General features: G+C 45.3%; 1 protein-coding gene, 1 long non-coding RNA gene and 1 other non-coding gene across 7 annotated transcripts; all 3 read right to left on the reverse strand.

Annotated features, from left to right (window-relative positions):
* Positions 1–410: 410 nt before the first annotated feature.
* KIF13B (kinesin family member 13B) lies at positions 411–156,754 on the reverse strand. 3 transcript variants are annotated; one of them, XM_075997139.1, is made up of 40 exons: positions 156,615–156,754; positions 138,656–138,749; positions 102,719–102,731; positions 96,110–96,170; positions 94,330–94,422; positions 92,759–92,939; positions 87,998–88,085; positions 85,850–85,984; positions 83,361–83,473; positions 82,124–82,235; positions 75,246–75,458; positions 73,818–73,928; positions 71,415–71,549; positions 67,198–67,328; positions 64,774–64,860; positions 63,026–63,216; positions 62,231–62,441; positions 60,685–60,847; positions 59,931–60,077; positions 58,594–58,743; positions 58,177–58,305; positions 54,637–54,810; positions 53,217–53,374; positions 52,160–52,292; positions 47,893–48,039; positions 47,245–47,274; positions 45,685–45,784; positions 45,004–45,130; positions 44,244–44,299; positions 42,226–42,350; positions 40,954–41,130; positions 38,056–38,148; positions 34,581–34,733; positions 34,207–34,284; positions 32,938–32,991; positions 27,214–27,325; positions 22,968–23,101; positions 10,219–10,281; positions 6,478–7,219; positions 411–3,886 (listed from the first exon to the last, which is right to left on the reverse strand). In XM_075997139.1, the coding sequence occupies exons 1-40, from the start codon at positions 156,667–156,669 to the stop codon at positions 3,621–3,623; spliced, it is 5,535 nt and encodes a 1,844-aa protein (XP_075853254.1). In that variant the 5' UTR covers positions 156,670–156,754; the 3' UTR covers positions 411–3,620. The 3 variants fall into 3 exon arrangements, with proteins under 3 accessions (XP_075853254.1, XP_075853256.1, XP_075853255.1); XM_075997141.1 differs by lacking the exon at positions 156,615–156,754 and adding an exon at positions 155,495–156,240; XM_075997140.1 differs by lacking the exon at positions 10,219–10,281.
* Positions 156,755–212,807: 56,053 nt separating this feature from the next.
* Positions 212,808–222,743, reverse strand: LOC105877148 (uncharacterized). Of its 3 annotated transcripts, none has more exons than XR_012914688.1 (5): positions 222,356–222,743; positions 221,613–221,812; positions 220,963–221,057; positions 220,547–220,648; positions 212,810–220,227 (listed from the first exon to the last, which is right to left on the reverse strand). It is a non-coding gene; the product is annotated as an uncharacterized LOC105877148 (long non-coding RNA). The 3 variants fall into 3 exon arrangements; XR_012914687.1 differs by having other exon boundaries at positions 212,811–220,227; positions 220,963–221,011; XR_012914686.1 differs by having other exon boundaries at positions 212,808–220,227; positions 220,963–221,812.
* Positions 222,744–247,593: 24,850 nt separating this feature from the next.
* LOC142864300 (small nucleolar RNA U13) lies at positions 247,594–247,697 on the reverse strand. The gene has a single exon (XR_012914825.1). It is a non-coding gene; the product is annotated as a small nucleolar RNA U13 (small nucleolar RNA).
* Between the last annotated feature and the right edge of the window lie 40,661 nt (positions 247,698–288,358).

Genomic DNA, 288,358 nt, shown 5'->3' on the forward strand with positions numbered 1-288,358 from the left:
AGGGCATGGAGCCCTGCCTGAGAGCTGGGGACAGTCCCTCCCAGGCCATCTGTCTCCCAGCTAGCCCAGAAGCTCCGATTACCTGGGCTCTCCGGCCCCCAGAAAGTGCCCGTTGGTTCTCAGCTTCTGTAAGGGGCTGACGACGCCTAAACTAGGCTCACAGAGTGGCCGACCACCCCGCAGGGCACCCTGGCTTCTCTGGTCCAAATCGTGAACAGCTCGGCCTCCGGGCAGCGCACGGGTTGGGAGATGCAGGCGCTGCTGCTGCTGCTCCCCGGACCTCCCTCTTCCAGTCTCAACCCTGCGAAGCCCCTCGTCACTGAGAACAAGGCCACGCCAAGACGGGGGAAGGTCTGCAATGAGCCCAAACACCCCAATGTCACAGCGGAGCAACACGACTGACCCAGACACAGGCAAGACATCATGTGGTTTTATTTAGAAGCCGTTGGTCACTTGACAGAAAGGCATATATGGTACAAAATTACAGTGGTTTAGTTCATTATACAACACAAGTCATTTACGTCTTTACAGTTCATTACAGAGTCTTTGGATATCTGAACTCCCATTTCATGTGTACCAAATCAACATAATTCCGGGATCAAAGTCCCTTCTTTCAGCGTGAACCCATCGTATTTACAAAAATCCAGACAGAGATGTCCTAAGACCCTCCCAACACCATTAGTGTCAGCAGCCCACCAGGAAGGCACCAGAGACTTTTCCGAGAGAAAGATGCTTTTGGGTACAACCGGCCGGCGACAGGCACAGAGCACAGGCCGCACGCCAGTCCCCGCAGCTAAGGCACTACAGTCGGACACTCCCATCTAGGTGGCCTTGGGGGCCGACCACGGGAGGTAGGGGGACCCTAAACACCTAGCACATGCGTGCACACAGACAGGGCGAGTCTCCAAAAGGAAAAGAAACACTCAGGATTTCTGGACCATTTCACATTCAAGGAGCTTTTAAGGCAAGAGGAGGAAATGCCAGGGAGTAATGGGGGGGCGCAGGGGGGACACCCAAGCCTTTCAGCCTCCACAGCAGTCACGAGCCCGGCCCAATTCTCTCACTGAGTACACAAGGCCCGACCTGGTGGGCCCCAAAACTTCTCCCCCTCCTTGCTGGTGTCCTGCTGGTCCCCTGCCCCCCCACGACCCGACGCAGTCCCCAGGGTGGGAATGGGCCTTTCTACCCATGTGGCCTGTGTACTTCATGAGGGCCTGAGGGCCTTGTGGCAGGGCTAGTGGTGGCCCTGGGCGTGCAGAGCGGGAGGCAGAGGACCCAAGGAAGTGTCCCCGAGCTGCGGTAAGCCTGGGGCCCTCTAAGAGCGGCGTGGAGAAAGTCCCAGGGCGGACTCTCTGTTTAAGTTAGGTCTGTGGATCAGGGAGGCAGAAGGGAGGACGGAGGAAATGGCGCCCAGCCCACCCTCAAGACCGCACCTGCCACCCGCTGGGCCAAGGCTGGCAGGGCTCACCGCTGTAGCGTCCCTGGTTTCCCGGCGGCAGGTCCCCGCCAGTCTGCAGCAAGAGCGGGAAGGCAGGCGGGGCGGCTGCCCTCCAACAGCCCCACTGCTCATCTAACAGGGCAGGGCTAGAGTCACTCCGGGCTGCCCAGGTGGGCAGTGGATGGTGACAGTGACACCATGTGCACCTTGCAGTGAGTCCTTCGGTCAGTGCCTCCCTCCAGCCCTAAGGGTCATGCAGGTCACAGTGCAGAAGGAAGGAGGCAGGACAGCAACACGCATAGCCCCACCAGACCCTCCTGCGGGGCTGTCTTCGGGAGGCTGCCTCATCTGCCCTCCTGGGTCAGGGACATCGCTCGGGTCGGAGCTGATGAGGCACCAGGGTGGCACTGTCCCAGACTGGGCTGGGGCAGGATCCTTCCTGCTGGGCCCCTTGTGTCTGGCCCTGCAACTGGGGAAAGAGAAAGACTCCCACTCCCAGCCAGGGGCTACGCAGCGCAGGGCACCCAAGGCAGCTGAGGGGCCCGCCAGGGAGACCACCCCTCCCTGCGGCGGCCAGGACCAGCCTCTGGCTGATTCTGGACAAAACAAGTCTCGCGTGCACATAAGGCTGGACTCATCACACCGAGGAGGGGCTCCTGTCTGCTCCTGAGCCAGCTGGGGGCTGCAGGTGCTGGAGGGGGACACTGTGGTGTTCTCAGGGGCCACCAGGCAGGCAGCCCCCGCCAGAGACAGGGAGCCCCACAGCCCCTCAGAGGACTGTCAAGTCCGCAGAGAACCAGAGATTCCTCAGCGGAGCTTTCTAGTGTTCTCTCAACGTGAGGACCAAAAACGGGCGCCCAGACTGCCTGTGCGAATCCTCACGCAGGGCCCCCATCCCAGCACTGTGGCAGCGGGTGGCCCAGCACTGCCAGAGTGTGTCCTCCGCCTCACTCGCCCTGCCTTCCACACGCAGACCTGACCCCACCCGAAGGCTGGGCCACAGGCTCCGGGCCCAGAAGCTCCCCGGTGAGGAGGTGGGGGGCGCCCTGGCTGCTTCCTGCCGTCCAGCCAGCACCTGTCACAGAGAGTCTGGGCACCTGGCGGGCCTGGGCGGCTGCCATGAGCATCAAGGGAAAACCAGGGCGGCTCCCCCTCCCAGCCGCCGGCCGAGCCTCGGCCCCCAGGTAGGGTCAGGGTCAGGGCTTGGGAATCACCAAGAAGCTGAAATGGACTAAGCACCTTCCCAGCAACCACAATCGAACCTGATAAGGGAGTAAGTGGCTCTAGCTTCGTCACCTACAAGGGAAGCACAGCAACGTGACTCCCCGAGTGTTTGCTTTCATCTGAGCCAGAGCGAGGCCGAGCGCACCTGCAGCACAGGGACAGGAGGAGGGGGCTCCGTCCTCTGGCTGCCCCGGGAAACCCCCACCCAGGGCAGGAGGCTGGTGGCGTGCACGGCAGGCCCCGGGCCACCCGCACCCAGGCAGACGATTGTGGCTTGCAAATGATTTCAGAGTTTGAAAAAAATAAATATAAATAAATATATTCCAAGCATTCGGTTAAGGGAATAAATGGCAGACAGAAAAGACTTTCCAGGTGTAAAGGCGCCAGAACACCCACGAAGAAACTGTGAGAAACCCTGTCCTAGGAGCGAGGCAGGAGCCGGGCACACGGCGCCGTGGCCGAGAGCACCGGGAGGCCAGAGGCACTTAGGGGACTGTTACTGGGGGCCGAGGTGCCAGCCAGGAGGTCAGGGTGGGCTTGCCCTCCGCAGGGGGAGGAAAGGCACTAGTAGTTAGGGTTAAGGTTTAAATTGTAATGACATTCCTGGGGTCACTAAAACAGACAAATAGGAACGAGAGAACAAAGCCCCAGGCACAGGCACACAGGGACGTGGCCGGGCCTCGTGCCCCCAGGGCCTCACTCCCACGAGCCCACGACCCCTGTGGGCGCCTAGAACCCTCGACTCCCACCTGGGGAGGCTGAGGTGCCCCCTCATCCTCTGTGTGGAGAGAAAATAAAGCTTCCAGAGGCCCAGGGAGGACGGGAAACGGGGAGGTCACCAGCCCTGCGATGTGCAAAAAGCATCTGCTGCCCGGCCCCCCAGGGAGGACCCTGCGGGCACCCGGCTCCTGGCGCTGTCACCGCAGGGCGCCCAGCACGTGCCCCTGGGGCAGCTGGCTCAGCTGGCCCAGGATTTCCGGTTCTCGGGGTTCTTGTGGCTCCTGTCAGCCTTGGCCAGGGCGGCCGTCAGCGAGGCCAGGTTGGTGGCGGAGCCTGAAAGCGTGGCGCTCTGGCGGGCCTCTGGGGCGCCCTGCAGCCTGATCCCCGCACTGCGCCTCCTCGCCGCGCCCGCGGCCCTGCGCACGCGGCCGGGCCTCACCAGCAGCCCGTAGCCGGGGCTGCACCGGAAGTACTGCTTGCCGCCCACGGAGCCATCGTTCTTCCCTGCGGGGAAAGAAGAAGGTGATGTGGAGGGTGACCCAGCTGCACATCGCCTGCACCCCCTCCTCTGCAGAGGCTGTGTCCCCAACTGCCACCTCTGGGCCCCCGCTAGGCACTGGCCCCCCACACAGATGGCTCGTGGGCCCTGGCCACTGTCTAGCAGGGACTGGATGTGGCCACCACATAGGTGACTATCTCCTATAACAGCAAGCAGTGGTCGCCAGTGACAGACACCCCCCAGTCCTGCAGCCCCACATGTGAGGGGACGGGCCCCAGGGAGGGCCAAGCGGAAGGCCAGGTCAGACCGTCTCCCGTCTGGTGATCCAGGCCTCAGCCCAGGACAATGCGCTGGTAGAATGACTTCTCTGAATCTATCACATGGAAACTGGCAAAGCGCCCAAGGACGGCAAGTCGGATGCCACCCGACACATCAAGATGGTAAGGAAGGGCCAGCCATGCAAAAGCAGACAGGAAATGCTCACAGGGAAGGGTGAGAACCAGCTCAGGAAGCGTGGAGGGCAGGGAAACAGAGCAGAGGGGCCACCGCCACCCACAGCATCATCACGAGTCATCTACGCTCCACGTCCCGCCCGGTCCCTCTCCCTTGCTCCACACGGGCCCAGCTGCTCCACCAACTGCACTGAGGGTGGAGGGGCAGAGGGACAGGAGACTGTCCTCTCCCACTCCAGGGACACACCCCTTCTTCCCACCTCACCCTCTGGCTCCATCCTGCCCCTTCTACTTGCTGGAGGACTGGGGTACACAGGCCACAGCTCGGCCCTGTGGCCTCCCAGGCGTGCCTCCACCCGCAGGCTCTCCGCACCCAGGACCCTCCGGTGTGTCCAACAGAGCTCAAGATGCCACTTCCGGGCTTGTCCAACTCAGCCAGTAGTCCCAGAGTCTGCCCTGCTGCTCTGGCCACAGGTGTGTTCCTTGACTCTTTCCTTCCTGAACGTTCCATGTCCAACCCCTCAGCCCTGCTGGCTGCACCTTCCCATGTTCCCCAACTCTAACCACCTGTCTCCACTCCCAGTCCTACCGGCTAAGCCACCGTCATCTCCGCCTGGACCTTTGCGACAGCCTTCCTGCCTCTACTCTCCCCCTTGCTCCATTCTCCGCAAAGGTGAGCTTTGCCAAGCACACCTAACTCCGTAACAGGGCCGCAAAAGCCGCCGCCCTCTGGGAGCCCAGGTCCCAGCCCACCTTCTCCTCCACATCATGCATGTCTCTGGTTCCCTGAAGGTTATTTAGGCCCTCCCTACACCTGCCATCCTCTACCCCCTCACACCCATTATGTTCCTCATAGCATTTATTGCCATCAAAATTTTGTCTGTTTTCTTAGTAACTTTCTCCTCTCTAAAATAAAAGTCCAGTTAAATCAGGGACTCAGTCTTGCTCACCAAGGTATCCTGGAATCTAAAATAGTGACTGGAACACAGTAGGTGCTTAATGATTGCTTGTTGGAGGAACTAAATTACTGGCTAATTGCCCTTTAACTGTTGAGTTCAACCGCAGGCGTAAACTTCCTTCCAAATTCCCCTTTGCATTGCAGCAGAAATGGATTTCTAAACTTTTTCCAGCCTGTGCTACATTAATCTAGAACCACTTCCAATTCAAGCTATTGTCTGCCAAATTATTTTTAAAGACAATGAGTGACTTCACAGCTAAGCTTATGGGACCAGAGACAGAGGGGTCACAGGCACTCAGCCAGGTCTGCAGCCAGGGAGGGAGCGCCCCAGGCAGGGCCCCGCAGGAAGCCCACTCCTAACGCCCCGGCACCTCCCCACTCGCCAATGGCACCCACCAGTCTACACGCCAGCCCTGAAGATCCCCCCTCACCCTCCGCAGCTCAGAAATTTAAAGGCACAAACACTGTATCAATGGTTACCTGGGGCTGGGGGATGGGAGCGGCCACTAATTGGACGTGAGGCTTCTTTTAGGGGTGAAAATGCTCTAAAATTAGATTATAGTGATGGTTGCAAAACTCTACAAATACACTAAAAACCAATGAATTGTACACTTTAAAGGTGTGAATTTTACGGTATATAAATTCACATCGCAATAGAGCTGCTTAAAAAAAATGACCAAAAAGTTTGCTGAAAAATAAAGTTAATTTCCTCAAGTCCTGGCCCTCCGTTTTCTGATCGTGTCTGAGATCCACCACTCTGACTGGGACTAAATGGCCTGCAACCAGCTTAGATGCGCTTGTCCAGGTCCCCGACCTGGCGGAGGAGCCCAGGACGTCTGGGGGACGGAGCATCACAGGCCCGTCCCGTGTGACCCCGGCAGACCCTCAGGTGGAGCTACACGCTTCAAATGCAGGCACTTCTGGGATGTTAAACAGTCATTACCAAAGTCATTGTAGTCTTCGATAACTATCTGGGATTTCTGGAAAATGTAAGGAAGCAAAAAGAGGAAACCTTACTCTTACAAGCCTTAGGAAACTCTTATCAAGCAGAAATTCCTGATTTGGAAACGTGGGCTGGCTGGGACGCTCAGAGAGGCCAAAGGACGTGCCCAGGTCAAGAGGCAAGTCCCTCGCGCTTTGCCACGGGCAGCCCGGCACGACACCTGCGGCAGACAGGTAGGCTCACCTGCGGGTAAGTCCAGCTCCACGCCGACCCACGTCCCCTCCTGGAAGTCCGTGGGCCCGATGTATCTCACGATGCCCAGCTTGTTGGTGCCCACGGTGACATACTCCCCCTCTTTGAGCCACTCGGGGACTTCGTCGCCTTCCTCGGAATCTGATGCAACGTCCAGCCTGCCCAAGGTCTGGGCCCCGGCGACCAGCGGGTCCCCGTGGGCCGGCGTGGCGGGGCCGGCGTCGGCGCCGAGCATGCGCGAGAAGGACTGCAGCTCGGCCGTGCGCACCCTGCGCACGCGGAACGGGGAGGCGGGCGCGGGGCCGGGCTCCGGGCAGAGCTGCCGGGTGGCGGGCGTGGCCTGGGCCTCCGGCGTCGGGGCTACGGGCTCCGCCGGGGCCAGCGCGGGGCCCGGGACGTCCAGCCGGGCAGTGGGCACACTCTGGGGTCCCGAGGCAGCAGACGGCAGCGGGGTCTCGGCCTGGCCGCCAGCCGGGGTCGCGGCGTCCAGGCCGGGGCCGAGGGCGTCGGACAGCGTGGCGGTGGAGACGCTGTGCGAGAAGTACCCGCTTGAGGCCTCGCTCAGGGGGCTGGGGGGCCCGTCCTGCCCCTCGGGGCTGGGGGTGGCCGTGGAGACCGAGACCGGCGGCGGGGAAGGCACTTTAGCAGGCTTGTCGCAGATCCTCGCTGCAGGGGCCGCCACCTGCACCAGCACCTCGGGGTCCGTGCCGGCACCCACGCTCTCTGGCTGAGCCTGCGGGGTCAGAGGAAGCAGAACGGCTAAGAGCGGGCGGTCAGCTACTCGGTTCCCACAGGATCCACACGGGGTGTGCTGCTGACAGCCCGCAGCTTTGATGCAGGGAGCCAGGGCGCTTCCATGTGGGTCCCCCGCTTGCGTCTATGTGACCCCGGCTCTGCAAGGGCCAAACGCTGAGGGACTACAGTGTCCCTGTGCCAGAGCTGCTGAACCCCGGGCCACAGCCCCTGCCTGTCCACTCCTTCCCCTTCACTGAGAAGAGAGACTCCAGTGCCCGCCATGCAGGGGCAGCGTGGTAGGATGGGTCGCCAAGGCCTTCCCACAGGGGGTGCACACAGCAGGGGCATACTAAATCCTGCAGCCCATCACAGCCTCCCAGCCACCCACACTGAGCCTGGGGAACCAGATCCCCTGCCCACCGCCAACCTCACAAGGACACCGAGAGAATCACTGAAGAGGCCAGGGCAGCTCTGTTCTCTGGCAAAAGTCAGAACGATGATCTCATCGGAGGATCTGAGAGCGCCGGGGCACAGCCTCCCGGCCTGTGGCCTGGCTGGGCACTCCTGCTAGGAGCCAGGTGGACGCAGACGGGGACAGAGGCTCCCTGCAGGCCGTGGCCCTTTCTCCTCAAGGCCATTTTGTGGCTGCTGTGGAAGCTGCTCCCACATCAGGGCTCAGGGGGCCTCCGACCCTGGAGACAGGCCGGGGAGCAGCCGCCCCCCATGGCCTCACCCCTCTTGTCCCTCTGAGTCACCCAGGCAGAGGACACACACAGAGCCCACGTCTTATGGGGTTGACAAAAGCCACTGCCCATCTAAATCCTACTGCCCCTGGGGCGCGTGCAAGGTGCTCTTGCACTTATGACAACCGTGTGAAGAGGCTGCGGATTATCTTCCTATTTCCTGGTCACAGTGACAGGCAAAGGGGAGGTGGGAGTGGGGAACAGGGATGCTCGAGTGGACAGGGCTGCTGTTCAGAAGAAGAAATATGTTTTCCAATATTTACGGAAAAATTATTTATATTACAGGAATGGTCATTTTCCATTTGAAATACAGGATTTATTTGAACTGGGAAACAGCTGAGATCTATAAGTCTCTTACAGTTACTTGGCTTACCTCAGCAGCCTGATAAATCATGCATGTTCCCATGAACTGTCATTTATATTCCTGCTGCCAGAGGCCCCTTCTCCCCGCAAGGCGCACTTTCAGGGTATGAAATTAACGGCACCTCCTGAGATTAACAGCCCATTTTGGTGATAGATCTCTAGGCTGCAAAATTTACTCAATCCAATAGATCAATAACTGTCACCAGCATAAATACTCTAAAAGATTAGGCAATCCTTCAATCATTTTTCTCTTGCAGCTTGTACATGTTTCATTTATTCTCTCCTGTTTTCATTTTAGTGTCATTGACCACGCAGGGAAGAATACACAAACACAAATGGAACTACGAGAGCCAGAGTCTAGAATCTGAACAGTCACTGTGGTCCTCAAACAATTTCTGTCCCCTACTCCCCTCTCAGGTGAGACCGGTTAGGTCATGGCCAGGATGGGCTGTTCCTGAGGGGCCATCCAGTGACACTGCCTCACATTTATAGGTGCCACCCACGTGCTTCCACGTGAGTCACGGACACTCGTGGGCAGGACGTGTGATCATGTTCATTTTACCACGTGGCCCGGAGCGGTAAAGGATTTGGCGAGTGAAAAGGCAGGAATCGGGTCAGATCTGCAACAGCAACAAAGATAGTGCCGACTGGCCACAGTGGCCGCGGATCCCTGCGGGTTCTGGCACCCGGGCTCCGCTCCGGCCTGCCTGGAGTCGATGTGTGTGCTGAGATCTAGCTGCCGTCTTTGGATTCTACCCTCACCACTGAGAGACATTCTTTTTTTGGAGACAGGGTCTCGCTTTGTTGCCCAGGCTAGAGTGAGTGCCGTGGCGTCAGCCTGGCTCACAGCAACCTCAAACTCCTGGGCTCAAGTGATCCTCCTGCCTCAGCCTCCCGAGTAGCTGGGACTACAGGCATGCACCACCATGCCCAGCTAGTTTTGTCTATATGTATTAGTTGGCCAATTAATTTCTTTCTATTTATAGTAGAGACGGGGTCTCGCTCTTGCTCAGGCTGGTTTCGAACTCCTGACCTTGAGCAATCCGCCCGCCTCAGGCCTCCCAGAGTGCTAGGATTACAGGCGTGAGCCACCGAGCCCGGCCAAAAGAGAGATATTTCCGGAGACTTCTGTAAAAGCCCACATTTGAGGAAACCACCACGATGGGCTGCAGCAGGGCCCTGCTCTGACCGTCCCACTGGCTGGGGGGTCTCCAACCTGCCTCGGCACAGTGACACACCCTACTCACAGGGGGACCCAGTACTGTCTACACTGAAGCTCATGGACACCAAGCATACACTGGAGTCAAAGTGTCTTTTAAATAGGAGTGAATTCATAGAGGTCTGAATGTTCTTTCAAATTATCATGCCTTCGTTGCTGTTGTTTTAATAAAGAAAATTTTCCTATGAAGATATAGCATTTCCTAAGAGAATGAACGCACAGTAGGAGAAAATAGATTTGCTATTCATAAGATGAGAAGTGCTGTTGATCTGTGGGAGATCATAAGAGACTATTTTCTCCCCAGCTCAGCATTAGTCTTTTCACGCTGATATCATGAATCGGAATGAAATGTAAAACTGAGAATTAAGCAAACACTTAGAAGAGGGAGATTGTTCTGTTTATAGAAATCTCCTTTGCCTAGCAGTGGGCTATTAAAGCAGCAGACTGTATTAGCAGTCAAGCACCTAAAAGTTTAGCAATCATATGATTAACAAGTTGAAAATAGCAAAGTGTAACAAGGAAAACAGAAAGAGAGAAGACGGTGACCTATATCATAGTTAATTATCAAACCGGGAACGCTAAAATAAAAAACCGCAGGTGCGGACTCGACAGTTTTAGCACCGGGGCCACCCACTGTATGTGGAGCAGCGACCTGAGGCCCCACAGACTCACCTCCTCCATCCTGGTCACCCCGGCGTCCGGGAAGGCAGACTGCACCATGATGCGGGGCACGGGCTGGGAAGACAAGTGCACAGTGAGGGCTCAAGGGCCACAGAACAGGGACAACTATGAAGGTTCTCACTGAACAGACTGCAGAGCCAAGAGGAAGAACTCTCGAAACTCTCCAGAACTCTAACACGTCACTGCCCATCACACACACAAGCGCCAGGGCTCCAGACCCTACAAGAAACGAGGAACCCAGCAAGGAGCTCCTGCCCCACCCAGGGAACAAGCCACAGCTTCTATCACTAAGGCACGCGTGTGCTCCGCTCCCCGATCCACACATGCACGAGTTAATCAAGGGCTGCACGTGTGACAGCGATAGGAAAGATCCGGAAAGACTTCAGGCAGGAGGCAGAAGCTGACCTGTGCCTGGATGTCCCAGGAAGTGAGCAGGAGGCAGCCTGTCTGGCTGAAGCACAAACCGACGCCTAAGACAGAGCAGGCGAGGTTCGGCGGGAGGCCTCGGGCATCTGAAACCAGACGCCTGAGCAAGAAAAGCAGAAGACAGCCGAAGACCAGAAAGACAGATCTGGTGGTAGAACACGGACTCCTTGGAGAAATATTTACAGTCCAAGGAAGCAAATCGGTCACGAGATGCCAGCAACAGAGCAGGTGAGGTGGCAAGAGCCTGAATTAATCGATGCAGGCCAGCATCACATGAAAGGACTCCACTGCTTATGCACACGAGGCTCAAAAAACAGTAAAAAGGAGAGAGCGCAAAGGACAATGACAGCCAGGCCAGGGAGAGGGAAGGCAGGAGGGGGAGAAGGAACCGAAACTCCATCTCGTTGCCGCTCAGCACGAGAGGCTGGCGGGACACGGCGTGGCCAGGCAGGCACGGCCATCTCTGCAGGAGACCAGGAATCTGCCAGCTCTGCCTGGACCCGCTCCACCCACCTCTGGGGCCTCACGGGTCACCCTCCCGCTGCAGGTGTCTGGACCTGGGCTCACATACCCAGCTCCAAAGAGGGCTCCCTTCTAGCAGAACGGGGACAGGATGGGCTTGTTTTTTTCTTTTTGTGTCCATAGGGAACAAAAGCTTGTAGTTGCTCTGTTACGTAACTTAAACTGCCTAGAGATTGCGTGCACCCCGTGTCTGTATCTTCCCTTGTTCTGCCCCAAGCAAGCCAGCTGCTCCGGCTCCTGGGGCACCTGAGGCTTCTATGGAGTCAGGACCTTCCGGATAGAGCCTGCAGGATGAGGCCCGGACTGCCAATGTCCTCCCTGCTCCTGGGAGCTCAAACCCGTGCATGGAGTTTTAGTCCAGGGCACCACTAGACCACTGGACTCGTGCCCTGGGGCTGCTTTAGGAAGAGAAGAGCCGGAGGGGCTTGATGCTGCCCAAGGGAAGGGAGTCTCCCCCACTCCTCTCTCGCAGCCCCCAGCCCATTCCCCTGCTCACTTCCCCCCGGAACCCCCTGCCACCCCCTCGCGACGGAGCCCGGAAGCAGCCCTCTCCCTGCTGCCCGACAGCCCTCCAACGCAGGGGCTGCCGTGTTTTTCCCCTAGTATCTAAAGTCCCCCACGAATGGGAAGGTGTTCAGAGTATATTTCTTAGTAAAAGCAGGAAAAAGTGTTTCTCAAGCTCAAATTCTAGAATACTTGCATCCTTCAGTTGGATCTTATTTAAAAGAGATGAGATCGGGGAATAATTGTTTCCACTGCGGTGAAGCTTAGCTCTTAGCATAAAAATGTAAAGCTCCCACCAAGGAAGGAACGGTAAGGTTAAGCACCTGGCATGGAACCTTTCCTAAACGACATGAGTCCCGCCTCCCTAAACAGAGCGTGGAAACAGTTTACACATTCCTTTATGACTCAGTATGATTAGAAAAATCCAGTCAATGCTTAATGAACATTTTGCTGAAATAAATGTAAGGATGGACTGACCGCTACACTAGCTCTGCCTCTCAATGTATGAACTCAGTACAACAACGACTTTGTCAGGTCTTCTTACGCACGGGGCATTGCGCCAAGTGCCATGGGCAACACGAAGATCACAAAGGCATGAGTTTTGTTCTCCATGGACAGACAACCTCATCTGTGGGAGGGAACGTAAACAAATAAAAACAAAGGAACGTGACAGATAGTAGGACGGAAACTTCACGAGCAGAGAGGTTTCAGAGGAGAGCCGACCATACATAGAATGGCTCTGGAATACCTGCACAAGAGAGATTTTATTTTGGGGTCTTGAGTAGCACAACAAAGGTGGATGGAATAAGAGCTGCTGGCTGGTCCAGACCCAGGGAAGTGAGAGTCACCCCAGCACCGGGCAGGTGGGGGTGGGGGTGGGGGTCTGGAGGCGGCCCTGTGAGCTTGGGCCTGGATTTCACAGGCAATGCAGAGCTAGCACAGGTTTCTGGAGGAGGCTGTGATGAGAACTACGCCTTCAGATTAATTCTCGGACAGGAAGACACTAAACCGAAGGGGATCCATTACGAAGCTGCTGGGTGAACAGCTAATAAGAGCCTGGACCCGGACGATGAAAAGAAAAGAGAAATGAAAGTTCAGAGATGGGAAGGCGACTATTTAACACTTGGAAACAACTGGCTGTGGGAGGCTGGGGTCAAAGACAATGCCCAGGAAGCACGAGTGACAGGCAGAGGGACAGACGGTGATACTAGCAAGAAGTGCACGTGTGTGCAGCCACACGGGTGCAGAGACGGCGCAATAGCCTGTAAAGAGTTTGGTGACCTTATTAAAGGCACCCAATGTACCCACAAAGTCTACTGGAATCTTAACTGTGCCATTCGTCCTTCATATGCAATAGCTCAAATTTCCAAGTGTGTACTGCTTGCATTTTAATGCTCTTTTACATTTCCCCTGTGCAGACAGTCACCTCCTATTTCAGGAGCTCAAAACATTTCAGATCTTAAGTTCATTAATCCTTACGACACATCTGGTAACTATTAATAAAAATGACTGCAAAGTATTTTGCAGCTATAAATATTAAGGAGAAGTCCCACGAGGCAAGTGAATATAATTATCTACATTTCACACTACAGGAACCAAGGCTCGGGGAGCATTTACTTAGTGGTTAAAGGCATTCACGTTGGCCCGTGAGTTGGTGGCAGAGATGAAAAAGGACCAAGTTCTCCAGTGCCAGCTGAACCTGAGTCACACTGTCTACTGAGCGCTGCTGAAACAGCACAGACGAGTAGCTTGTGGGCAACAGAACAGCTTCGGAATATTTCAAAGAAAAGATGATCATAACTGATCATATCCTACCCCATTTTTTAACTCTGTCTTCCACGTGCTACATGAACACAGGAGGATAACAGTTCAGAATTTCTTAACTTGGCTGGGCGTGGTGGCTCATGCCTATAATCCTAGCACTCTGGGAGGCTGAGGCGGGCAGACTGCTCAAAGTCAGGAGTTCAAAACCAGCCTGAGCAAGAGCAAGACCCCATCTCTACTGTAAATAGAAAGAAATTAATTGGCCAACTAATATATATAAAAAAAATTAGCCAGGCATGGTGGCACATGCCTGTAGTCCCAGCTACTCGGGAGGCTGAGGCAGAAGGGTCACTTGAGCCCAGGAGTTTGAGACTCTGTCTCAAAAAAAAAAAAAAAAAAAAAAAAAAGAATTTCTTAACTTGGCATAAAAGCTATTTTGGAGACCCCTCTACCTATTGGAATAAAACTTTAACTCCTTGGCATGACATACAAGATCTCCATGAGGTTGCACCTTGCCTTGCATGCTATACTATGCAGGTAGCAATGCCCACGCCCGTCACTGTGTCGTCCCCACACGTGACAGTATCTATAACACCATCCTGCACTGGTCTATTCATCTGTCTATGGGGCTCGAAAGAAGCTTCTCTAAACTTCAAGCTCTTTGAAGGGTAGAGATGATGTCTCGTTCACCCCTGCATTTCCTTACATAAAATGGTAACATTTATTGAATGAATAAACAAATAAATGCATCAATTACTTAGCAAGTGACACAAGGAAGAATGAATTGCACGGTTACAAGGAATTTGGAATAAAACAGACATTCTGAAATCTGGGCATGGGGTAGGTCCAAGGAAGAGAGGTATTAGGTCAGGAGAAAAAAAAAATAACTTTAAAATTTCCCCAGCGTTCAATTTTCTGATGTATTTTTCTTTCTGTTTGAAAATAAACCTTTCCTAATAATCACTCCTTACCCTGAATTTGATAAATTCTTAAATATCATGTTTAATGGTGCCTAAATTAATACAATCCTCTAAGTCTTTTTTTTTCTTTTGCCCCTAACACAAACCAATGATTTAAATCTAAGAACACAAAATTATTTAAGGCAATATACAACAATAGAAGTATGATGTATTTTTTGCTACAAATAACCAGTATCCACCTTTTCATTTTCCTGCTGCTCAAGTGGGAAAACTGTAACAAAAGCAAGCAGATAACAAAATACTTGCTAATCTTGCAAAATGTTCTGATAAAAGTAATACATGATGCATAAAGATCAGACACGTATAATTACTAAAAGATCCAGACTCAGTGATAACCTAATCTGGAAACATTGCGTAACCAGGGGACAGGTCCCTGGCTTGCAGGACAGGGCGCCAGCCTGTGCCTCGGTGGCCCTCTGGAACCTCACGTGGCAGGGTGCTCTAGAAAGAGTGTCGGCCCTGATGACACCAGCACCTTTATCCATCCAGCTGTTATATTTTTTTATTTTAAATGCGTGCCCTGGCTCTATATCTTCCGTTTGCATAAACCCGATCAGCTGTGGGCTTGCACATCTGCATGTGAGAGTCCCATCCACGTGAACTCTCCGAGCAATGTCACCCAGGGAGGTGTGCTGGTGGCAACCAGCTGGTCCTCACCTGAGCCACCAGCACCCTGCCTGCCACACGCCCCTGTCGGGCAGAGCCGCACAGTACCAATGTGCTCAACATAGGAAGGAGACTTCCGACTCCCGACCAACGTCACACACTCCTGGTGAGGGTCTTGTGCACACTCGAATAGAGCCTTCCAGCTTCATTCTCCCCAAATCTGCCTTCCAAACTGCAGCCAGAAGGAGCTTCTGAAACGCAGATCTGTCACACGTGTTTTAGAGCCGTCACTGATGATTCCCCACTACCTACAGGCGATTTTTTGCGAAAGGCCCACGTGGCCAAGACCAGGAAACCTGGACGGGTCCCACGCAGTGGACTTCCCTGCTTGTCCCATCCGTCCTCCTAACACTTCGCTGACTCATTCATTCTACAAACAGGAGCGCTTGGTTATTTTCCATCACACAGCTGAAATCTCTCAAGATCACATCTGCATGTGAAATTCTGCTTTCTAAGTGTAGGTCTCCAAGCTCCTGCTCCCGAGGCTCTGGTGGCCTGAGCCTCACGGTCACGGGCGCTGAGCCTCGCGCTCTGCGGCATCATCTGACTCGACGGCCGCTGCCCACGTGTGGCCACTGAGAACATCAGATGTGGCCCATGTGACTCAGCAAGTGAAATTTCACTTTCCTTAATGAATAAAATGTAAACTGAACAGCTAAAGTGCTTTTAAGTGTGTTTGGAACAGCCTGGGCGTGCGAATCTCTTTTTCAACTGTAAATTTTATGAATTCTAAATGTACATCAAGTATTTCCGACGGAAATTTAGTGTCTGAATTGCAACGTGCAGGCAATGTAAAATGCACACCTGATTTCAAGGACTTCATATTAAAAAAAGGATGGGAATGTGTCTCAATGGTTTTTTACATTGATTACAGGTTGATACGGCAATATTTTGAATATGCTGGGTTAAATAAATATTATTAAAATTTATATGACCAGTTTTCTTTTTACTTCCTTAAATGTGGAGAATAGAAAATTTTAAATTACACACATGGCTTGGATTACATTTCTATGGGACAGTTCTGGTCTAACCCGGCATTGGTGTTGAAACCCCTGGCATGGGGCCAGGCACACAGTGAGCACTCGGCATACTTGCCAAGTATTGTAGTTGTCGTAATCACTGGAATTTTCTGTGTTGTCTTCCAAGATATTTCTAAATTGGCTTACTGTGAGTACATTTTAAACAGTCGATACTTATATCTGATCTAGAAATCGAAAGGTTCTAATTAATTGCATTTATTAGTCTCAAAGCCATTCTAGGCTGTTACGCTAATTCCATTTTCTTTCAAACAAAGAACCTGAGATTTTATTAATTTACTCATTCACAAATATGTAGCAGGTACCTACTATACTCTAAGGATTCTGTCAGGAGCTGGGATACAATGTGAGTAAAAGCAAAGATAGCCTCTATGCTCATCAAAATTAGACACTCAGGGTCTAACATTAATATTCCTAACTTAATTTTACTTTTACAAGCAACTAAAAGGCCCATTTCTCCTATCAAATGAATTATGCTATCACTGGATCAAAGGAAGTAACACCATCCAGGCTTTTTATTTTATTATATTAGATATGTGTTAGTCTAACTTATCCTAAGTATTACATAAATAAAATTTTAAATATTATTACACCTGGGGTTGCCAGAAAAGATATGCTTCTGATTTTTGGAATCCAGCCAGTTTACTTTTAAAATTGCTACGTAACAATTAAAACTTAAATATTTATGTCAGAAAATTTTATATCTCTATATAAAATGTATATATTTTCCCTGCATCCAAAATGATGGTTATTAGTTTTTCAAATGTCCACAAAAAATGATGTTTACTTAAATCACAGATGTTTGGTAATCTAAAAAACCTTATACAAAGTCTTTACTTGGGGTAAAAAAATAAATAAATAAATAAATAAAATAAAAAACCTTAAAGACAGGGTCTCAGGTGGTGTGTGGTGACTCACACTTGTAAGCCCTGCACTCTGGGAGGCTGAGGCGGGAGGATATTGTGAGGCCAGGAATTGAAGCTGCAGCGAGCTATGATCGATCATGCCACTGCATTCCAGCCTGCTATACCCTGATCTCTTAAAAAATAAATAAATAAATAAATAAATAAATAAATAAATAAATAGGGTCTCAATCCAGCCTGTCACCTGCTTAGCATGCACTATGAGCTAAGAAATGGCTTTTACATTCTTGTTTTATTTGTAGAGACAGGGTCTCACTGCTATGTTGCTCAGGCTGGTCAGAGATCCCCCTGTCTCGGCCTCCCAATGCTTTTACATTCTTAATGGTTGAAAGAAAGCAAAAGAATACTTCATGACATGTGAAAATTAAATAAAGTTTTATTGAAACACAGCCAGACTCATTCGTTTAATACTGTCTAGTTTGTACAAAGACCAGATGGCCTACAAACCCTAAATTATTTACTATCTGGCCCTTTACAAAAAGTTCGCCAGCTCCTGGTGCAGAGAGCAGTGCAGAAGTATACAACGCCCCTTCCTGGGAAACTGGCAGACGAGCCCCTTCAGTGGACTCCTACACTGCCTTAGGAATTGTCTTATTTGCTGGAGTGAGTTTTAGTTACAATTCACTATTTTTAACATCGGCTACTAAACCTGATTTCTGAAGACAACATTCTCGACTTAGTATCTCTGAGTATGTCCATATTATTACCTATAAACTTCTGGAGCAAAGCTAGACAGCAAAATGTTATGATTTTGGAAAACTAACAAAGACAAAAGTCTTCTGTCTTCTAACGGTGTTAGCGGTGCCTAAGAATTCATCGCTAAAGCAAATGAACAGAAATCATTTGCTATGAATTTAAAAAAAAAAAAAAAAAGACTGCTCCACAATGCCTGCGCCAACTTCCCTTTGTTGACGCCAGAACAGTGACTACAGCATGCCACAGCCATATACGTCTATCGGTATTAAATTACAGGAAAGATGCTCATATATGTGATTCTTAAAATAACCTGAATGATTAAAGGAAACTGAAGGCTGCAAAACAAGGCATACATCTGTTTTCTTCTTTTAGTTAGGATGATGAACCCTTATTCAAGACACGGAGATAAGCATTTATACAGTTTTGTTTCATCAAGAAAGCCCAAGTATGGCTAGCCTAAAACAGCACCCCTGTGTACAAGAGAAGAACTAGCATTTGTGCTGGCTTCCCCATTTTATATACGCAAGAATCACAGTCACGGAAAGCGGATAGTTACACAAGTATTCGAACCAGAGATGGAGGAATGCTGCTCTCTCCACTCAAGGCTTTCTCTACCCACCACACGGGAGGCTAGTTAGAAACAGGAGAAAAACATCCCTGCTGCTAAAGCAGCCCTAACCAAAAGCGACAGACACTAAAATAAAGACAGGCCAGAAATACCTTTTGATGGTGGATATCTGACCATTAACTGTTCAATTCCCCAGATTAATCAAAGACGCCATTTAGAGTCCCTAACTTTGAAATACATAAATAGCTTCATCTGAACACAAACTTCTTGATACATGAAAAAAGCTATTATGCCAAATTAATTCAATCTATCTAATTAGAAAGCAGGAAGTTCTTTCAATTATTTTATGTGCTGTCTGAGAAACACACTTGAATATGAGTACAGATTTCATTAATTGCAGTTCATTATTTTCCAGATTAGTTACTAAACTTGCATCAGAAGGTCAAAGACAGCAATTTTGTCAGCTGCCACCTCTTTCAGTGCAGTATTCTTTGCATTTCTGGAACTCAGACAGAAATTGATTACAAACAAAAAACAAATCTCCATAACTATGAGAAATGAAAAGTCTTTGTGAATATGTTCAAACCAAAAGATTTTGTGAATTATAACCTTTTTTTTAAACCTAACTTCCATCTTACAAGATCCAAGAACCTTGTCAAATCCATCTGATGATATACAATACTGAAATATAGTAAGAGGAGAACAATAGCATCTTCATCCGAGAACCTGCTGATTCCGAAGAACCAGGCAATAAGCGTTTGTGTTGTCATTAGAGCGGGTACGTGTCTGTGTGTCTTTGCATGAGGGAGGGAACTGAACATTCTCGTCTGAAAATGTCAAGGACACTCTGATTAAAAGCATTTTTTTTGATGATACTCATTCCTTCATTACACAACTTGTGCCCTCTTCCACCTAATCTAAGAATGAAAATATGAGGAACGACCGGCAGAAACAGGACCCACCTCTATTCCTCTGTCCTTTCCTGGATTATTTTATACGCCAATCAACTTCCTGTTTTTAAAAAACAGAAGAGACAGAAATGCCACTTTGCTTTTTCAGAGAGTACTTTGTTACCTAGAAACCATGATACTCACTCCTAGTTGTCAGCATTCTCTTTGTCACTTTCATTTCTACTGTCCTATGACATTCATGTCACTGCTTTAGTGAAACGTCCTTAACCGACTCTCACCTTCTCTGGCACTGACGTCCCCTGAATGCTCATACAGTCACTCTCTTAGTCACTGTTTGGTGAAGCTACAAATAACTCCTTTAATGTTCCCTCATAAATCATTTCTGATGTTATTTTCTTAAACTATTCCAACTGGTCACTGTATCATGAGTCGCAAGTCCAGAGCCAAGTGCAGTCGTCTTAGTGTCGTCGAATAAGCAAGAGAGCCCAGGGTACTGGGGGCGCAGGCTCGGGCAGGATGGTGTGAGCTCCTTCGTCACTGTGACACTTCCGGAGAAGGAAACAAAACCAAACTGGGATAGACACATTAAAAGGAAGTAGTTTTAATATCATTCCTCGTAGGTGGGGAGTGGAGAGAGAAATGGTTTTAAAAATCAGGGAAGGAAAAATCAGGGAGTGGGAGAGAAATAAAAAAGGCAAACATGGTCTGTTTGGATTCCATGTGTGGTCTCTGTAGACCCCCAAACCATCTGTGGGGTTTTGCTTTGGGTTTTTTGTGCTGTTTCATATCATAAACCTTAAGCAGCATTACCATCTACTGACTGTCTCAAAGTCTTTATTGCAATATTAACATCAATATTTACCACTTCCTATACTGTACAATTGATCCGGATTCCTTTTAGGCATAGGCTCTGATATATATTTTTCTGGATTCTCTCTTTGATGTTGTTCTAAACATCGAAATGTCTGATAGTGCTTATTGGATAATCCTTTAATGATCACAGGCCACCAAAACTGATGCACTAACAAGCACTAGACAAACACAAGTACTTCCCTACAGTGACCCCTTCTTGACCACTGTAGCAGCCCATGCGACTGACAGCCATGCAAGGACGCTGGGAAAGAACATTCATTCCAGGTGGAAGGCCAGCACCAAACTCTTGATACTGAAACGAGCTTCGTGTGTTTGTGGGATAGAAACAGCAGCTCACGCAGCTTCATATGGTAAACAAAGAGGAGAAAAAAGGGAAAAAAGATTAAAGGTCAGGGGACAAGTCCCCGCAGGACACTGTAAGCCACAGTAAGAAATGTGGATTTTAGTCAAGTTTTCGAGTCACGGACTACTATGAGGTTGCGAGAGATCCTCTGGTTACCTTGCATGAACAGTTCAAGCTGTGGAACTGAGTGGGAGGTAACCGTGGAATAGATTTAAAAATGGACAAAGAGGCCGGGCGCGGTGGCTCAGGCCTGTAATCCTAGCACTCTGGGAGGCCGAGGCGGGAAAACTGCTCAAGGTCAAGAGTTCTGAGCAAGAGTGAGACCTGTCTGAGACCAGCCTGAGCAACAGTGAGACCTGTCTCTACTATAAACAGAAAGAAATTAATTTGCCAACTAAAAATATATATATAGAAAAAATTAGCCGGGCATGGTGGCACATGCCTGTAGTCCAGCTACTTGGGAGGCTGAGGTTGCTGTAGTCCCAGCTACTCGGGAGGCTGAGGCAGCAGGATCACTTGAGCCCAGGAGTTTGAGGTTGCTGTGAGCTAGGCTGACGCCACAGCACTCTAGCCTGGCAACAGAGTGACACTCTGTCTCAAAAAAAATAAATAAAAATTAAAAAAAAAAAAGGACAAAAGGGCTCAGGATGGAGATTAGAGGTGTCATGGGATCAACAGTCCCCAAAGAGGCAACTGAGGACTGAGCAGCTAAGAAGGGAAGGGGGTGACGGCGCAGCCCTGAAGCCGAAGCCGGAGACCGAGGAGGCTCCAGCGCCGACGTGAGGGCAACAGAGGAGGACGGGGACTGGGGGAGGGGAGTTTCCACAAAGCAACTGGAGTGTGCGGCGCCACCACTGGGCATCCACAGTGAGGCCAGTTTGAGGTTTCCATTTTCATTTATTTATGAAATAAGATAAATTTCATAAATTGGTCAGTTTCCCCAACACCTTTGCTCATATGCGCTCAAAAAATAAACAAGTTTGAATTAATGAATAAAAATTATTTCTGCAATCTTCCATATACTTCAGAAGAACCTCTCCTAACCGGGACATGCAAATTCCGGTTACCTGCAGTCACTGCGTTTCTGTCTAAGACATGGTCGGTTCCTCTAGCACCCAGAGAACCAGTCACTTAAAAGCCACAACGAGTACAAATCAGTGTTTATGTGCAGCAGGTGACCTGACTCGCTACATCAAAAACTGAAAACAGCTTTAAAAAAATAATTGTAATTATGGTAGGTGGACTCAAGGACTCCCAATACAATTCCAATTTGCTTCAACTTTCGTGGCTCTGCCTTCACTGAACAGCAAGTGAGAAACAGTGCTCATCAAACTTCACTACTAACAATTAGAAACTTCATTTTTTAAAACACCTACCTCAGTAAATCTGACCAGCAGTTCATGAATCGTACTTAGTGAAACAATGACACAGCAGTTTAGCATATTTACACAGAACCAACCACTGGGGAAGATCAGTTGTACCTACCCTTATATTCCCCCATAACTTAACTCCCCCAACCCCCACGTCACAGATCCATTTCAGTTAGCTGTCAAGCACCCCTTATGTGCCCAGTTTAAACATCTGCAAAATCTCAATGTTTAATTTTATCCACTGTGTGTACATGTATGTATATGCGTATGCTTATATAATGCTGGATTTAAAAAATAACGTATCTGCACAGCAACCTTATAAAACTAATTCCATCTCCCTTGAACATGCATTCAAAATCTTAGAAAATTCTTTTAAATGGTTAAGTCTTAGACAACTCCTCACCTGCATTCCTGCAACTTGAATGTTTAAAAGAACATGGAGAAGCTGATGTCAAAAGACCTATTTCAACAACAGAACTTGCACTGTATGTTTCTGAATGAGTATAAATAAATCCTCATTTATCATTTTCTGCCGAGTTAACACCTACATAAGGCCAGAAATTGCATTTCCTATGGGGTTCCCATCCGCCATTGCATAAGAGCAGCTTCCTGATTGTTTGGACAAAAAACCCTTTAACGTTTTCTTTAACACTTATATCCTAGGGCTGGGGCGAGAGTTTTAAGAAAAAAAGGATATAAGACAAGTGATCACTTTTAAGCAAAAGAACAGGTTATCCACGGTAGAGGAAATAGAGGTTGAGAGGGAAGGACAGTCGTGATATAAAATTGTTTGGAAAAAAAGAAATGAAATCAAGAATTAAAAATAGAATTACATTTTCTACTTGGCAATACACAAACAACATTAAGTGCACTTCATAAATTTTACTATTGTTGCTCTAAGTGATGTTACCATAAATCACATTAGAAGTGTCCTTGGCATTTTTTAAAAGCAGAAAGCAGGGAGCGTGTCAGGAAGCTTAAACAGCTCTGTTATCTCAAAGAGAGTGGGGGAGAAATGACCACCAGCTTCCTCGGGTTAAACCCAGTTCTAATCCTGTCCCCGACCCCACGCCACCTCTAGCTTGCGCGCAGAGCACGTCAGTGCGCCAGCGGTCCATCCGAAAGAGGGGCCCGGGTGCTTTCCTGACGCTCTTTACCTGATGCGTCACGGGAGACGGCCGTTTGCCCCTCTTGTCGTCCCGGACAGGAAAGAGAGACTTCAGGAGCTTTGGCATCTGAGGCACCAAGGACTTCACAGGACTCAAGTAGGAGGCTGCTAAGCTACTGTGTCCTGCCAACAACATTCAAAGGAAAAGGGATAAACAAAAACAAGACATTTTCTTTCCTGCATATTTGCTAAACATCGTTTGCAAGCAAATCTAATAATAGAAGTCAAAAAAAGGTATCCTTAAGAAATGGATATTAGAAAAACACAATATTATGGTAACCCTCAAACGTGTTTCCTTTTCCGATTAAACGACCACAATTGGGGTACTTGCAAAACATTCTAACAGTGTCCCCGTGAATATGGGAAGGATAAGCCACCCCTGTCCTGCTCACTAACTGGGACGAGTACTAACTTCTGCCCTAGACTACAATGGGATTTGATTTTAAGTCTCATAGCCAATGACACACACAATAGCTATCTGTCTGGACTTTAAGCTCTTTGAAGTCAGGGACTATGTCTTGTTCAACTCTAATTTTTCATAACTATTTACTGAAGGAAGATGATGAAACTGACCTTTTGGGGAAAGTGTGGTGTCTGAGTCATTTGTTACAAGAGAGGGACGGACACTCTGAACTACTCACCTGCTTCCCTTTTAACTACCAAAGGCTGGGATCAAAGGTGCAGGTAATACCTCTCATACTGATTACTTTCCCCACTGACTTACAGGAAAATCTAATCCAAATCACAAATGACAAAAGCTGTATCCACAGAACACATTAAAAAGATCACATCTCCTTCCGGAATGTGTACACTCGCCCCAACAGACGGGCACAACACCCCAGACCTCCACTCCACACCGACCCCGAGGGGACTCCAAACTCACTGGCGATGCAACTGGTAAACAGACCAACACAGCTGTAAGGTTTCTGCATTTTATATAAAGTAGTGTAACATCAAGGCTAAGTAGACTTCAAAAAGTTAAGGATATATATTGTAATCACGAGAGCAACCACCAAAAAAAAAAAAAGCAAAGAGATGGCTATAGTTCCAAGCGACACATTCCAACTGAGTTTAGAAAATTCAAATGATCTACAAGAAGGCAAAAACAAGGAAGAAACTAACAAAAGAGGAGACACAAAAAATAAGTTTAAGATGAAAACAGAACCAAAAAAATATAATCTCAACATTGAGGAAACAAGTTATGGACAACCTAGGGCTCTACGCCAAGTGTAAGTAGCACTCTAGAGCGGGGATGATGCCAGTTCAATAAGAATCCAGTCGATAATCAATCAAAGGCTGCACATACACAAGACGAGGGACCAGCCACTGTGCGTCTCCAACCTCCCCACTGCGCACACGCACACCTCGAATTAGCCAACATCTGGCCGGGCGCGGCGGCTCACGCCTGTAATCCTAGCTCTCCGGGAGGCCGAGGCGGGCGGATTGCTCGAGGTTAGGAGTTCGAAACCAGCCTGAGCAAGCGCGAGACCCTGTCTCTACTATAAATAGAAAGAAATTAATTGGCCAACTAAAAATATATAGAAAAAATTAGCCGGGCATGGTGGCGCATGCCTGTAGTCCCAGCTACTCGGGAGGCTGAGGCAGCAGGATTGCTTGAGCCCAGGAGTTTGAGGTTGCTGTGAGCTAGGCTGACGCCACGGCACTCACTCTAGCCTGGGCAACAAAGTGAGACCCTGCCCCCCCCCAAAAAAAAAAATTAGCCTAAATCTGATCAAGGCTCTGGATCTAACTACCAATTTACAGGAAATACAGGGGTAGAGAATCGCGTTGAAACAACCTCATGGGAATGCAACCAGCAAAAATAAGAATGTGCAGAGTCTACGCTGTGCAAGAACCCAGCTTACTGTATCAGTCCACTACAAAGGAACCTGGTTTCTTCAGCAAATCCAATGCATGACAGTGAGATATTTCTCAGCAATAACAAAGAATAAATTACTGATGTAAGGAGCCATATGGAAGGCTTAAGCACATATGGTGAGCAAAAGAGCCAGACACAAAAAGAGCATACATTACATGGTTCCGTTTATCTCAAACTGCAGAAGTCATCCACAGCAATAGAAACCAGGACACCGGCGGGGAGTGAGGAATGACCGGAGTCGTGTAAATGCTCCACATCCTGCCTGGCGTGTAAGTCCCAGGGGTGTGTATCATTTGTAAATACATCTCACAAAACTTACCAAATATGACCCACAGTCAATAAAAAAGGAGTCAACAATAATAGACCATGATATGGTCCAGATACCAGATTTAGCAAAGACACTAAGGCAGTTTTTTGCTATTGTTTTTGTTTTTTGAGACAGAGTCTCACCCTGTTGCCCAGGCTAGAGTGCCGTGGCGTCAGCCTCGCTCACAGCAGCCTCAAACTCCTGGGCTCCAGCAATCCTCCTGCCTCAGCCTCCCGAGCGGCTGGGACTACAGGCGTGCAACACCACACCCGGCTGATTTTTCTATTTTTAATAGAGACAGGGTCTGGCTCTTGCTCAAGCTGTAAGGCAGCTTTAATAAACAAGTCCAAGGATATAAAGAAGAATATGGTCTTAACAAATAAATGTACAGATAGTTCCTATCAGCAGAGAACTTAAAACTATAAAAGCAGCAGCAAACATGAATTCTAGAACTGGAGAAGGACAATAACTGAAATGAAAAATTCCCTGGATGTGCCTAAGAGAACACTGGAAATGGCAGAAGTAGTAAAAATAAAAGGTTAAAACCAAAAAACTTAAAAGAACAGAGCCCCTGGGGCCTGTAGGGGCTGAGAAAAAGATATACCATGCAAACAATGAGTACAAGAAAGTTCATGCGGTTACATTAATAACAGACTAGATCGATTTCAAGAGTTTTTCCAGAAATAAAAAGGGACATTTCATAATGGGAAGGTTGCTCCATCAGGAAGACATAACAATATCTGAAATGTGCATGTAGCTAATTAGCAGAGTTTCTAAATGAATGAGCAAAAACGGATAGAAAGGGAAGTGGAGACACAATTTTCACAGTCACACTTGGATATTTAATGCCCTCTTCTCAGGAATTAATAGAATAGGCCTCCCCAAAACCACTAAGGACATAGAAGATTTAAACAAGGCCATCAACCACACTGACCTCATTTGATACATACAGAACACAATGCCCCCAAAACACAACAGTGCACATAGAATGTTCACCAAGATAGAACACAATCTGGGACATAAAATAAACCTCAAAAGTTTTCAGAAGACTGAAATATTGACTAATCTGTTCCCTGATCATAATAAAATTAAATAAGAAATAATGTTACCTAATATCCAAATACACAAAAATGAATTAACATGCTATTCAATAAAGAAGAAATCATAGGGGAATTTAAAAATACTCTGAATAGAATAACAAAAGCACAACATACCAAAATATGTGAAATATAGAAAGAAATTTTAAAAATCAAGGAAATAGAAAATAAAGAAAATTAACAAAGTCAAAAGTTGGTTCTGTGAGATTAATATATCTCACAAACCTGTTGCAAAAATATTCAAGAAAATAAAAATTATCAGTATCAGAATAAAAAGAATAAACATCACAAGAGATCCTACAAATATCAAAAGAGTAATGTGACATTTATGAAAATAAATTTAATAATCTAGATGAAATAGAAAATTCCCTGAAAGACATAACTTAGAAAAACTGACTCATAAAAAGATAGAAAAATCTAAATAACCCTGTATCACAGAAACTCAAGTCACAATTTAAAATATTCCCAATAAGAAGGTTCCAGGCCCAGAGAGTGTCACTAGGGAATTCTGTCAAACATTTAAGGAAGAAGGAATACCAATCTTACATAAACTCCTCCAGAAAACAAGATGAGGAAAAGTATCTCCCAAGTCATTTTATGAAGCCAATGCAAACATGTAAACTTAACAAAGACATGAATATGGGAAAATAAAAAAAATTACAGATATTCATTATAGAGCACATACCCCCAAAACCCTAACAAAATATTAGCCAAGAGAGTCCAGCAATGCAAAGGATTATAGACCAAGATCAAGTGGTATTAATCAGAGGAATACAAGATAAATTCAACATTCCAAAACCAATGTAACTCAACTTGTTAAGACAAGACAGGGGAAAATCCAGATGGACACTAACTAGTAGAACAGAGTTTGCCTGGCAGGAAATCCTCACTGAAACTTTCTGACAGTGCTCACACTTCCTGACAGCAATTGAGAAATGAAAAGAGAGCTTACCTGCATCGGGGGAATGGTTGTTCTGGGGAGAAACAGGCAGGGCCGGGGGGCCTGCAGCCACTCCTCTGGACGCTGTGGTCTGGGATACATCCTGCTGACTTTCCCACCGGCCCTGGGAAGGACAGAGTGGGTAACCTTGTTTCAAATTTATCAATTAACAAAAAAAATTGAAGATATTCAAGAGAAAAACTAATATATAATCATTGACGCTTTAGTCCCTTTACAGGACATGGTAAGTTTGATTACATGAGCACGTTTCTTTCTTATACTTATCTTAATGTTGTATTAATATTAATTTCCCTAACAACAACAGCGCCCCACATTTGGATTGCACCCCATTTTAAAATTCCTAATGGGTTCTACCTGAATATTCTTTCTACTACGTATATCAAGTTGCCTCCCCACAAAATGTGGATGTACAAGGATTTTCCTTTCCCTTAGTCCTCCCTTAAGTTCCGCCTCTGAGGTTGCTGCTGCTGTCCCGCCTCTAGACCCCTTCCTCACCCCGCTCCCACCCCAGAAACCCGGGGACGCTCTACTGTCGGAAGATGCCTCCCCTCTCTGCAGCAGCATGTATCTGCATCCATTCACACACAGTTCATAAAAGTCAAAATTCTCAGTATATTACCAAGACTCTCCCTATTAACAGTTATTGAAGATAAATTCCAGTTAAATCCAAGTCACATAACCACAAGTTCTCAATTACACAAGTCTCTGAATTAACAAATTTTATTGTATTCTCAGCCTATTTTATAAATTCCCGTTCAAGAGATTCCATCAGTTGATGGATTAAAAGACCATTCCTAAATCCCATAGTAAGCTGTAAAACGGCTATGCCTTTAAAGCACTTTTAACATCAGCCCTGTCTAATGAAGAAATAAACCCCAACCACGTTACTGGTACAAAATTCGGTAAGAAATGAGCTACAAATCATTTAAATGCTTTAAGTTCCCTTTGATCCTCTGATAATCACGAACGCCTTTTTCACTAGGGTTTAATAATGGTCTGTAATACGAGTTTAAGCTAGTGTTTCACAGATGAATGACCCTGATGATTAACTCAAGTTTTCTTTACTAATTGCCTGAAAAGCAGGGTGAAACAGCAGGTTCTGGGCTGCTCTCGGAGATGGATCGAGGTGGAAAGGCTCGTTGGGTTTCGGACACGTATTGGAAAGCTATCCACTCTTAGCAGCAACCTAAGCACTGACCATAAAAGTCAATGACCCTAAGTGATCGGGATCCTGTATTCTCAGAGAATGCCTCTTTTCCCTAGGAACCCTCAGCCCTCAATAACATTCTTAAAAATGGTGTGACATCCAGCATTCGTTAGAAAGCAAGGAACACAAAACAGACACGAACACACATCAGGGCAACTACGAACTCTGAACTGCTTCACTGAGGAGTGCCAGCGCTCCTATGAACCACACGCTGACTTCCATGCTTTTTAATGTTTTGCTAAATTGTTTTGCATTTAAACTTAATCACCTGTCTGGGAAGTGGTGGCTGTGTACTCTAGGATATCACAATCAGGTGACTGGCGCTAAGGTCAATAATCTTAGGAGTTTCTCAGGGGAAGAAAAGCCCTGTGCTTTTGTTTACAGTGTCAAGCTTATACAAGGTTGTTCCGAAGACAACTTGCTTAATTTGCGAATAAATCCATTTTCATATTTCAGATTTGCTCCCTTGTTTGGCAGCTGGCATAGCTGCAGTCTGTCCCTTAGGAAAACTTGAGTAGCTGATTTGGAGTCAGCACCTGGGCTGTTCGACGTAGAACAGGCCAGTGACAAATCATGTAGGTGTCACCTCTTCCCCGAGGCACCCTCAGCGCTCTGCCGGCTTCGAGGGTAATTTTTCCCAGCCGGCACTCCTACACACAACGCTCTGCCACGTGGGAATAGAAGCGGTAACTCACTGTCTCACGCACTCAGATATCCCGGGGGACAGCATCTGAAAAGGGTGTGCGTAGTACGTGGACTCCGCCTGGGCCATTTTGCTAGCCCTGTGGGATGATGAAAAACTGAGACGCAGCTCGCTTCTGTCCTCTACCTTGACAGTCATCCTCACTTGGGATCCTCACGCGCTCCCTGTCCCTGGGTCCCACTGCCCAGAGACAGAGCTCTCATTCAGAGGGACCAAAAAATTCGGCTGATAAACTGGGTACAACACACTCTTCCCTCCTCCAGCTGCCAGCCACGGATCTCCGGGGAGGGACTCCACGCCCTGTCTTCACTCCGCTCTGCACAGCCACTCCCGTGCCAGGATGGAACCTGTGGCTCGGGGTCCTGCCACACAGACTGTCCCCCAGGGACAAGGCAATGATTACTTTCCAATAAATTTTATATGCGTGGCTGCTCTAGACTTATCCTCCCTTTACTGAAATGTTGGGGACGACAAAAAAAAAAAAAAAAAAAAATGAAGCGGCCCAGTTAAATGTACTTCAGAGGGAGATGAACTCAGGCCGATGAAAACATAAGAACTTCACAAGACACTGGACTCTGGCTCTCTCCGTAGCTCCGCTCTAGCAGCGAGCAGGATAACTTACTGCTACCACAGTGATGTACACTCCACCGCCCGGAATCTACAAAGATAAGCCTCTGATCTGTTTCTGACATGCTCGTGTCGATCGATTTCAGAGCCGGCTGTGGCGAGGGTGTACAGGAGAAGCCCCTGGCTTTGTTCCGAGCCCCTCAACTAGCTTCCTCATTATTAGGGAGTCTCTGTCCTCACGGGGGAAGTCCAAAAAATAAAATCCGACTCGATCCAGCAGTTCTTTGCATCTAGCGCTGTGTGTAACAGTGAAGGGGAACACGCAAGCGCGCAGGGGCTCCTACGTGAGGACGTGCTCGGTCCCCCGGGCGCCTACGGCTTTCCTGTCCCTGCTCCTATGCCAGGCACAGCCTGTTTGGGTTTTCCTTACTGGAATCTGGTTTGGGTCAGGACAGTGACGACGCTAAATAAAGACAAGCGCCGGTGACATCTCAGGTCCAAAGACACCTTTTCACGCGACTCCCGCCTGGCAGCACCTTCACCAGGCTGTGCCGACGGCGCCGGCGTTCCGGAAGGCGCGCGGCCGAAACGCACAGCCCAGCTTTGCTAGCTGGCATTTGCTCCGGCTGTTCTCTGATGTTAACTTCATCAACAACTCCAACCAGAAGGTGACAAACGTGCTACTTACTAGTTTATTAAAATATAATTTCCCCTAAAGTGACTTTAGAAATGACGGCGTTTTGTCGAGTGTCCCTTGTGTTGCAGAGGACCTCGGCGCACAGCCTCCCGAGGTGGAAAGACCAGTCACGCGCCGAAATTAACTCTGCACCCAGCACCCGTCGGTCTCCGGAGATGGCCACGAAGAGCCTGTGAAGTCGTCACTACACCAACCAAGAATATGCTTACGATGATGATGAACAGCCAATAACAGGGAATGGTAACATCAGTATTTTTAACTGAAAGGTTCATCCCAAGAGTGACTTTATTTTAGGCCCTATGGTGAATGTAAAATTTGGAATAGTTAATCAAATTCTATTTTTTCGTTTAAGATTAGTTAGTTCATCAATTCGGTCTTGGTGTAGCAGCAACAAGGAAGGGCTGGAAAACAGGGCTGGTCTAACTCCAAGTGTCACTAGGCCAAACCGTGAGTTTGGTTTTAGAAACTGACCACTTCTTCTCACCTCCCAGTGGCCCTAATCCTACCAGAGTCTTCCGCTCCTGCCCCCTGCCACCCTCTCAGTGTCACTCTAGTGCCCGATTGAGGACTCCGTGCTCCGACACTTGCTGAAAACTAAGAGGGCTGGGGGGAGACATGACCCTGCCTGTCCTCGCTTCTGGACATTATTCCCACTGCCCCTCGTGGTCCTGTGTGGTGTGGTGGCATGTGGCATGGAAGATGCAGCACACGGACCCTGCAATCTATGATCTGACATGTCATCAGCATCAGAGGGACAGACACGTGGACTCACAGGACACAGAGACCCCAGAGACAGCGCACGCGAGTTGCAGTCACAACTGTCTCCCCCCAGGAGGCCTGTTACTCCCTGGCTCATCTGTGAGGCCCCTCCCGTCCAGGTGCTGCCCGCACACTCCCGCCACGCGGCCTCGCCCAGGGGCACCGTCCTGAACACAGCAGGCTCCCTCGGCCCCCAGCGGCGCCTCTCCCCAGCCTCGTGAGACCTGGGCCCCCTGCAGTGGGCAGCTCAGGAATGACGCCCGCCCTGCGGCCTCCTATGCTCCCTGGGTGATGTCCGCGGGCGTCCACCCCTGCCACGCTCCAGCTGTACCTACGTGCCCTGTCACAACGTCTGCTCCTCCTTGCGTGCTGACTGGTGTGGATGAGCCACGGTCACTTTCTTTGGGGTGGACACCACTGCTTTCTACCACGTCTCCTTTTTTAGAGGGGAAACTGAGCAGAGTTAGAAAAGTTCAAGAATTCTGGCCAGTTCTTTCCGGGACCTTACAACTGAAGATTTGGGTTAGATCCATTTCCCCCAAAACAGAGAGAGTCATGTTTTTTTCTTGTAAATATATTTTCCTTAGGACATTTTATTTATATTTAAAAATGACTCTACAATTTTTCCAAAAACTCTGCTTTCTTCAGGTAATCACAACTTACGCTAAGCTTAGCTAATCAAGCCCATTGTTGGCTGAGTATGAGCAAGTACCGAACTCTAGCACACGTGCAGAGACCTGCGTCCACGCGGGTCACCACGTGAGCCGATGAGCAGCAGCAATTTATATGTCTGTAAACATATGTATTACCGCAGGCAGACGACTGGTAATCTAGATCTTGCAAATGTCATGGGTTCATCAACCTCATCTCTACCGTTCTCCCAAGTTGTCATAAGGAAAATGTCAAACATACAAAAACAGTGTAGAGTAATGGACAACAGAAATAGTACAATGGACTCCACTCCGCCTTAACTTTGCACTCGCTTGCTTTTCTCTCATCATCCACTTCACATTATCCACACTCGACATCCGACTGCAAAGGGTTAATAGTTACCGTGAAACAGCCTGTCTCTGTGACCGACTCCTATCCCCACCACCCCAGATCATGTAACGACATCTCTTCACAGCACCCATCCCGCAGGACAGCACCCACCACTGCCCTCCCGAGGGCTGCGACGTCAATTCCGAGCGAGCAGCGCACAGCCGACGCTGCCAGCTCTCACCCGGCCCCTCAAAAGCGACAGGCGCTGACGGTGATGTGTGGCATTCAGGCACAACAGTTTCAAGGCATGCCAACCTCTTTTAAGTATTATCTATGCTTGAAACTCTGTTCAATAGGGAAAGCTCTATTAACAAGGAAACAGATAAATTCCAGCTAACAAAACTTCTGTTTCCTTATTTTTCTTTCTTCTAACAAATAATACTAAATTTTAGGCACAATTTTCTTATTTCTCATAAAGTTTTCAATCATCATTTCAATACCTGACTATTAAAAATCTGATTTAAGGTTCCTTTTCTGAAAGAAATGGGAAGAAAATTTTAGACAGAAATACGAACTTTAGCAAAACAACTTGTTTTTAACCCTGATAGTAAAGGGGTCTAGTAAACCTTATTTTAACTGGCAGGTTAAAAGAGATGAATTCTACACACTTTCCAATAAATTTCACATAGTACAGGGAGTAGGAGAGATTCTGGCATGCAAAAGCAACATGTGATATTTGAGGAGATCAAAGCTAAAAGGGAAGTAAGTCTCAGACTGATGCAAACAGTTCTGAACACTCACTTTGTTGCTGCCGAGACTGTAGGATGGGATGAGATCCTGTCGGCTTCCAGACCACTGAGGAAAAAAGACAGGAGGATTAGTCCTTTGTGTGCCCAATACACAGCACACGGTCCAGGACGCGCAGGGCTTAGACCCAGTCACCCAGGGGCAAAGCTGGAAGGCAGCAGGGGGGTTGCCGAGGCCAGCGCTGCAGACTAGTGGCCTTTGGACACTGAGAACAAGGACTCGGTTACCAATGATTTTCGGATGCGAGGTTCATGTAAGACCTGGACGTCCGGTTTACGCTGCGGCAACACCAAGAGATGCCGCATTTGCTGACGCCCTTCTGTTTGAAGGGTGCCAGGTTACTGTTATCTTACCATGGTCTGAGCTCATCATCCCTTTTCTCTGGGTATTTGTAGCAAATACGAACTCACAAACTTTATTTTAAACTATCAGATCCCAAATACCAAGTTCTCTGCATAGATCAGTATACTTTAATATGTTGAAGATATTTACCTTGAATTAAAGTGGTATTTCTAAATGTCTGAGAATGGTCTCGATCTCAGGATGTCACTCTATGGTCGCTGTGGGGCCACACGGCTCTCCAGCCGGAAACCTTTCCTATTACTCACGCTTCTCCCTCAAACACCAGGCTAAGGTTAGCTGCCTTTTCTGACAATACTCGTACTGTGACTTTTCTTCTAAAGTGCTATGTTTTTCATATCTACATCTTTATCAAAAACAAGGAAAGGAGCAATAAATCTAGGGGCTGTAAGCATATTTCTCATGTGAAGAATTAGTCTCATGTTCAATATATCCATAAACTAACCTATGTTTTAAAAAACAACAAATTTAAGCCACCACTGTGAAACAAACCTAGCCTACTTTACTCATTTACACTACCCTGCATGGCCTGGAGCAATCGGTTTGTAAACCTAGTCCAGACTTCTCAATTTAAAAATAATTAGTTTAAGCTCAGAAAATGTCACTGGCTTGTCCTGGGCACTTGGCTAGTTTTAGTTTAGTTGCACAAACGTTCACTGAACGTCTACCGTCCACTCTAGGCAGTGGTGATTGGAAGATAAATGAGAAACATCCAGAAAGTGTAATACTTAAGGGACGGTTCCCCTAGCATATTAGTAGGAATAGGGGCAGAGGTACGCACAGACACCCAGGGAAGGAAGGACATCTGCGATGAGATTTACAGGTCGGAGAAGGGTTATTTAAGCAAAGACGAGGGAAAGGAGATCCTGGGCAGAGCACGGCGTTGGGATTCCCGGCACTCACCCTGTTCACGTTTGGAGAGCTGATGCTTCTCCTATTCAACTTCCCTTTTCCCGTTAACTGTTCCTTCACCGCAACTTCCTGTGAATGAGAAAACATACAGAGAAAAATGCGTATGAGACACGGCCCGAGAGCAAGACTGCCTCCTGCTCGGATGCACCGTCCCTAGACATTCCCAGTTATTTAAACAATGGCTGCTGCTGAACATGACCAAATGACCCCAGCTCGACCACTCTGGATTATTCGAAGTAAACTGCATTCTATATAGTAAACTCTTCAAAAGTTCAGATGCAACAACACTGGGAACCACAGAGAGCCACACATGGACCCCGCTGGGTCAGCACCACTGTCCTGGCCCTCCTGCCCGCCCGGCCGACCTGGCGGAGGCGGTCCAGGGTGAGCAGGTTCTCCACGGCCAGCACGCTGCGCAGGTACTTCTCGATGTGGGCCTCCGCGTCGGCCGACGCCGCGTTCTCCACGGTGGCCGCCATCCTCGCCAGCGCCTCCCGCTCCTCCACGCCCTGCGCGTCCTGCAGCCGGAAGGGTGTGCATTAAACCTGCTGCCGGAGGAAGCGAAGAAGCCTCCGGATCTATACGCAAGGAGTGCTGAGCAAACATCAACAGAATATATTCCAAAATCCCATTTTAAAGTCAGCTTTTGGAACTCAAGATTCATTTTTCCAATCTTGGTGACTGGCTACTGGGTTAACTTGAAAGGCTAGTTAAACACAGCGTTGCCGAAATACACCATAGTCTGGACAGAATCGTTCCCTATTCCCATTGCAAAAACCCCAAACAGCAACAAAACCATCACAGGGTTAGGAAGGACTTTGTAGGCTAGCTAGAAATATGACCACCATAACAGCAATATTCAGGAACATCTGCCCACCCTGCAACTAGGAGGGGAGCAAGAGAGGAGCTAGGATGACACAGAGGGTGGGGCCCAAACCGGCCCAGCAGGAAGTAGGCACGGTTCGGAGAACAGGATAGAAATAAGGTTTCGGCCCCACTACTGCGCAGCCTACTGCAGACGATGCATTCAGAACATGGCAGTTTCTAAAGCTGGCCTCAGCCCTCAACCCTGGAGTGGCAGAGGCAAGAGGCTCAGAGTGGAGCAAGAAGAAAGAGAGACAGTAAAGTCTCACGCACTGAACCTCCTGGTGGAGCCCGCCCATCCCTGCTCCTCTGGCGTGAGCTGGCCACACATACGAATGGGACAGTCCCAAGTGAGGGAGGGACTTCTTCAAGTATTTACTTATTTCAAGCAAAGTGGGTTCATAGCAAATTCCTCTCCTCAGGGAAAATCAGATACTTTATTTACTTGTGCATTTCTTATAATAATGTCAAAACTACAAAATGTACATCCATATGCCACCGCATCTTAAATGCCATCAACTGTAAGACAAAACATAATTTTATATACGACTAAGAAAAAAAAAACTCTGCCAATTAATTTTAGGATACCATCAATTATAAAACGCATTCTAACGACAAAGATATTTTTAAAGATTTAAATGAGCCTTAGAACAGATTAAAATATGGGAGGATTTGTAAGATGGCTTAAGTTCACAAAAACTTCGTCCCCTATAGTAACTCACTGGAGCCTGAACTCACTGGAGAAAGAAGGAACCGTTCTCATTTCCCGTATGACAAGAGAGGAAGGCCACATAATTAGCAGAGGACGCAAGACCAGAACTTATGTCTCCTGACCCCAGCAGAATAGTCTTTCACCACCCAGCACAAAATACTTTCAGTGTCTGCACGGACCAGACATTATCCTGATTTTGTGAGGACAGAAATAAACTGTCTCGTTGCTCCCTAGCCTGGGACCATTTGCTTTTGCCAAGATGCCCTCGTGGTTTCCATAACGTGGAACACAAAAAACTTTTGGGGGCTTTTTCATTGATAAAATTTGCTTACTAAGGGATCTTTTTGTTTTTAAATCTTTACACAATCAGCTTTATGTTTCACTTTTCCTTTATCACCAGGATTTGATCATGTGACAACAATGTTTGCCAGTTTGGCTGTTTAGCTAGTTATTAATATTAACAGCCCATCACCAGCAAATTAACTGATCAACACCTAAGTGGACACATAGGAATAACATTTATCGGGTGTTGGGCAGGTGGGGGGGAGGGGATGGGTGTATGCATACATAAATGCGCACCGTCTGGGGGATGGTCATGCTTGAAGCTCTGACTCAAGGGCGTAGGGGGGCAAGGGCAAGGGCAATATATGTAATCTTAACATTTGTACTCCCATAATATGCTGAAAAAAATATATATTAACAGCCCTGTCACATGAGGTTATGTTTATTTTCAAGCTGATTCCCCCACATTTATTCTCTTTTAAAACTTACCTAAGAACAAAAGCACATTTAAAATGGCTAAGAAAACTACAAGTGGGGGGGGGGGGGAGATGAAGGCAGAAAAGGGAAAAGGGAAGGCGGCTCAGTGTAGCCATCACTGCTGCTCAGCTGCATCCAAGCCACTTACTAAGATCTCAAACCACTGGAAAAACATGTGAAGTCTTTAGATACAGAGACTAAACAGCAAGACTCTAGCTAAACACATACGTATGCTTATTTTAAATCCTATAAGAGTGAATGAAGCACGCAGAGTAATCTATTACAGACCCAGGATTTTGCAGCTAGTCTGACTCTGCAAACAGGCTTCATTTTTAAATGTTCAGCAGGCTCCAAATTAAATAGTTAAATAGCCAATATTTACTGCATAAGTCTAACACTTGGAGGATCCAGGAAAGAGCTAGTTACTATGGGATGTTATCTGAGAGGGAAAGCATTTTGCAATATAAGATTATCTACAATAAAACCTAAGTACTGTGTAATCTATTTTTTCTTTTGTAAAAACTGATATTTGTATTCAAATATACACTGCCCTCTTATTGTTCAAATATTCAACAGAATCAATGGACAGATCCTACGCCAGGAAATGAGAGTGGTGCCGCGTTGCTGGTGTGGTCAGGGAGGGGTGTCCCCCACACCCTCACCCTTCCACTTCCGAGGAAGCTACGTCTCCACCCCCCACCCTCTCCCCATTTTTTGATGGTGATTGGGGAGAGGGGACTTTTCCTTTTTCACAGTCCTTCCTTAGGTCCCCCACGTCCCCTGCCCCTGCAAGGTGCACCCATCACCCAGCTGCGCCACTGCCTGGGGGAAAAACCTATTAATAATTCACGAATCACATATTAGGAAGAATGTGCAACATAAGCCACATCTTCCATCAAGCTTCTATCAGGTATAATTTTAAGCTCCACTTGTCTGAATTCTCTATCTCCATGAGTTTAGAAACACAAATAATAGTACTACTAACAAAATAATAGGTATAACAACAATAGAAATTACAATTTGTTTAGTATGCGTACAACAATTTATACCATTGTCTCCTTTACTCCTTAAAATCCCTGTGCAGATATGTCACTAACCCCACTTGGCAAAAAAATTTAGACTCAGAGTAATTTGCCCAAGTTGGTTACTAAGTGACAGAAACAAGACTTTTGTTTGAGTCCAAGATCAAATGTGGATCTCCATACTATGCTACGTCACCTCCCCTCATGGGTTACCTTCTTCTGTTCTATGAGTAAAAAGGTGTTGAATTGCTTTTCAAAAGAAAGGTTTTCTTCAACAAATTATTAAAACTCTAACTTTTAAAGCCACAAGTACATTTTACTATGAATCAAGAGTAGGAGATTCCTCTAAAAATCTACAGCATTTCCCTAAATATATCTTTTTACATCTTCATACATATTCCTTGGGTAGGTGACTTTTCAGGAAGTTAGCTCTTTTTAAAGGTTTATTTTTAGTAAGTTTGAAAATTGCATATGATCCTTCACCTCTGGAATATTGGAGACGATTTCAAAAGTCACTCCACAGCCAGGAATAGAACTTCGATGAGACATCCTTTTTAGGAGACTCTGAGCAAAACCCTGTAGAAAAACAAAACAGAACATATAGTTTCCCATCCCCCAAACTGAGTTTACTTTAACAAAAAGACAGCAGAAAGGACACTGTGTTCATTCCGACAAGAAGAAAGCAGAGCACATTTCCAGCATAAGTGAAATCCTGATCACCAAACAGTTTCCTTGACTTCATCCTAGCACAAACAGACGGCACAGAATCATTTTGTTAGATGCCTGCGGTGTGTGACTCGTCTCTATAACCAACACAGGAAAAGTACAAACTGTAAAGTGCAGAACCTGACACTAAGAACTGGATAAGCTCTGCTTAAATGCTACAGAAGTAAGGCTGTTGACTTCCACAGAATAAATGACCTTCCAGCTAAGCCGTAAACAGGGACTGGTGACGCTCACACTTTTATCCCCCCAGCTTGATGGACATCTTGTCCCATGAATATTGACAGGTTCAGGCATTAAATTCTTGACCAAAGCAGGATCGTTATGAAGAATGATTTAAGAGTGCACGGTCATTGTTTATGCTGACTGCGCGCCTTGCACAGTTAGAACTGAACTGTTGAATTAATGCACGGATGACTCATTTGGAGATGCTAATGCGGACACCCTGCAGGCTGGAGAGAGCGGCCACAGGGGTGGAGCACCCACCACTGGTGGACAAAGGTGGGCAGGAGAGGGACACGCAAGGGGCACCGAGCCTTTCCCCCCATGCAAAAGGGGAGGCAGAAATGTGAAAACCCCCCAAAAAAAATAGATCAAGCTAGTTGGTCTTAGCTAGCTTGTGTAATTTCACAAACCTATCTGGTAATTTATTTCATATTCATTGATCTTTAGTCAATTTCTTAAAACACTTTAGCATCTCAGAATGCAGACAGATTGTTTATTTCATCCCTTCCCTCCCTGACTTCAGCCTTGCAGTGCTGGGACAAGGCCAGTTACACTGGTAGAGCCAGTTACAGCTTTTTATAGGGGCAGTGGAGGAAGGTATGGGTGCTACTGTTGTCTTGTCGCGTTTGTTTTCTACTTGTATGGATTTAGTGAAACTGACCTGCACGCATTAAGGTCATCATGGAAGGCTCTGTTCTTGCTACAAAGAAGCAATTTGGGGGAAAGAAATATTTGAAATTGAGAGGGAAAATGGCACGCCTTAAAATTATTTCAATCAGGAAATAAAAAAACAAATAAAAAAAACGTGGAAACTTGTCCCTACAGTTAAAAAAAAAAAAATCCAAACAGACAGTAGAAACATAGTGACTCCACAATGTCCCTTTTCTGTTGGAGACTCTGCAGGGCCAGTGGTTGTGGCCAGGTAAGCGTCAGGGCCTGGCACCCAGGACGTCTGACTCTGAAATGGAAGATCACTCTTCCAAATGCTCCCCAGGAGCAGGGTGTCTTTTTCAGTCCCTCACAGGCTTACGAGAAAAGGGCGACAGCGATCGGGAGACACGCCATACACGTCTCCGGCTAACCCCGCGACCCGCGTTTTATTGATGTTGGATCGCCAAGCTAAAGAGCTGCAATTTTAACAGCATTACCGCCAGTCTTCATTTCAAAGATTGATATCAGTGTGACATTTAGAACTAAAGATTAATTTTTAGGGGTGGAGATTACATCTAGGAGCCCGTCAACCATGACTGTGCTCTTTTAAACGAAAAGAGTTTCATCTATCCTGGTTTTAGTCAGTGTATGGAGAATGCCTCAAGAAAGGGAGATAAGACAGTTACAAAGGATCTCCAGATGCCATCTCCCAAGTCCTCCCATTTGCAAAACCAGTGACAGGAAGAGTGTGAGTTCTTATGCAGACGTTCTCCACTAAACCCCTTCATGTGGCATGAGGTCCTCCACAATCTGGCTGCAGCTACGGTGAAGGCCACGGTCCTTGGCACACCCAGTCCACCTTGTCACACTGTGCTTCTCACAGTCCCCAGACCCTGCCCTGTTCCTCCTTCCTCACGCTCTCCGCACGTGCATTTCCCCTCTCCACGCATCACCCATCTGCCGTCCTTTTCCTGGTCACACCCCTCTTGTGCAAAGTGCCAGCTCAGATGCGGCCCTCCTCTTCCAAGCCTTCCCTGACTTCCTCAGTCGGAACTCTTCCTTCTTTCACCTGCAACCTCACAGCGAGTGGTGACCACCTGCCCTACGACTCTTATCCCAGCATGGAGCAGGTGCCTGTTTAGGTATCTACATATGCAAATCAACTTGGCTCAGGACACAGACTGTTGTGTGTGTGTGTGTGTGTGTGTGTGTGTGTGTGTGTGAGAGAGAGAGAGAGAGAGAGATGGGGTCTTGCTATGCTGCCCAGGCTAGTCTTGAACTCCTGCACTCAAGTGATCCTCCTGCCTCAGCCTCCTAAGTAGCTGGGACTACAGGCATGTACCACTGTGCCCAGCTCACTTCTCATTCACCTTTGGATCCCAAAGCCAAATATACGAATCCAAGACTGCAAGGGAAAAGCTCTGGACAGAGGAGGGTCAGCGGCCCCTGCTGAGGAGCTAACGGCTGGCCTGCCAGGGGCCTCCTCGCCGTGCAGGACCCACGTGAACTTGCCCATCCCATGGCTGTGTGGCACCCACAAGAATGACTGCAGTTTGTGAACTTGCCGTAAGAGAGATTCAGCGTGACAATTTAATACTCCAGGAAGGATGTTGGGATGACACGCTTGGGGCCTGCAGGACAGAGAGTGACAGGGACCAGGAAAAGCAAAGCTGGGTGCTCCCCACCCCGTCTGGACGGTGGCCCGAGCACCCCCGCCGCACCCCCACCCTTGTGCCGCACCTGCGGTTAAAGTCATTTCTTCCACCAGAACCGAAGACTCACCTGCCGGCCGTGAACGTGGACGCAGACCCTCTTGCGCAACACCAGCTGCATGTCGGCCGGGTGGCTCAGCTGCACGGTGACGCGCACGATCAGAAACACCCGCTCGTCGCCGGGCGTGCCCTTGCTGAGCTGGGCGCAGCCATGCACCGCCGAGTCCCAGGAGGCTTCTGCTTTAACCTGCGGAGCAGACAGAAAACGCCTGTCCCTTTTCTCCAAAGAAACAAAAACGCTCTCGAGGGAACTACCTCGGCTTGGGCTGGAGGGGGACATGCCGGCCACCAGCGAAGTTCTAGCGTGAGAACCGCCAGGCACGACGACGGAACGTGAGGGCGCGACCTCAGTCCTCAGCCTGGAGGATGCAGAGCATGACGTTCCCGGCTGGGCTGTTTTTAAAATTCTTTTATTTTATAAAATGTGCAAATATCCAGAAACGTTGCAAAAATTCAGCACAGTGACGTCCTATGTACCTCACATCGTGTACCTATGTACCTTCTTCACCCATCGACTGTTAGCATGTGGTCACTTTTGCTTCTCTTTCTCACAGTGCACAAACATTATTAGTATTGCTGAATCACTTTTGAGTAAACTGCACACAATTATCACATTCAGAAAATTTAACATCGATACATTATTTAATACAAAATCCATGTTCAAATTTTTCAGTTTTCCCAGCCCAGGATAACAAACTGCATTGAGCTGTCACGTCCCTCTAGCCTATTTTAACCTCAAATCTTGCCTGGGCCTTTCTTGGTCGTGTTTGACACAGACGGGAAGGGCGCAGACCCGCTGTTGTACAGAATGTACCACCATCAGGGGTGTCTCATGGTTTCCTCCGCATTAGGTTCAAGTTTTGCATCTTAGTTAGGGACATCACTAAGTAATGTCGTGTTCTTAGAGCATCACACACCAGCTTACCCCTCCTGCAAATATTCTACAATATAATTTTTCAAACATACTCAAACTTAGAGAATAAACTCCCCTGCTATACCCATCACTCAGATTCAACCACTAAAATCAAGATTTCGACACATTGCCTTCAATGATCCTTTTTTGCCTTTTTAAGAAATCCTTACACAAGAATTCCAAAGCAGATCCCAAACATCGTGCCATTTCACCTCCCCATGCTGGAAGTCATAATGAAAAGTTTTCATTCGTGTATTCTAAGATATGTAAGCACTGAAATGATCCTCTTGCTGATGGTTTCAAAAAACTCCAGGAAACCATAAGGAAATCACTTTTTTATCTGATCTCCCCGAGTGACGCTGCACTCACCTCTCCTTCATGATGTTTTACAATCTGCAACTCAAAGAACTCTTCTTCCTCTTCCCCCGTCAGCGTGGCATCCCACCCACCAGCTTCTGGGTCATCGAGATTATCCTGAGAGCTGAAATCATCAGCTAAAAGCAAAGACGCTCCAGTAAATACTGAGATCGTTTTAAAGGATAACCCTCCCAGCTAAATCTCCATGTGCTTATTAAAATTCTTCTGCTTCCAATTTCATTTGCTTTTTGCTCCGAAATCTTCGTGACACTGATGATAACCATTCAAAAGTTCACAGATCTTAGAGACAGAAAGTGCCTCAAGAAATTATCTAAATAGCCTCATTTATGCCTTATTTTTCATTTATAAAGCAAATGAAGCCAAGATACCTAAGAGGTTATCCAATGTCCGCTCATAAATGTCAATGAGAGGATTATAACTCAAATTTCACCTTTTAGCACACTGAAGAAATGAGAAATAAGCAACAGTGACTCCAGTAAAGTTTGACAAAAGGATCCACAGCTCCATGTGCCAGAAACTGAGTGCTGTCCCACGGCCCCCCAGCTCCCTGCCACGGTGGCCTGTGAGCAGACACCAAAGTGCCTTTTCTAGTAAGTGGCGTGTTGGAGCCAAGAACATGCCTAAGGCCAACCAAAGTCCTGATCATCTCTGCGGATATCCAGACTAACTGGTCTTCCTTATTTTGTTCCACTTTCTCACACACCACCGACTACATACATGAGTCCCTCACCCATCTAGGATGCCTAACAGAGAAACAGGCCAGAGCCACCCTCGGTCCCCAAGCTTCAAGAGAACAACAAGTTGGGACAGGCTCTCACAGCAGTGCAATAAGGAAGAAGCTCCCACCCCAGCAGGCTGCCAGATAACGGTGGCAAAGCTCAGTGTTACTCCCTAACTCTGCACGCTTATAAAAACCTTCCATGTAAGTAAGCTAAGTAGCACAGGATGCTAATATATATAACTCACTGTCAGCCCAGTGGAAGAAAACCACTGAGGACATCCAAGCATGTCTATTCAGAGGAGTTAATTTTAATACACAGTTCTCCTGCAGATGTTGTAGGAATTTAACTGCTGACTTTTAACTTATTTTTAGCTCCTGAATCTACCTTTCCATTTTCTATTTTTCTTCCTACAGGCAGAATTGATGTAAAATGTATCCAGACTCAAAACATTTCACATGGGGGAGGGGATCAGAAAAATGACAGTTACTCTAAAAAAAAAAAATAAGCAAGGCAGGAATGCATGGCACCAGAACTCACAGAGAAGATTGAGAAATTTATTAGATAATGCTAAGGAAACACCAAAAGAGGAAAACGTGTTACATAAGTATTGCTAGTTACTAGTCCTATCCCGAGAGATAGCTTTCCCTAGGAATTAAAGTAAATACTTTTTTTTTCTGGGGATGGAGTCTCGCTCTGTTGCCTGGGCTAGAGTGCCGTGGCATCAGCCTTGCTCACAGCAACCTCAAACTCCTGGGCTCAAGCGTCCTCCTGCCTCAGCCTCCCGAGTAGCTGGGACTACAGGCATGCGCCACCATGTCCGGCTAATTTTTCTATATACTTTTTGGTTGTCCAGCTAATTCCTTTCTATTTTTAGTAGAGACAGGATCTCGCTCTTGCTGAGGCTGGTTTCAAACTCCTGACCTCAAGCGATCCTCCTGCCTCTGCCTCCCAGAGTACTAGGATTACAGGCGTGAGCCACCGCACCTGGCCAAAGAAAATACTTTAAGTGCAGGAAAATGTTACTACCATCCTGACCTGTTGGGAGAACAGAGCATCCCATAGCACCGTGGATCGTGCATGATAAAGCAAGATTCCTTTTACTGTTACAAAAATACGACTCTCAACAAACAATTCAGTCTCTGTCAAGGACCAGAGTATGCGGGCATACGAAAGACTGACTATCTCAGGCAGACAGAATTGCCTGATGATACAGGTGGTTCGAGTCTAAGTGTCATGTGGGCACTGACTTGTCAGAGGTGAACCTTCAGAAAACGCCTCCTCACTTACCATTTAAGTCGAGGAATATAACAGGAATGTGGGTTTCCATCCCAGGCACCGGCGTCCTATAACATGAAGAGCAAATGGCATCTGCAGTCAAGCACACCTTCTCAGTCGCATGCACCTCAAAACACAGCCTGGACAGGCACCCAGAGCCCCTGCAGGGCAGTAACCACCTGGGCCACTGGTTCCAACCTCAGAGATGACACAGTCTCAGCTGTAGCTGCTGCGTCACACGTTCTGACACTCACAAGACAGACCTACCTGTTTACAGTGAAGTTCCCTTATTTAAACCTACTTTTTTAATAAAATGATATACTTAAGGGCTCCCTGTGGCTTAATTTACTGTTTTTAATTTCTATAAAGTGGCACAGAACATTTGCTGACAGGACAGTTTAAGCCAGCACCAAAACCAAAAACGCGTGGAGATGCAATTTTCTTATGACCAAACAGTCTTTTAAAGGAATGACCCAAGTCATTAACATATTAACTATTTTTTCAATGCTAAGTGCAGCAGTACTAAATATTGATTTAGGTTCTCAGAAATCTTAATGACTTTGGCCAATAACAATATTATTTAATAAAACGGTTTTCAGCTATAGTTATTCCACTCGTGAAAGTAATTTAACAGTTTCTTTAGTTCAAACAACTTTTTCCCCATACGCCATTACAAATCTTCCACTAACTGCGGCACATGCAAAATTCAAACTGAAAGCGAGTGGCTTAGTGAGCGTTCAGAACTCCAGAAGTCACCCTGGAGGGTTCATACCACTCTGCTGGGGCCCCTGGAATCCCACTGCCGGCAGAGGGGACCATGACCGCGTTCCGTTCCTCAGTTAGGGTCAACCGCATCTCCAGAAGTTGGGCTTCGCGGTCAGCATCATCCTCTGTTTTATCTAGAACATTAGAATTAGACTCAGACAGCTCACTTGCTATTTACACGTTCGTCCTGAGTACAGACTAGACTAGCCGCGCCTGTATTTCACTTATTGGCTGATGAGTGCTCAACTAATAAAAAGCTAACTCAAAGCTCGAGGGGTCAGGTGAGCCTTGCAGAGTGACTCTTGTCAGTTCATGCAAGACCCACAGTGGGACAGCACAGGAGTGACTTGGCCCAGCGTCAGATAACTCGAGCACTTTGGACAAGAAACAGTGACACCTTCCTTCAAGTTATTTTGGAGGGACAGTGTCTATGCTGTGCACTGTATTTTCTCCGTCTCTGTTGAGGGGAGCGGGGGATGGCATGGAGGGGCCTACACCCACACATTATTACAACAGGATTAATGTTCCTTTGAAAAGACATGACACAAACAAGGAGTGACACCCATGTGCTCTTGCCGTCCCCATTTCTGATGTGCTCACCCGGCTCTAACTTATGTGGCTACAAATGGGGTTAATTAATTATGCACTGATTCTGGGGGGAGGGAAATATTCGAATTGTTTTCCCTACCAGGTTTACTGACAAACTTTTGTAGCTGTTGATCCAGGTACTCCTGGCGTTTCGTTAATGCATTTAGCCATTTTCTACGAAGTCTCTCTAAATCTCGATCCTGGAAAAAAAACCCAAGGAAATCAAATTCAATACAATGTCAAGGTAACATATCTGGACCTGGTGTTCCATCTTACCTTACCCTAGGAAGCTCTGAGAGTGTAAAGCATCCTGCAATAATAGTTCTATTGCCACCACCAGTTAACTACACCCACAATTCGAGACAGCTACTCTCAGAGTCCAAATCATCATTTTCTAGAGAGAGACTGTTTTCGGTATCCAGAACCAGTTGCATCTCTAATGGCTCAGGGGTAGAACTCTAAGTACTTGCAACAAAAATCTTCTAAAAGGTCTCTTTGCTGGAAAGAAATCACAAATAGGACTCGCTAGTCTTCATATTGATGTATCTTAGAGTAATCAGAAGAACGCTTCAAGTTTCATAGCTATTGCTTTCTACATGTTTCGCTAGGCTCTTGAGGATAACATGGAAATGCTTCTCTCCTTTCCCCCCGTTTTTGTGCATTTTGGGGGCAAGTGGAGGGGGAGAGGGGGGAGGGGTTGTCATCGACAGACTAACCACTCTCCTGGCAACACCTGCGTGTAGGCCGCTCCCCGCCCCCCATTTCCTTTCCTAACGAAGTTAGGAGGCGGGTCGCTCCGTGGAATGCTGCAGATGCCGTGTGTCTGGACTTCACCAGGGCGCTCACCCAAATAGCCTCTGACATTCTTGTGGACAAGATGGAGCAACGTGCAACGCAGCTACTCGAGCGAAACCACAGAGGACTCGAATATCACATCCAAAGAACAGTGATTAACATCAGCTTAGAGAAGGTCTCCACGGCTGTGCACTCTGCACTGAGCCCCAGCTGACGCGCTGTGTTTATCAGTGAGACTTATAGGAAGGCAGACGTTTCTATCAAATTAGAATGATGCAAAACCAGGAGAGTGACTACACGGGATGACATAATCAGGCTCCAAAGAGCCCTGACAGTCCTCAGCGATGACTAACAAGATGAAACTTCACAGACATAAACAAAACCATGCAGGAGGTTAGGAAAAGGAGAGAAACGAAAAAGGGAAAAATTTTTCTATTGCAAACCCTGTACAATTCCAGGAGGTGGGGATGGAATATTTGGCTTCAAATATGCAAAATTCCTAGGGCTTGACTGAAGCTGGGAATGAGACCACTGGGACAGGGACAGTAGGCGTGTGACTCTACCCAAGCAGAGGAAAAGTCCAGGGAAGAGGACTTGGAGAAATGGAACTTCAGGGACTCTGGATGGGGAGCTCCAGGTTCCAAAGAGTCACAGATGATTTCCTGCTCATGACAAATCTTACTATATGGTTTAGGAAACAATATTCATTGCTCCCTATTTTGTTTTACTTATTTTTTAAAAAAAGCAGTATTTGAATTAAAATGAATTGTTTAATTATTAAGTGACAACTATGGCAAGATCCAGGCATGTGTAATTATGTACTTTAACCAAGCTTAACTGATGAGGTTAACAGGTGCTACATTACCTGGTAGCTGTCCATGTCTTCCTCTTCCTCCTAAGAGAAAAAAACATATTACGTAGAACCAAGATAATTATTTACCCAAAAGTCAGGCTACGCTAAACCACCGGAATCTTCCCCCACAGTTTATTGCTGTCTAATTTAATTAACATACTATTTCCACCTCCCCCTCGCCCTGAGTTTTGCAGTTGTCAGGAAGTTGGAGTAAAACCTGGAGTTTCTCATGGCAAAGTGAAGAACGCTCATTTGACCTTTTCGGGCACTGGTACAACGTTTTCCCTGCTGGGTTTATAGTCCCACTCACCAGGGAAAATCAAACACCTGCTGGCAGATAGTTTTTACAAGCCAGTAGGGGGTTTCTGCAGAGGGGTGGGGCGTGTAGAGGAGGTTAATCACCATTAGTCACTGTGGGGTCTGTGAAGGCTGAGATGTCTTAACCCTCAGCTTGCCATGCACACCAGGGCAAAACCATTAATGGTCTGGGTGCAGTGATTCCAAAAAAATTGCAATATGCTAACAACAAAAAAAAAAATTCAAAGGAAAATAGATATACTGAAAGAACTCATCACAGGAGACAGTTTTTATACAGGTTTCAAAAGACTCTCTGGTCTGGTTTTGTCTTTCACCAAGAAGGTAACAGGCATAGAAACTTACATGGAAGGTCTCGTGCGTTCTGGGGGACCTGAGCGGTCTAACTTTGACACATCCGATGCCAACAGACAATATACATTCTTCCATCAGCGGTAACGTCCCGGATTCCTGCACAGACTTCACTTCCACTTGAACCCGCCGGGACTGCCCCTGGATCACAGACAATTTTAAGAGTCTTAAATTTGGTTTCTTGATTTCCAAAAAAATTGGTTTAGAATGCCCCCTACAGGCTGATGTTGAGAAAAACATTTAACTTTGTAGATAACCATCTCGCCGTATCTTGTCGATGTTATGTACTAAAACACAAATTACAAAACTAATCAGAAAAAATATTTTGCCTTTAAGCAAGATGAAAAACAAATGTATGATTTTCATATTTTTCAATAAAAAGAAGCATTAGATGAAAACATTCTAACAAAGGAAAGCCAAATAGCTGGCCAATGGAGAAGTTCAACTTACTGATAATTAAATACAAATTAAAATAAGCATGATATACTTTTATTTTCACTTCCTAAAGTAGTAATAATCTTTTAAAAGGGCAATTTCCAATACTGCTCTATGTTTATGAAACAAACAATTTCATACATCATAGGTGGGGATTTAAATTGGTGCAAGCTTTCCACAGGGCAATGTGACTTAAAACAAAAGTATCCTTTGACCCAGCAATTCCAATTCTAGGGATCTGTTCCAATCATGCATATATATAAAGAATCTTAAAGCACTGTTAAGAATAAAAAATTATATAAAAATTAAATGAATACTGATAACTTGAGGCCAGGCTCAGTGGCTCAAGCCTGTAATCCTAGCATTCTAGGAGGCTGAAGCGGGAGGATCTCTTCAGGCCAGGAGTTTGAGACCATCCTGAGCAAGAGCAAGACCTGGTCACTATTATCTTCCACTGCTCACAAAAAGAAACAAAAAAAAAAGAAAAAAAAAGACCTGGTCACTACGAAAAAAATACCAAAATTAGATGGGCATGGTGGCACACACCTGTAGTCCTATCAGGTAGATCTCCAACTCTTCTAGGGACAAGGGTGCCCTGCTTTGAGCAATTGCCCCACCTGGGAAGAAGGGTAAGGGCGGGCACTCCAGTCCGGTGTTTTCCCACCTGTAATCCTATCCCAAGCTACTGCTACACCTGGAGGAGGAGTGGCTGCTTTAGCAATCTGGGAATTCCCCCAGCCTAGGCAGAACAGGATTTGGAAAGTGACCTAGAGTAACCTAAGGCTAATTATGATGTATTAGCTTAAATCTACATTGTGGTTCATTCTCCCTGCCACGTAGGGCTTTCAGAGAAGGAGCTCACAGACACAACCTTCAGAACACCTGTTCATCATTTGGTAACATCCCACACCTCCCAAAAGCCCTTCCCCCAGAACAGACCAATAAAAGGAAACAACTCGAGAATTCCCAGAGAGCCAGCAAGTCAGTCTGTCTCCACTCTCGGAGACAGACCTGTTTCATTTTATAATAAAAAGCTACTCGTGTGAAACTGCTTCCTGCTTGTGGTCCCTCTGTTGCTCTGGCCCTGCTTGTGATTTTTTTTTTTTTCAAGCAGGGAGCCAAAGAACTAGGATAACAGTCCGTCCGCCAAGAGGCTGGACCTGACACTGTTGTGTCTGGTCATTCTTTGGCTAAGAGCACACCAAGAACAGAGAGCAGACTGCCACACTAACAGTCCCAGCTACTCGGGAGGGTTAAGGCAGGAGGATCACTTGAGCCCAGAAGTTTCAGGTTGCTGTGAGCTGTGATGATGCCACTGCACTCTAGCCCAGGTGATAGAGTGAGACCTAGTCTCAAAAAAAAAAAAAAAAATATATATATATATATACATATATATATGTATGTATGTATGTATATAGATAGATAACTTTATACAGTGGTATGTATAATGAAACACTATTTAAAATATTGCTGCAGAAAAATACGACATATTAAAAAGAAAATTACCAAAGTCAACATATACAGTATGATCTACTTTAAAAAATAAGCAATCAGAGTTAGAAGAAAGATTATTGGAATCAGCTGCCCTAATCCCAAAATAAAAATAATTTTAAACCAAACTGGGAAAATGAAGAACTGATCAGAAAGAAGCTATTCCTTCTTAAACATGTTTTCAGAATAAATACTGTGTGACTTGGTACATACACAATGAAGTAATATTTTAAAAGAGAATTCCCGGTATTCCCAAATTACTGACTTCAAAGTTGGTTTATAAATTTTAGAAATGTAAAATAGCATTTGAAAAACGAAATTTGAATATTCAATTTCAAGTCAATTTCTCTTGCCCTCCCCTCCATCAGATTTCAGTTCCCGAGAGCTTTGCATAATCAGGAAAATCAAGTTAGCCAATCACTGACCCTATCGGGCTACCTTTGAATGGATGGGATACAGACGTCTTCTGATGTAGTATTTCTTAAGGACTACGCATAAGACGTTTTGTGGGAAAAGTGCCCCAGAAAACATTTAATAGTCCAAAATAGTTTTGTCATTTCAATTAGCTACCTTTTGTTTATTTTGTCTCAGGCAGAAAAAGACCTATTCTGAATGTGTGTCTAAAAGCGAAGGGTGAAGTATGCACTTTAAGGGAAGATTCACGATCAGGAGAGGGAAGATAAGGAGAAAAAGGACCCAGAATGACTTACTGCTCCACAGAAAAGCTTTGAAAGGTATATACTTCAACTATTAGACTGAACCCCTATTAACTGCTGATATTTGACCATTTGTTCCTACACAAACAGCAATTCTCATACGACTAAACCTAAACAGTTCTCCTCTGTTGCTTTCCTATTCAAGAACAATCCCAATTTTCAAACATATTAAACTCCAATGAGCCTGGCATTCAAGGCCATCTGAACGAGCTGCTGCAAGCTTCTGCAACCTCATAACCTCATCTTCCTGCTGTCCAAGCTCTTCCTACATGTGACTTTCCACCCAAATGGACCTAAATCACAGCCTCTGTGTCTTGCCATTTACAGAGGAAAAACCTTACCAGACTTTGCACAATTTTTCTGGCATTTAAGTGAAGATGCACACCCTTCAAAAAATGCTTTCCTGATAAACCCAATATTTTCTTTGAACATTTTAGTAACAGGTGTCAGAAAGTATGATAAATACTTAAATATTCAATTTACACTAAACCATAGGAAATTATCTGGTCTTGCCTTCTAGAGGATGAATTTCTAAGGCATCCAAGAAGATATGTGTATATATATTTTTTTAACAGATGCCCAGAAAAAGATGTTCTTCACACTCTTAAGAATTCTATTTTATGTATATATCACATGCTTTAAATTTAAACTAATCTCCTTTTTCTTTTAGTTCCTTGCCTACATGTAAATGCATTTGCTAAAGTTCATTTGCTGGGGTTAGAGAACAAGCATTTATCATCCGCCTCCTAAAACATTCAAAAATGTAAATATTTAAGAAAACATTCTCTTTCCTTTAATCGTTTTTCATATTTTGCTTCAAATGCTTCCTACATTCATTTTAGAGCTACTTTAATATTTTACTATTGTTTTAAAAGTATAGAAACTCTCATAAGATATAACAGTCTACTAAACACTGGGGTAATACAAAGCATAGCAAAAAGAATATCAAATCCTACGTGCAAATTAACATTCCCCCTCTCATTGTCAGCATGGCAGACTTGGACAGATCACAGCGTGCCTGGGTTAGTTCAGGGACTGTGCCCACTTATTTCTCTACTGATTGGATTCTTGAGTGTGTTCCTTATCTATCCAGCTGCAGTTTAACACCTCCCATGGATAGAGCACTAAGCTTTACACATCTCTCTTCATCCTCACACGAATCCTATGAAGTTGGTGTTATCACCATCTCCACGTGATGGGTGAAGGGGAGAGGTCACTGAACTTGCTCACGGATCTACAGCCAGGACACAGGAGAGCCACAGTTGAGCCCAAGCCCATTAGTCTGATGCTTATTCTCTTCGCCATGTCACATGGCTTCTCCTTGTCTTCACAGATGTTCTAATGCTATTCGATATGTTTGTTTTATGTCCTACAAATCAATTCTAAGTTTTCCTTTAAAGCTTATCTTTTACTTACCTAACCCTAACAGAAGCTGATTTTAAAATAATTATAAATAGCAGTATTTGTAACAATGAAAGAAAATACACATGAAGCAGGAGACAATTTTAATATAAGAAATGGACATGGCCAGTCTAATCATTTTTTCTGCTAAAAAGAAGCCAGTAGTGTAAGCTTTCTGACCCCAAAGACTCTAATATGAATGTTCACAATCAAGTTACCTGCCGGAGCTGGAAAATTCCTCCTGTTGGAACGTCCTTTGCAGAAATCACTTCTACAGGGCAATATTCACCATTCTCATTCTGTTCCAAGATTTGAACCCAGAATTCCAATTTCCTGGTGACTTCACTCCATCTAGGAAATAGTTGAAGTTCTTAGAAAATCACATCTTTCAATTTCAATACAGTTCACTTAGGACCCTATACCTAAGAATTAACAATGAAAATGACCTCCAGACAGAGTTCAGTGGAGTGATCTGTACTTCAACGAGTAATGTACAAGTACATTCTGGCAAATACAATGAACAGCAAAGTTAAACTAAGTATCAGAAGTAGAAATGGCTCCTTTATTTTATTCACAAAGATATAATGACAAATCTATTTCCAAGTGATTACTCAAAAACTGGGACATTCTAATCCGATGCACAGAAGCAAGTGCAGGGGCTATCTTGCCGTGCACAGCTAAAGGTAGTGCCATACACGCCTCAGCGACTCGCCAGGTATCTTTTCACATGCCTCAGTGACTCGCCAGGTATCTTTTCTCAGGTCGATGAGAGAAGCAAGATAAAAAAGTCCCAACTTTCTAATTTAGTACTCGCTAAAACTCTCTAAATGCAGAAAAGGTAAAAAGAAAAGCTGGTTCTCATTTATAAGCGGATGAAAAGTACACATGCGATTTCAGTCATTCCCTTTTAACTCTTCCTACTGAGTCAGCAAACAAGCCCACCGCTGTCCACCACGGACCCCACCCAAACAGAACCGTGATCGGAAGACACAGTAACATGAACCCCCGAGTACACCCTGATCCCCCCCTGCACAGCTGATTAGAAGCAATTCATAATGGTAAGTGACCACTCTCCGAAATTCATTTCACTGTCTCTTCTGAAATAGCTACACATCTCATCTCCTTCCATCACTCCTCACAGTTCCCTGCCCTAAGGAAGTTTAACTGTGTGATTCATGTCCCAGAGCCATCACCATCCATCCCTGGCAACACTCAGGAAATTAGTAGCAATTTTTACAAATTATAAATGGGATCAGAAGAACATCAAAAATCCACCTGTCCCGAAGACTCCGTGTTTTTGCCTGGATGATTCCCAAGTCCCACAGGGCCGGGTTTTTGCGAGGGTCATTCATTCTGTGTCCATATACTTCAATTGCCAATGCTCCTTCCGAGAGGTGCTCGATGAAATCTTCAGTGATGTTAACAGAAAACTCCTGCAACACAACAGCTAATTACAGCACAGCAAACACTTTCTGATCATCTTATGATGATCTATACCAGACATCACATACTCAATTATACCATGGGGAAGAGAAACAGACAATAGAACGTTCTAGTTACAGAGCAGTCATCTAAACACCTATGCGTGCTCAGATGGCCTAAGGTTTTTGGCTTTAAAAAAATCACTATAATTCTGAACTTTTAACCTTTTGCACTCGGATGTCGAGTGCAATTACTCTTTGAATGTAGCAATAATTTAAAATATAAAAAAATCCAAATAAATAAGTTTGTATGAAAAGAAGCTCCAGTTTTTTATTCTACTGCCATGCTTTGTAAAATCTGGGGTATTTAAAAAATTAAATTCCGAGTAGAATAAAGGAATCGAGAAAAAAGCAAGCGAGTACAAAGGGTTAAAACTCTTCACCTTGAAAGTCTAGTATGCGAGACCAATATTGTATTTTATATGTAAACAATATTTTGGGAGCTATGTTTAAAAGCATAATTATATTATTACAACAATGATCCATAATGTCTTAGAAAAGTTATCACATGCAAGAAGGCAGCAGTGGGTTGACAAAAGATCGTTCCCACTCTTTAGAAAGTTAACTGTCTCTAATAATAGCACAGAAAGGAAATGATCATTAATGCCAAAAAGACTTAATTTTTAAAAATTCTCCCAACCTGTCCATCTTTATAAGATAGAATTCCATGATGAGGATTTAGTTCTAGAACCATTTATTAAAGAAACTCATGGAATCTCCTGTCTTTGTTGGTGTCTCCTCCTCTTTCCCTCTCTCTTTAATGCACAAAAGGTAATTCTCTGATTTTCACATATTTGAAAGAGGCCTCTCTCGAAAAAAAAATGAGATGGCTCAAGTGTGGTGCAGAAGCAAAAAAGACTTTGAAACGGGACAGTTCAGATTCTGCTGGTCACTAGCCGTGGGCAAATTGACCTCTCTGAACTGGTTTTACAGCTAAAAGAAAAATTCTCCAGTCATCTGATACAAGACAGATTTCTTTTGGAGAAGAGTATGCACAGATACATACACATGCATTTGTTTTTCTTCTCATTAAAGCTAACTTTTCATCGAGGAGGAGTTAGGTGCACTCACACCTTAGTTTCTGACTCAATCCCCACTCTAAGAAACTCTGAGACATATATCGGCACAATCACTCATAGAAATACAATTTATTTTTCTGTCTTGTTTCTACACGAGCAATTTAAACGTTGACTTGGTCTAGAAAACCCACTCACGCTGCAGTGATCAAAGACGACCATGCAGTGAGGTTCCTTGCTGACGGGGGAGGAGGAGGAGGTGTCCACTTCAGGCGCCACGATCAGAGGCTCCTGCTCGTCCCAGAAGCTGTACTTGCAGAACACAAAGTGGGACAGATGCTGTGGCAACCCGGTGGCCTGGAGGATTTTAACCTGCAGTGGAAAAAAGGCTCTGTTTGTTTTGAAATCTGAAGGTTCCAAGAAGCACTTTGAGTCAGTTATGGGTTCCAGTCCTGACTCTGTCACTAACTATTGGTTTACATCGGCCAAATCAGGTGCCCTCAGACACTGTATTTCTGCTATCTGTGAAATAGCGACACACCAGTCACATGTAGTGAGAGGCCTGACCCGGGGTAACAATGACCTTGACTATACAGGTGGATGTTTTAAATCATTTAAAGACTGATGAAGAGCATTTACATTCTAGTTTCTTAGAACATAATAATCACCATCAACAATTCAAAAGAAAAAATTCTCGGCCAGGTGCGGTGGCTCACGCCTATAATCCTAGCCCTCTGGGAGGCCAAGGCAGGAGGATCATTCAAGGTCAGGAGTTCGAAACCAGCCTGAGCAAGAGTAAGACCCCGTCACTACTATAAAGAGAAAGAAATTAATTGGCCAACTAAAAATATATATAGAAAAAATTAGCCGGGCATGGTGGCGCATGCCTGTAATCCCAGCTACTCCGGAGGCTGAGTTGGCAGAAGGATCCCTTGAGCCCAGGAGTTGGAGGTTGCTGTGAGCTAGGCTGATGCCACGGCACTCTGGCACTCTACCCAGGGCAAAGAGTGAGACTCTGTCTCAAAAAACAAAAAAAAAAAAAAAAGAAAAAGAAAAAGTTCTCCAACATTAACACCATCCAATGATATGAATTTGTCTAACTGTGGGTATGTCATAAGGAGAGAACAAGATTGTTAAGTATGATCAATGAAGAACAAAATAAGTGTGTGAGTCAAGAGACAACAAATATTCAGGAAAGGGCAAAATATCTATTTCATATTTGAAAGTATAAAGAACAACAAGGTTCTCAAGTATAAAGAGAATAAGGTTCTCTACTGCAGCATTTTTGGGGAGAACTTGAAAAGCATCAGGAATGTATAACTGGAAGATCTGGAGGGGAACAAAGGGAATTGAAGATGGTTAATGTTCACCGTCCTCTGCACCAGCATTACTGAATGGCTTCCCTGTGTGCATTAGTGGGGAGAGGAGCATCTGGACTAGAGGAGTTCAGAGTTTTGTGATATGAAGCGCAATTAGAAATATGTGTCTAATCAGACCCAAATGCCCCCGAAAGAAATGCCTATAACAGATTTTTAAAGGAGCCAAATATTACTAATATTTCTTTTGGTAGACAGCATTGGGTTGATTTTTAATTTGGAATTACTGTGATAAGTTGTGATATACTAAAATTCCTCAAACTACCAAGAAAACTGAATCTGAAAGTTAAACTAAATTCTGATTTAGTAACTGATTAAACCAATTTTCACATGAGTGAGCATTAATCATAAATCACATTCTTCCCCTGGTCACTTTCTGCATGTTGCATGATTCAATCCACCTCCAGTAAATCTGTTTAATGAAAATAAATTTGAACATATGACATAAGGTCATGTAGTATTTCATTAATTACAAATACAACCTTAACATTTCAGGAAGCATTAAGAAAGACACAGGAAGTCACACAAAGCAGATGACTTTATTTTCTTCCATACGGGCACATAACGGTTGAGGAATGACTGAGAACTCCCATTATAATTCATTTTTTCCTGTGATGTCGACAAAAGTTTGCAATATCTAGACAGCAATTCCCTGACAGGCCACGAAAGACAGATTGGCTGATGCATTTAATTCCTCCAAACCAAACGAGCAATCAGCATTCTGCAATTAATTTTTAATGAAATTCACAAAGCCACCATTTTTTTCACTGAGTATTTTAAGATGTTTGTTATGTTACTTAAGGTGAGTCAATGTGGTATTTGGGAAGATCACAAGATTTTTATTTTTTTTTTGAGACAGAGTCTCGCTTTGTTGCACAGGCTAGAGTGAGTGCCGTGGCATCAGCCTAGCTCACAGCAACCTCAAACTCCTGGGCTCAAACAATCCTACTGCCTCCGCCTCCCGAGTAGCTGGGACTACAGGCATGCACCACCGTGCCCGGCTAATTTTTTTCTATATATATTAGTTGTCCAATTAATTTCTTTCTATTTATAGTAGAGACGGGGTCTCACTCTTGCTCAGGCTAGTTTCAAACTCCTGACCTCAAGCAATCCGCCCGCCTCGGCCTCCCAGAGTGCTAGGATTACAGGCGTGAGCCACCGCGCCTGGCCAGATCACAAGATTTTGGAGTTACAAAGATCTAAATAAAAATCCCTGCCTGCCACTTATTAGTTCGTGTGCTGGCACAAACTATTTATTTAAATTCGTCTTCTTAGGCTTAGTTTTCTCCTAGGCAAAATGGGAATCCTAACAGCTACCTTCCTATACTGGGGTGAGACTGACCACACCAATGAGACATGACCGAGAGCCACACAGGTGCTGAGCAGACATTCCATATGTCAAAACACACAACATTCATACTGAATCCCATCTGAAAGTCACTTTTTTCCAGTAGAAACTAATCTCAATTTTAATGTTAAAACAAATAAGAGACAGGATTTAAGCTACTGAACTCTCCTCTACAGGCAACGACTCAGGGATAAGACTGCCAGGAATGAGGAATGCCTGTGTATCTACAACACAGGTTGTTAGGATTTTTTAATTTTTTGCATACGAAAGCTAACATGACCACAAGGTGTCAGAATACCACAGACTTCAATTTGCAGCTGTTCCAGACAGTGGGAGCAAGGAACGTCAGCAGGCACTGATGCTGTTTGGTGTTTTGAAATACACTAACTTTACTAGATTATCAATGAATATACTAACGCTAACATGTGCATTGTTTTCATTATGGAAAATTAAATCCAAAATTCTTTTATGAGCTAGTGAGACTCATCACCGTGATACCTTGTCTCCAGGCTGATTTCTTTTGTTTTTCCATCAGAATTTTGTTTATAGTCATGCAGTTTACTCGTCCTCATCCTTTATACATAAAAAGCTATTACATGCCAGAATATGGTCTCTAAAAGCCATTCCCCACTGAAAGGAATCAGGTTCCTTGCAGAAGGATGGCTGATTCCAGGTCTAGGATGTCATAACAACAGAAAGCGAGGAGGCAATCGCAGTCTCTGAGGGTGAGAGTTACGTCAACAGGACTCCAGAGTCCCCTTGAAGTGGCTTCCACCAGCCGAAGATGGGAACATTTGCACTTTAACACACACAGTGTGCACAGTGGGTCAAAACACAAATATGTGTAAGTCCGAGTTCATAACAATGTTAAGACTAATGACCAAAAAAGCCTCACTGGTCGGTTTTTTAAAAAATCAATTCATTTTTCAAAAAATAATATTTATCACCTAAAGACACACCATCCTCAAAAATCAGCCCCCCTTTGAGTACTTCCAAAACGCAGCCGGGACTTACCATGCAGACCAGCTTGTTCTCCTGGGCCTCCTTCTCGAAGGAGACGTCCGCGGCCTCCTCGCCCCCCGCGAGTCTCTCCCCGACGTCGCCACTGATGCGCATCACCTCCACGTGCAGCCGCCCCGCCACCTGCAGCAACGGGAAGGCAGAAACGTTGGTCCAGATTGGGTTCGCGACCCTGGAGAGGACCTCTCTGTTTTAGAGTCAAGTCGTGGGGTCAGTGGCACGTGAGGACTCAGAAGCCCAGTGTCTAGCACGTACTCTCCCATCTCTGTACCTGGAGGAGCCACCACACAGCCCTGCGGAATCACACACCATCTGTCATCACCGATGGAAAACAGTCACAACAAGACACCGTCACCGCCCTACTGTTTCTGGAACCATCCTCTGCAGGAAACGAGGCAGGAGGAGACCAACCTCTCCTTTCTGGTTGACGATAGGGACGGCATATTGTAACTTGACGTCGTAGAAAAGGGACTCGAGGAAGACGTTGGCCACCCCGATGAGACTGTGGTTTTCCTGCTCATCGTAGAACGGATCGGCGCGCTTGAAGTAAGAGCGTATCACCTGTAAGGACAGTCGGAACACACGACTTCAGAAAAATCGCTTAAAATGAATGCATTCGGCCTACTGCTTTGTGATGTCCTCTAAGTCACTAAACTTCACTTTCATTATCCCAACACGCTTGTAGTCTTCAGAATTTTTTCCTAAAATACAGAAAAAAAATTAGAAAAAATTCTAGATTTTATTTAAAAAATTAAGTTTTTGCTGAAGTACAATGTGACAGGTCATTACTTTCAGTATTTCTTCTCCTTTACTCGGAAATCTTGCCACAAAATAAAGAAATGACGTATATTGACTAGAAAAAGGAGAGTGTATAAACTACACTCCATTTTTCTTTTAGGGAAAAGCGTCATTCGTGTCTATTCCATTTGTTCCTACCCAAATCATAGGACACATGGCTGGTAATAGAACACAAGCCCCTCAGAGGAGAGTGGCAGGCTTTTTTGGGTATTTTTCATTGTTGTCTTATTTTTGAGTGGAAATAGAGGAATTTAGTAACAAAATGAGAGTTTTTAAGCAAAAATGTCACCTAAGACGACATTTTTATTGATGACAATCTGGAAAAAGAAACATTTTTACAAAACAAGAGGCTAAGGAAATAAACAACTTTGCAGAAACAGGACCAGCAGTATTGAAATCATGTAAAAACATACATAACACATATTTCTATTTTAAATACGTGCAAGTACATGGCTGACATAAATGAGAAAACCTGCAACTAGAGGAGAGAGTGCTAGTACATAGGTCTACGGCACCTGCGTTAGGATCAAACCACCTTCAAAAATATGTTCTTATATAGTGTAAATATTAACGTACCACTGATGTTCAATCTAAAAAACATATTGTAGGTTTATTATCTGCAAGGTTAGAGGGGCTGAGAAAGGGGAAGAGAAGAGGCCCGCCTCTGTCCGAGGGTAGTTCCCACAGCAGCATGAGACACACACACAAAGCACAGAGCTCTGCTAGAAATCCAAAGGACAAAAATGAGAAGAAAAAAGAAGATAACCAGACAGACAGGCTATTAAAATTCCTAATTTGCTAAACAATTTAGAGGATTAAAGTAAATTTTGCTCTAGGTATAGTATTACAATTTTGGAAAGAGAACAACTGTCCCCCAGAATGGCTCGGCTCATTCTAGGTTGGCACTTCTATGGCTACTGGCTATAAATGGTTTTTAAAAAATAACTTACTGGGGTATCTTCTTCACACTCTTTCCATTCCTGATAAAGGTCTCGCATATCCAGTAACCTGTTGTCCAGTTTTTCCAAAGACCAAATCTGCTTCCCTTTTCCTTTTCTTCTCACCTGGATCGCAGGTTCACTGAGAAGAGAACCTCGCTGCAAAGACAGCAAGAGTGACCTCGTCACAACACGGCTGGGAGGTCAGAGCGGAACATTCCAGACCTACCAGGCAAATGTCATCACACCAATACTCAAACAGTCATCATTCTTTAAGCTGTTGATTACTTAAGGGTCAGCTTATATTTAAATTTTGACTGCAGTTGGATATAAATTTAAATTTAAGACCCAAAAGACTAGACCATGTTTAATGGAAAGTCAAAATAAAAATGTTTTATCGGGCTATCATACGACCACAGAGCATCAAGGACAGAGAGAATCCTAAGCACCAAACAGCAAGGGAAAATTTGCAGGGCGTTTGGGGAGGAAACTAATTTTTATCTTTCAAAAGTGCAAATTTTTAATTTTTTTTGAATGGCTAGTATCTTCGTAGGGTACAAAACATGGAATGCTTAAAAGAATAAACTGAAAAGTGTCCTATTTACCCATTTTAAAGCAACAAATGATACCAGTTTCCAAATATACATAGTTTGAATTTATTATTAAATGAGTTAGAACTACACAGAAGTGGTGGCTACACAACACTGTCAAAGTACTAAATGCCACAGAATCGAGACCTGTTTTAGCCAATGAATGGCGACCTCACCTTCCTGTTGGCATCCAGGCTGGAGGCTGGAATCTGTAGGGTAACTTTATACTCTGTTCTCTTATCCAGTTCCTCCGCGATGTAACTAGCTTCTCGCACCAACAGGTTGGCTTTGACAATTTGTTCCCTCAGCCGCATCAAGCTATTATTCAATGTAGCTTCTCTTTTTTTCAAAAAAAAAAAAAAAAAAGGTGGGGTGGGAGGTAGGGAGATAACACAGAAAGCAGCATGTCAGAAAACTGCACAGTAATATGTTAATGCCAAACGGTGAACCACGCTTTCCAGCTGCTGTGCACACAGGGGCCATGTTACCGACACTGGCCCATGCACACGCTTGTACCCGGCTGCTCGTTAAGCACCGTGTCACACGCGTACGCAGCAAGCTGCCCGCAGATGAGGGTGGGGCTTTGCAAACCTGACTGTACACAAACCACTTGGGGATCCTGAAAAACTCAAGATTTTGGCTCAGCAGGTCTGGGGTGGGGGCCTGAAATCCTACAGTTCTATCAATCACAGGTGACAGGGACGCTGCCCGCCTGCAGACCAAACTCTGAACAGCATGAGGTTAGTGAAGTACAGTCTGCAACTGCGGAATAGGCATTTTAATGCAATGCTAATTAGAGATCAAACTTGCAATTTGCATCTCATCAGCACCATGCTTTACCTACCTCAGCTAATCAGTCCAGATAACCAACTTTCTCTTTTTTCCTTTTTATTTTTTTAAAGCATCTACCCACGCTTCAGAACCTAAAGCATAATACAATGATAAAGTATCCTTCTTTATTCAAACCCAAAAGCCATACAAACCTAACATGGGCAGCTTTAAAGCAACATAAATTGGCAATTCCCCCCCACCCCCCCTACCCCCCGTTTATTTTTTTGAGACAGAGTCTCACTCTGTTGGCCAGGCTAGAGTGCCGTGGTGTCAGCCTAGCTCACAGCAACCTCCAACTCCTGGGCTCAAGCGATCCTCCTGCCTCAGGATCCTCCCGAGTAGCTGGGACTACAGGCATGTGCCACCATGCCCGGCTAATTTTTTCTATATATTTTTAGTTGGCCAATTAATTTCTTTCTATTTTTAGTAGAGACAGGGTCTCGCTCTTGCTCAGGCTGGTTTCGAACTACTGACCTTGAGCAATCTGCCCACCTCAGCCTCCCAGAGTGCTAGGATTACAGGCATGAGCCACCGCACCTGGCCGGAAATTCCCATTTTTTCAAAAATGAAAAAAAAATAACATAAAGGGATTCTAGTCTGTAACATTCTCTTTTTCTGTTTTTTTGAGACAGAGTCTCACTCTGTCACCCAGGATGGAGTACAGTGGTGCGATTGCAGCTCACTGTGGCCTTGAACTCCTGGGCTCAAGAGATCTTCCTGCCTCAGCCTCCCGAAGTGCAGGGATTACAGGTGTGAGCCACACGCCCAGCCAACACTCTGGTTTAATGTAATACTTTTCCACGAACCGTCTCAATGTTCCCCTCTGGCACCTTCCCTCCAGCGTCAAAGGTGGCGAACACGAGCTACGCTCTGACCTCTCGTGCCGCCTACCTGTCCTCGGCCCATTGCCGCAGGCGCTGCTGGGCGCTGGGCGAGTGCAGGGAGAACCGGTCCCCGCTCCGGCAGTTCTGCTTCTCGGGGGACAGCCGCCTCCGGAGCTGCTCCAGCTCCTGTTCGTACATGAGCCTCTGGCGCTCGAGCGCCGATCGTTTCTCTTCTTCGTGCTGCTGCTCTAGGCTAGTCAATATCGACTGCATTGGATCTAGACACGTTTGTTATAAAAAAAAAAAAAAAGATAAATAATGAACAAAAGGTAAGATACAATAAACTTCAAATGCTGTTGTTCTATGTGGTTACATTGTTTGTCATCCTAACCATACCACCTATCTAACACCATCACAGACAACCTGCAGGAAACTTCACTTTCCTTACTTCCGATTACTTATGCTATTAACCTATCCCCAGCTGGATATTATTATATCTGTTATATGTTCTACACATTACCTAAGATGTGGTCGATCCTACAGGAATACTTTGTAATGATAATAAACCAGTCAAGTTTCAAACCAGAGAAATTCTATCAATGAGAATAAAGTGAGTTGATTGTATATTGAGGCAGAAAGCAAGTTTTTATAAACACAATAAAGCCAAAGAGACAAAATAATAGAGTACAGAGAACAACAACATAAAGATTGTCTTTTCTGCTAACATTTAAAAGGTCTCCATCGTAAAAGTTTTATCACATTCTCTGGAAGGCTTGTGTGACAAAAAAAAAAAAAAAAAAAAAAAAGTTTTATCACACTCTACCAATTTTAAGAGTCTCAAACGCACGACAGATGTTCTCACCGTTGCTGCCCAGGGCCTTCATGGTGACCTCCATCTGGGCGTATTCGTAATTGAAGTTGATTTCACTGGACACCTCGCTGGAGGAGTCTCCGTCCACATCCAGCTGCTCGGAACTGCTGTCGTTCTTCCCGGAGCCGTCCTGTTCCTCATCCTCCCGCTCTGCTTTCTTTTTCTTTTTAGGCAAATTGAGTCTTGGGGGGAAAAAAGAGTATTCTAGAAAGAGTACTACTTATCCATTCCATTCATTCAATACTGGCATTTGCTAGAAGCCAAGTGGGCACCACGGAAGCACACGGCAGCTACTGCAGTCAGGCAGTCCGTGCCGTAGCGGGAGCAGCAGACACTCACGCGCTCGCACAACCACGACGGAAAGCGCGACACCAGGCAGCGCGACACCAGGCCGCACGACTGTCGCAAGCCAGGTGCTAAGGGAAGTCTAAGGACCATCTCACCGTGAAGTAATGAAAGTACGAAGAGTGGAAATAATCTGAGCTGAGTCTTAAAGGATAAAGTAGAAAGTACGGGCGGAGGGAGCATCATTAGAAAAGATGTGAAAATGGGACGTTTGTATTCCCCAGAGAAACTGAGTGAAACAACAGAGATAGACAAAATTTGTACAGCACAAGGCGAAAGATACAGCTGGAAACCAACTTCATCCACACTCTGCGGGCTTTGAATGCTAAACCAAACAATTGCACTTGATTTAGTTTGGGAAGGAAAAAAATTCTCCACGCTCTTTGTACCCACTGCACTTTTCTCAATAAGGAAAATACCAACTGGCCCCAGCAAAGGACCTCTTTTAGTTCTAGGAAACGTCAGTTTGACATCTGAAGCACACTGACCAGTGACAGGAAGAAGAGGAGACCAGGATTTTACTTTCATACAACATCCAGCCTGCCTGTCCTTGCCAACACAACACCAATTTCTTAGGAAACAATGTGTGCAGCCCCAGGTAGAAACTAACTTTCTCAGCCTCTCCTGCAGCTAAGAGGTGAATTCTAGCAAAGGAGACAGAAATGGAATATTGTTCTGTTCCTTCTGACCAACAGGACAGTCAGGACTAGCACAGCCACCACTGTCCCACTTTCAATTCTTATGCCTGAATGCCCCTTTGACGGCTGGAGTGGCATGGCCACCTTTAGGCCATAGGGAAATGCCATGACAGTGACCAGACTACAGCCATGACATTTTTGAGAGGCTTACCCAATATTAACAACCATTTTCTTTCAGATTTCTACTTCTGTCAGGGAAATAAACAATCTGTTTAAACCATTACAGTCAAATTTGCCATTACTTGCAGATGAAAGCATTCCTAAAACGAAATATCAACCTTATTTTACAGATCAGGAAACTAAGACGACTAAAAAAAAAAAAAAATCAATAAAAGGATAAACGTGTCAGAAAAAAATTAATGTTTTTTTTTTTTATTTCTTTACATGTTCCTATGGATTCTGAAAATTAATGAATTCTTATGCTAGGTGGCAAAACCAATCATCTTCCATTGAGAAATAAAAAGGAAAAAAATGTGAAACCCAGTATTTTTCCCAAGTGTACTGTTCATATATCCTTAGGGTTCAGACCATACGTGTATGACGAACACATGCATACATAACATACATGTATCAAATATATATACACACAAAAAACAGCGTATAATTTTTATGGAGTTTACTTTTAATATATATTCTCTATTTCAGAGCACAATCTTTAATGATATCCCTCTTTAAGGGACATGAACGATGTCATACCTGAAGAAATGGTTGTTTCCCCATAATATCCTGTCCCCATGGTGCAGCTGCGTCAGACTGGAGACAGAAGACCCATTTACAAATGTCCTGCAGGGAGAGGAGATCAAACATGAATGATTACAGCATCATTTCTTCTACTTTAATTTTCTAATACTATAAAGATCTAGTTGCTAGGAAAAGCAATTCCCCAACAAAATGAATGGTGAATTTTAATGTTTGTATTTACTTCTTTGCTGATTTACCTCCAATGTTTATGGTACTAAGTACAAACATACGTTGTTTTATTGTGCTTCACTTTATCGTACTTTCCAGGGTAGAGTGCCGTGGCATCATTGTAACTCACAGCAACCTCAAACTCCTGGGCTCAAGCGATCCTCCTGCCTCAGCCTCCCCAGTAGCTGGGAATACTGGCAAGCACCAAGACGCCTGGCTAATTTTTCTATTTTTAGTAGAAATGGGGTCTTGCTCTTGCTCAGGCTGGTCTCCAACTCCTGAACTCAAGTGATCTTCCTGCCTTGGCCTCCCAGAGTGCTTGGGTTACAGGTGTGAGCTACCACACCCAGCCATATACTGCATTTTTTACAAATTGAAGCTTTGTAGCTACTCAGTGTTGAACAAGTCTATTGGCACCATTTTTACAACAGCATGTGTGCACTCTGTGTCTGTCACATTCTGGTAATTCTCACAATACGTCACACTTTTTTATTATGTCTGTTATGGTGATCTGTGATCAGTGACCTTTAATGTTACTACTGTAATTGTTCTAAGGTGCCCTGAACACCACCAATGTAAGGTGGTAGACTTAATCAATGAATGTGGTATGCATTCTGACTGCTCCACTGCCTGGTCATTGCATCATCTCCTCCCCCTTCCCAGGCCTCCCTATTCCCTAAGACAGGACAATATGGAAACCAGGCCAATGAATAACTACAATAACTTCTAAGTGTTCAAGTGAAAGGAAGAGTCAGGCATCTCTCATTTTCAATCAAAAGGTAGACGCAATTAAGGTCAGGGAGGAAGGCACGCTGAAAGTCAAGATGGGCTGAAAGCTAGGCCTCTCCCGCCAAACAGCTGAGTTATGAAAGCAAAGGAAAAGTTCTCGAAGGAAATCAAAGTGCTACTTTGGTGAACATACGAATGATAAGAGTGTGAAGCAGCCTTACTGCTGGTATGGAGAAAGTTCTTGTGGTCTGGACGGAAGACCAAGCCAGCCACGGCATTTCCTCAAGCCAATGCCTAACTCAGAGCAAGGTCCTAACTCTCCTCAATTCTTTGACGGCTGAGAGGTGAGGAAGACGCAGAGGTATTTCAAATAACCTTATTTGCAGCGGGGGAGAGCAGAAGATCGAGAATAATGTTGTAGCTGGTAGAGACAGTGGTCACTCATGGGCCACCAAGAGAGGGGGTTGGTATCATGTGGGTGGCACAGTGACCATGTTTTCATCTGTGCTTAAATGCAATGACGACTGGCCTGCTTTGTATTATCTACCATAGTCTCAGAGTACCCTGGCCCGAGGTGGCCTCGTGTGCGAGGACTTACGGCCTCCTAAGAGGACAGCACGAGGGCCCGGCCAGTGTGTGCTGCTTTTTTCTTTCTCACTTGATCCTTTGCCAGAAGCTTGACAGCTTCCCAACAGAAAAGACTTTACGGAGGAAATCAGTGATGATATTAATTTTTGATATCATATAATGAAACAGATCCACATTTGGGAGATCAACATAATTCAGTTACCATCATCTATGACGGTTACAGACTGTCCTATGTCCAGTGCTGTCACAAGGGATACAGCTTCATAATGGAGGGAAACAAAGTGACAAACACGTTGTCTATAAAATGTGATGCCTCTCCATTCACGGTTTACGAAGAGGACTCAAGAGATAGGCCCTTGAGCTCAGGGAGCCCATAATGCAACGGGGTAACAGAGGCTAACAGCTGACAGGAACACACACGAAGCACTAACAGCACAGGAAGCACTGAGCACGACGTGGGGCACAGCATTAATGCGTACAGAGGCCACTTCATCTAGAGCAACAGGGACCTGCTCAACGTAGACAATGGCAGAGCTGAACGCTACAGGTCAGGCAGGAGCTGGCAGCTGAAGGCACGGCAGATGCACAGGAAGAGGTACACAGGAGGGGTGGAAGGGATCTTCCACCAAAAGCAGAAGTCAGTCTTCTGGGGTGTAGTGAGTGGGACAGGAAGAGGTTTAGGGTATCAGCAGAGGTTCCGTGGCTGTAGATACAGAGGAGGAGGGATGGGTGTGGGAGATATTGAAAAGTCTAATATGACTAACTGGATATCTTAAGTAAGTGAACTTAAAAATAAAAGCTAACGAAGGCCAAATGCCCCTCATGCCGCCCATCAGTAGTACTTTGTTCCTCCTAAAAACTGTTGTGACATTAACACTAATTCAAGTACATTACCTGGTATTCTTCTGGGGAGTCAGCATAACCTGGCCTTCGGGTGTGATGTCTATAATACAATGTTCTGGAAGAATTCCCATTCCACACAGTTGGATATCTTGGGAATTTGCTGACCCTATCAATGTATGTTCCTAAGAAAGAATCAAATTCACTGATTAACATTGTGTTCTTCCATGTACACAAACTGAAGTCACCTACACTGGGCCATCTTATATTAATCTATCACCTTAGCTAAACGATTTTTAAGAAAGAAATGGACTGGTAGGAGGAGCCCTTGGCTTTCTCTGAAGTTCATTCTATAATTCAGATTCATTCATTCATTCATTCAGAGACAGAGCCTCACTTTGTTGCCCAGGCTAGAGTGAGTGCCATGGCGTCAGCCTAGCTCACAGCAACCTCAAACTCCTGGGCTCAAGCAATCCTCCTGCCTCAGCCTCCCAAGTAGCTGGGACTACAGGCATGCGCCACCACGCCTGGCTAATTTTTTCTATATATATTAGTTGTCCAATTAATTTCTTTCTATTTATTATAGTAGAGACGGGGTCTCGCTCTTGCTCAGGCTGGTTTTGAACTCCTGACCTCGAGCAATCCGCCCACCTCAGCCTCCCAGAGTGCTAGGATAACAGGTGTGAGCCACCACGCCCCGCCATAATTCATAGTTTCTTATAAGAAATAATGTACTCAGTTGAGTTATACCTTTTAAACTTAAAGCTATAATTTTATGTTCATGTCTATGTATACTATTTTCCACCACAATCTTCATTCCAAATATTTTATACTATTCTCAGAGCATAAGCCATGTGGCAATGATGTACCAAAAATATTGATCTAAAAACTCCATTTACTTAAGTTGTACATCACTTACCTGGTCTCAAACAAAATGAGTCAGCTACAAAGATAAAAGCACTATTCAAATATAAAGAGTTTGAAAAGATAAAAATTATTTTATGAATTCCATGTTCTCCCCTAGCCTCATAAAAGATGTAACATATGTTCTTACCTTGGACCCCCAACTACTCCGTTCTCTAAGCCCCGTCTTTTTGGGAGGTAACTTGCCTATCCTTAATGAACAAAATTGGCACCATAAAAATTGAGCTCTTATGCATGTCAATATTTGACTGCCTGTGCATGATTAAATGTCAACATGAACTAGGATGTGTTCCCAGGCCACCTTCTCTTTTGACACACCCACATTAGGGGTCAGATATTAAATACGTTAGGCGTTGTGAGTCACATACAAGTACTCAACTCTGCCATTGTAGTGCAAAAGCAGAGAACATATAGGTGAATGAGTGTGGCTACATTCCAGTAAATTTTTATTTATGAACACTGAAATTTGAACTTCATAAAACTTTCATGGGGACCGGGCGCAGTGGCTCACGCCTGTAATCCTAACACTCTGGGAGGCCGAGGCGGGCCTCGGGAGGCTGAGGCAGGAGGATTGCTTGAGCCCAGGAGTTTGAGGTTGCTGTGAGCTAGGCTGACGCCACGGCACTCACTCTAGCCTGGGCAACAAAGCGAGACTCTGTCTCAAAAAAAAAAACAAAAAACTTTCATGCATCTGAAATCTTCTTCTTCCAACATGTAAGATAATTGTAAACCATGTAAAAATGTGAAGATAAGTTCTTCCTATTGTGCTGTAGGTACTACAATAAAAAAACCAATGAGGAAAACAAACCAAAAAAAAAAAAATCATAGGTTGATACAGAAGACTATCTAATGAGTACCTAAATGCTGTGAAGGTAGGATGTAATCAAACTAAAATAAAGTTAAAAACAGGGACAGCATCTCAGTGGGTTTATGTGATACTGGGTACGTGAGTCTGAAGCATGCTAATCCCAAGGGTCCCCGAATTATGTTCTGGAAGAGTAAGAGAACCACACCACTTGGAATTAGAAAGCAACTTCAGAGATGTTTTAATCCAGTACCTTCATTTACAGATGGGGTGGTGTAAGTCATTGGAGATGTGAAGTCACCTGCCTAGCTTCTATTAACAAATTGACTTCAGAATTTGAAGACAAAGAAATAAAAAATGCCCAGCCTCCAAATTCCTCCATCCCACATGATGGTATCACTTTACTGAAGCAAAAACTGTTCTTGGACTGAGATCATGCTTCTGAATGTGCTTTGTCATGAATATATCCTTGTCATGGGGTTAGCTCAGGCAGTCAAGAAATCCACACTGCCTCCAACTCTGCCAAGAGAGTTGACCACACGGTCTCAAACAGAACCCAAACACCTCCACACGAGATGACCAGAAATATTTTGACTACTCTCCAAAAATATTTAAATAGTTTCATTGTTTAATTTTTAGTCAAGAACAGATATGAATCAGGGTTTTTCTTGGTGTGTGTGTCTGTGTGTTCCAATTTGAACTACATGACATCAGAAAGAAAAAGAACTCCTAGTTCTGAGAAGTAAAAAGGACAGGATAGGTAAGTCCTGTTCTAATCCTGCACCTCTCTGGCATGTGACTGTCTCTGGCTGATGCTGTAACTCAAAATCCTACCTGCGTTGTTTAGAAGCACAGTGAAGTGATGTGATAATACATCATTTTTTTAATAGGCAATACGCATACATGGTACCACATTGTGCATCAGACAAGAAACTGCAATGTGCAATGTTTTATATTTACTATGTATTTGTATAGTGCTTCTGTTTATGAAGCACTTCCATCTATCCAATCCTAACAGGAACCTGGCAGGATAGCCAGAAGGAACTTCCACCCATTTACACAGGAAGAACCTACAGACTGGACTGGGAGAGGGCTTGACCGTGGACCAGAAAAACAGGTCACCTCCCTCCTACTGCAGCACTGTTCCCACTAGACCATAATATCTGGGACATGCACACGTTACGGTATGTACCAAAGACCCAGCAGAACTCACAGCATAACAAAATATGGTGTAAGATCCTTATTAACAGAGGGGCCTTATCAAAATGACACAGGGCAACTAGTCCAGGATATCTTGATAAAAACTGAGAAACCTGCCATGCCATGAATTCTTGAGTCTTTTTGGACATGAAATCACACAACTCTAATCTTAAAGCTGTTTCCAACTTAATCAGCTCATTAGCTTTACTTTCCTAGTCACATGAGTTCAATCCACAAATAGAAGGTGAAAGATACCACGTCCCAGTGTTTATTAACTGCATGTTAGAGTCCAATAGTCCATCTGGAGCACTCCTCATAATTTATGTAGGTCTCAGGGCTCATGTTTATTCTAAAAGTTGTCTCTTATCTTCCCAATATGTCCCATGATTTATAGATTTCAACATGTACCAATATTGGCCTTTTCCTCTGTTCCATGCTCTGACCCTCTCAGTCTCTAAGTGACCTACTCTTCCTTCCTTTTTTTTTTTTAAACAGGCTGATAATCCATTTTTATTTCCCTAAGAGTACTAGAAATTTAAATTTCATATCAAATGGAACTAAGAATTTTACTTTCTTTAAACATTTCCAATTATGAGCTAACACACTGCTCATAAAAAAATATGCTTCAGGCCGGGCGCGGTGGCTCACGCCTGTAATCCTAGCACTCTGGGAGGCCAAGGCGGGCGGATTGCTCGAGGTCAGGAGTTCGAAACCAGCCTGAGCAAGAGCAAGACCCCGTCTCTACTATAAAAATAGAGAGAAATTAATTGGCCAACTAATATATATATATAAAAATTAGCCGGGCATGGTGGCACATGCCTGTAGTCCCAGCTACTCGGGAGGCTGAGGCAGGAGGATTACTTGAGCCCAGGAGTTTGAGGTTGCTGTGAGCTAGGCTGACACCACGGCACTCACTATAGCCTGGGCAACAAGCGAGACTCTGTCTCAAAAAAAAAAATATGCTTCATATAAACGACAAAAGCTTTAGTCTACTGACTATATGAATCACTTAGATTAAAAGTCATCCTTTAAGCTTTAAAGTAATCTACTTAATTCCCTGGCCTAAATCACATTCAATAATGGTAGGTGAGCTATTTAGCTTATTGAAAGCAATATCTGGATATCACTTTGTATATCACTAGGCTAAATGACATCACTCAAAGACTAAAAAGGGAAACTGAGCCCAGAAACCCAGGACTGTTCTCCATTCCAGCTTATTCAAATGAAAACAATTCGCTAAGTGTTTTTTTTGAATAAGCATGGTTCCTCGAGTTTAAAAAAGCACTGTGAAATACTATTCTACTTGATGGCAGGGAGCTCGCAGCAGAACACACGGCCTCACCTTTAGATAGTACACCAGGAGTTCGTTCAGCGCAGGGTCTGCGTTCAGGTTCACAAGGAAACACTTGTCATCCCCGACTTTGATTCCGGAAGACTGCAGTGATATTCCAAGGCTCTCGAGCTGTTTCTGTCTCTCCTGTAATGCATTAGAGAAGTTAATTCCACAGCCATTGAGGCAGCAAGATATAAAAGATCTTACGATGTCAGAATAATTACTCAACACCTTTATAGTTGAAATATGCTATCTTAGGATACGGCATTATAGATTATTGCATTTTTCTCTTCTTGCTAAACTACATAAAATTGTTTTTGGTTAATTCAAATTTTATTTTGCAAAATAAAACCCATTACAAATAGCAACAAAGTACACTAGGCTCGGGTAGCACTGGATAAAACAGGCAGGGCCCTCCGAAGGGACCCGAGAGAGGAAGAGAAAAGACGCCAAAGCCAGGCTCCCCGAGCACCGCAATCGCTCCTACACCTACTTGCTGTGCATCGGCTCTATTGAGCTGCTACTGCACTTGAATGTTTACTTTTTTTTTCTTATTTTTAATTTTTCTTTTTTTTTAGTTTTAGTTACCTTATCACAGTGCATTGAATGTTTATTTTTGAAGTAGCTCAAAACGGCTCACGCCAAGTAGTCCCGAACTGGACAATTATTAATATTACAGTGACAGATAATTTATAATAAATATAACCTGATACATGTGATGAGAACTAATTTATACACTGATGTGTTTTATTCTCTGTAATCTGGGGGATATGTTTTAAGATAACCCAATGCAGGGATTTGGATAAAACAAGACCGGCCATGTGTTGATCTTTAACGACACCAGGTGATGGGTATCTGTAGATTTATTATACTCTAATTGTTCTCTATTTTGAAAATATCCATAATAAAAAGGATTTTAAAATTGAGTTTAATCCTAGTCTACACTAATATACCATCTGCTTTCTGCTAAGTAACAGTACCACCCTACAACATCTGACGCAAACAGAGACTGACTCTGGCCAGCATATTTAAAAATGGAAATCTACAGGGTGACAAAAGATGTAGCAAGTTCTATATATTCTCTAATACGAGGAACCGTTAAAACACACGAGGGCATTTTAACTTGGGAAAGGAAGAGGAAGAGGCAGAGAGGTGGACGGAAATAGCTGAACAACTGAACTGGCTAGTAAGAGTCCCAGTGGTGCAAGGCTAATGAGAGGATTACATAAAATACTGTAGTTAAAAGTACTTAGCCTATGGCCCAACACACAAGTGTACCAAATTAATGTTGGCTATTATCATCTTTAGTTCCTGCATACAGGTGGGACACTTATTCTCTTTGATATATAAGAACAAATTACGGCCAATGAGTAAAAAATGAAAGAATAAGAGATTCATTAAATAGCTTCTATTAGAGTCGTCCAGTCATGAAAAGACTACTAGATGGCTACCAAGCTCCACATTGCCACAGGTGTGTCTAAAACAGAGGCTGGATAACCATATAGCAGGAAAGCCACAAAGTAAATCTTTTTTTTAAGTAGACAGACCTTTTAGCATTTTCTCCCTATGCTAACCTGGACTAGATCATCCTAGACTAATGCTCATGTTCCCACCCTAAGATGTCACAACTCTATCACTATTATTAGAAAACAGTGAGAGTCACCTCAGATTTAGGTATTTCATATTACTTTCACTGAGTTGTCACATGGGTGCAAGAAGCTCATAGCCTAACATCTACTACTAGTGATTTTGTAATTTCAGTAAGTTCCTTAAGTCTGCAAAGCGCTTAATAGACTGGGGGTGTTCAGAGGTAGAAGTTAGAAAGTATTACTTCCTTTAAAATTTTTTTTTAAAGATTACTGACACTAAAAAATTATTTGTTATGTAATAAACAATCAATTGCAATTATTCCAAATTAATGTTGCAAAGTATAGGTTCTCTTGGATTTATATTCCTATTAATGAGGCTGGATTTGCCATCAGCAAAGCTAAAAATCAAAAAGGAACCAGAGGCCAGGCATGGCGGCTCACGCCTGTAATCCTAGCACTCTGGGAGGCCTAGGCGGGCGGATTGCTCAAGGTCAGGAGTTTGAAACCAGCCTCAGCAAGAGTGAGACCCTGTCTCTACTAAAAATAGAAATAAATTAATTGACCAACTAAAAATATATGGAAAAAATTATCCAGGCATGGTGACGCATGCCTGTAGTCCCAGCACCTTGGGAGGCTGAGGCAGAAGGATTGCTCAAGCCCAGGAGTCTGAGGTTGCTATGAGCTAGGCTGACGCCACGGCACTCTAGCCCGGGCAACAGAGTGAGACTCTGTCTCAAGAAAACAGAAAAGGAACCAGAAACAGCCCCTTCATCCCCAAATTGCCATGAGTGTCCACGCTCACAATCAGCCCGATAACACAAACCTGTGCGATCTCCTCCGTCTTCCTTAATTTCTCCTCCCAGGTCACAGTCATTTCCTGAATTAGCTTTTCAGATTCTTCCAGCCGGTCCTTTAGCTCTGGAGATTTCATTGCCTACAAGCAAAATGTTTACTTCATGAAATGTCTGGATGATGCCCTGAAAATAGAATTAGCCAACTCTAAAAGGACAAAAGTAACAGTCTGCTTCCTCTCAGCTGCAAGACATGCTGAGGTCTCCGATCCTAAACACACCGATGGCCCAACACTGATCCCAGCACCCAGACTGCTGCTGGGAACCACAGACTCATCAGTTACACAAGGTATGTTTGAGAGGAAGATATTCAAACTTATTCCTTTTTCTCCAGCCTATTGTGAAGATCTAATTACATTTGGGGATATACAAACATGAAGTTACTAAGGGTTTATTTTTTAAATCCCAATAAGTTATATATCTGGATAGACTCATACACATAGCTCATCCCAGTCTTTATTGATGACTTCAGGAATTTATACATATGTGTAGACTAAATGTGGATGGAGTTACTGATACCAGGGAGACAGAAAGAAAATTCAAAGAACCTTGAACATTATTACTGTAAAACCAGGATAAAACTCAATAGGCAAAAATATAATCAAGATACCTGTCTTGACTATGTATTTTACTGATTTACTATCAGAAAACCAGTAAGAGAAAGAAAGCAAGCCCCAGGAAAAAGCCCCAAAGTGCTGGCTGGGTAACTGTGGGAAGAGAAACACTAAAGCAGGAGTTCTGGATCTGGTATTTCAGCCACTTTTACAAGAGGACGAGCACCTGGCTGTAGGTTAGAATTGTGTGGGTTTTCTAATTCCGTAGCAAAACATACACACCATCTGTTATAGAATATACAGAAGACAGCTCAGAGAGTACCAATAAATACATGGGGACTCTTGTTGAAATGTTTTTCTGTAAACATAATTAACCACAACATGGAAAAGCTGGATTATTAAGGCACAGGAGACCAAGATTTTCATTCTGACTTCCACCAGGTAATAAATGAGAGATGCAACAAAACCCCTGCTCTCCACATTTCCAGCAGTTAAATTAGTTTATATCCACCTTGTTTCCAGTGTCTCCCCCTTTCTCTCCCTGATTCTATTATACCTCTTCTCTCTCATCTCCTACCTGAATAGAAACGGACAAAAATGCAAAGAAACATGTTCTTGATTCCATTTATTCTCTCCTAGTCAATCCTCTGAGCACCTATTAAAAAAATCTCTAAATTTCAAATATGACAGTCTTCTGTATTTACCACTCAACTCAACTTTCTCTTGCTATAGGAAATTCAAATATCCTGAGCACTCATCCCTTACAGCAAAGGGAGAGAAGATTCAAGGGCTGGCTTGACCAGCTCCTCCCAGACGCCCCGAGCACGGCCCAGCTGCACATCCTACCTCTGCTTTGGTCAGCTGCTCCCGGAGCTTCTCGACTTCTTCACGGAGATCCCGGATGATCCTCGCGTTCGGATCCTCGTTGACCACGGCGTGGTTCACGATGTGCTTGGCGCGGTCTGCGTACCGCAGGGTCGAGAGGGTTTCGTCGTAGTTGTCGGCTGCCGGGCTCACGGTAGCCACCATGGCCGTCTTGCTGTTGCCCCCAAGACTGTCCTACAAGAGAAACGAAATTGAGCAGCGTTTTAAAGTTGGAAGAAGCCATCCTATGGGGAAGCAGCAGTCGGAAAAGGCGAATTAACTTCTCCAGGTCAAACGTGCATTTAGTGACAAAGCTAAAATGCTGACTCCAGTCCTGAGCTGTTTCTTCTCTGCCAAGCTACTTTCCTAAAAATAAAAAAAAGAAGGGAGCTTTGGTTTTTGAGAAAAGACAGGGAAATGCAAAAAAGCCTACATTTATTTCAGTTTAATAAAAATTAATTCTAAGTCAATTTGTCCTATTTAATAGGCAATGATACCATACTTCATTTTCTTCCCTCGGATAGCACTTCGAAAACTACTAAAACAGGTTTCATGCTCTGCACAACTGCTCCCACAGATCAGCCCAGGGCCCTGAGAAGAGATACGCATCTTCTACGTTCTACTCGAACCGATAAGTGCAGTGAAACGGCTCTAGAACCAGCTTCCAACAATGGGGAAAACTACCCTCATTTGAGAACATTAAAAATAATGATATACAACTCAGAATTACAAATCTAGCCTTGGGACATCAAGCCACCACTCACAGCTGCCCACACAAACGAGGCTCTGTGTGGTCTGTCCCCGAAGTCACCTCTGAGATGGCCCTGTCATCCTGCCTCCTGGTGCTCGGACCCTATTTCCATGTCCTTGCCTTGAGTGTGGCCAGGACTTACTACTTAGCCTCTAATGAATAGAACACATGGTAGTGATGGCATGTCGCTTCTAAAGTTAGATTAAAAGAAGACAGTGGTTTCTGTCTTGGGTGTTTCCTCTTGCTCTGGGGAAAACCAGCTGCCACAGGTGAGGTGGCCCTAGGAAGAGAGTCACGGGAGAGGGTTTGGAAGCAGATCTTCTAGAGATGCCAACAACCACACAAGTGAACAACCCCAGCCGCCACTTCCACTGCAGCCCCCGGAGGGACCCAGCCAGAACCACTTAGTTAAGCTGCACCCGGAATCCCAACCTATAGAAACCGTGAGAGAATGATCGATTATTGTTTCCAGCTGTTACAGTCTGGGGATAATCCGTAACAAGCAAATAGATAACTACTCATACACTAAGATACCATTCCAGGCTGAAAAGAATTCTCCGAAAACAAAACAAAACAAAACCAAAAAAACCACAAACAAACAGACTGAACACCCTCTTTCAGCAATAGAATATCATTGAATGATAGAGTCTCAAGATTAGAGAAAATATTCTGACGGGTAAGTAACAAGAAATTAGGGCACAAGAAAGCTAACTCTACATTTGGGCATTAACCTATAGAAAATTCTTACTTTTCAATATATAAAGTTTTTCCAATCTTTGTATATCTATTACAAAATTTGTTAGAGCAATCTGTGATTTACACAATCTTTGTGCATACACTTTGTTTAGTTCTCAGCCTTTTGTATTAGTAGCCCCATTTTACTGATGAGAAAACAGGCGTGTTCCGTCAAGGCAGGCTAAATACTGCACACTCTGCCTAAAACTCCAGAATAGTGAGTTGAACGATGTTATAGCCCAGCTGTACTCTGCCTTCAAGTCCAGTGGTTTCCATTCCTTCCCAGCTGTCCATAATGCATACCTGGTAACACAGAGACAGCTCCGACCTGAGGATTAAGTAATGGCACCTGACATCTTTCCAAATTATTTTGTTCCAGCATCAGGAAGAAAATAATTCCCCAGGCATTGCTAACAGTACCATTAAAATCACAGACAACACGTCTGCTTATTCAGCCATTTCTGAAAGTTTGGTTTTCCATGGAATACAGAGATAATTTCTTCAACATTATACTGTTGAAGAAAATACACTTTAATGGCTGACAAGGCAGGAAATAGAACTGATTTGGACTTTAGGAGGCAAACGCCACGACTGCCTGCTTCCCTCTTCGCTCCTAGGCCCTCATCTCATATACACAGCTGGTGCTTTGGATTTGGCCACTTCCAAAAAAATGTCAGGAAGAGTCCCATGCACACTGATGAAATTTAAATGTGATATAAGAAGACTGAAGGAATTAAATCTGACGTTGCAATTCAGTTCCCTAGCTGCATCAGCCTGCCCTTCGAGAGCTACTGCACACTGTCAGCCCACAGGAGCGGCAAATGCTATGGGGTGAAAGGGGATCTGGAACAATAACCACCAGAGGAGAAAAGTGTGTATATTGTGCTTCGATTTATGCTGAGAAAAGGAAACCTGGCAAACAACAAGTGCTTGATACTTTAAAAGCCCTTATTCATGGAGCAACAATATACTTATGTTAAAAAATGGCCCCATGCCATCAGCAAAAAGGAAATAGCAACAAAAGAACTGGCACTCATTCAAGGAGAAAGTATAAAGTTTCTTGTTTACTCTTTAATTGTTAAATTAGGCAAATCAGACGAGCTTTGTTTCAAAGGCAGCAACTGCAAATTAAATGGATGTCGGAAAGAAATTTAATTTTGGAAGTCGGAATTCTCGAAGGCTGAAAGGACTCTTCAAAGTCACATAATCGAATTATTTCATTCTACAGATGAGAAACTGAGACCCAGGAAGGCTGATGTATCAAAGGTCAGACAGAGTGCTAGTTCAGAGCAGAGCCGAAATTACTCCTTCTTTCAACTCTTCATGGAGCTGACCACCTAGCAGGAGGTGCCAGAGAGCAAATGCTACATGGTAAGAACTAAAGTAGGGATAAATACAATATGGCCTGGGAAAGCAAAGATGGAGCCGAGAGCCGATTCTGGAAAGGTTAGGGAGACGCCCAGAGAAAGTGACATTTGAGACCTAAAGATAAATGAGCATTACCCAGGCAAGGGAAGGGGAGACGGAGGAAGGAGAGATTGCAGAGAGGGGGAAGAATGTTCCAGACAGAGAAGTGAAGTCCTAGAAGACAGCACCCATCACGTAGCTAGGATTTGTAACACATCATTAAAGAATTCAGACTTTATCCTAAGGGCCCGTGGACAGTCACTGAAGACACTTAAGGGTAAGAGTATTAATTTAGAAAGATGTCGCAACCTAACCATGGAGAATGAACTAAGAAAGCTCCAGGGAAATGTCTGTCATCCATGCAAGAGAGGAAAGTGGCCTTTGTTAGGGAGGTGGCAGTAAGAATGACGAGAGCAAGGAATTTAAGAGGTATATTCATGACCTGAGAACTCGTTACCGGAAAGAAGTTACTTGATGTTAAGAGCGCCACTTTTGGGACTTCAAACTAGTTCACAACCTCTGTGGAAAGCAATATGGAGATACCTCAAAGCAATAAAGTAGATCTACCATTTGATCCAGCAATTCCACTACTGGGCATCTACCCAAAAGATCAAAAGTCACTTTATGAAAAAGACACCTGCACTCGAATGTTTATAGCAGCATAATTCACAATTGCAAAGCTGTGGAAACAACCCAAGTGCCCATCAATTCATGAGTGGATTAAGAAAATATGGTATATGTATACCGTGGAGTACTACTCAGCTACAAGAAACAACGGTGATATAGCACCTCTTGTATTTTCCTGGATAGAGCTGGAACCCATTCTACTGAGTGAAGTATCTCAAGAATGGAAAAACCAGCACCACATGTACTCCCCAGCAAATTGGTATTAACGGATCAACACCTAAGTGGACATATAGGAGTAACATCCATCGGGTGTCAGCAGGGTGGGAGGGGGAGGAGGGGATGGGTATATACAACCACAACGAGTAAGATATGCAACATTTGGGGGATGGACACGCTTGAAGCTCTTACTCGAGGGGGGTGGGGGGGCACGGGCAATATATATAACCTTAACACTTGTACCCCCATAATATGCCAAAATTTAAAATAAATAATTTAAAAAAGAATAAAAAAAAAAAAAGATGGCCACTTTGAGAAGGCTCTACAGGGAAGCGAACATCATCTTAATACAAAATCGTCTCCACTGACCGACTGAACTTCCCTCGTGCGCTGACTGCCGCCTCCTCCCTGGGAGAAGAGTGCTCCCATCCATCCCCAACCAACCACCAATAACCAAGCCAAAGTTGTTCTCATTCTCGGATGCTGCAAACATCAAGAGCACAACACAACTATAATGCAAATAATAATAAAAAAAACTTGTAGAAAGAAATTGCAAGTGTTACTAAAGATTGAGTCCATTTATGAGCTCAACGGAAATTATGTTGGGGAATAGGAGAATCGCGCCCAGGTTGAACACGGAATGGAGAGTCAGACAAAGTATGAAAGAAGGAAAAAGCAACAGAGACCAAAAACCACTTCAAAGGAGAGTGAGCTGCACTGCAGTGGATTCGGAGACGGCTCTGGGAAAACTGTGTAAGCTCTGGAATATGTTTTGCAAAAAATGCCCGTGTAAGGTCTTCCTGCAAAAGCCAAATATGATATAAAAAGGGTCATGCAAGTTTTTGAGAAAAAAAAAATGACAAATATCCAGCAAACACTCGATGTATTTTTTTAACCTAAGGATTAACACGTGGAAGTTGCAATTATAACCTAATTTAAACAGAAAGTCAAGTGAGCTTTTTAGAAGGCGTTTTGGTTTCATTCCTCAGGAACTAGGAATAATTGTTTTCATTATTTCCTATCAAAGACTGGTAAACATCCAGTGAGTCCCTTTCTAATGGAAAGTAACCTTTGATGAGAAGAGCAAAGCACTGGCGAAAACAGGGGGCAGAGAAGTCAGCCCTGGGTGCCAATCTTGATTCTGCCAGTCATTAGCCCTGCACCATTGCCTCATCTGACAACAGGGACACCACATTTCCTTTTTTTTTTTTTTTTTTTATTAAAGAGGCAGTGTCTCCCTCTGCAGCCCAGGCTGGAGTGCAGTGGTGCGATCATAGCTCACTACAGCCTTAACTCCTGGGCTCAAGCAATCCTCCTGCCTCAGCCTCCTGAGTAGCTGGGACTACAGGCATGCACCACCATGCCTGGCTAACTTTTTTATTTTTTGTAGCGATGGGGTCTCACTATATTGCCCAGGCTGGTCCCAAGTTCATTACCTTCTGAGAAGTAAATGAGTTGATGCAGGTAAAGCCCATGGCAGGCACCTGATTCACCTGAAAAAGGCCCTGCTGGCTTCCAGCCCACAGGGCCCGCTCAATCATGACCTAGGCCATTTTCACTATGCCAATTAAATTATTAAGAACAAAAGATATTTCTTCTTTTTGCTGTAAAGGGACTGAAGAAGCAATGATGAAACAAGGGCAATATATGACCAGGAAATGTTTCTGTGGAATGTCTGAGGAAGAAATAAGTAACTTATCAAGATTTCTTCTGGAACAAAGCAAGAAGTGAGATCTCAAAGTTCATTACTAGCACATTCCTTGGTAGCAAAATGTTTTGTAATACCCATTTACAAGTGGTTTTTAATTATGAAAATTTGGTTATCCTTTTGTTTTAAATTTCTAAGTTTATTGCATTTTGGCCAAGGGAAGTAATCAACCTGATTTTGTAACTGTGGCAAATTTATCCAATTTTAGCATTCCATTTAAGCAGAACTTCCTGACATCTATGTGAAGAATGCTTTCACTTGGTGAAGCACATTCTAATGCTGTGGAAAGATTTGCATTAAGAAGCTGACTACCAGTTAACTCTTCAAGAAGATACAGGAACCAGGAGAAACTCCTACTTCCCTCACAAAGGCTGTTCTTGACATATGTCAGGGACAAGGTCAATAACCGTGTCCTCTGAGAAGCTACTGGAAACCTGCGTTGAACTCATCTTTCTTAATTTCCAACGTAGTAACAGTCTTTCAATAAGTTCTTGATCAACGAGAAAATAAGGCATCACTTAAAATTATTTTTCCATTTTGAAAAATAGAAAAAAAAGTAGTAGACAGGTAAAATGTTCCATTCAAGATTGATACCTCTATCAGGAGTGAAATTGTCACTATAACTTATATCCTCTAATTCCCAGCCCAATACCTGATTCGCCCCACCTGACCAGGACTAAAGGGAACCTGGAAATAGTCTGTTTTCACCAAACTCCTATTCCAAGGATCACGCTCTGTCACAGACTCTACACCACGCACGCATGCGCTGATACTGTATGTGCACATCCTGTGTCCCTGCTGGACGCTGAGCCGAAGAGGACACGAGTGGCTTCCGCTTCCTCACGTCCTCCTAGCACCTCCTGCAGGCTTTTTCCTTCTCATCCCCACCTCTCTCACTCACCCTGAGCCAGCTAATCAGCCACTGGCCGTGCTCTAGCAACACCTTTAAGAAGCTGAAAACAAACTAAAATTATCATGAGTAAAGTTAAACAGAGAACAAGGTCCAAAATGTCCTGAAGTTAAACAGAAAACAAGGTCTAAAATGTCAGCCCAACAAAAGGAGTCTGTGAGAAGGGCGCGCCGTCCAGCCGAGTGTGCCCGGCAGTGGAAACTCCTTCTCTAAACCCACTCAGCTGTCAAGAGTTAGCACCAGGTCCTTTTTCTACTCCCAGAGTCTCCTGAAGCAACTGTGTGACCCAGTGTGTGCCCAACAGCCCACTGCAGCCGGCCGGGCCGGGCTGCTCACTGCTGGGAAGAAACTGGCGCTCGATCCCCCAGAACTGTGCTAATGGGAAGAGCCTCACGACGACCCATTTGAGCACGGACGGGAAACGGTAACTGGAAGGGAGTTAACAGTCTGCCCTTTATTCTTCCTGCCCACCATCCACCATAAGTATGCCACGAAACAAAACTTACTTTGAGCAGCCAAGTGAGGACTGAGTCACGGTATGGAACGAACTTATTCTTGTTTTTGCCCGCGCTCTGATCTGCCAGGGCTGAGATAACCAGGCCGAGGGTTGTGAGGGACCTGCATGGCGCAACAAACGTGATAATTACGAAAAGTGGAATATATCAAATGTCACACGTTAACGCAAAGATCGAACACCAAGATGACTCTGTACCTGCATGTAAGCGGCACTGCTGTTGGCGTTTTCCTACCCGCTTCGAAAGCACACAACCCTCAGTAGCTATTTAGAGCTGTGTCCCTCTAGTGCTACCGTAAGCAATAAAAATGCTTAGCCCACTTTTCTTTTGGTAGATAAAAAATGTGAGATGTCAATCTTCAGGTCAAGATAAAATCACAAAAACCATATATTCTTAAGAAAGGAAGCCACAACACAATATAATAATTAAAACACAGTACAAGGCAAAATGATATATACATATGGCTCACGAACAGCAAAGCTTGGATGAAGCTGCTACAATCCCCAGGTCATTCCCAATGATCCCTACATGTCCTTCTCGAAGGCCCGAGGACAGAAGAGATTCCTACCCACAAGGAGGTAACAATTTAACTTGAGAGAGAAAATACAACTGTAGGAAGGGATTGGTACACAAACTATGACTGTATAAAGTGCTAGCTTCTGGGACCTGGACAAACACAATAGCAGTCATAAAAGGGAAAGCCAACGTGGCCGGTACACAGGTCATTTGTCCAGACAGCAATACACAGTGAAGACCAATGCTAGGCCCCGAGAGACCAATCATCTCTGTTCTCTCCTACAGCCTGGACCACTGGTTCCCACCTGGAGGGTGACTGTGCCTCAAAGAAACAGCATGCAATGCCCAGAGTCAGGCTGTTGCAACTGGGGGTGCGGGAAGAGGTGGCAGGTACTACCGCCACCTAGAGGCAGAAGCCAGGGATGCCGCTAAACATCCCGCAAAACCCAAGGACCACCCTGCTATATGAAAAGAATTACCACACCCAGAAAGTCAACAGGCCCATTGTTGAGAAACCCTGACCACCATCAGACACCCCAAGACATAAAATGGGCTCAGTCCTACTGAAGATACTAGAGAAAAAATCCAAACTATTTATTCATTATAGCCTTAATTGCTCCAGAATCATCATATTATTTTAATAACCACAGATCTTCCCCTATTTGGCTATTAAACCAATAAAGCTATAAATATAAGCGTCTGGGAAACCTACTTGTTGATGTTGCTCCCTTCCTTCAGCCTGTCGCCGGCAGCTCCTGTTTTCGTGGCTCGCTCACTGCCCGCTAAGTCGACCAAGCTCAGTTTGCCCACTTTCTCCCCGGATGTCTACAAAGTGAATTGATAAACGCTAATAAATAGTCAAAGAATACAGATAGTGGAACTATCTATCTCAACCAAAGGAGTATATGATCTAAATCCTTTAGTAACGTTATTTTCTGTTATTTCAAAATCATTTTCTGTTGCTATAAAACACTGTAGGAAAATTATACCGTTTAGTAATGGATACGCACGACATTTATAAAACTCTACTAATCCAGACAGAATGAAAGTTAATCATCCCAGAAAAACAGTGTCTCCAAAATGGGACATTTGGAAGGATGCCCAGAAGATTTCAGGGAAGTATACAAAAGTACTTATATAAATTTCACTGTGAATGGAAACTATGCTTAAAATTTCATGAATATTTACCAATAATCCTGAAAAAATTTACCGGCAATTCTTACTGATGTAAAAAAAAAAAAAAATTAATCTGAATTTTATATAACAGAAAAAATCTCTCAAAAACTCAAAACACTTTCTAAAGTTTATCTTATATATAATAATTCCCTTTTATTTCATAATTTTAGGTATTAGATTTATATGCTTTTCTAGTTAGGATATTATAAATATATACACACATACATATATACTGATTTTTTCCTTTATCAAAAGTGCTCTATTATCAAATCATGTAGCAGATATTTTATACTTCAGCAACAATACAAAAAAATACAGGAAAACAATGCCAAAACCTATAGAGTGGATCATTTTTAAAGCTTTCCTTTAAAATATGCACTTATATTTCCATAAGTAAACATGTTGCTAAGAAGGATATTCAGCTTCCCAAATCAAAAGTACTTTTGGTTTAAAAAAAAGTCTTCAGTATGTTTTTTGTTTTATGCTGAAAAGGAAATAGCAAACAAAGAACTTTTTGTTGTTAACACTAATCTTGCTGTGATGGTAAAAGAAGAAAAAATATGCTTTCAGCAAATGAAAATCCTGCCAAAATATAGCACTCTGCCAGGGCGATTATTTTAGCTTCTGGTGTTTGACATTGATGCAGTAGGAGTAGGCATCACAGCAAAACATGTAAAACTTGACATGAGAACAGGGAGGACACAAACGTATGGGTCAACAGCGAAATTTGCAATGCGGCAACAGCACATACATCTCTGACTCAGTTTACTCTTCATAGATTCAAAAATAAATACTCAAAAAAATAATTCTACAAAATCTAGTGATTTTATATTACAATTGCCCGGTGTAATTTATTCCTTCTAATTAATAATCAGCATGTAGCAGAAGGTAACACTGCAAAAGGCCGCCCACTGAATGAGCTGCAGCGCTAACACTTGCTCACAGTCAGACGGGACAGGTACGCGCGCAGACACGGCTGTGCGCAGACTGAGGGCCGGCAGGGCTCCCCCTCTGTTCCCCTTTCCTCTCGTGGGAGAGGGTGGCGAGCTAAAGCCTACATTTCTCAGACTTCTCGGCAGCCAGGGTTCAGCATGTGACTTCAGTTCTGTTGGTCAGGTTCACGTGCTGAACACTGGGGAAAGCAGAAGTAGAGCAGAGGTCCTCCTTCCCCTCTTCTGTTTTTCCTGCTGGTAAGCAGGATCGTGGAAATACAAGGTTTTCTATGGGAGTGTTCCGGCACATTCCCCAGCTTCCAGGTGCTAAGGGGCAGCTGCATTGACAGAAGAAACTTCTTTATTCCTGCTTCCTGGATTACAGAGACGGGGTGTGCCTTGAACTCACAGTTCCAGTGGTGTCCTCAGAGGTGGCACCAGCCCTGGGGGGCCGGATCTCTGTTGCTCTGGGAGTTATTCCCAGAGATTCAGTCTGGAACTCCCTTCTGCTCAGGTGTCCCAACAACTCTCATCATCAAAGACCCTCTATTAAATCCCTTTCTGTTGGCCAGGCGCGGTGGCTCACGCCTGTAATCCCGGCACTCTGGGAGGCCAAGGAGGGCAGATCGCTCGAGGTCAGGAGTTCAAAACCAGCCTGAGCAAGAGCGAGACCCCATCTCTACTATAAATAGAAAGAGATTAATTGGCTAACTAATATACAGAGAGAAAAAATTAGCCGGGCATGGTGGCGCATGCCTACAGTCCCAGCTACTCGGGAGGCTGAGGCAGGAGGATTGCTTGAGCCCAGGAGATTGAGGTTGCTATGAGCGAGGCTGACGCCACGGCACTCACTCTAGCCTGGGCAACAAAGCGAGACTCTGTCTCAAAAAAATAAATAAATAAATAAATCCCTTTCTGTTTACTAGAGTAGCTTCTGTTTCTTGTCCAGGGTCCTAAATGACAGGACTCCCCCAACCCCAATTCACTACACTCAGATAGCTGGAACTTTAGATCATCTAGTATCTGAAGGGAAAAATATAAGCCACAATCCACTTTAGAAATTTAAAAAGAGGTCATGCATCAGAACACCTACCCCAGACTTCACATCGTAAAGAGTATGTGTGAGAGTGATTTTGAAAACCGCATGGGATCGGCTACTCTCCTCATTCATGTTGGTGGCAGCAACTGTGCGAGATTTGTTACCCTCAGACATCAAAGACTCAATATCCTAAGTGGAAACAAGTCATAGATACACATTTCATTATTTGTGTGATAAACATTAAAACTCTGCTATACTAAAAAATGCATTACAAGTTTCACTACTTAGTCAACATTTGGAGCTTACATTTTATTTTTAAATGAACCTTAAGCCCCACAGAGTACAACAGCCACTACTGTTGCTAAAAACTCAAAGTATGTTATTTTCTGTAGGTACAGCTTAGACTCAGAAAAGTTTAGAAGCTACACTTTTGAGTCACACAAGATGGACAAATACACTATGCCAATCCTCATCTAATTTAGAAATTTGAAAAAATTTAGTTTCTTTAATAAAGAAGCAATATAGTTTATTGTTAAAACAAATTAGATTTACAAATAAGCAACAAACAAATAAAAACAACTTGTAACTCCTTCATCTAGGCATATCACTAACTGCCACACCTTGGTATGTATCTTCAGACCTGTTGGTAAAAGTGAGAACCTCAAGAAACTGATTTTCTGCAGATTTACTACTTGATTGCTATTATTCCTAAAAAAGAGAGACAGTATGGCACAGTGGCTCACGCCTGTACTCCCAGCACTTTGGGAGGCAGAGGTGGGAGGATCACTTGAGGCCAGGAGTTCAAGACCAGCCTGAGAAACATAACTAGACCCTATCTCTACAAAAAATTTAAAGATTAGCCAGGCATGGTGATGCACACCTGTATTCCTAGCTCTTCAGGAGGCTGAGGCAGGAGGATCACTTTAGCCCAGGAGTTCAAGGCTGCAGTAAGCTATGATCGAGCCACTGCACTCCAGATTGGGTAACAGAGCAAAACCCTGTCTCTAAAAAAAAAAGAAAAAAAAAAAAAAAAAAAGGAAAGAGACGAGAGACAGCATAATGCAATAGAAAGATCATGAGCTATTCATTTTCCAAAATGTTATAAGCTCAGTTACTTAACCAATCTGGATTTCAGTTGCATTAATAACAATTCAGAGCTATAACTATCATCTATCTTACAAGGATTTGAGGAACAGGAAAGATGATGTGTATGAAAAAGTCGAATAGTTGCCTCCTATTACCCAGTCTTCTCTTCTCTTTAGTAAAGGGGCCCAATCTTTAACTGAGTACACTGTGGAAGAGCTGAGAGACTACATTTCCCAGATACCCTTGCAGCTCAGTCTGACCACATGACTAAGTTTTAGCAAATCAGATTTGAAGTAGAACACAGGCCATCTGGAAATACCCCTTAGAGGAAGTAGACATGCTATCACGTGTTGGTTCCAAGAGCCATCTTGAACTATAAGAACGTGGGTATTACCATGTGGGTACACATCTCTCTATGTGGAGTGCTAGAAAGAATCTAGGCCCCTAATAACACCTTTGGAGCCACAATACCAGCCCTGGAGAGTCTATCTCCATACTGCTTTTACATGAAAAGTCTTGTTTAAATCACCATTCATTCTTTCATTCATTTATTCAAATGTATGTTGAATACCATATGCCAGGTGCTTTCTAGGCACTGTAGACATAATGAACAAAACAGATAAAGCCATGTTTCAAACTTAATCTATTATATTTTTATGTTATATGCAACTGAACATAATCCTAACACATGTATACAAAAAAACTTTGAAAATCACAGGATTCTATTTTGCTGTATAAATGAAAAAGAATAATGTTTAAGAAAAAAATTCAACACTATAAAAAGCCTCAAAGTAAAAACATTAACTGCAAAAAGAACTGTTAAGTAGGCCACAGAATAGGAAAACAATAACAAAAGGTAAAATTCACAATTTTCTAGATCCATTCCTAACCCAGTTTAGATCCACTAAGTCTGACAACCCTGAGACTTATTTAAAAGCTTCATCCCGTTTAGCTTACATTTATTCACTGGTCTCTCTTTTTAAGATTTTTTCTAAAAGGTGATTTTTATTAAGTAATGTTACTGTAAGTTTAATTTTAAAAAATATTAACAAATTAAACAAAAAAAACTTTACTGTACTAAATTTAAGTATTTCACATTAAAAAAAATGTTGTTACCTTGTAGCTTGTGACAGCCAGTTTAGAAAGTCCATCGACATAGGGTCCCAACACACTATGTTCTCTCACTTTCAACGTCTGCCGGCTTCTGTTCATGAAAAAACAAAGAAACAATTTTTTTAAACAATAACCTGTTTTTAAACGGACTCGACTGTGCTCCGTACAAATATACACTGAATTCAAGAAAGACTCCAAACAACTAAAGCCAACTGACTTGATCTCAGAAGAATTTAAATCAAACTTTAAAATCTTCACTGGAAAGAAAACTTCATAATGTGGTAGAATATCACATCACTGAAAAGGGTACACTGTGGGATGTCTATGTGCTACCAAAGAATGCAGAGTCAAATAAATGCCAACAATCTACTTGTCTTACACAGAACAAGACAAAGAGCAGAAACTCAGTAAATTTAGTTAACTGTGTAGGACGGAAAACTACAGACCGATTTCAATCATGAAAAAAGACAAACAAAAGACAACGCCTAATAATGACTTAAAAACAGAAAATTGGGCTTATCCCAGGGTTGTTAGGCTGTTTTAACATTCGAAAAAAACGATTCATGCACTTTTATTACATTGCCAGACTAAAGGGTGGGGGGTATGATCATTTCAATAAATGCATGAAAAAGGATTCAATATAAAATTACTAATTCCCAAGTTGAAACAAAATAAACCTCTTAGCAAAAAAGGAACTGAAAAATCAGTAAAGGGCATCTGAGAAAAATGTGGATCATATACAGCACACTTAATGATATAAACCAAAAATACTAACAATACTTGTTGAGATATTGGTCAAAGAGTACAAAGTTTGAGTTAGGAGTAAGTTCTTGAGATCTACTGCATATGACTAGTCGATAATAATGTAATGTATATTTCAAAATTGCTGAGAGATTTTAAATGTTTGCACCATAAAAGATGTGAGGTGATGGATATGGTAATTAGCTTGATTTAATCATTCCATAACGGATACATGTATCAAAATATCACATTATTCCTCAATTAAAAATAAAATTTAGAAAAAGAATATTTATTGTTCTGCCTGAGGGACATACATTTATAGTTGTTGATGAGAATTCAGCTGATTCTTACTTTATATTCTTTATCTATAGTTTACACCATGAATGTGTGTTAATTTTGAACTATATGAAATCTTGTTTTATTTTGTTTTATTTTTTTGAGACAGGGTCTCACTCTGTTGTCCAGGCTGGAGTGCAGTGGTACAATCATAGCTCACTACAGCACTGAACTCCCAGGCTCAAGCAATCCTCTTGCCTCAGTCTCCCAAGTAGCTGGAACTACAAAGCGCACACCACCACACCTGGCTAATTTTTCTATTTTTGTAGAGAAGGGGTCTTGCTATGTTGCCCAGGCTGTGCTCAAACTCCTGGCCTCAAGTGATCCTCCTGCCTCAGCCTCCCAAAGTACTGGGATTACAGGTGTGAGCCACCATGCTTGGCCTTCTTTTTTTAAATAAGTAATGAATTATAATGCTTAAAATTCTTTGGTTGTTCTTCAATGCATACTAAATAAAGTCCACTCCTCGGCTTAATATATATATTTGTAAACATATGCAGGCTCTTTTGTTATCTGCCCTTGTCTACCTCTCCTCACTCACCTTCTCCCAATCCTCACCTTGGGTCAGAATTGATTTACGTATATCCATTCTCTAACAGACTATCGGCCCCAGAACAGCAAAAACAATGTCTTATTAATCTTCAGGTCTGTAGTTCCCAGCACAATTTCTAGCGAAAAGAACGAACAAACTTGCAAGAGAGGAAAAGGTGACAAAAGGACCCCAAAGTGTGTCGGCTTATGTGATGGGGGAGGGAGCGCAACAAGAAAAGGCGGGGGGGGGGGGGGGGCGGGGGGGGGCCGGGAAGAGGAAGAAATGGTGACAGAGAAGGTATGAAACGCACAGCCAGCACAGAATCCGAAACCGCACCCGAAAGCTATTATTATTCACAATAAAGCAAGCAGAGGTACTGATGGCGAGATAATGAATAGTTACAGAATAACCTTTCATGTATGCAGCAAAGTTGGAGAATGAGGAAATGACTCAAATCTAAAATGTTTATTGTCCTCCAGTATACTGACTTTAACTTAATGTTTTCTAATGATTTGGAGCCTAAAGTACCCTAGGATCAACCACTAAAAAAGTCACTTATTACTGTGTAACTGCAGATAAAGTAGAGATAGACGTTCTAAGACCTCTAGCGTATCATCCTGACCTATCTTCAAGCAGCCCTCTGAGATACTGCATAATAGTACCATCCCCTCTGCACAGTGAGGACTGGAAATTGCAAGGGACTTGTTCAGTGGGTCACAGGCAGAGGACGTGGACCCAGAGCTCTGTGACTCCAAAGCCCGTGCTGTTAATTACTAACCTACACACAAAACAAACATATAAGAAACCACCAGACTATGAACATCTGTAGATAGTAAAGTTCAAGCCACTCCATGAAAGCACTGTGGAATGTACGGGGTTACAGTATCGAGCAAGATGTGGGTACCTGGGCCATCACCTGCCCATCTCTGGCCTCCCTTTGTTGACTTCCGGGTATACCACCCGCCAACCACACTGAGCCGCTGGCTCTCTCTCCAAACAGGTGACTCCCGCACACCTCCAAGCTTGGCACAGGCTGTTCCTTATACCTTAAATGGTTCCCCCTTGACTTCTCAGTAGACAAAGCGCAAAATTCACCTACTCAGCGCAAAATTCACCAGCTGTGGAATATTCTCCTCTGGGCAAGGTCATTCCCTCTTTTTCTCTATTTTGTATGTAGGAGCCTCTTTCACAAGTGAAAGCAGACTGGATTGTATTATAGTTATTTGTTTACAAAAGTCTCCTTCCGTCCACACCGAGCTCCGTTGCTGACTTGCACGGAGCCTGGCCCCTAACGATGGCGCGATACACATTTGTTAAGTAAAGGTTGTAGAGAAACGCTTCCTGTGTGAGGCCTGAAGATGATTATCTCCATCAAAGAAAACTGATGGCGGCGAGGAGCTGAGGGCTGTTTGCTCTTGACCAAGCGCTGCTACAATTCATCACCTCTAAGATCATCCTTCCTTGATCATCCTCTTCATCCAAACAAAACCAAACATCCTGTCACGGCCCCCAAACTTTCCATGAGCCTCAGCTCCTTTGGCTCTGTGACCTAATATTGTTTCACATCAACAGGCCACCACTGCGGTCATTATCTCCATCTCTTTCCTACCACTATTGCACTTTCTGAAAATCTGCACTCGAAGAACCTCTGTGCAATGAACAGATTTCCCCAGATATCTCCCTGACTTTCCGCATTAAGTTCAGTTATGGCTGTAGAATCAGAACAGCATTTCTTTTTTTTTGGAGACAGGGTTTTGCTCTGTCACCCAGGCTGGAATGCAATGGCCTAATTACAGCTCACTGCAGCCATGAACTCCTATGCTCAAGGGATCCTCCTGCCTCAGCCTCTCAAGTAGCTGGGACAATTGGCACACCAACACACCAAGCTAACTTTTCTATTTTTTGTAGAGACGGGGTCTTACTATGTTGCAAACAGCATTTTTGAAGGCCTTGTAACACTTCTGAGCCTCTTCTCTTTCAAAGTCTATGCCATGAAATCAAGACTACTTTTTTTTTTTTTTTTTTTGAGACAGAGTCTCGCTTTCTTGCCTAGGCTAGAGTGAGTGCCGTGGCGTCAGCCTAGCTCACAGCAACCTCAAACTCCTGGGCTCAAGCGATCCTCCTGCCTCAGCCTCCCGAGTAGCTGGGACTACAGGCACGAGCCACCATGCCCGGCTGATTTTTTTTTTATATTATATATATTAGTTGGCCAATTAATTTCTTTCTATTTTTATGGTAGAGACGGGGTCTCGCTCAGGCTGGTTTTGAACTCCTGACCTTGAGCAATCCGCCCGCCTCGGCCTCCCAGAGTGCTAGGATTACAGGCGTGAGCCACCGCGCCCGGCCAAGACTACTTTTTTTTATTCTGAGAATCTTTAAAATTAATTATCCTAAAGACCAGGTTTCATATCTCTGATTATGTGTCTTCCTCACTTCACAGCCTGCAACTGTAAAAAAATAGCTGAGTTCCACCTGAAATTTCTTGGTTAAAAAGAAAGAAACAAACACACACCAAGACTGGGCATGGTGGTTCACACCTGTAATCCTAGCACTCTGGAAGGCCAAGGCAGGAGGATTACTTAAGGCCAGGAGTTCGAGATCAGCCTGGACTACACAGCAAGACCCCAACTCTATAAAAAAAATAGAAAAATTAGCCAAGTATGGTGACACACACATGTAGTCCCAGATACTTGGGAGGCTAAGGCAGGAGGGTCACTTGAGTCTAGGAGTTTGAGGTTGCAGTGAGCTATGATGATGCTACTGTACTCTAGCCTGGATAATAGAGAGCCTGTCCCCCTAATAAAAAACCAAACAAACAAACAAAAAAAAACAACTAATTCTTTAAGGCTACCAGTTATCCTGATAATAAATGACTAATTTTCACTACATATTATTTGTGGCTTTGCACGAACCTGAGAAAGGCAGTTTTGTGCCTTCTCAACCACTCACGCTGCCCTCACGCCTCTCTCACACCAGCCCTAAAGTCCAAAAGCCCAGAATTAGCCGCAGGTACTCAATATAGCTAAAAATAAATTACAAGGACAATAACTGGATGATTCTCTACTATAGTTCGATATAAAAGTTTCCCTTAAGCCAATTTATTAAGTCTGGTTTAGTCCATAATGCTAGAACACTGAAGTCTTCAAGTCTTTTACCCTTTGGGATCAAGGAGGTCTCGGACTTTTTCATTATAAATTTCCATGTAGGACACTTCTACTTTGAAACTCTGCTCCTCGTTTTCTTCTTTCTGAGTTCGTTCAAAGAGCCCACTGCAAAGTCTTGGGATTAGTCCAGGCTGGTCAGCTGTGCCCATCATGGTGTAAGACTTTCCAGACCCTAAAAAATGAAAATTAGGGTTAACACTGTCTCTTTGGGAAATGTAAATACATAACCCTCTTTCCATTGTTCATAATAAACTATCACCACTTAGCAAAATGCCCAAAATATAGTAAGAAATATACCCTAACACAATGATGAGCATTAGTATAGAAACTTTCCCACTGCACATGTGAAAGTCAAAAGTAAATGTCCTTTAGAAAGAAAAAACCACACTTAAAACAACTGAAAAATAGGTTTGAAAAGTTTTCTAAAATAATCTGAGAAGATTCATACTATTATTAATACCATTGTGACATCTCCCAACCACTAATTGTAGCACAAAAAACATGGGTTCTTCCTATGGGCTCCAGCGCAAACTAACTTACTACCCCTTAGCATTAGTGCGCAAACCAAACAATAATCACTTTTAATGTAAAATTAGTTTCTCCGCTGTAATAAAAATACATATTCATTAAGGAAAATTTAGAAAACACAGGAAAATAGGAAGAAAAAAATTAAATCGCCACAGTGCTACCTTTGGAAAACAGTAACTACTGACATTTAAGTGTCGTTCTTTCCTTGTTTACCGGCAGGGACTTTGTAAACATGGTTTTAACCATATAGGTGGCTGCTTTAGTCACCTGACACATTATCATAAAACCTAAAGCTAATGTACCACTCCCTGAGTACCCGGCCTTTTCTGAAGTTTGCACAGTAAGTCATGATGACAGCCCTGCAAGGAGGTCTCTAATTATCCACCTTTGCAGATAAGGGAGCGGAAGGGCAGCGGTGGACTGGAGCAAGCGCCGGGTTTCCCTGACAGCCAGTGGCAGTAGCAGGCCTGGAGCTGGCACAGCCTGGCTCCCACTCTCTGTTCTTTCAACGACTACATGTGATACTTTCTGAAAACATCACAAACGTTTTTCTGTGAAGAGCATTTCCAACTGGATGAGCTATATGCTATGTTCTAGTAACTAGTTCACCTTAACCAGATTTCCTTTCCTTGACCACAGGGGCACAGAAGCCAAAAACCTCCTTATCTGTTATAACTGGTAAGACAGTAACAAGCATGATCTTTTTGGTATTTTCTCTGTTATGATCCTTAAAGCCTAAATAAAAAAGATACATGGGCAAGGCTAGTAATAAGTTCAACAGCCATGGCTATGTCATGTATTTTTTTAAAAAAACAACTCTACCAATGCCTTGCGAGAAGTAAAGAAAAAGGACACTAATGCTAATTTTATCACACCCTCTTAAAAACTTGCCTAATTTCATCATCTATAGTACTTTCTGAAAAGGAAAATATTAATAACAAAGAATCAGCGGTATGCTACTCAGTAAACATGGTTCTATTTTCTCTTTCACTGACAGATATTTGCTTGTGTCATTTCACATTATTTAACATTACCAGTCTGTCCGTAGGCAAAGATACATGCATTGTAGCCATCAAAAGCATTCTGAAGGATATTTTCCCCAAGGCACTTGAAAACATCATCTTGACCTGAAAGATAAGAGAAAGGAGGATATTTTAAGCCCAAACTCCACACACACAATTCAAAAACCAAAAAACAAATAAATAAAAATCTCAAAAACGCACAATCAGCTTATTTATCTCCAAATAAGATTTTTAAACCTGATGAATGCTTCCAAAGGCTTATGCCCTTCAGGTTATGTCTAGTGAGCACATGAGGGAAAATTAGCAAAAAATTCCCAATAATACATATGTGAATAAACACTGATCAAGAATCCCCTACAATGCAGACAGCCAGTGAGCTGCTTATTTTATAATTAATGATTATAAATATCTGCAATTTGTGCTTGGGACCTAGGTGCACCTATATCTAGGTATAGATATCTATATCTAGGTGCACCACCCAGCCAATGCTTCTATTCAGTGGGTACTAGCGCTTAGAACAAACATTGACACCAATCTCCTCTCTCTCCTCTTCCTCAGTCATAATTTCTAATTACAGGATCTGGAGAACATACCAGGTAGGACAAGGAGTAAAACCCTGGAAATGTCCTTCAGCTTTCAATCACAGACATAAATAACAGGGTCAATTTCTCCCCCCCAGGCCAAATGAGATGTGCAGCAGTCAATAATCAAAGGTGAACCTGACGAGCCATCTAACCCCTTTGAGTCTCACAGGGGAAAACTGCATGCTTTTATGTTATGGCAATGGTATTCCATTATGTTTCGCTTCCTAGTTAATGTACCAGGTAAATTTATCATACGCCTGATACCAGGGCATCACTGGGCCACTTACATCAAACGAACCTTAATTTGTGAAATAGCCACAGTACTAATCTTTCTCGTAACAGAAGCCAAAACAACATGATGCTCAATATTTAAAGGAGATTGCTTAGAAACAGGTGACATAAGTGGTTAGGAATAAAGAAAATAAAAGGCTGTCATTGTAGCCCTAAACTTCCGGTGAAATGGGGCTTGAGACAGTTATCATTTGGGGGAATAATAAAATAACAGACTTTGAGAGCAAAAAGAAAACAGAGAGAATATGGTATATTCCTCTCCATCAAAGAGAGAGAACTGAAGCTCTGACAGTTGAAATGATTCACTGGAGGGCTCACAGGTGGCCAGAGAGCTGCACCACACTCTGGGGCTCCTTCCCTGCTTGGCCAGTGCTCGACTTTCTCTGTGTCACACTGCTCTATAGACCAGTCACAGACACCCAGGGGAGTGTTAGTGGCAATTGTGTGTTTCCGGTCTCATGTAAGATGTGGTGGGGGAGGAGAGGGGGATAGAGAGGGAGAAAGAGAGGGGAAGAAAGGGGGGAAGACGGAGAGAAGGAGAGGAGAGGTGGGGCAGAGGGGGGAGAGAGGGGGAGGGAGGGGGAGAGGGGGCGGGAGGGGGAGAGGGGGCAGAAGGGATAGAGATGGGGAGGGAGGGGGAGAGAAGGGGGAGAGAGGGGTGGAGAAGGGGAGAGAGAGAGAGAATGAACCCCCACTGTATATCCCATTCATTTAATTTTATCATCATATACCAAGAAGAACACGTATGAATCCCCCATTTTCCAATCAAGGTAAAAACCCTAATAGCAAACACTAGAGGAAGTTGTCTGTACAGTTTCTAAAGTTATCCCCCAAAAATACTATGATAGTATACAGAACAAATATTGAAACACCTTTCCTATGCTATCAATAGTTGACAGGAGGCTGGACTCTATTACCTGCATACTTTTCTCTGACGGATTCATCCATAGACCAAAAACAATGATCATAGGCAAATACCTGTGGAAAAATGAACATAACAGTGTGTGTTAAGAACAAAACCTTAAAATTACTTATAATGTTATAATAATGTCATAACATTCATAGACTTGCTCACAACAGTGAAATATGACAGCAAGCCATACCACAGGGATTATTTATATGTAGCCTTATAATGACATCAAAACACCCTATAGGTGATACTGATCTGTATTTTTACATGGAAAACTACTAATATTTATAATGTTACATAAAAAAAACAGGTTACAAAACAGTATGTCTAATGATTAAAATACACACACGAGTCACACACACAGCTACATTTATAAAGTTTCTATTTGCACGGTGAGATTAGTGAGCTTTGTTTTCTTCTTTTTTGTTGTTTATAAACTTCTGCTCTATTTGTTGGTACATTTTTTTTTATTTTGGCATATTATGGGGGTACAGATTTTAAGGTTTCAATAAATACCCTTTACCCCCCTCCCCTGCTTTCTTTTCTTCTTTATGCTTTTACATTTTTCCTATATTTTTCTTTTATAATCAGAAAAAAAGATTTTTTTTTTTTTTTGAGACAGAGTCTCGCTTTGTTGCCCAGGCTAGAGTGAGTGCCGTAGTATCAGCCTAGCTCACAGCAACCTCAAACTCCTGAGCTCAAGCAATCCTCCTGCCTCAGCCTCCCTAGTAGCTGGGACTACAGGCATGCGCCTCCATGCCCGGCTAATTTTTTCTATATATATGAGTTGGCCAATGAATTTCTTTCTATTTATAGTAGAGACGGGGTCTCGCTCTTGCTCAGGCTGGTTTCAAACTCCTGACCTCGAGCAATCCGCCCGCCTCGGCCTCCCAGAGTGCTAGGATTACATGCATGAGCCATAGCGCCCGGCCGAGAAAAAGATTTTTTAAATAAAATTTAAAGATGCTCATTATAGTATATTGAAAATAGTAGAATGTTTAAATTGCAACACACCTATGTGCAATATTGTGTAGATTTAAGGGCATAGAAGACTTATTGACATGAAAATGTTCTTGTTAATGAAAAACGTATGGAAATCTGGAGTATGTTTCCATATCTGTAGAGAAAATTGCGTGCATAAAGAGAAGAATAAATATGCATTAATAATGCTACCGGTGGGGCATTACAGATGATTTCTGTTTTGATCTTTCGCCTCATCACTACTTTCTAAAAGGTGGCTCACGCCTGTAATCCCAGCACTCTGAGAGGCCGAGGCGGGCGGATTGCTCGAGGTCAGGCGTTCGAAACCAGCCTGAGCAAGAGAGAGACCCCATCTCTACTATAAATAGAAAGAAATTAATTGGCCAACTCATTTATATATGAGAAATTAGCTGGGCATGGTGACACGTGCCTGTAGTCCCAGTTACTCGGGAGACTGAGGCAGGAGGATCGCTTGGGCCCAGGAGTTTGAGGTTGCTGTGAGCTAGGCTGACGCCACAGCACTCTAGCCTGGGCAACAAAGTGAGACTCGGAATCAATCAATCAATCAATCAATAAATAAATAAATAAATAATTTTTAAAAGTATATACATAGTTCTTTTGTAATCTTTTATTTTTTATTATTTTTTTTTTTTTTAGCCAAGCCAGAAGTCCTAATTTTTGTAATCTTTAAAAGTTTTTTTCACTGATTAGAAATCTATTTTTGGATTTCCAATAGTTTGTATCAACTTGCCTATGTTTTATGATTTAATCTCTTTAAGGATTTCCTTTTCAAGGTAATTGTTTTACGATTCATCTCAGTTCACATTTCATCAGTTTCTCCCAGCCCTGGCGCAGCTGTGCTTCCTGGTGATGGTGCTGTCAGTCCTCGGGTGCGTCTCCACTGGGAGCGCTCATTTCATGGTTGACATGATCGCTTACTCTTTCCTCTCCCAACGGCCACCTTTCCATGACTAGCTTACGTTGTCATTTCCGTTATGAAAGCCCAGAGTCTGGTCTTCCCAAGGCCCAAAGTCTCTCCTCCCTCCTATTAACCTATTAACACAGACATTAGCTCAATGCTGACGGTTTCCATACACCATTTTTTAAGCCTCCATTCATGGAGCAGCCTCACCCAAACCAGTTTTCACATGGTGGGCTCGACCCCAGTCCCCAGCCACACGCCAGGCCCCCACCATTCTGCGACAGCTGAACTGCCCATCACCGCTGACAGCCGGCTCCCACTGCGAAGCCCAGTAAACTCGCTCTTCAGCCCCAGCTCACCGCCCGCCCCGCAGCTGCGTATGCTGTTCGTGAGCGTGACGACGTGACTTTAACATTTTAAAATACGCTACGAGTTTGGAGTTGGCAGGAGAATGTTTCTGTGTGAACTCACAAGGCTAACTGGACAAGAAGTCTAAAAGTTCATTTTTTTGAGAAAGAAATTTAGATTAAGATGCTAATTTAAATTGGCATGCCAATATCCCTCCTCACCTAAAATTAACTCAAAATAATGGGGAGAGTGGGGGATGGGGATGGGCCAAAAAATAGAGAGGAGGAGGAAAGGAGAACAAGCTTTTGACAGCATGCCATGAAACTGGAAGGGGCGGGGGCTGCAGGGAGACCACAGGCTGCAAAGGAAGCAAGCAGTTCTGGAGGTTTCCAGGACAACTAAAGGGGCAGAAGGATCGGAACAGCCAGAGGGGAGGCAGGCTTCCCAGCGGGGCAACCAGGAGCTTGAGGGCTGACAGCCCCCAAAAAGAGGCAGGAGCCTCGAGCCCGAGCCCGGGAGAGACCACCCAGTGGCAGCATGTGCGGTACATAGCTAAGCCGCCACGCCTTCCCCAACTAAACATCCATCTATCGATAGCTCACTGTTAGCTGTCCTCAAACAGGGGGAGGAGCAAAACAAGAAGGAAGATGGAAGAGGATCCCAAAGGACGGGGTGTCGAAATGTCAGGTAGAGGCTGCTTCTCAAGCTCCATTTGTCATCCATGGTGAGAATCACTACAGCAGAGTGAGATTAGATCAAATGAAGCTCGAATGAAGTTTCTTCTGCTCCAGCTTTCAACTCTCGTCTCTTAACAACTTCATTTAATTCTGTTCTTAACAAGGCTAAGTAGAAACCATCCTGATTCTTTTCCTGGAAGCTTAGCTCCCATTTCAAAAGTCCCATCACCAGGTGGCTCACGCCTGTAATCCTAGCTCTCTGGGAGGCCGAGGCCGGCAGATTGCTCAAGGTCAGGAGTTCGAAACCAGCCTGAGCAAGAGCAAGACCCCGTCTCTACTATAAACAGAAAGAAATTAATTGGCCAACTAATATATATAGAAAAAATTAGCCAGGCATGGTGGTGCATGCCTGTAGTCCCAGCTACTCAGGAGGCTGAGGCAGCAGAATTGCTTGAGCCCAGGAGTTTAAGGTTGCTATGAGCTAGGCTGACGCCACGGCACTCACTCTAGCCTGGGTAACAAAGTGAGACTCAGTCTCAAAAAACAAACAAAAAAAAAGTCCCATCACCATACAGATATATAGTTGTCCCTCGGTGTCCGAGGGGTGTTCCTTGCAGGACCAAATCCACAGCTGCTCAAGTCCCCTATATAAAATGGAGTCATATTTACATATAACCTGCACATCCTTCCACATGCTCTAATCAGGGCTCCTCAAACTTTTTAAACAGGGGGCCAGTTCACTGTCCCTCAGACAGTTGGAGGGCCGGACTATAGTTTTAAAAAAACTATGAACAAATTCCTATGCACACACACATATCTTATTTTGAAGTAAAAAAACAAATGGGCATAAACACCCGCATGTGGCCTGCGGGCCGTAGTTTGAGGACGCCTGCTCTAAATCATCTCTAGACTGCTTAGGATACCAAACACAATGTAAATGCTACGGAAATAGCTGTCGTGCTGTACTGCTTTTTATTTGTATTACTTTTTATTGTTATATTGTTATTTTTCATTGTTTTTCCCCCACATATTTTTGACCCGTGGTTGACTGGATCCACAGATGCAGACCCACGGATACGGACTCTGGGTACAGAAGGCCAGCTGTGTGTTTATCAGAGACCGAGTTCTAAATGACACTCTCTGCTCCACTACTGCTGGTCATTTTCCTTGTCTTTCTTTTAGGGATTTCCTTAACAACCACATTTCTTACTCCCAATTCAAGTAGAGAAGCTATCACCAGAGTAACCATGACGATAGCTAAAACTGTGTGCAAGGTGCTGTTCAAAGGAAACTAGTAAGGAATTCAGAGCACCTTGCAGCTAGTAGGTGGGGGAGCTGGGACTCGAACCCAGCTCTAGAGCCAGTGAACTGGTTCCAAAGCCCATGCTCTCTCCACTAAGCTAGACCAGCTCCCTCCCCAGTTATATGAAAGTGCCACAGTCTGGCACAAATCTGGGGACTGGTAACACTTCGCTCTTATTACTGACAGTACTAAATGGTCCTCTTCATGTTTTAGCAATTTTATAAATTATTATAGGTATCTTCCAGCCAAAGCTTTTTTTTTTTTTTTTTTGAGACAGAATCTCGCTCTGTTGCCTGGGCTAGAGTGCTGTGATCAACCTAGATCACAGCAACCTCAAACTCCTGGGCTCAAGCGATCCTCCTGCCTCAGCCTCCTGATTAGCTGGGACTACAGGCATGTGCCACCATGCCTGGCTAATTTTTTCTATATATATATTTTTTAGTTGTCCAGCTAATTTCTTTCTATTTTTTTTAGTAGAGATAGGGTCTCGCTCTTGCTCAGGCTGGTCTCGAACTCCTGACCTCGAGCGATCCTCCTGCCTCGGTCTCCCAGAGTGCTAGTTAGCCAAAGATTTCATAAAGCTCTTTTCTTTCTAAATAAACATTATTCCTTTAAATTTTTAAAAAATTTTTTCAATTAACAGAGAAGAAATACACATTCACCGTAATAAATCCAAATAACAGAAGCATACAGTAAAAAACAAAGGTCTCCCCTCACCAAGTACACCTCTCCCTAGAGGTAACCACCTGGCTAATAACATGGTGTTTATCCTTCCATGCTTTTTAATCAACACAACATTTTCTCTAAACACTATGACACAGCTGAATTAAATAAAACATGAGCAGCTTTTAAATCATCACATAATGGCGCCCTCACAATCTCTAGCCTCTGCTCCAAGAAAAACAAGAAAACAAAAATAATCCAAGACTTTCCCATAGAAAAGATGAGGTGAAGCCTACATAAATAAAGAAATCAATACCATGTTCAACTGTTTTTTTAAAGTCCTTCAGAGTCCCAAACAGTGATGTCTAGATGTATTTTAGCAACAATGACAAAGAACAGAATTACAATTCAACCACAGACTCTAAAGCAAAAACAAAACCCCAAGAATGGAAATAAAAATTTGAATTTCCTAGAGGTTCCAAGTCACTGTAGAGAATAGTCAATTAAAAAACACAGGCTAGGCGTGGTGGCTCACGCCTCTAATCCCAGTACTTTGGGAGACCAAGGCAGGAGGATCACTTGAGACCAGGAGTTTGCGACCAGCCTGGGCAACATATGGAGACCCCATCACTCTTAAAAAGAAAAAATAATTAGCCAGGCATGGTGGCATGCACCTGTAATCCCAGCTACTCGGAGGCTGAGGCAGGAGGATTCCTAGAGCCAAGGAGTTTGACACCGCAGTGAGCTATGATTGTGCCACTATACTCCAGCCTTGGGTGACAGCGTGAGACCTTGTCTCAAAAAAACCAAAACTGGGCCGGGCGCGGTGGCTCACGCCTGTAATCCTAGCACTTTGGGAGGCCGAGGCGGGCGGATTGCTCAAGGTCAGGAGTTCGAAACCAGCCTGAGCGAGACCCCGTCTCTACCAAAAATAGAAAGAAATTAATTGACCAACTAAAAATATATATACAAAAAATTAGCCGGGCATGGTGGCGCATGCCTGTAGTCCCAGCTACTCGGGAGGCTGAGGCAGTAGGATCGCTGAGCCCAGGAGATTGAGGTTGCTGTGAGCCAGGCTGACGCCACGGCACTCACTCTAGCCTGGGCAACAAAGTGAGACTCTGTCTCAAAAAAAAAAAAAAAAAAAAAAACAAAACCAATCAAACAAAAATACAGTCCTTGTGCCCATTTGAACATGCCTATAAATTCCCTAAGATGCACACTTAAAAACTAGGTGGGGAAAAAAAAGAAAAATCCCTAAGAACCAGAGGAACTAACCCATCCCACAGAAGTTTCTTTAGAATCTGGGTTCAAATCTGAGATCAAAGCACACTCCCTCCCTTGAGTCAGCTGTGGGCAGAGCAGGCTTCTGTTGGCCTGAGAAGGCCTTCCCAGCTGTCTTGGGAGGAGGAGGATGAGTCGGCCTAGCACAGTTTGACCACAGTCTGGAACTACCAGCTTTGAGCCAATCTATGGCACAAAAGGAATCTGTGTTGTAGTTGCTAGGAGACTGGCCAAAATTGGTCAAAGTACAAACACAGCTTTTCCATAAACCTCCAGCCCCTCCTATGCCAATAAACAGCTTCAGATTTGTGAGCAGTCGGGCAGCTTACATTACTTTTATAAAACAAAGTATTTTCACTTTGAGAAGAAAACTTCAATAGTTCAAAAATATGCACATAAGATCTTTACAAACATCAAATAATAAACCAAATCTCTTACCTTTGGCTGGCCCCTGAGTTCCCAAAAGAGAAGTCATCATTGACATGAAAGAAAAGAAAAAAAGAAATATAGTTTAGAAGACTCTTTTTGAAGGTAAAATGTAACAAACATCATATAAATTTGCAATAAGAATACCAAATATTATCTTTGAAACCAAATAGTAATTGAAAGGATAAATTAATGTCTATTAACTAGCAGGGTAGGCTGCTAATTATAGAAAACCAACTTGTATCTCTCCAGCAGAAGAAAGACTATCTGAGCACTGGATAATTTAAAAAGTCCTAATATCTCTGACTTATACATTTCATTTTATCCTTGTGCATGTCTTGTAAATATTTTTTTTAACATTTACTTTCTATCATCTGATTTCACTTCCAGGTAGTTTTCTCTGCTTTGATAAAGCAGCAGCTTACTCTCTTATCTATACAGGCCCTTCTACAAAAACATGAATTCTCACCTGGTTTAAAAAAAAAGATTAAATTAAAGGTACAATTAATTTCTTGCCAGTGAGTTACTACAAGTTTAGTATCCCTTATTCAAAATACTTGGGACCCGCCGGGCGCTGTGGCTCACGCCTGTAATCCTAGCTCTTGGGAGGCCGAGGCGGGTGGATTGCTCAAGGTCAGGAGTTCAGGGCCAGCCTGAGCAAGAGCGAGACCCCGTCTCTACTATAAATAGAAAGAAATTAATTGGCCAACTGATATATATATAAAAAATTAGCCGGGCATAGTGGCGCATGCCTGTAGTCCCAGCTACTCGGGAGGCTGAGGCAGAAGGATCACTGCAGCCCAGGAGTTTGAGGTTGCTGTGAGCTAGGCTGACGCCACGGCACTCACTCTAGCCTGGACAACAAAGCGAGACTCTGTCTCAAAAAAAAAAAGAAAAAAAAAAATACTTGGGACCAGAAGTGTGTTGGATTTCAGTTATTTTTAAATTTTGGAATATTTGCATTATACTTAACAGTGAAGCATCCCAAATCCAAAAATGTAAATTCCAAAATGCTCCAATGAGCATTTCCTTCAAATGTCATGTGGGTGCTCAAAAAGTTTCAGATTTGGAAGCATTTTGAATGCTGGATTCTCAAATTTAGAAAGCTCACAATGTGTACTTGCTGAATTACCTCCTACTCTTCTATGCTCACCGAAAAGCTGTAAAAATCCCACAGCACACTTGTGGACCCTCCCCTCAGTTCACCAACTGTTGACACTGCCGTGACTGCTTCCCTTCCCCGTCCCTCTGCTCCACAGGTAGAAAGATACACCCACACACACAGAGCACTGGCTGCCGGACCATCCAGGGTAAGCTGCAGACATGTTCCTTCAACCCTAAACACTTCAGCGTATAATTCCTAAAAATAATAATGTTCACTTACAAAATCACAGTATGACATCAAAGCAGACAATTTAAGAATAAAGGAAAGTACTTTTGAAACTAGATAAAATAGGAACAATAATAATTGGCCCTTCTTAGAAGATCAAAACTCCAACCCCAGCCTAAAACTTGAAAGGAAGCCATACAGGGAAATGTTTCCTTGCAATTATCTTACAAATTGTCATCTAAGATTTTCTTCTAAAAGGAGTTTAATATTTATTTGTATCAAGTGATTTCAGATAAGAATGCTAAAACATCATGGAAAGTCTAGCAAATGAGTGACAGCTGTCTAATAAATTTTGGAGTAATATTTATTTAATGTGGCTAATATAGAAAAGAAAATCATTTCTCTGGAATAAGAAAGAGATACAGGAAACATCCTGACAAAAAGGGCTGGGAAATGCAGGTAGAGATTACTGACATGCCATCATCTTTTCATAGTCTTTATCAGAGAAGCAGATTCTCATCAACTGCTGATGGCGTAGTTATAAACCCAGCTGGGGGTAAGAAGAGAACCAGACTGCAATCTTAGCACTCTGGGAGGCCGAGGCAGGTGGATTGCTCAAGGTCAGGAGTTCAAAACCAGCCTGAGCAAGAGCGAGACCCGTCTCTACTATAAATAGAAAGAAATTAATTGGCCAACTAATATATATAGAAAAAATTAGCTGGGCATCGTGGCACATGCCTGTAGTCCCAGCTCCTTGGGAGACTGAGGCAGGAGGATCGCTTGAGCCCAAGAGTTTGAGGTTGCTGTCAGCTAGGCTGATGCCACAGCACTCTAGCCTGGGCAACAAAGCGAGACTCTGTCTCAAAAAAAACAAAAACAAAAAAAAAAAAAAAAGAAGAGAACCAGAAGGTATGACATGCCCTCTGTAGGCCAGGTACATTACAGGCAACTTCAATCAATTCTCAAAATAACTTTGCCAGTTCCTATGATGATTCCAGTTTTACAGATGAGAAACTTAAGGCTCACATACTACACAGGCTAAGCATCCCCAATCTGAAAAGCTGAAATGTTTTGAGTGCCAACGACACAGAAAGGATGTGCTTGTTGCGTAAATATATGCAAATAGTCCAAAATCTAAAACATTCTGGTCTCAAGCATTTTGGAGAAGGGATATGCAACGTCTAATAAACATTCATGGATCTGGGACTCAGAAGTAGGTCTTCTGACTCCCAAGTTCAAGTTCCTTCTCTCTCCCACACCAGTCATGACAGCCCAGAGGTAAGAACCCATGAGTCACACATTAACGACTGCTCCTGCTAACAGAAAAGTCTCCCAGTGTATTTCCTCCATTCTAATTATTACTCAATAAAAGATTACCACTTGGTGTTTACGCCAGTGTACATTTACTATTCACTATACTTATAAAAACTCTAGATTGTCTTTTCTAAGATATTTAGTCTGATTTCAAGTTTAACTGTGTTTACACACAAAAAAAATCACCTCTTCCTAAGACACAACCAACAGACATGAAATTCAATAACATATGACACACAGCAGAAGAATCCATGGGATTAACCTGAATTCACAGCATCACAATAAAAACAAACAAGCCGGTAAATTAATTACAGAGCTAAGTTTCCAGCTCGGGATTCTGGTGGCTATGAGACGAAAGCTCAAATAACCTGCCCAGCTATGGGACACCCAACGATGTAATTACAGCTCTGTACAAAAATAAATAAGTAAATTACTTAAGCAAAACTTTTTCAAAGTGTAGCTGCAATTCAACATAGCCATGCCTCGCGCATCCCGAGAGTCATTACTTAGAAACCTCAGCCCTCCTTCCAGATCACCAAGGAGATCCAGGAAGCAAAGAAAATCAGCTACTGACCAATCAAAAGCGATGTCGCAAAGCACAAGCATTAAAGCCATAATTTTCAGCTGAGTTGAATTATCTTTGTTGTTGCTTAACTTCATTTTGAAATCTTCAGACTTACAAAAATCTCCAAAAATAGTAAAAGAATTCCTGCACCCCCTTCACCAAGCTTCCCCAAACGTTGTTCCCCAAATGTCTCCTGTATCACACCACAGTTGTAACGATCAAAACCAGCAAATTAACCATCAACACACAATTTATTAAATACCCTACAACGAATCTTATCCAAATTTTGCCAACTACCCCTGCTCATGCCATTTCTTCTGCTCCAGGATCCTGTGTTGCATAGAGTTGCCATGTCTCCTCCAACCTGGGAGAGTTTGTCTCTCATGACACTTGAAGAGTACTGGCCATTTATTTTATAGAACGTCCCTCAATCTGGGTCTGCCTAATGCTTCCTTGTGACTAAATTCAGGCTGCACACTTTGGCAAACATAACACAGAAGTATCGTTACGCCCTTCTTGGTACATCCAGCCAGGAGGCTCATGATGTCCGCGTCTCATTCCTGACCATGTTAATTCTGACCAGTCGGTTAAGGTTGCATCTAACGAGGTTTCCTCGCTGTAAACATTACTATTTTCCCACTGTTATTATTAAGCATCTTTGGGGGAAGACTCTGAGACTACGTAAACACCCTGTTTCTCATCGTACCTTCAGCCACAAGTTTTAGCATCACTCTTGCCTGCAACAGTTACTATCTCCCAAATGGTGACAGTAATTAGTCCCCTGTCTAGTCACTGGAGAGCCAAACAGCCCAGGAGGATCAATGTGGCTGGATATACTCTTTTGGAAGAAGACAGCGTGGGAAACAACCGGTGACATGGTTGCATATTTAGGATAAGAACTGTTACCTTTGGCCAGGCGTGGTGGCTCACGCCTGTAATTCTAGCACTCTGGGAGGCCCAGGCAGGAGGATAGCTCAAGGTCAGGAGTTCGAAACCAGCCTGAGCAAGAGCGAGACCCCGTTTCCACTAAAAATAGAAAGAAATTAATTGGCCAACTAATATATATAGAAAAAATAGCCGGGCATGGTGGCGCATGCCTGTAGTCCCAGATACTCGGGAGGCTAAGGCAGGAGGATCACTTGAACCCAAGAGTTTGAGGTTGCTGTGAGCTAGGCTGACACCATGGCACTCTATCCCAGACAACGAAGTGAGACTCTTCTCAAAAAAAAACAAACAACAACAACAAAAAAAACCTGTTACCTATGAATAAGCTGCTCTCTTCCTCCTTTTTACTGACCTAGTTCAGGGGCTTGTTGCTCACTTCTTATTTAAATAATAAATCACACTATAAAAATAAGTCAAATTATATTCCTGATCTCTAGAATGCCAAAACACAAAGGATAAATTTGGTGATGATTTTATGCAAGTTGATAATCTTTGAAAATTTTTTCTTAATACTTCTGACTGTGACAAAAATAAAATTGATGTTGGATCCAAAAACTAAACCGCACAAATCATGTATGTGTAAAACATAAAACAATGTCAGTAGAATGATGTTATAAATAAATCAATTACTGCTGTCAACTACCAAAATCAAACACTGAATCCAAATACCATCCCCTGCTTTTAATTCTAAAGCTTTAAGTTGCTGAAATCTTTGCAAACATTAGAAGTATTTGGAATCTGTGTTTTAACAAGATCCCATTCCGACCCGTTCTATAATGGATGTATACATCACAAAGAGCTTATTCTAACACTGCCACGCTACGTAATGATATTGTTGCTTTTTCCGACTTAGCTGGCAGTACCAGCAACCGAACAACAATCTGCGCGACGATCATTTTTTCTGTCGCCCTCCCCCATATGCTTTCCACATAAGGAATTAAAGTGGACCTGATTCGAAATTCATAAACTGACCACTCACAATGGAAGCTTCTCAATCCTGCTAATCTGGCCGAATCCCTCTGTAAGAAGCACAAATAGCATTAAAAGCCCCATTCATTGTTTCCTCAACACCTGGAATACTCCATTAAATATTGAAGAATAAATTTTAACAGCATCATTGATGAGGTGGAGTATGTTTGGAGAACAGCAGTCAGGAGATAGAGGGGTTTGAAAACTCAACCAGTGAACGAATAAATGAAAGAAGCGGAAATACATGGCTGGAGCGGCTACGATTAAAGGAAGACAAGGCCGTCCATCTTAACAACCCAGGGGATCACACCTGGCAGGTGGGCAGACTTTGGCAGGGCAGCATTTGGCAGGACCTACTGGGAAAGGTTACTTAGAAGTGGGATGTCTCTTTAATATAATAATTAGCACTATTCCGAGCAGCGGAACAGCTAAGGAGAGAGCAGAAACCATGAGGATGCTGCATACGGAATGAGAAGTTACACTGGATCACTTGCTTAACTCTTTTTATTGTATATATTCCACAGAAAATTCTGGAAACCCACCTGCCGCTACTGCTCACCCACGTCACCCTGCACTTCCTGCAACTCAGCTGCCGACTGGCTGCTGGTGGTTCGAAGAATCGAGTCCACATCCCAGAGGATGGAGTCCAGTTAGAACCTCGGTTTTGTTAAGAGTGGCACCTCTGGTGCCTTCAAATATACTATAGCTTTAAAGGTATAATTATGTAGTATTATTAATTTTTATACCACAAATCTCATCTATTCGAGTGTACAATTCAACAACTTTCAGTAAATGTACAAACTGGGGCAACCCCCACCACAATCTACTTCTAGAACATTTCCCTCACCCCAAAAGCCCCCCCATCCCCACCCCATGCATGAGCAGTTAATCCCAGGTACTACGCCAAGGCCCAGGCAACCACTGATCTATTTTCCAAATTCTGCCTTTTGGGGACGTTTCGTATCCATGGAATTACACAACATGCAGGCTTTTGTATCTGAGGTCTTTCACTTAGCGTGTTTTTGAGGTCCATTCATGCACAGCATGTTATCCGTGCTTTGTTTCTTTTTACTGCCACATAGTATTTTGTTTATCCATTTAACAATTGATAGCATTTCAACTGTTTCCAGTACAAAGCTATTATGAATAGTACTGCTAGGAACATTTAAGAATAAGTCTTTGTGTACACATTTATTTTTATTTCTCTTGCACAGATACTTAAGAGTAGAACTGTTGGGTCGTATGGTAAATTATGTTTATACCCAGAGGTATATTTAACTTTTTAGGAAATAGTCAAAACTATTTTCCAAAGTGCATGTACCAGTTTACGTTCCCATCGGCAAGACAAGGGCATTGCAAGCGCCTGCACCTTCACCAACACTTAGCACATCACTATCTTTTGATCACAGATGATCAGATGGATACACAGGGGCCTCTTGCTGCAGTTTTAACTTGCATTTCTCTAATGACCAACAATGTTGGCAGTCTTCTAAAGACATGTGTCTATTTCACTTTAGAGAACAGAAAGATTTTCACAACTTAGTTTCTATTCACATTAGACTACAGTGTTTCCCCCAAAATAAGACAGGGTCTTATATTTATTTTTCGTCACAAAGACACCCTAAGGCCGGGCGTGGTGGCTCACGCCTGTAATCCTAGCACTTTGGGAGGCCGAGGCGGGCGGATTGCTCAAGGTCAGGAGTTCGAAACCAGCCTGAGCGAGACCCCATCTCTACCAAAAATAGAAATAAATTAATTGACCAACTAAAAATATATACAAAAAATTAGCCGGGCATGGTGGCGCATGCCTGTAGTCCCAGCTACTCGGGAGGCTGAGGCAGTAGGATCGCTGAGCCCCGGGGATTGAGGTTGCTGTGAGCTAGGCTGACGCCACGGCACTCACTCTAGGCTGGGCAACAAAGTGAGACTCTGTCTCAAAAAAAAAAAAAAAAAAAAGAAGACACCCTAGGGCTTATTTTCAGGGGATGTGTTATTTTTTTTAAGTACGGTACAACAATCTACATTTATTCAAATATAGTTAAGGCGTCTTCTTCTGGAACATCATCATAATTCTCCAAACCCTAAATTCCATCCTGAATTTCTAGTGACTCTATTTCCTTTAGACCATTGGCCCCAATCTCTCATGTCGAGCACTAGAGCTCTCATGGGGCAGATGAGAGGAGCTGCTCGTCTTCTTTACCGCTCCATGACGAAATGCATGGGTTGTGCAGACGCGCTGCATAGCCACACCCAGCACTAGGTCTTATTTTCGGGGTAGGGCTTATATTATACAAATGCTTAGAAATCCTGCTAGGGCTTATTTTATGGGTAGGTCTTATTTTGGGAGAAACACGGTATTATGAGCATTAACCAACTCCTATCCAAATCCAGACTACTTCCTTATCATCATTCATGCCAATTTCTGTCCCGTATCTATTCATTCCTTCTGCCTCTTTAACCATTCCTTCATGTCTTTGTGTAGACATTCCTTTTTATTTCCCTTGGGTATCTAAAAGTAGAACTGCTGGGTCATATGGTTAAGTATATATTTGTAAACTTCACATTTAATACTTATTTTATGGTCGCAACGTACAAAACTGCCCACTTGAAATTCAGGTCAAACTTTTCAGGACCAGGCTCAATATATATTAATTTATTTTAGTACATTATATTTGATTACTAATGTTTAGACTAGATGACTTAACATATGCACCTGAGGCATCATGCTAAAGTGATCTTTATTCCATTAAGGCTCAAGTTTCTATTTAAGAGTCTATAATCAGATGGCACCATGGACACAACAGGTGGGAGTCCCCAAGAAGCTACCAATCTAGGTGATGAGACAGGAAGTAATCAGATAATTCAAGACATTAAATGTTCTTCATGATATGATGCTATAAGTACTCTGCACTAAGAGTCAGCAACCCCTCACATTCAATGTATGTTCTGCTTTGAACACAGGCTTCATCATTCTAGGTAGTCACTTAACCTCATCAAAGCTCTCTGCTTCTTCAGTAATCAGGTGGGGTTACCAGCTACATAATCCACTTCACGCTGGTGCGCAATGTCACAGGGTGCGATGGGAAGAGCACGGCCTGGGAGCTGGGCAGATGTGAGTTCCAATCCAGGGTCAACAAATGCCTGTGCTCTCACCAGCCCCAAGCGCTGTTCTGCACGCCATCTACTATTTTCTTTAATCCTCACAACAACCCTAAAGTAGAGATCCTATCATCCTCACTTTAGCAATGAGGGAACTGAAGCTCAAAAGACTAAGTAACATGCTCAAGGTCAACAATTAAATAGTCATGCATCACTTAAGGACAGGGATACAGGTTCTGATAAAGGCATAGTGAGGTGACTGATGTACGTAAACATCACAGAGTGTGCTTACACAGACCCAGGTGTATGGCCTACTACACACCTAAGCTTAGACAACCTACTACATGCCTGTGCTGCAAACCTGTACAGCATGTCACTGCGCTAAATACTGTGGATAATTATCACACAATGCTAAGTATTTGGATATCTGAACATAGAAAAGGCACAGTAACAATATGAAAGATTTTTTTTTTTTTTTTTTTTTTTTGAGACAGAGTCTCGCTTTGTTGCCCGGGCTAGAGTGAGTGCCGTGGCGTCAGCCTAGCTCACAGCAACCTCAAACTCCTGGGCTCGAGTGATCCTTCTGCCTCAGCCTCCCGGGTAGCTGGGACTACAGGCATGCGCCACCATGCCCGGCTAATTTTTTTTTTATATATATATATCAGTTGGCCAATTAATTTCTTTCTATTTATAGTAGAGACGGGGTCTCGCTCAGGCTGGTTTTGAACTCCTGACCTTGAGCAATCCGCCCGCCTCGGCCTCCCAAGAGCTAGGATTACAGGCGTGAGCCACAGCGCCCGGCCAATATGAAAGATTTTTAACATGGTAACCCTGTCTAGAGCACTTTCCACGAATAGAGCTTACAGGACCGAAAGTTGCTCTGGGACTCACAGGACTGGAAGGCCTAGGACATTACTGTCCACACTGTAGACTTTATAAACACTATGCACTTACACAGGCTACACTAAGTTTATTTTTAAAAAGTTTTCTTGGCCAGGTGTGATGGCTCACGCCTGTAATCCTAGCACTCTGGGAGGCCGAGGCGGGCAGATTGCTCGAGGGTCAGGAGTTCGAAACCAGCCTGAGCAAGAGCGAGACCCGTCTCCACTATAAATATAAAGAAATGAATTGGCCAACTGATATATATAGAAAAAATTAGCCAGGCATGGTGGCACATGCCTGTAGTCCCAGCTACTTGGGAGGCTGAAGCAGGAGGATCGCTTGAGCCCAGGAGTTTGAGGTTGCTGTGAGCTAGGCTGACGCCACGGCACTCTAGCCTGGGCAACACAGTGAGACTCTGTCTCAAAAAAAAAAAAAAAAAAGTTTTCTTTTTCCAATAATAAATTAACCTTAGCTTACCATAACTCTTTTACTTTATAAGCTTTTAACTTTTGGACTCTTTTATAACACTTAGTTTAAAACACAAACACATAGTACAGCTGAACAAAAATATTTTCTTTCTTTATACCCTTATTGTATAAGCTTTTTTCTATTTTTAACATTTTTATATTTTTACTTTTTAGGCTTTTTTGTTAAAAACTAAGACACAAGCACACACATTAGCCTAGGCCTACACAGGGTCAGGATCATCAATATCACGGTTTCCCACCTCCACGTCGTGTCCCACTGGAAGGTCTTCGGGGGCAATAAGATGCATGGAGCTGTCATGTCCTGTGATAACAATGCCTTCTTCTGGATACCTCCTGAAGGACCTCCCTGAGGCTGTTTCACAGCTAAACATTTTATATATATAAGTGGAAGGGGCACACTCTAGAGTAATTATAAAAAGTATAATAAATAGGTAAACCAGTAACACTGTCATTTATTATCATTATGAAGCATTGTGTACTATACATAATTGTATGTGCTATATTTTTGTATTACTGACAACACAGGTTTACACCAGCAGTACTACAAACACGAGAATGTGTTATAATTTTAAGACAGCTATGACGTCACTAGGTGACAAGAATTTTTTAGCTTTGTTCTAATCATATGGGACCATGTCATAGGTGTGGATCCGCCGTTGACTATAATGCCATTGTGGGGTGCATGACTGCAACAGATTGGGGATCCAAACCAGGACAGAAATAAGATTCACCGCTAAACAATACTGAGCAGAAGGGAAAGAAAACAAAACTGTGTGGGTCTCGTGATATCCTCAACACTGCATTTTATTTCAAGGACCATGTTGTGATGATAAATTTTGTCCTGCGGCTCTGAGCTCCCTGGGTTTTGCATGTGTGTTTTAGTCCTTCGCTTCCTGGAGAAGTCCTGCTTGCTGAGCAGCCAAAGTGGAGGAAGTGAGTCCCAGCCTCCAAGTGGAGTAAGAAGTTTATGGGGGAGGAGGGCGGGGAGGGAGGATACAGGCAGGAAAGACTTTCCCAACCTACATAACAAGCCAGCAAACTATGGAAATGTTTGTGCAACACCTGAAGTAGGGAGGGAGGTATGGGAAATGTCTTAGAGAAGGGAAAAAAAAACAAATCCTTTAATCATTTCATGTCCTACCATCTAACCAACTCTAAAAATGGTATGCCTTCCGAGTTTATAGTATTCTTCAAGTTAGCTAAAAACGTTCTGAAGAAAGCAACGGTACTCTTTGAATGCATTAGAGCTTGAAGAACAAAGAAAAAAGCACTGAAAGCTTTTGAATGCAAATTTAGAATCCTGGTAGAAAAAAGTAAATGAGGATATGAATTGTAATTTTAAAACTCAACTGCATACAACATATAGGAAACAAGTATTGCATATAGGCAGTATATTTGCAAATTAGTTTTGCACACTCACCCTAAGACATGGGTGTGTATGCAGATAAACAGACAAAACACCATAATATTAATCATCCCTTTCCCAGCAGCAATAAAGGGAAACTTGCCTAAAATATTGCTTGCTTAACACACTGACTGCCATGTGAGCTGTATTTAACTCAGGCTAGTTTTGGACTCCAGGGCCTCATAAAGCAAAACCCTGCAGTGGGTCCATGAAAATCTTACTTGTTGATGCTCTTATTGTTACAATGAATATTGACGATTTAATTCTAAAAACGTGGACTGCATTGCATAAAAGCTCACACACAGAAAACAATAAAAAACAAGTTAGAAAGGATCATTTTGTTTTAATAAAACATCGTGGCTCCAGGGGAAAGAAATTTTTTTTTTCTACTGTGGCAGTCAATGTGTTAAAGTTGTTAAATTGTTTAAGTCCCTCTTTTTCAATTTCTGTAATAGCAATAGAGGCTGCCTGGTGTTACTGCCACATGTCACACGCCTGGTATACTTTAGCCCCTATACACCAACCCTATAAGGTAGGTCTTATCCTCTCCATTTTATAAAGAAAGAATCTCACAGAGAGGTTAAATATTGATTATAAACTGTCCCGTGACAGAGCTGGATTCAAACCTAGGCTTCTCATTCTAAAACTGTGCTCTTTCTACTTCAACATTTTGCCTCCCTCCCTCTCTCTCCTCTCTCTGGCAAACGACGAGAGAGAAGAAATGAAAGACAACTTTGTTTCAGAAAACCAGAGAAGATGCTTGTTTAAAATAATCTGATTTGAATTTTTTGTTTGTTTGTTGTTTTCTCCCCTTGCCTTCAAATAAAGTAGGCAGCACAAGACAGCGGCTGGAAACTGGGCAGACCCACGCGGGCAAGTGTCCGCCGTGGCCCGGGGCTGAAGCTATATGAGCTTCAGATTCTTGGTGTAAGTCTCCAGATTGTTGGCGAAGCCTGCCCTCTCTCTCTCCATCTCTTGTCCTGTGTCTACCAGCCTACATTCACTCCCCAAAAAGACTTTGTCTTAAATGAACCAAAAGTGTTAGGGAGAGAATATTTATTCCTCATGCCTCATGTTTCCACACGGAAGAACTTCAAGTAACACTCCTGACGTCCCTAAGCTGCCTCACTCCGTCCACCTCCTAGGAGAGGAGGCGTGCATGTCGATTCAGTGGTGTTCAAGAGAAGGGACTGGTACACCCAGGCTCCGCTGCCCCACGCCACAGGGCAGGTCTGCAACCGCCAGGCTCTCCCGAGCCTGCAGTCTGTCATTCAGGTGGGAGGGGCCAGCCAGCCCACTTGGCCAGCAGACCAAAAGCCATTTTCTCTCACAGCCTTATCAGTACCCAGGGGAAATGAGACACAGGAAAACACGTGGCGAAGACTGGGCTCTGGAATCAAATGGCTTGGTTGCGAATCGCAGCCCCATGTCACTTGCTACATGACGTGGGCAACCAACCTCCCCTCTCCAGGCTTCAGTGTCCTTCTCTGTAAAATGTAGCCAAGAGGAGAGTCTATTTCATTGATTGCTATGAAGATGAGAACAGCGCCTGGCACATAATAAGCATGAGGTGTTAGCATTTTCATTTTGGGTTTGTTTTCTATCTTACTGATCCCCGTGGCTATCCCAAATCAGAATTTGGGTGGGGGCAAAAAAGGGATGTTGTGCATGACATTTCCAAAATCCTAACAGAGAATTTTTTTCAAAATTAAGGGACAGCCAAGGCATGGTGGCACACACCCGTAATCCCAGCTACTTAGGAGGCTAACACAAGAGGATTGCTTGAACCCAAGAGTTCTCAAACAGCCTGGGCAATACAGTGAGACCCCACCTCTTAAAAAGATGAATGCCTTTTGGCTATGGTAACAAGATGACACAAATGTCGTATTTTACTCTCTGGTGAATGAGTCTGGAAAAAACTCCAGCGTAAGAGCTGGTCCAAAAGACAAGGCACTAAGGTGCCCAGTTTAAAATCTCCCTAGTCATATTCTACCAACTAGAAATTCATTTGCAATGGCATGCTTTTTTCCTAGTGTGTTGGGCCATCAGGAAACACCACCCAAGGTGGTTCATTATAACCTGCCATATTAATCAGATCTATCACTCACTAATAGTCAATGTTAGAGTTTGGTGGCTTTTCCTAAAACCACCTCCCCCCTTACTTATTATTGGTATCAACTGATTCCCCCGTGAACTTCTCAAGCCTGTTTGCCACATGAAATACTCTATGTGTATTGGAACTTCATCAGCACAGTCACACCGTGCTTATTAAATGGGACAAGAGAATTACAGCAATTAAGGATGAAAATATAAGGCTCTCAGAACACCTTGAACATGTTTCCTTAAAACACGCATCGACTGTTCCAGGCGATCCCGCAGCCTGCTGCCTCCACGCCAGCTCCTTCACTGCGTACCCCTGGCACCTAAATTTAGCCCAGTGCCTGCCCAATTGCAGCTATCCAGTGAGTGTTTACTGAAATCACAGAGTAGGAATTAGCTTAACCATGACTACCACCCTGTCTGGGAAAAAAAATCTCCATGATTTGAGGAGAGGCTTTTCCCAATGCATATTGTCAACATCTTGTCCTTTTCCTATATATATTCTTTGTCAACATCTTGTCCTTGCCATACTGTTACATATTAGACTCTAAACTACCATTTTCCTCAAGAAACCATGATCTAAAAATTAAACAGAGCCAGAAAATACTAATTGAAACGTATTCCTCACTGAATCCCAGGTAACAGCTGTAACGCAGCAGGTCTAAGGAGCAACCAGAAGACAGAAGATTCTGGGACAAAGATCTCTGGTGGAAATTCATGAAATGATGTGGCTAAGAATTTGAGAAGAAAAATTTTAAAATACATTAAAGACAGAACAAAAAATGCAAGTAAAACTGCAGGAAAGGGGGGACTAAAAGAAGCTGATTAATGGATACAAATACATGGTTTGACAGAAGAAATAAGACCTAGCATTAGATCGGTAGGATGACTATAGTTTACAATAATCTACTGTACGTTTCAAAATAGCCAGAAGAGAATAATTTCAACGTTTCCAGCATAAGACAAATATTTAAGGGGATGGATATCCCAAGTACACTGATTTGATCTTTACAAATTATATGAGTATATTAAATTATCACATGTACACCAAAACTATGTACATCTATTATGCATCAATAAAATTTTTTTAAACTGCAGGAAAAATAAAAGGCTATTCAAGAGAACCGTGGTCCAAATATAAAGCAAACAAAAATGTGGCAAAATTGGATGTAATTTATGCAATTTAAGAAAAGAGAATGTATTTAAACTACACTAGGAGCCACGCGGTGCGCCACGCTCCACAGAGAGCGCCAGACGGGGCCGGGTGACTACGCGGCTCTGCGTCTCGCTGAGGAAAAACGACTAAGGCTGGGGAAAGGACAGGCAAATGTCCCCACGTGCCATCTCTGTGCAAACTTCCTGGGGGGCACAAGGACCTGCAGCCAGATGCTCAGGCAATTTCTCGGAGTTTCTAAGAAGTGCTCTAGAGGTGGGAGACCATGTCTGCTACAGAGAAGAAAATCTGAAGACATGGCAAAGACAAGGCTCGTTGTGAAAAAGAAATGAAAACCCACATCCCTCCCAAAAGAGAAACAAAAAACCAAGTTCCAGGATCCTAGTGCATTGAAGAGAAGAAGCCTCCTTCGGTATTTTTCTTGTTCTGTTCTGAGCATCAGATAAAAAAATATCCCAGCCCTTCCACTGGTGACATGGCAAAGAAACCGGGAGGGAGGGGAACAGCATTGCTGCCGGTCCCCAAAAGGCTGCAATGCTGAAGGGAAAATAGTACACAGCAATATGCTTTTCCCGAGCTAAAGGAAAGCCCACCGTGAAGCAAAAGGCAGTCATCAGGCCTGAAGAAAGCAAGCAAAGAAGGCAGAAGAGGAAGATGAGAAAGATGAAGAGGAGGAGGAGGAAAATAAAGATGATGATGAAGAAGATGATGAATAAGTCGATTTTAGCAGTTTTCTTCTCTTGTCTATAAAGAATTTAATACCTCTGTACACAACTCGCTCCTTTTAAAGGGAAAAACTGACATATAAGGCTATGTAGGATTTGTCTTTAAACTGTGCAGTGTCTTTTGTACAACTGCCAAATGTGTCTTTAGAGAGGATGTCCCAGTGGCATTCTCAACAGTCACCAACCTTGCCATGGTACATGCCAAAAATCACATAGGACCTTACCATCAAATATTAATTTTAGCCAGGCAGAGTGGTGCACAGCTGAAGCCCCAGCTACTCCAGAAGCTGAGGCAGGAGGATCACCTGGGCACAGGAGTTTGAGGCCAGCCTGGCCAACACAGTGAGACCTCATCTCAAGAAAAAGAAAGAGGCCGGGCGCGGTGGTTCACGCCTGTAATCCTAGCACTCTGGGAGGCCGAGGCGGGTGGATTGCTCAAGGTCAGGAGTTCGAAACTACCCTGAGCAAGAGCAAGACCCCGTCTCTACTATAAATAGAAACAAATTAATTGGCCAACTAATATATATAGAAAAAATTAGCCAGGCATGGTGGTGCATGCCTGTAGTCCCAGCTACTCGGGAGGCTGAGGCAGGAGGATCGCTTGAGCCCAGGAGTTGGAGGTTGCTGTGAGCTAGGCTGACGCCACGGCACTCACTTTAGCCTGGGCAACAAGAGAGACTCTGTCTCAAAAAAAAAAAAAAAAAAAAGAAAGGGTTGATAAAACGAAGTACTGTTACCTTCATTATCCCTTTTACAAAATAATATAATTTGAAAAAATTATTTCATCTACAACATGTTTTTTTTCTTTTTTTTTGAGACAGAGTCTCGCTTTGTTGCCCAGGCTAGAGTGAGTGCCGTGGCGTCAGCCTAGCTCACAGCAACCTCAAACTCCTGGGCTCAAGCGATCCTCTTGCCTCAGCCTCCCGAGTAGCTAGGACTACAGGCATGTGTCACCATGCCCGGCTAATTTTTTCTATATATTTTTAGTCAGCCAATTAATTTCTTTCTATTAATACTAGAGACGGGGTCTCATTCTTGCTCAGGCTGGTTTCAAACTCCTGACCTCGAGCAATCCGCCCGCCTTGGCCTCTCAGATTGCTAGATTTCCTCAAAATGTTGAAACTGTGTATTTAGCTGATTCAATTTATGGGAAAATCTGCCATATAATCTAACTAGAAAGTGGCTTTATTACCAAATCTTTATCATATCTATATATGTTATCAAATCTTGATATTATCAAAATAATCAGCTATATCAAATATTTTCTGTATATAAAATAACTCGACCTCATTTTTTAATTCAACTAAAGGTTTTAACAGCCATTTCAAGGAGAAGCAGATTATAGAATACATTTTATAAGAGTAAATGTAAGTAATAAAGTAAAGATTTAAGTTGTACATACCTAATAATTTTTTTTTTTTTTTTTGAGACAGAGTCTTGCTTTGTTGCCCAGGCTAGAATGAATGCCATGTTGTCAGCCTAGCTCACAGCTACCTCAAACTGCTGGGCTCAAGCGATCCTTCTGTCTCAGCCTCCCAAGTAGCTGGAACTACAGGCATGTGCCACCATACCCAGCTAATTTTTTCTATATATATTAGTTGGCCAATGAATTTATTTCTATTTATAGTAGAGACGGGGTCTCGCTCTTGCTCAGGCTGGTTTCGAACTCCTGACCCCGAGCGATCCGCCTTTCTCAGCCTCCCAGAGTGCTAGGATTATAGGCATGACCCACCGTGCCCAGCCATACCTAATAATTTTAAATGGAAAAAAGACAAAACAGATCAATATGCTGTTTCTCAGTAATTAATCTACAACAACATTTAACATGTTATTAAACATGCTACTAAAACTAGCAGTTGTTTATAAAAGAAGGCATATGACAAAGACATGGTATTCCTCTGGTTTACATGTGTAAACTAATCAAACTCTGGTACACTATTTTTTTGTTGTTTTTTTGTGACAGAGTCTCACTTTGTTGCCTAGGCTACAATCAGTGCTGTGGCATCAACCTGGCTCACAGCAACCTCAAACTCCTGGGCTCAAGCAATCCTCCTGCCTCAGCCTCCCAAGTAGCTGGGACTACAGGCATGCGCCACCAGGCCCAGCTAATTTTTTCTATATTTAATTTTAGTTGGCCAATTAATTTCTTTCTATTTTTATTAGAGATGGGGTCTTGCTCTTGCTCAGGCTGGTCTCAAACTCCTGACCTTGAGAGCGATCCGCCTGCCTTGGCCTCCCAGAGTGCTAGGATTACAGGCGTGAGCCACCGCGCCCGGCCTCTGGTACACTATTTTTTAAAATAAGAATGAGAAAGAACTCTAGCAGTTTTTCTTAAACCCCAAGATTCAACTTTTCCTACGTATTTAATGAAAGAAGAGAGTATAAACCACTAGAGCAGTTGGCATAAAATGATTTTTGTTAATAGGAAGCAGAAAATAGTGAATATTTTATAGCTTGAGATGAGGATTGACTATAACTGAGAGTGTCATGATGTGATTTAATAAAAACAGGTTTTAACTTTCTTAATGAATCCTTTGATAAGAGACATCAAAAACCTGAAAGCAATGATATCAAAATGTATCTGTGCACGGAGCAGGTGCATCGTGAAAGAGGGATTTGTTTCGGCTTTGGCTGTCTGAGCGCTTTCCCTTCCAGTTAATGGTCAGTCCCAGGGCTGAATATTAAGAACAGATGAAAATTGCTTCTATTTTCCAGCCTGGAAATCTCCACTTTGGTAACTACAACGCACAACTAACCTTAAACAGAACCTATTTATTAAGAAACCACAGCTTAAATCAGACCATCAGTTTGTCGATGCGAAAGTGAGAATGTAAACGTGGAAGTGAAACATGGGAACACAGAGAACACATCTGACAGACCACGAGGGCGAAATTTTTAAAATTTAGTCCTGACTATCCTAAAAATCCTCACTGCTTTATGGTGGGTTAAGAACAAAAACAACCAACCAACCTGACCAGAAACCCCAGAGAGCCTGAGATAAAGAGGCATCATCTCTCCAGGGCCTCATCAAGAGATGAACTCACTCCTGGGGCCATGTGGGTGACAGTGCAGGGACAGGACAGGCACAGGCGTCCCAGACCACCCCCCAAGGCTCCTGGGTGATGCTCACCAAGTGAATGGGCCCCTGTGCTCCAAGGCCAGGAGCTGAATCTGAACTGGGCCAAGAAAAAGCTTGGGACGAAGAACCAGCTGACTTAGCCCCTCTGTCAATGCAGAAGATGACTTAGGTATGTTATCATGAAACTTCCATGTAGCGCCAATCATCTAAAATTTCATTTATAGGCTCAGGCATGGTGGCCCATGCCTGCAATCCCAACACTTTCGGAGGCTAAGGTGGGAGGATCACATGAGCCCAGAAGTTCAAACACCAGCCTGAGCAACATAGTGAGACCCATCTCTACCAAAAATTAAAAAATTATCCAGGAATGGCGGCACATGCCTGTAGTCCCAGCTACTCAGGAGGCTGAGGCAGGAGGATCGCATGAGCGCAGGAGTTGGGGGCTGCAGTGAGCTGTGATGACACTACTGCACTCTAACTTGGGTGACAAGAGTGAGATCTCAGGACTGTGAGCTTTGTCACCATCCAAAGAACATTTGGAAAATGTACCAGGGTGTCCCTATCTACTCGGGGGACTAGATATGGTATAAACATTAGCTGTTGATGACAATAAAATCCTGCCCCAGATGAACATTCTTCAGCTGGAGTGACGCTGGTGACATAGGAGTTGATCCGGCCAGGCACAGGGAGATTTAAAGCGGCTGGTAAAAATCCCGATTCAGAAACACTAGGCTTTTAGTTCCTATTTTGTGGATGCTGTCTAGCTTGAAAACATAAACATGTAGATTTCCAGGCTGAAAAATTCTTTTCATCTGTTTTTAATGCTCAGTGTTCAGGGCACTTTGGCCATCTCTGCCAGTATCGTTTTCACAGCCTCTGACCCGATTTCCTACCTGCGGTCACGTGTGCGGTAATCTGCCCTCCACCCGGCATCTGCCCGATCGCCTGCCGAGTCCCGTGGAGCCTGACAGACCTAGTTTTGACGCTGGATGTTACTTAATCTCTCTATGCCTGTTTCTCCATCTGTCAGATGCAAATGACTGCAGTGTTGTCGTGAGGATTAAATACATTAACGTGTGCAAAGTGCCTGGAATAGTCTCTGTCCTTCATGTGCAGGAAAAGCCTCTACACCTTCCCATCCTTCTCTGCGGCTCCGGTCTGCCTTGCTACCGCCCACCTTGACCGTCATGTCATCCTGCACGCCGGAAACAGCTGTATTCCTGCACCACAGACAAGGCCCTCAAGAGACATTTATGCTGTGATGTCTTTTTCAACTTTAAAAAAAAGAATAAACAGGACGGGCGCGGTGGCTTACGCCTCTAATCCTAGCACTCTGGGAGGCTGAGGCAGGAGGATCGCCTGAGCCCAGGAGTTGGAGGTTGCTGTGCGCTAGGCTGACGCCACGGCACTCTAGCCCAGGCAACAGAATGAGACTCTGCCCAAAAAAAGAATAAACAGGAATGATGACAACTTTCTTACTTTCTCCGTACTTTTTTCTAGCAGCCATAACATATAGAACTATATCATGTTTGTCTAGATCCTCTTATAATAGGTTTTACTTTAAAATACTTTAGAATAATCCCATTGCTCTCCCCTGTGCAACTCCTCCGGAGTCCTCACGTTTGTACTCGTTTGTACAGAAGTTCCATCATCCCTACTAAATTATATCCCAAAAAAGTGATATAATTGCAGGCATCAGTTTTAATCACACTTAGGGATAACTAGCTAACATTTGATATCCTAATCACCAGTCCACAATGCACAGTTGATCAGGTAGCATATGAAAGACTCTAATCAATGATGCACAGTCTAGGCGGATGCAGTGGCTCACGCCTGTAATCCTAGCACTCTGGGAGGCCGAGGCGGGCGGATTGCTCGAGGTCAGGAGTTCGAAACCAGCCTGAGCAAGAGCGAGACCCCATCTCTACTATAAACAGAAAGAAATTCATTGGCCAACTAATATATATAGAAAAAATTAGCTGGGCATGGTGGCGCATGCCTGTAGTCCCAGCTACTCGGGAGGCTGAGGTAGAAGGACTGCTTGAGTCCAGGAGTTTGAGGTTGCTGTGAGCTAGGCTGATGCTATGGCACTCACTCTAGCCTGGGCAACAAAGTGAGACCCTGTCTCCAAAAAAAAAAAAAGATACACACTCTAAAGTAGGATTCTTTACCTGGATAGAATGAACCGGGGAGGGTGGCGATCTATGAACACGGATGGGGAAAACAGTTACATTTTTATTTCTCAGTACCTTATAACCAAAATTTAGCAATTCCTTCAATTATTAATGTAGATATTGGATTACAGTACTAGCAGTACCTGTGACTTTGTCACCAATAAAAATCACAGCTATTTTCACATCACATTCTAATTATAAATTATCTTAGATTTACACTCAACATTCAAGTTATAGTAATTATTCCCAATATTAGATCATTTTGGTTAACATAGTAATAAATAAGCACATATTACATCACATATCTTTTGAAGTATTTCTGATAACTATATCTCAATATATACCTGATTTCCTTTGTAATCCTACGTATTTTATGCTTTTGAAAGATTATTCAGGCCGGGTGCAGTGGCTTATGCCTATAATCCTAGCACTCTGGGAGGCCGAGGCGGGCGGATTGTTCGAGGTCAGGAGTTCGAAACCAGCCTAAGCAAGAGCGAGACCCTGTCTCTACTATAAATAGAAAGAAATTAATTGGCCAACTAATATATATATAGAAAAAATTAGCCGGGCATGGTGGCACATGCCTGTAGTCCCAGCTACTCGAGAGGCTGATGCAGGAGGATCTCTTGAGCCCAGGAGATTGAGGTTGCTGTGAGCTAGGCTGACGCCACGGCACTCACTCTAGCCTGGGCAACAGAGTGAGACTCTGTCTCAAAAAGAAAAACAAAAAGAAAGAAAGAGAGATTATTCTAAGATGAGATCCACAGGCGTTATCTGACTGCCAAAAGGCTTCATGGCAAAAAAAAAAAAAAAAAAAGTTAAGAATTTCTGCTCTAGAAGCAGTTTTTACATGCCTTCAGCTATCTTTTTTTCTGATCAACACTAGAGGGCTTATTAATCATTTGAAAAAGCAATGTTAAAAATAATTTTTCACTGGTAAAATATATAGTGTTAAAACTGTAGACTCATTAGAACGTGATACAGGTGTCTCCATTCTTGGGACAAAGTATAAGACTCTAACAAACCAGATGTGGTGGCTCAGGCCTGTAATCCCAGCACCCTGGGAGTCTGAGCTGGGAGGATCGCTTGAGGCCAGGAGTTCAAGACCAGCCTGGGCAACAAAGCAAGACCCCATTAAAAAAAAAAAAATTGGTTTTCATTAGCTGGGTGTGGTGGCATGCACCTGTAGTCCCAGCTACTCGGGAGGCTTAGGCAGGAAGACTGCCTGAACCTAAGAGTTCAAGACTGCAGTGAGCTATAATCAGGCCACTGCACTCTAGCCTGGGCAACAGAGCAAGACCCTGTCAATTAATGACTAACAGAGCTAGCATTCTGTTCCCTTGGGAGTAGTGTTCTTGGCTAGGGCTCTGTGCGGACCCGAATCCAGATTCCATTACATAATTTTGACCAGAAGGGTACTTGAATCCTGCTACATTTGTCTCCAGGGAAACTTCTGAGGAAGGTGCTTTCTTTGTCTGAGAACTGTGACTTCGCTGAGCTCACAGGAACAGGTTGTATGACTAACGTCGTGGCTGCTCGCTAATAACGATGCGGCAGAATTCAGTCAGGGTTTTACTGTCACACACCTCCCAATACCATGGTTGAGCAAGAGAAGGTCTATACAGTGTCACCTAACTCTAATGACGGGGGGTTACGAATATCTCATTATAAATGACCACAATATATTAGATCAGTTCACAACACTCCTACTAGACTAGTAAGGTCCATGAAGGCCGGGACCAAATTCCCTTTTGTTCACCATTGCTTTCTTAAGATCAACACCATCCACACACATAGAGGCCACTCAACAGTTGAATGAACTCATGAATATCACACACTTAGCTGTGTATAGGTTCCCCTAACTCCAGAATGTGAGTTCCTTTTTTTTACAAAAAGCATAAATTCACCTCTCCCTTATCAGGCACCTTGCCAGGGTGGCATATATTAAATATCAGTCAATAACTGCTGAATGCCTTTCAACTTGATTTAATCTGAATTAACCAATATATTTTTCCGAATGTTTAATGATGATGGAGAAACTCTTCCGTAAAATCTCAGAAAGCAGTCAGAGGCCAGGAGCCCGTCTGCTTTTGGAGCATGAGCTCAGGCAACTGTGAGCTCAAATCCCAGCTCTGCCACTTACTAATCATGTGATCCTGGGAAGCCCTGTAACACCTTTGGCTTCTCCTTCCCTTTCTGAAAATCGAGGTAATAATGGTGCTTGTATCTTTTGTCATAAGGATTTCATGAGAAGTTGTACCCTTGCAAAGGATCTAACACAATATAATCAATAATAATGCCTGAAAATAAATGCTATTTGTTATCAATGAGAAAATCCAAAAACTATAGTCTCGTCCTTCCCCCTGCCACATTTAGTTCACTCCATACTGTCTTACAAAAACTAAAGTCTCTATTCACTTCCTGTATTTCCAAGAACTCTGCACTGGTTGTCTCTCTGACACCTTCTAAGTGCTCAAAGACCTTGACCACTGAGTTCCTTTTACTGTGATAATAATAGTTCCTTACTCAGAACATAGAAACCAACTCTGGGCAATACTATGCAAATTGATGCTCTTCAGAGGAAACTCACGATCCCCAAAATAAACATCTTGTAGTTGCTATTTAGAGGGTCAAGAAACTACACTTAGATCTGCAGCTTAAACACCTATGATTATTGTCAATTAAAGCAAAAGGGCACCATTTGTTATCAGAAGCCTGATACTATCATTTACTACATGCCGAACCCAGCCAATAATATTCACTGAGTACCCGGCATGTGCCAGTGTCGTATGAAAAGAATATTACTTAAAATACAACACATTTTGATGAATAGAATTTTTAAGAGAGTTGATCAGAATAAGTAAATCAAGGCATAACAGCAGCAACCATCTACTAAGTATGTACCATGTGCCAGGCACTTTACATAAATAATTCATTCATGCCCACAACAATCTTACAAGATCCATATTCTAGTGTTATTACCTCCATTTTACAGAAAAAGAAACTGAAGTTCCGGGAGGTGACACAGACTTGCAAACTCCTACGGCTGGGAAACAGCATGCCCAGAACTCACACCCAAGTCTGAGTCAGGCTTGTCTTCAACCAACTCTAGGTGTTTCCTACCCCCACCAGCAATGATAACTATACTCAACTCCACTGGCGGTATCTCAGTTCTTGAGCCTTTCTAATGCTTATGGGGCTGATAAATTTAAAAGTTAACCCACTCTAAGATGAGCAGGCCTACCCTCTTCCTCACGTTTCAGTTCAGGTCTCTAGGACCAGTACCACGTACTGCACAGCGAAGCGAAGGGAGCAGGCAGGCCAAGCAGGCCGCATCAGCCGAGAGCCGGCTCAACCCATGCGCAAGAGAACCTAGAGTACACAGGCCAGGGCTCACAAAGGGAAGTCTCGGCCTGGATCGCTCAGGAAGCAAGCCTAAGGCTCGTTTAGGCATGCATTCCAGGGAAAGGGGGCAAGGCAGGAGAAAGTGTCAGATCACGTCCACGTGAAGCTGGTCAGCGTCCAGGCTGAGCTGGCAGCAGCCAGGGTTGAAAAGTGATCAAAGGCTCTGAGGAGAGGCAAGGCCAAGAGGATCTGCAGCGGCACATAAAAGACACCTGATACGGGAGAAAGATGAAATCAGAGTCTGAAAACTCAAGGGAAGCTTCTGGAAACGGCAAGACACAAAGTCTTAGCTCAACACCAGGGCATGACTTAATCTTGAACCAGTCTCTATCCCAGTACCCTCCTTATAAGCATCCCTCCTCATGTAAATGGATGAAGGGTAGCAAATCTAAGATTCAGAGATGGGATCTGACACAGTAGGGCTTTCCTGTATGACTTACATAACTTAATTAGAATAACATGAATCAGTATCAACTGTGTATAAAATGTCTGGCTCCTCCCACTATATTATATCATACCCAACTTTAAAAGGACAGAGCAGACGGCAAGGGTGGCTCTGACCAGTGACTAAGCAGGACAATCACTGAGCAGGCAAAGGTGTTGCTCACACACAGGGTTTCTGTTGTGCTAACACTGGATGAGAAGACAGTTGAGCAAGGAAACTTATTTGTTGCTTAGACATGACCAAAACACCAAGTCAGCCCAATGTTCTATGCAGAGGTCTGTGTAAGTCTAACAAGACAATAAATAGCAGTTACCCTGCACAGATTCTGAGGATGGTTTACATTTCATAGGGTAGATGTTATTTTTTAAAACCTGATAATTTTGTAGATGTTTATATTTCTAAAAAATAACTTTGCTTTGATGAAAATTTACATATATATGTATCACTGTATAAAATTGCTAGAAAAATTCCAGTTTGCAAAACTCCAATTGAAACTTCATACACATTACAAATTCTACCTCTAAGGAATTCAAAAAATTTTTTCTTTTATGAAGAATCTGTAAGATTTCAGCTACATGAAAACAGATATCCTGAAATTTGAATTTACACTTCTGAGTAAAAACAAAAACAAAATTTGTCTCGCCATCCTTTCCTCTCTACCCTCAGTAACTACATTCTGTTGACATTGGAAGTATTCACAGCTATCTATCTTTTTATTTGGGAATATTGTGGAAGTTTCTGTTAGATTACTGTAACATTTTTGACAAAGTCACAATCAAGTCGTTCCACCCCTTTGACAGTAAGCAGACACTGATTTGTCAACAGTTTCTTGCTTTTTCCAGGATCAATCAATAAATGCTTTGTTTCTGCCTTTTCTGTTCTCTTGAATATCCTGGTAGACACAGGGACTTTTATAACCCACACAGCTGCCCAGTCTCTCACCCCTCCAGCACCTGAACCTCGTTCCAAAGCCCAAGCTTTCCGCTAGCCACAGTCCGAAAGGGAAGGGAATTTTCAAAACACACAGAAATAGCAAAACAGTAATCATATTAGAAAACAATGCAAGATAAACATAAAGATGTCAGCTAGGTAATGACACTTCTAAGTTAGTGGAAATAATAAATGCTCTGAACTCAAAACACAGATTACAGGAAGCAGGAACAGGCCTGAGCTGATAGTGGGTTCCAGAAACCAGGCAAAAGGTTTTCTTGTCATCTCAACAAGGCAATAGGTCCTCAACTAGGGTAAGGGCAGAGAGAATGGAGAGGAATGCTGGGATGAAAATATTTACAAGGAAAATCAACACAGTTTAGCATCTGACTAAATAAGGACTATCTATTCCCCTGTGATAAATTAACATCAATCCATCTACAGAACAAATGGCCCAGCTTCTTCAACAGCTGAGGAACCAATAAATGAAAAACCACATCATCCAATCACAATGTGCAGACCACAGTTTGATTCCATTCCAAATAAACTTTGGGGAAAAAACTTTGAGACAAATGGACATTTCAACACTGACCGAAAATTTGATGCTATTACTTAACTATTATTAATTGTTTAGGTATAATAACGGTATTGTGGTCATGTTTAAAAAATAATTAAAATATAGGCCAGGTGCAGTGGCTCACTTCTGTAATCCTAGCACTCTGGGAGGCCGAGGCCGGCAGATCATGTGAGCTCAGGAGTTCGAAGCCAACCTGAGCAAGAGCGAGACCCTGTCTCTACTATAAATAGAAAGAAATTCATTGGCCAACTAATATATATAGAAAAAATTAGCTGGGCATGGTGGCACATGCCTGTAGTTCCAGCTACTCAGGGAGGCTGAGGTAGGAGGATCGCTTGAGCCCAGGAGTTGGAGGTTGCTGTGAGCTAGGCTGATGCCACAGCACTCACTCTAGCCTGGGCAACAAAGTGAGACTCTGTCTCAAAATAATAATAATAATAAAATATATACAAAAGTATTTGTGACTAAAATGGGATGTCCTTCACAATGACATGGAAAAGAGGAAGGGGTGAAGATGCAGATGGGACAGTATCAGTCATGGGTTAATGCTTTTTGGGGGTGACAGGCACACGGAGGGGCCTTATGCTATTCTGCCTACATTGTATATCTTTAAAATAATCCATAACAAAAAGTTTTTAAACATTAAATGGCAAATATGACTTTTACGTACTCAACGATCTAGTTTAGTTTTCCTAAAAGCAGAATAAAAGGACTATCGACATGTTTTATACACAGGTCAAAACATGAAGATAAAGATGTATTATTCTTAATAATTATGACCCATCCCAAGTTTTCATTTAATTATAAGTTTATATAAATTATGTTTGATAAAAGTGAGCAAAAGTGAAATTTACTACAAGATACCTCTACTTTTTTTAAGTACTCTATAGAAGAATTTTAAGGACTCCAGAACTCTTATTTGCAATAGAAATCTTTCTCACAAGAAAATGTACAATGCTCAAAATTAAACAACAGAACCATTTCAGATTTGAGTCTGTAAAATCTAACCTTTCAAAATCCACAAGAGAAAAATTTAATGTTTCTATTTTCCAGAGGGTTTTTTTTTGTTTCTTGTTTTACTAGTATGCTTATAGACACACTGTGCAAAAAATTATTAACACCATAATTTAATGGAACTAAGGATTAATAAAAAGTATCCTGTTAGCCTGATACTTGGTACACTGCTGATGTTAGAATGTCGAAGGAATCAGGAATAATTCCCAAGTTGCTGGGAATTTTATGATATAACAGCTTTTGGGATTGGATGGTTTTCTCATGCCACATTTCCTCAAGGAGTACTCCTACCTTCTCATCTTTAAAACAGAAATCTAGATTCTTACACAGTATCTGGTTTACATCAATAACAACTGCTACTCCAGAGATGGAGACAAAGAACCCCCAAAAGTATTGTTAAACAAAAAACAAAGCAAAATAAACAAAAAACCCTTCAAGAGTAGGACTTGGTAGCTGCCTAACCTTTTTTCACAGTTAGATATCGTACCTAGTACTTCATACACTATCTGATCATTTTTTGCTGAATACAGAATTCTGGGGAAATTCAAAGCATGTGATTCCTATCAGCCATAACTCGTTTTAATCTAGGCCTAGTAACTAACCATCACACATATATGACCCTGAGTGCTCATTATAGCAAACGTTAGTATCCAAACAGTATTTCAAGCATGGAGGTAAAGAGAGACTCTCTTCTCTTATATTTAAAAAAAAAAAAAAAAAGAAAAAAAAGACCAGGCATAGTGCCTCATGCCTATAATCACAGCACTTTGGGAGGCCAAGGTGGTAGGATCACTTGAGACCAGGAGTTTGAGGCCAACCTGGGCAACACAGTGAGACCCCCCTAAAATAAAAAAAAAAAAAAACGATTAGCCCAGTTTGGTGCACGCCTGTAGTCCTAGCTACATTGGAGGCTGAGGGGGAAGGATCACTTGAGCCCAGGAGTTTGAGGTTACAGGGAGCTATGATCATGCCACTGCATTCCAGCCTGGGCAACAGAGTGAGACTCTGTCTCCAAAATTCAAATAAAATAAAAACAGAACCAGGCACGGTGGCACACATCTGTAGTCCCAGTTACTCAGGACACTGAGGCAGGAGGATTACCTGAGCCCAGGAGTTCAAGGCTGCAGTGCACTATGATCACGCCTGTAAATGGCCACTGCACTCCAGCCTGGGCAATATAGTGAGACCTTATTTCTAAAAAATGATAAAATAAAATTTTAAAATTCAGAAAATTAAAGTTTATTCCTTCTTATTGCTGTACCGATAAAAGTAGTAAAAGCATGAACAATGACAAAACTAAAGTACCATAAATTCTGTAGTAGCAGTCTATTATAATTTTTGTTCAGATAGGTTTATTATAAGCAGGTATTATTAGGTATTATTATAAGCAGTTTCTTTTAGCAATCTGCCTGACTTCACTGGTAAAATTTTGCAAAATTTATATTCAGTGCAATTTGACTATCTGTTTCCATTAACTATACAATGATATGCATTCAACCACACATATTTCCCATATTTTAAGAGTCTCCCTGATTCATTTTCACAACTATATTCAAAAGTAGTCAATGGTTTATACATGTAATGATCACAGTATTGTTTTCCAAGAGAGGGGTTGAGGAATCACGTACAATGTCTGAGTGCGCAGAACGCTCTCCCCACCAAACCCTAACATAATTAGGATGGGCAGGCTCCCAGAGGAAGAGGCTCATTATGAAATTAAAACGTACCACATACTATTCTCTAGAGGAGCAGATTCTATTTGGGCAGAAATATTAGCCTCACTCAAGTCATTTCACAGCAGAAAGAACAAACAGGTCTATTGTGCATACCACCATTGCATTTTGCATGACTTCCTTCAATTAAAACCCTTATTTAAATTAGCGCCCATATAGCTATAGAGAAATTTAAAAAGTCATTATCTAATATGACCTGATGATGCCTTCCACTAACAGGGAATTAGTCTGAAAATGACTTTATATATTTCAAACAAATTACTGGCATAAGGCCCTTCCCTCAGTAGCATTACTCAATGCCTTTTGTTCGAGAAGTGTATGCACATGGGTCGACCTCGCTTAATTCTGCATCTATTTTAAGAAGATCCAATCTGTGCATCAACCAGCATGAGAGTACGCTGAACCTGCAAAGAGGGGCTCATATTAGGTACTCATTAATTACCTAAAGATCTTCACTAAACTGATGTCTAACAAAACAATCAGACGGAACAAAAAGAATTTTAATGACCTTACTAACTGGTTGCTGCGATCAACATCTCAGACAGTCGCATTAGACCGGCAGCTGTAACCTTCACGCTGTCTAATGATCATTAGGTTAAACATGGCCACATGGGGGAAGGAGAGGGCAGCGCTATATTTCTACTATAAACAAGAACAATCTCTGCCCACTTGTGCCATCTACGGCTACTTCCACCCATGCGGGACAGTCTCCCCCGCCTGCTCACAGAACACCAGAGAAATCAGCGTTCAGGTTAATGAAGATCTTGACATCTAAACCTCCAAATGCTTTCAATTTCAGAAAGTTCTGGTCTGAAAATCTTACACTTGGTGGGAGAGGGTAACAAAGAAAATCAGAGGAGAAACTCCAGGTTGCTGTATTTCACTCCGTGTCAGTACACACACTCGTGCTCACGCACACATGCGACATCCGGGGCAGAGAAGACAGAGAGCTAAGAAAGGAAACAGACGAACTGACCAAGGGACTGTAAAGCGCAATTTACACAGAGGAGGTCTTTCCTTTCGGGTTAAAGTTCTGATGTTTAAAGCAGCAGCACCTCTGAACACTGTTCCACAGCCTCCGAAAAGAGCTGGAAGTGCACTAAAACTGCACCGCACACTTGCCCGGAATTCACTGCAAACAAGAAGGGGGTGGGGGCGTTTGTTCTGTTTTTATCTTTTTTTCTTTTTTGAGACAGAGTCTCCCTCTGTTGCCTGGGCTAGAGTGCCGTGGAGTCAGCCTAGCTCTCAGCAACCTCAAACTCCTGGGCTCAAGCAATCCTCCTGCCTCAGCCTCCCGAGTAGCTGGGACTACAGGCATGCACCACCACACCCGGCTAATTTTATATATATATATATATTTTTTTTTTTTTTTTGGTTAGCCAATTAATTTCTTTCTATTTATAGTAGAGACAGGGTCTCACTCTTGCTCATACTGGTCTCAAACTCCTGACCTCAAGCGATCCTCCCGCCTCAGCCCAAAGTGCTAGGATTACAGGCGTGAGCCACCGCAGCGGGCCTGTTTTTGTCTTTTAAGAGAAAAAAAAAAGGAACAGAGAATTTGACAAAATTCCAAGTTTAAGCTTTCCTCCCCAACGTAAGCTAGTGATATTATTTCTGGCTTCTTTTAACACTTTTTCTGCCTTTAAAACTCATGCATTATACTTTATAAGAGCAGTCAACCTTTTCTGAGTCACCCATCTGGCCTTTTAATAGGAAAGATTATTCATGTACACATAATACTGTGTAAACAATTTGCAAATATAAATAGTGAGAAGTGTAATGAATACCAGGGGAAGATTGAAAACTTAATTCAGGAAAGTGATGAACTGCGGTGGGGAGAAAAAGGGTTAAAACAGGGAGGCCTTTCACAAAGGCTTGAACTGTTGGTGGTAACTTCTTACACTGAACGACAGGTACAGAAAGGATTCATTTTTTTAGAGCTTTTTGTATATTACATTTTTTAAGGATCTGCTAACAATTTTTAAAACCTTACAATAAGGCAGTACTGCTCAATAGAAAAGCACACGAGAATCCAGCTGACCAGAACCTGGGGTGCCAAGGCAGTAGCCAAGGCCTCAATCTGGCCAAGAGTGTTTTGTTTGGACAACACTGTGTTTTGTTTTGCTTTTCACTGTAATTTGAATGCCTTGAGGCAGGGTGTGCACCCTGCCATTAGCCAGAGTCACCACCATTTTCTTTACAGTAAAGGAGAGTTCTTTAAAAAACAAGCCAAAGAAACTGGAACTCTCATACATCCCTGGTGGGAATGCGAAACTGGTGCAGCAGCTTTGAAAACAGTTTGGCAGTTCCCATATGACCCAGCCAAGTTCCGTGCCTACATACCTACCTGAGAGGAATGAAAACACATGTCCACCCAAAGACTTATCCACCAGCAGCATTGTTCATAAAGCCAAAAAAGGAGAAACAATCCAACTGTCCATTAACTGATAAAGGATAAAACAAAATGGAATACAACAGAATATTATTCTGCCATAAAAGGTGTGAGCGAAATAGTGAGATCCCATCCTCACAAAAAATTTAAAATTTAGCAGGGCGTGGTGGCATGCACCTGTAGTCCCAGCTACTCAGGAGCCTGAGGCAGGAGGACTGCTTGAGCAAGTTCGAGGCTGCAGTGAGCATGATGATACTACTGCACTCTAGCCTGGGCAACAGACCAAGAACCTTCAGGAAATGAAAGATAGCAAAGAAAGAGGAATGCAGTACTCATAATCCCTCAACATGGATAAACCTCAAAAACATGCAAAGTTTTTAAGATATGCTAAACTCAAACATGCTAAGATAAACCTAAAAAACATGCTAAGTAAAAGAAGCCAATTGCAGAACACCACATAGTGTATAATTTCATTTATATGAAATGTCCAGGAGAGGCAAACCCTAAATCTTGGACACAGAGAATACATTAATAAGTGATGAAAATGACATAAAGTAGATAATGGTGCGAGTTGCACAACTCGGTAAATCAAAGAAAAACCAAAACCATTAAATTGTTCACTTTAAAAGAGTGAATTGTCTGGCATGCATATCTCAATAAAGCTGTTTAAAAGTAAACAAACCAAAGACATCCACTTGGCCCTAAGAAGCATTCTGTGGCATGCCAAAGTATAAAAAGTGAGACTGGGCTGGGCAAGGTGGCTCACGCCTATGATCCTAGCACTGTGGGAGGCTGAAGTGGGCGGACTGCTCAAGGTCAGGAGTTCAAAACCAGCCTGAGCAAGGGTGATACCCCGTCTCTACTATGAAGAGAAAGAAATTAATTGGCCAACTAATATATATAGAAAAAATTAGCCGGGCATGTTGGCGCATGCCTGTAGTCCCAGCTACTTGGGAGGCTGAGGCAGGAGGATCGCTTGAGCCCAGGAGTTTGAGGTTGCTGTGAGCTAGGCTGACACCACGGCACTCGCTCTAGCCTGGGCAATAAAGCAAGACTGTCTCAAAAAAAAAAAAAAAAAAAAAAGTGAGACTGTTTGAGCTGTGGATTAAACTCGTTTGTGGATCGCACACCACTTTTGCTTGAAACAGCTGACAGTTCCCATGGGACAATGCCTTCCATTCTCCAAACTCACCTCTACACCCAATTTTATAACATGAATGATGTGTTAAGTGGAAGCCACCACTCTCCGTAAAAAATACATCTTAATCCCTTTTAAAACAACATTTTAAGTATATCTACCCTTTTAGCCACAGTTAGCAGGAAAGGCTTGTTTAGTGAGTAAAGTACTAAAATGAAGACAAAACTTGGCCTAAGAAACTATTTTGCGCTACCATGGTGACAGGTAATAGCATTAACATTTTATTACAGGATAAAAGTTTAATAAGTTTTATTAAAGTTTACCAAATCTTAAAGATATAATCTGAATAGAATAAGGATTTATTTAGTTATTAAAAATATATGGATTTATTTAGCTATTTTAAAAGGGACTGTTCTACATCATGGTATTATTTTAACTAGTTACATAAAGGACTCAAAATATGACACTCTAAAATGCTAAGATTGGCCGGGCTTGGTGGCTCATGCCTGTAATCCTATCACTCTGGGAGGCCGAGGCGGGCGGATGGCTTGAGGTCAGGAGTTTGAAACCAGTCTGAGCAAGAGCGAGACCCCGTCTCAACTATAAATAGAAAGAAATTAATTGACCAACTAATATATATAGAAAAAATTAGCCGGGCATGGTGGCACATGCCTGTAGTCCCAGCTACTTGGGAGGCTGAGGCAAGAGGATTGCTTAAGCCCAGGAGTTGGAGGTTGCTGTGAGCTAGGCTGATGCTATGGCACTCACTCTAGCCTGGGCAACAAAGGGAGACTCTGTCTCAAAAAAACAAATAAATAGCCGGGCGAGGTGGCTCATGCTTGTAATCCTAGCACTCTGGGAGGCCGAGGCGGGCAGATTGCTCAAGGTCAGGAGTTCGAAACCAACCTGAGCGAGACCCCGTCTCTACTATAAAAATAGAAAGAAATTAATTGGCCAACTAATATATATGTATAAAAAATTAGCTGGGCATGGTGGCTCATGCCTGTAGTCCCAGCAACTCGGGAGGCTGAGGCAGTAGGATCCCTTGAGCCCAGGAGTTTGAGGTTGCTGTGAGCTAGGATGACGCCACAGCACTCACTCTAGCATAGGCAAGAAAGCGAGACTCTGTCTCAAAAAATAAATAAATTAAATAAATAAATAAATAAATAAAAATTAAAAAATAAAATAAAATGCTAAGGTAAAAATTACACATTGAGCTGGGCACGGTAGCTCACTCCTGTAATCTTAGCACTCTGGGAAGCTGAGGCGGAAGAATCACTCAAGGTTAGAAGTTCAAGACCAGCCTGAGCAAAAGTGAGACCCCGTCTCTACTAAAAATAGAAAGAAATTAATTAGCCAACAAAATTAAAATACTCTACTAAAAATAGAAAGAAATTAATCGGCCATCCAAAAATATATAGAAAACATTAGCCAGGCATGGTGGCACATGCCTGCAGTCCCAGCTACTCAGGAGGCTGAGGCAGAAGGATTGCTTGAGCCCAGGAGTTTAGGCTGCTGTGAGCTAGGCTGATGCCAGGCACTCTAGTGTAGACAACAGAGTGAGACTCTGTCTCAAAAAAACAAAAAAAAATTACACATTGAGCATTATACTTATAAAAATCTACTAGGAATAGATTATGAGTTCATCATCTAGTAGTCCAAAAAGATGATTTATAAATATGTTGCTGGCTGGGCACGGTGGCTCACGCCTATAATCCTAGCACTCTGGGAGGCTGAGGCGGGAGGATTGCTCAAGGTCAGGAGTTCGAGACCAGCCTGAGCAAGAGCAGGACCCCCGTCTCTACTATAAATAGAAAGAAATTAATTGGCCAACTAATATAGGTAGAAAAAATTAGCCAGGCATGGTGGCGCATGCCTGCAGTCCCAGCTACTCAGGAGGCTGAGGCAGAAGGATCGCTGGAGCCCAGGAGTTTGAGGTTGCTGTGAGTTAGGCTGACGCCATGGCACTCTCTAACCTGGGCAACAAAGCCTCAAAAAAAACAAAAACAAAAACAAAACAACAAAAAAAACGATTATAAATATGTTGCTGATGAAGATCTGGAAAAGTCTAAGGGCCAATCTGCCAAACTAACTTGATTCAGAAAAGACAATTCCAAAAAGATATTTAATTGTGCTAGTAGTACAGGCAGTGCGGCTCTGTGGGAGAGGATAAATAGATAAAATGTATCCGTGTGTACTCAGTACTTGTAAGACCAAGACCGGCCTGGCAGACAAACACATATATTTTAGTCACTAGGGTGTTCCAAGTAGAGTGTTGTGGAATAGGAAGAGTTCATTGTTAATCTTTTCCATATTTGATAAATGTCCCTTTGTTTGGGGTTTGTTTTTTTGGTTTTTTTGTAGAGAGGGTCTCTCTGTCACCAAGCTGGAGCACAGTGACCTCATCATAGCCTCGTCTATACTTTGTTATGTGTATTTCTATCTACATCAACAACAATAAACCTTAACATTTACAGAACACTTCACATTTTTTAAATCACTAATTAATGTGATCTTCGGAAAGAAACCTCTGTGAGATAGATAAGGTAGGCATCAGACAGAAGCAGCTCAAAAAAGCTAAGAATAACTAGCTGCAATAACATAAGTAAGGATTCAATTTCAGATTTTCTCTGAGTCCAGTGCTCTTTTCTTTTTTTTTTTATTTCGGCATATTATGGGGGTACAGATTTTAAGGTTTCAATAAATGCCCTTTCCCCCCTCCCCCCACAAGTCTGAGTTTCCAGCATGACCATCCCCCAGACAGTGCACATCTCACTCATTATGTATGTATATACCCTCCCCCTCCACCCCCTCCCCCCTGCCCAATGCCCTATTACTGTAGTACCTATGTGTCCACTTAGGTGCTGCTCAGTTAATACCAGTTTGCTGGTGAGTATATGTGGTGCTTGTTTTTCCATTCTTGGGAAACTTCACTTAGTAGTATGGGTTCCAGCTCTAACCAGGAAAATATAAGATGTGCTATATCACCGTTTTTTCTTAGAGCTCACCAGTGTTCTTTTCAATTCAACTCAAGATTTGCGGAGTGCCAGACACAACACTGTCTCTACGAGTATTTATGAAGAATCCACTTACACAAAGCATCCTGTCGGGCACCATCTCTCTCCCCTGTTCTCTCCACTTCCGGGGCAGCACAAAATCACCTGGTACACAGCCCATCTCCATAAAAAGTCAGCCTTGCCCACCCTGACCCACTCTCTGCATTGCCAATTAACAGCTTTCCCTAATCCACCTCCTAAATCCTAACACTCAAAAATTTTCACAGCCATTCTCTCACTGAGAAAAATACAGACCGAATTTCCTTGTCTGCTTTCTAGGTCTTCTGTAATCTGATCCCAGTTTAATAATTTTCCTTCATTTGCTAAGAAAACCCCCACTGACCTCATTCTTTCCCAAATTGCCTTTCTTCCCCTTCCTTTTGTTCATACTGTCATGCAAATCTAGAAGTGATATGCAAGTATGCTCTTCCCTCAAAGACCTTAGAAGCCACTTGAGGGCTGAAACTAACAATCCAATACAGTCTAAAATAAATAAATTAAGTAGACAGATTATAGCTGACAGGTATTCGGAGGGGAGGAGTCACTGAGGGCTGCAGGAATGCTTTCATGCAGGTACAAAGGATTTGAACTGACAGAAGTAAAAGCCGCCCTTGCCAACCTTTTTAGCACCAGCGACTGGTTTCAATTTTTCCTGCCTATACCAGTTTGTGGCCCAGGGGTTGGGGACCACAGGCCTAGAAGACTTCCCTTCTACCCCATTGTTCCTGTTTACATTCTACCTAATCCTCCAGCCTGCACCTTCTCCTTTAAGAATTACTGCACAACCTAATGCTCACTCTCTTCTCTGAGCTTCGAATACTACTTACACCACTCATTCTGGCACTTGGTCATCCCATATTACAGACTTGAGTGCAGGCTTGCAGAAGACAGTAATGTATCTCTGCAGAGTAAGCACTCGAGATATCCGCTCAACAGAACCGAATTCAGCAGCCATTGCTGCTTCCAGGTATTTAAAGATCCATTGAGCATAACACAGTTTCTTAACTTACCGGGCATCTCCTTTGGAAAGATTAGTATTTACAGGATTAAGAATAACCTTGTTTGCATCAACGTCCACCACACATTTGGTATGCAAGTCAAGTTCTGCAGAGAAAAAAACAAGAGCAATAGTCATTTTTTTTAAAGTAATTCATTTCAGAAAAAGCATGTGACAAAATACAACACTCTTTCATAATAAGAACACTCAACAAACTAGGGCTAGAAGGGAACTTTTCCTACCTGATAAAGGGTATCTATAAAAACTCTCAGCTAACATCTCACTTAAAGGGGAAGGACAGAACGGCTTACCCTCTAACCTCGGGAACAAGACAAGGATGTCTGTTACTCAACTTCTATTCAACATTGTACCTGAGATTCTAGTCAGGGCAGTTAGGCAAGAAAAACAAATAAAAGGCATCCAGATTGGAATGGAAGAAGTAAAAACTATCTTTATTTCCAGATGATATGATCTTGTATACAGAATCCACTAAAAGGAGTCCTAAGGAATCCACCAAAAAACTATTAGAATAAACAAGTTCTGCAAGGTTGCAGGATACAAAATATATAAAAATCAGTTGTGTTTCTATATACCAGCAATGAAAAACCTAAAAATGAAATTAAAACAATTCATAATAGCATCAAAAAATATTAAAATCCTAGGAATAAATATAAAAGAAATGCAAAACTCATACACTGAAAATTCCAAAACATTTTTGAAAGAAATTAAAGACTTGTGATGGATATCTCAATTACCCTGATGTGATCATTACACATTGTATACACAAAATATCACATGTTCCCTAGAAATATGTATAACTATGTCAATGTTTTTCATTTTAAAAATAAGTGTAAGACAAATAAATGGGAAGACATCTCACGTTCATGAATTGAAAGACAATACTGTTAAGATGGCAATACTCCCCGAACGGACCTCCAAGATTCAAGGCAAATCCTATCAAATATCCCAACTGGCTTTTTTACAAAAATCAACAAGTGGATCCTAAAATCCACATAAAAATGCAAAAGATCCAGAACAGCCAAAACAATCTTGAAAAAGAAAAACCAAGTAGAAAGACTCACTTCCTGTTTCAAAACTTACTACAAAGCTACAGTAATTAAGACAATGTAGCACTAATAGAAGGACAGGATATATACATAGATCAACAGAATTGAATTCAGAGTCTAGAAATAAACTGCCATATTATGGTCAATTGCCAAGATAATCCAATGGGGAAAGAACAGTCTTTTCAACCAATGGTGGTAGGACATTTGGATGGATATTCACCTTCAAAAGAAAGAAGGTGGACCCCTATCTCACACCACACTCAAAAACTAACTCCAAATGGATCAAAGATCTAAACATAAGAGCTAAAACTATAAAACTCTTAGAAGAAAATACACATGTAAATCCACATGACCTTGGGTTAGGTAATAGATACCTAAAACACAAGTGACAAAACAAAAAATAAACAAACTGGAACTCATCAAAATTAAAAACTTTTGTGCTTCAAGGGACACCACTGAGGCCCGGTTCAGTGGCTCACTCCTGTAATCCTAACACTCCGGGAGGCCAAGGCAGGAGGATCACTGGAGCTCAGGAGTTCAAGACCAGTCTGAGCAAGAGCAAGACCCCGGCTCTACTAAAAATAGAAAAAAATAGCCAGGTGTGGTGGTGCAAACCTGCAGTCCCAGCTACTCAGGAGGCTGAGGCAGGAGGATCACCTGAGCACAAGAGTTTGAGGTTGTCGTGAGCTAGGCTGACATCACGGCACTCTAGCCCAGACAACAGAGTGAGACTCTGTCTCAAAAAAAAACAAAAAAAAAGGACACCATCAAGAGAGAAAAAGACAACCCAGAGAATTGAAAAAACATTTGCAAATCTTATATCTAATGAGGGACTTGCATCAGAATATATTTAAAAAACTCTCATAACTCAATAAAAAAAAACAAAACCCAATTTTGAAGTGGGGAAAGGAATTGACTGTCCATCTCTCCAAAAAGGACACAAAAATGACCAATAGGCACAAGAAAACATGCTCAACATCATTTGACATTGGGGAAACGAAAAATCAAAACCACAATGAGATAATACTTCACACCCACTGGGATAACAATTAATATAATCAAAAAGACAGATTATAACAAGGTTGGCAAGGCTGTGAAGAAATTGTTAGACATACACTACTGGTGGGAATGTAAAATGGTGCAGTCACTTTGGAAAAGAGTTTGGCAGTTGATCAAAAGGTCAAATAGTGTTATTGTCTGACCCAGCAATTCCACTCTTAGATATATAACTAAGAGAAATGACAACTTATGTCCACAAAAAACTTGGATACAAATGTCCACGGTAGCATTATCTGGATATTCATAATAGCCAAAAAGTGAACACAGCCCAGACGTCTATCAACTAATAAATGGATGAATGCGGCATATCCATAAAATGGCACATTGCCCAGCAATAAAAAGGAATGAAGTATTCATAAAAGCTACAACGTGAATGAAGTTTATGCTAAGTGGAAAAAAACCAGTCACAAAAGACCATATATTATACGATTCACTTATTTGTTGAATTATATGGGATGTGAATTACATATCAATATAACTTTTTAAAAGTATATGCCACACCTATTTATGTTCTCATTTTTTTTTTTTTTTGAGACAGAGTCTCACTCTGTTGCCTGGGCTAGAGTGCCATGGTGTCAGCCTAGCTCACAGCAACCTCAAACTCCTGGGCTCAAGCAATCCTTCTGCCTTAGCCTCCCTAGTAGCTGGGACTACAGGCATGCGCCATTCATGTCCAGCTAATTTTTTCTATATATTTTTAGTTGGCCAATTAATTTCTTTCTATTTTTAGCAGAGACAGGGTCTGGCTCTGGTTCAGGCTGGTCTCGAACTCCTGACCTTGAGCAATCCTCCTGCCTCCATCTCCCAGAGTGCTAGGATTACAGGCGTGAGCCACCGTGCTTGGCCAGTTCTCATATTTTTATATTCTTTCAGTTTCCTGACCCAAAGTATGAAACTGTTTCTGTCTGTACTATCTCCACTACTAAAAGATAAGCTCTATGGAAAGGACCAATACTGTGTTAGAGTTATTTTGTATTTCCTAAAAAACCTTGGCCAAACGTCAATGTCATATTCATTACAACTTAAGAACATTTCCACAGTCAGGAAAGGTAACTTTTTTCTTTTTCTTCTTAACTTCCATAATGAAAACAAATGCAACAAAACAAAAACTTCTTCCCTGTGCTGGCCACAAGTTAACTTTTCTCACATTAGTTATTCTATACTTATTCTCAAAGATGTACTTGAGAAGTGCAAACAAGTTAGTGGTCTTTCTTTTAGCCAATACAGTTTTCAGGCAATGAGAATCAAAAGAAAACTTTAGAGCTATGTTTTACTTAAGTGTGGAAGACTAACCCCAAAAGGGCAAACATGTACTACTGTGGTCAACTAGCATTAAAGCTGATTGCTAATGCTTTGTGTTTATTATTATTATTATTTTTGAGACAGTGTCTCACTTTGTTGCCCAGGCTAGAGTGAGTGCCGTGGCATCAGCCTAGCTCACAGCAACCTCAAACTCCTGGGCTCAAGCGATCCTGCTGCCTCAGCCTCCCAAATAGCTGGGACTACAGGCATGCGCCACCATGCCTGGCTAATTTTTTCTATATATATTAGTTGGCCAATGAATTTCTCTCTATTTATAGTAGAGACGGGGTCTCGCTCTTGCTCAGGCTGGTTTCGAACTCCTGACCTCAAGCAATCTGCCTGCCTCCGCCTCCCAGAGTGCTATCATAAAAATGCTGCAAGAAAGTCCAAGCCACACAGCAGCAACTTTTCAAACATGCAATTTTACTTCTTCATGTGCTTAGGCCCAGAGTTACAAGAGAGTTTGCTATCATAATACTTTGTTAATACTACTGCTTAATGGCATCTGACCATACTGTATTGGCTAGCCCCTTACAGTCAAATCTATACTATTCGCAAATGTTAATCACTCCCCGGAAATTCTATCATGACTCAGAATCCATTATACTATCTCACCACCCACCACAAAGTTAGTCACTAGTTTCTTGCAAGAATATTTGGTCTGAGCAGACGAGCCACAAGCGTAGTTTTGCATGCGGAAGAATACATCTAGAATGCTCGACTGAGAAACTGGGTGTTAATCAAATACTCTCTCGCACAACAGTGCCGTTCCTTCATTTCAAATGATCGTGAATTAACAAGGGTTTCTGGCATGGTCCTTCAACATTTGTGTGCTTTTCCCAATCCTCTTAGCAGTTCCCCCTCTGCCACCACCCCCCCCACTATGCATGCCATCAGAAACGACTAATAATTTGGAAGCATTAAATGAGATGATTAAGGAACCAATCCCTGGAAAATCCTACACAATACAAAGAATCATCTGATAACTCATATAGCAAACCTAAACTCATTTTATCCTAACAAGAGCAACTTACAAATGTCCCCACCATCTAACACCCAAAGATGGCCTTTAATACGAAAACAACTACTTTGGCCAGGCACGGCGGCTCATGCCTATAATCCTAGCACTCTGGGAGGCCAAGGCAGGAGGATCGCTTGAGCTCAGGAGTTTAAGACCAGCCTGAGCAAGAGTGAGACCCCATCTCTATTAAAAATAGAAAAAAATTGCCGGGCGTGGTGGCTCACGCCTGTAATCCTAGCACTCTGGGAGAGGCTGAGGCAGGCGGATTGCTCGAGCTCAGGAGTTCGAAACCAGCCTGAGCAAGAGCGAGACCCGTCTCTACTATAAATAGAAAGAAATTAATTGGACAACTAACATATATATAGAAAAAATTAGCCGGGCATGGTGGTGCATGCCTGTAGTCCCAGCTGCTTGGGAGGCTGAGGCAGCAGAGTTGCTTGAGCCCAGGAGTTTGAGGTTGCTGTGAGCTAGGCTGAAGCCATGGCACTCACTCTAGCCTGGGTAACAAAGCAAGACTCTGTCTCAAAAAAAAAATAAAATAAATTAGCTGGGACTTGTGGCACACACCTATAATCCCAGCTACTCCGGAGGCTGAGGCAAGAGACTTGCCTTGAGCCCAGCAGTTTGAGGTTGCTGCGAGCTAGACTGACGCCACGGCACTCTAGCCCATGTGACAGAGTGAGACTCGTCTCAAAAAAAAAAAAAAAAAAGAAAGAAAAAGAAAACCATCATTTTATTAGATCAGTTTTATCAAATAAAATTTCCACCCCAACTCTGTTGATGGAAGGACTGATATTAAGAGAAGACTTTTCACAGGCCTGTTGAGAGTATGTCTGGGCAGAACATCTAGGACGTACACCTAAGAAATAAATGCAGTGAAATTTGAAGAAAGTTGAAGGGTCAGATGCATGAGACACATCTTAATATAAAATGCTAGGGTATCATCAAATGTTACTAGTTGGCTCAATTAATTGCTACAAGATTCTAAATACGACACACTCTCCACTGAAAACTTCTTGGTATATACTGCCTAGAAAGCAAAGCAATAATTAAATAGCAGTTACAAATTTAAGCCTTACTTTCACCGGAAAAAACAAAAACATTATCTACCAAAAATCCAAAAGGTAAACACCTTCCTCTTAGTTTAGAGCAAAAAAGAACCTAGCTGCTATGCACTGCTTTTGTAAAAAGAGCACTAAAGTACACCCACGTCCATAGCAGCGTTATTCACAACAGTTAAAAGGTGGAAGCAACCCAAGTATCCATTGGCAAATGAATGAATAAACAAAATGTGGTCTATGCATACATTGGATTAGTATTCAGCCTTAAAAAGGAAGGTAATTATAACACACTACAACATGGATGAACCTTGAAGACATCATGTTAAGTGAAATACACCAGTCACAAAAGGACAATGATTCTACTTACTTAAGGTACCTAGAGTAGTGAAATTCCTAAAGACAGAAAGCAGAATGGGGGTTCCCAGGAATGGGGGAAAGGAGAACTGGAAGTTGTTATTTAATGGTTACAGAGTTTCAGTTTTGCAAGATGAAAAACATTCTGTGGATGGATGGTGCTGATGGTGCCACAACAACGTGAAATGTACTCAATGCTACCGAACTGTGCACGTAAGGTTAAAATGTTACATTACTCGTACTTTACCACAATAACAAAAAAAAAGCACCAAATACTCATTATTACAAATAATACATAGACAACAGGTTATTCATGGTGAATAAAGTGATTGGGGTTTAATTAGTACTAGTCTGAAAAACCAATTAAAAAAGAGTGATCTGCACTCTGGGAGGCCAAGGCAGGAGGACTGCTTGAGGTCAGGAGGAGTTTGAGATCAGCCTGAGCAAGAACGAGATCCCGTCTCTACTAAAAAAAAAATAGAAAGAAATTATCTGGACAACTAAAAATATATAGAAAAAATTAGCCGGGCATGGTGGCGAATGCCTGTAGTCCCAGCTACTCTGGAAGCTAAGGCAGAAGGATGGCTTGAGCCCAGGAGTTTGAGGTTGCTGTGAGCTAGGCTGACACCACAGCACTCTATCCAGGGCAACAGAATGAGACTGTCACAAAAAAAAAAAAGAAAAAGAAAAGAAAGAAAAAAAGAAAGACTGATCTTAAAGTACTACTGTAAGTTTGCATCATGACTAATCAAGTTTTCCAGTACTCAGAACCATGAATGTTTTAATGTATCCGTGAATCCAAGAAAGAAAGGAAAGAAGGGAAAGAAAGGAAAGAAGGGAAAGAAAGGAAAGAAGGGAAAGAAAGGAAAGAAAGGAAAGAAGGGAAAGAAAGGAAGAAAGGAAGAAAGAAAGAAAAGAAAGAAAAGAAAAGAAAAAACTTAATTTACTCCACTAACATTAAAAATCCCATATTATTTCCAAAGAATATCCCTTTTCCAGGTCAAATTCCTCACCATGAATAATACAATATCAACAGCTGACAACTCAGTTTATTCGGCCAGCATATTAGTCACCTTGTAAAAGCGAACAATAATTTGAAACAAGTCTTTCTTCAAGGTACAAATCAGCTATGGCTCGCGCCCCAGTGACATCATAGTAAAATACAGGCAGGGCCGGGGAGACTCCCTTTACATAACTCATGTTCCATCTGGGGAAAGGCATCATTCTCAGGGTGAACAAAATAATTCTGAGTTGCCCAGTTAGTAATCTGCTTTTCTAATTATCCAGAAAATTAATAATTTCCAAATTAAACCTACTCTCCAGAAATATACATGTACTTCCCGTTACCTCCAATCATGTTCCTAAAAAGCCTATTATAACTTACTCTTTTTTTTTTTTTTGTGACAGAGTCTCACTCTGTTGCCCAGGCTAGAGTGAGTGCCCATGGTGTCAGCCTAGCTCACAGCAACCTCAAACTCCTGGGCTCAAGCCATCCTCCTGCCTCAGCCTCCCGAGTAGCTGGGACTACAGGCATGCGCCACTATGCCCAGCTAATTTTTTTTTCTATATATATTAGTTGACCAATTAATTTGTTTCTATTTATAGTAGAGACAGGGTCTCGCTCTTGCTCAGGCTGGTTTCGAACTCCTGACCTCGAGCAATCCGCCCACCTCGGCCTCCCAGAATGCTAGGATTACAGGCGTGAGCCACCGGGCCCGGCCTATAACTTACTCTTAAGTTCACTTGGGTCCATTTTCAAAAGGTAGATAACAAATTATTTGCAAGATTTACTAGTTATAGTTAAACTTCAAACTTTGCATGTCATATGTGGTTCTATTTGCAAATAATTTGTGTTACATACCGCATACTTTCCATGTCTATGCATGCACATATAAATAAAATGTCTATCAATAATATTTCATGTATGAAGAACTTGTTTTCCCAATTGGAAGTAATACTTAGAACAGGAAATATGACTTATACTTCTTTGCTCTACTTAGAAGTTGCTTGGGATTCCCACCCTGCCTTTTTTTTTTTTTTGAGACAGTGTCTCACTCTTTTCCCCAGGCTGGAGTGCAGTGGCATCATCACAGCTCACTGCAACCTCAAGCTTCATGGCTCAAGCAATCCTCCTGCCTCAGCTTCCCAAGTAGCTAGAACTATAGGTGCGCACCGTGACACCCAGCTAATTTCTCTATTTTTTGCAAAGATGAGGTCTCGCTATGTTGCTTGGGCTAGCCGTGACCTCCTGGCCTCAAGTGCCCCTCCCGCCTGGGCTTCCCAAAGTGCTGGGATTATAGGTGTAAGCCACCATGCCCAGCCCGGGATCCCCTTTTTTTATTGAGGTCTGCTGACATCAGGAGAAAAAACCAGGTGATGTAAGTAAAAAACAAATTTGTCTTTTGCTTTCTTGAAAGAGACAAGTGATTAGATAATCCTAATCACTACTTTTATCTTTTTGCCAGTGAACATGAAAATCCAGTCAATAAATAAAAGATAAAAATAAACCTGAGCTCTACTATGGCTAAGGTAAAGAAGAGATGCCAGATGTAAGAGAGGTGATAATATGAAAGTAATTAAAATAATCCTATCTGGCCCAAATCATAAAACGTGCACACTCAAGAAACTAATCAACCTCAGAGGACTAGGAAATAGGTATTTAAAATCTCATAAGGCAGAACCAGGATACCCAAACAATCTTGAAAAAACAAAGTGAGAGGACTCATACTCCCCAATTTTAAAACTTACTACAAACCTACAGTAATCAACAGTGTGGTACTTACAAAAGGATGGACATATATAGACTGATGGAACAGAATTCAGAGTCCAGACATACACTGTCACATTTATGGTCAATTGATTTTGACAAGGGTGCCAAGGCAATCCAACGGGGAAAGAACAGTCTCTTCAATAAATGATTCTGGGACAACTGGATATCCACATGCAAAAGAATGACACTGGACCCCTACCTCACACCCTATTCAAAACTCCAAACAGATCAAAGATCTAAATATAAGAGCTAAAACTATACAACTCTTAGAAGACTTGTGAAAATCCACATAACCCTCAGTTAGGTAATGGTTTCTCAGATATGGCAACAACAAAAAATAAAGTGTATGGCATCAAAATTAAAAACTTTTGTGTTTCACAGGACAAGAGAATGAAAACATGTCCCACAAAATCAAGAAAATATTTGCAAATCATCTATTTGATAGGGGAGTGGTCTCCAGAATATTAAAAAAACTCTTACAAATCAATTATAAAAAGACAAAATACCCAGTTTTTAAAATAAGGAAAGGATTTGACCAGAGATCTGTCCAAAGCTACACACATGGCCAATAGGCACATGAAAAGATGCTAAACATTATTATCCATCAGAAAAATGCATATTGAAACTACAATGAAATACAACTTCACACCCAGCAGGATGGCAATAATCAAAAGAGGGACACCAAGTGTTGGCAGGATGTGGAGAAACTGGAACCTTAATGCATTACTCGTTGGAATGTAACATGGCTCATTTGGAAAACAGTTCCTCAAAAGTTACAGGGAGAAGAATATGAATGGAAACACACACAAAACAAGAACTGAAAAAAATAAAATGACGATGCACCGCATTCTATCCCAGGTAACAGAGCAAGACCCTGCATGAGCCACTGCACCTGGCCATATAATGAAATGCTAATAATATTTAGCTATAAAAAAAATGAAGTATTCATTCATGCACAACATGGATAAACCCTGAATATGTTATGCCAAATGAAAGAAGCCAGATACAGAAATTCACGTGTTGTACAATTCCATTTACGTGAAACTTCCAGAATAGGCAAATCCATAGACACAGGAAGTAGATTAGTGGTTGCCAGGGGTTGGGAGAGGGGGGAATGATGAGTGACCAGCTAATGGGTATAGGGTTCCTCTTTTTTTTTTTTTTTTTTTTGAGACAGAGTCTCACTTTGTTGCCCAGGCTAGAGTGAGTGCCATGGCGTCAGCCTAGCTCACAGCAACCTCAAACTCCTGGCTCAAGCAAGCCTCCTGTCTCAGCCTCCCGAGTAGCTGGGACTACAGGCATGAGCCACCATGCCCGGCTAATTTTTTCTATATATATTAGTTGGCCAATTAATTTCTTTCTATTTATAGTAGAGACAGGGTCTCGCTCTTGCTCAGGCTGGTTTCGAACTCCTGACCTCGAGCAATCTGCCCACCTCAGCCTCCCAGAGTGCTAGGATTACAAGCGTGAGCCACCATGCACGGCCTAGGGTTCCTCTTTGAGGTGATAAAAATGTTCTGGAATTTCCAGAACATTTTGAATAATGATGATGGCCACACAACTCTGTGAATATCCTAAAACTACTGAATAATGCACTTTAAGTATGTGAATTCTTTAAAAAAAAAAAAAAACAGAAAAGAAAACAAAGAAAAAAAAACACTTGGAAGGACTAACTCCACCATCTTCAACAGACATAACATATGGTTAGGGTCCCTCAAGAACTCTTCCAAACATTCACTACTCTGAAGATCCCAGCCCACCCAATTCTTACTTTCGATAACCTCACACTCTACCTCATCAAGAAAAGTAAGCCTTCTAGGGCTTTCTCATTATGTAATTATCCTCTTCCTCCCATATTTCAAAAACTTCCCTCTCTATTGGCTCTTTCTGCCCACAACAAGGCTCGAACATCTCCTAGAGTTAAAAAAAAAAAAAAAAAAGGCCTGGTCCTAGCTACCTACACCTCTAGACAGCACTCTGCACCCTCTCACATGGGGCTTCCAGTGGAGACTCGCTGCCTCCATACTGGCATGCCCACTTACTCAAGCCCACTGCCCACACCCAACACTAACTCATTCATTTAAGTGAAATTATCCTGAAAACTACCACTGCCCATCATCACGCCAAATCATGCAAACACAATTCAGCGCTAATCATACTGTCATTCCTGCACATGACTGCTGGCCGTTCATTCTTTGACACATTTTTGCTCCCTGGCTGTCCACAACATTACTTTCACCTGATTCTCCTGATGTCTCTTGGCCTCTGTCACCTCCTCCTCCCAGAGGCCTCCTGGATCCATCCACCAGGTGCCCTTCAGACACCTAAAAGCCAACAAGTGTGCCCCCAACAGGTATGCCGAGTTTCTTCGAGGCATGTGCTACCTTATTCTCACTTGTGGGCACAGTAAGTGGCATGTGATAAGCACTAACTAAAACTCTGTCGAATGTCCAAGAATAGAACCCATCATTTCCCACACCTCCACCCTTAAACTTGCTTCTCCTGTGCTGCCCGTCTCAGCTAACGATGCCAGCATCCACCTAGCCAGCCACATCGCAAATTCTGCAGCGCTTCTCCGGCTCAGTGTTCTCAAACACCAACACACACCACGGTGTGTGCAGTGTCTATCTGGACTGCTCCATGTCCCTTCTGTGGGACTTGCAGGGATGGGGAACTGCTCATGTGCCATTCTCAAATTCCAACATCCCACCCCCTTTTAACTCATAATGCATTGTGTACATACTTTTTTTTTTTTTTTTTTTTGGAGACAGGGTCTTGCTGTGTCACCCAGGCTGGAGTGCACTGGTGCAATCAAAGGTCACTACAGCCTTGAACTCCTGGGCTCAAGAGATCCTCCCACCTCAGCCTTCCAAGCAGCTGGGACTACAGGTGTGAGCCACCACACCCAGCGTGCGCATAGTCTTATAATGAATGCACATGTGTGTCTCATTACCAACAAGACCGTGAGCTCCTTCCGTCACAGACCATGACTTAGGCTTCTAGTGTCTCCTGCACATCTTTGAAAATAACCCAACCTCAGGACTGCAAGGTCCCCTTTAAAGATCATCATGTCCCATGGAGCAGTGAAAGCACGGGCTCTGATGGCAGACAAAGTGGTGAAATCTGGACTCCAAAATACGCGTTTTGTAATTCTGGGAATGTTAATTAACTTCTCTGAGATTCTGTTAACTAGAAATTCTACAACTACCTTTCAAACTTTGATTTCAAGAATGAAATAATGTACAAAAAGCACTAAATTCTGTAGCTCACAAAAAGAAAGCCCTCAAAAAGTAGCTTTTTTTCCCTTCAATCAGTACTGTTGAACTGAATGGACTAATGAATACATTTTCTAAAGATCTCTACAGCTTCTGAGAGCAAAGGCCCCGTAAAGCACGGATTTGTGTGGCGTGAACCAGTTAGTTTCACACACTTCCCCAATCATAAAGCAACTGCTTGTCTTTGCCAAGTTTTCTTAAAGACCCTGCTCTGCCGACAACAAGGGGAATGTGACCAGCAGGCACAGAGATCGATCAATCCATTTCCACTCAATGAACACTTCAAGCCATCCCCTTAACTAACAGTTTGGTCAGTGGTTTCTTCCATCTTCGGAACTTAAGTAGTGGAAAAGTTGGAGAGTGTTTTATGGAGGTGAGGGGGTAAAACTGAACTCCAACGTAAACAAAATTGTATTTGATAAAATATGTACCTTCTTCTCAAAGAGCTTTCATCCCTATGAGTATAAATCCAAATTTCAGCCACCGAGTTGACAGAAGCAAAACAATGTTTTAATAGACACGTGTCTCATTTACTATTAGCATATCAAGCAGATGCTTGTAAAACAAGTCCCTTCTGTTTTAGCAACTACTGCCCGAAATTTCCATCCACAGTCATCCTTAGCTCTGTATCTGTTGGTGATCTCTCTGAGAAGGCTAAAGAATCCCCAATGTGCTCCAGGTCAAAGCCACCTTCTCTGTGTTTCATTTCCTAAGGATCACCTATATCCCTATGTCTTCACTGCCTCCAGGGTCTTCTAACCTTCCTCCCACTTCCTCAGTGTTCCCTCCTCCCCCCCAGACAGGGCCTTACTCTGTCACCCAGGCTGGTGTGCAGTCATCACAGATCACTGCAGCCTCCAACTCCTGGGCTCAAGCGATCCTCCTGCTTCAGCCTCCCAAGTAGCTGGAACTACAGGCCCGTGCCACCATGCCTTTTTTTTTTATTTTTGTAGAAACAAGGTCTTGCCATGTTGTTTAGGCTCGTCTTGAACTCCTGGCCTCAAGTGATCCTCCCACCTTGGCCTCCCAAAGTCCTGGGATTACAGGTATGTGCCACCACACCGGGCCTTCCCTTGCCTTTTGATTGATGACTGCTCACTGGATCTGACTGGCCTCCTTACGCTTCCTATCCACATGGCTGCATTCTCACCACACACTTTAAGTCGTGCCCAGCTATGCTTGGACTCAGTCATCTACTTGGGCCTCCAAGCTGGCCTTGAGATCTGGCAACCTTCCTCCTCTCTATTTGTGTCCAAGACCCATACAAAGGTCTAAGAAGCTAAACATGGACCAGCCACCCTCAGCACCGATTCTGGCTGAGCCAGCATTCAGAACTCCCTATAACTCACCCAGCCTTCCCCACCCCATCCCTCTCTAGTCAACCACTCCAGAGTCCCCCTTCTGGCAGGCAAATCTTGCTCTGCTCCCCAAACTTGCCTGGCTCCTTCTTGTCTCTGTGCCCCTGTTCTGTGCCCCATCCTCTCCTCAATGAAGCAATGTCCTCCCCTCCCCTCCCCGAACCCACCCATGCAAATCATAAGCTTCCTCCCTGGAAGTCCAACCAAGCTCTCCCTGCTCAGCGAAGTCTTTGCTACTTTAAGTTCCTGTACTTCCCTGTCACAAGCCTGGCACTTAATAACTAGCAGGCTGCTATCACTGTTTACCTTTTAATCTCATCTTTCCACATGACAGTCATTTCCTCATGAGCATGAACTATAAAGCACACTAAGAAACGGAATATGACAGCGCTTGGCAACATGAAGGAAGTTCTTAGGAAATAAAATCTTCCTAACTAGAACAATCCATTTCATTTTTTCATGATCCTTTCTAGCTCTTGCCCGTTCCTGCATGCATTTTTATTAATACGTGGTAATAATCATAATGGCAGACAGAATCAATCAGAGTTACACATACAGTTTTACATTCTGCTTTTTCCACCAACAGAGAAACCAAGTCTTCCTTGCTGGTAAATGGCTTTGATCATCACCATTTTTAACAGCTGTGCAACAGTCCCTCCATCGAGACACCAGACTGATTTACTGAGGCACTGACCCTATCAGACATCATTTGAAATACCTGTTGAAATAAACTTATCGTCCGTTCTCCCTAACACCTAAAATAATTCATTCCACTGTTTCTATCTCAATTGCTAGTGCAATTTTCTGCTTCCATTCTTGGGTGGGGAACCTGCGGCCTTAAGGCCACATGTGGCCTTCTAGGTCCTTAAGTGCGGCCTTTTGACTAAATCCAAATGTTACAGAACAAATCCTTTCATTAAAAGGGGCGCAGCAGAGAAGGATGAAGCTGTTCTTGCCTCCTTTCATGCTTAAACAAGAACAATCTTGAAATCAGAAGGCCACAGGTTCCCCACCCCTGCATGGTAGTTGATCTTACATGATTTAAACTCGGGAAATCCCTTCATTCCATACTATCTCAGCAAGACACCTGGCAGGCATTCAATAAATGTTCACCCACCTATTAAATTTTTTTTTAACTACCTAAAGTTATAAAACATCAAATTCCCGAAAAGGAGAGTGTAGCTGAACTAACACCGTCAACTATGCCTATAAAACTTTCAGCTCAATTAATGATTAGACTGGTTAATAATGTATGAATGGGTGTTCCCAGTGCATTTGAAAGCACACAAGAGTTATCTGTTGAGTTATACAGTCTGAATGACAACATTAAAAGACAAACAGTATCTGCAAATAGAACCACAAGATAGCCTGACAAAAGTTTACCCCTTTTTCTTTAGCGGCCTAGCTTTGTATCTCAGGTAAAGAAATGCAGAACTACATGTTGTAATATTAAAACTATGTAAAATTACATACATTAGCATGTGAATACAAACTAGAATGGAAGAAAAGTTGTAAGAGAACTTTTTTCCTTTCTATTTTTTGCTTGTTTTATTATTATATAATGTAAAAATTGGCCTGGCACGGTGGCTCACGACTGTAATCCTAGCACTCTGGGAGGCCCAGGCAGGCGGATTGCTCGAGGTGAGGAGTTCGAAACCAGCCTGAGCAAGATCGAGACTCCGTCTCTACTATAAATAGAAAGAAATTAATTGGACAACTAATATATATAGAAAAAATTAGCCAGGCATGGTGGCTCATGCCTGTAATCCCAGCTACTCAGGAGGCTGAGGCAGCAGGATTGCTTGAGCCCAGGAGTTTGAGGTTGCTGTGAGCTAGGCTGACGCACCGCACTCACTCTAGCCTGGGTAACAAAGTGAGACTCTGTCTCAAAAAAAAAAAAAAAGGTTAAAATATATAACCAGAAAAATATTCCTGACAAATTAGCCTTTACAACTTTTGCTATATTCCTGAATTAGGGCCTCATGCTTAATGCTGAAATAACTAAGTTTCTCAAACCCACATACAGTTAAGCAAAAAGACTAAAACGCTCTCACTTCCATAATAAATGTTAAATAATAAACCAACCAACCACCTTAAGAATCCAAACACTAAGCGTAACCAGACACTGAATCACGTGAAGAACTTAATGGTACACTAGAGGTTTCTGGAAATTTTCAGATATTCCTCAAAAGATAGCTAATGTGATTCCAAATACCAGAGTCTATACAGTAACCCATTCTCATCCTCATGTGTGAAGAGTGATTTATAAGTTTGCTTCCTGTACCTATAGGCTATGATAGAAACAATTAGGGCAAAAGTTTATTTGTCATACTTATGATTACTTAATACATTATTTTTCCCAGAAGTGATAACTATTCAAAGTAATGATTCTTTTAAAACATTATTGTAAAGGAATTGTTTTTAGTCTTTTTATACAAACTCTAGATACTAACTTTAAAAATCACTGACTTTAGAATTCTACTACATTGAATTCCATAACTAACTTTGATATTTATGTAAACAGCTACTTCATGACAAAAGAGAAAAAGAACTAATTTTAATTATCTGTGGTAAATACTGAAAAAAGAAGTTCCTGTGTCAGGAAACACAAGGCTAGGTAAGACAGGGCACTACGTGAATTGAGGCATCTCACCACAAAGAATGCACTTTTATTCCCAGGGTAATGGAAGCTACATGTAAACGTTAATTTTAAAATGAGTTCCACCCAAGGGCCAGCTAAAATCCATTCCACATCTAAAATTATTATTCTATGAGTTTGAAGAATGTTTTCAAAAATAAAAAAAAAAATAAATAAATAAAATAAAATAAAATTATTATTCTATGTACTCCTCTAACCTCTGACACTGACAATTATTAAGTCTTATCAATGGCAATTTACTAATATAAATAATTTAGGATCATTCTCAAAAAATGAAACCAATGGGGAAAGGGAGGAGAGAGGAGGCAAGGACTCTAAACATCTGAAAAAAGTCTTTTTGTGATGGTTAGCCGCCTCTCGTTAGCACTGACATTTCCAAATTTTTTGTGAAAAGGAAATTCTAAGAATGTGCTGAAACCACCCTTTCAGAATCAATTCTCAGATGTGTTTCATGTAGCTTGTTTTTTAAATCACTGTGATAGTAAACTGGAAGTTAACCGAAATAAAGATGACTGAATATTTAAAAATTGATGCTTCTGAAAACTTTCAGAGTTCTAAGTTATTTCACTCTGTCAGAGCATGGAACTAGTGAGGTGAAAACCGACACTCAACCTCGCCCTAGTTGAAAACTTAAAAGCAATTAAGTTCTTAAGGAAAAACTCACCTATCAGCCCTGAGCTGACTTAGCAGGAACAAAAGGACAAATCCACTCCAACAGAAGAGATAACTCCAAGAGAGGAGATAACAAACTTCCAACAGAAAGACAGAACCAACAAAGTATGTGCCAACTCCTCGATCTGTATGTCTCAATATACACAAAAGACAGCCAAGAAAAAGGAAAGCAACCTCTAATTGTCTACATAAAATTAACACCTGATTTTGAACAAAAGTGAAAACAGTGTATAGAAAATGAATCTGATACTTACGAATGACTCTGATTAGTTAAGAGTCTTATCAATTGCAAAGTCATCTCCTGGGACTCTTTAAAAGATCCCAATAATATGACCTTGTGTATATAATGTGTGTTCAAATATATTATCTCATTTAAAGTAGCCTGCCCAGCCACGCCGCTAAGTGAAGTACGGAGGCCAAGACCCAGGCCACCTCCTCTCCTGACTTGCAGCTGGGCCCTCTGACCGTCCACAGATGACTTCAATGTACCCGGTTTGTCCATCTGACCGTCCACAGATGACTTCAATGTACCCGGTTTGTCCATCTGACCGTCCACAGATGACTTCAATGTACCCGGTTTGTCCATCTGACCGTCCACAGATGACTTCAATGTACCCGGTTTGTCCATCTGACCGTCCGCAGATGACTTCAATGTACCCGGTTTGTCCATCTGACCGTCCGCAGATGACTTCAATGTCCTGGGTTTATCGGCTTTCTCTACCCTCCCTGCAGACCTCATGTCAGAAAGATACAATTTCACAAGAATCTTGGCACTTAAACTATTTATTGTTGAGAGATGACGAATAGGACTTCAAGCAAAACCAAAAATGTCTCAACCGTCCAAAAAGAAAAAAAAACAACCAACAGCAAAACATCCCTTTTACCCAACCCCAAAGTATTCACGACCGCCCCAGAGTGACCGTCCAGGTTAAAGGGACGAGGGCGACGCGCCGGGACGAGGGGCGTCAGGGCTCTCTCGGGAGCCGCAAACCCAACTCCCCGCCGCCGCAGGCCACGAGAGTGCGGGCGGGCGCCGCGGTGACAGCTGCGGGGCGGGCGGCTGAGGGGACGCGGCGCGGGGCGGGCGGCTGAGGGGACGCGGCGCGGGGCCCGGACGCCGTCCCGCAGCGGCAGGGGGCGCGGGGCGGGGCGCCCGGCGGAAGGGCAGCGGGAAGGGCGCGGGCTGGGACTCGGGCCCCCGCGCCGCGGGACGCGGCCGGCCGGGGGAGGGGCGTGTCCGCGCGCCAGTCCCGGGGCGCCCCCCGCGGCCGGCGGCAGGGGCGGGGCCGGCCGGACCCCCACGGCGGCCCCGGGACGGGCGCGCCAGGCACCTGCCGCCTGCGCCGGGGCGGCCCGGGCGGGCTCGGCTCTCACCTCGTCGGTTCATCGGCCGGATCCGCACGGCCACTTTCACTTTGGAGTCCCCCATCCTGCGGACGCCGGGGCTCTCGCTCGGCTTCCGTCTGCCGCGGCCACCGGGCGACTCCTCGGGGCTGACCCGGCGGGAGGGGGCCGCGAGGGGCGGGGCCCGGGGCGGGGCCTGGTCCGGGGGCGGGGCTGCTGGGGACTACCCGGCGCGCCGCGCTGCACGACGGGACTTGTAGTCCTGCGGGCGGGGGCGGGGAGCCTCGGGGCGCGCTTCGCGGGCCGGAGCTGGTAGCCCGCGGTTGGGGCGTTTGTGTTAATGAATGCCCGTTTCTTCCTGCACCGTGCTTACCCTCGCAGTTAGTATTGGGACGGGAGCCGTCGATGCGCTGGGAACTCTCCTGAAAACAGACAAGTGGAAAAGAGGGCGTTGGAGACCCCGCCACCCCCTCATGTTCATTTCCTGTCAATTTCAGGGCTTGCTGCCTGCTCAGGTGGTTCCCTCTGCCTGGATTGCCCTCCCTCCCTTGTTTGTGAGCTCGACCTTCCGGACAAGTTAAAAGTCACCTCTTCTGGAACTGTGCATAAATAAATCCACGTCTTAAGACTATCCTTTGAGTCCCCCTCCCTTGGGACAAGACCTTGGGCTAAGGAACCATCTGAGTTCAAATCCCACCTGGGCACTTCCCAGCCCAGTGACCAAGGGCAAGTTATTTGACCTGTGTTGACCCTTTCATACGTAAAACAGAGGCAGTAATATAGGCACATTTTAAAACAACAGGATTGGGGGGAGGGGGGGAATGGGCATTTATTGAAACCTTAAAATCTGTACCCCCATAATATGCCGAAATAAAAAATAATAATAAAACAACTGGATTTACTTATCTGTGTAACCTAGCCTGTAGGAGAGACCCAGCAAACATTATTGCATGAATGAATGAAGCCACACTAAAATGAGCTCCCTGGCAGACATGGCTAACTGGTAGCCAGAGGGCTAGATCCAGCCTGCAAACATGTTCTGTTTGGCCCAACTGTGTCAGCCAGCACATGAAAATCAGATTAGTACATGCAGTACTGGGTTTACATTTACATAATGGAAATAACTGGAATTAAACAGCATCAGCCACCTTTTTTTTTTTTTTTTTTTTTTTTTTTTTTTTGAGACAGAGTCTCACTTTGTTGTCCAGGCTAGAGTGAGTGCCGTGGCGTCAGCCTAGCTCACAGCAACCTCAAACTCCTGGGCTTGAGTGATCCTTCTGCCTCAGCCTCCCGAGTAGCTGGGACTACAGGCATGCGCCACCATGCCCGGCTAATTTTTTTTTATATATATATTAGTTGGCCAATTAATTTCTTTCTATTTATAGTAGAGACGGGGTCTCGCTCTTGCTCAGGCTGGTTTTGAACTCCTGACCTTGAGCAATCCGCCCGCCTCGGCCTCCCAAGAGCTAGGATTACAGGCGTGAGCCACAGCGCCCGGCCTTCAGCCACCTTTTTAAGAGGTAGATACCCCCAGTTCACCACAGCCCGGCTCCAGGCTGCTTTACCACTCATGCACGCAGACCCTGAGGGTTTGTGACCCCAGCTTAGAAATATTTAAATGATACTTCAGAATTCAAAACTATTTTACAGCTGGGTAAATCAGAAAGCTGGCCAGACTTGCCCTTTCATCAACCATCCTCTTGTTGAAAGATAATCAACACAAGCAGAGTTGTCAAAAAAGGTTAAAAACACCTTTAAAAGGAAGGAAATTCTGACACATCCTGCAATGTGGATGAACCTGAGGGCATTATGCTAAGTGACACAAGCCAGACACAAAAGAACAAACACTGTATGATTCCACTTCATGAGATACATAAAGTAATCAAATTCATAGAGACACAAATAGAGTGAGGGTTACTTGGGACTGGGAGGAAAAGGAATGGGGAGTTAGTGTTTCATGGGTACAGAGTTTCAGCTTGGAAAGATAAAGATGTTCTTGAAATGAATGGTGGTGATGGTTGTACAACAATATGAATGTATTTAATGCCACTGAACTGTACACTTATGAATGGGTAAGGCCAGGCACGGTGGCTCACTCCTGTAATCCCAGCACTTTGGGAGGCTGAGGTGGGAGGATAGCTTAAAGCCAGGAGTTGGAGGTTGCATGAGATATGATGGCACCACTGCACTCCAGCCTGGGCACAGATGGAGACCCCATCTCTTAAAAAAAAAATAGCAGTTAAGATGGTAAGTTTCAGGGGGCGGGTATATACATACATAGTAGGTGAGATGTGCACCATCTGGGGGATGGTCATGCTGGAAACTCAGACTTGTGGGGGGAGGGGGGGAAAGGGCATTTATTGAAACCTTAAAATTTGTACCCCCATAATATGCCGAAATAAAAAAAAAAGATGCTAAGTTTCATGCTATGTGTTTTTTTGCCACAATTTCAAAAAAGGTTGAAAATAGAAAATCGTACCCCAGAAAAATAGAAAATGCTATCCTTTTTTAAAAGAGGATTTCTTTCTTAAGGGCACCTCTGAGCCTCAGGAGGGCCTTCTCGGCTGAAACAGCAGGTTTAGCACAGCAGGTCCTTTGATTTTCACAGCCCAATAAACAAATAACATGAAGAGAACCGACTTAGGATTGCTAGCTTCTTAATTTTACCAAGTGAATTTTTTTGTTTGTTTGTTTGTTTGTTTGTTTGAGACAGACTCTCACTCTATTGCCCGGGCTAGATTGCCATGGCGTCACCCTAGCTCACAGCAACCTCAAACTCCTGGGTTCAAGCGATCCTCCTGCCTCAGCCTCCCAAGTAGTTGGGACTACAAACCCAAGCCACCACGTCAGTATAACTTTTTCTATTTTTTTTTAGTTGCCCAGCTAATTTTTTTTTTTTTCCTGTTTTAGTAGAGACAGTGTCTAGCTCTTGCTCAGGCTGGTCTTGAACTCCTGACCTCAAGCGATCCTCCTGCCTCGGCTTCCCATAGTGCTAAGATTACAGGTGTGAGCCACCACACCTGGCCTCATTTTAACAAGTAAATTCTTAGGGAAAATAATGCACATAACAATTGCTACCTACGGTTCCTATCTTTTTTTTAAGGTCATAAAGGGCATAATTTTATATTGAAATCCTTTGGCTTGAAAAATTTCACTACTGTCCTTTTGCTCTTATTTAGGTTGAAAAAATGTTTGCCATGGCCCCAGGACTGATTCCCAAAGGTGAGTAATCTTGTCTTAAATATCTTTCCTAATTCCCATCTCACCACATTCCTTTATATTGTAACAAATACGGGTTTGGAATGCACCCAGCTTCCATCATACACTGTGTATCTATTTTATAACCTAGAAAATTTTGTTTTTAAATGGCATGCCCTGACGCTAGCTCGATTCTAGCTTTCTAAACAGAGGCAAAGCAGGCAGAAAAAGGGAAGGCCATGCGGTTTCTCTGGGAACATTGTATTAATACTTAAATTTAAGATGAAACTCAAAAGGGGAGAAAGCACCTAAGGAACTCAAGAAAGGGGGGAATATCATAGGGAAGAAGTGAGGACTTTCTCTAAAGTTCCCAAATCATTTGAATTGTTCTGGAAATATTTGATTGGTAGAAAAAAAGATGATAGCTTCCCTAACGACTCCAGGGAAAAACCCCTCTGGGCTGTTCCCCGTTTTGAACCGTACTCACACTCATCTGACTCCCTCCATGTCTGCAGCGAAGGAGAAGAAAGCCCAAGACTGAAAATGCCTTTATCTTCCCGTGGAAGCCTCTCCCTGATAAGCGAGGCAGAAAGGACTGAGGTGCGAGTTACAACCTGCAGCCCGAGCTTCAAGCTCCGGAGGCTTCCACACCAGGTGAAACCGGAGGAACGCCAACGACTCCCCCCCCCCCAGCACGAGCAGGCTCCTACAAGAGAGGGAAAGTCCTGCTTTCTCCCTTTCCAGCTACTGTAGGCAAGAGATTGACAGAACTAGCACAGAAGGCATTCCTCTGCCCCTTCGCTTTGTAAAGCACGCGTCCTTAAGAAATCAACAAATATTTATGGTGCAGATGCCATAGCCAAGGCCTATGGTAGATGTGTTAGTCAGGGGGCCTCAAACTTTGTAAACAGGGGCCCAGTTCACTGTCCCTCAGACCGTTGGAGGGCTGGACTATAGTTAAAAAAAAAACTATGAACAAATTCCTGTGCACACTGCGCATATCTTATTTTGAAGTAAAAAAACAAACGGGCAAAACACCCACATGTGGCCCGAGGGCTGTAGTTTGAGGACACCTGTTCAGATTTTAGCTGTGTGCATAAGGAGTTCCTCATCTTTTGCCCTCACAATTTGCAAATCGACTCATTCTAAGACTGATTTCTAGTTTACTTTTTGTCACCTTGATGCACCCACCCAGCAGTTTCTGATGGTCTCTGCACAGGCCGAGGAAGCCATCACTTAACACGATGACAGCTGACATACATTGAACGCTTACCGCGTGCCAGACGCTGTCCTAAGCATTTTGCATGTATTATGCCATTGTTGTCCCTATCTTACAGATGGGGACACTGAGCAACTTACTTGGGGCATGCCGCGCTGCTGTGACCCGATCTCCGCTCGGCGATCTCTCGCGGTGGAAGGGTGCACGTGCAGACCATTGGGTTCACGGGACATCGGAAGATCTAATTTTCGCCATTCTACTTTCCAAAACAGTTTCTAAAATCCTATTATTGTTAAAAAAAAAAATGGAAAGGGTGTACTAAGTTCTATTTTTTTGTCTTTAGAAAGGCGGGAATGAGCTAATCGCTTCCTCCGGGCGAACTCCTTCTCTGCAGCCTTGATCAGGATTTACCTGTTTGTCTGAGATGCGTTTGCCAGCGCGCTAAGCTTTCCCAGTTACAGTCGTCGCCTCTCCACCTGTCTCCACGGCTGCACTGTGAGCTCTTCGAGCACAGAGCAAGGGCATTTCTCAAGTTGTTCTGTCTCCAGCACCTGGTACTCAGCAGGCACTTAACACGTTTCAGGGGCTGAAGATATTAACAAAGCAGCGACCTCATTACCTTGGTCAGATGACATGGTTTGCTCAAGCCACAGAGGTAGTAAGTGGCAGTGCTGGGCTGCAAACACAAATTTGATTCCAAAAATCTATGCTCTTTCCACAAGAAGGCCATCCCTATGCGTCCTCGTGCATGTGTTTCACGTTCGCATTGTCGTTCCCACGTCGTGCATTCCTAACGGAAGCCCAGGTCTCGCTAACAGTGATGGTCACCTTCCAGCTGTTACTTATGGAGCGCTTGTCATGCGCCAGGCATTGGCCTCAACCCTTCACATGCGTGACCTCGTTTCACTGTCACGACAATCCCACGAGGTGGGTGCCATTGCTATGCCCTGGACAGAGAGGACACAGACTGAGGCCTGGGAATTTGCACACTGGCCTGGGTGAGAGAGGCCTGAACGCAAATCCCTGGTGCCCCTGTCCAGGCCGCCAGACCATCACCACTCCCCCGCCTCTTCCTGCAGTGTCTGGTGCTCCGCCAGGTCCCACAGCCTTTGGGGATACTCCTCCGTCAACCCCTGCTGGCAGGGCCACAGCCGGCCTCCGCCACCATCTAAGGCTGCTCCAGCTAGGAAGGAAATGCAGTAACTTCAGCCACAACCTCAGGCTCACCCCTCCCGGCTCACTCTCCTGCTCCCACGGACCAATACGCTGGCCTTAAGCCTCCCTCGCCTCAACTTGCCCCTTTTCAGGGGCCTCTGTCACTGTCCCCATTCTCTCCATGCCCCAACCTGACACGGCCACTACCCCTCCCAGATCACCCTGCTCCTAAGTCCCCGCAACAATTAGCGCGCTAAGGTGACAATTCCCTAAACTCCTGTGCCCCCAGCTTTCTCCAGGACTGCACCCACACCGCGCTCCCGCCGTGGCAGCGGCAGGGCCTGTCTCCAGCGTAGGCTCGCCCTCTCTGCCACACTGGCGTCCCGCCTGCCGCAGGGCCCTTGTTGGCCGGTCCCTGCCTGACCAGCGCAGCCTCCCCTCTCCCTTAGCGCCTTCTCAGCTGAGAATCTGCCATGGAAAAACAGGAACAAACGCTTGAATTAAAAACACTGGCCAGGTGTGGTGGCTCACGCCTGTAATCCTAGCACTCTGAGAGGCCGAGGGGGGCAGATTACTCGAGGTCGGGAGTTCGAAACCAGACTGAGCGAGACCCCCGTCTCTACTAAAAATAGAAAGAAATTAATTGACCAACTAAAAATATATATACAGGCCGGGCGCGGTGGCTCACGCCTGTAATCCTAGCACTCTGGGAGGCCGAGGCGGGCGGATTGCTCGAGGTTGGGAGTTCGAAACCATCCTGAGCGAAACCCTTAAATAGAAAGAAATTAATTGACCAACTAAAAAATATATATATATACAAAAAATTAGCCGGGCATGGTGGTGCATGCCTGTAGTCCCAGCTACTTGGGAGGCTGAGGCAGGAGGATCGCTTGAGCCCAGGAGTTTGAGGTTGCTGTGAGCTAGGCTGACGCCACGGCACTCACTCTAGCCAGGGCAACAAAAGTGAGACTCTGTCTCAAAAAAAAAAAAAAAAAAAAATATATATATATACAAAAAACTAGCCGGGCATGGTGGCGCATGCCTGTAGTCCCAGCTACTCGGGAGGCTGAGGCAGAGGATCGCTTGAGCCCAGGAGTTTGAGGTTGCTGTGAGCTAGGCTGACGCCATGGCACTCACTCTAGCCAGGGCAACAAAGTGAGACTCTGTCTCAAAAAAACAAAAATAAATAAATAAAATACGGATAGGCTGGGCGCTGTGGCTCACACCTGTAATCCTAGCACTCTGGGAGGCCAAGGTGGGTGATGCTTGAGGTCAGGAGTTCGAAACCAGCCTGAGCAAGAGCAAGACCCCGTCTCTACCATAAAATACCAAAGAAATTAATTGGCCAACTAATATATACAGAAAAAATTAGCCGGGCATGGTGGCGCATGCCTGTAGTCCCAGCTACTCGGGAGGCTGAGGCAGCAGGATTGCTTGAGCCCAGGAGTTTGAGGTTGCTGTGAGCTAGGCTGATGCCATGGCACTTACTCTAGCCTGGGCAACAAAGCGAGACTGTCTCAAAAAAAAAAAAAAAAAAGATTAAAATAAATAAATAAATAAAGATGTCTGGACCTAAGGACTCAGAGGCTTGGTCAGATTTCTGGAAAGTTTGTAACTTCTTCAAGTTGTTCTGCTGCTCTTTGCTTCTCAGTACCGGTTAGGAATCCCCCTTGAGGACGATGGCCTGGCACACGAGGAGGTTCAGCGGGCTTGGCCTGGGAGACCACTCGGAAGGCAAAGCCAAGGCTGCTCCATCTCGCCCAGGAGCTCCTGGGGAAGGAAGGGCAGGAGAGAAAGAAGGCAAAAGAAAGAAACACTCGGCTGCATCAGAGATTCACCTCAGAGGCAGAACACACAAAAAGCTCCTCTGAGTTCCTTGACCTCAAAAACCACATCTCTCACCTCTGCCTGTCCCATCTCGGTCGCATCAGCAGTTCGTGCTTTCAAAGCGTCTTCATAACCCCTCCCCAAAGAGTATCCCTCCTTGCTGGGCTTCACTCTGTGACCCTGGATTACAATCCTCCTACAAAGGCGGAGCCACAGCCCTGTGGGTTGAGGAGGCTGAATTGAATTGGCTGGGATTTGGGGGGAGGTAGATGTTCACAAGGGGCTTCTTGGGTGTTGGAGGTTAAAGATGTCCCCGGAAATGGGTTAGGTAGGGTGGACCCAGGCAATGGCCACTTTGCCTGGAATGAGCTAGAATTTACAAGCCCCAGAAGGCAAGGTGTGTACCTTGTAAACCAACGTATTCGTTTCCTTTTGGGTCTCCCTTTGTGTTTAAGGGAACTGTCCTTGAATCTATGTTTATTTGACCTACACTAAAGGGAAGCAAAAAAAGGGACTTTCGTCTACACATGGGACAGAGGTTTAAAGGGAAGAAGTCTGACCTCTGGGGCCACTGTGGTGCAGGCAGTGGGGACTAGGTAGAGGCCACAGTGAGGGTTGTATCTGATGTGTGTAGATTGGAGATCACTGGTTCTGCCGCTGAGGGACCTCTCCTCATACTGATCCTACAGCTCTGGGTTTCCCCTTGTTCTGGAAGGTGGCACCTCCTTATACTTCCTCTCCCTTCCCAATGGCTGCAGTTTCTACCTTCCCACACCCTTGCTTCGGTTCTCACATGGCTACCTCCCTTTGCCAGTGGAAATCCAGCAACTCGAGCCCCATTCTCTGCATGAAGCCACGCTCCACTGTCCTGCACACATCCATGTTTCCCTCCTGGAAACTTTTCTACCTCTGTACCAGATGAGTGTTTGGTTACAAGCTGACTTAAATAATGTATGTGGGGCTGCGCTCCGTGGCTCACGCCTGTAATCCTAGCACTCTGGGAGGCCGAGGCGGGCGGATTGCTCAAGGTGAGGAGTTCGAAACCAGCCTGAGCAAGAGCGAGACCCGTCTCTACTATAAATAGAAAGAAATCAATTGGCCAACTAATATATAGAGAAAAAATTAGCCGGGCATGGTGGCTCATGCCTGTAGTCCCAGCTACTCGGGAGGCTGAGGCAGGAGGATCACTTGAGCCCAGGAGTTTGAGGTTGCTGTGAGCTAGGCTGATGCCACGGCACTCACTCTAGCCTGGGCAACAAAGCGAGACTCTGTCTCAAAAATAATAATAATAATAATGTATGTGGGCCTTGTCTTCTCCAATTAGACCAAGAACTTCTCAAGAGCAGGAATAATAATGTCCTCCCTTCTTTGGGCCACTCCAAGGGAGGCACACACAGCCGGCGTGACAACACTAGCTGGCTGAATTGTGACGTTCAAATTAAAAGGGCACAGAATTGGGAGAGCCAGGAGGAAAGCAAGGGATTAAATTAATTATTTTGATGGATATTCTAGAGTGACAGGAAATTAGAGAAATTAAATAAGTGTAGGTTGTAGGGAGATTGTTAGAATATCCCTGCACCCTCTTTTTTTTTTTTTTTTTTTTTGTGAGGCAGAGTCTCACTCTGTCGCTCGGGCTAGAGTGCCGGGATGTCAGCCTAGCTCACAGCAACCTTAGACTCCTGGGCTCAAGCGATCCTCCTGCCTCAGCCTCCCAAGTAGCTGGGACTACAGGCATGCGCCACCATGCCCGGCTAATTTTTTCTATATATTTTTAGTTGGCCAATTAATTTCTTTCTATCTTTAGTAGAGACGGGGTCTTGCTTTTATTCAGGCTGGTCTTGAACTCCTGAGCTCAAAGGATCTGCCCACCTCAGCCCCCCAGAGTGCTAGGATTACAGGCGTGAGCCACCGCGCCCGGCCCCTGTGCCCTCTTTATTGAAGAAATGTAAGTCCCTTCTAATCTCCGATGTGCTAGAACTCTATTTTGGGCAGACAATTTTAAAACTCCCCCCAAACACACAGATTTCACGCTAAACTCCCCAAGAATGTTCGCTCTCTGGCCAAACGTTGGCTTACTTACATCTCCCCGCTTTGTCAAAATGTGTCTCTAAAGAACAACATCAATAATGAATCTCTGATAGGCCTAGTTCATCTCCATAAATCATTCAGGCACAGAGGTCAGGAGAGAGGATTCTTTGGGTATTATTCAAAGCAGATTGTACAGCTCAGTCCCCATTAGTGAGCACAAAAGGACACCCATAAAATATTCATGGACTGCTTGGGGGACCCACTTCCTAAGGGATTCGATTAGTCAGAGTAACCTGCGGTTGCACACGCCCTAAAACGCAGTGGTTTCCAGAGCTCATCGACAAATCTGATCTAGAATTTACAGGGATTTATGGAAACCACAGGAGAAAGGGTGAGGCAGAGGTAAGCTATTTTGCCCAGGGCTCCCAGATGAAGGAGAAGCAACCAACTTTTTTCTCCCAAGGATCATTTGGAGAAGCAGCAAAACCCTCCTCTGAGAAAAATCGGGAGGAAAGAAATCTTGCAGACATATACCTGGGGAGGAACCTCTGCAGTCAAAACACTCTCCTCCCTTAATTCACTGCTGATATTTTTAGCAAATATAATTTGATCTAAACAACATTCGATTGTATACGTAAGCAATGCAAGGCGCTTGCCGGATCTGGACTCACAGAGTGAGTATGACATACCCTACATTTCCAGGTTAGAAATTGTTTGAAGATAATTATGCAGCTAAAAGGGAAGCAGATGACCATAGAATTGCTACTCTGACACTGGGCAGGTGATTAGGAGCCTGTTTTTCCCAGGGATCACAGGTGGCAGCTGCAGGTGGGTGGGGGTGAGGCCTGAGCCGAGGACGGGAGGAAGGAGGACCAGTCACCCGAGATGCAGATCTAGAAGGTGTCACTTAGGCAGGAAGGTGGGGCCGAAATGCTGACCCAGGAGGGAAGAGAAGGGCAGAGGAAATGGCCCCGGCTAGGATGCATGTCACGTGCTGTTATAATCTTCCGGCCACTGGGCATGAAGCAGTTAAAGAGAAACCCAGGACAGCTGCAGCCAGGCTCTCTGTAACCGCCACACACAGGAAGTGTCATAGGGCTCATTTTTCTGTTTCAGCTGGGACCCAGCCTGGATGGTCCTGCCCACTAGGAAGCCGGGAGTTACAGACACTCCCAATGCCACAGCCTGACTCAGAGGCAGCTGAGCAAGACAGGGACAGAGGGGACAGCCGCTGCAGGCACACGCTTTCACATCCCCTATGGGAGAAAAGCAAAACCTCAGAAACAGAGAACGATGTAGCCATCTCGTCTGCCAATATGAGTTCCAGACAAATGAAAGGCTTATGCATAAAAACTTGAAAAAAACAAGAGGAAAATAAATGACTTTTTGGCCGATCTCAAGGAAAAGCGCCCCGATAATAAAAGTGACAGTGCTGAGACAATTGCTCCAAGGCTACATAGGCGGAGTCAGGACTCTCATTCGGGTCTGTGGAAGGCCAGAGCCTTACTCTTAACCCTGCAGGAAACTTCCTCCTTAAGGAAAAACTTAAAACAGATATTTTAGGCCGGGTGCAGTAGCTCACGCCTGTAATCCTAGCACTCTGGGAAGCCGAGGCGGGAGGATCACTCAAGATCAGGAGTTCGAAACCAGCCTCAGCAAGAGTGAGACCCGTCTCTACTAAAAATAGAAATAAATTTATTGGCCAACTAAAAATATATAGAAAAATATTAGCCGGGCATGGTGGCGCATGCTTGTAGTCCCAGCTACTTGGGAGGCTGAGCCAGGAGGATGAGGCTTGAGCCAAGGAGTTTGAGGTTGCTGTGAGCTAGGCTGACGCTATGGCACTCTAGCCCAGGCAACAGAGTGAGACTCTGACTCAAAATAAATAAATTAATTAATTAAAAACAAATGCAAAAACAGATATTTTAAAAAACAAAGACTTCTGGCCAGACATGGTGGCTCATGACTGTAATCCTAGCACTTTGGGAGGCCAAGGAAGGAGGATCACCTGAGGCTAGGAGTTTGAGAGCAGCCTGGACAACATAGTGAGACCCCGTCTACAAAAAAATAGAAAAATTAGCTGGGTGTGCTGGTGGTCACCTGTAGTCCCAGCTACCTGGGAGGCTGAGGCAGGAGGATGGCTTGAGCCCAGGAGTTTGAGGTTGCTGTGAGCTATGATTGTGCCACTGTACTCTAACCCAGGCAACAGAGGGACCCTGTCTCAAAAAACAAAAAACAAAAACTATAGCCTAGGCAACACAGCGAGACCTTCTCAAACAAAAAACGCGCCGAAGCTAAATCACACACCACTCTTTAGTAATGTGGTGTGCAAGATACTCAGGACGTTAAGCAGGAAGGATCTATTTTCATTGTTTTTACCAAGAAATATAAAGACTGAATGGAACTTGCCAAAAGTTCCATCCACTTTTGGATGGCCAAAAGTGCCATCCAGATAGGCACATTTGTCCTACCTGCCAAGTACACAGATGGACAAGCAAGGTTCAGTTTGTATTGAGATACTGTTTTAATAATCTTTGGTTTTCTGTTTTCTGTAGTTTCATTAAAACCTTCCTAGAAATCAAGAGAATGATTTGAAATTCCATTTTTGGTACAAAGTACCTAAGAAGTTGAGAGAATATTTTTTGTTGTTGGGAAGGAAAAAAAAACTTTCTTCTGTCTCGTGATCAGTAACTGAGGCCTGAAAATTAAGCTGACAAAGGGCAGATTAACAGGAGAAAAGATAAAGTTTTTATCTAATATTTACACGCACAGGAGTTCACAGAAGAGCAGTGAGAATTAAAGAAGCAGTTATACCTGGTGGCTTATATACCATTTTAACAAAGGAAAAGGGGTTTATAAATCATGGGAAGAGGCCGGGCGTGGTGGCTCACGCCTGTAATCCTAGCACTCTGGGAGGCCTGAGGCAGGCAGACTGCTCAAGGTCAGGAGTTTGAAACCAGCCTGAGCAAGAGCAAGACCCCATCTCTACTAAAAATAGAAAGAAATTATATTGGCCAACTAAAAATACATAGAAAAAATTAGCCAGGCATGGTGGCACATGCCTGTAGTCCCAGCTACTTGGGAGGCTGAGGCAGGAGGATCACTTGAGTCCAGGAGTGTGAGGTTGCGGTGAGCTAGGCTGACGCCACGGCACTCACTCTAGCCTGGGCAACAAAGCGAGACTCTGTCTCAAAAAAAAAAAAAAAAAAAGAAAAGAAAAGAAAAAAAATCACGGGGAAGAGACTTCAAAACATACGTGGGAACTAACAGACGACAGGGGTTATTTAGTAAGGGCTGTTCATGCAAACTGGTCCCCACGTCTCCTCCCTGTGTCCCGTGCTGAGGGGCTGCGCTCTCCCAGGTGCAAGGGGAGGGTGCCTTTCTAAGGGGACGTACATGCCCTATTTTTAGACAGGTAAGGGGAGGACAGACAGCTCTTCCTGCACCTGCTGTGCCTCAACGGCCTTCAGCTCAAAATAGTCAATGGGCCAACGTGGCGTGTTTGGGGCTGGCGTGTTTTGATCCCCATCGTTGCTGCCGCTGGTGTGATTTAACCCGTTGCTCGACGCACTGCTGGGCGCTGGCAGAATCAGCCCTGCGTTGCAGGGGGCCACCACGTCTGTCATCACAGTTTCCTCTTTTGTTCCCTCACAGGACACTGTAGTTGCAACTTCTGAACCGGGAACTGTAACTTTCCTCTGTTTTGTAGAGCAACGGAGGGGACAGTACGACCACGCGTGTTCCCTAGCGTGGCACGCGCAAGCCAATGCGGCGGCCACCGCTTTTCGTGGAGTATTGGGTGTCTTTTTTTTTTTTTTTTTTTTTTTTTGAGACAGAGTCTCGCTTTGTTGTCCAGGCTAGAGTGAGTGCCGTGGCGTCAGCCTAGCTCACAGCAACCTCAATCTCCTGGGCTTGAGTGATCCTTCTGTCTCAGCCTCCCGAGTAGCTGGGACTACAGGCATGCGCCACCCTGCCCGGCTAATTTTTTCTATATATATCAGTTGGCCAATTAATTTCTTTCTATTTATAGTTGAGACGGGGTCTCGCTCTTGCTCAGGCTGGTTTTGAACTCCTGACCTTGAGCAATCCGCCTGCCTCGGCCTCCTAAGAGCTAGGATTACAGGCGTGAGCCACAGCGCCCGGCCTATTGGGTGTCTTTTGAAGGAAAGAAAACAACTTCTGACTGACTGAAACACTTGCCTATCTCACCCCGCACTTGTGGGGCCAGTCTCCGCGTGTCCAACGCCAGGCTGCTTCTGTGCCTGTGTGGCTTTCTCCTTCGTGGTTATTTGCCTCCCTAATCATGTCCCGTGTCTTCTGCCATTAAAATCACACAGCTGCTTAGCCTTTTTTTTTTTTGAGACAAGGTCTCACGCTGTCACCCAGGCTGGAGTACAAGGGCTCAATCATAGCTCACAGCAGCCTCAAACTCCTGGGCTGCAGCAATCCTCCTGCCTCAGCCTCCTAAGTAGCTGGGACTACAGGCATGCGTTTCCACACTCAGCTAATTTTTCTTTTTTGTGTAGAGATACGGGGTCTTGCTCTTGCTCAGGCTGGTCTTGAACTCCTGACCTCAAGAGATCCTTCCACCTCGGCCTCCCAGGGTGGTAGGATCATAAGCCTGAGCCACTGCACCCGGCCTTAGCCTTCCTTTTCAGCGACAACTGGGTCATGCTGGCATTGGTATTGTAATCTGAACTCTTAGAAAACATGAGCATGACATTCACAGGGTTAAAAATTAAACCAGTACTATCTCAATCCAAATAAAGCACAACGGTTAGCCTACAAGCAAAGACAAAGGCAGACATTAACATTAATGTTTATTTTTTCTTTTTCTACTGCGTGGTGGATACCTGAAGACTAACATTAATGTTTTTCTTTTTTTTTTTGAGACAGAGTCTCACTTTGTTGCCCAGGCTAGAGTGAGTGCCATGGCATCAACCTAGCTCACAGCAACCTCAAACTCCTGGGCTCAAACGATCCTACTGCCTCAGCCTCCCAAGTAGCTGGGACTACAGGCATGCACCTCCATGCCTGGCTAATTTTTTCTATATATATTAGTTGGCCAATTAATTTCTTTCTATTTATTCTAGAGACAGGGTCTCGCTCTTACTCAGGCTGGTTTTGAACTCTTGACCTCAAGCAATCCACCTGCCTCAGCCTCCCAGAGTGCTAGGATTTTTTTTTTTTTTTTGAGACAGAGTCTCGCTTTGTTGCCCAGGCTAGAGTGAGTGCCGTGGCATCAGCCTAGCTCACAGCAACCTCAAACTCCTGGGCTCAAGCAATCCTCCTGGCTCAGCCTCCCAAGTGGCTGGGACTACAGGCATGCGCCACCATGCCTGCCTAATTTTTTCTCTATATATTAGTTGGCCAATGAATTTCTTTCTATTTATAGTAGAGACGGGGTCTCGCTCTTGCTCAGGCTGGTTTGAACTCCTGACCTTGAGCAATCCGCCCGCCTTGGCCTCCCAGAGTGCTAGGATTACAGGCGTGAGCCACCGCGCCCGGCCTAACATTAATGTTAATGCTCAGGACCACAAGGCATGTGTGCTGCACACTGAAGTCTGTTTATCAGGCTTCGTGAATGCTCATCTGTCACTGGGAATCACAAACCGTGGTGGCCAGCACCAGTGTTCAGTGACCACGGAAGGAGGACAATCTATACACTGCCCATTTGACATTAAAAGCAGTGTTGCTGTCAAGCCCTGATTTTTGGGCTGCCATATATGTTTTACACCTGTCCCTCAATCTTCCACACCCATTGCTGAAAACTGGGACCTCTCGTGTCCTGCACAGGTGTCTCCTTGAATAGGGAACTTTAAGTGCTAAAACCACAGGCACAGCCCCTGTGAAAAGGACGATTTCAGATCTTTCTGGTAGAAGTATACATACATATTGGCGAAACTTTTCTGGAGAGCTACTTGGGTGTGAATTTCAAGAATCTTAAACATATTTATATCGTTGAGCCAGTAATTCCACTTCTAGGAAGTTTATCTTAAGGAAGTAATTAGAGAAGTTCATAAAGATTTATGATTATGGCGGGGCAGAGCGACTCATGCCTGTAAGCCTAGCAACTTTGGGAGGCCAAGGTGGGAGGATTGCTACAGACCAGGAGTTTAAGATTAGCCTGGACCACATAGCAAGACCTTATCTCTATAGAGAGATTTAAAAATTAGCCAAGTGTGGTGGTACACCAGCCATCTCAGCTACTCAGGAGGCTGAGGTGGGGGGATTGCTTGAGCCCAGGAGTTCAAGGTTACAGTGAGGTGTGATTGAGCCACTGCACTACGGCCTGGGTGACAGAGACCCTGTCTCTTTAAAAACAAACGAACAAACAAAAAACATTTGTGACTATGGATAGTAAACAGGATTTTGTTTATAATATTCAAAAAATAGTTTAAATTTTCAACAATAAAGAATTAAACTGTGATACACACACATATATATAAAGCAATGGAATGCAGCCATTAAATACAGTTCTTAAAACTTATGGGTTTTACCCTGTGACTGTCAAGATTGCTCTTAAAGATAAGGAAAAAACAAAAAAATAATAGTAAAAGAGAAAATAAAAATTAAAAAAAAATAAAAAACTTATGGGTTTTTAAAATTTTATTTTTCTATTTTTTTAGAGACAACGTCTTGCTCTGTCACCCAAGCTACAGTACAGTAGTGCCGTCTAAGCTCACTGTAACCTTGAACTCCTGGGCTCAAGTGATCCTCCCACCTCAGTGTTCTGAGCTGCTGGGACTATAGGCACGTGTCACCACACCCAGCTAATTTTTAAAATTTTGTGTAGAGAAGGGATCTCGCTATGTTTTCCAGGCTGGTCTCTAACTCCTAGCCTCAAGCAATCCTCCTGCCTTGACCTCCTAAAGTGCAGGGAATACAGGCCTGAGTCACTGCTCCCAACAAAACTCATGTTTTTGAGGAATATTTAATGGCATAGAATAATACAATCTAATAGCAGTTACATTCAAAAAGCAGTTCACAGTATGATCCCATTTTCAGCCAAACAATGCATGTGTATGCATATATATGCAGTAAAAGAAAAACTAGAAAGAAGTAATTCAAAATGTTACATTTGAGTAGGTAGATTATGGCTCATTTTAATTTTTAAAATTATACTTTTCATATTTCCCCACTTTTCTGTAATCAGTGTTGTTTTTTTCCCCTTGTGATTTTAAAAAATAATCAGATACAATGTTTCAGTACGATCTGAAGGTTGAGGAATTGCCAACAATGAACATGAGTTTTCTGGAATTAGTAACAAGGCCTGATACCAAATGACTCTTTCCTTGCAGCTAGCAGGGGGTGCTGATGAGAAAGCAGCCCGTGAGGCGGGGCGCGGCGGCTCATGCCTATAATCCTAGCACTCTGGGAGGCTGAGGAGGGAGGATCACTCAAGGTCAGCAGTTTGAAACCAGCCTGAGCAAGAGCGAGACCCCGTCTCTACTATAAATAGAAAGAAATTCATTGGCCAACTAATATATAGAGAAAAAATTATCCTGGCATGGTGGTGCATGCCTGTAGTCCCAGCTACTCGGGAGGCTGAGGCAGGAGGATGAGGCTTGAGCCCAGGAGTTTGAGGTTGCAGTGAGCGAGGCTGACGCCACGGCACTCTAGCCTGGGCAGCAAAGCAGCCCATGAGAAACAGAGCACTCCACAAAAAATTTTGTCTAAGGTTTCACCAAGATGCAGAGAAGGAGGTCTTAAAATTAATGTCAAAATGCTACTCTAAGGCCGGGCGCGGTGGCTCACGCCTGTAATCCTAGCTCTTGGGAGGCCGAGGCGGGCGGATTGCTCAAGGTCAGGAGTTCAAAACCAGCCTGAGCAAGAGCAAGACCCCGTCTCTACTATAAATAGAAAGAAATTAATTGGCCAACTGATATATATATAAAAAATTAGCCGGGCATGGTGGCGCATGCCTGTAGTCCCAGCTACTCAGGAGGCTGAGGCAGGAGGATCGCTCGAGCCCAGGAGTTTGAGGTTGCTGTGAGCTAGGCTGACGCCATGTCACTCACTCTAGCCTGGACAACAAAGTGAGACTCTGTCTCCAAAAAAAGAAAAAAAAAAAAATACTACTCTATATTATAGTTATGATTCGTATATTTATGTTTCCGCATAGACTGTACACAGTTCCTACTCCCTGGTGTGTACTCCCTTTTTCTTGATGAATCTCTAGTTGTCTTTCATGTCTTGAGTTAAAGAACCCCTTGAGGTGTCACCCGAGACAGACTGTGACCTAGGTGTCCCTTAGCTGGCAACTGCAGAAGGTGTAGGTGCCCAGGCTGAGCTGACGTGGCAGGTGGCACCCACGTCTCCTACGGTGAGCCGAGGTGAGTCCTGCTCAAGTCTGTCTCGCTAGCATGGCCCAAGGCAGGGTGGCAGAAGGTGACGAATCTCAGGTCCACCGCAGGGTGTTATTAACGAGCACGGCCCTCCCGGACAAGTGACACAGGCATGATACTGAGGACCTATATAAACGCCGAGTTCTTGTCACCTGCAACTCTTCCTCACTTCTTAGTCCAACATGGTTAACTGGACTCTGAAATCTCATTCTTGCAATAAAAGTCCTCCTGCTTTCCTCTTTGGGCTCCCTGTGTGATAAAAGGACGGAGAGCAAAACGGGAGGCGGGAATAGGTACGGCGTGGAAACGAAAAGGCCCGTGGTGGGCTTTGCATAGTCCCCGGGAGCACGCTGAGCATCGGCCTCAGGTTCCTCAGACAGATGACAGGTGAATTGTGCTGGGCCACCCCCAAAGACATCCCTTGCTTCCCTGGATTGACTCTTTCCAAATTTATCTCTTCCTTTTTGTCTAATGTTCAGTTGATCGCCTATGTTTTTTTTTTTTTTAGACAGAGTCTCTCTCTGTTGCCGAGCTAGAGTGCTGTGGTGTCAGCCCAGCTCACGGCAACCTCAATCTCCTGAGCTCAAGCGATCCTCCTGCCTCAGCCTCCCGAGTAGCTGGGACTACAGGCATGCGCCACCATCACCGGCTAATTTTTTCTATATATTTTTAATTGGCCGATTCATTTCTTTCTATTTTTAGTAGAGATGGGGTCTCGCTCTTACTCAGGCTGGTTTCCAACTCCTGACTTTGAGTGATCCTCGCACCTTGGCCTCCCAGAGTGCTAGGATTACAGGCGTGAGCCACCGCGCCAGGCCGATCGCCTAGTTTTTGATCCAAGGAGTTTAAACGGAAGCTGGTGACCCACACGCTCCAATGGCAGAGGGTGGAGGTGGCGGGCACGGAGGGTGGAGGCCAGAGCTGCGCAGCAAAGGCTCAAGGTTGCAAAGCCCAGAAGGCCAGAACACATCGAGTGGACGACCAGGAGCCGAAGCACCAAGAGCCAGAGGAAAAAATAAACCCACCACTGTCATCTGGGACCTTGAAGGAGCCCAGACAACAGGGAATTCCAGCCACAGCCAAAGGGGTGAGGAGGTCACCAAGAGTCAGAAACTGGTTTTCCTTCCAGGATGTTATCAGCAAGCCATAAACCAGATCAGGAATCCAGGAAGTTACAGGGCGAGTCGAGGTGCATTTGTGGCCTGATTTGCAGACAAGGCTCCTTTGCCTGGGAAGGCGCCTCCTTAGCACTCCTCCAGGGCAGGGACTGGGGCGCAGGGCCTACCCCCGGCAAAACGGGACCAGGAGCAACAGGCCGAGGAGAAAGAAGCTGAGAACTGCATGTTCGCAGGTGAGTCCGAGGCAGGCTCGGGTACCAAGGAGCACAGGTGACGACAGGGCCACTCAGCACTGGCTTCATTTCTGACTCACCTGGGGAGCCTTAAAAAAAAATGCCAGTGTTCAGCCACACCCCAGACCAATTAGACCGGAATTGCTGGGGGTGGGGCCCAGGTGTTGGTGCTTTTAAAGGTCCCCAGGTGATTATAATGTCCAGCCAGGACCTCCAGCCACCGGGTCACGGGTGGGTTTTCAAAACTGCTCCCTAAGAGGTTTCTTCTGACAGGTTCACTTTCTTGTGACCAGCTGATAATTACAAAACAAGCTTTACAAAAATAATGTTTAAAGACACATTTTCAAACAATCATAAGTGTGCTTTTGAAATAGAGATAAAACACGTCCCACTGGAGCTAAGGAGGCGGGGCTTTGTCTACCTGGAACAGGACCCAGGGGAGTTCAATCTAGCGGTCGGCAAAAGTGCTGCGTAGGAAGAGTGACTGGACGTTGAGGAGGAGGACGGAGCCAGTCTAGCTCAGCAAACATTTATTAATAATGGTGGCTAGCATTTCTCGAGGCGAACACCATGACAGTTTTATTCAATTCTGCCAACAGTCCTATGACGAAGACACTTTGATTATCTTGGCTTACACGTGGGGAATCTAAGGGTGAGGGTTGAGTGACTTGCCCAAAGTCACAGGCGAGAAAAGACCAGAGGTACGGGACAGGCAAGGTGGCTCACGCCTGTAATCCTAGCACTCTGGGAGGCCGAGGCGGGAGGACCGCTCAACGCCAGGAGTTCGAAACCAGCCTGAGCAAGACTGAGACCCTGGCTCTACTAAAAATAGTAAATTAATTGGCCAACTAAAAATATGTAGAAAAAATTAGCCGGGCACGGTGGCGCATGCCTGTAGTCCCAGCTACTTGGGAGGCTGAGGCAGGAGGATCGCCTGAGCCCAGGAGTTGGAGGTTGCTGTGAGCTAGGCTGACACCATAGCACGCTAGCCCAGGCAACAGAGTGAGACTGTCTCAAAAAAAAAAAAAAAAAAAAAAACAGAGCAGAGGGAGGATGAAAGCCCAGCCACCCAACTCCCAAACTCCGGTGCGTGACCACCGTGCTGGCCGTCTCTCACGGTTGAACGGAGGAGGCGGCCGTGTCACACGTGCAGACACACAGAGGGGCAGGTCCCTCCCTTCAAGGCAAGGACAGACATCTCAAACACGAACTATGATCCTGGGTGAGAAGGGCCTCCCTGGAGTTCTGGGAACACAAAGAAGCACAATGCTGCCCAGGAGAATGATGCTGGAAAGAGGAAACAGTAGAGCTGTCCTTGGACATTTTTTTTTTTTGTTGAGACAGAGTTTCACCCTGTTGCCCAGGCTAGAGTGCCGTGGCGTCCATGGCGTGGACACAGAAATACAGACACATAGAGAGTTTCTGTAAGGAAGTGGCTCACGGCTTACGCAAGCTGACCAGCCCTAAGATCTGCAGTCAGCAGGCTGAAGACCTAGGAGAGCCCGGGTACAGTCCCCATCTGAGTCTGAAGGCCAGAGACCGAGGACAGCCCGTGGTGTAAGTTCCGGTCCAAGTCTGAGTCAGAAGACAGGAAAAACCCGACGTCCCCGCTGGGAGATAGGCACAGAGCTGTTTTTTTGTTGTTTTTGTTGAGACAGTCTCACTCTATTGCCTGGGCTAGAGTGCCATGGCATCAGCCCAGCTCACAGCAACCTCAAACTCCTGGGCTCAAGCGATCCTCCTGCCTCAGCCTCCCGAGCAGCTGGGACTACAGGCATGTGCCACCATGCCCAGCTAATTTTTTGTATATATTTTTAGTTGGCCAATTAATTTCTTTCTATTTTTAGTAGAGACAGGGCTCTCACTCTTGCTCAGGCTGGTTTTGAACTCCTGACCTTGAGCGATCCACTCACCTGGGCCTCCCAGAGTGCTAGGATTACAGGCGTGAGCCACCGAGCCCGGTCCACAGAGCTGTTTTTAAGTTAGAACTTTTTGAGGAGAAACCAGTCCTTGGGAGGGCGAGGGTTAATTTCAAGCCACATGGCAGCTGGAAGAGCAACTGAAGTTTCAGGAACAGGGAGTGAAGGTCTGGCGGCCTTTGAGAAGACAGGGTGCAGCAGTGAGAGATGGGACGGCCCGTCTCTGCCACTTGGCGTGTCTGCGTGGTGCTCCAAGAGGACAACTTGGAGCCAGAATTAATGTCACTGTGAACACCAACAGCATGGACCCCCCACCCCGGCCCCTTGAGGCTCAGTCGACCAATGGCAGAGGTGACGGAATCTCTGAGAGACTCCGCAGATGGACTCCGTCCAACATGGCACCATAATCGCCCAGGAGAACGTGCGTGGACGTGGGCAGGTGGGTGACGTCCTGGATCCTCTACCTGGTGAGAGCCGGCTGGCCTGAGAGATGTCCGAAGTCCACAAACAGAAAAGTGACCCTTCCCATGAGATTGTTCCCACCTTGCTTCTAGGAGGGGGCCCAGGTCTCGAACAGAAGCCACACGTAAATTATCGCCTTCCCAGGGGCTGACGCGTTGCTCTGAAGCACAACCTGCTGACAAGCAATTTTAGAGGGATTCGTAGTGCTGATCCGAAGACATTTCATGGCTTTCTGTCTTGAAAATTGGCTTCCCACCCAACCGATTGGGCTACACCTCTGGAGAATGAGTTCTCTTGAGTAATTTTTCTTTAAAACTTTTGTTCTTATGGCAAAATATACATAAACTTGACCATTTTAACCTGTTTTTTTTCCCCTAGAGAAAGGATATTGTTCTGTTACCCAGACTAGAGTGTAGTGTGGATCACTGTAACCTCCAACTCCTGGGCTCACGGGATCCTCCTGCCTCAGCCTCCCAATTAGGAGTGAACCACCACTCCCTGCCAATTACATTTTTTTTTTTTTTTTGTAGAGATGGGGTCTTGCTGTTGCCCAGGCTGGTCTTGAACTCCTGGTCTCAAGTGATTTCTTTTCTCTCTCTTTTTTCTTTTTCATTTTACAAGAAATGAACATGAAATTCCAGCATCAAGTGATCTTCTTGCATGGGCCTCCCTAAGCACTGGGATTACAAGCCCAAGCCACCATGCCTGGCCCCCTTTTCAGAATATTTCAATCCACCATCCACCATCCACGGAGGCAGAGCCTGAGGATTCCGAAGGCTGACTATGAAGAGATCCAGGAAGTCTCATTTATTCATTCATTCCAACAACCAGTCTACACCGCATGTGCGTGTAATGTGGTGGACACTACCTAGTGCTGGGCATGTAGCAGTGAGTGCCCCCCTGGCACTGATCTCATGGCAAGAACATGTGGCTGGAACAAATCAGCACATATACAATGCTGGGCAGGAAGAACAACAAAGCAGAGTGACGGGGAGGCGGCCAAGGGGGCCTGGAAGGCCACTTGCAGCAGGTGGTCCTGGAGCACAGCTCTGGGTGCAGAGGGGCAGGATCCAGGGACACACTTGGGAAGAAGGGTGCCAGGCGGCAGGAGAGGGACCGTGCTCAGGAGCTCAGGGACAGCAAAGATGCCACTACTTGGAGGTGGCCTTTGCAGAGATGAGGACCAGTGAGCGCCCCCTGGAGGACAGAGACTGACAACTCACCCCTGCATTGCCAAAGGCAGGGGCACAGTTGGTGCTTCTTCAAACGCTTTTACTCCTATATTGTATTTTAACTTTTATAATTGAGTAGCCGAAGGTGACCCTGAAAACATGGTCTAAAAACTAGGAAGAAAAACGGGCCGGGCGCAGTGGCTCATGCCTGTAATCCTAGCACTCTGGGAGGCCGAGGCGGGCAGATTGCTCGAGGTCAGGAGTTGGAAACCAGCCTCAGCAAGAGCGAGACCCCGTCTCTACTATAAATAGACAGAAATTAATTGGCCAACTAAAAATATATAGAAAAAATTAGCCGGGGATGGTGGCATATGCCTGTAGTCCCAGCTACTCGGGAGGCTGAGGCAGGAGGATCGCTTGAGCCCAGGAGTTGGAGGTTGCTGTAAGCTAGGCTGACACCACGGCACTCTAGCCCGGGCAAGGGAGTGAGACTCTGTCTAAAACAAAAAACAAAAAAAACTAGGAAACAAAATGAGCCCGGGCAACATAGCGAGGCCCCTTCCCTACAAAAAGTAGAAAAATCAACTGGGTATGGTAGTGCGCACCTGTAGTCCCAGCTACTCCAGAGGCTGAGGCTGGAGGTTCGCTTGAGCCCAGGAATTTCAGATTACAGTGAGCTTTGAAGACGCCACTGCACTCCAGCCTGGGCAACAGAGCAAGACCCTGTCTTAAAAATAAACAAATAGGGCCAGGCCTGGTGGCTCACGCCTATATAGCACTCTGGGAAGCCGAGGTGGGAGGATCGCTCAAGGTCAGGAGTTCAAAACCAGCCTGAGCAAGAGCCAGATCCCGTCTCTACTAAAAATAGAAAGAAATTAATTGGCCAACTAAAAATATATAGAAAAAAGTTAGCCAGCCATGGTGGCGCATGCCTGTAGTCCCAGGTACTCAGGAGACTGAGGCAAAAGGATCACTTGAGCCCAGGAATTTGAGGTTGCTATGAGCTAGGCTGATGCCATGGCACTCTAGCCAAGGCAACCCAGTGGGATTCTGTCTCAAAACAAACAAACAAACAAATAAATAAATAAATAAATAAAAACTAGGAAGAAAATGGAATTATATGGAAGAATCAAAAGCAGGCCAGAAAAAAAATGGAATTATGAACTTTTGACAAGGACTGAGAAAAAGAATTTCTTCTCCTGAAATAATACATTTTTTCAGACAATTTCAAATGATTCTTGTGCCTTAGTCTCCCCAAATTCTAGGATTACAGCTGTGAGCCACCCTGACTTGAAATTTAAGGTCATACAGAATCATGAAAAACAAGCACAGTGGGTTTTTTTTTTTTTTTTTTTTTTTTTTAGACAGAGTCTCGCTTTGTTGCCCAGGCTAGAGTGAGTGCCATAGCATCAGCCTAGCTCACAGCAACCTCAAACTCCTGGGCTCAAGCGATCCTCCTGCCTCAGCCTCCCGAGTAGCTGGGACTACAGGCATGCACCACCATGCCCAGCTAATTTTTTCTATATATATTAGTTGGCCAATTGATTTTTTTCTATTTATAGTAGAGATGGGGTCTCGCCCTTGCTCAGGCTGGTTTCGAACTCCTGACCTCGAGCAATCCGCCCGCCTCGGCCTCCCAGAGTGCTAGGATTACAGGCGTGAGCCACCGCGCCCGGCCCCTATAAGATTTTTTAAGAAGCAGTTCCATTCCCACTGCAAGAGGACTTTGACGTCAGCCGGGTTACTCTGGGAGAAGCCAGCAGGACAGGAGCAGCGTGGCAAGGGCCTTGTTGAAATCTGTGCTGCTTCTTGCAGGGATGTTCAAAGGATGCAAAAAGTAAAAGAACAAGTAGTGATTTTCTTCTGGAAACACTGGCAGTCCAGATATGATTACCATGGTCCAGAATTCTTCTCTTTTTTTTGAGACAGAGTCTCACTCTGTTGCCCAGGCTAGAGTGTGTGGCGTCAGCCTAGCTCACAGCAACCTCCAACTCCTGGGCTCAAGTGATCCTCCTGCCTCAGCCTTCCGAGTAGCTGGGACTACAGGCATGCGCCACCATGCCTGGCTGATTTTTTTCCTATATATTTTAGCTAGCCAATTAATTTATTTCTATTTTTAGTAGAGACGGAGTCTTGCTATTGCTCAGGCTGGTTTTGAACTCCTAACCTTGAGCAATCCGCCCGCCTAGGCCTCCGAAGTAGCTGGGACTACAGGCACGTGCCACCATGCCCAGCTAATTTTTTTTAATATATATTTTTAGTTGTTTGGCTAATTTCTTTCTATTTATAGCAGAGACGGGGTCTTGCTCTTGCTCAGGCTGGTCTCAAACTCCTGAGCTCAAGCGATCCTCCAGTCTCAGCTTCCCAGAGTGCTGGGATTACAGGCGTGAGCCACTGCACCGGGCCCAGAACTTTCTCTCATTTGGTCAGGAGAAGAGCGGGAACGATGGAAAGTGGCCCGTTCGGACACACTCCTCTGCGAGCAGCTTTTCTGTTTCCGGCCTGCGTGACGGAGGAGCGGCTTGAGGCTGATGCCACTGCATTCACGTCTAACGTGTCAACGAGAAATTTGAAGCTGCTGACAATTTCAATCTCTGTCATCCTCAGCTCCAACGGGAGGTGCTGACACTTTTAATTGCTCAAGCGATGTTTTGGGGAAAAAAAATTAAGTGAAAAGTTTTCATACGAACAGGCTTTGAATTCGTGGAACTCTGCCCTTTTCCTGCCATTAAGTGCCTGTGCCCTTCTCTCGCTACTTTCTTTCCTCGTCTGGGTTAAAAACAAAGCAAAAAACCCACAAACAATCAAAAAACTTTTTCTATGGTGGCACAGAACAATATGTATAACATTTTTATGCACATACAAAAAATTCATGTAAATAAACTGGCATGCATGACATTGTTTTCTGGAAAGATATACCAGGGAGAACTTGGCAGGGGAAAAACTCTCACTTCTTAACTCAGACTTTTTGGTAGGTTTTTATTTTTACTATATGCATATATTTTCATTTTGTACACATTTTTGGGTGGTGCGACATCCAGTCTTTTGAAATGCTTTTCTGCATTTGAAAGTTAATTTTAACTCACACACACATTTTTGTCGCGGCAGGCTCACCCTGCTTCTGACCACCCTGTCCTCTCCTTCCTTGCTATAGTCTTACAATAGTCCTTTTTTTTTTTTTTTTTGAGACAGGGTCTTGCTGCCACCCAGACTGGAGTGCAGTGGCACGATCATGGCACACTGCAGCCCCAAACTCCTGGGCTCAAGCGATCCTCTAGCCTCAGCCTCCCAAGGGGCTAGGATTACAGGCGTGAGCCACCATGCCGGCCAATTTCCTACACTTTAGCGATTCGTCCCGCTTTTAGTTTCTTTGCTTAAGTTCTCTCTGGTTGGAATTCCCTTCCCTTTCCTATCTACCTAGGAAGCCTTCCCTGGCAGTTCTGGGCAGAATTAAGTGCTCTCTACCGCCTTGCCCTCAAAGGTCCTGGATCACACGCTTGTCACACACTGACCCATGTTCTCCTTTGTAATTTACCCCTCTCTTTCGAGGGATTGGAAAAGCCGGCAAGGTGGGGCCAGCACTTCCTCTGCGAATCTCTTTATAGCTAATCAGAGTCTGCACACAGTAGGCACTCAAGGCATGTGCTCTCCCATGGATTGAGTTGAGCAATCCTCACTAAAGCCGCATCAAAGCCGAGGCCAGTGGGCGCATGGGATGGACAGAGAAGTCTCCATTTGTGCAGAAAAAACTAGAGAGATTAAATTTCAAAAATGTGGCTGACTTAAATCTTTTTCTGAGTTCGTTTTTGCTAAGAATTTGATTGCTGCCATCCATCTGATTATAATAATAGCAAACAACACGGGTGCTTTTTTTGCAAACAATAGCAAAAACGTTTTCACCATGTGCTAAGCATAACACAAGGTGCTTCATGGGTATGTCATTCACAAAGTTCTCACAACAGCCCTATGAAAGGTGCCATTATTATCTCTGATATACCAGTGAGGAAACTGAGGCAAATTCATACAGCTAGTAAGTGACAGAGCTGAGACTTTGACCAGGCAGCCTGGGTCCAGAGCCAGAGCTGTCGGCCACTGTGTTGTACTGCCTGAGAGTCACCATAACTTGTAATAAAAATTCGAAACACAATCAGTCTTGCAGAATCACCTCCCAGGGGCTCGGAAAGAACCCGCCCTTCCAGGAAAGCCCCCCTGGGCCCCAGCCCCCGAGCCGAAGCTGGTGAGAGAGGTTGCCCCGGCAACTCGAGGCCCATCTTCTCGCAGGAGGATGTGTTTGGATGCCAGAGCCACCTCTCACTGGCTACATGCCCTCAGCCAAGACCGTTGGCTTCAGTTTTCCCCAGCCATAAAAACGGGGCTAGTAGCCTCCTCCCAGGGCTGTGGCGAGGATGAAATAAAGCAGGGTCCACGCCGGGCTCAGTGGCCCACGCCTGTAATCCTAGCACTCTGGGAGGCCGAGGCTGGAGGATCACTCAAGGTCAGGAGTTCAAGACCAGCCTGAGCATGAGTGAGACCTGGTCTCTACTAAAAATAGAAGCAAATTAACTGGACAACTGAAAATATACATAGAAAATATTAGCTGGGCATTGTGGCACATGCCTGTCATCCCAGCTACTCGGGAGGCTGAGGCAGGAAGATTGCTTGAGCCCAGGAGTTGGAAGCTGCTGCAAGTAAGGCTGACACCACGGCACTCTAGCCCAGGCAACAAGAGAGAGACAATGTCTCAAAAAAAAAAAAAAAAAAAAAAAATGGAAAAGAAAAAGCAAGCAAGCAGGGCCCGGAGCAGATGGAAAGGAACCCAGGTGTTCAGAGGGTGCAGCGGGGTTGGGCCATTCTGCTGAACCTGGGCTGTGCATTATTTGCGTCGAGATTTGAGGTCTTATATTTAAGTTAGATTCGACTTCATTGCATTGCATCTAGTCAATTGCTGCTGCCTATTTTGGTCTTTCTGAATCCCGACCAAAAGCATTCGATAACCTTCCCTGCTTTGTTTTATTTGAAAACATGGGAAGGGGCAGGTGAAACAGCTTTTGACTCAACTGTGGCCACCACACCCCAAAAGCTGACCGCTCCTCTCAACCCCTGTTTGTACATATTCAGCCTCAGTCTCTGTCTCTTCCACAAGGAGCAAGACCTTGGCCGTGACTTCCCGGTGACCCAACAGAAAGAGACAGAACGCACTTGACCTTGCCACTGAGTGATCTTGTCAAAAATAGGAAATGAGTTTCTATAAAACTTGTTTTTCTCGCTTCCTCCTGTGATAAAATCAAATTGAGTCTCAGATGAACACAAAGGTGAAGAGTCTGGCTGTGATTTTTATCTTTCTGTCCATTTTTTTTTCTTTTCACTTCTCTAATTCAAACGTGGGGACCCGTTGGCCGCCTCAGGTAAAGGTTGATGCTGGGGCAACGGCGCCACCGGGTGGCCAACGCTTTTATTGCAATCTTGGATTTTTCATAAGATGATGCACGAACAATGCATGCTATATCCTGTCTTGGATCCTCTGAGTTTCTTCCGCTGTTAAAATTCTTAATCTGGACATTAAATATGAATCATATCTTTATCTTGGTCAGTTGAAAAAATAAGTAAAAATTTAAAAATAAGAATCATATATTTAAATTGTGGATGTATATAGTACATTGCCCAGTTCCACATGTACCTTGAGAGTCAGAGTTTGGAAAACGGATGCTCTTTATTCATTAGGTGGCTTATTACCTTTTTTTGGTTTTTAATGCATTATCATCAACCCATTTATACTGTGTGCCGAGCTCTGTAGTGACGTGGGAGAAAAACAAAGGACGTATCCTGTAGAGTCTCTGATTCTACAAGCAGATTGAAACCTGGCCAGAGGGGTTCAGCTCATCTTGAAATAACTGGCTGGAAACCTCCTCCCCACAGGCTTGTGGCCCCCTAACGTGGGCAGACACTGAAATCCAAACAGCACCACGCCGACTCCAAAACGCCTGTCATTGGCCAGAACATGTGGTTAGAAGCTTGCAGGAGGGTATTTCTTCAACACATGCCCGGTCCTCCTGGCCCAGAGGGTGGATTAGGAAGCTGTCAGTGAACTGTCCTTCCCAGAGGAGAGAGGTCCCTCCTCTCTTCCTTCTTTTCTCCTTTTCTCCCTCCCCCCTTCTTTCTTGTTAATTTTCAGCATTTCAAATCTCCAGTGGATATTTGTCCCTGAAAAGTATAAATAGGGGGAAAAAAAACTGGGCTGGGTGTGGTGCTGGAATTTTGTAACACTGGTTATCTCAGAGTACTCAGGGACTTAGGATGGCTATTATTGGTGTCTTTTATAAATAAAAATCAGAAATGCATTAATAAATTCAGTTCCTTTGGCAAGAAAAAAATATCTGTAGGTGGAGGGCGGAGAGTCTGCAGGTAAGACAGGTGGAACCTTGGCTGGGCGCGGCGGCTCACGCCTGTAATCCTAGCCCTCTGGGAGGCCGAGGCGGGCGGATTGCTCGAGGTCAGGAGTTCGAAACCAGCCTGAGCAAGACCCTGTCTCTACTAAAAATAGAAAGAAATTAATTGACCAACTAATATAGAAAAAATGAGCTGGGCATGGTGGCGCATGCCTGTAGCCCCAGCTACTCGGGAGGCTGAGGCAGTAGGATCGCTTGAGCCCAGGAGTTTGAGGTTGCTGTGAGCTGGGCTGATGCCATGGCACTCACTCTAGCCTGGGCAAAAAAGCACTCTAGCCTGGGCAAAATCAATCAATCAATCAATCAATCAATCAAGACAGGTGGAACCTGTTTCAGATGAAGGCAAGTGCTGCCCTCCAGTGGACATATGCAGTACTGCAGCCTATCAACGAAAGAGAGAAATTGCTTGACAAGGAGCTATTAATTGGGTGCATTCTGCTAGGGTCACTGTTTTCTTCTCAGGATTCCGTTCTAGCTCCCACATTCCTGGAGTGCTATAGTTTGGATATTTGATCCCCAGTGTTGGAGGTGTAACCTAGTGGGAGGTGTTTGGGTCATGGGGGCAGATCCCTCAAGAATAGATTAATGCCCTCCATGGGGGGCGGGTGACTGAGTTCTCTGTTGGTTTCTGTCAAAGCCAGTTGTTAAAAAGAGCCTGGCACCTCCCCGCCCCCTTCCTCTCTCACCAGGTGATCTGCACACACACGCCACCCCCTTCCCCTTCCACCGGGAGCGGATGCAGAAGCAGATGCGGGCGCCCCGCTTCTTGTACCGCCTGCAGAACTGTGAGCCCAATAAACTTCTCTTTGTGAATTACCCAGCCTCAGGTATTCCTTTATAGCAACACAAAAATGAACTAAGACTAGGAGCCCCAAAATAGCTGCAATTCTCTGGTTCATCAGAGAATTACCTAATCTTGCTGTTCTAACTGGCTTCTTCCCTTTTGCCTACCCTTGGCCTGACTACAAGCTCCTTGCACCTCTGTCTCCTATTCATGAAGTATCCGGGTAACCCATTCTCTAGGCCGCCTCCTCCCTTTCAGTGTCCATTGCTTGCTGCGGGGCCAGGAGGCAGAGAACAAAGGGAATGCGGGAACATTGAGCACTTTCTCTTCATTGTGACCAGCAAGGGCAAATTGTCCTTGGCTTTCTACTTCTGTGGCAAGAATCTATTGTTACGAAAAGAAAAAAAAGAAAAAAATACAGGCATGCCCTTTATGCAAAACACATTTGTAAGCAAAACCCAAGAGGGTATTTTTCCCAACTTAAGTAGCAAGAGATGCAAGCTTGAAGCAGTGCAAAGAGTTTTGGGTGGGGGGCCAAGCGTGGTGACTCACACCTGTAACTCTAGCACTTTGGGAGGCCAAGGCAGGAGGATCAGTTGAGCCCAGGGGTTTGAGGTTGCAGTGCACTATGATGATGCCACTGTACTCTAGCCAGAGCAACTCTGTCTCCAAAATAAGATTTTAAAAAGAGTTTTGGCTGGGAAAACAAACAGAGTTCAAGTCCTGGCCTTACCCAGATGGCCATGGGGCACTCAGAAAGTCTCTTGGTTCCAGTTTCCTCAACGTAAAATGAGAGTTGCACTAAAGTGAGTTTTTTTTTTCTTTTGAGACAGTCTTACTCTGTTGCCCAGGCTAGAATGCTGTGGTGTCAGCCTAACTCACAGCAACCTCCAACTCCTGGGCTCAAGTGATCCTTCTGCCTCAGCCTCCCGAGTAACTGGGACTACAGGCATGTGCTACCATGCCCAGCTAATTTTTTCTATATGTTTTTAGTTATCCAGCTAATTTCTTTCTATTTTTAGTAGAGACGGAGTCTCGCTCTTGTTCAGGCTGGTCTCGATCTCCTGAGCTCAAACGATCCACCAGCCTCGGCTTCCCAGAGTGCTGGGATTACAGGCATGAGCCACCGTGCCTGGCCTAAAGTGAGCTTTAAGGACACATTTAGCTCTACTTTTGTATGACTTATGTTGCCCAGACTCTTGAAATTTCTATTCAAAGGCATCTCCCCTGAGGATTTGGGTATGTGTTGGTGCATGATCATGCCCAGATAGACAGCATGGTCTCACAGAGACCCATCAAATATCAGATTGCCTTCTATTAGGTGTATATGAGTTCTTTTTTTTTTTTAAGGCTGGTCAAGTGGACCAGTGGGAGTGGAGAAGGAACAAAGGAATCTGTAACTGGTTGTGATCAATTAGTTGTAAACACCACTGGATTCGGACCAACCTATATTAGTTTGTGATTGTTGTGTGACCCATTACCCCAAATTCAGTGGCTTAAAAAAAAAAAAAACTGTGTCTATTGGTTAAGAATCTGGCTGTGACTTAGCGGGAGCCTCCGTTTCAGTCTTGTATGTGGCTGCAATCAAGGCAGTGGCTGGGGCTGTGGTCTCATCCAAAGGGTTAACTGGGGGGGACCCACTGCACCAGCCTCTCCAGGGCAGGGAGCATACCAGGGGCCAGGGAGCCATGTAGAAGCTGCCTGTCCTACTGTGTGACTTCAGGAAACTGAATGTCCTTATACCTCAATTTCTTCAGTTGTAAAATGGGAATAATAATGGCTACCTCATAGGTTTGAGGTAAGAAAGAAACGTGGAGTACTGACTGAGCACATAGTACCCGAGAACTCCATGACCCTTAGTCCCTGTGCATTCGCTGTAGAAGTCCTTCCATACAAATGACTGGAGAACTGAATTGCCCAGGCTGTTTTATGTTTTCTCCCCAAATAGGTTTTGAGCTCTCTCAGGAGTAGTTGCAAATGGAAAAAAGAACTAGAAACATGATGACTTATTTTACCCTTAGAGTTATAAATCAAAATAATAAAATAATCTTTAAGCCACCAATTATATCCGGGAAAGAAATTAGTCATTAGAGGGCTGGTTTCTGCATCTCTCCCCATTGTATTCCTAGCACCATAGCACCTATCTGGTCTGTGCCAGAAACTTCAAAAATATTTCCTGAATTATATACTGTTTTTGTTTTATAAACCGTTTTTCAAGGAGCCTGACACAGTATACTTCTTTAGCTTAAAGAGATGGGTAAGTTTCTTGATATCATAGGAAATGTTATTAAGAAGAAAGAACCCAGACACCATTGTCCTATCCTTGTTTAAGACTCTAGATTTCTCCACATGTGATAATTATGGTACTCTAAGAAGAAATGGTCCAAGGAAAGGATAGTCTGAATGGTGATCATGGTCAGAAACTCAAAGGACCATATGTCTTCAGCGTAAGAGTGAACTGACCCTCAGAGGGATTTGGACTTTAGGTTTATGTCATCCAAGTGGTTTAGGAAACCTGAAGTGGTTCCTGGACTGCTAGTGCTTCCACACCAGGCAGGAGCAAATGCAAATCCTCTCTGGGGAAAAGAAGCTTCATCCAAGGCCTAAAGTGCTTCCTATAAATAATTGCTTTAAGTACAATAGCAGCACACAAAAATAATAAATGCAAAAGGAGAACAAAACAATGACCGAGAACCAGAAGAAACAGGACAGCAATACCACTGGGATTCTGAAGTTCCAATAGATACAATTAAACAACTGGTGCTTACTATAGTTAAATGAATAAAAAATAAGCTTTAATGTACCTATGGAGAAACAGAAATAACAAATATAAAAAGCAAATTTATGCCTGTAATCCTAGCACTCTGGGAGGCCGAGGTGGGTGGATTGCTCAAGGTCAGGAGTTCGAAACCAGCCCGAGCAAGAGTGAGACCTCGTCTCTACTACAAATAGAAAGAATTAATTGGCCAACTAAAATATATAGAAAAAAAAAATTAGCCGGGCATGGTGGCACATGCCTGTAGTCCCAGTTACTCAGGAGGCTGAGGCAGGAGGATCGCTTGAGCCTAGGAGTTTGAGGTTGCTGTGAGCTAGGCTGATGCCAGGGCACTCTAGCCAGGGCAACAGAGTAAGACTCTGTCTCAAAAAAAAAAAAAAAAAAAAAAAAAAAAGTAAATTTAATAGAAAAAACCAAATAAGATATCTAGAAATAAAACACATAATACTAAAATTAAAAGCTCAGCAGGTTTGTTCACCACCAGATTAGACATAGCTGAAGAGAGAATTAATCACCTTGAAGAAGATAGGTCTGGAAAATTTTCCAGAGGGTGGCACAGAGAAGCAAAAAGATCAAATATATAGAAAAAAGCTTAAGGGATCAGTGAAAACATCTAACATAATATATATTTAATTGAAGTTCCATGAGGAGAGGAGGAAAAATGGGCAGCAACAATATATGAAGAGAAAGGCTAATAATTATTTTCTAGAAGTGATGAGAGACAGCAAACCACAGCTGTAATGCTGGAAATAAAAAACTGGTTCAATACAAAAAATTTCATACTGAGATTACAGTGAAGCTTAGAAGACCCAAAACAATAGAAAAGATCTTAAAAGCAGGAGAAAAAAGACATATCTTCAAAGGAGTGGCAGCAAGACTTAAAGCTGACTTCTCAATACCAACAATGGAAGCCAGAAGACAATGGAATAACATTGTCAATGCATTAAAAAAATAACTCCTGGCCAGGGGTGGTGGCTCCATGCCTGTAATCCTAGCACTCTGGGAGGCCGAGGCAGGCAGATTGCTCGAGGTCAGGAGTTTGAAACCAGCCTGAGCAAGAGCGAGACCCCGTCTCTACTATAAATAGAAATTAATTGGTCAACTAATATATAGAGAAAAAATTGTCCGGGCATGGTGGCGCATGCCTGTAGTCCCAGCTACTCAGGAGGCTGAGGTAGGAGGATCCCTTGAGCCCAGTAGTTTGAGGTTGCTGTGAGCTAGGCTGATGCCATGGCACTCACTCTAGCCAGGACAACAAAGTAAGATTCTGTCTCAAAAAAAAAAAAAAAAAAGAACAAGGATAGAGATTTTTCATATAGATGAAAAGAGTTTGCCATTATCAAAAGCAAAAGCTCAATAGGCAAATTTTAAAGAATATATTTCAAATAGAAAAAATGTAATAGCATGGAAGAAATGAATATACCACAAAAAAGTGGTAAATATCTAGGTAAAATCTAAATTAACATTGATTAGATAAAACAATAATAATGCCTTGTGCTGTTTAAAACAAAATTAAAATCCATGATGATGTATCTTTCTGCAGTGGTGTAATCATAGCTCAATGTAACCTTGAGCTTCTAGGTCAAGGATCCTCCTGCCTCAGCCTCCCAAGTAGCTGGGACTACAGGTGTGCACCACTGTGCCTGGATTAATGTAAATAGTTAGAACGCTGCTCCCAATAATTTCAGAATACAATTTTTTGAGTATACATATATTTTAGAAAATTGACCGTATTCTGGGTTGCAAGTAAAAAAAATTGAAGTATTAAAATCAATGTTTATTTTTTGAACAAAATATGATTAAGCTAGAAATAATAAAAGTATAAAATAATCCAACTATATTAAGAAATATATCTCTAAATAATGAATCCAAGAGGAAATGATGAACATTTAAAACTATTTTGAATTGAACAATAAAAACATGTTTGAAAACTTGTTGCAGCTAAAAATAGTACGTAGTGGGAAATTGATAACCCTTAATGGATATAACAGTAAAAGACTGAAAATATTAGACGAACTGAGCATCATCTCAACTAAGTAGAAAAGAATAAATTGTTGAGAGTGAAAAGAAGAAACAATTATGATACGAAAAATCGATGGAAGAGAAAACAAAACTATAGCAGAGAGGTTTAACACAGCCAGAACCTGTTCCTTCAAAATAGATTAATAAGTTTGGCAAACCTTTGGTGAGACTGATCTAGGAAAAAATAAAAATGGTGCAAAACTTTAGGAGTGGAAATGAGACATAACTTAGAGATTGTAAAAATTCACAAGTTATTATGAGCAACTTGATGCAAAAAAACTTAGGCGAACTGAGCAAGTTTCTGGAAAATAAAACTAAAGCTGAGTTGTAAAAACAGGATTGTGGTTGTAGTTGCACAACTCAGTATATGCACTAAAAATTACTGAGTTGTACATACAGAATGGGCGAGTTTTACGGTATGTAAATGATGCCTCAGTAAAATTGTTTAAAAGGAAAGCTGACTCTGAAGCAAAGGGCAAATCTGAAAATCTTATAATCATTGTAACAATTGAATTAGTAATTAAAAAATCTTCCCACTAACAAAATTTCAGGTCCAGATGGCTTCCCTGAAAAGTTCAACCCAATATGCAAGGAAGAAAGAATTTCAGTCCTCTATGCATTTTTTTTTAGAAAGTACAAAAAGAAGTGCCATTCTACCTCATTTCTGGGCTGTCATAACCTTGATACCAAACTGACAAGGATAGTTTGTGAAAAGGAAATCGTAGGCCAACCTCACACAGATACCAAAATTCCAACAAAATATTTGCAAATAGAATCCAGCAGTGAATAAACAGAACAATATATCATCAGCAAGGTGGTTTATTCCGGGAAACTAGGGTTGGTTTAACATTAGCAAAATAATTAATGTAAACATCACATTAATATTAATCGATTAAAGGTGAAAAAGCTGTGATCCTCATTTGAAATGCAGAGAATGCATTTGATTAAATTAAATGTCTATTCAACATAAAAATGTATAGCCAAGTAGGAGTAGAAGAGGACTTTTTAAAAAACCATATAAAAAACTACAAAATAAATCACAATTTGAAAGAAACCTACAAAGCTTCTACAAACAACACAATAACTTCACTTTCTCTTTGAGAGGGGGAGCAAGGTAAGGACACCCACTATTTCTGCTCTGTTGAACATTACACTAGAAGCCCTAATCAGCACAGTGATGTAAGAAAAACAAAATTAAGAGAGACAAAATTCCCAACCTTTGTAGACGATATGATTGTGTTCGTAGAAATTCCAAAATAATATACGGTACAAAGAATAGCATTAATGAATAGTTAGCCTGGATACAAAAAAAACCAGTGAACAAAAATCAGTTGTATTTCTATATCCTAGTCACAAACAGGAAATGAAAAATATTTAAATACCATTTACAATAACATCAAAAAATATGAAGCATTTCAAAATATCCACATAATGCCTTTACCAAAATAAATTTAAAACTTTGTTGTGAAATATTAAAGCATACCTAAATAAATGGAGAAATACACCGCGCTTGTGACTTGGAAGACTCAATATTATAAATGTCATTTCTATTCAAAGTTATCAGTAGATTTGATGCAAGCCCTTGTCAAAAATCCAAACAATATTTTGGTGGAACTTGAAAAAAAAAATAAAGTTGTATTCCTATCTAACACCATTCACAAAAACCATTTCTAAGTGGATAGAAGTCCTAACAATTAAAGGGAAAAATAAAAGACACTGTAGGAGAATTTGGAATAGAGAAGGATTTTTTTAGGCAGGACTCAAAAGGTTTCTGACATTTTTGTCAGGAAAAGACTATTTGACTACATCAACCCCAAGAACTTCTATTTATCAAGGCTTTATAAAGAGTCTTAAAAAGAAGCCACAGGAAAAACAATCTGTTGTAGCACATGTAATTTACAAAAGTCAGGAATCCAGAACATATCAAGAACCTCTACAGATCGACAAGAGACAAAACAGCCTTCCCCAAATGTTCAGAACACTTGAATAAAAGAGATAACCCAAAAGGACAGTGAACATATGAAAACAATTTTAACCTTCTAGTAATCAGGGAAATGCAAAATTAAACCACTGTGGGATACCAATGTATATTCACCCATTGGAAAAAAATTAAAGAAGTCTGACAATTACCAAACACTTAAAGAAAAATTAATACTAATTCTACACAAACTCTTTCTTTTTTTTTTCTTTTGAGACAGAGTCTTGCTTTTGTTGCCCAGGCTAGAGTGAGTGCCGTGGCGTCAGCCTAGCTCACAGCAACCTCAATCTCCTGGGCTCAAGTGATCCTCCTGCCTCAGCCTCCCAAGTAGCTGGGACTACAGGCATGCACCACTGTGCCCGGCTGAGTTTTTTCTATATATATTAGTTGGCCAATTAATTTCTTTCTATTTATAGTAGAGATGGGGTCTCGCTCTTGCTCAGGCTGGTTTCGAACTCCTGACCTTGAGCAATCTGCCCGCCTCGGCCTCCCAGAGTGCTAGGATTAAGGTGTGAGCCACCGCACCCGGCCTACACAAACTCTTTCAACAAAACAGAAGAGATGAGAACACTTCCCAATTCATCCTATGAGGCTAGTATTACTTTAATACCAAAACCAGACAAAGGCATTTCAAGAAAAAAAACTACAGACCAGTAACCCTTACAAATATAGATGAAAAAAATGCTCAGCAAAATACCAGCAAACCAAACCAACAATACATAGAAAGATTATATACTATACTATAGCTCTGTGGTCCCCACCCCTGGTCTGTGTCCTGTCAGGAACCCGGCTGCACAGCAGGAGGTGAGCAGTGGGCGAGCCATCCAACTAGGCTTCGTCTGTATTCACAGCCGCTCCCATGGCTCGCATCACCGCCTGAGCTCTGCCTCTTGTGCGATCAGCAGCGGCGTTAGATTCTGCGTTGTGGCGAGTTGCATGACTATTTCATTCTATATTACAATGTAATAACAGAAATAAAGTGCACAGTAAACGTGATGTGCTGGAATCAACCCAAATCATTCCTCCAACATCCGTAGAAAAATTGTCTTCCATGAAACTGGTCCCTGGTGCCAAAAAGGTTGGGGACTGCTGCTATAACTGACTACCCCAGGAATGCAAGTTGGTTTAACATACCCAAATCAATTAACGTAATATACTGCATTCATAGAATAAAGGACAAAAACCACATGATCATCCCAATAGATGCAGAAGTAGCATTTGATAAAATCCAATACCCCATCAAGATAAGAACACTCAACAAACCGGGAATAGAAGGGAACTTGCTCAACCTGCTAAAGAGCATCTTTGAAAAACCCACAGCTAACATCACACTTAATGGGGAAAGCCTAAATCCTTTCCCCCGAAGATCAGGAACAAGATAAGGACGTCTGCTCTCGCCACTTCTATTCAACATTGTACTCTAGTACAAAACCATTAGTTGAACCATCCTATGTCCAGGGATGTCTGTACTGACACACGCTACGACATGGATGAAGCTTGAAAACATCATGCTAAGTGAAGTACACTGTGAACATACTAAAAACCACTGATGTGTATACTTTTGAAGGGGTGAAATGTATGGGATCTGAAATCTATCTCAATAAGGGCATGGTGCAGAACTCTCTGCACTGGAAAAAAAGAAGGGTATGAAAGCCATGAAAATTCTCAAGTTCTGGGAGTGAGAATGCAAGTTAGCATGACCACTTTGGAAAGATGCTCAGCAATATCCAGTAGGTGAAGACGCACACCTCTATTTCTCAGCAATTTCATTCCGGAATATATCTCCTAGGGAAACTTATTCACACGTGGAGCAGGGTACATTTATTGCACAGCAGCATTACTTGTAATAAGTCCAGAATGGACACAACCCAAATGTCATCATCAGTAGAATGCATAATTAAATTGGATTAATAGTATAGTAACATCATGGAAGACCATTGAGACAGAAAACGCATGAACTAGAACTATTCTTGGGCCGGGTGCGGAGGCTCACGCCTGTAATCCTAGCACTCTGGGAGGCCGAGGCGGGAGGATTGCTCAAGGTCAGGAGTTTGAAACCAGCCTGAGCAAGAGCGAGACCCCGTCTCTACTACAAATAGAAAGAAATTAATTGGCCGACTAAAATATATAGAAAAAATTAGCCGGGCATTGTGGCACATGCCTGTAGTCCCAGCTACTCAGGAGGCTGAGGCAGAAGGATTGCTTGAGCCCAGGAGTTTGAGGTTGCTGTGAGCTAGGCTGACACCTGGGCGACAAAGTGAGACTCTGTCTCAAAAAAAACCAAAAAAAACAACAACAAAAAAAAACTATTCTCGACAAAGGTGGAGGAATCCTAAAAACAATGTTCAGGGAAAGAAACATAACCCCCCAAAATACACAAAGTATTAATTCACTTCCATAAAGTAACAACCAGCCCAAACTAAAGCACAGAATTTAGGGGATAGCCACAGATGGTAGAGCATCAAGAAATGGAAGAAAGTAATTATCTCAAAAGTCAGAATTATGTTTACCCTCTGACACTTTGGGGACCTTGACAATGTTCTTTCTTGACCCAGTGTGAGTACATAGCTGGTTCATTTTAAAATTATCCATTACACTGTATAATTAATTTTGGGGGGCTTTTTTGTATGTAGTTAATACACAATAAAAGGCTCAAAAAGAAAAGTTTGAAAAATGTTTTGGAACTAATGAAGGGAACATTGTGTTAATATTTTGAACCTATTTTTAACTTATTATTTGTAGATGTCTGGAGGGAACTGGGAAGAATTCTATACGCGCACATACAGTATGCCCTCCTGACCCAGCTGCTGATATATTGCATTGTAAACAAAAGACCTCATCACCTGCAGTGGCCTGTATGCTGAAAGGAAAGTACGTGCAGGGAGGGTTTAGACGAATCTGTGGAAGATAGATCTCAAACGGAGATACATGCGCTAAATTCCTAACCTTGTCAAGCAGATGTCAAAGAGGGTAATTGGATTCTCTTCAACATGTTTCTTGTTGCTGCCATCAGACAGAAAGCAAGACTGGATCGATGGAGGGTCTGACCCAGGAAGCCAAATCTCATCTTCTTCTATAGCCATGGAGCACACAGCTCTACCCCAGAGGCTCGTGGTCCACGTCAGGTGTCCAGGATCAAGGACGAGGCTGACCAGCCCGTGAGGACCATGCAACTCATGACTAGAGCAGATTCTTTGCCCCTGTCTCCAAAGAACAGACAATTTGATTGAAAAGACGAAGTGACACCCATGACTAGAAAATTTACATTTTGAATTAATGTGGCTTTGATTACAAATGTATTAGTGTGTGGGGGAAGAAATATTCGTAGATGTTTTGCCAGAAAAATGTACAAATCAGTAAGAAAAATACAAACAACCTAATAGAAAAATGGGCAAAGGACCTGAATAGGCAGTTTACAGAAAAAGAAATCCCAACATCAATAAGCATATGGAAAGTTGCTTACCTTCACCCAAGATTGACTAGTAGGTCAAAGCAATCAGGTATTCCTTATCACCTGTTGGATTGGCAAATATTTATAGGTTTGAAAATAGCCAGTGTTTCTGGAACATGTCATTCGCCAAAAAAAAAAATAAAAATAAAAATAAAAAGAAAATAGCCAGTGTTATCCTGTGGGGAAATAAATATTGTTTGCTGTTAGCAGGGATATAGATTAGTATTTACTAATTACTAATTAGTATTACTAATTAATAAGTTAATATTTACTCATGATTAATTATATCAGTACAACTTTTGAAGAACAACTTGGCAATATCAATTTTTTTTGTTTTTTTTTTGAGACAGAGTCTCACTTTGTTGCCCAGGCTAGAGTGAGTGTCGTGGCGTCAGCCTCGCTCACAGCAACCTCAAACTCCTGGGCTCAAGCGATCCTCCTGCCTCAGCCTCCTGAGTAGCTGGGACTACAGGCATGCGCCACCATGCCCGGCTGATTTTTTATATATATATTAGTTGGCCAATTAATTTCTATTTATAGTAGAGACCGGGTCTCGCTCTTGCTCAGGCTGGTTTTGAACTCCTGACCTTGAGTGATCCGCCCACCTCGGCCTCCCAGAGTGCTAGGATTACAGGCGTGAGGGCAATATCAATTTTAAAAGGAAAACCACACACAGTCGTTGACTCAACAATTTGAGTACCAGGAAGTTATGCAATGTAGAGACGGGTAAGAAGCTAGAGACATAATTCCTCCATAGAGGGGAACTGGGTGGCTGAAGGCCATACGGGAGCAATGGGATGGAGACTATAGGGGAGAATGTTTATTTTGTACACTTGTACATTTAAATTTTGAATCATGTGGATGATTTTAGAAATTCATTAAAATTTTTTTAAATTAAAAAAACATAGGCTGGGCATAGTGGTTCACACCTGTAATCCAAGCCATTTGGGAGGCTGAGGCAGGAGGATTGCTTGAGCTGAGGAGTTCCAAACCAGCCTGAGCAAGAGCAAGACCCCATCTATACTAAAAAATAGAAAGAAATCTGGCCAGGCAACTACGAATATATATATAAAAATTAGCGGGGCATGGTGGCACATACCTGTAGTCTCACCTACATGGGAGGCTGAGACAGGAGGATGGCTTGAGCCCAGGAGTCTGAGGTTGCTGTGAGCTAGGCTGATGCCACAGGTGACTAAGTGAGACTCTGTCTCACACACACACACAAAAAAAATCATAAGAGCAGGAGGGAGTTCAGACCTTCATCAGCAAAGCTTCCATTGGAACCCGGGTCAGGGCACCATAGATGTCAGGGTGGGAGTCTGCCCGCTGTTCTTGGTGTGCACTTGGCATGAGAACGACCAGACCCGCCAAAGTACCAACTCAAGACTAATATCCAGGTCCTCTGACTCCTTTCTTGGGAAAATCACCAGCAAGGCCAACAGGACAGGGTAGCCCCAGGCAGGGAGCAGTTTCACACGAGCAGCTCTTTGCCGTAGAATAAAACGGGTCTGTCCCGTGAGCGGAGAGAGACTGACCCACCCACCACCGTCGCCGCGGACTGTTTCCTTTTATCAGCCCAGTCTGGAGGGGCCCTTGGGAGGTGTAGGATGTTACCAAATGATCAACAGGTGCCCTCAAAATTCCATCTGCGTGCATACTCACGAGCTCGCGCTGAGAAAGCCCACCTGGGGGCACGACCCGCAAGGTGGAGTGAGGCTAGTGGCAAGTTAGTTACACTCGGGTTACTCTAGGTCACTCTCTAAAGCCTGCCATACCCGGGCTGGGGAGTGCCCAGACTGATAGAGCAGCCCCTCCCCCCAGGCGTAGCAGTTGCTCAGGGCAGGGTTAAGGGTGGGACTAGGCCAAATTGGAGTCCCGCCCTTACTCTTCTTCCCAGGTGGAGCAATTGCTCCAAACAGCACCAAGCAGGAAGCCCTTGTCCCCAGAGGAGCCGGAGATCCTAACTATCCACCTAACACTTCTCTAAGATATTTCTGGCCGTGAGGAGGCAGCCGTGCTGCTTGGGCTGAGAGGCCTGGAAGCGCGCATGCGGGTTTGGTAATAAAGTCTACAATAGTGAAGTATGTGGGTATTTGTGTGCAACATGGTAACGAGACATGTGATTCTCATGTAAATAAAAATAGTCAGTGTTACTTTTAGCTAGCCACACTGAGCGCTTCTGGGTCAGCTGCTGAAGAAAGGAGCTTAGAGCGATGGAGGAGGAGAAAGAAGAGTCTGCGGTCCTAGTGTCCCCCTGTAACAGGGATGCTGCTCATCCTGCTGCTTCTGCCTGGGCCGGGCGTGACGGTACATGAAGGGTAACCTTCTGCTGAACTGTATGAGGACGCTGCTCCCTGAGGCTGGGCAAGCCTGTCAGTGGGCCCCACTGAATGCCTGAACTGCAGACCTCTCTCTAGAGGCGACAGGCCTTGCTCTGTCTTGTTCCTGTGGGGGACACCCCCTGACCTTCAGGTATTCCACACGACACTCACGTGCAGAGGGGGCCAAGCGGAGAGGCACTTCATGCTTTATCAAGAGCGGAAGGGCTCGTGCCTTATTACAAAGTCTTTCTATATTTATCGGCCCCTTTTGGGAATATTGCAAGGTCACTTTGTCTGTTAGGCTCTCTAGCCACACTGCCCGAGGCTCAGGAGCTTTTAAGGAGCTTATGAATAATGTTTGAGATCTAGAAAGAAAAAAGCACAGCTCCAAAACTGAAAAGAAAAGAAAATCAAAGTCAGTAAAGGTTGAACTAAACTAAATGTTTATAAAATGTAACTTTGTATCAATTTGATGAACGATTCAATTTAGGGCCCATGAAATTTTATTAGGTGTATATTTGAAAACTATCTGCAGGTTTGATTGTCTCACTTCATGAGGATTCTGGTATATGCCTGCAGGATTGCCAAAAAGTCAAAGGCACATTAAATGTGCTCCTCAGAGCTAAATAATTTCAAAAGCCGAAATGTAAAAATTCTTTTAATTGTTTATAGCATAAACAATGTGAGCTAGAGGTGCATTTTATAATGCTTGGTGTGAGGTCGGGTGAGACCTCCCAAAGTAAGAATAGATAGGGCTTATGAGATCTTAAAGTGGCAAGAACACAAATGTCTACCTACAAAGATGTTCATTACAGTTTGGTTTATAATAGCAACTAACTTGGCCGGCGTGGTGGTTCACACCTGTAATCCTAGCACTCTGGGAGGCCGAGAGGCGAAGCCTCTGGGGCCGAGACGAAGGCAGGAGGCGAGGGTCTGCAGAGTCATCTGGTGTTCCGAGACACCAATTTGCCGCCGAGCTCTGGCAAGTGAAGCTTGGAGCAGCGTTGGGCTGCACATCCCTTTTCACAGTGCCTATAAACTTCAGAAATCTCACTTTGAGGATATCATTTAGCTAACGCATAATTTTTTTCTGGTGGTTTATTGATACTTAAAAAAAATGTTTGCAAGACTCCAAGTTCAGACTAGTGTACGTGGATGGCCTGCCGTATGGCATCAGTATGGCAGGAAGATCGTTCAAGGTCGGGAGTTCGAAGCCAGCCTGAGCAAGAGCGAGACCCTGTCTCTACTAAAAATAGAAAGAAATTAATTGGCCAACTAAAACTATATAGAAAAAAAAACTAGCCGGGCATGGTGGCGCATGCCTGTAGTCCCAGCTACTCGGGAGGCTGAGGCAGGAGGATCGCTTGAGTCCAGGAGTTTGAGGTTGCTGTGAGCTAGGCTGACGCCACACCACTCTAGACCAGGAAACAGAGTGAGACTCTGTCTCAAAAAAACCAAAAAAACAAAAATAGAAATAGCAACTAACTTGAAACAAGCGAACTTGAGGCCAATTAGGGACTAGTTTAACAGATGATGGTACCACAAAATGGATACTAGGTGGCTTTTGAAAACTAGATCATGGAAGAATGTTTAATGATCTAGAAAGAAGTTCAAGATATATTAAAATGTAAAACAGTTGTGCAATATGACTGCTGTTGTTTGTATAGGAAAAAATTGTTCCCAGAAAGAAAGATTGGCAAGAAATATGTCCACCTGGTCATGACTGGTGGTTATCTCTGGGTGGTAGAATTATACGTCAGTTATGTTTTCTTTTCTTTTTAAATTCTCTGTGTTTTCCACTATGCATATTTATTATTTCTGGAAAGTAGGCAGATACGTTTCATAAAGATGGAAAATGTTTTGTTTTGGGTGGCTCATTCCCTGATAATTAATAAATTCGAATCGAAGAAGTCTATACGTATGCTTGGACTGAGTAGAGCCTGCTGACGTTGCCTCTCTCATGTCTGAGGTTGAACACCTTTGAAATGTCATTTAGATGTAGATTTTGACTAAATAATGGCAACAGCCATGTCACAACTACTAGTCAGAATACGCCTCTTAAAAAATAAATTGGGCTGGGCTTGGTGGCTCACACCTGTAATCCCAGCACTTCAGGAGGCCAAGGTGGGAGGATTGCTTGAGGCCAGCAGTTTGAAACCAGCCTGTGCAACATAGTGAGACCCCATCTCTACAAAAATTTAAAAAATTAACTGGGCATAGTGGCATGCATCCGTAGTGCCAGCTACTCGGGAGGCTGAGGCAGGAGGATCCCTTGAGCCCAGGAGTTCAAGGTTATAGTGAGCTGTGATTGTGCTACTGCACTCCAGCCTGAGTGACAGAGTGAGACCCTGTCTCTAAAAAAAAGAATTTGGAATCCCTCAATGTCTTCTCCTTTTTTGGGGGGGGAAGAATCTTGCTTTGTTGCCCAGGCTAGAGTGAGCGCCGTGGCATCAGCCTAGCTCACAGTAACCTCAAACTCCTAGGCTCAAGCAATCCTCCTGCCTCAGCCTCCTGAGTAGCTGGGACTACAGGCATGCGCCTCCATGCCCGGCTAATTTTTTCTATATATATTAGTTGGCCAATGAATTTCTTTCTATTTATAGTAGAGACGGGGTCTCGCTCTTGCTCAGGCTGGTCTCAAACTTCTGACGTTGAGCAATCCTCTCGCCTCGGCCTCCCAGAGTGCTAGGATTACAGGCGTGAGCCACCGCGCCTGGCCTCTTTTCCTTATACTTGAGATAAGATCCCAGACCTTTGTCACAGCCTGCCCCTTCCTCCAGGGTAACCATCCACGGGCATGGAAACCTGCCCCATCACACGGGCAAGGGAAAAAGCAGCTTGCATGGACACATTTTAATCCTTCCTTTCTGGAAGGAAACTCTTAAAATGTTAATGACCATGGTTACCTGTGGGTGGTGTCATTGTGAGTAATTAAAAAAATATATGGTTTAAAATGTTTATAGGGATAGAGTGTCATTTTTATAAAACTGATTGATGATTCTTTCATTGTTTTGACTCATTCTTTGTTTAAGAGCTCTGATGGGAAAAAGCAAATTAAATACAACCTCAACAATTAATTTTGAAAGAAGGACATGAGCCGGGAGTGGTGGCTCATGTTTGCAATCCCAGAATTTTGGGAGGCTGAGGCAGGAGGATCACTTGAGACCAGGAATTTGAGACCAGCCTGGGCAATATAGAGAGACCCCATCTGTACATAAAAATAAGAAATACCGTCGGGCGTGGTGGCCCATGCCTATAGTGACAGCTACTCGGGAGGCTGAGAGGAGAAGCTGAAGCCCTGGCGTCTTCTGGAAAGTGAGCACCCTGGACGGTCCATCTCCTCGTGGTGTCATGCCTGACACAGGTCATGGGGCCCGCGGTACAGGAGCGTGCACACAGCGGGGTGCGCGTGAAGCCAGGGTTCGCACTTTAATGAGGAATGGAGAGAAAGCACGGCATGTTGTTAGGGGGTGACACGCCCTCCCCACTGTCACTGCGGTCTTCTGCCGAGCCCCATGCCCCTGCACCGCGAGGTCCCCCCCATGCCCATTGTCCTCCTGTCTGGCATGGGGTGCTCGATTCTGAGCAGCAGAGGGATTGATGACTTGATGGAGACTGGGACTTTTTGTTCCCGGGTTGTTTTTGTATCTGCCTTGGCTGCATTTTCCTCTAGAAATCTGTGTCCTGGTATAGATTTGGCTTTGGGAGAGCTGTCCATCTGGATTTGTTTGATTGTAAAGCGCTGTCTGGTATTGGAAGTTATGGTGGCTCATGAAGAAGAGCAGACCTGTGCGTGTGGTTTTCTAGCCCAGAGACTGCGCGAAGCCTCTGGGGCCGAGACGAAGGCAGGAGGCGAGGGTCTGCAGAGTCATCTGGTGTTCTGAGACACCCAATTTGTCCCCGAGCTCTGGCAAGTGAAGCTTGGAGCAGCCTTGGGCTGCACATCCCTTTTCACAGTGCCTATAAATTTCAGAAATCTCACTTTGAGGATATCATTTAGCTAACGCATAATTTTTTATGGTGGTTTATTGATACTTAAAAAAAAATGTTTGCAAGACTCCAAGTTTGGACTGGTGTATGTGGATGGCCTGCCATATGGCTAAAGACAAGCTTATTAAATAGAAAAATCACTTAAATCTTTATATATATATATAATACATACTTCGTCCCCTTAAAAAAATTCCTAGCATTATTGAATACTAATTATCTGCCAGCCCTTTGCCTGCATCATTGCATTTAGCCCTTAGGAAGCCTGCAGAGCAGGTATTTTTTTTTTTTTTTAGGTAGAGTCTCACTCTGTTGCCTGGGCTAGAGTGCTGTGGCGTCAGCCTAGGTCACAGCAACCTCAAACTCCTGGGCTCAAAGGATCCTTCTGCCTCAGCATCCCAGGTAGCTGGGACTACCTGGCCCAGAGCAGGTATTATTACCAACATTTAGCCAGTGAGAACAAACAGAAGCTCAGAGAACTTATGTAACTTGGCCAAAATCTCGTGTTGGGAGAATGCCAGAGTTGGGATCTGAATCCAATTCTGTCCCAGTCCAGAGCCGGTGGTGTTGCTACCAGGCTGTGACGCCGCTGTGCTTACTTCTTACCAATCAGAGGCCATCGGGTAGATTTTAAACCTTTTCTTGATGAGTCACTGACACAACCGTGAGCATGGGCGACAACTGACGCGGGTGGAAGCCGGGGTGGGAGTAGCAGGAATGGAGCAGCTGCTTAAGCGAAGGGAGGAGGAGCAGGTGCGACAAGGTCTGGGGCGGGGCGCAGCCAGGCCTCTGGGGCGAACTGCGACTTAAACCGTAGCCCACAGGACCTTCTCCGTCCTTCAGCTCTGCTCTCCTCTGTTCTGTCTCTTCCCTCTCGCCGGCAGGCCGGTGTGGAGGCGGGCAGTGCAGGCTCCGGACCAGCAAACACCTGGGCCCCTCCTCGCTCCCAGCTCTGCCTCTCCCTGGCTTTTGTCCTCGCTACCAGCCGTGGCGGCCACGTCTGCAGGCGTCAGGCTGGGGTACGGGGGACGGTGAGGGCAACTGGGGGATGTATTGAGGGGACGCTCCGGGAACACTCACAGACCTGTCTCCACCAGCCAGAGCTTATGACTCCTGGGGAGGATCAGCGTGGAGAGGTTAATCCCGCAACCGGAGAGCGCTATTAAGAAGACCCAAGTGAAGGAGCGTCCCTGGGTCAGGTTGGCCGAGACCCAAAGTCAGCAGAACGGGAGCCCAGTGCTTGTTCCCACGATTAGCAGGACGTGACATGTTGACCAGCAGTGAGAACTGTTGCTCCAAACGGCCAAGGGCCTGTGGTTTTGCACGCATGCCAAGGTGCCTTGTTACCTGTAAACGGTATCAAACATCCAGAGGGTAGTATGCAAACGTCTTCCTCGTGCCATGCAAGCAAGCTAGGCGTTTTGTTATCCGCAAACGGCACCAGGCATCGAAGGGCATCTCTGGTGCTGTGTCTGGAGAAACAGGTGCTGTTGACCCGTGGGAAGTCACGTATCAAAAAGTAGCTGGGAAAGTAGCTGGCGTGAGAAAATAGCTGGGGACGCTTGCCAAACTGAACAGTATAAAAATAAAACGACTGGTGCTTTAAGCGCTGCAGTCTTATACCGTCTCTTGTGTCTGTGTTTTTTTTTTTTTTGAGACAGAGTCTCACTTTGTTGCCCAGGCTAGAGTGAGTGCCGTGGTGCCAGCCTAGCTCACAGCAACCTCAATCTCCTGGGCTCAAGCAATCCTCCCGCCTCAGCCTCCCGAGTAGCTGGGACTACAGGCATGCGCCACCATGCCCGGCTAACTTTATATATATATATTTTTTAGTTGCCCAATTAATGTCTTCCTATTTTTAGTAGAGATGGGGAATCACTCTTGCTCAGGCTGGTCTCGAACTCCTGACCTTGAGCCATCCACCTGCCTCAGCCTCCCAGACTGCTAGGATTACAGATGTGAGCCACCACACCCGGCCAGCTCTTTTTTTTTTTTTTTCTTTCATCACGAGTTGTAGCAAGTAACCGGCCAGCTCTTGACTTTTAATAGAAGCAGATTCAAAACCAATGAACCTCTGTAAATCCAGGCAGAAAAGAGGAGAAGAAAAAGACAACCAATGAAAACTGGGTACCTTTTCACATACTGAGTAATGAGCTTATGAAAAAACGATGCGTCTCTAAGAAGCACGAAGATGTTTTGGAAGGTTTTGGAAGCATTTCTACCCTTGGAGCTTGACGTCACCCAGAAAAGCCACACCCATCCCCAACAGGGTCACAAGGTGGGAGTGTAGAAATTTCAAAATGAATACGACAAACATCTGCCGAGCTCCCATTAAGTGTCAGGCACTGTCCCAGGCGCTCAGTGTTAGAAGGACACAGCCCTGCCCTCTGGACGCCTGTCACCTGGACTTCTTCCATAGCTGCTAACTGTCCCCTTGTTCAGGAATTCAGTGCTGGTGACGTTATTTGTGGAGTAGGAATGAATGTCATCCTGACATATCATTTTTAATGATATCCTGATTAATAGTCATACTGGAGGCTATTTTAAAAATGGAAGCAGTCACCACGAAGCGTGATAGGAATTACCCCAAAATAGACCATTTTATCCTCTGTGAATAATTTAGACACCGGCGCTCAGAACGCAGGGGGAGCTGTGAGCAGGCTGATGGGGAGCTTTCAGAAAGTGGGGCTGGCGTCTGAGTATCTCTGCACCCCAGGACTTAGTAGTGCATGCAGCAGGAGCTTAATAAGTAAATGCTAAATTGACAATCGAGATCTTTTTACTTGTTTGATATGAGTTTGGACCAGAAGGGGCTCCCGGGACTCTGCCACTGACAGCTGGAAACTGATTTTGACTAGAGTGAGCAGGGGCTGGGATAGGGCATAAAAGGAAAAAAACCCAACCTGGGACAGATGTGAACAGCCGCTCCTGCAGGACCCACTGGAGTTGCATCTGGGACGCTTTGGTGATCCGAGGCTCTCTGGCCTGCAGCATCTCATTCTGGGACAGTGGCCGCTCCGCCACCACCAGCTTGAGTTTCTCCCCTGGGTAAAGGAACCAGATTCCCACCTACTCGCTCCCTTCCTTCCAGGGTAGTGGGCATGTGCTTTTGTTGACCGACGCATGTTCACACACAGAGATTAGTCTAGCGTCATGAACAGTATAAGAATGATACTGTGGGGCCAGACCCAGTGGCTCACACCTGTAATCCTAGCACTCTGGGAGGCCGAGGCAGGAGGATCATTTGAGCTCAAGAGTTCGAGACCAGCCTGAGCAAGAGCAAAACCCCATCTCTACTAAATATAGAAAGAAATTAATTTTTTTTTTTTTGAGACAGAGTCTCGCTTGTTGCCCAGGCTAGAGTGAGTGCCGTGGCGTCAGCCTCGCTCACAGCAACCTCAGACTCCTGGGCTCAAGCGATCCTCCTGCCTCAGCCTCCCGAGTAGCTGGGACTACAGGCATGCGCCACCAGGCCCAGCTAATTTTTTCTATATATATTAGTTGGCCAATTAATTTCTATTTATAGTAGAGATGGGGTCTCGCTCTTGCTCAGGCTGGTTTCGAACTCCTGAGCTTGAGCAATCCGCCGCCTCGGCCTCCCAGAGTACTAGGACTACAAGCGTGAGCCACCATGCCTGGCTGAAAGAAATTAATTGGCCAACTAAAATATATAGAAAAAATTAGCTGGGCATGGTGGCGCATGCCTGTACTCCTGGCTACTCGGGAGGCTGAGGCAGAAGGATTGCTTGAGCCCAGGAGTTTGAGGTTGCTGAGAGCTAGGCTGATGTCATGGTCACTCTAGCCTGGGCAACAGAGTGAGACTCTGTCTCAAAACAAAAAAAAGAAAATTACTGTGTGAGGACAGCCGTTAGCATTGCCACTAATGGCAGTTCTGTCTTTACCCTGTAGAATAAAATGATAAATACCTAGTAATAGTGATAAGGAAGTTGATCTCTGTAGTTTATTAGAAGAAGTGGATATTAAGCATTAAAAATAGGCAGGTCGTAGTGGCTCACGCCTGTAATCCTAGCACTCTGGGAGGCTGAGGCTGAGCCCAGGAGAAAATTTAACATTCTAAACTTGGCTTGTGTTACATTTCTATTGAACAGTGCTACATGCTGTGCTAAATATTTTAACATGCATTGCCTCATTTAATTCTGACAATAACCCTATGAAGTAGATATCATTATTATATCACCGTTTTACAGAGGATGCTCAGAGAAGTCTAGTAACTTACTCAAATTTACACAGCCTAGCAGTAGAACCAAGGATCAGGCACAAGCAGCTGATACCAGAACTTGCAGTCAGAGGGTGCTATACTTCCCCCGGAAGCTGAGCTCTGAACATCCAGCGCCTTTTCACAGAATCACAAAGGGTGCAAAAATCACAAAGGGCCTCATCTATAGACCTTTTGGTAATGTTTATGGAAGATGCTAGCTATACATACAGCATAGGTACACTAACAGGATTGCAAGAAGGTCTTATAAAGTGTACTGCAATTTTTGTAACCCTTTTTGGCATTTCATAATTTCTATTTTTTTTTGAGACAGAGTCTCGCTTTGTTGCCCAGGCTGGAGTGAGTGCTGTGTCATCAGCCTGGCTCACAGTAACTCAAACTCCTGGGCTCAAGCGATCCTCCTGCCTCAGCCTCCCGAGTAGCTGGGACTACAGGCATGCGCCACCATGCCCGGCTAATTTTTTGTCAATATATTTTTAGTTGGTCAATTAATTTCTTTCTATTTTTAGTAGAGGCAGGGTCTCGCTCAGGCTGGTTTCAAACTCCTGACCTCAAGCAATCTGCCTGCCTGATCTCAAACTCCTGGCCTTAAGCAATCCTCCTGCCTTGGCCTCCTAGAGTGCTAGGATTACAGGCGTGAGCCACCACACCTGGCCCGTAATTTCTTAATATCCTGGAAGCCTCTAAATAAAAAAAAAAAGAAGAAGGAAAATCTTGAGTCTCACTGCAGCCCCTGGGATCATATTCAATAATCCTCCTGGCTGCCCCCACGTGCCGTCTTGGATGGCGTCTGGTCAACGGTGTGATGAGTGACTGAGGCATCGGGCAAGACAGTGCAGCACGCCGGGAGCGCTGTGGACTCATCGCCCACGTGCAGGCAGCAAGGTGCAGAAGCAGAAGCTGAAGGGTGGGGAGAGGGGAGAGACGGCTGACATTTTCCAAGGCAAAGTTTTCCAGGAGGCCGGCAGGAAGCCGGGAAGCAGCGGCTCTCCTTGCCGGCTCTCACCCTCCCTAAATACTCGTGGCGCACCTGCTTCTTGTCCTGCGAGGACTCGCTCATGTGTGCTTGGCCCTTGTCAGAGACGGACGCGAGTGAGAATGGGACGCAGGCCAGGCCAGCTGTGCTGGGAGAGTCAGGGCGTCAAGGAGACCAGGGAGTTCTGGTTAACTGGGGGAAGGGCTGGCTGAGGACGGGAGTGTGAACCAAACCAACCCTGGAAAGCGCCAAAGCCAAGTTTGGCCCCTGTGCCAGTTTTGCCTGGAACCACTCTGAGTCTACCTTGGGTCAGCAGGGTGACGTGGGCTGTCACGCAGCCCAGTAGTTAGTCAAATAATTAGTTAAATATGATTCATAGAAATAGAGAAATCAGAATTCACAATTATGCAAAGTAACATGAGAGAGCTGGCTTCAAGTTTGCTAAGATGTGGCAGACTTGACCTAGACCGGGGTGGGGACCTTTTCATGCCGGAAGGCCACATTAATTTAGCTGTAATCAAATAAGGCCACACTCAAGAAACTTCAATTAGATATACTTAAAAATGTACATCATTTTATAAAATTCTAACTGCTATGTACTTAATAACTTCAAGAAATGAAAACTATTTGTTAATTTTAAAGTTAACTAACCTTTTAATGGCTTTGCCGTGTCTGCATTTTGTTGGAAAGCAGTTGAGTATGTGGTTGCAGCATGGAGGTCCGCAGCGTCGGCTGGTCCTGTGGATGGGCATCAGTCGTTCGAGACCTTAAGGGCATCTTGATTTAGGTTAGGTAGGAGAATGTAGATTTGCAGCAATAACTGGTTGAAAAGCAAGGAAGCATTTTTCAGGATGTTGCTAAAGGCGTGGGTATCCTATCACATTTTCCCATATTTCAATTGGATCTTTCTTAGCATCAAACAATGACTTTAAAATGTCATCTACTGAGAGCTCAATCAATTCCATCTATGGTTCTTTAGGTGCCTCGGTGACACCAACTAGGTGAGGCTGAAATGGTAGTTTGAGTGTGATGCCGTGATTCTCAAAGTCAGTGAACCTTTCATTGTATTCTCCAATCAATAGGTCTATACAGCTGCATATGCTTCGAACAATTTGCATATTTCATCCTGCCCATCAATGACCTTTGCTAACTGGGGAAATTGTTCATCCAAAATTTCCTTTGCAAAAAGAAGTGTTTTGAAAAAAGATAGCTTTTTTTCAAAGTGCTTGGATTTTTTTCTTTTTTTTTGGCACGTATCATATATATAGACTTAGTTTTACCTTACAAAGAAATATTCAGGTCGTTTGACATGATATCACACAGAAATGCTGCATTCCTATAGAAATCTTCTTTCAATAATTCACATTGCTGATTCTGTTCTTCATTAAAATTTAACTTCCTGTTCTCACAGAGATAAAATCTTGGCGAACACCTCTCCCTGCCATAGCCAATGCCCTTTAGAATGATTCAGCATATCCACACTGAATACCTCATCCTTCAACTTTAGCATGTTAGGAAGCTTGTTGTATTTGCACAAATATAGTTAATACTTATAAATTGTTGCAAAGTATAACTTAAGATAGCATTGGCACAGAGATTTTGCCGATGCAATATAGACTGAAAAGGAATGAGAGCATCTGGATCTGTTAATAGTTTTTTTTTTATCTGTGCAATAAACCCTTCATGTTTTCCTATTATGGAAGGTGCACCATCTGTACATACACTCACTAAACTTTCCAAATTCAGTCCTATTTCATGACATTTATCTTGAAAGTTGCTGAAGATATCTATTCCCTGTGTTCCATTCATAAGGTTGCCCAAAGTAATTCTTCATGGCAAAAAAAATCTTCTGTTATGACCCGAATGAAGTATAAAACCTGTGTTGAGTCAGTAGTATCAGTCGATTCATCCAAAGTGATTGAATAATATATATTTTCCTTTTAGAGTATTATAGGAAGCTGTTCTGCTAAGTTGAAGGCTAATTCATGCTGCTGATCAGTTACGGTTCTCCTTGAAAGAAGCAGCTGTTTGTACTTTGAAACATTATCGGAATCTAAGCATCCCACAACTTCGACAATGCATTCTTTCACAATTTCTACATCACCGAATGGCTTCCCTTTTTTCCTGAGTATATAAGCTACTTTACAAGTCGCTTCAGTGGCATTATTTCCAGGCCTTATTGCTGCTTGAAAGAATTGTCTTTGCTTTTGCTTTTAATCTTTAATTTCTGCAACACAACCATTTGTGCTTCTCCTTCTAATTGAAAATATTTGTGATCCTTATGAGTGTTATTACAATGCTGATGAGTACTGAATTTCTTTAACGTTGGTATTACAGTATCGCAAAGCAAGCAAATCATCCTATCTTTAGCAGAAACAAGACAATATTGCAAGTTCCAATCCTCGTTAAAAAAAATCTGTTTTCTTCCTTCAGCATTGTCTTGGTCGTCTTTGACATGGTGGACTTTTAAGCAGACAGAATTTAAAAATACTGTGAAGCTGTGCAACTATTCACAAATTCGACTTCAAACAGAAACACAGTGCACCGATGTCAAAAGCTGATGACAGACCGGTGTCCTCGACCCCACACACTCTTGCCTACCAGCCTGTGCAGTAGCGGCGCCAGCCAGGTGGGGAATTAGAACTGAATCATGAGCACAGCAGCCGTCAATGTAGCCCTTATGGCTTACTAATGTTCTAATTGTGTGGGTCAATCTGGGAGGATTATTTTGTTGAAACTTATTTTATTCTTTGGCATTTTAAATGCATTCATTTTAAAAATAAAATAAGAATATAGGCCGGGCGTGTTGGCTCATGCCTGTAATCCTAGCACTCTGGGAGGCCGAGGTGAGAGGATTGTTCGAGGTCAGGAGTCTGAAACCAGCCTGAGCAAGAGCGAGACCCCGTCTCTACTAAAAATAGAAAGAAATTAACTGGACAACTGAAAATAGATAGAAAAAATTAGCCAGGCATGGTGGCGCATGCCTGTAGTCCCAGCTACTCGGGAGGCTGAGGCAGCAGGATAGCTTGAGCCCAGGAGTTTGAGGTTGCTGTGAGCTAGGCTGACACCATGGCACTCTAGCCCAGGCAACAAAGCGAGACTCTGTCTCAAAAAAAAAAAAAAAAAAAAAATATATATATATATATATATATAAAAGAGGACAAAAATGTATTAATAAAAATGAAAGGTTTGGTCTGTAAAATTTGGATTCAGTCAAAAGGCTGCACTTAATGACCCAGAAGGCCACATGTTGGCCTTGAGTTAGTAGGTTCCCCACCCCTGACCTAGAAGGATGTCTACCTGTCATGCCCAAATCACACGTGTCTCTGCCAAAGGGTCAGGATGTGTCTCCCTGCCTGCAGTCGGTCTATAGAATGTCAGTGCTCAGGAGGCAGGGGACAGCCCCAGCAACGAGCATTCATTTTGGGTTCTTTTTTATTTTTAAATTTTTATTTTTTTCAGCATACTATGGGGGTACAAATGTTTAAGTTACTTATATTGCCCGTGCCCCCCTCCCCCCTCAAGTCAGAGCTGCAAGCGTGACCATCCCCCAAACATTGCACATCTCACTCACTGTGTTTGTATACACCCATCCCCTCCTCCCCCCACCTGCCCGACACCCGATACATGTTATTCCTATATGTCCACTGAGGTGCTGATCAGTTAATACCAATTTGCTGGTGAGTACATGTGGTGCTTGTATTTCCATTCTTGGGATACTTCACTTAGTAGAATGGGTTCCAGCTCTAGCCAGGAATATACAAGAGGTGTCATTCTGGGTTCTTTGTGTGTGTTTCTTTATTAAACGTTTCCAAATGAACGTGTTCTGAAGGGTGAGGACTGGAGTGGTTGGAACAGAGGGGTGACAAGGCTGTCCTCCTGCAGGAAGTGGAGGTGTCGGTGCGACTCTGCCTCCCACTTCCACCTGCCTCTACAAGAGACTGCTGCGGTTAGATTTCGTTTGGTACGTAAGTGCCTCTTCTAAAATGTGCAATATCTCTGGGAAAGTTAAGAGACTGATTAAGTGATTTACATATTAATGTGTAAAGTGGTTTCACCTCACTGTCTTTCTCCTAACATCTCTGGAACATGGAGAATATAGATGTTTTTCGGGGGGCCAAGTGGAAGAGAGTAGAAAGAAGTAGGAGTTATTATTACTGTTGTTGTTATTTATCGTTAGAAGGCATGCCCCAATGAGGAAGCCCTCAGATGAAATGTGGATTGGGGTGGTGAGAGATTTGAACATAAGGGTCACTAGAAAGTTAAAGAAGTGCTCTTAAAGGAAGATGGAATGGTTCTTAAAAAAAGAGATTTTCCTCTTAGAAATCCTACCTGGACTGGGTCTGGGATGCAAACTGGGTGTGGTATGCAGGAACTATTTGGTTTTTTTATTTTTTTAATTTTTGAGACAGAGTCTTGCTTTGTTGCCTAGGCTAGAGTGAGTACTGTGGCATCAGCCTAGCTCACAGCAACCTCAAACTCCTGGGCTCAAGCAATCCTCCTGCCTCAGCCTCCCAAGTAGCTGGGACTACAGGCATGTGCCACCATGCCCGGCTAATTTTTTCTATATATATTAGTTGGCCAATTAATTTCTTTCTAAAATAGTAGAGACGGGGTATCGCTCTTGTTCAGGCTGGTTTTGAACTCCTGACCTTGAGCAATCCGGCCGCCTTGGCCTCCCAGAGTTCTGGGATTACAGGCGTGAGCCACCCTGCCCGGCCTGCACGAACTATTTGAAAAACAAAACTCCACACATCTGGATGAATTCAGCCAGGGCTGAGGACCAGAGAGGAACCAGAAACTGAATTCTGAATGTCCTCCCTTTCCTAGGGCGCCACTCCAACTAGCCTTTGCCCAAGAGGCCTTAAGGCCTAACTGTAGCTTTTCTGCAGGAAAAGTAGGGCAGCTGCTGCTAATTTAATTACATCCAATTTGGGTGGTATTTATCGAGCCTTCTGCGTAAGGCACCTTCTTAACCACGTCCCAGCCCTCACCACCCACTTCCCCCCTACGGAAAATCTGACCATAGGATTCCCAGGCCAGGAGGAAAAACCTTCCAGCTTCCCCAGAAGGGGCGGAGCTTCCAGGTGGCAGGGAAGGCCACAGCCAAAGCCAGCTGCTGTGACATTTTGTTTTCTCGCCGTTCCATTCTGACGCTGGCTCTGTGCAGGTGGCATAGGACTGCTGGAGGGAAATGCAAGGGCCCGTTATGGCTTTGACAGCATCGTTTCAAAATGGAGGGAGGAAGGGAAGCGGACAAAGAAGGCCCGTCTGCCGCCGTTGTGATTTTTCGCTTTTATTTTCCTGCTTCCAGAGCGCCAGCAATGGGAAGTGTACTCAAGGCATACATAAAACAAGGCAAAAGAACATTTTTTTTTTTTAAAAGGCACTTGGCCCCCACCTGCGTCAGCTCCAACTGGTGGGATTGGAGGCAGGAGCGGTTTCCAGGGCTTCAGTGGGGAGGAGGCAGGAGCTGCCTTCATCCGGGCAAATGGTGCCTTGCCCCAATTGCTTTTTCAAGTTTCCCTCCTTGAAACGAGAAATGACAGTCTCTGAGAGCTACATATACATGTGGCCGCAGCTCCAAGGTGGCTGTGGCTGGGCCCCTGCAGGGGTGAGGAGGAGAGCATGTAGGGAGGGAAGCCCGAGGCCGAGGCTCCCTTTAGACGGGAAAATGCTGCTTCAAAAATGGCTCAGGAGAAAGCAAGCCTGCAGATCGCGAAGAAGAGAGGGTGGAAAAACTCACATTTAAAAAAAAAAAATAGAAATTATTCACTTCAACTACAAAGAAAAAAGTTTCCCTCAAAAGGGGGGAAAAGCCTCCAAGAAACCTCCCCCAGCTTGGCCGGTGCTGGGACAAACGAACACAAGGGCCCGAGATGCCCAGTAAATCATGCCGGGGAGGGGAGAGTTTGAATAGAGGCAGGAGCCAGGCGCCGCACTAGCTCATTCGGCAGAGGGGCAGAGGCAGGGAGCAGCAAGCGGCCCCTGCGATGGGCGACCTCATTGGCTAACGAATAATAAAGCCAAAATTGGATATTAACAGCAATTAGTTTCTGTAGAGGCACTGGGGGAAAGAGCTGCAGAAAAACCCCATTGGGCCTGCAGCTGAAGCAAACTGAAATTAAACCAGTGTCTCAATTAAATGGGAATAAATATTGCCACACCAATCTGTGCGGTGTGGGAGGGGGCTTGGAGGGAAGCCCCTCCCCTGAAGCTCTTGGTGGCACAGCCTTAAGTCAGGCACCATCCTGGTCCTGACCTGCAGCCCCTAGAGGTCAGCCTGCCCGTGACCTTGAGGCCAGGGTTCTGGAGGTTACTTCAGGGCACAGGCCCCCTCGCACCGCTGACTCTGCGGCTGGCGGGCCTAACAGGCGAGGAGGCAGAAGAAATTTACTCTTTGGGAAACAGAGACCGTGTCTGTCATTGTCGCATTGGCAAGGGGTTTCACGACAACAGAGCATCCTGCATCTTCCTGCAAACTCGCTTCTCAGCGGCTCTGTCCCCTCTGGCGACCGATCTGGGATTAGCGCTAAGGCTGAGGGAGGAATGTGTTGTTTTTCCTTCTGGGTTGAGAACTTCTGTCCTGGTTTCAGCTTCTATAGAGTGTTGGGGGGTGGGGAAGGAGGGCGTTTGGGGTGGCAAGGTGCTGGGGGAAGATGCCTGCCCCTGCCAGGCCACCGTAGGTGTCCAGGATAGAGCAGGGGTGGGGGGCTGAGTGTAAAGGGGAGTCAAGGAGGGGGTCCTAGGATAAAAATTCCCCCTCAAAGCCCCACCTCTAAAGCGCATTCCTGCGCTCTGCGGGTGGAAGGCCACAGCGCCTGTTCAGGGCGGGGTCCTCTTCCAGCCTACCCTTCCCTGCACCCCAACCTGCCTGCCTCTCTTTCTCGAATGTTCTGAGGCTTTTTGGGGGAGGTTTCCGGGTGCGGGATGGGGGGGGTCATCGAGGCCGGAGGTGAGGGAGAGAGGCCTGGAGAAGGGGGGAAGAGGCACAGGCCCCAGAGCGCTGGGGTGGTGAGAGAGAGGGACATTTCATTCCCCTGGGCCTTGGCTCTCGCCCAGCCCATATTCTAGAGCTCAGGACCCACCCCGCCCTGACCTGCCCTGGTTCCCACCCCAGACTCCATCATAATCTCTAACGTTGGCCCTGTAGTGTCTTCCTGGCGCTAGAGTGAGATTGGAGGGCACCGAGGTGGGAACCGTGTGGCCTCCCAGGGACCAGCCCTGCTGTTGGTGCCACCGACTGTGGCTTGGGGCGCATCCCGGATGGGACTGACTGAGACGAAGCCTTGTCTACCCGCACCTCACCTCGGATGGGCCCAAAGCTTTGGGCAACGCGGGGTGACCCAACTCTCAGGGGTCCTAAGTCTGCAAGATCCGGGAAAGAAAAAAAAAATCAAGGCTGGGAAAACAGGGAGCAAGAACGAACAGGGAAACCAGCGCCTGTTCATCTCCGCCTTGCTCAGTGCAGACGACTCGGTATGTTGGAAGAACAAGAAGAGAAAGCCTTGCTTGGGCAGGGTGGGAAGCAGGCCACCAGGAGGCCTGGGCGGGGCCCCACCCTGCGGGGGCAGAGGTACAGCCATACCTCCACGGTTCCCGGGGCAGAGCCTCCTTGAGAACGTAGCACAGAGAAGCAAGATGAACTTGCAGCCAAAGTATTGCCTCCTGGGTCCCAGGGCTCGCTACTTTATATGCGTTTAAGTAAGAAACAGTTTGCATGTGAATTAAAAATGAATCCCCCCACACCCCACGTATAATTTTGAGGAAGGCCCTAATGAGCCCCGAAGTTTATTTTTTGGGGTTTTTGCAGCCATGATCCAGGCCCTTATTTCTCGGTAACCTGCCTATTTTAAGACAAAAGGCAGAAGGATAAGAAAACGAAAATGTGAACCTATTGAGAGTTGCTGACTCTTTATTTCTGACCTGGAACATTCTTTGCTCTCAATAAGGCCTGTTTTTTTTTTTTTTTTTTTTTGAGGCCATCTAAATTTGGTGCTCTGAGGTCTCTGCACACCGGTATAGAGGACAAAGCAGTGCACATGGCCTTGAGCACACTGCCTCGAATAAATTCCATCTGAAGTCCTTTTTCTTGCTGCAGGTCTACATGTATGATGCAATGAAGTGTTAAATGTTTTCTTTAAAAAAAAAAAACTGAAATCAAATTGAGTAAGACTTGGCAAAACACCCAATGAAAGAATGGTAGATGGGACTTGGAAGAAAAAAAAAGATCTTTATTAGGTACCATCATTCTCATGGTTGTTGTTGTTGACATGCTGGTCACCGTGAATCAGCCAGCTAAGCCTCCAGCACTCGTACCACCAGCTCAACTCAGCCAGCCCGTGTTGACTCACTCTCGAAAACCACCCACAGAGTAGATGAGGAAGGGGAGGTGCCATCTGTCCCAGCCAACGTTTTGCAGCTGCCCCCAGAGGACTCCATTCTCAGGTTGGAATGGGGGGGGGGTATTATGTAAGTTCAATAGAGGGAAAGAATTATTTCCCTGTGGAGTCAGTATAGACGGATGGATTTTTTTATTTTTATTTTTTGTGGTCAAATGCCTTCCTCTAAATACGATGCACCGATATTGTCATGCAAGAAAATGGATGTGTAAGCATGTGTGTATATGGGCGCATGTCTGCTGAGGACATACCCGGTTCCCAAATAGCTCTCTGGCTAAAATCCCTCATGCATTCACAAAAGCGGCCCCCCAACCTTGGAAATAGAAGTAACTTACAGTTTACCTTTGCCTCTGTTAAAGAGTCAATTTCTTTTCCGCTTAAAAAGAGATCTGGGCCGTTTCTGGCAGAGGAAAGAAGAATGTTACCAGTTTTTCCTTGGATACGTTCCCAAATTTAAAAGTATCTGGTACAGTTACCTTAAGAAACATATGTGCTCATGTGAGGACCCTGACCATGTGTGACGATGGTGGCATAGATCAGCCGATTGGGCCTTCTTGGCGAATTCGGTTGGCAAACTGCCTCTCCCGCGCCCTCCTTTTTAAGAACTATATATTTTTCCTTTCATTTAAGCCACAGGATGTAATTAGAGGGGCTCAAATAGACACATAGGGGAGAAGATGATGTTGGAAGTTAAATGCCTTGGAAGAGCAGGACTTTTTGGGTTCCTGGCATAACTACGCATGGGAGGGCACAGGCAGGCTCCAAATACGGAAGGGAAGGGCTCACCTTTGCTCAGATACCTCATCTGGGAACACAAAAGGGGCCTCATGGGTACACACGGTGCAAAGGGGTCCATTCACCTCTTTGCCATTCTCAGCCATGTGAGCCCCACATAAACATGCATTTTGTAACGAGACTGGTGGCCACAGGTAGGTCCCCACGCCAACGCACACAGACCCAGCAAAGCCCAAACACTCCCACACACATTAAGTCTTTCTAGAACAAGAGTTTACATAAGCAATTAAAAAACCAAAAAGCCCCTCCCATCATAGATTTTCTGCAGCAGAAACCTGGCAGGCCTTGGCCACGGTGCCTGAGGTTTAAGCTTTCAGGGAGAAGCAGCATGTCAGCTTTCCACCTAAAAGGGGCATTACTGGCAGAGGCATCTGGAGATTTTACCGGAGGGCAATCAGTGAAGGGCACAGTAATGTCTGGAGGAATTACACAGCCGAGGTGACTGAGGAGAGGCTAGCTAATGTGGACATTTGTGGGGCAAGGATTTGGTCATCAGAGGCACAACCATGCCTAAAAGAACCATCCAGCAGCCTGGACAGGGAGCAGAGAGATCAGAGGCAAGGGTATTTATACCCCAGTGAGGCATGGCCCGCTGCTGTCCTCTGCAGGGACCTGTTCAGAAAGGGCAGAGGGAGTACAGGGACTCAGGAGGATACTAGTTTCAAGGGAGCTATATTTTGAAGGCAATGGCTCCCAAAGCCTTTCATGCAGCACAACCCCTGCTAAGGCTCAGGGTGGGAGAGGCTGCTCTCCCTTTCTGTCCTGCTGCCAAGCTTGCCTTCTGGGGCTTAAGAGGCAGCCCAGCACCTGCAGGCCACAGGCCGTGCACTGCAGCCTTCTCTCTGCAGGGTGGGCGGGCTGTGGCACATTCTGCAGACCCAGAGAAGGTTCTGGGAGTATCTAGGTGGGGTGTGGCACACTTCACCTCCATCTGTCTGACTCTAAACACTCCCTTAGGAGGGTGAATGAAGAGCCTCGGTTGTAATAATTGCACCACTGTTGCATACAGTAGGCACTGAATAAATATTTGGGAGGAAATGAGGCTAGGGAGGGGTACCGATCCAAAATATCACTGAATACTCATTTATCTAGTGGGCTACACTAGGCTTTGGAGAGGAAAGAGGTCCTCAGTAGGCTTCCCCTGGATGCTTTTAGGCCTTGATCACTGCGCCAGGAATCAAATCAAACTCCTAAGCATCCCTTATGGCCTTGACCTTGCAAAGACAGGCCTCTGGCATGTGCAGAAGAAGGGATACAGCAAGCTTCCCCCAAGAGCTAGTTCTTGGCCTCCTTTCTCTGTGCCTCTCTCTGCTGCAGAGACCTGCCCCTCCTCCATCTTCACCTGGAAATTAATGCGCTTAGGTCTGGCCACCATCGCTGCTGCAGCGGCTGGCTAATGCAGAGCTGGAAATGGGATGGGGCTGTGAGGGCCCAGTATGGGGGGATGTGCAGGGAGGGGGGCTCTAGGACCAGCTGCTGCTCAGGGTCCAGGGACAGGGAGGAAGGCCTGATTTGGGAAGCAGGGTCTTCAGGAGGAGGGAGGCTTAACTCTTTCCATTCCCTGGCAGCCTCTTTCCAAACAGTCTTTCCTCAGACTCCACCTGCACACATTCTGTTTTTCCTTCTGTTCACATTTTAAAAGGAGTGTGTCCCTCCCTCGGGTCCATGTAGGTTATTGCGCCTCTCCCTTCCTCTGCAGCTCCTGGATCAGCGCCTGAAACTGCAGTGACAGCCACAAGGAGGACACGAGGTGCTGCTTAGAGCGGGGGCCAGGCTTTCAGCCCCTGAGCTTGTTCCTTCTTGTCCACCATAGCCCAGCGGCTTCCTTAAGGTTGGCAGGTGCCTACTGCTCTACCGCGAAGGGTGACAAACAGCTCCCCTCCCACGTCCCGGGCTCCCCCCTACTTCTTCCCAAACCTCAAGCAGAATACGACACATCCGCAGTCCAGGGCCCGGGGCAGTCTGCCAGTCTCCTAGACCGCCAGATTATTTCTTTTTTAAAAAAAGGGCAAACCAAAAAACAAAACAAAAACAAAACTAAACCCAGGACAAAAACACAGCCACGGAGGAAGGTGTTGACCCACGTACAATGAATCCCGAGCCCAGAGGAAAAAAATATGCACACACAGAGGCTCTCCGCAATGCGCTCCCAGGCCACCCCTCCCCACGCGCCACCGCATCTGCGCCTGCACAGATCGGTTTGCCACAGTCAGCTTCTGTTTCTTGGCCTGAGCCTGTTTGCAGCGCTAAGCCCCAGTCTGTCCCGGGCAGCACACCTTCCCACCCCGGGCTCCGGTGCAGGGCAGCCCGCGCCCCTGCCCTCGCGCCCCGAAGCCGCCGCCGCGCTGAGGTCCGCGGAGGGCGCAGCGCTAGCTCGGGCGCTCGTGCCGGCGGGCCCTCGCCAACCCACGGTGCTCAGCCAGCCCCGTTCTTGGCATTCACCGCGTGCCTTAATTGTATGGACATTTAAATCAAGGTCCGCTGTGAACACGGAGAGAGAGGCCTTTCTCCTGAGGAAGGAAAGGAGGAAGGAGGCAAAGGTGGAAGAAAGGAAGGGGGGCGGGCGATGGGGAGAAGATGGAAGAGAAAACCAAGGGTGGGGGGGAAATAAAAATAAAAAGCGGCGCGTGTGCGTGCGCACTGACAGCGGGGAGGGGAGGGGCGGGGAGCGCCGGGAGGAAAGGACCACAGCACCCTCCCCACCGCAGCCCCCGTCACACACACAATGAGATTACGGCGACGTCTTCCAAAGGCTCTTTGTTCTCCCCATCCTTTCGCATCCAGGCTTTTTCCTGCAAAGCGGAGGGGGTGGAGGGACGGAGGTGTGGGTGGAAGTGGGGGACGGAGGGGTGCCTCCCCTGTGTTAATTACGCCGACTCCCCGCGCCCCTCTCCCCGCGCCTCGCCGCCCCTGCAGCTCCAGACAATGAAAAAACAACACCAACCCCACCTCGTCCCAGCGCAGCGAGCGCACCCTGCCCACCCATCCCGCCCTCGGCTTTGCCCAGGAAACTGAGGGGGGCCGGGAGGGGCCGCGGAGGACGAGGGACCCGGCGGGCAGAGGGGGTCGGCGGCCGCTGCCAAGGGCAGGGCGCGCGGCCGCCGCCTTTACCTCGCCGCCGGCGGGGTCCGGGCGTGCCGCAGGGCGGCTGCGGGTCCGGGGCCGGGATCTCGGGAATCAGCCTTCCGGAACTCGCCTGCTGCAGTCCTCGCGCTCGGGTCCCAAGTGGTGGAGGGGAAAAAGGAAAGGAGAGGGAGAGGAGAGAGAGAGGGAAAAAAAACCCATAAGAGCGAGGCCCATCTGGCCCCTCGTCAGCTTTGTCAAGTCTTGCATACGCTAAAATGCTAATGACCTAGATAGCTCATGCAAAATGCAGCAGGGAGGGAGGGAGTGAGGGAGGTGGGAGGGAGGAAGAGAGAGTGAAGGGGGGAGCGAGGGAGGAGAGACAGAGGGAGGGAGGAGAGAGAGAGAGAGAACACCCCTACACTCCCCACCCCACCCCACCCCCAACTGTCAGCGGGCTTTACCAGGTAAAGGGTGGACGTAGATTTAAAAGGTCACTCGTGTATAATGCGGCTGGATCCCCGGGTCAAAAAAAAAGGGAGAGAGAGGATGAGAGTCCCTAAAGCCAAAGGGACAATAAGACATTATTTTAAGACCCCTCTCTATGCCCTGCACCTCTCCACTCTGTTTACACACAAATCCAGTCCGCACCTTAACGCACACGTACACGGACATGTCAATTTCTCATCAATTTCCAATTTCTCAGAGCGCCTACCCACAGCCACCCAGATTCTCGTTCCCAGCTAAACTCATTCTGCGGACCCAAGGTGGCGTGGGTCGGGGAAGACGCCTTCCCCGCAGTCCTCCTCCGGCCGGACTGCCCTCACTCACCTCCACCTCGCCCCACTGTGCCCTTAGCCCTCCTGGCAGCAGCCGGCTCCTCTTTCCTAAGCCTTCCAGACCCCCCCCCCCCGCCCGCCCGGTCCCCTTCCTACCCCCAGTGTCTGGGGAAGGCGAGGCAGGGGCGCCGGAAAGCCAAGTTAAGTCCACCTGGATCTCCCACGATTCCGCTACCCCTCCCAGAAAAGACAAACAAAATCTAAACAACAACCCCCAACACCGACGCTGTTAAATAAAGCATGCCAAAAGGACACACAAAATTCAATCTGAGTACCCGCAGAGGTCCGCGCGCCGGGCGGACGCCCTTCAGCAGCGATCGCGCGTGCCCGGAGCCAGCGCTCCTGCGGTCCCCCTCGCCAAGCCGGAGGCGCTTTGTCCCGGCGTCCCCACAGGGTCTTCGTCTTTTTGTTCTCCGTTATAAGAGACTGGTGGCCGTCCCCAGCGATTCAGCCAGCCCAACCCAAGGCAGGAGATCTACCGAAATAAAAGGGAGCAAGATCAAGTGCATGCAGACGGACGGGAGGGACGCGGAGGCAGAGGAGGCGAGCATCTTGGGAGCGGCCGCGGGGCTGAGCGCGTCCCGCTCCCCTCGCTGGGGAAGGGGCGGGCGGGCGGCGAGCCGGCGCTGGTGGTCGCGTCACCAGGCAGGAGGCGATGATAAAGCCATGATAAGGAGCATCGCGATGATGGTGATGAGCGCGATAAAAAATTCAGTCTCCCTTCGGTGAGCCAGAGCATGCGTGCAGGAAGGACCGCACTGCCGGCGGCGGCCGGAGGGGAGGAGAGGAGCGCAGGAGGCAAAGGTTGTGGAGCCAGCACCCTCGGATGAATAATAACGCGCAGCGCGAGGTGCGGTGCAGCCTGGAAATCCAGCCCTGCGCGTGAACTCGCGTCGAGCGCGGATTGCAGGGGATGGGGAGAGAGGGGGAGGGGAGGGAAGGGTGGGGGAGGAGGGGGAGGGTAGAGAGGAAGGCAGAGAGGGGACAGAGAATTTGGAGCCTTTTAATTTATCCTTACCAAGCCTTAATCTCGTTCGCCATCCTCTTCGGCTGAGGGCGATCTCCTTTTTACAAAATTATTATTCCTTTAACGGATTATTCAGCTAAAAGAAGCCACATCTGCTGACGGTTCCGAAAACCAGAGGATTAGGAGCCCGTCCACAGAGCGCGGCCCGCAGCCCCACCCCCTCTGCACCAGCACGCGTCATTCTCACTGCCCCCGGGTACCTCCCCCTCCTTCGTGCTCGGGCAGGGCTGTGCCAAGGAAAATGCGGATTTGGGGAAAGTGAGACGTGGGAGCGCTCGGAAGAGCGGGAAAGCCAAGGCCGGAGGTGGCGATTCGCACCCCACACTCGCACGCGCTTCCGCTTATCCGTTTCTATCCCGGGAGAAAGGACAGCGTTCCCGTGCCCACCAGCGCCGTCGCATCTGCAGTGGCCCGTGCCCCCCGCCCCCTCCACGCCACCCCCTCCCTGCCACCCGGGCGGCACCAGTCGGGGGCAGAGTCCTCTCGGTGGCCCCGGCCGTCCAACTACACCTGTCTCCGCGCCCCTCTCCGCGCCCCCCCTGGGCCCCGGCGGCCCCGCGGTGCGTCCGCTCCGGGCTCTCCCGCTTTGGCAAACGGAGTGGGGGGCTCAGGGCACGCCCTCCGCTCCTAGCCCGGCCGGAGGCGCCGGCCTGGGGTTTCCGCGGGCCGCCGCGCGGGCGAGGCCGGGGGGTGGCGGCGGGGGGGGGGGCTGCGGCGGATGCGGTTGACATCACTGCGCTGCGGCGACCCGAGCGCCCGCGCAGCCTCCCCCGCCCCCCCGCCCTGGGCTGGTGTCTGGGCAGGACAGCGGGGGAGGGGTGGGGAGAAGAGCGGGCGGTGGGGGGGAGGGGGACGAGAGTGCCGCCCCCGCCCCCTGCAGTCAAGGTGAACGTGAAGGAGAGCCGGCGCGCGTGCCCGCGCCCCTGGATGCGTGCGCGCGCCCCGCCCCTCCCGGCGCCCTCCGCCCTCCCGCGCCCGCCGGGGCCAGATGGACGCTGGAGATTAGAGAGGCACAAAAGTGCGTCTCCACGTCGGGCCGCCACCGGTCCCGCGGACTTGGGGGCTCACTTCAGGGAGGCGCCTTTTGTTGTGGTGGTTGCGGCGGTGTTTGTGTGTTTTCCGGGAACGCAGGGTTAGCTTGGCCTTCAGGAAGGACTCAGAATGAATTTGCCCATGAGAGCAAAATGCAAAGACATACCCCGACCCCCCAACACAAACCCCAATGCCTGCAAAGAGCAGTCTTCGATCTGTCCAAAGGGTCAGCCCCAACCCGGGCGCTCTACGCACACGCAGGGCCCATCTGCTTCTCCGACTCCAGCTTTGCTTCTTTGATGACTTAGAAAAAATCGAAGTGTTTCTTGGGCAGCACCGGATTCAGGGCCATGATAGATGGGGGACCAAGCCCTGCTAGCTAAACCAGCATTCCCGGAATCACAGTGGTCCTGGGGGGGGGGGGGGCTCGGCCCAAACGAATGGGGACCCTGGGCGCTGCCCTTCCTGATTCGAGGCTCTGGTCCATTGTGGGGTGTTTGCCCCAGAGAAGAACAGCGACCTGGAAACCCCTCAGCTCTGGCTTTTTGCTTCCAACGATGCACCACTTAGACTCTTAGAAAATAAGCAGTTTTTGTCAATTCCAAGAAGTGGAAAGCTTTGGCAGGGGTAGGAGACAGAGGGAGAGAAGGAGAAGATCCCTGCAATAAAGACTTAATTTCTGAAGACTGTAGCTGGTTGGAGAAAGCCATCCTCTGGGCTCTTTCCGGGGAAAACTTACCATTCATAGAACGTCCCCCTCAAGCTAGAACACTTTTCTGGTGCAGAAACTAAATTGGCGGTAGCTTGGCTCAAGACCTCCAGCGTTTTGATACGGGTTTTAGATTCAGGACTATTTGTTTTCTGTTCACTTACGACTCCTTTCGCAGATAGTTTCTGAACCCCTTCCATCCACACGGAGGGATGGGGCTGCGAAGTGAGTTCCAGTGGGTCTGGACTGAAGGACAGCAGGACATGCCGCTGCTACCCTTTCCTTGGCCTTTCTTGCAGGCCCTGGTTTTGTTTAGATGGAGGACGGTTTCAATGCAGTCCCTCCTGCGCCCGTAGCTGCAGTGCGGGGTGTTCGCTCTCTCATCTTGCGGCATGGGGGGAGGGGAGGAGAGAGATGGTTTTGTAACAGGCTCTGCAGGCCTGAGTGGGAACGCCTTAAATGAAGAGCCCGGGTTAAAAAAGAAAAGACAAGGGGGGGTGGTGAAAAAAAAAAAAAAAGCTGCTGATGCTGAATTAATAGTTAGAGCATACCCCTGGGGCTTTCTCCAGCGGGGGTCAGGAGTCCTTTCCCCTCCCCCAATCCAGATTTTCATATCTGTTTTTAACCAGTCTGATCGGATGCTGGGACATTTGTGATGGTTTTCTTAAAGCCTAAATCCTTGGGCTTAAGAGCTGTCTCTGCTCCCGATCAAGCTCACCCCAAATACTAACACGTTAAGAAATTATATTGTAAAACCTCCCCAAATCCGATTGACGGGGCTGTTTGGGGCCCATATGGCTGGACAGCTGTGCCGCTCCACGTGAAAAGACACCATTGCCCCTCGGATGGTATAAAGCAGGGGTTCCCCAGAGGGCTCAGACATGACCTAAGTATTAGCTTAGCCTGGGGTGAAAACTGAGTTAAATCTCTCTCTTCTTGGAGGTTAAAATAAAGACAACAACGAAAATCAAAAGAGGTGCACTTCTGAATTCATTGTAAATTGCATGCCTCCTGCTGGTCCCACCAAAGGAAGGAAGGAAGACCCGCGAAGTAGACTCTCTTTAGCTTACCCCAAGCATGACGTTAGAGGCAAGCTGAAGACACAGGGAAGAAATACATTATTTGCCAGGCGTGCCATGTGTCAGTGACATTTGTGGTCCCCTGTTCAGAGAAGCAGGGTTCTGACCTCAGCCGATGCCTCAGTGTTAACCATAAAGAACAGTCATCAGAGCGCAATTTCCACAGCAAGAAGATGAAACCGTGCTTTAAAAAGGAAAGCCCATTATGAAATGCAGCCGGATTTAATTTTTAATATGATGGCGGATCCTCTAACGCATTCTTTGCTGGTGTTTGCATTCAGGGGGAGTGATTCATTCTCTGGCAGAAATCAAAATAACATTCTGCAGCACTTTCAAATGGGCTTCTCATTTTTTTTTTTAAAGGTGTCCTAAAATAGAATATTCTATAACCTTCCAGTTGTGGCTGGAGCAACGGAACACAAAACTCCATTCCCGGGGAAAGGTTCAGGCCCGACAAGAACCAGGCTTGTTCGGCTGTGCTCACGTACACTCACTCCGAGTCCTCTTCAGGCCTTAACAAATGTTTTAAAAATAGAAAGAGAGCTAGGGAGAAAAACCTCACAAATCAATCTAGAAAGTGAAATGAGGTAGGGGCTGGAGGGGGAGGTATTGGTTAGATGGTTGGCTACATAAGTAAGCTCTTAGCCCAAAGATTTCCAGCATTATTTTGGAAAATTATTTTAATAGTGAAACTACTTTATTTGAAAGCTTTATATAGATTTAGCAGATTTCGAAGTGTTCCTTTAATGCCAGTTCTCATATTTTGAAATGGCTAGAGATAGTTCTGCAGTTCCTGTGTCTTTCAAAAACAAAACACAAAAGCAAAAAGCAATTTTGGAGGCATTACTTGGGTGGCATAGCTAATGATAGAACCTTGGAGACTACTTGGCTTCCCTCTTGCTCGTATGGATGAGGAAGGGAAGGCCCAGAGAGGTGGAAATGGTTTCTAGATATCACTCGAATGATTTGAAGCCAATCCAGTAGGAAAGTTAAGAACAAAACCTAGATCTCTTCGTTTCTTGCCAGTATAATTTTTTTCTCCTGTCATACTTGAACTTTAAAAGTTTTCTTGTGATTTTTGGGAAATAAAAGAAATTGCCAACCCTAGTGAGTTCTTTAATGTTTTGCTTGAATTGAATGTTGACATTCAAATTTTTTTCCTATTTAAATTTCTCTCAAGATTTTGATTTCTTGCAATTATTTCAGAACATATTGAGGAAAACACACCCCGCCAGCCTCTTGTGGCCTTGGAGGGATAGGGCAAGAGCAACCCAAAAGTGTCACAGCCTTTGACCAAGTGAATTAAGTGGCACGACATGTCTAGAAAAGAATCCCATTAAAGCAAGGACAAGAGGTTTTGAGGAAGGAACCCTCAAGACAGAGCTATCCTTTCAAACACAGTGTCCTTTCACAGTCATTTTTTGGGGAAAAATGAGGCACACATCAAGTGTCCCTGACACAAATTCAGTTTATCAGGTGGCAGGCCCCACGTCAATTAGTTTTGTTTGTGCGTTGTTTAATAAATTATTCATTTTGTACAAAAAAAATCTTAAAAACCCAGAGAGAAATAGACGGTGGCATGGTGTCGGACATGTGTATGGCCTTGGGGGAGAGAGCCACTTTCCTTCCGGTTTCATTTCTTCTCCTTCGATGTGAGTGGATGGATGTCTAACGTCCTTCCAACACGAACAGCGTGTGAGTCTATTGTTTTTAAAAGGAATCCACTGAGTCTGGAAGATACTGTCTCCTTTTGAAAGATCTATCTGGCAGACACTGTGTTCAGGGCCTGAAGAGTTGAATACAGAAAGCTTGGAGAAAAGTACCGTGTGTGTATGTGTGTGTGTGTGCGTGTGCACGTATTTAAATGGCATTCGTCTGCAAGTACAACCCTCTTTATTTTTGATTACTCTCCGGGTCAGGAAAAGGTCCCTCTATCAGGTGAAAGCATTTTTCTATTCCCCTTAGAGTGCCCCAGCACGGTGTAACTGTCTGCTTCATGTGCCTTCACATAAGCAGATTCAACCTGAGCCGTGGAGCGGATTTAAAAGCCCTCCGCTGAACCTCCCTCCCTGACCTAGATTACAGGATGAAGGCTAATGAATCATTTGCAATGCGTATGATGGGCATCGGCTGCAGGGGTCTCCCTCCCCCCTTGTTCCAAAAGAAACCCTGTTCCCCTTATCATCTGATATGACCACAAATAAATATTTTTGTTCAGTTGCTGCACAGGGCATGGGGCTATTTCCTAATGAATTATCTGCCCCGGGGAGAAGAACTATAACTCACCACTGCTCCAGGCAATTTTTAGCATGTGTCAGATTGTGTTTGCTTTGGAGCACTTGGACTGGGTTTTTGGTGCAGGCAAAACTATCTGTTTTTCTTTTTTGTCTTTGTGCAGAGATAGACAATTCAACATACCTTTACAAAGAGGAGAGCCCTGTTTGTGATTAAGGGTCTGAGGGGAGCCTGAAAACAGTGACCATATCCAGAAAGGATGAGACCACCAGGGGACAGAATGCTGCTCCTATGCATGGGCCAGACCCTGTTTTTAGGCAAACTGGACAAAGCTTCCTTTGAATTCCATTTAGAGGCAGCCACCATGTACTATACATTCTGAAATCAGTGCATTACACTTGGAAAAAATGGCCCCAACGAATAATGAGGAGCCAATTGGTGTGTTCATTAAATATACAGATTTGAAGCAGAATTAGTAGAAATGACTGAAATGGAAATCTTGTCAATCATGAGTGAGACAGCTGACAAGTCAGAAGGAAAAAAAAACACCCTCAAATGTGATTCATATCTTGTAGGATTGTGTCTGAGGTTGATTTAAATAAATTTGGACATTAGGTGGTGACAAGATGAAAATGAAAAATAGCATCCAATTGGGCAAAAAGAGTGTAGTAAGCCTGGGGGATTGTACCAAAAGAAAAAAGAAAAAGTAAAAAAGGAGAAGGAAGAGGGGAAAAGGAAGAATGAAGGGTGGTTTGGAGGATAGCTTGTTTGTAATGAATGAATGAATAGATGAAATCTAGAATATTTATTTCCCAGTAGCCGACACTCAGGAGACATTTAACTATTGTTCATAAAATAAAATCAGTGTCCCTTCTGTGTTCAGCAGCATCAAACAGATTATCTGCATATATAACTCTGCTGGGAGGCCAAGGACTCCTCAGCTGGAAGTGCAGTGCGGGGAGTGCTGGCTTCCTTGGAATCTTTAATTGCAAACTGCAGTAACCAGGCATTTAAAAACACTGAGCCTAAAAACAAAGGGGGCCACTGAGTGGCAGCTCTGTGCCAGGCACGGTGCTAGGTAGATGTTTTTCTTATGTTATCTGCAATCTCACAGCCAGGCTAACCCCATTTTACAAAGAGGTGGCGGGTGGTTAAATGACTTTCTCAAGTGCTTAAGCTGGAATTGGAATCCAGGGATGATTGGCTCCAAACACTCTGCTTTTTCCATCGCAGCTCCGAGCTGCAGGCAGGCACCCCGGAAGGAAGGAGAACATTATATAATGTAAAGCTGGTATAAAAAAAAATGGTAAGCATTTGTCCTGCCTCATGGACCCAGTTGAAACAAGCCGGGTGAGGCTGACAGAGCAGATGAAAAACACCACTTATGATCATTTTTTTCTCCCCTGCTAAACTCTGTTGTACGCTATGCAAATATGATTGCAAAAGTGGGACATTATCAACACTTTAATGCTAGTTATCTTTCAAAGATGATACTCAGAGTAATCAACATAAACTTAGTATACTGTATCCTAAATAATAAAAATGTTGGCTTGCATCATTCTGACATCCTCAGGACGACCTAGAAAGCCGATCAGAATGATATATAGTGATAATAACATTCTGCATTTAAACAGCATCTTAACAGTCATACTGTTTGGGCCACCTGGGGTGGGGCGAGGCTCAGGCAGGAGGGGGCTAGAGAATTCTAGGACTTAGCGGCCTGGTTGGGGGCAGAATGCCTGGGGAGATTCTTGGGCTGGCAGGCTGTAAATCAAGGGGAATGTACTTCCAGTTCCTTCTGGGTCACATGCTTGCAGGCTGCCCCAAAGCAGGGCTGGTAGGGCAAGACCCTTGCTTGGCAGAGATGTTTCCTGTTTTTTGGTGCATGGATACTCTGATGCAAAACAAGGGGTGGAAAAGGTTGGAGAAAATTCAAAAAGGAATGATGAGAATTTGGGTTTTTTATGGAATCTGTTTCTCTGTGTAACATATATTTTTAAATGATTGAGCTGCCCTAGAACAGGAAAAGAGGGCGTTTCATTCCAAATCCTTTCCTATTCGTATGTCAACAACTGCAATAACTACCCGGGGAGCTCCCTGACCAACAAAGGAGCCTGGATGCTGGCAAAATGCTGTGTGGTCTGGGAGGCAGGAGGTGCGGTTCCAGTTCTAGGTTTGCTACCGATGGTAACCTTGGGCAAGCCATCGAAGGCTTAATTCCTCCCTTGCTAGTAAAGGGAGCCTGGAGGAGCTTTCCTGCCTTCCGGGTCCTAGCTCCAATTTTTCTCTTTGTTCTGGTCTCTGCTCCTCCTGCCAAAGAAGCTCCCTTTTGGTTCCTCTGCAAATCTGCATGTAGGGCAAGATCTCAACTAGGTAACTGGCTCCTCACTGTGCTTATTGAAGGAATTTTAAAAAGGCCTTAGCATCCATTAGCAGCATTTTGGGAACCCCTAAGCAGGTGGCCAATGGATGTTTGGGGAGACAGAGGGTGCCTTCCTGGCACTTCTGAAATGGTGCCGGTTTTGCCAGGCCCTTGTCCCCTTCCACCATAGAGGGGACACCATATAGCAGAATAAGCATGGGCCTCAGAGCCACGACATGAAGACATAGGGAGATATGCAGAGATCAACTCCTCCTGGGGGGAAGTTTTTCAATCCTCAGGGTTTCAGAAACTCCCATAGTAATGGAGCTTGAAAGGAGGTAGGGGGGGCATTGCCTCCCCTAGCTGACCTGTAGTCTTGTCCCCATTGTGGGTGGGGTGGTCAGAGACCTGGAAGAATCTTAGAGCTATAAGATAAGGGAATTGAGGCCCAGAGAAGTGAACTATCTTCCTAGTCCAAGGCCACAGAGTTATTGATTAGGTGCTAGAAATCAAAGACAAGAGCCATCCAACCCTGCAGGCCACCAGAGGAGGGACTAGACGGCAAGAGGCAGAATTTTCAGCTGGGGGAACTTGGAGAGTCTGTTGACTTGCTCACTGGGCTCAGCCCAGCCCTGCCAGGACCCCACAGTTTTAAAGATTCCCTTGCAGAGGGATAAAAGTCATACCTTATCTTACTGAGTTGTTGTTGGGATAAAATGACACAATGCATAAAAAAACACTCACACAATGCCATGTCCTAGCAAGTGCTCGGGAAATATTAGCTAAAGGCATTTTACTTAAAAGAAAAATAATAAGAAAGAAAGGAAGAAAGAGCAAAAGAGACAGACAGCCACTGGCAAAGAAAGGCTGTTGGTATAATTGGCTGGGCTCTTGGTGAGAGCCAGAGAAGTTCCCCAATGTTTTGTGCAAGGAGGTTTAGCAGAGGAGGCTGGTTATGACTTTATTTTCCAAGGGTCTAAGGAACTCTCTTTTTAAAGACCTGAACCTTAGAATTCAAGCCTGCTTTTAAGGAAGTACATCCTACAGAATCTATTTTGTCATCATGTTTCACTGCTGGTAAAATTGATTAGCATGAGCCATTTCAAGAGGAGAAACAGAAGAGTTTAGCTATGGATGTGAAGTTCTTTGGGGATGTCTGGGAGAGACGAGATGAAATTGAGGATGTGAAGGAACAACACAGACTGAGTGTTAGAAAGGTCCAATTTTTTTTTTTTTTTTTTTTTTGAAACAGAGTCTCACTTTGTTGCCCAGGCTAGAGTGAGTGCCGTGGCGTCAGCCTAGCTCACAGCAACCTTAAACTCCTGGGCTCGAGTGATCCTTCTGCCTCAGCCTCCCAGGTAGCTGGGACTACAGGCATGCGCCACCATGCCCGGCTAATTTTTTATATATATATCAGTTGGCCAATTAATTTCTTTCTATTTATAGTAGAGACGGGGTCTCGCTCTTGCTCAGGCTGGTTTTGAACTCCTGACCTTGAGCCATCCGCCCACCTCGGCCTCCCAAGAGCTAGGATTACAGGCGTGAGCCACAGCGCCCGGCCTGAAAGGTCCAATTTTTAACATCCTAAGGGAGAAAATGTAAAAAAAAAAATCCTTACAAAGCTTCTTAAATAACAGGTCCAAGACCCTTCAATCCTGGCAATAAGGAACCCAAAAAACTTCCTGGCAATTAATACCTAAACATTTTAGATAAAGACATAAGAATATCCTTTTAATTGCATAGTAGAACTTGAAGGAATTAAATATAGCTGGACCAGAAATAAAATCTAGCTATGTGCTGTTTACAAGAGATGCATAAGAAACATGGAACAAACAAAAAAGATGGAAAAAGTAATGACAGGTAAGTACTAACCCAAAGAAAACTGATGTCATTTTTTAATGTCAGATAAAAAGACCTTAACATTAAAAAAGACAACAAACATTATTGGTGATGAGGATGGGCTGTCCATAACCAACAATGGAAAAAGAAGAACTAAGTAGAAGAAAAATTCTAAGCTTATATCCCTCTAGAATAATAGCTTCAAAATATAAAAGAAAAAAGAAAAAAAAAGAAGCCACTTTAGGGAGAAAATGACAAATTGGAAATATAATAAGAGATTTTAATGTACCTCTCTTGGTAATTGATTAAAAAAATTTGGCAAGGACATAGAAGATTGGAACAACATGACTACCAAGCTTGCTCCAAGGGATAAGTTTGGAAAACCTCTTATTAATAATTAGAAAAATCACATTTTTTTGGAACATACCTGAGACATTTATAAAACCTGATCATGTTCCAGTCTACCAAAGAAGTCTCAGCAAACACTATGATGTGATGTCATACAGACTGTGTTATTTGACTACAATATAATTTAGTTAGAAGGGCTCTGTGGCTCACGCCTGTAATCCTAGCACTTTGGGAGGCTGAGGCGGGCAGATTGCTCCAGGTCAGGAGTTCAAAACCAGCCTGAGTGAGACCCTATCTCTACTAAAAATAGAAAGAAATTAATTGATCAACTAAAAATATACATACAAAAAAAATTAGCCGGGCATGGTGGTGCGTGCCTGTAGTCCCAGCTACTGGGAGGCTGAGGCAGGAGGATCGCTTGAGCCCAGGAGATTGAGGTTGCTGTGAGCTAGGCTGATGCCATGGCACTCACTCTAGCCTGGGCAACAAAGTGAGACTCTGTCTCTAAAAAAAAAAAAAAAAAAAAAAGTCATCAATCCCCTCGATCCCCTTCTATAAAAAAAAATCACATGTTTCTTCTCACAAATCCCAGGTCAGGGGAGGCATTTCTAAATAACCCAAGAGTCCAAAAAGAAATTATATTGTAAATTATTGATTAATTAATTTAAATACTACACACCAACACTTTGTGTCTTGAGCTATAGTAAAACTTAGAGAACTGATAAGCCTTGAAATGCATGTATTAGTAAAGAAGAAAGAACAAAGATGAAAGTTCTAAGTGTTCAACAAAAGAAGTTTTAAAAAAAGGAAAACAGGCCAGGCGTGGTGGCTCACGCCTATAACCCTAGCACTCTGGAAGGCCAAGGAGAGAGGATCGCTCAAGGTCAGGAGTTCAAAACCAGCCTGAGCAAGAGTGAGACCCCATCTCTACTAAAAGTAGAAAGAAATTAATTGGCCAACTAGAAATATATATAGAAAAAATTAGCCGGGCATGGTGCCTTATGCCTGAGTCCCAGCTACTCAGGAGGCTGAGGCAGGAGGATCACTTGAGCCCAGGAGTTTGAGGTTGTTGAGAGCTAGGCTGATGCCATGGCACTCACTCTAGCCGGGGCAAGAGAGTGAGACTATGTCTCAAGAAAAAATAAATAAATAAATAAAGGAAAACAGGGTAAGCCTAAAAAAAAAGAAAAGGAAAAATATAAAGATAGGAGAAAAAAGGGGGAGCGATAGTGAGATTTAGATGCCAATACCACCTGGAATAGGTCCATGGCTATTTTATTGATGAGAAGAAACACCCTTCATCACAAATGCTTTCCCTCCTGGCAGACTGTAATCTGTTCTCTGAGGGCCTTTCTCCCTGAATCTTGTCACGTTCGCAGTGGCCTAGAAGGGTGTTCCGTTCCCCTCCAGAGCCCTCGCCTCTCAGCAGGAGCTTGGCAATTTTATTGAATGGCTCTTCCCCTTCTGTGGTTATTTGTGTATTTTGCCCTTTTTGCTGGATGGTAAAGTCTTTGGGAAAGAAACTATATCCTTCTCATCTTTGCTCCCCACCAACATGTAAGCCAGGACCTCGTGCAAGGTAGTTACCTGGTATCTAAATGTGCTCCGGGTGGAACTGAGTTTGCAGACCCGGCTTCAGCTTATAGGCAGGGGGCGAAATGGGAGAAGGAGGGTGGAAGTGATTTCCGACCTTCCCAGACTTGGAAGTCTAGAATAGGCCACTGGTGACTTCAACACAAAGAGGAACTTTTCTGATGGGTAGGTCATGCTTTTGTGGCTAAGAGGCTAAAAAGAGGGGAAAAAAGGTTTCCTTATTCCTCCATTGGCAAAGGAACACATTCCTTCAGCCCTTGGTTCTATAAAAGCATCTACTTTATTTCTGAGTTCTGAGTCCTGGCTATGGTAGCAGTGGGTGAGGAGTAGTTAGGGGTAGATAATTTTGGAGTTGGGTCTTTCTGGGTGTAAGTTCCCCAAGACTTTTTTTCTTTTCTTGCGGTAAAATACACATAACATAAAATTTACCATTTTAAATTGAACAATTTGGCAGCCTTAAATATGTTCGCAAGGTGAGCAACCACGACCACTATCCATTTCCAGAACTTTGTCATCGTTCTGGACAGAAGGTCTGTCCCCACTCCTCTAATGGTGCAATTTTGGTCGACTTGCCAGTTTCTTTAGGAGTAACTCAGTGCTAATCATGTGATCGACCGAATAGGATTATTGTCGGGATTCAATGACAAAAGGCGTGAAAACTGCTCTTTGCATAGTGCCTGGCACTGTGTTTTACTGAGTACATGCTCAATAAGTGTTATTATAGGAAAAGACACGAAGGAAGAAAAATTCAAATCATCAAGGACTGGCAGAGGGACACAGCATAAGCCCTCCCAGCTCTGAATGATTCAAAATAATTATTAGTCCTTGGAATACATGCTAGAGTCTCGAAGGGTCTTTGACTTGTTGGCAAATCACCTCTCCGGCCGGAAAGCTGTGGGGCTGGGGGACATTAGTTCTCAAATTCCCTCCGCCACTCGCACCACATCTAGCATGTCATGGGAACTCAAGAGAGGCTTGAGCAAGGGAATGAGTGAGTCCCGTCAACGCTCAGCTTTTCGGTGCTCAAAGGGAGCGTAGAGATCATTCAGTCTGAGTTGTTGGTTTGTTGACGAGATCCAAAGAAGTAGAATGACTTATTCAAGATCACACAATTAAGGGATAGAGCTGGTTTAAAAAGCCAAGAGTCCTAAACGTATCATGCAATCTTACCTTGAAACAGAACTCAGAAAAATAGGAGAAAAACCCAAGAAAACCTCAAAGGCCCACGCCATGCTCATTGAGAGTCAATGTCTGCGAACGGTTCAATGTCATTTTCCCGTCTCTGACTACCCATCGAATCCAGCATGTCACAGGTAATTGCTTTTTATGAAGGAGAGACCATTCCTTTTCCATTTAGGGACAGTGGTCATCTTGGTAAGGAAGATCATAGAAGATAACTCTTAAAACCACAGTTCTTGGGGAAACTAGGACTTTTTAAGAGACCCTCACACTATTTAACTTTGCCTAGCCCCAGTCTGTTACTAGTCAAGTGTGGATAGAAATACCTTGCAAAGCTGTGGCAAGTATTAAATTAGATAAAGAATGTGGTGGTGGCTCACAGTGCCTGGTCACTGGACTGGGTTCAGCAAATATTTGCTCCAAGAAAAGGGGGTTATTACTGGTGAAGCACACTGTCGAGCCCTGTCAACAGCCCACTCCACTCTGCTGGGAAGACTCACTGGTGCGGTATGCACTTTGCAACGTGACCCGGAGAATAACCTCAGGCGGGGGAGGTAGCCATTAGGACGGGAGCAATTTACAGCAAACACGTGCCGCTGCGCCCCAGGTTGCAGTTAGACAGAAATGGCTGCCTATGTTTACTGGAAACATCGAGATACGTCTCCGTGACACTAGTGCTACAGCTGCAGGGTTTAGTCTCACGCCCAGGGACACAGGGCACTTGGCATACAGGCAGTCATCATGTGCAGAGCAATGGGAAGAATGCCACACTAGGAATCAGAGCTCTGGGTTCTAGACCTGGCCACTAACTAGCTCTGTCATCTCAGGGCTCTGTCTCTCTGAACCTTAGAATCCTCTTCTGTGAAACAAGGGGCTTGGAAGACATGATTTCTGACCCCTTCCAGCTCGAAAACACTGTGCTCTATTTATATATTGCACTCGTTGCTGCTCAGTGAAAATGTAAGTGCATACATATGTACCGTCTCTCTCTCTCTCTCTCTCTCTCTCTCACACACACACACACACACACACACACTTCTAGACCCAGAATATCTTCACCCAGGGAAATAGCACGAAAACCTGATGCCCCAGTGAATAGCCGTTTTACTCACCACCTTTAGAATGACATAGCCCAGCTGCTTAAGGACTAGAACTTCATCCTCCTTGAGACTCGGTGCTTCTGCTGCCAAATGAGGTAGAGATGGTGCAAGCTGCTTTCCACCCCCTAGAGCAACTGCTGCAGCGGCTGCTGCGGCCGCCCCTGCCTTTTCTACCCTCCATGCTGCATCAGCACAGAAATGCTGAGCACAGCACATTTGTGAGCTGGGGAGGCAGACCGGATTGCTGCAGAGGGAAAGGGGTTTCCATTCTTCTGATGGCTAGTTCTACCCGGGAGCATTGCTGCTGGTACTGGTGGTGGGGTGGGGGCGGGGGGAAATTTACTTTTTAAACCTTGCAACTGCCAAAGGGATGAATCTGAGAATCCTTGGCTTTTGCCAAGATGAGGTCCCCCTGTGCAGTCGGCTTTAATCATCTGGGATTGTGGTCTCGCTTCCTGCTCCAGACCTATGTACTAAGGTGACATTTGTGCTTGTTGATGGCGATGGTGACCGTGTCTTTAAAGCATCCCAGGGCAAATGCCTGGTTTTTTTTTTCTTCAAAGGTGACATTTCTATGGGCTTGCAGGGTTCAGGGCGACATCATTCAGCTTGATGAGATGAGCTGTTCTTTGTGGGGCTGGCTTTCCTGGCATGCTCTGTTAGGAACAGAACAAGGCAGACCTAGGACGCATTAGCTCTGGGGATGGAGTTTGCTTTTTAATTTCCACAGCTGTCTCCCTGAATTGCTAACTCAGCTTCTGGGGTTCTGGTTTCGTTGGTGGCTGGTCTGCACTTCCACGTGAGTCCTGTAGCTGAGGGTCTCTGGGCATTTTTGCCACCCTGGGTTTCAGGTTTCTCACCCACAAAATAACATGATTCACAGTATAATCATGAGGCATCATTGAGATGACTTAAAACAATAGTCTCTAAACCTTTTTGAGTATGTTTCCCATCAGTAAAAATTTATTTGAGTGTGCCACCCAGTGTATGTATACTTATGTATTTGTAAATTATATAATATACTTGTACCATTAGCCAATACCTCCAGTCTTAATACACATTTAGGGTAAGGTTCATCATTAATAATGATAGGGGGTGGTAAGTCATATTTCAAGCAATGGTGATAATTTCAGAAGTTTTTGGCCAACTTCATATTGGATCTGACTAAGTCATCATTGTAATGTGGCTGCAAAGAGGCTCTTACCAGGAGTAGATGTGTCAGCTCTACCGTTTCTTGTTGATTGTGTTATTAAAGTTCATTTCCATTAGGGATCTCTTCACAGGGATCTTTCTAATCCAAGCGTCTGCTTTGTGGGGCGTTAGTTTAATGAACAGCAGTGTGTATAATCGGGAACTCCACTTAACCCTTCTGCATGTGGAACTCTCAGGCCTCCCTGGTGCCAAAAAAGTTGGAGACTGTTGATTTAAAATATATATTTGGAGCAACCTCAAACTCCTGGGCTCAAGCGATCCTCCTGCCTCAGCCTCCCAGTAGCTGGGACTACAGGCATGCACCACCATGCCCGGCTAATTTTTTCTATATATTTTTAGTTGGCCAATTAATTTCTTTCTATTTTTTAGTAGAGGCGGGCTCTTGCTCTTCTTGCTCAGGCTGGTTTCGAACTCCTGAGCTTAAACGATCTGTCTGCTTCGGCCTCCCAGAGTGCTAGGATTACAGGTGTGAGCCACCGCGCCTGGCCAGGGCCTTCTGTCTTAACATGTTCTCTCCTAGTAGCAGAGCTGTAGTTGGGCCTGTGCAGCACAGCAAAACTACAGTTCCCTTCCTCCTCTGCCAGTTGCCAGCCTGTGTGTCACGTGCCTGGGTTCTTGTCAGTACAACCTGAGCCACTTCCAGGTCTGTTTACTTGGACATTGGTGTGTTCTACCATGCTGTCCTTCTCCTCCCCATGACATAAACCCAGACAGGACAGGATGGTGACCCAGCTTTGGACATGTGGTTGATGACGATGCTTCGAGGGATGGTTGAACAGAGATTGGATCCCTGAATGACCATGTGGAGCAAGGCAGCTGCCCCAGCTCCCACCCCAAACCTGGACTGATGCAGCAGATGCTGTGGTCGGCTGCCCAGGCCTCCCCTTCAGTCCTGAAGCATTCGCTCTCCCAGATGCTGGAAGCATTGGCTGCTGACGGTTTGCATACAAATTCTTCTTTAGGAATTTCTCTTGCACAAGGAGAGCTGCCTCACCTGAAGTTCCACCTCCTCCTCCAGGGGCTGCCGACATCCAATGATCGGTCAGAGCTAGGTCAAAAGGTCTGGATCCCAGTCCTCAATTTTGGGCAACTCTAGAAGGACATCAGAGGGCCCTGTGGTATTGGTTGAAGCTTCTGTCCCTCTGCCCAGATGTCGCCCCAGAAAGGACCCCCAGTAAACTTCTGGCACGCAAGTCTCCTATCAGTCTATTTCCTGGAGAATCCAAACCAATATACCACTCATATCCTGACTGTTCCATGCATGTGGAGGGAAAACCCTTATTTATTTCTTACGTCTTTGTGGTGTCGTGCCTATTGTTACAGCACCTGTCACTCTACCTTCATGCGCTTACTGCGTGGTGAGAAGCAAACTGACTCGAGACTCAGAACTGAATCTTAGTTCAGTTTCTTTAGGAACTTTTTTTTTTTTTTTTTTTTTACTTTGAACTTCATCTTTCTCGGCCCTGGTCTTATCTGTAAAATGAAGATGTTGGGCTAAATCATTCTAAAGGTCTCATCCCACTTTAATAATCTGTGGTTATCTTCTTCCTAAAAAGTATTTTTTCATGGAGATAGGGCGATAGCCAGTGGCAGTTGTGTTAGTTGAAAATTTCCACCCAAGCAAAAGATTTGGAATGTGACCCTCCATCATGACCTCCCTTTTGCGCCTACTCACCCCATCTCCTTACCTTCTGCCGGCACCACCTGTCCTCTGTTTCTGTCTGATGCATCCCGTCCACCAGCCAGAGAGGAGGTCCAGAAAACCTCAGTCATTTTTTTTTTGAGCTCAGCTGCTGCTGTATGCTTCCAGCTGAAATTCCGTCTGGAGCCCCTGTTGCGGGCCAACTCCTCCTGTGAAAGCTGTCTTTTTCCCATCGTACCTCTCAGCTCCACACCCCAGGGGTGGCTTGGGCAGAATCGGCCACCAAGGACAGACACTGTGCTTTTCGTCCCCAAGTCAGAGCTCTTTTGCAATCAAAATGCTCTTGACACCTGTCTCTGGGACCACGACGCCGTGCCAGGTGCTGTGACTAGCCGGGACCAGCCCTGCCCTCACCGCACTTCCATGTGAGCTTGGGCACCCTCCCCCCAACAGGCAGAAATGGCAAACTCTGCGTTTAACAGCGCTCTGCAGTCTATAAAGTATATTTTTGTATGATCTCAGTTCATCTCTAAAATTACTCGGTAAATTTGGCATTATCATTCTTCTCATTTTACAGATGAAGAAAGAGAAGTTAAAATGACTGTCCCAGCATCACACCCTAATTGGCAGAGTTAGAATTGGAACCCAGGTCTTCTAACCTCAAAACCTGCGCTTTTTCTTTCCTTTTCCTTTTATTAACCCAATAAACTCCCTCTCAAGATCTGTGCTTCTATCTCCTAGGCAGGTCACTGGGCTTCTCTGAAACATGGTGTATGCCTTGGTATGTAAGTTATTATTAATAGTTTGCAAAATGAGGTCTGTCTGGAAAGTATCCAACTGTATAATATGAAAAATACAGACATGTATTGCAGAAGATACAAGATACAAGAAACACTGTTCATGCACGTGCATTCCAGTCCACTCTCCTCGGCTGCCAGGCTACATGGATTTTGTGCAAATTGTTCTCGTTCTATTAACAACGGTTGGATACTTTCCAGACAGAACCTTGTACAGCACTCATTCCCCCAGTTAGTTGTGGAATGGCTTGAGAACAGAGCCTGTGTCTTGGTCACCCTGTGTGTTTCACTTGAATAACTAAATATTCTTGGTTTATAGTAAGTTAAATGTGCTTTTCTCCCTGTAATACCAAATCTTTCACGTTGTGCAATGATGGTGGTAACGAGTACTGGTCTTGCGTAAGGACAACCTGTGGGTGTGACCTTAGGTGGCTCACGGGATCTGCCCCCTGTCTGTTGCCTTCTCAATCTCTCTCTTAAATGGTGGCATAACGTCCATTCCCCGGCATGTTAGGTTTCCAGCGGAGGCCCAGACTGACTTAAATTCACTTTGGCTTATAGAAGATGTCTCCTGGACCCTCTTCCAAGAGTGGGCTTGGGAAGTGGGTCGTGCACAGTGGAGACAGGGTAAGGAAGATCCACTTGGGCAGGAAAAGTGGGTTCCTTTTTTTTTTTTTTTTTTTGAGACAGAGTCTCACTCTGTTGCCCAGGCTAGAGTGAGTGTCGTGGCATCAGCCCAGCTCACAGCAACCTCAAACTCCTGGGCTCGAGCAATCCTACTGCCTCAGCCTCCTGAGTAGCTGGGACTACAGGCATGCGCCACCATGCCCGGCTAATTTTTTCTCTATATATATTAGTTGTCCAATTAATTTCTTTCTATTTATAGTAGAGACGGGGTCTAGCTCTTGCTCAGGCTGGTTTCGAACTCCTGATCTGGAGCGATCCGCCCACCTCAGCCTCCCAGAGTGCTAGGATTACAGGCATGAGCCACTGCGCCCGGCCTCTTGGGATATTATTGGCAAATGCTCTGACCTGGCAGCTTGGCTGGTGCATACAGTTCAAATATCTCTTTTCTGCGCCTTCCAGGAGCTGGTGGGAGTGGTGGGAGTGAAGGCAGAGGTGGGGATTTAAGGCACCTTGTCCCAATTCTGATGCCTAAGCGGCTGGATCTCAGGGCTAGGGATTGCCTTGACTTTGAAGCTGAATCAGAAGTGGAGCGCAGAGCAGCCTGGGAACGTCCTTGCTGCCTCTGCCTGTCCCAGGCACCAGGCTGTGCTACTTCAGCACCGAAGACAGCGCCCAGACGGCCCTCCTGGAGACTGAGCCGGGGCCTCTGCCTGTCGCTGTTTACACTGGGGAGTTCTGAATGCTGGATTCAGCAGTGCTGAAGATGGAAACCTGGGGTCCTAAAAAGGCTCAGCATCCAGGGGTCTAACCCACGTTCCTTTGGCTTTCCCTCCGGGCTCAGAGCCATTTCCCTTTTAAATCTATCCTGTGGGTTTTAAGGCTCTCCCTTTCCCCTCCCAGCTGCTCTAGCGACTTGTCTAACCCTTTCTGCCCCATTCTATCAGAGAGGATGAAATACTGTGGCCTCTCTTCCCACCCCCATACCTAATCTCATCCCTTTAGGTCTAAGGATCCCCTTCCTTTCTGTGGACTCCTGGCTGTCTGATTTCCATGCAAGGGCTGGCCTATTAGCCCTGGATTTCAGGGAAGGCATGGGTGGGCACTGAAGGATAATTGGCAGAGAACTGGATTCCAATTTCTTTTCCATTTTCCAGGCAGTACGTGGACATTTTGGCAGGGAACGTTTTAGAGTCATGGTGCCTTAGCTCAATGGGATGTTCCCACTAGTAGGAATCTCAAGCTGACTTTCAGGTCAAGGTGGAAGATAGCCTCTAAGAATCTCCAGGGCTTCAGAGGTGCCACAAATCATGCAATAAAGGCAAACTGACATTCTAGCTCTGTGAAAGGCCATCTTGGATATAGTTCTAGTTCTTTACCAACCATGTCATCTTGAGCAAGTCATTTAACTGCCTTGAGCCTCAGTTTCCTCAATCATGACGGGGGTTAACATCAGGACCAATGTTACGTAAACATGAATGGGATAATTTATGGGAGATTGTTTTGATAACAGTAAGACACAAGAGTTAATAATAATAGTCCCTACAAAGTCTTTGATGGGAAGGAATTGGCGTTTCTGGTTTCCTAATCGCCATGGGCTACGAAAGTGTCAAATCATGCCCATCACAGAGTGTGCAGATAGTGATGCCAGGCCACTTCCAAGGGAAATTTGTCATCATGCTTTGAGTTGGCTATTGCTCGTGAACTTGGCTTTGGTCCCTTCTGTATCTGGAAATTTTTTTTCATCCATTAACTTAATAAACCAGGGACACTCACAACACTGATACCATTGGTTCATCAGACAGTCACGGTGCTGCTGGAAACAGCTAGTGACACATCCCTTCCCCCCATTGCCCACCGGCAGCTGGACATCTCAGAACCTCGCAGAAGCCTGTGGATGTGTATGAGTAATTGTCATGTGTTTCCACCCATCCCCACCCCCAGCTCCCTTCATGTCATTTCCACTCATTGCTGCCAAATCTCTTGGACGATTTGACCTTCCATTAGAGTTCTTAAGAGAGACTGCTTTGTCTTGCCTCTAGGGTGGATAAGCCTTCTCATTGCTGGGTCTACGGATAACGTAGTTCCTGCCTACGTGTTCACACTGGCAGCCCCTCATCAGCCATCCCATTGTGTCCTAGCATGGTTGTGCAGTGATCAGTCCATTTCCCCTTTCTTCTGTCCTAGCAGAGCCCCAGTTTGCTCATGTACCCTCCATTCCCCTATGTAACCATCCACCTGTGGAGAGCTGACCTCACCCCCAGCTCCAGAGTACATCTGATTGGAGAAAGGGTGCCCTTTTGCCCTGGCTGGTAGTTCGTGCTATGAGGTGTCTGGGAAAGGCTCCCTTACCCCCAAGAGATGGTGAAAGGTCTGGATGAGATGCTTAGAGTTGTTCCTACCAGCATAATGTTAAAGCCAGCTCTTGAGGATGACAGGGCAGAGATGTGAAAAGAATCTGGGGCCTTGGAGACACTGCCAAGTCACCGAGTGAATCAATTCTAAAACTTGCATTCTTCTCTTCTGGCCGTCTTGTTATGTGAGATAATAAAGTTCTTTATTGATTTTTTTTTTTTTTTGAGACAGAGTCTCACTTTGTTGCCTGGGCTATAGTGCCGTGGCATCAGCCTAGCTCACAGCAACCTCAAACTCCTGGGCTCAAGTGATCCTCCTGCCTCAGCCTCCCAAGTAGCTGGGACTACAGGCATGTGTCACCATGCCTGGCTAATTTTATATATATATGTTTTTAGTTGGCCAATTAATTTCTTTCTATTTATAGTAGAGACGGGGTCTCACTCATGCTCAGGCTGGTTTCGAACTCCTGACCTTGAGGGATCCGCCCGCCTCGGCCTCCCAGAGTGCTAGGATTACAGGCATGAGCCACTGTGCTGGGCCAAGTTCTTTATTGATTGAATGGAGGTTTCTGTTACTTGCAGCTAAAAGCATCCTAATATACTCACTTGCTGGTCAGCAGATGAGTCTAGGTCGTTTGTCAAAGAGACAATGCAAACTGGACCTGCTATTGGAGCGCTACAAGTAGTACCACAAATAACCTATGGAGCTTCTGAAACTAACAGCACTGTCACTCTTTTCTGCCATTCTTAGCCACGTGTGTCAGATGACATTAGGTGGCGGTAGTTTGAAGACACAGCCTGCTAGTTTGTGGATTGTATTTCGTTAGGTGGTTGGATTCATTCTTAATCATAGTTTGTTCTATTTACTCTAAGTGCCAAGCCTCATTTGCTAACTTAATTGCTTGATGTATGTGATTTCCCATGTTTTGGTAGAAAAGATGTCCTTTAGTTGCATAGAACAAAGGTCCCACCATAGACGAGATCTCCGTCAAGTAGGAAGACTTTTGCTTCTTGGAAGCCAGTTTTGGAGACCAAGATTCTGTGTAAATATAAAGGATTCCTTGGGCCACACTTAGTAATCTTCCTTCAAGGTGCAACCTGAGAGGGTAACATTTCCACCCTTCTATGCAAGCTCTCCAACTGATGGTCTGTAAGCTAGAACAATAATTACCTCCTCATTGCTCTGGTGTAGTGTCTGCCTAGAAGAGGAAGAAGCCACGTTTAGAGACCGTTTGATTCTTCACACTGGTAGATAGATGATTGATAAGCTACTAGATAGAAACTAGAAAAGAAAGGATGAATGGGGAAACTGAGGAACAAAAGAAGCTCTAGTGAGATTAATTCTATACTTCCAACAGATCCAATAATAAAATACAGTCAAGAAGTCATACTGAGGTCGGGCACCATGACTCACGCCTGTAATCCTAGCACTCTATGAGGCCAAGGCAGGTGGATCACTCAAGGTCAGGAGTTCAAAACCAGCCTGAGCAAGAGAGAGACCCCATCTCTACTAAAAATAGAAAGAAATTAATTGGCCAACTAAAATATATAGAAAAAAATTAGCTGGGCATGGTGGTGCACGCCGTGTAGTCCCAGCTACTCAGGAGGCTGAGACAGAAGGATTGCTTGAGCCCAGGAGTTTGAGGTTGCTGTGAGCTAGGCTGATGCCATGGCACTCTAGCCATGGAGTGAGACTCCGCCTCAAAAAAAGAAAATAAAAGAAAAAACTAGTCATACTGAGCACTTCCCAAGTGCAAGTTTTTGTGGGACGGGCACAGAGATACTTTCTCTGTCTTTGGGAGTTGGGAGGAGTTCATAGTCTTGTTTAAAGATGACATAAACAAGAAAAAAGTTACTTTTAACTATAAAGCTGGTTGAATAAAAGATGTAAATAATTGTTCTGGACAACAAGAGCTATCACAAAAAGATAGGTCATTCATTTCTCAAATTTTCCAGTTGTCTTTATGGTTAACAATCTAGAGAAGAAAGAAAATTTGGGACTACGATGGATTAAGAAACTTTACAGAGGATATAGGAATCATTTCACTACTATCACTGTTGTAATTATTACTGCTACTGTTACTCTGGCAGTAACAGTCTAGTAATTCAGAACATGTACTGTAGGTCAGTGCTGGGCATTTAATTACAGTGGCTCAGTCTTCACAGCATCATTGTAAGGTGTTGAACCCATTTAATAATAATGAAACTGAGAATTAGGTTGCCTGAGAACTTTTGTAACAGCTTTATTGAGATATAATTCACATATCATAGAATTCAGCCAAAGTATAAAATTCTTTGGTTTTTCAGCATATTCACAAGTTGTACAACCATCACCACAATCAATTTTAGGACATTTTCATCATCACCCACCCACACACAAAATCCCAAATCCATTAGACCCATTTCTCTCCAAATCCCTAAGACCTTGGCTGAGGGATTTTAACTCAGGTCTGATGGCCATGAAGCATGTTAAGTGTGAAAACTTACAGTTCCTGAGTTATTAGACTATAACTTAGCTCTCCAAGCCCTGTGACTTTGAGGCTGGTTCTGACAAGATAGGTAAGTACATAGTTTATTTTTTTTTTAATTTTTATTTTTTAAGACACAGTCTCACTTTGTTGCCCAGGCTAGAGTGAGTGCCGTGGCGTCAGCCTAGCTCACAGCAACCTCAAACTCCTGGGCTCAAACAATCCTGCTGCTTCAGCCTCCTGAGTGGCTGGGACTACAGGCACGCGCCACCATGGCTGGCTAATTTTTTCTATATATTTTATTTAGTTGGCCAATTAATTTCTTTCTATTTTTAGTAGAGACGGGGGTCTCGCTCTTGCTCAGGCTGGTTTTGAACTCCTGACCTTGAGCGATCCACCCACCTCGGCCTCCCAGAGTGCTAGGATTACAGGCGTGAGCCACCTCATCTAGTCAAGTACATAGTTTAATCTGAATAGGTGGATGAATCCCTGGATGGATTATTATTCAACAGTGTCTTTTGTGCTCATTTTTTGAGTATACTGACTGGGTTAGGAAGTTCTGGAATTGCGCTTTTAGGCCATTTCTCTCTTTGTGTTTGCATGCTGCCCAAGGCTGGGACTGATGGGAATTTCAAATGAAATTTGCCTCTGCAATTTGGGCTGAGAGCTGAGAGTGCTGATTCACAGATGACTAAACAAACAACGCTTAACATCCTTGGCCTCATCTGCAAACTGGGAGGCTGGTTACTAAATAGCACGCTACAAAAAGCAAGAGCTCTGTCTCTTCTCCTTCCATCATTGAGTGGTTCAGCCAAGTTGGAAATTGGTACGTGTTTCAGTTAGAGAACCCACAGTAGAGCCCTCTGTATTGAGAACTGGTCAACAAGATGTAAGATGTAGCTTCTAAGTATAACATAAAAATCTGGGGAATTTGAGATGTGGAATTCAAAACTGAATGTTAAAAACATTTGAAACACCAGCGCTAGAATATCGAGGCATAAAGCAAGGAGTAGGAGTCTTCCAGCATCTTATTTTAAGTAAACTAGGACAGAGAACCAGGGAGTGTTGGACTTAAAATGGGTCTGTCCAGACTGTTCTCAGCCCTGAGTTTGAGAGAATATTAAGGAACTTGCTAAAATCGCAGAGCTATTCAATGGAATATGGGCTTTAAACCTGAGTCTGTCTGATTCCAAATGGCATTTTCTTTCCACTGTATCATTGCACCAAGAGCAAGTAGGGGCATAGGATATGCTGTAACAAAAACCCATAACCTTGGTAGCTTAGAAACAATGGAAATTTACTTCTCACACTTCCGGAGGGTGGGAAATCCAAGATCAACTGGATGCAGTGTCTGGCGAAAGCCCATTTTCTGGCTCATAGATGGTGCCTTCTTGCTGCTTTCTTACATGGCAGAAGGGGAAAATGCGCTACCTGGGGTCTCTTTGATAAGGGCACTAATCCCATACTGAGGGCTCCACCCTTGTGACCTAATCCCCTCTCCAAAGTCCCACTTCCCAATGCCATCAGCTTGGGGGTTAGTATTTCAACATACACATCTTGGAGGGACACAAGCATCCCGACCATAGCATGGAAAATATCAAACGAAGAGTGAGTGATAAACAAAACATACTATGAGCTTCCAGTGGCGGGGGGTGGGAAACGTTTCGCACTGGCAGCGGGACAGGTGGCCCCCACACCTGGAGGCTGCTTTGAAAGAGAGTAACAGGAACCCCTTCCCTTCATTTCATGTCATCTCTCTGGGCTTCTGTTTGCTCTTCTGGAAGATGCCAGATGGGTGCTGGGTGGGAGGCTAGGACTTAGGACGGTAATGTCCCTGTGAGCTCTAATACTCTGCAGACCTTGCAGGGTATTTGTTTCTTCCAACTTCCATGGGAGAGTGCCAGTAGTGTGGCAGCCCTATCTTGCCCACCAGGCAGGAGAAGGGGGAAGAAGGAACTAGTTCTGACACTCGGGTGGGGATCGTGAGCCTCACTCCTAGTCTGACCCTACAGAGAATGGTCCCCACCTCTTCTCTGGTCTCCTGCTAAGATCCCGGGGAGAAGAGTGAGATCATGTCTAAAAAGTGAACCAAACTTCTTGGAGCAAGAAGCTGAATAACTCCCAGGCCCACGAGTGCTATTATCTGTCTCTAGTTTCTAATCCTGATTCAAGGACCAGATTGAGTTTATCTTTTAAAAGAACTGGTCAGCTCTTGAACCAGAGAGCTGAATCCTCTTATTCTCCTCTTCTGGGTTTTCAAATGGTGACAAGAGCCCCTAATGCCATGGCAACGGGAGCTGTGGAAAAACCTAACCCAGAAACGCGGGCCAGGAGGGACCCGGTGCTGACGGCAGCGTCGGAGGGACAAGGGCGTCGTCCACCTGAAGCTCTTTTCCTCCGTCCTGACGTCGCCCACGGCAGCTGGGATTTTTAAGGAGCAAAAACACAGGTTCTGGTGTCATGCGGCGCTCAGTCTGCATGCCGGCTCTGCTGCTGGCTGCTGTGTGACAGTCGGCGGGCTACTCAACCTCTCTGAGCCCGTGCTGCAGGCTCGTGGCAGGGGAGCATGTCAGAGGATGAATATGAGGAAGTGCTTGGCATGTATTAGATGCTCAAGAAATAGAAGTCATTGTGGCCTGTTTTATTTATTTGTTAACGTCAGATGGGTTATATGCCGGCGTCATAACAGAGCTTGAGGGAGGCACATCTCACACGATAGTGTGAAAACCCAGTCGTCATGCCTGTGAGCCAGGAGAGGACCTGGCCTGTTTTTTTTTTTGTTGTTGTTGTTTGAGACAGAGTCTCACTCTGTTGCCTGGGCTAGAGTGCCGTGGCGTCAGCCTAGCTCACAGCAACCTCCAACTCCTGGGCTCAAGCAATCCTCCTGCCTCAGCCTCCCGAGTAGCTGGGACCACAGGCATGCGCCACCATGCCAGGCTAGTTTTGTCTATATATTTTTAGTTGGCCAATTAATTTCTTTCTATTGTTAGTAGAGACAGGGTCTTGCTCTTGCTCAGGCTGGTTTCAAACTCCTGACCTTGAGCAATCCTCCCACCTCTGCCTCCCAGAGTGCTAGGATTATAGGCGTGAGCCACCGCGCCGGCTTTGTCTCCTTTTTTTTTTAAATTTCAGCATATTATGGGGGTACAAATGTTTAGGTTACGTGTGTTGCCTCTCCTCCCCCCCCCCCGCCCAGAGTCAGAGCTTCAAGCATGGCCATCCCCCAGACTGTGCGCATCGCACTCATTATGTATGTGTATACCCGTCCCCTCCCCACTCCCATCTGCCCCACGCCAGATAAATGTTATTCCTGTATGTCCACTTAGGTGTTGATCAGTGAAACCAATTTGCTGGTGCCGCCGGCGGCCTCTGGTGATGAGATTTGTCCGTTTGGAAGAGAGGGAGCGAGAGCGAGTGCCCATATGTCAGGCTTACTTAGATCTGGGAAGAGCCAGGGAAAACCTGCCTGCAATTGTCCTCGTACATGCGGCTCTTCTCCTCTCGAGATGTGATGTCGATGGAGGGAAGAGAAAATCTGTAGGCTGAAAAGCAGGAACCAGAAAACCTGGAGCCTATAGCCCTGGCTCACAGAGAGACCCCGGGCCAGTCATGTCCACGCACTGGCTGTGGACTTCTGCCCTGTCCCGTGGGGTTACAAAGAGCTCTTTCTAAAGAGCATGTACTAGAGTTTGGACAAGACTTCCTCTGCAAAATATCTTTCGACTCAGCTCCCAGAGGACTGCAATCACACTGCCAGAGCCTCCTCCCCTGGAGTCATCCAAAAGGGGTTTTGCGTGCAGGGCCAAATGCGATCTCAGGATGAGTCACCGAGTGCATCATGCCCCGAGGAAGGCTGGGACAGGAAACACCTGCGCTGGGGTGAGGGGAAGAGGAGAACATGGAAAGCCACCACCTGCGAGGCCCCATACAGCCTCCACCTTCTGGTATTTCTCCAAGAGCTAGGCCATTGGTCACCTACCAACAAAGCTCCGTGCATCGGGAGAGAAGGAGAGAGGGACACGGGACCTCACGGTGGACCCTTGGGAAGGGCACTCTATGGCGTGGGGTCCCAAGTCTGCATCTGCAGAATGAAAGCGTTGGGCTCTTTCCACTCTGAAACCCTGATCATGTGCCTCATGGGAGGATGCTGCCTGGGGTTTCACAGTGCGCGGCTGCAGCCAGGGGCTCGGGCTGGGGCTGGGGCCTCTCAGCGCCTGCTCAGGGGGGAGGGAGGGCATAGCTCATGGCTGAACCCAGCTTCCCTGTGCCTCTCTTGCAAGCCCTGTCTGAGAGAAAGGGCTGACTGAGAAGTGGCGGTGGTGTATGGACCAGAACCCCTTTCACTTCCATGTGTAGCGTTATTTTATTGTTTCTTTCTTATTTATTTATTTAATTTTTGAGACAGAGTCTCACTTTGTTGCCCAGGCTAGAGTGAGTGCTGTGGCACCAGCCTAGCTCACAGTAACCTCAAACTCCTGGGCTCAAGCGATCCTCCTGCCTCAGCCTCCTGAGTAGCTGGGACTACAGGCATGCGCCACCATGCCCAGCTGAATTTTTCTATATATATTAGTTGGCCAATTAATTTCTTTCTATTTTTAGTAGAGACGGGGTCTCACTCTTGCTCAGGCTGGTTTTGAACTACTGACCTTGAGTGATCCACCCGCCTCGGCCTCACAGAGTGTTAGGATCACGGGTGTGAGCCACCGCTCCCAGCTCTTTTTTTTTTTTTTTTTTTTTTGAGACAGAGTCTAACTCTGCTGGCTGGGCTAGAGTGCCATGGCATCAGCCTAGCTCGCAGCAACCTCACACTCCTGGGCTCAAGTGATCCTCCTGCCTCAGCCTCTGGGACTACAGGTGTGCGCCACCACACCTGGATAATATTTTCTATTTTTCGTAGAGACGGGGTTTCACTCTTGCTCAGGCTGGTCTTGAACTCCTGACCTCAAGCAATTCTCCCACCTCAGCCTCCCAGAGTGCTAGGATTACAGGCGTGAGCCACGGCATCTGGGCTATTATTTCAATAAATATTTATTGCCCACCTATGGTGTATCGCGTACTTGTTCACATCAGTGTACAACACACACACAAATCTGTGTCTGGACCGGGTGTGGTGGCTCACGCCTGTAATCCTAGCACTCTGGGAGGCCGAGGAGGGTGGATCAGTCAAGGTCAGGAGGTTGAAACCAGCCTGAGCAAGAGCGAGATCCAGTCTCTACTATAAATAGAAAGAAATTAATTGGCCAGCTAAAAATATATATAGAAAAAATAGCTGGGCATGGTGGTGCATGCCTGTAGTCCCAGCTACTCGGGAGGCTGAGGCAGAAGGATCACTTGAGCCCAGGAGTGTGAGGTTGCTGCGAGCTAGGCGGACTCCACGGCACTATAGCCTGGGCAAGAGAGTGAGACTCTGTCTCACAAAAAAAAAAAAAAAAAATCTGTGTCTTTGTAAGGCAGGTGGTATAATGCAGGGAGAGAGACAACGAAAATGAATGTAAAAATCATGCATTTGTAGGGTTTTACTATGGGATAAGGACTATGGGAGACACAGAACCAGGGGTATGACTGTGGGGTTTTCATGGAGGGGGGATGGGGATTGTAATTAAAATAGGTGACTTTTGAACAAGGATAGGGAAGACCTTGGCTTGTCCAAGGGGAGAACAGAGCCCTTATTTAGAATATAACTACACATTAATATTCACAGAATGCCCTTTAATGATGCTATTCATTAGTGCCACTTGTTTGTTAATAATTAATAAATGAACCATCATCTGTTTTTTTTTTTTTTTTTTACCCTTTAATAAAGGCTTAAAGAGAGAAAAGTTGGAAACCCGAGGAGACACAAAACATGCACAAAATGTCTCTTTTCTTATGGATGTTCCCGTTGCTCCCCTTATTTCTTCCACAGTCATCTGGGACGTTTCGGTTCTGCCTCCTGTCCTCGCCCCCCGCCCCCAATCCCCCAGCCGTGCTCGGTCCTCCCGGAGCCTGTCGGTTCCAGTCGGGTGCGGGCAGGCGGAGTGGAACCGCCAGGCGCAGGCCGGCGCGGAGGGAGGAGGGACCTGCCGGCAGCAGCGGAGCCGGTGCGTCCCGGTCCTGCCGCCCTGCCGCAGCGCCCGCGGGGCGGGCCGGCGCGGGAGCCGCTGCACGCGGGGGCGGGGGCGGGGGCGGGGGCGGGGGCGGGGGCGGGAGGCTCACGTCCCGGTCCTGATGAACCGGGCAAGCTCGGGACGGTCTCCCGCCTGCAAGCCTCTGGGGCCTCACATTAGAAGTAAGGGCGTCGTAATAATGTTAACCACGATACCAGCTCAGGCTTCTTGTGCGAGTTGGATTAAAAAACAAAAAAGTAAAAAGGTGTTCGAAGTGCTTTGGGAAGTGCCGTAATAGCACTCGGACCTTCTGGGTGCAGGCAGGAGCCCTGTGCTCGGTTCTGCCCGGATAGGTGGGAGCAGACGCGGGGCCCTGCGCCTGGGCAGAGCTAGTGTCTGCACGGGGAGGGTGGGAGGGACAGGTGCGCCTGCCCGCACCTCCGCGGATGCAGGCTGGCAGCCAGCCCTTCCCTGCACCGGGCTTGAGTGATGTCCATGGAACTGCTCGTCATGGATGTGCTGACCTCCCTCTTACCGACTGGACCCAGAAGATCCAGTTCCAAGACACGCGTACACGTGGGGCGGGGCTGTTGTTTCACATACGGAATCTGGTGACCCACAGGCCAGGTAGCGCCCAGGATGCTGGACCAAGGGACATGAGGTGGAGGGGCTGGGGACGTGGTCAGGATGGCAGGGGGCGGGGTCAGGATGGCAGGGGCGTGGCCAGGATGCTCTCCTCCCCTCCCCCCTGCCAACAAGGGCCACTTCCTCGCCCACCATCTTTACAGATACTACCATTCCTTCAGGCCCCTCCGTGAGTAAGGTGCATTTGTTTTTTACATTCTATTGAGGCAGAACGATTGTCTCCAAGCATATCGGGCACTTGCATTTGTTTCTGAGCAGCCTGCTTGTGCGCTGTACCCAGGGTTTCCCTTGCCCTCTGGCTTCTGCTTGGATTTGGCCCGCGGGAGGCACCCCGCCACGAAGGGTGGCAGGGTACTTATTTCCCCGCCCTCCTCCTTGCTGCCTTGCTGCACCTAAAGAAAGGACCAAAGGCCACAGCTCCTGGTATCCGCACCTCCCCACATAGCCACTGTCTCCAGGTTTCCGGCAACCTATACCTCCCCTTGTGGACCTGGGCCGAGGGGTGGCAATGGCTCCCCCAGTATTGCTGGGCCCGGGGCGCTGCACCATCCCTAGTTAGTTTCTTCTACTCGCTGCTGCCTTTATGAGTGATCTCTTATTACTTGTCTTGCATCGTCATCCATTTCCTGCCAGGCCTCTGAGTGCCTGTGTCGTGCAGAGACTAGATAGACCCTTCCTTGCAAGCAAGGAGAGGCCAGGGCATATTTTAGAGCAGGATTTGTGATTATGGTTTCTCTTCCCAGGGTACCAGCTGATCGGAACATAAGTTGCATTTTGGCTACATCCACTAAAGATCATAGCATAGGGAAAGTGGGTCAGTGGTTTCGTACCTGTTCTAATTTATCTTTTGACAGGTGGCTGCGTCTCTAATTCCCGGTCCACTTTTCTTAATTAGGCTGCCGAAATGTTCTTTGCTGTAGAAGTTTTGTTCTTTCCAGAGTCCATCAGCTTCCTCCCTGCCCCCGCCCAGTTCTGGGCATCATTCCTTGCCTGGTCTGGGTGTTTTCTCAGCCTCCTGACAGAATTGCACAACAGATAAACTTTTCTTGTGATCTTTGATTTTTTTTTTTTTCAACTGGTAGAAGAGTTAGGAGAGGGCAGATGCTATTTTAATATCAGGGAGCTTGTAGTCCTTGTGAGGGCAGGCACCTAATTACACACTAAATACTGACTGTAATAATAAAAATGTTAAAAACATTTGAACATAAAAAGAGGTGTAAAGTAGGAGTAAGTTTATTTACCCAGCAAATATTTATTGAATCTGTATTATACCATGTGCCAGGTGTTGCTCTAGGTACCAAGAAATGCATTGTACCAATTCCAGCCTCATGGTATTAGTATTAGGCTGGTATTAAGAGGTATAATTAGATATTGGATTATTAATGCATTAATAAGCCTGCTATCTAATTAAGTAATTAATGAAATTAGTGACTGTTTAGCACATGCAGTGGAAATTTATTGGGTTTGGTGAGGTCAACACTGAAGAATGTTGACTCATCAATGGAATTTGTTTAGAATCTTGTCACAGTCGTACCTAAAATCTAGCATGTTAGAAGTCCGTGTGTGTCATGTATTGTACCTAAGAGGATCGGCTTGGTGGGCTTGAGACAGAAGCCAGTCTTCAAAGCCTGGCTATGCAACTCTCTCTCTGTGTGATTATAGGCAGGTGAAGTGAGCACGCCATGCCTTACTTCTTCTGCTTTTCGAATGGGAATGACTAGACTATCTACCCCATGGGTGGATGCTCTCAAAATGGTAACTGTTGGCTGGGCTTGGTGGCTCACGCCTGTAATCCTAGCACTCTGGGAGGCCGAGGCAGGCGGATTGCTTAAGATCAGGAGTTCGAAACCAGCCTGAGCAAGAATGTGACCTCATCTCTACTATAAGTAGAAAGAAATTAATTGGCCAATTAATATATATAGAAAAAATTAGCCGGGCATGGTGGCACATGCCTGTAGTCCCAGCTACTCGGGAGGCTGAGGCAGGAGGATTGCTTGAGCCCAGGAGTTTGAGGTTGCTGTGAGCTAGGCTGATGCCACGGCACTCACTCTAGCCTGGAAAACAAAGCAACACTCTGTCTCAAAAAAAAAAAAATGGTAACTGTTTATGTGCACAACTCTTCCTATCCTTACTGCCTCTCTTTGAATTATAGTTATTTTTGTACACTTTGCATCTCCTCCGTCAGACTGCATGCACCTCTGGGCAGCTCTGTGTCTCTCATGGTGCCTACCATAGGTGTTTTGTCAGTGATTATTGAAAACTGTAACATAGCTGCTAATGCTTATCAAATGCTTACTGCGTGTTAGGCGGCACTGTTCTGACCCTTGATGTCGGAACTGCTATTATCCCAATTTTACAGTTGAGAGGATGGAGGTGGAGAGAATGTTAAGTAAATTGACTAAGATTACAGAGACGGTAAGAAGCAGAGTGAGGATGGGAGCCCTGGGGGCTGCGTGTTCACCGCTGCACGGTGCATCTCCCAGGGGCGTGTTCAGTGAGGTTCCGTCCTGCGGCAATAACAGCAGGGACATAGGTGTCCGTAAAGATGGCCACACAGGTCTTCCCGATCTCCAAGTTGGGGAGGGATGCAACTTCTTTGTCACTAAGGCATTTCATTTATTTGGTCCCAGGGTGTGTTCAATGCCTGGCACATACATTTTGAAGAAGTTGCTACCACTCCATTAGAATGGGGGCATTTGCTTTTTTTTTTTTTCTCTCTAGCCATGCAGATCTCTCTGAGCTCCCTTCCTACATCTCCCTTATACTTCTGCAAAATTCAAGTTACATCATGCCGTGGGAAAGAGTGCATTGCACTACTTGAATGCATGCCCATGATCTTCTAAGTTCTTGCCAACTCAAGAGGCAGTGGTCTAGGACCCCGAGGGGAAGGACGCTGCCCTGGAGCTCAGATTACTTGGCCTCTGTGCCCGCCCTGCCTTTTACCAGCCGAGGGCCATCCGTGAGGAACTTAACCTTTCTGAGCTTTACTTTCTATTTGTAAAATGGAAAGACCTTTCCCAGCTTGACATTTCTGATTCATGTAATTTCTGTCTTACCTGCCTGGCTGTATTTCATAAATATTTATTTGAGGGCTGCTATGTGCTAAGTAGGCATGAGTTTGCCTTTAAGGAGTCCTTGGTCTGGGGGACCTGGAGGGTTGATATTCTGGGGAGGGGGTGATCAGGCTTCAGAGTCACTGGCGGTACCTGTTAAGAAGGCAGATTCCTGGGCCCCACCACCGACGTATTGGGTTAGAATATGGTTCTAACGCACAACGGGGTGGACAACTCTCGCGTGCTGTGCTTGGGCGCTGGACTGCAGATGGGATGTCAGCAAGAGGAACTGCCCTGCAAAGGGTGGTTGGCATCCTTGTACCGTCTTCATGGTTTTTGCTACTCCTAGGTGCACCTGCTTTATTATTTATTCAATGATTTTCTTTCGATTTGTTCATTCAAATATCTGAAATATATTTATTTAAAATGATGTTACTCAGTGCCAGCTAGATACTGCTAATGGCTATCTAGAGCACATTTCTCTTGTTAATATGGGAAATTAGCAAGTATTGGAGAGATGGGAGTTTGTGCTCAGAAGGAGGAAGCCTTGTTACTTAAATGGAGGTCAATTTTATGTTGTTGATGCTAAACACTTGAATATTGAACAAGAGGAGAATTTTTTTTTTTTTTTTGAGACAGAGTGTTGCTTTGTTTTCCAGGCTAGAGTGAGTGCCGTGGCGTCAGCCTAGCTCACAGCAACCTCAAACTCCTGGGCTCAAGCAACCCTCCAGCCTCAGCCTCCCTAGTAGCTGGGACTACAGGCATGCGCCACCACGCCCAGCTAAGGTTTTTTTTTTTTTTTTCTATATATGTTAGTTGGCCAATTAATTTCTTTCTATTTATAGTAGACATGGGGTCTCGCTCTTGCTCAGGCTGGTTTTGAACTCCTGACCTCGAACAATCCGTCGCCTCAGCCTCCCAGAGTGCTAGGATTACAGGCGTGAAGCCAGCGCACCCGGCCAAGAGGAGAATTTTTCAAATGTATTTTCTTGATTTTTGTTCAGAAAACATCTTATGTAAAGACCAGTATATAAGCCTGTAATCCTAGCACTCTGGGAAGCCGAGGTGGGTGGATCGCTCAAGGTCAGGAGTTCGAGACCAGCCTGAGCAAGAGCAAGACCCCGTCTCTACTAAAAATAGAAAGAAATTAATTGGCCAACTAAAAATATATAGAAAAAATTAGCCGGGCATGGTGGCGCATGCCTATAGTCCCAGCTACTCGGGAGGCAGGAGGACGGCTGGAGCCCAGGAGTGTGAGGTTGCTGTGAGCTAGGCTGATGCCACAGCACTCTAGCCGGGGCAATAGAGTGAGACTCTGTCTCAAAAGAAGACCAGTATATAAAAGAGATTATCAACAACAACAACAAAACAAAAAACATCTCAGCTGCTGTGAAAAAATCCCAGGGTGGGAAGTCCCTTCCCTGCCACGTGGGACCCCAGAGCGTTCAGCTGGCACTGGGAGGAGCTCTGCTGTAAGGGAGCAGGGGCTCCAGAAGGCAAAACGCGTGAGCAGCTGTCAGCCCTGTGGGCACGTGACAGTCACTTTGTACCAGCAGGGACTGCGAGAGCCAGCATAAAGGTAGGTGAGGGAGAGTGATGAGAGGAGGTTGGCCACATCTGGGGGATTTTGTTTTGAGACAGAGGCTCACTCTGTTGCCCGGGCTAGAGTGCTGTGGTATCAGCCTAGCTCACAGCAACCTCACACTCCTGGGCTCAAGCAATCCTCCTGCCTCAGCCTCCAAGTAGCTGGGACTGCAGGCATGCGCCACTAATGTGCCCGGCTAATTTTTTCTATATATTTTTAGTTGGCCAATTAATTTCTTTCTATTTTTAGTAGAGACAGGGTCTTGCTCTTGCTCAGGCTGGTTTCGAACTCCTGACCTTGAGCGATCCGCCCGCCTCGGTCTCCTAGGGTGCTAGGATTACAGTCATGAGCCACCGCGCCCGGCCACATTTGGGGGATTTTTGTGAGATGTTCTGACCCAGGAGTGAGGTTCCTTGGTTTCATTTTACTTAGCATCTTCAGATGTAGGGAAGCAAGAGGTGCCGTGTCCTCCTGGCCAGGACACAACAGCAGGCTTTGCCGCTCTGCTTCAGGGGGGCAACCAAACCCAGGGGTGGTGGGTATGAAAGTTAAATCTGAGGCTCGGAGTAATTGTAATGGAAAAGGTTCCAGGAGCTTGGGTTTGACAGTGGCCTGGCTCCTGTCCCAGTGACTCAGGAGGTCAACTGAGCCTGGGGAGAAACATCACATGCTCGTTCTAGGCCCTTCTTGGGAGTTGTCTATGGAGGACTGGAAGACTTTTGACTCTGGGGGAAAGTGTTCGGTGAATCAGTGTGCTCAGTTTTGGAGGAAAACCAGAGTTAGATGAAGTTGTAATTGTTAACATGGGGAGTTTAGTCAAGATGGCACACAACTGGGGTACATGCCATGGGGGGGGGCTGGCGCGTCGTCCCCTTGGCTCCTGGGAACATTGGCTGCAAACGGCTCAAAGCTGCATCCCTTGCTGGGGTTTGCTCTTGGCAGCGGGGAGCTGTCTCGTCCGAAGTTGCATCCCTCTTCTCCCCATCAGGGGGTGGCTTGCCAATGACTGGCTGAGATGGGAACACAAAGTCCTGGCCTCCAGCCTCCAAGTGGGACAACTCTGAGAACAGCCGCAGCGCCAGGGCCCCTGTAGGGTTGGTTCCGGTCTCAGGGGCATCCGCATCCTGAGTCAGCTCCCGTCTTCTTGTTTTCTTGGTGACATCATGATGTGGAACCAGACAATGGAATTAAGCAGTATTAAGTTTCTGGGAAAGTAGAATTCCCCTGAGGTCTAAGGGTGGCTCCATGAAACGAAGCTGCTAAGAGCTGCAGAGACCTTCTCCTAAGCCTCCTATATGGGGTGGCTCAGCCCTGTGTTCAGGGGACAGATAATAAAGTCTGAGTTAACACGTGTAACACCCGGATGTGTGTGTGTATGGATGCACACACTTCGAATATGACAGTAGCATCCCAGTGTGTGGTGTTCATCTGCGTGTGCGTCTGTTCCAGACCCGGCTTATGTTCCACCCCTACTTGCTGCGTCTCGCCTGCCCTCTAGTTCTTGGCCGTCTGATCAGCAAAGAACCCCGGCTGCTTCCTCTGTGACCTCGTCCCCTAACACTGCCATCATCTGTCTCAGCCTCCCCTGAGTGAGGGCCAGACTCTGGCAAGGCCCTGTTGCCAGAGGCGCCTGCTGGGGTGGCAGCCACAACGGTGCCATCCATGCTGGGTGACCCGACCATGTGCCACGGGACGCAGGACTTGGTTTCCCCAGTGGCTGTCTGGAGGAACTGGTTAAGGTGACCTGGAAGCAGTAAGGGGGTTTTAGCATCCCGTGGGGTGAACTTTGACCAAGGAGAGAGAGGGAGGACAGGAAGGAGGCAGCCAATGAAGGACTCACTTTGCCTTCCCCTCCTGGGCTGTGCAAGGTGCGGTGGCTTCATGTGTCTTCCTTGCCTTGGGATGCTAGCACAAAGTACCGTGGTCTGGGTGGCTTCTGACAGTGGAAATGTAGTTCCCACAGTTCTGAGACTGGGAGTTAGGAGCAAGGCAGATCCCGTGTCTGGTGAGAGCTCTGGTTCGTGGAGGTTTGTCCCGTCACTGGGCCCTCCCATGGCAGAAGGGGCGAATAAGCTCGCTGGGTTCCCTTTTGTAAGGACATGACTCCCACTCATGAAGGCCCCACCCCATGACCTAATCACCTCCCCGAAGGCCCCACCTCCCAACACCATCAACCCAAACCATCAGGGTTTGGGAGGACACAAACATTTGGACCATACCATGGTCTTTCTTTTTTTTTTTTTTTTTTTTCGTCAGAAATGGACTACGAAACCATGGTCTTTCTGAAGACTTCCCGTGTGACGAAGCAACTGGCTGTGTTTTCTGTGACGCTGTGGCCACCCGGTAACGCGCCATCTTGCGTTTGCTTCCCTCCCCCGCCTCACTCCCTTTCCCCATCCCTTGCCCCGGGATGGAACCACGGCAAGGCGTCGGCACCTGAGATCTGCTTCCGGCTCTGCTTTCTCGGGAACCTGGGCGAGACAGCATCTGAGAGCTTTTGTGCATCTCTAAATGCCATTTCACAATTGAGTGCTGTGTGCAGCATCCACACGTGTAGGACATGCCAAGGTGCATGTCATGGTTGAACTGAATGAACGTGTGTTAGCATCTAAGCGAATGTGGGAAACGTCCAGATAGGTGATCAGCACTGGGGGGGGGGTGGTTGACAAATGTTAAAATTGGGGTGTTAGCTATTGATTGCTGCAATACAAATGACCCCACAATACAGCAGCTGAAAGCAACCGACATTTATTATGTCACAGTTTCTAAGTAGGGGAGGAAGCTGGGCCAACATAGTCGGTGATTCTGGCTCAAGGTCCCTCCCGAGGCCGTGGTCAAGTGTTGGCCCGGGTTGGGGGGCAGGCTCGAGGCCCAGCCAGGGCGGGTGGGGTGGATCTGCTTTCACTCGCTCTCTGTTGGCTGTCGGCGGGACGTGTCCTTGCCACGTGAGCCTCTCCACAGGGCTGCCGCGTGACGGGGTGGCCGCCTCTCTCTAGAGAGAGCACGCGCGAGCCCCGAAAGGAAGCCATAGTCTTTTTATAACTGAGTCTTGGAAGTGGCATACCATCACTTCTGCCATGTTCTGCTCTTTAGCAGTGAGTAATACATCCAGCCCACACTCAGGAGAAGGGGATTACACAAGGGTGTGAACAGCAGGAGGCGGGACGATTTGGGGCTATTTAGAGGCTGCCTGCCACAGTCGGAATGCCGTTCCACTTGTGGCTTATACCAGCAGTCCCTGCTTGGTCTTGGAAAAGTCCCACGTTTTATCCCACAGTCCTCTTGCATCTATTCCAGAAATTATTCTGCTTTAGCTGAAAAATTTGAATTTCCTATGTCACTGTTTTTTTTTTTTTTTTTTTGAGATAGAGTCTCGCTTTGTCACCCTGGCTAGAGTGCAGTGGCAATATCATAGCTCACTGCAACCTCAAACTCCTGACCTCAAGCGATCCTCCTGCCTCAACCTCCCGAGTAGCTGGGACTACAGGTGAATGCCGCTGTGACGGTGAATTTTTCTATTTTTAGTAGAGATGTCGTCTTGCTCTTGCTCAGGCTGGACTTGAACTCCTCTCCTCAAGTGATCCTCCCACCTCTCGGCCTCCCAGAGCACTAGGATTACAGGCATGAGCCACCTACATCTGGCCCCTGTGTCATCTTGGCTGTACGTCTCTTTAAAGTCTTTTTTTTTTCCAGCCACATTTCTTTTCTTTTGGGTGTGAGCTATCCAAAGCCTCAGATCCCAAGAGTGGAGCCCTATGAAAGGCACACAAAGGCAGAGTTTTATTTAGGGAGATGATCCCTAAAGAAATGAGAAAACTCATTCTTGATTATGAAATAAGAAAACTAATATCTGTGTTGTGTGGTGTTTCAATGAAGTGATATATGTAGAAGGGCCTTATAAACTGTAAAGTACTCTGTGCATTATAGTTGTTACCAACGAGGGCCATCAACAGAGAGGAACCTCTTTCCATGGATTTGGTTCACAGAAATCTAGTGGGCTCACTCTCATTTGTTAAAGCAAAGTGCAGCAAGCAGAACTCTGGATTTAAAAGATGCATATTCATTCCTCATTCATCCCTACCCCCTAGGCACGAGTGTTGTAACCAGATACGGACCTCAGGCCATGCCAAAATGAAGGGAAAACATCTGGTCAATTTAATCAATCCAATAAAAGCATCCTTTCAAACTGGTCCAAAGATTTGTCATCCAGACCTCTAGGTAAATGACTGGCTGAATTTTCTGATTCAACTGATAAGATGGTTCGAGGGGGTTGTGTAGACACTACTTAAGAGATCAAGAGGTCAAGCAGCAAATGGAGAGTCTAATTGGGCTTAAAGCTTGGAGCCCTTGCCTTGGGCCAGGCTGAGCTCACCACCCGGTTCCTGGGAGGGGCCTTGGAGTCTGTGGCTAGAAACTGGGGGGGGCGGGTGGGGGGGGTCAGAGGGAAGAGAGCCACAAGGAGCTCATTCAGTTTCATCTTTCTGGGCATTCGTCAGGGAGCTGCTTCCTGTCTTGCCCTGTCCTCCGATTCTTCCCGCCTCTGTTTCAAATGTCACGGTGATGGATCACTTCCTAAGGAATGCCCCCTCCTTAATGCGTCCCTTCTCTGTTCTCCAGGGACCTGCTGTTCCCTGCTCTGCTCCCTCGATGGTGCCATCTGGGTCAAGGCACCAACCCACACCACTCTGGGGGCTCTCAGCTTATCGGGAGGTCCGCCAGCCTCTACCCTTTCCCGGAATCACTTTATGGACTGAGACCATAGACAGGCTCAGAGGCCCCCAGAAGGAAACTCAGGAAGTATTAGAAGCCAAGATGATTAGGGGAAAGCTAATAAAGGAGGAGAAACATCAAGAAATCTCTCCGTAGTACATTGTCTCAAGGAGATAATGCATTCAAAATGCTTAGGACAGTATCTGGTACACAGTAAACACTTAAGACATGTCAGCTGTTGTGATTATTACTGTCATTGTCATCTGTATTTCTTATGGCCATTTATTACTTTTCACTTTGTGATAGTGATCTCTGAAATTGAATGGGGTAACAGGTGCAAAGCTCCTAACATTGGGCTTCATAAGAAGTTAGTGCTCAATGAAAGTTTTCTTCTATCTTTTCTTCTAGGTTTCTCTGGGTCTCCCATGATGCCTAGCATAAAGCTGTTGCAGATTCAATCTGTTGGCTGAATAAAGAAGCTTTGTTCTTTTGGACATTCCAGCACAAGAATGTTCAGAAATGGTTCTCAGTTAAAAGACTTTTTTGCCCAGGAAAGGGCAAACCCTACCACCACCTGGAAGGGTAGCAGGAGCCAGGTGTCTGCAAAGACAAAGACTCCCGTTTGCTCCTCATTGGGAAATGCAGGTGGGCGGGGCCGTCCTGGGTTTCTCAGTGAGTGTTGATAACTGCCCCTGGCATCACGTCTGCATCCACCGACCTCCACCTCTGGTTGTACCACCAAAACATTGGCTCCGTTTTTCACTTGGAGACCTCATAATACCTGGTGGGAGAGCAAGATCCTGACACCGTTTTCACTAAGGTGCCCTTCTCAGACCTGCTGCCTGCCCGAGGACTCAAGCTTCCTATGATGTTGATATCAATGTGCGTTGGCCTAGCCTCAAAAGTTTTTAATAGAAATTGTCACCATCTTGTAACCCAGCTCCTGCAGTGACGATGGATTGCCCAGCACTTGTCCTGGGGTCTGACGTGCCTATATGTTGTGCTTCCCATGAGAACTGTGCTAGTAGCGTCGCATCATCCTCATAAGTGCTATAATTATTCCATTGTAAAGACAAGGACACACCCTCCAGCAAGTTATGTTTTTTGGGCCGGGTACAGTGGCTCACGCCTGTAATCCTGGCTAGCACTCTGGGAGGCCAAGGCGGGTGGATTGCTTGAGGTCAGGAGTTCAAAACCAGCCTGAGCAAGAGCGAGACCCTGTCTCTATTATAAATAGAAAGAAATTAATTGGCCAACTAATATATATAGACAAAATTAGCCGGGCATGGTGGTGCATGCCTGTAGTCCCAGCTACTCGGGAGGCTGAGGCAGGAGGATCGCTTGAGTCCAGAAGTTTGAGGTTACTGTGAGCTAGGCTGATGCCACGGCACTCACTCTAGCCTGGGCAACAAAACGAGACTTTGTCCCCCCCCCAAAAAAAAGTTATGTTTTTTGTTTATGGCAGATGTGTTGGGTAATTGCATTAGTCCCCTTCTCTCCCCTTTAACTACAGAGGCTAGGAAAGCCACTTGGTCCTTCTCCCAGCCTCCTTTGCAGCTAGAAGTGGTTGTCTGATTTTCCGAATAAAATGGACAGGTGTTGCTGAAGTGACTTCCCTTTTCCCTTCTATCTTTCTTGACTATAGATATGATATCTGGAGCAAGGGCAGCTACCCTGAGCCCATTAGATGACAAAAACCAACAAGCAGAGGATGGCAGAATGGAAAGATAGAAAGACCTGGAATTCCTGGTGGCATCACTGAGGTCTAAGCCAGTCCAAAAAATAAATAAATAAATAAATAACACTCATCCACCTCCAGGTACCCAACTCTCTAAAACGACAAGTTATGTGGACATCCTCAGGGGAAGGGTGAGAGCCCTTCTTAAGCCCAGAGAGAGTCACCAAATCTCTTTGCTCTGCCTCCAGGCATAGGGAACAGAGTGGTGAGCAGGCGATTAGGAAGTTTGCTTTCCTTCACCTGACTCCAGAGTTTTGAACAAATCTGGAGAAGCGCCTCGGTCGGGTCTGCTATGAGCTGTCCGCCGGGGTGGTGCTGATATGCACTGTGCCGCCTAGCTGTTGAGGACCCTGGGAGCTGTCCCTGCAACTGCCACAGCAAACTCCTGCTGCCTGATGCCATGGCAGCAGCAGAGATCAGGGGGCATGCATGTACATGTGTGCGTGCATGTACACGTGTGCATGTGTATACATGCGTGCATGTGTGTGTGTGATTCGCAGAGTGAGATGTAGCTGTCTCTACCATTCCAGCAAGAGTCATCCCTGACAACTTGGGAAGCTCACCGGCTGGGGCCTTTCAAAATATTCTTCACTGAAAAGAGAGAGTGGAATCTGGTAGGGAGGGAGGGCTGGGGTTCTTATGGAGGTCCCAAGTCAGATGTAAAAGAGCCTGAATTGTTTCCTGGCCCCTTTGGTCCTGGGGAATGGCTGGCCTGGGAAATGTGGGCTATATAATAGCAATCGCGTGCATGTAGACTACGCACCTGGTTTGGTGCTAATTTATAGACAGGTGAGAAATGAAACCTACAAGTGCTTCTTTCCTGGAGCAATCCCCAGGAGATGTCCCACCAGGGACCTTCTTCTGAGACACACTCTCTCCAGAGTGTTTCTGGATTGCAGGGACAGCCTTCAGGCCTTGGGTTTTCCTCTGAGGACGCCCAGGGTTGGTCTTTTTGCTCCTCGTGTTTGCTGTCCTGTCTTGTCACAACCTTGCCAAACAGGACACAGCACATAAATTTTATTCCTTGCTTCCCATCTCTCAGTAAATGCATGGTCTTAAGCATTTTTTTTCTGCTCATAGTAACTACTGAGAAACTGACATGGGTAAAACAAAACAAAACCTAAACATAGGTCAGTTGCTAAGTTACGTGAAGTCTTAAAAGCTTTTGAGAAATAGCTGGTACTGATCTTGCTTGAAATCTAAATGGAGCTTTTTTTTTTTATTTTTTTTATTACTCTACTGATTCCCTTTCTGGCCCTTTCACTCGTCCATCTATTGGATTTTTTTTCATCCCTGATTTTTCTTTTGATTCACTGGACTGGTGCTTCCGTATCTCCCACCTTTCTAAGACCTCCCGGCCTCTATCTTCCAAGGACCCGGTGGGAGGGGGAGGAGGCAGCTCCAGCAGGAGGGCTGTGCAGCTGACAGCCTCAGAAAAGGCTTCCGGGGTGGGGAGGGCGGGGAGGATTCCTGGGTACCTGGAAGGAAGCTCCCAAGTGCATATCTTATCCTCCAAATCACGCTCAGGAAGGCTTCTTTGGAAATGCTTCTATTTCTATCACTGTAGAAGGAGCCCATTGGTATGTTTAATATCCCTGGGATCAAATAGATTTTTTTTTGGCTAACATCTAACCTATTTAAATTGAGATCTGCTTCCTTGTATTTGGATTTTTCTTTGACCTGCAGAACGATTTCTTATGATTTCTCCCAATCTTCCCTCTCCCATGCAAACCCTTTATAAAAGCAAAAGGAGTAATTCTCAGACCTCCTGCCCCAGTGTTATTAGGGACTCAATAAATGTCTGTTGAATGAATATACAATTTCCTTCTCATTCGGGCTTGGGATGCAGGAAGGAGGAGGTTCTACTTTGTCGATAGTGTGAGTTGCTGAGGAGGATCTGACGATCCCAGGTGGCTATTGGGAAGTGGAACTGCTTGGTCCTCGGATCCACTCTGGGCTCTGTCTTGGAGTCTGATACTAAGCTTGTGGCTAGATAGACCTTTTTTTTTTTTTTTTTTTTGAGACAGAGTCTCACTTTATTACCCAGGCTAGAGTGAGTGCCGTGGCGTCAGCCTAGCTCACAGCAACCTCAAACTCCTGGCTCAAGCAATCCTCCTCCCTCAGCCTCCCAAGTAGCTGGGACTACAGGCATTCGCCACCATGCCTGGCTAATTTTTTGTATATATATATTAGTTGGCCAATTAATTTCTTTCTATTTATAGTAGAGACGGGGTCTCGCTCTTGCTCAGGCTGGTTTCGAACTCCTGACCTCGAGCAATCCACCAGCCTCGGCCTCCCAGAGAGCTAGGATTACAGGCGTGAGCCACCGCGCCCGGCCAAGACAGACGTTTTTAATTGGGAGTTCATGACTTGTGCTTGGTAAGGGGGAGAGAGAGAGAGAGAGAGAAAGAGAGAGAGAGGGAGGGAGGGAGGAGAGAGCCTGAAGGGGCTATTCCTCTGGATTGAATTCTGATTGCCTTTTCCTATCCCTCTTTCCCAATTACCAAGCTATCCCCATCTTTCAATTTCCCATTTAGACTCCATCTTTTCTGGGAAAGCATTCCAGGAAGTCCAACCTAGCAGGCTGTCTCCTGTTGGCACTGAGAGTCAAGAGATGCAAGATCCCTTGATTAACACTGAATCACTTGTGTATCGCATTGCTCCAACCAGAATGTCCTCTTGCTAGTTAAGAACCCACAGATGCCCCAAAGGTAATTGGATTAACAGTGTTCTGAAACATTCTGGATGCCAGCACTAGAAACCCTGAGGTTAGAGATGAGCAAAGAAGGATTTAGTATTGGTAAGTGGTGCTGTTGCCAAAAAAAAAAAAAAAAAAAAAGGATTGAGTCATGATTTAGGTGCAATCTCCCCATTCTCTGTGGTCCCTCACCCTCTTTTCTTCCCACGTGCTGCCAGCTGGTCCATGTCTCCCTCCTCACCATCCTCACCATCCCCCACTACTTCACTTGACTGCCAGGTCTTCGGTTCTCTTCTAGTCACCAGATTATGTGTCCTGTTATCTGTCCACCTACTCACTTTCCCCAAGGGCAGGACTCTGTTTCCTTCCCTAGAAGACCCCAGTCCTCTGCCAGAGAGCTGTGGGGCAGTCTTCCTAGAACAGCCGGTTTGGGAACTTTGGCTTTGTAGAACTCCAGATTTAACAAAAGCTTCATTAGTGGGCAATTATCCATTTTACAAAGGATTCCTTTAAATAGCAAATTTCCAGAATTGGCTGAAAATAGGTTTAATTTAACCCAAGTCCAATTTGTACACCCCGTTCAATAACACCCTGATTGTTAGAGATGGGGTCCACGTGTGCTTATTTATAGACAAATTGCTTGTTTGTCCTTTAAACCCCTGACTTCTTACCTATCACAGTAGACCTCACTGCCCCTTTCAAATTCTTCAAGGATTACTTTTTCTGGGCGAAGGCATTTTCTGATGAAAAGTAGCGCCTTGGGGTAGCACAGCTTGGTCCATCATCGTTACTGCCTATGATCAGAGAGAGGGGATTTTTTTTTTTTTTTTTACCAAAGACCCTTCCATCTCTTGTTTCAGATCTCTCTCTCTCAGCACATATAACCAGCCTTTGTAAAGTTCACACCTGACTTTAGTCTGAGTCTCCGGGTCCCCACTGTCAAGGCAGTGCCCACTTTGGGATAATAGAGGGAAAGACTCCAGTCTCATGGCCTATACTCATCATTATTATTTATATATATATTTTTTTTAAATTTTTAAATTTTACAAAGTTACTTGTCATGCCTTGAGCAACTCATCATTAAAACTAGGCGAAAGGGACCTCTCCTACCTTTGGCTGAATCTGTATCTGACATTCCACAATAGATGTCATTGCATCTTCCAGTGCACACGACATGTTGTTCTCATGCTACGTCTGTGTCTATAGGATTCTGGCTAATCTGGTGGAAAATGAAGGCAATGTAAGAAAATCCAGCTGATCTGTGCAAGTGTTGCTCAGATGTTTCACTTATCAACTGGGTGCTTTGGGGACAGTTTATACACGGAGTCCTAACTCATGGGTGGCTGTTAAAAAACTGTTTAAAGGAATGGGTTGGCCAGGTGCGGTGGCTCATGCCTGTAATCCTAGCACTCTGGGAGGCTGAGGCAGGCAGATTGCTCAAGGTCAGGAGTTTGAAACCAGCCTGAGCAAGAGTGAGACCCCGTCTCTACTAAAAATAGAAAGAAAGTAATTGGACAACTAAAAATATATATAGGAAAAATTAGCCTGGAATGGTGGCATGTGTCTGTAGACCCAGCTACTCAGGAGGCTGAGGCAGGAGGATTGTTTGAGCCCATGAGTTGGAGGTTGCTGTGAGCTAGGCTGACACCACGGCACTCTAGCCTGGGCAACAAAGTGAGACTCTGTCTCAAAAAAAAAAAAAAAAAAAAAAGGAACGGGTTAACAAATTATTGCTACGGTCTCCCAAATGGTACTAAATGAGTTTCACCTCTTTGTATGAAAATGTATCCTTTTTCACTGTGCGTCTCAAACTTTAATGTGCATGTGAATCATCTGACGCGCTTGTTATTAATAAAACGCAGATTCTGATTTTGAATCAGAAACGGGGGCCTGAAGGTTTTTTTTATTTCCAACAAGCTCCCAGTGACGCTGCTGATGCTGGTCTGTGTGCCACGCTTTCAGTCGCCAAGTTCTGCAGACTGCTAGAGTGATCCTTCCAGTGCGACTCTGACCATGTCACTTCCCTACTTGACATTCATCAGCAGCCCCCATCAGCTCCAAGGCTGTGGTCAAAATCCTTCGATCGCATCCAAGGGTCTTTGTAATCAGCCTCCTGCCCGCCCGCCTCTCCAGTGTCATCTGTCACTCGTGCCATCCCCAGTACTGCTCACGCTCTTCCCCACCTCTGCCTGGGCGTTAGTCCTCATGGACCTAGCAGATCTCCATGCACGCGTGTAGACTCAACTCACGCCTTGCCTTCTCCGGGAATCCTCACCTGTTGTCTCGAGGACCACGTGCTTCCTCCCTGGGCTCCCCCAGCGCCTGCTGTCTGTCTGGATCACATATAGCATGGCTGGGAGGTTTCTTTCCATTTCCTTCCCCCCATTAGACAACCAGTTCCGGTCAGGGCATGGGTCACATTCAGTTGATCTCAGAGTCTGCAGCCCCTAGCACAGTGCCCGGCACGCTTAATAAATATCTGAGTGAATGTGGACGTGAGCTTGTGATTCAGCCTTTTTGCTCCCATCATGGTGCTTGCTCAGCTGAGGTCAATCCATCTCTGATGGTTGTTTGCCCAAGCCTTGTTCCTAGAAATCCACGTTCAGGCATCTATCTGGGGAGATGAATGAGCCTGATGTACAGGAGGCGTGTCTAATTCCATGGCCTGAACATTAGCAGCAGTTAATTCATTGCTGTTGTTTGAAAAATGTTAATTAATCAACATGATTCTTCTGGTGCTCAAGGGAAAAAAGTCAAACTGCTCTAAAAGCAGCATTTACCTCTTTAGGTAACTAAGCTCTGCTACCTAAGGCAGTGGTTCTCAGCCCAAGCTGCCCATTAGAACCACTTGGGGATCTTTTAAACAATACTCATGCCTGGGCCCTACCCCCAGGAATTCTCATTTAATTGGTCTGGGGGTAGGGTCTGCCATCAATATTTTAAAGATCTACCCAGAGGATCCGTTGAGATTTGCTGTACCAAGTTAAGCATCATAACTCTTTCCTAATAGTCAGGTGCCACTTCTTCCTGATGATGGATTCTCCAACTATTGGTCCTCCTTGGAAAATCTCTGATTTAAATTTCTTCTTGACATCATTAACAAGTGTGATAAAGCTCTCACTTCAACCTGTTCACTAGCTCTCATTTACAGCTACACGTCTATGCAGCCTGTAATTTTACTAAGGGGTCTTTTGAATAAAACGCTTTCTTCTCACCCCAAACCAGTTTTGAATCAGAGAGAGGGAGAATCAGCTTCAGATTGCTTTTCATCAACCTCGGAGGTCTTTACTGCTTAACTCTAGAATGTGAATCGGTGTGGGAAGATTAGGACAAGTGTATAACTTCTTAGCCGTCCCTGAGTCAGTTTGACTTTTTTTGGGGGGGGGGACAGAGTCTTGCTTTGTTGCCTGGGCTAGAGTGAGTGCCGTGGCGTCAACCTAAAACTCCTGGGCTCAAGCGATCCTCCTGCCTCAGCCTCCCGAGTAGCTGGTACTATAGGCATGCGCCACCATGGCTGCCTAATATTTTCTCTCTATATTTTTTAGTTGGCCAATTAATTTCTTTCTATTTTTAGTGGAGACAGGGTCTCGCTCTTGCTCAGGCTGGTTTTGATCGATCCACCCTGAGCAATCTACCCTTCTTCGCCTCCCAGAGTGTTAAGAGTACAGGCGTAAGCCACCTCGCCCGGCCCCTGGTTCAGTTTTAATGGAGTAATGTCTCTGAAACAGTGCAGTCTTAGAAGCCCCAGATAGGATTTCTGGATTCACTATCATTTTGAAATAAAGCTGCTACTGATATTCCAGAGAATGGGTGCAGAGAATTGACAATCTCTAACACACAGACTCTTGAAGAATGAGATGTGCTTTGATTGGGGGACCAGCTCCCCTTCAGCGGGGATGGGCTTTACAGCTGGGACTAGTGAAGTGAGATAACTTGTTTAAGGCCAGGTGCAGTGGTTCGCGCCTGTAATCCTAGCACTCTGGGAGGCCAAGGCAGGTGGATTGCTCAAGGTCAGGGGTTCTAAACCAGCCTGAGCGAGAGTGAGAGCGAGACCCCGTCTCTACTATAAATAGAAAAAAATTAATTGGCCTACTAAAAATATATATAGACAAAATCAGCCGGGCATGGTGGTGCATGCCTGTAGTCCCAGCTACTCGGGAGGCTGAGGCAGGAGGATTACTCGAGCCCAGGAGTTTGAGGTTGCTGTGAGCTAGGCTGACGCCACGGCACTCACTCTAGCCTGGACAACAAAGCAAGACTCTGTCTCAAAAAAAAAAAAAAAAAAAAAAAAAGTACTGAGGGCCATATGACTAGTAAGCGCAGGAACAAGATTCAACCCAGGTTTGTGTGATTACAAAATCTTTGCTTCGAATTCACCTGATTGTCTTAATGTGACCCCAGAATGCTTCCATCGGAATCATGGGACGGGGAGGGGCGAGATGTGTAGAAATGCAGATTTTGGGGTTCAATTCTCAAGAGATTCGGATTCAGCTGGTTTGGTGTGGGACGCAGGAATCTATAGCCTCCCGGCTACAGGCCAGTTGGGCGGCCTTGCACACAGACCCGGCCGTCTCGCCTGATTAGGGATCTAGGTATTCATCTCACGTGGCTGTTGTCGAGACACCCCGAAAGAGGTTCAAACCTCCCAAGCCCAGACTTCCCTTAGCAACATCAGCCCTCTGCACACCCAGAAGAGTTCTTGTGCAGCGCAAACACACATCTCCCCGCCGTCTCCTCCGAGGCAAGCAGCTTCACCTGTTTCCTGGAGTGGCCCCATATTATGCACATCAGTGCCAACGTATAAATCACATACGGTGAAAGCTCTTGAAAGGTATCAAGGAGTCCTCAGTACGCTCTGTCGCTGTAAATTGTGCTCTTGTATATTTTCTCAAGTGGGGCATTTCCGTCAGCCTTAAATGTTAATTCTGCATCATTTTATAAAGGCATTGGTTCAAAAATCTCAGGTAGCCTGGGCTTTTTCCTTCCTGTGCATTCTAGAATGTGACTTAAGGGAGAATCTCAGACTCTGAATAGAAGGGTGTTTACAGTCCTTCTCCCTCCCACCTGCCGTGTGCCTGGTGGAGAATGGCTGTACTTGTTCACTCCATTAGGGGGCGCTCATCCTCTCCAGAGACCGTGGGTGCCATTGTTTGATGGCTCCACTTCTTCAAATCTTTGTCCAAACCGTGAAATGCATCATACGCATCAGAGTGTGTAAAGTGTGTGTATACAGTTGGAGAATAATAGTAGAATGAGCACCTGTATACATTCCTCACCTTGTTAAGGCATAGAACAGGGTCAGACCTGGCGTATGTATCCCTCCCAAGTCACATTCCCTGCCTGCCTTCCTCCCTGAAGCTTTGGTGTTAACCATCCCTTGAGTTTTTAAAAATATTTTACCAGTTACGAAGGAATGAAGTTGTCTTGCATTTCATGGCCGAGGCTGCGAGCACAGACTCAAGTGCCACACTGCCTGTGTTCCTGTCTCAGCCCCAGGACTGGCCAGCTGTGCAGTGGTGGGAAAGTAATTCCTCTGTGCCTCAGTTTCCTCCTCTGTGCAATCAGTGTCATAATAGTTCTTACCTGACAGGGTTGTTGTGACAAGTCGATGAACTTATGTTGAAAACCTTTATATTATAACAGGACCTGGTACATAATAAACATCGTGATGATATTAATATCAGTTATTGTTATTTACAACAAGCTGATATCTCCCTTCTTGCATATCAGTACTTCTCAAATATCTGTGGTGAAGAGCCTTTAAAAAATATTTCCAACCGACTGTGGACCGATAATTTTTGGTAAAATATAATAATATCCAGTAATTAAAAAAATGAAATAAAAAACCCCAGACATAATTCAAATCCTAATTTTCTCTCGTTAGAGTCAACAGAAATAACATTATTTATGTCAGATGGTTGTGTTTTCAAATGATTGTTTCCCATTTCTGTACTCATTGTCATGAACCAGTGGCTAACGGCTCGTGGGCGGCCACAGAGCTGCCCAGCCAGGATCATGTCCCGCAAGGGGCCACGCCTTTCGCAGGGGTAAGATTTGGCAGCCTGTTGCTGCCTGGCCCTGAGGAAGTTGTTTTTCTTATAACTGCTTTTCACCTGCTAGAAACAGAAGTGATATGGAAATAAATAAATATACTTAACTGGTGATTATCCATGGAGACCACCGTTTTCTGTGTTTCCTTTTTTTTTTTTTTTTTTGCTTTTTTTTTTTTAAATTTCTGCTTATTATGGGGGTACAGATTTTAAGGTTTCAATAAATGCCCATTTCCCCCCTCCCCCCACAAGTCTGAGTCTCCAGTATGACCATCTCACAGATGGTGCACATCTCACTCATTATATATGTATATACCCGCCCCCCTCCCCCCTGCCCAATACCCTATTACTGCAGTACCTATGTGACCACTTAGGTGCTGCTCAGTTAATACCAATTTGCTGGTGAGTATATGTGGTGCTTGTTTTTCCATTCTTGGGAAACTTCACTTAATAGTATGGGTTCAAGCTCTAACCAGGAAAATATGAGATGTGCTATATCACCGTTGTTTCTTAGAGCTGAATAGTACTCCATGGTATACATATACCACATTTTATTAATCCATTCTTGGATTGATGGGCACTTGGGCTGTTTCCACAGCCTTGCAATTATGAATTGTGCTGCTATAAACATTCGAGTGCAGGTGTCTTTTTTGTAGAGTGTCATTGGATCTTTTGGGTAGATGCCCAGCAATGGTATTGCTGGATCAAATAGTAGATTCACTTGTATCGCTTTAAGGTATCTCCATATTGCTTTCCACAGAGGTTGAACTAATTTGAAGTCCCACCAGCAGTGTAGGAGTGTAGAATTTTTTTATTTCCATCTTGATTTCTTCATTTATGAAGTAATCATTTAGTAGGAGGTTGTTTAATTTCCACATTTTTGTGTAGAAATATGAGTTTCTGTTAGGGTTGATTTCTACTTTTATTCCACTGAGATCTGAGAAGGTACATGGTATGATTTCTATTTTTTTAAATTTCTTGAGATTTACTTTGTCTAAATCTCTAGGATATGGTCAATCTTAGAGAATGTCCTGTGAGCTGATGAGAAGAACGTATATTCAGTGGATTGTGGGTAGAATGTCCTGTAGATGTCAGTCAGACCCAGTTGTTCCAGGGTTTTGTTTGAGTCCATTATTTCTTTATTAATTTTCTGTTTGGAGAATCTGTCTTGTGCCGTCAGTAGGGTGTTGAAATCTCTGGTGATTATGGAGTTGCTATTAATCCTTTTGCTTAGATCCAGTAAGGTTTGCTTTATGAAACTGGGTGCACCTAAGTTGGGTGCATATATATTTAAAATTGTTATCTCTTCTTGTTGAAGTGTGCCCTTCACCATTATATAATGACCCTCTTTGTCTTTCACTACTTTTGTTGGTTTAAAAACTACATCATCTGAAATTAGAACTGCCACGCCAACCTTCTTTTGGCTTCCACTTGCCTGGAATACTGATCTCCACCCTTTTACTTTTAGTCTATATGCATCCTTGCAGGTTAGATGTGTTTCCTGAAGACAGCATAGACTTGGCCTGTATTTTCTTATCCATTCAGCCAGCCTATGTCTCTTGAGTGGAGAGTTTAAGCCATTCACATTTATTGAGAGAACTGATAGGTAAGGTAGATTACTGTTCATTCTGCTGGGTTGGATGTTGTTGCTTTGATTTCTCTCTTGAGCCATTGTATTATCTGGCCTTTAATCTTTGGGTTTTGGTTGTTTTTATATTCGTGAGTTTTTATTATGGTGTTCTGTGTATAACACTGTTTTGAGTACTTCTTGTAGGGCTGGTCTTGTCTTGGTGAATTCTCTGAGACTTTGCTTGTCTGAGAATGTCTTTATTTCTCCTTCATATATGAAGCTTAGTTTTGCAGGGAAGAAGATTCTAGGCTGGGCATTGTTTTGTTTCAGAAGAGTGAGAATGGGGCCCCAGTCTCTTCTTGCTTGTAAAGTCTCATTAGAGAAGTCTGATGTTATTCGAATTGGCTTTCCCTTGTATGTCACTTGCTTCTTTCATCTTACAGCTCTTAGAAGGGCCTCTTTAGTTGATATTTTGGTCAGTCTGATGACTGCATGTCGTGACGTCTTCCTGTTTGCATTGAATCTCCCAGGGGTCCTCTGAGCTTCTTGAACTTGTATATTGAGATTTTGAGCAAGGACTGGGAAATTTTCCTCTATTATATCTTCAAATAGCTTGTCCAACCCTTGGGTGTTGTCCTCTTCCCCTTCTGGTAACCCTATGACCCTCACATTAGGTTTCTTCACATAATCCCACATCTCTTGTAGGCTTTGCTCTTTTCTCTTGTTTCTCTGCTCTATCTCTGTGATGGTTTTATTTAGTTGGAGGGTGTTATCTTCAAGCTCTGAGATTCTTTCTTCTGTTTGATCTACCCTGTTCTTGAGACTTTCCACTGTATTTTATAGTTCCCTGAATTGATTCTTCATTTCCAGGAGTTCGGTTAAACTTTTCTTCATTGTGTCCATTTCTTTTTCCAGATCCTGGAAGCTTTTTGTGGTTTCTTTGTGTTGATTATTGAGTTGTTGTTTCAGCTCGGTGAGTGTTCTTATGATCCACATTCGGAATTCCTCTTCTGTCATTTTGGTTGCCTGATTTGGGTTGGTGTCCGTTTCTAGGGGGCTGGTGCTCCTCTTTGGGGGTGTGTTTTCCGTTTGGTTCTTCATATTTCCTGAGTTCCTTCGCCGATTTCTTCCCATGTTGATCAGTTGTTGTTTCTTTCCTTTAGGTTTTTGTTTGGATATTCACACGCCTTCTTTAGTTTCTGAGCCGTTAGGTGGTGTCTGTGGGTGAGATTCGACCACTCCCTGTATAATGAGTCAGTGGGTGCCGTGATAAGGCTGTGCAGGATGCCGTCCCTGTCAGTAGGGGGCGCTTGCTTGGAGGAACAGGCTATGTTGTTGTTTTTGTGTCCTGTTATCAGCTCTTGTTCTGGGCGGAGCTGGGTTGGGTAAGCCTGCCCTCAGGCACCACCAATGCCGTTAGCAGGGGTCAAAGTTCTGTTCTCTGCTTCCAGGAAAAGCTGTCAGAGCGGGGCTGGAATGGCCCGGCTCAGCCAGAAAGTCTGCTTGTGGGGGTGGGGCTGTCTGAGACCCGCAGTCTGGAGTGGGCCTCGCTTCTTTCCACCCTCCCCAACTCCGCAGCTACTCCTGGGCCTCTGCCAGCAGGCCAGACCACACGTCACCAGGCCTCCCTGGATTGTGATGCCTGCGGGGAGGTTCCCTGCGCAGAAATACTGCCTGGGCTGGGCGCACGGCCTCCCTTTGGGGGGAGGGTTGCCCTCTAGGATGCTGATCTGCCCCTGGAGGCACAGACACCTCCGCAGGCTGTTCACAAATATCCCTTCTGTGCCCCGGGCAACGCTAGACCTCGGTGCACGGGATCTGGTCTGCAGGTACGACCTCTGGGTCCCAGAGTTCAAACTGTATCCCCTCCAGGGAGAGGAGTTCTGGTCCCGATTCACCCACACGGAGCCCAAGCTGTGTCTGTGTCTCTCAGCCTCTGAGTCAGCACCGTTCTCCTGGGAACACCATGCCAGCAGCACCTGGGAGGGCTGGCGGGTAGGGAGCTCACAGTCTGAGTTCTCCTGAGTCAGCTGTAGGGTCCCAAAAGGGAAGGTCCCGTTCCCTGGAGGTGCCTCTGGCTGGTGGCTGTATTGTCTCTCTGGGCAGCCGCGGGTAGGGTCGGCGGAGGGGAGGAGGAGGCAATATGGCGACTGCCGCGTGGCTCAGGTCTGTGCACATGGAGGTGCCCGGAGGAAGTTGGGAACCTAGTGCCACGTCTGCTACAGGCTCACCGCTGGCTGGCGGCGGCCGTCTCTGGGCTGGTGTCCGCAGGTCTCCACCTGCTGGGGAGCCCACCAGCAGTCCCAAATGCAGGGGAGGGGAAAGGTGATTTATCCACCTACCCTTCCCGCTGATCTCCGGGCTGCTCCGGCGGTCTCAGCTTCCAGTTCTCCTCTGCAGCCTCCTCCCGTGGAGTCTCCCGGGGTCTCAGGTACCCCTCCTTCCAGCCCTCGTCTGCTGTATGCTCGCCTTCTTGCTTCTTTTTTCTAATTTCTGCTAGAATCTGTCTTTTCTACAGAGACACTCTTTCTGGCGGTGTTTCTCGTCCGCCATCTTGATCCTCTCTCTCTCTCTTTTTTTTTTTGTTTTTTGAAACAGAGTGTCACTGTGTTGCCCAGGCTAGAGTGAGTGTCGTGGCATCAGCCTCGCTCACAGCAACCTCAAACTCCTGGGCTCAAGTGATTCTCCTGCCTCAGCCTCCTGGGTAGCTGGGAATACAGGCATGCACTACCATGCCTGGCTAATTTTTACTATATATTTTTAGTAAGCCAATTAATTTCTTTTTTTTTTTTTGAGACAGATTCTTGCTTTGTTGCCCAGGCGAGAGTGAGTGCTGTGGCATCAGCCTAGCTCACAGCAACCTCAAACTCCTGGGCTCAAGCGATCCTTCTGCCTCAGCCTCCCGAGTAGCTGAGACTATAGGCATGCGCCCCAATGCCTGCCCGGCTAATTTTTTGTATATATATATTTTAGTTGCTCAATTCATTTCTTTCTATTTTTAGTAGAGATGCGGTTTCACTCATGCTCAGGCTGGTTTGAAATCCTGACCTTGAGCAATCCGCCCGCCTTAGCCTCACAGAGTGCTAAGGATTATAGGCGTGAACCACTGCTCCTGGTCTTTATTATTTTTGTGTGTGTGTGTGATAGTCTTGCTTTGTTGCCCCAGGCTAGAGTGAGTGCTGTGGTGTCAGCCTAGCTCACAGCAACCTCAAACTCCTGGGCTCAAGTGATCCTTCTGCCTCAGCCTCCCGAGTAGCTGGGACTACAGGCATGGGCCACCATGCCCAGCTGATTTTGTCTATATGTATTAGTTTGCCAATTAATTTCTTTCTATTTATAGTAGAGACGGGGCCTCACTCTTGCTCAGGCTGGTTTTGAACTCCTGATCTCGAGCCATCCGCCCACCTCGGCCTCCCATAGTGCTAGGATTACAGGCGTGAGCCACCGTGCCCGGCCTCATTTTTTTTTTTAAATCAAGAAACAATTACTGGTGTCAAGGAATTGTCAAGATGAGGAACTATAGGACAAATGCAGGTTTGTGTTCTCGTCAGGAATAAGACAAGAACGAACTTCTAATTTTCTGAGTCGCTGGGTGCGGTGGCTCACGCCTGTAATCCTAGCACTCTGGGAGGCTGACTCGGGAGGATTGCTTGAGGTCAGGAGTTCGAGACCAGCCTGATCAAGAGCGAGACTCCCATCTCTACTAAAAATAGAAAAAATTAGCTGGCCAACTAAAAATAGAAACAAAAAATTAGCCAGGCGTGGCTAATTCATTCATCACCTGGAAATGAAACCTTCCCATTTCTAGGCACTCACAGAAATGTCAAGTGTTGGGTCGTGAAGGATGGCCTGGTGTTCTCCTCTTGCTTCTGTGTCTTAGATTTCAAAGTTGCTACCCGAACCCAAGGCCAAGGAGTGGCCTCTCCCCACCAAGGTATCTGCCAAGGAAGACCCTATTCACCGATTGAAATGGACGAAACCTGTCTGGACATAACCGTGTGGGTCAAAGCCAGGACTCCTGGGTTCTTTCCCAAGCTCTGTTGTGAATTCATAGCCTGGGTCACTCTGCCTCCTACATACATTTTCTACAGTGACCCAATTACATCCACACTTAGCTTGAATCAGGATTGGAATCAGACAGGAATTCAGAGCTGCTTCTGAGCTAGGAAATCTATTTATTTTATCATTCGTTTTTAAACTATTAATGTTCCAACAAGACTAGGGGTCAGAGGCTCTGCCCACCTGATGTGAAAATTACTGTTTTTAATTCTAACAGTTGCAGGGGGAAAAAATCACAAAGGCTGTTTGAATTTTAGTTCAAAATGGTCAATCTGGTGACCCTGGATTAACATGTGTGTTTTTCAGGAAGCCCCAAGAGATGAATTTTTATAGTCATCCTATCTGAAAGAAGAAAAGTGCCAGTTTCTGTCTGCCTGAGATCTGCCTTACAAGATCTGTGCCTGCCACCGGCCCTCAAATTAAGGGACAAGCTGCCAGCGGCTGTCACAGGTTACTGACCCTGTGTTTGGAGCCGTGGGGCTGGGAGGAGGGACGTGCCTCTCAGTGGTAATGGCCTCCGCCTCCGTCTTCGTGGCCCTCCATACACACAGTGACGGCTAAACCGAGTCCCTCCTAAAATACATATGTCGAATCCTCAGCCCCCCAGGGTGTGTGTGTCTATGACTCAGAATGTGACTGTATTTGGAGATAATGACTTTGAAGAGGAGATTAAGGTAAAATGAGGGCCCAGTGAGGTGGCTCACGCCTGTCATCCTAGCACTCTGGGAGGCTGAGGCGGGTGGATTGCTTGAGGTCAGGAGTTCGAAACCAGCCTGAGCAAGAGGAGACCCCTGTCTCCCACCACCATGCCCGGCTAATTTTTTCTCTATATATTAGTTGGCCAATTAATTTCTTTCTATTTATAGTAGAGATGGGGTCTCGCTCTTGCTCAGGCTGGTTTCAAACTCCTGATTTCGAGCAATCCGCCTGCCTCGGCCTCCCAGAGTGCTAGGATGACAGGCGTGAGCCACTGTGCCCGGCCCTCCACCCCCGAGTTTCTGATGCAGTAAATCTGGGGTGAGGCTCGATCATTGGCATTTCCAGTAGGTTCCTAGATGATGCTGATGCTGCCAGTTTGGGGAACATATTTTGAGAACCACAGGACTAGAGGAACTCCCTGGTCCTTATTGGGTCAGAAATCCAGTAACTATGGGCGGACATCAAGGCTAAGTACATGACTCTGTTATTGCGGTTCTCGGCCAGGGTTATTTCCCCCTGCAGGGCCCATTTGGCAATATCTGGAGACATTTTTGATTGTTGCACTTGGGGTAAGGTGTTACTAGCATCTAGCACGTAGAGGCCAGGGATGCTGCTCAGTGTCCCACAGTGCCCACGACAGCTCCCCCGCCCCGCAACAAAGAATTATCTGGCTTAAAATATCCACAGTGAGAGGTGGAGAAACCCTGCCCTAGGTGACCCAATTCATCTAGGTTTGGATTTGTAAAAGAACAGTAGGTGTTGGAATGCACGGGGCAGTGAGACGGGCGTTGAGTTTTCATTTATCTGACGGGAAGTTCCGTACAGACTACCCAGGACCCTGCGACCTGGAGTCCTCTTTCTGGAGTCCTGCTGCTTGCTCCAGGACGTCACTCAAGGCTGGACAGGGTGACTGTGACTCTGGGGAAGCTTGCAGATCTCAGATCCCAGGAAGCCTCCTTCCTGACAGAGCTCGAGGGCTGGCACCCAGCAGGGCACGTGCCCAAAGCAACGCCCACCCAGGACCGGGCAGGACACGTGCTGGCTGCGGTCGGGGCTGCGTGTTGCTTGCATTGTGATTCCTTTCTCTCCTTCCCATCCCTGGGCTGGGAAATCGCAAGGGCTGTCCTTGTGGATTCTGATTAGAAGCTTCACGTATTAAGTCCGTAAATTTGCAGAATGTCTTAAGAGTGTGTGTGTGTGTGTGGTGAGAACCACATTTTCAAACCGTTCCTAATTTCTGCACCTCATCCTGCCAATTACAATCTGCTTGGTGGTGTGAAACTGACAGCCGGCAGCAGTGATGGAGACAGGAGGAACGGTGAACAAGGGCTTTGTGCATTCTCAGCTTCAGAGAGAATGTTCAGCGGGGCGGACAGGCATGTAACTGGAAGGTTTAGAAATCAGTAAAAAACCGAGAACTGGAAGTCCTAATTTATTGTCTGTTTCAATACAAGGCTAGACACACAGGCTGTTTAATATACTGCATTGTTTACAAGTGCAGGAGTGTGCAGGTTACTGATGCGTTACAAATGCAAGCAAATGCATCTCATAAGCCAAGGGGTCTCAATAATAATTGCAGAAGACTGAATTTGACTGTAATCCCCTAAAGAACGGCACGCACACAGCTTAAAATGATAAACGCTGGGTGGGGTGTGGGGAAGGAAAAGGAAGGGGATGGGAAGGAGCCAGAGGGAGACTGGGGAGAGAGACAGACAGACAGACAGAAAGAGATAGGGAGAGAAAGGAGAGCTGATTTTCTCCTGGGATTATCGAGTTCTCAATTAGGAAATAGAGTGGAAATGGAAAGAAAAGATTTTTTAAGACCTTGTTTTGATAAACAGCGTCGTGCTTGGCAGGGCGATTGGGTAGCAGGGTCTGGTGTCGCGCGTGGTCAAGCAGCTCAGAGCGATTTAAAGACCTGCCAATCCCGCAGCTAATCCCGCAGGCAGAAATAGAAAACAAGGCCTCGTCTGATTAGCGCACGTAGCCTGTTCCGCGCCCTGCGCCTGGGGTTTTTAGGGCCATGGCCACAGCAGCTGGCTGTGCACAAGCTTGCCATGTCTTTGGGGTTAACGCACCCACTGTCCCCATTTGGTGCAGGATGCTTTAGACGTCGTGGGTGTCCAGTGAGCGTTGGCAGGGTGAACACGGGGTCACGCGGATGCCCGTGAAGACGGGATGTGTCTGGACTCCGCATTTCAATCTTGGCAGAGAGCCATTCCTTTGCATTGTTACTGACCAAGGTGTCCACAGTCTGGGTGGAAAACCACGTGACAGGGCCCCTCATAGCCCTGTCACAACCTATTAGGTACAAGGCAGCCACCATGCTAGAACCCGAATGTGGCTCGTGGCTCTCCAGGCCCGTCTCCTGCGGAGGTGTCCGTCACCATTCTCCTCTGAAAGACGCAGGTGCCCGGGCACAGACAGGGCTCACAGCTGGTAAGGGCGGTGGGGGAGGGACCCGAACCCAGGCAGGCTGACTCTGTGGGCTGCGCTCTCAGCTGCCGGGGTCGGGGTCGTTCCGAAGTTCGCCTCCCACCCTCCCTCCGCCGGCTCGTGGCAGCAGCCCGTCCCTCGTGACCGTGTGCCCGGTGCCGGATTTCCCTTATCAACACGGCTCACATTTGCCTGGTGTGCGGCTGGTGTTTGCAGTGGCCATCTGCCTTCTCTGTGCTCCAGTGGCAAACAGAGGGAGAGGGACGATGGGCACCGGAAGATCTTTCCGTGACAGCTTTTCTGACGGCGGCGGCCAAGTGCGGCCAGCCTGGGTCACGGGGCGCAGAGTCGGAACTGCAGGAAGCCACTGTTTGTGGACTGCTCTGAGATAAGCTCATGAACTCACTCTGGAGAACAAACAGTGGTCCGGGCGACCCGTCTGTGTGCGTAAGCTGGTCGGATCCTAAGGGGACCCCCTAGTCTCGCCTCTCCAGGCTGACCCCGACACAGTGGGCCCTCGGAAAACATTTGTCAGCTATCTGATCCGACAGCACTCAGCCGACAGCGGTGCGGCCAGCCCGTGTGCCCAGCAGGGCTGAGCCTGGAGAGAGGAAGCATTTTTTATTTGGAAGAATGATCTTGACCATTTGGCTATGACTTTGGAATAAGTGGACTGCACAGCCTGGAGTCCTCCTCCCTTTCAGCAAGAGTGTATTTTTGTGCTTTGTGTCCTGTGGGTGTTTGCCCGTGAGGTACGATGGGAGAAGGTCCTTGCTTGGTCCTAGTTTCCTATGGGAACCTGTGGACAGACAAGTCACCTCCTCTCTCTAGGATAGACAAATGCTCCCAGGAGGTTTCAAAGAGAGAAGCTAGTCGGGCGTGGTGGCACATGCCTGTAATCCTAGCACTCTGGGAGGCCGAGATGGGCAGATTGCTCGAGGTCAGGAGTTCGAAACCAGCCTGAGCAAGACCCCATCTCTACTAAAAATAGGAAGAAATTAATTGATCAACTATAAATATATATACAAAAAATTAACCGGGCATGGTGGCACATGCCTGTAGTCCCAGCTACTCAGGAGGCTGAGGCAGGAGGATCGCTTGAGCCCAGGAGATTGAGGTTGCTGTGAGCTAGGCTGATGCCATGGCACTCACTCTAACCTGGGCAACAAAGTGAGACTCTGTCTCAAAAAAAGAGAGAGAAGCTAAACTGTTCCAAACAAAATATGATGCATGCCCCAAACCACATTGATTATTTCCTTCTCTTTCTGACAGCCATTGCCACTGGTGGCACCTTTGTTTTCTCAGTTACACGAGCTTGAAAAATCAGAGGTTTCTTTGTCCTTATGACTTTCACATCTGATCAATTGCCTGGTTCTAGTGACTTTATCCCTGGAATGTCTCCTAGGCTAGTTTGAGTCTTCTTATCACTCATTTGAGCATCTTCGGGAACCTCCTTCTTACCCTCAGCTCCTCATCCAATCTGGGCGATTCTGCACACTGCCACAGAGAGCTTCTAAATGCAGTGGTCTTCAAACTGTACCCGAGGAGCCCCAGGGCTTCCCTGACACGTGTCCCGGCCTCCCAACAAGTGACAGACCAAGGCTCAAGTCTGGACGCATCTCTTGTGGCCCTCCTTGCAATTCAACCAGTTTCAAATTCTAATTGAAAAACATTTTTGGCTGGGCGAAGTGGCTCATGCCTGTAATCCTAGCACTCTGGGAGGCTGAGGCGGGCGGATTGCTTGAGGTCAGGAGTTCAAAACCAGCCTGAGCAAGAGCAAGACCCTGTCTCTACTATAAATAGAAATAAATTAATTGGCCAACTAATACATATAGAAAAAATTAGCCGGGCATTGTGGCGCATGCCTATAGTCCCAGCTATTTGGGAGGCTGAGGCAGGAGGATTGCTTGAGCCCAGGAGTTTGAGGTTACTGTGAGCTAGGCTGACGCCACGGCACTCACTCTAGCCTGGGCAACAAAGTGAGACTCTGTCTCAAAAAAAACCACAACATTTTTTTTGAGGTCTGAAAAATAAAAAGACTTCAAAGGCCATAGAGAAACAGCCCTACTTTTTTTTTTTTTAAATCTCTTTTAAGGATCTTTGTGTGAGATTTCACTGAAAGAAATTCATTGCTAAGATTTTCAGAAACTCTCGTGCAGAACACAAGACCCTGCTGAAAAAGCTGTAAGATGAAGTCTCAGTCTAGACTCAAAAGCTCTCCAGGCGGGGTTTGGGAGCCACCTACTCATGGTAAAAGTCACCTCCTTGGTTCCCAAAGGCTGTGGGACCTGGGACGTTTGGGTTTCTTACAAACCAGGGGTGGAGGAGAGGCAGGAGTGAGGAGAGTTGACGGAAAGATTGGTCAAAGCGATTCATGCTCCAGAGTCTGGTATCAAATCACTCGAGAGGCAAAGCTGGAAACGTTGTGAGCTGAAGCTGAAATCTAGCAGGAGAGCCATCGAGACACCCCCACTGCACGCCAGGGAAGGCTGTTTCTTTCTCCTGCTGTTGGTAAGGCGACGTGCTCCTTTGGAAATCTCCAGAGGAAGATGATTTCCGGTGGATTATTGTCTCTTCTGTGCCTTACAAGCCAAACCAAAGATGGCGCAAGCTCGGTTCAACGTAGAACAGGAGGAATGAGGCACTTGGCGTCTAGCTTTCTCTCTGGTCTCTGAGGTGGAGCGAGAGGTTTCCCAAAGCTGGAGTCAGACGTGCGCGGCCTCCAGCCTCAGCCGAAGGGTCGACTCTGCCTTTCAGAAAGGGGACAGCTGAGCCCTGGCAGAGTGGGGACCTGGGTTCAGGAGACGCTGCTGGATTTGGTTGTCATGCGTGTCACTGGCACTCAGCCTGGGTGGACACTTGGAACAGATGGATCAGCATGTGCGGAAGGAAATCTGACATTTGCCAAGTGCGTCCTTTATGCAGCGATTCGAAGCAGTTGGTGTGAAGGCAAAGCCTGTGTTCTTGCCACCATGGCACGCCACTGAGTAATTCAGACACTGTGAACTTCTGTACAATATGAGGTATTATTATTGTTATTATTCTCCTAGTGTTTGAGAGAGCATGAAACTATGGGTCTCAGAAAGGAGTGAGGCTGTACTTTTCCTTTTTTTGAGACAGTCTCGCTTTGTTGCCCAGGCTAGAGTGAGTGCCGTGGCGTCAGCCCAGCGCACAGCAACCTCAAACTCCCGGGCTCAAGCGATCCTCCTGCCTCAGCCTCCCAAGTAGCTGGGACTACAGGCATGCGCCACCATGGCTGGCTAATTTTGTCTATATCTATTAGTTGGCCAATTAATTTATTTCTATTTATAGTAGAGACGGGGTCTCACTCTTGCTCAGGCTGGTTTCGAACTCTTGACCTCGAGCAATCCGCCGCCTCAGCCTCCCAGAGTGCTAGGATTACAGGCATGAGCCACCGCGCCCAGCCGAGGCTGTATTTTAAGAGTGGCTTTACTATGTCTTCTCCAAAAGAGATTTAACCACTTTGGTACAGCACTCACTGGCCCCCACCGGCCCCGAAACCTCGCCCATAGCTGGCACTCACAGTCTGCACAGTAGTGTGTGCTGTGCATTGACGACGAGTCCGTTCTGCTCTTGTGTGATGAGGAAAGCTTGAAAGCCCTGAACGCTTGTTTGACGTTACAGGCAGCTTTGCTTGTCATGTAAATCAGAATAGGTAACATATACGTATATGTTTTCATTACGTTATTTTTAAATGTTCACAGTTTTATTTTGATAAATGAAAAATTAGAAAAGTCATGTCACGGCCGTCGGCTGAAGTCGACACTCGGCTGTGCGCCTTCATATCATGGCTGTCGGGTACAGTCGCTGTGCGTCATCTGTGGCTGTCGACTACAGTCGATGCTGGTACCGAAGTGGTTAAATTGGTTCAAGATAAAAGACATTGAGCAAATAACACTCCAAATCATTAACCCAAGAGGGAGATGAAAGGACCAAGTAGTAGAAGAGAGCCAGGAAGTACTTATGAATCAGAAAGCGTAGGCTAGACAGCCACTCGTCCTGACTCCGAGAGCCAGTTGCCAGTATCTCTCCCAGACTCCGCATTCGGCAGTGTCTCGTTGGAAGCAGCCACGGTGGGACCGTTTACACCACAGAAATTGGCAGGTGCTTCAAACTGAGAATTTTTTTCTCCCCCCAGGAGAGCTGGTTGTTAGACATTTGCCAGCACACCACTGGGCAAACAAACGCTACTCCAAGCTAGTGCGATGTGCTTTTGGAACTTGGATCTGCTCTCCGTGGAATGCTGGTCCCCGGCCCCTGCATTCCGGGGGTGGCTTCCACTGTGATTGCTGGTGGCCGTGATGGGCCATGGCAGCACCCAGCTGGGTCAGCAGCTGAGATGAGAAGCATTGTCTCAGAGACTCTTTGTTTTGAAGGAACAAAACCCATTCAAGTTAGCTTCAGCCAGAAGAGAAAGTCATCGGTAGGGTACAGGTGTTTCTCAAAGAACCCAAGGACAGAATATGCTCCCTGGTCTCAGGAAGGGCTGGAACAAGCAATTGGAAAGCCCCCAGGAAGGAAGGCTTTCTCTCTCTCTCTCTCTCTCTCTTTCTCTCTGTCTTTCCTGCTCCCCTTCTCCTCCTACCTATGCATGTTCTCGTTCTACTTCTCTCTGTGGGTATGTACTTCATTTATATCTCTCAGTTCTACTTCCCTATGGACCCGGTGTACTGAGTCTTGACCACATTCCAGTGTAAGAACTCAAAGGGAACAGCTAGAATTTCTGTGTTTTGATGATCACTTCTTAGAAGAGAGCATCTGGCTGGCGCAGGTTGGGTCAGGTGGTCGTCTTGGGGACATGGTCGCTCGCCATTGGAACGCAGCAGGAGCACTGGGAGAAGAGTCCCTGGGAAAGGGCAGGGCGAGGCAGGAAGACCGGTTGAGTGAGGTGTCTGTTGTAAGCGCGGATCGGTTCCCCTTGGTGTTTGTACCAACGCCGAGCGGCGAGGATCCAAATCTGGACCACAGGACGCGCCTCTGAACGTGCCAATCGTTTCCTATGGCAAAGAATGGCTTGTATTAGGAAAAACTCTGTTTTTTGTCTTTCATGTTCATTTTTCAAGTAATCTAGCCTATAGAAAGGAGAGAGAAGGATGGAGGGGAACGGGTAGAAGAAAGACAGCCACAGCAGTGAGGACCCACACCAGGGCAGCGGCAGCGCTCTGGCCTGGGCCCTGTGTCCAGGGCGTGAGCGTGTCTCTGGGCCTAGACACGTCCCTGTGAGCCAGAGCTAAGCCTCGGTGTTGAAGCCTGACTCGGCATTTACTGATGAGGGAGTTCTTGCTGTATTTGCGTTATTTTCCCTCTTTTCCACACTGATAAAATAGGAAACCATGTAAGGACAAAGAATTTGGGCCAGATTCTGTGTGCAGCACACCTTTACCGAGGGACGGTGGGAGAATGGCGTTGGGGCCGTGTGAAGGTGTTGGCGGGCGATCTATGCCGCTGTGTTTGGGATGCAGACACATGACCATCGCTATAACTTACTGAGCACGTGCTATGTGCCGGACACTGCTTCAGATGCTGTTCACGTGCAATTTCTAATCCTTGCTGCGATCTTGCAGCACACATGCCTTTATTACGGTCCCTATTTGAACACAGACTGCAGGGCTTCCAGAGAGAGAGCCAGAGCTGTCAGTTGGCACCTGGCAGGGTCAGGAATGGGGCCATCTCTCTGGGTTTGCAGCCCATCCTTTCCTCTCTCTCTCTTCTCTCTCTCTTTTTCTTGCTGCTACATCTTCTTCTAGAAACAGAGTCAGTGGTAGGAAGAGAAATCAAATGCAGAGTCATCTGCAAAGTTATTATTATTATTGTTTTTTTTTAAGACAGAGTCTCACTCTGTTGCCTGGGCTAGAGTGCCATGGAATCAGCCTTGCTCACAGCAACCTCAAACTCTTGGGCTCAAGGCGATCCTCCTGCCTCAGCCTCCTGAGTAGCTGGGACTACTGGCATGCACCATGATGCCTGGCCAAGTTTTTATATATATTTTTAGTTGGCCAATTAATTTCTTTCTATTTATAGTAGAGACAGAGTCTCACTCTTGCTCAGGCTGGTCTCGAACTCCTGAGCTCAAAGAATCTTCCCGCCTCAGCCTCCTAAAGTGCTAGGATTATAGGCGTGAGCCACCGCGCCCGGCCCAAAGTTATTTTTTTTAAAAAAGGGGTGGGGTTCGTTTTAAGGACTTACTTTCACCAGGATTTCATTTATGATTTATTTTCATTGCAGCATCTACGTGGGGATGAATATTTACCTCGTTGGAAGCTGATATCCTCAACTCTTCTCATAAAACAGGTAGGCCCTTTGCGATCGCTCTTCACAAATGAAAACGTATGTATTTTATTTCTTTGAGCAATGGGTCCCCCATGGCAAACAAACTATGATTAAGTTTAACTCACGCCTGTGCAGTTCAGTGGGCAGGACATAGAGGTGTCCAAGCCGGAGGCCGTGGCGGGGCACTGCAGGGGAGGGCGTGGCGGGGCACTGCAGGGGAGGGCGTGGCGGGGCACTGCAGGGGAGGGCGTGGCGGGGCACTGCAGGGGAGGGCGTGGCCGGACACTGCAGGGGAGGGCGTGGCCGGACACTGCAGGGGAGGGCGTGGCGGGGCACTGCAGGGGAGGGCGTGGCGGGGCACTGCAGGGGAGGGCGTGGCGGGGCACTGCAGGGGAGGGCGTGGCCGGGCACTGCAGGGGAGGGCGTGGCCGGGCACTGCAGGGGAGGGCGTGGCGGGGCACTGCAGGGGAGGGCGTGGCCGGACACTGCAGGGGAGGGCGTGGCGGGGCACTGCAGGGGAGGGCGTGGCGGGGCACTGCAGGGGAGGGCGGGCGGATGGAGGGACGGAGCGCAGCGAAGCGTGCTGCTGCCGGGACCTCGGCCGCAGCAACTGAGCAAAGCCTCGCGTTGGCCGCGAGTCGCCATGGGGAACCGTTTGCTGTGCGTATGTCTTTTTAGCCTGTCTACTTTCCCCTCCCAAGCTGACCTATAAGACCCACCTTTTTGAATTTTGGAGAACAGGAAAAAGCCTTTCAGAAGGGTTGTCCAGAAAGCCAAGAAAAAGCATCAGCGATTTGCTGCTCAGGCCTCTGAAACCTTTGCGGTTGGATGTGACCATATTCCCACATTCGCGATGCCCGGATGTCCACATTCGCGATGCCCGGATGTCCACATTCGCGATGCCCGGATGTTCTGCCACATTCGCGATGCCCGGATGTTCTGCGTGCGTGGGTAGGATCACTCCACGACTCATCTGGGTCCTCTGGAAGCCATTTCAACCACAGAGCCACATATTTTGGGGGATGTTAAAAATTCTCAACTGGAAATGAATTTTTTATATCACATTAAAAAAAATTGTGACAAACATATATAACAAAATCGACGGATTTAACTATTTCTAAGTGTACAGTTCACTGGCATTAAGTACATTTACGTTATCGTGCAACTATCACCCCCATCTATCTCCAAATTTTTTTCGTCTTCCCAAACTAAACCCCTGCATGCGTTGAATACTAGCTCCTTTCGCCGCCCGCCCCAGCTCCTGGCAACCCCTGTTCTACTTTTGCTCTGTGAATCTGATCACTCTAGGTGCCTCTTATAAGTGGAACCATATGGTATTTGTCCTTTTGTGTCTGGCTTGTGTCACTGAGCATGATGTCCTCTAGGTTCCTCCCTGTTGCAGCATGGGACAGAATTTCCTTCCTTTTTTGAGGCTGAATAATGTTCTACCATACGGAAGAAGGTACAGACCACCTTTCATTTATCTGCTCATCCCAAAATTGTCTAAGGTGATGGACATTTGGGTTGTTTCCACCTGGAAGTAGCTTTTGAAATGTTTTAGCTGAGAGCAAATATTGGTCGTTGACTCCTAGAGACAACTGTTTTACGTTTGCCTGTGGGACCGTCATGTGCATTCTGATAGCATTGCTGTTTTATAGCTCTAGGGCCAAATGCTGCATATAGGATAGTAGTCGGGTTACTCATGTCTAAGCATCAAATCTAGACCTAAACCAAGTCAGGTGTAAAATATGCTATTGGCATCGATTCTGCCATTTTAATACACTTGATTTCCAAATATATA

The sequence above is a fragment of the Microcebus murinus genome, chromosome 24 (genome assembly GCF_040939455.1).
Source record: "Microcebus murinus isolate Inina chromosome 24, M.murinus_Inina_mat1.0, whole genome shotgun sequence".
Lineage (NCBI taxonomy): Eukaryota > Metazoa > Chordata > Mammalia > Primates > Cheirogaleidae > Microcebus > Microcebus murinus.

Excerpts from the sequence above, each read along its gene's own strand:
- KIF13B (XM_075997139.1), bottom strand. The coding sequence starts at position 156,669 with ATGGGGGACTCCAAAGTGAAAGTGGCCGTGCGGATCCGGCCGATGAAC. Across the intron at positions 62,442-63,025 it reads GAAGGCCCTGGGCAGCAACG|ATCCAATGCAGTCGATATTG; the intron begins GTGAGAACATCT and ends AAACGTGTCTAG. Across the intron at positions 45,785-47,244 it reads AAGACATGGACAGCTACCAG|GATCGAGATTTAGAGAGACT; the intron begins GTAATGTAGCAC and ends TTTTTTTTCCAG.